General features: G+C 39.5%; 1 protein-coding gene and 1 long non-coding RNA gene across 3 annotated transcripts; one reads left to right on the top strand and one right to left on the bottom strand.

Moving 5' to 3' along the window:
• Positions 1–15233: 15233 nt before the first annotated feature.
• On the bottom strand, positions 15234–133215 carry ADCY8 (adenylate cyclase 8). 2 transcript variants are annotated; one of them, XM_059867164.1, is made up of 18 exons: positions 132248–133215; positions 102988–103137; positions 85064–85194; positions 82473–82584; positions 71642–71769; positions 62551–62709; positions 58316–58586; positions 52395–52592; positions 44783–44883; positions 40688–40889; positions 38200–38289; positions 36706–36878; positions 33787–33868; positions 29074–29232; positions 25177–25323; positions 19560–19652; positions 17289–17403; positions 15234–15807 (listed from the first exon to the last, which is right to left on the bottom strand). In XM_059867164.1, the coding sequence occupies exons 1-18, from the start codon at positions 133166–133168 to the stop codon at positions 15320–15322; spliced, it is 3720 nt and encodes a 1239-aa protein (XP_059723147.1). In that variant the 5' UTR covers positions 133169–133215; the 3' UTR covers positions 15234–15319. The 2 variants fall into 2 exon arrangements, with proteins under 2 accessions (XP_059723147.1, XP_059723156.1); XM_059867173.1 differs by lacking the exon at positions 52395–52592.
• On the top strand, positions 132200–173137 carry LOC132338047 (uncharacterized). Its single transcript, XR_009489345.1, has 3 exons — positions 132200–132338; positions 167524–167620; positions 168756–173137. It is a non-coding gene; the product is annotated as an uncharacterized LOC132338047 (long non-coding RNA).
• The last annotated feature ends 115221 nt before the right edge of the window (positions 173138–288358 follow it).

A 288358-nucleotide genomic window follows, 5' to 3' on the forward strand; every position in this document is an offset into this window, starting at 1 on the left:
CATTCAAGGACGTTTAAGCATTTAAGTTTCTCACTGTGTTTAACAAGATTCTGAAAATACCATTGTGTGGGAACTAGGAGAGCTTGTGGAAGCCACCTGGTGAGAGAAAGAGGTTTTTATTTTTTTCAAAAGCTCTCCAAGCTTCTCACTCTATTGATAGCTTAATGAAGCTATTTGTTATTACCTTCAAATATGCTCTCTGATCATGTGATAACAGCACAGCAGCTGAGCAAGGTCTCCTGGGCTTCAGCATCCTCATCTCTAGTGTTAATTGCTCTATTAACTCAGAATTTAAGTGCTTTATCTCAAATCCCTCCTTCCCTTTCTAAACACTCTTCACCTGCGGAAGCGCTGACACAAATGGAAAGAGCTACACTTGAAGGATGACCTGGTGGCAACAAAACTATCTCACTCTGGGATATTTTGTCCCAAAATCCAGCCTAAGTAACAAAGGAATTCTGATTTGGTATGTGGGGGTGGGTGGAGTGGAGGTTTGGGGGGTGATGTTTGGCAGCTTTACCCAGAGCTATTTAAGCAGGAGTCAGGGTGTTATAGCTGGTTTGAGCTGCTGGGGGAGTGTCTGTGAGCCACAGTGGCTGTGCTGAATGCAAATAGAGGTTTAATCAAAGTGGTTCTGTGCTGTAAGCTGCATTTTCATTCGCGTGTTCTGTAGTCCTTGCAGGCAACCAGGGCACCAGCATGTTAATTACCTCTAAAATATACAGGAGAATTTTGCCCATTTTAAATGTTTCAGCTTCTAAATAAATAACAAATAGAAAGTAGAGGGGAAAAAAGAAAAACAAAAATTAGCATAGGAAAGTGAAGGCATCTTTCCAAGGGGTGTATTAGAGCTTGGATTTGGACCCAAATCTCAGTTGTTTTGTAGCCTCAGGATAGTGGTGTTTTCTGCTACCACTGCTGCCATATTGTACCTAACAGAAAGTGTGCCCTGGGTGAAACTGGAGCACAAGGGAGAGGGACAGGGACAAGAAACAGGTTTGCTCATTCCAAGCAGGATCTCCTTCCCCTCCATGCTGGTGTCTTCCAGTGAACACAGTAGAATGAGAGGTGAATTGCAGCCAAAACCGTGGCAGTTTACCTGAGGCTGAGGATGTAGAGAAACTACACCTTTAAAAACAATGTCCCAGGGCTACTGGGGCTGGGTGCAAGACCTGGTCATCCCCCACCATGTGCCTGACTGCCTGAAAACAAACCCTGACCATCTGCCCCAAGGGAAGCACCAAGATGCTCCAACCTGCTGCTCAGATGAGGAAAGGGACTGTCCCCACTGCCATCTGAGGTGGATGTGGCCATAGAGCTGCTGAATCAACTGAGACAAACCTGGCTGCCTGGATCATTGTTACCTCTGTGGGCCTCTGCCCCTGCCTTTTATTTTTTACTGCAAACTGACCTATTCCTCTTCTCCTAGTGGAGATGTCATCTTCAGATTCAAACTAAAAGTGATAACTGAACGCTGTACCTTGTCCGCTGCTGCTCATGGAGACAGTTCAGCATCCACTGCAGTTCATCCACTTTGTGCAGTTCATCCCACTTTGTGCAGCTCTCTGGAGCAGCAGGCTGGGTCTTGTCTGGGACCTGCCTGCAGCTGTGCAACTTCCCCAGCACATCTGTCTGACACCAGGGCACCACGTGTCTCTGTGGTCTTTGGGTCATGCTTCTGTGTGGCTTTTCATGGTGAGGGGCATGGTCCATTCCTTCAGGGTTGGAAGATTCAACCCTAGAGCTGCTCCAGGGCAGGAAAGACTCTGGCCCAGCCCTGGTTAAGACCAAGGATGAAACCCACGTGGAATTCTACTATCAACACAGCAAAGGAAACTTTAAAGCACAGGAAAATGAAATTTTTTCTGCGTTAGACTGAGCATCTAAAATTGAAAGTACCATTCAGCTCTCCAGAGCTCTAGCAGATGGATGAACTGGGAGTGTTTTTTTAAGCCAATGCACATCTCTCCAAGTAAAATGCCACTCTCCATTATTGTGAGTTGGAAGAATAATGAAAGAATCAATCAAATCCTCTAACACTGACAGAAAACAGACAAAAATCCATGAGTCCCTTTGAGGCTCTAAGAGGATTAAACTCCTCAGGCAGGAACTCTTCTATAAGGGTTTGTTATGGTAAGAAAAAAGTTTGATAGATGTTTATGGTCAGTTCAAAACAGCAGCCTGAAAAACCTTGTATGTTATCTGAAGTGAAACAACCCCATTCTTTAGATCTGTGTTAGGCTCAACAACCTGAAATGCAATTTTGACTCTGATACGAACAAGTCAAGAAACATCAGACAAATCCCTTTGGTGCTTAGAGTTCTTTACTTCCTTCCGTATTCAGCCCATTTGTCTCTTTGGTAGCAAACTCCTCAAGGCTGGCATTATAGACACACTTACAGAAGCAGCTAATAAGTGATTAATGCAGCCTGAGATCACTCAGGAAGCCTTGTGTAGTCCCACCGTGCTGGATCTCTGTGCAGTGATGGAGTTGAGTAGAACCAGGGAGGATCCCCTTCCATCAGCAAAGCCTTCTGAGGTGTCAGCACCCCACATGAGTCTGTATCAGTGCAAAAGCACTGCTGAATTCTTCCCCTCATCCCCAGCATAATTGCACTGGACCAGCATCTGATAACATTTCCAGGAGCACTGAAGAGATAACTGACTCCTTTTGCACAGTGTGGAGTGGGGCTCCGAGCTTGGCTAGAGAGGATTACAAATTGAGGACCATCTGGTGTAATATAAAAGTTAGTGTAACATGAATGAGCCATTTTCTTGTATTTTGCTCAGGTGAGGAAATGTTTTGGAGAATATAAGGCACAGGCTAGAGTTTTCTGGATTTTCAGGGTTGGGTCTCAGGTTGTGTTCTCTTGATTAGAGACAACAAAAGTCACAGAACTTTGTGGGTTGCAATATATTGTTAAAGTCATTTTAAGCATTGTGGGGAGCAATGTCTGTGCAACTGGAAAATGGTGGTGTTAGCTACTGCAGCATGTGTGTGACATTGACAGGGATATACACACTGAATGCCTGCAATGCTATAAAGCCCAGGGCTTGTGGATATCCATCACGGAGATGTCCTGGGTGATATTCTCAGTTATTCCATTTAGGTGTTCCTAGCACATCTGGCTGCTGTACAGGACAAAGATACAAAAAAAAAAAAAAAATTGTCTGGTTTGGAGGAAAACACAGGAAATGCTGGGGACTGCCAGAAGAAATCAGGTTAGAAAAGTCCACCAGTTTTCTGCCATCCTGCTTGTCATTTCAATTGCTTTCCCACTCACAGCATTGAGTCACAGATTGATTTTGGTTGGGAGGGACCCTTAAAGATCATCTCATCCTCACTGCCAAACCTCAAGGTTAGTTTGGGTCTTACAGCTGGCTTGAATATCTCAGATGTTATGTGTCCTTCTGGGAAAGTGATGTGATCTTTGAGTAAGGTCAGATGATTTCCATGCACTTTAATTTGCATTCTAAATTTTTTGCTCTGCTATAAATACAATAGCATTATATTTTTGGATATATCTGCATTCCTTGTTCAAGGCAGAGGGTATGGAGCATGAGCAGAGCATCTGATAGCTGTTTATTAGAGGCCCACATGAGCTCCTTTTAAAAATGGTGCACTGTAGAGGAATGAAAACAGCAGATCTTTCTGCACATTAGCATTCTGTTCTGGTAAAAGACTGAGTACTATTTAAGGGTGTCACAGCAAAGCAAGAAAGAGAGAAAGTTGTTCATAGCTACCTAAACAATGATTACACAGTAAATGGATCCCTCAGAAAATACTGGAGTGATTTCTAATGCTTGTGGTTTTCCTCTGTGTGCAGCATGGCAGATTTGCAGATGAATTAGACTGCAACAGTCAGCAGATGTGATTGTTTTCCAGAGCCATTTTTTAAGACAACCCTACTGAATTCCTCTGGTTTTTTTTCAAGCACACTACCTCCAAAAGGAGTTTATTTTGTTTCAGATTTTTTCCTCCACCACCCACAGCATATTGCAGATATTGGTGTTTATTACCTTATAAATGAGATGAGATACAAGAGCACAGTTATTTCATGACAGCTTCTTTCAGATAAGCAGGACTGAGCCTGTGTTTGCCCATGGGTATGTTCTGCCTGCAGTTTTGCATCCTGTTTCTTTACTTGTGACTCTTTATAAATTCCATCATTTTCATCATAGAATTATAGAATATGCTGAGTTTGAAGGGACCCATCAGGAACATCAAGTCCTGGCCCTGCACAGGACACCCCAGGAGTCACCCCATGTGCCTGAAACTTTGTCCAAACCCTTTTTGAGCTCTGTTGGACTTGGTGCTGTGACCACTTTCCTGGGGAGCTTGTTCCAGTGCCCAAAACCCCTCTGGGTGAAGAACCTTTTCCTAACATCCAGCCTAAACCTCCTCTGGCACAGTTTAGGTCATTCCTTGTTCCTGTCACTGGTCACCAGAGGTAAGAGATCAGTGTCTGCTTCTCCTTTTCTCCTCTTAAGGAAGCTGTAACTGCATGAGGTCTCCCCTCAGTCTCCTCTCCTCCAGGCTGAACAATCCAAGTGACCTCAGCTGCTCCTCATGGTACCAGCTATTTTCCAAAAAAAAAACAGAAAAGAAGAATTTGCACCTAAGTGCAATTACCTAACAAGGGTTCAGGTAATGCCAAGTGTGGGAAGATTCATATGCTAAAATAATTTCATAGAAGTGTGCATATGAGTGTTTCAGCACCAAACTTGATATGACGCAGCCAAGTGCTATAGCATAACATAACATGTATATAAATATAGCATATCAGGAGAGTATCTGTCATGAGCTGCTCTGGAAATAGAGCTCACAGTCCATAATGTGCTTTGGCAACCTCAGCAATGAACATCATGCTCAGGGGCTACAGTCCAGCAGAGTACAAGATTCAACATGAAGAATGCCAAGATGAGTCCCTGGAGTGGCCTGTCAATACTGGCAGGATGATGATCATGAGGGAAAGTCAACAGCAAAAATCAGATTAGAAGGAGAATTCACAGGGATGTCTGAGACACCAGTAGCCACTTTATGCTGTTTGTCTTGGAAAGAAGAGTCTTAGATGAGCAGGCTGGTGCTCCGATAAAACTTTGGGCTCATTCATTCCCCCTCTTCACATGTCTGTGTCTGAGATTTGCATCAGGAGGGTGGAGACCTGAAGTGATTAAGGAGTCTTCAGACACAGCTGGAAGGCAATAAGTTTCCATGAATGCTTGAAGAAATGCAATATATGTACTCCTGAGGAAAGGATTAGCTGTCCCCAGGTTGGGAGAGAAATTTCAGGACTTGGTAGGCTGACAGGATCCAGATCATAGATTAAAATCAAGTGAGGTCCAACATTAATGCTAATTTTTGATTGAGTCATAAAACAAATTTGTTTAGATTGTCCAGTCCTAGATGTTTTCAGTGTAAGACAATAAAAACAGGGACATAACATGCAGAAGGACTGTGCCCACAGGCAATGCCCGCAGCTCTGAATACATGATCCCTGCCTTTCCTTGTGGTGGCATTGTGAAAAGGGTACCTTCAACAGCACCTTTTGTCTGGATTTATCCTGAGCCTGATTTCTTGCTGCTACGGGAATCAAAATTAGTAACTTGGTCAACTGTGTCTGCTTCATCTTTTCCGTCTCTCTGGCCAATAGTTTCATTCTGCCTGCAGGTGAAAAAAAGGAATTGCTGTGTCATTTATACTTCTTGCATGATTTAAGTGTTTCTGCAAAAGGAATAAAAAGCGAGCTTCTGCAGCAGAAATACAATCTTATGTTTTCTAGGTAAACTAATCTAAAAAAGAGGTTCATGGTTCCTCTGCGAGCCATCATGCCTTGATTTTTTACACTGATCCAAGACAGAGGAGGTAGGAAAAGTTGTAAATAAAGATGTTTCTGAAGAAAGAACTTTTTACATAGTTCAAAAGCAACCATAGAAGGGCGCAATGGACACAACTCACTCTAGCATGCTGCAGCTTAAACTTCAAGCTTTTTAGAAAGTAAGGTCATTATATTTCAGAACACTTATGTGGATGCAGCAAAACCACGACTGACAAACTCCTGAGCTCTGCTTGCTGCCATTTCCCATGAGTCATAATGATTTCAGGACACCTATGACAGGCATCCAGCAAATTGCTTTCCTGTTGTCTTGAAGAAACTGCTTCTCTGCCTCAAAGACACCATTTAAGATGGTGTAAGATATATTAGAAAAAGACTGAACATCAGAACCTATGGGGTAAACTGCATAAAGACAACCAGTAGAAAGGAATTATGGTGGGTGACATCTCAGATGCAGTTGTTTGCCTACATAATTTTAAAAATACTATTTTTTTTAACAACATATAAGGGATGTGATGGCACTAAACTGTTCTACCTCCCCTTAGACGCAATTGAAAATGTCTTCCCAAAATTAAACCTTGTGAAATTCTCATTTCATGCCCCTGAGCAGGATGTTAAGTCTTTAAGAAGTCTGCCCTGCCCTGACAGTACCCCTGGTGTGAAATAGCTGTGTAGGCTCAAAGCACTGTTCAAAGTCACTGGAACCCCCTGTGCCCCCTTCTCCTGAGGCCCCCACAAGAGAACAGTGTGACTGGGCTGTGCTCTGAGGTGAGGCACTACCAATAATTCAGAGCAGCAGAGACTTTTCTGCCTTGCCATTGTGGCTTTCCAGTACAAATCTCTCACCTCTGTCACTTGGTGGGAACTGCTAATCCAAGTGAAATATTAGGAGTTATTCTCATCTAAGTGTCAGAATTAGGTGACTGCATTTTGTGTAGTGAAAGTGAAAAATTCTTCTTGTCAGCCTTTGTGAAAAGTTTGAGAAATACATCATGCATTGCAGCTTGTAAGTAGGTAATTGGGTTATTTGTAAGGTATTTTATGAGCATTTAATGTGCCTCTTTTTCTTCCCTCCAGACAGGCTCAGAGGTAACTTTTCCTTCCATTCTTCTTTTACTGCATCCTGTGTTATCTGTTCCCAAGAGGCTTCTCTGGATGTAGAATAAAAATGTACAGAAGCCTCATCAGGCTGAGTATCTTACATATGTAATATCATGTGTTTATACAAAAATGACAGGGACACATCATTATGATAAACTACTCTTTTGGAAAACCCTTCATTTATTGAAGTCAAGGCCATGTTTCTCATTGTAAGGGAAAGTAGGAACACCCTCAGTTGGACAAGTTCACACAACACCATAAACACTTCCTGACATCCTACTGAACCCTGTGTGAAGAAACTCTTGTTAAGAAACAAATGCTCTTTCCCAGTGGGTCTTACAGCCTTGCTTAGAGCAGCTGCAATGGGGAGTGATTGCTCTGAGCACTGGGGTAAGGAAGGAAACATGGCAGAGGGAGCATTTAGGGGGTAGGAATGGTGGAATGCAATTGTGGGAGTAATTCAGTTTCTTTCTTGATGCTTGACTACAGAGTTTTTTGGTAAAATCAATGAAGCAGTTATATAAGTGATTGGGAAGCTAAATAGCTTGGTGGTGTGTCTGCCAGTGAGCAGAGCCACTGGTTTGCAACACCTCCAGTGCATTCACAAAGGGAGACATATAACAAATTATGGTTTTTCCAGCTTCTGAATCAATGCACGAAATTGAAAACGTTTCCTGTCCTCTGCTTCAGTCAGTTTTTTATCTTCAGTACCCGCAAGAGCTGTGATAGATTCTCAGGACTGAAGATTTTGCCTCTTTCTCTTTTGGTTGTTTATCTCAGTGGTGAAGAGATAATGCCAAATTCATAGATACAGAAAACAGAAAGCCTGAAATATACAGCCTGTCTGTTGGATTTTACAGATTGCAAAAAACACATTGTTTCCCGTCAGTGGACTCAGGCACCTGTATTTGAATAAAGCATAATTTCCACAAAAGTCTCCATAACCTCATTTTGAACTCTTCAGGAGGTAAGAGATCCATTGTTTTTCATTGTGTCCTGTTCCAGTGGTTAAGCATATTTGCTGTGAGATGTATGTGCTTTATTTCCAATTTGATCTTGTGTAACATCCCATCATAATTTTTGTTCTTCTTTTCTTCACTAGTTTAAAGAGGTCTCTAGAAACTACTATATTTGGCCCATGAATGCATTCATACACTGGAATTAAATCAATTAATTCCAGTGAAGCCTTCATTTACATACACAACTTGACTTAGTTTTGGCACTGACCTACAACAGAATTTTTAAGAACACATTTTTGACAGTCTTAGGCATCACAAGATCATAGAATTATAGGATCATTTAGGTTGGAAAAGACCTCTAAGATCAACAAGTCCAACCATTTACCCACCACTGCCAACTCTGCCATTAAATAATACCCTAAGTTCCATGCCTACACCTCTTTTAAATACCTCAAGGGAAGGTCATTCCACCACTTCCCTGGACAGCTTGTTCTAGTGCCTGACTATGATTTAGGGGAGCAATTTTTTTCCCCAATATCCAACTTTAACCTCTCCTGGAGTTGGGGCCATTTTCTCCTCTCCTGTCTCTTGTTACCTGGGAGAAGAGGCCAACCCCCACCTGGCTACAGGCTCCTGTCAGAGAGCTGTAGAGAGTGATAAAGTCTGAACCTCATTTTCTCCCAGCTGAACACCCCCAGCTCCTTCAGCTGCTCTTCATCAGACTCGTGCTCCAGACTTTTCACCAGCTCCACTGTCCTTCTCTGGACACTGTCCAAGACCTTAAAGTTTTTCTTTTTATGAGGGACCCAGGGTTGGACACAGGGTTTGAAGTGCAGGCTCACCCATGCTGAGGACAGGGGGAATGGTCACTACCCTGCTCCTGTTGCCCTGTTGGAATAGCAAGGACTGTTACAAAACTGTGAGCCAGGGCCAAAAGTGTCTGACATTATGCAGAAGACAGGTGCCCAAATTTGAAGCTATGGCCTTGAGCAGAGGTGATGATGGCTGTTGTTTAGCTGTAGTGGCTTCTGTCTTAAAAGAGAAACTCTGGCTGGATATCAGTCTCTGCTTCAAAGACAGATTAAGAAAGTTTTTTGCTATTTTTTTACTGGTAATTTCTTGACCTTGGGAACATGGAGCAAAACCAGCTTCCTAATGTATTGATGCTAAGATGCAATACTTGCTGACATCCACAAGATATACTCCAGCATGGGTTTAAAAAAAGAGATGCACAATTATTTGGAGCTATAAGGATGCTTTTTGGACTCAGTCAAAGAGTCCATAGTAGGGTATGGCAAAATGTCTGAAAGGGGAAGTCCCCATTGCAGCAGTTACTGACAAAGTTTTATTTTTTTGGGTGTTTGACAGGAGATGCTCCAAAGAGAGAATCCAAAGGCTTGGGTTGCTGTGCCTAGCTAGGACTGGTCAAAGTCAGTGTGCTCTGCATGGGAATACAGACTAGATGTGAAGGCAGCATCAAATGTGAAAATAAAACCTGTGAAACTGTGTTCTAGGGGCAATGGATGATACTGGTTCTCTGTGCTCACCATGACCGTAAAGCTGAAAATAAAATACTGAATTTTATTTAAAAAATAAATATAAAGATCAAAATAGCTTTGAACTTATTTAATGGAGTTTCTTTTTCTTTTTTTTTCTTTTTTTTTTAAATATAATTCTCAGTTTCATGGAGAATGCTCTAGTCCTCTGAAATTGATGTGACCAGAAAGATGGGGTGAATTGGTGCCTGAGATCACCTTGCAAACATGCTGTATAAGAAACTTTCAGTTCATAGAGGTGAGGACAGCATAATTCTGGGAGGGAAGTATGGTGGAGATCCACAAGCTGCAATGGGCACATGACCTACCTTGTCTGAGAGAGTAAGAGGAGGAAATGTTGTTGCTTAAATTAAGTTTTAAATATTGGTGAGTTTTTTTGTTTCTGAATAAATTTGGAATGGATAAATAAAATGGAAATTACGAGTACTTGGATTTCTCTTTGTTCTGCAGGAAGCAATAAAAAAACCCCAAACAAAACCAGCAAAAAAAAAAGGATGCTGCTGGAGATGGTTCCATGAAAACTTGCCTGCTAACATCCTTATGGTGGTTTCTGAGAGGTAATGGGTCCTGCCAAGTTAATTGCCAGGAAAAGGGGAGTCCCACAGGGCAGCAGGTGACTGCACACTGCAGTTTCAGCTGTGGCATATGGGATGTATTCCCTGTGTCCTCATTATCCTGAGAACAGGTCTGGGACTGCCAAGCAGCCAAGCATAACAATTTGCAGATTATTAGGCTGTTAATGAAGAATGAGCTGTAAAGGCAGAGTGTTGATTCGCACTGTGGTATCAGTCCTGCTAGGATCTTCTTCCCAGCATCATTCAGATGGGAAAAGTGCTAAAGAACAGCTCCCAGCTTGTTCAAGCTTCTGGTCTTGCCTTTCTTGGGAAGAGGGACACAGGGAATGAATTGCTGCCACTGCAAGACTTGCTCTTATCCATACAGAATAAGCTGACTCCGAGACAGGGCTGTAACTCCTGACTCCTGGATGGAGCTTTAGAGCATCGATCTGGGCACATCCAAAAGAGGCAATCACTCATCTGAAGCAAATTACTTGGTGATTTATAGAAACTGACAAAACTGAGAGCCTGTCAAAATAGTCTCCGTGTGGAATGATGAATAGGCGGGGGCTGGGTTTTTTTATTATTATTTTAATGATGAGTTAATTAAAAATATGCTTAATATTCTGGAGCTGTAATAATATCCCTTGGAGTACCCCATGTCACTACTGCTAGGAGTGGGTTTTGCAAGCAAAAGTCATTCCACACATATTTGTTTTAGAACCCTAGATTTTCAGCAAACCAGCTGAGATTGCCTCTTCTTTGTCTCCATGTGGCAACAGTGGTGCTTTTTTTGTTTTCAGTTAATACTGCAAAGCTGAAGGAGGCACTGATTTCAGGACCCTCAAAAGGTACATGGACTGTGAACATAATATTCTGTGATTCTGTGATCTGGAAATATTTCACAACCAGAAAAACAGAACACCTTGAGGTGAGGGAGATCTGGGTCAGAAGAAGTAGCATGAGATGGCATTTTACAGGAGATTAACCAGCCCTGCATATAGCTGTTGTTTTCACATGAAAGAGCTGAATGAATCAGTCTGGTTGGCTCAGTAACTCTGACAGCTATCACATATAGAACAGCTTAGGGGTAAATAGACAGAAAAGAAGAAAATTTTAGCAAAAAATTGGGTCTTGTCTACTGAAGTTATGTAAACAACGGAAATTTTTTGTTCTTCTGGAAGAGCTAATGAGAGCATTCCTTAAAAACTGCTGTAAGCCTCAAGTGCCTGGAGATATGCATATTGAGTTTTTACCCCTTCCCTCCCATCTGCCAGCTGCTCTGCTGTCATTTTTTTTCCCTCCTCCAGTAAAGCACAGAGCTGGGGAAACCACAAACCCTGAATTGTGTCACTGCACAGAAGAAGATTGATGGGGAGGTTAATAAGTTGACTGTGCAATTATAACACTCACCATGTACCACTAATAATGGTTAATGTGGTTATTTCCCACTCCTCTGATTACTTTTCTGCCTGTTTTTCAAGTCAGCTGGGGAGCCAGGCTCTGCTCCCTGCCTTGCTGCTCCACAGTGGGCAGCCCCAGGAAACTTGGCTATCAGGCACTTTGCTGTGCTGGGTGTTTGTATAAACTCCTTGACTCCCAGTGCACTCAGGAAAGGCAACTGAAGTTCTGCTAATGAGAAAAGGATTAGATGAGATCTTTTTTTTTTTATTGCTGTGCTTTTCCAAATGTGAAAACAACTGTGAAATAATCAGGAATAGATTAAAGCTGAGGACGGTGAGTGATTTTTTTCCCCCCTGTGTTTAAAAGCTATTTTTTGAATTGCTTTTTTTTTGTTAGCTGTTCTAAATGATACCACACTGTTCTAAATGATACCACACCTATCACATTGTTCTCAGTAGAGTTAAACTCAGTGGTTTGACTCCTAATGTGAGCCAAGAGTAGATACCTTGACTGGTATTGGTACATGACTGTGAATTTCTAAATATACATTATAAAAATTGGTCAATGGCATAAACTAATTAAACAAAAACTCCTTCACTGCCCTTCAAACAAACACTCTAGCTACAGGTATAACTTTTTTCTAGAATATAGGCCTGATGGTTACAAAAATACACTTGGAGCACTACAATGTAATGATTTGGGTACAGAACTGTTGTTCACATTGTCAATATTCCATCTACTTTAATGATTGAGTACTTCAAAGCATAAGCTGCCCTTGATGCAGTTGATTGTATGTTGCTTTTCAGAGAAGAAAGCTGTGGTTTTCAGCCTGTTTGTTTGGAAATCATTTAAGAGCTCCTGACATGGAACTTGTGAGAGGAGCTGAGGTACAATTTCTGAGGAAGCAGCCTGCTACCGTTTGTTTCTGTGTAGACCACATTTGTAGAAAGGAATAAGGTGACATCAAAGAGTATAGTCAAATTTTGCCAAGGCTTTCTTCTCCTAATAGGGAAAATCTATGAAAGTCCTCAATATTTGCTAGCCTCTTTGGCTGAAGTGTTATGATCTCAAGGCAATTTGCTTTTATTAACCCAGGCATCCCTGTTTCAAGGGATAATGACCAGGTGTTTGGTTTATAGGTCCTTGTATGAGCAATTCTGTCCTTTATGAACAAGAAACCCTGAAGATGCTTGTGAGGGAAAGCTGACTACACTAACAGTTCCATAAAGTCTTGGAGTACAACAAGCAGACTGAGACCATAAATAATAGCTGCACTCCACAGAAAACAGGTGCTACAATGAGAAATAACATTGCTGAACCTATAAGGTCACCACATTTGAAAAGGAACAAACAGTGCAATTGCTGGGTGACAAATAGCCAGCAAGTGTAGAAAAATAGTCTTATGCAGAGATCTACCTTCTACAGTAACAAGTGAAATTCCTCACTAAATAACTGCTCATGGCAATGAGCTGATTTGACAGCAATGAGCTGATTTAGCAAACTTTTTATCTGGTCAACATGGACTCAGGCTTCACTAGCCAGTGATTTTTCTTGGGAACACAGTTATGCTAATGGGGATTTTGAGAAGAATTACAGAGAAAGACATCTGTGTCTCTGATAAGAAGCAGGAAATTTGGGCCTGTGCTAAGGAGCAGTGAAGTTGCCCTCATAACTCCAGTCCCCAACCCTGTTATCCAGTTAGCACCTTCCACTCCCTGTGAATTGTCATTGCAGAGGTGGTGAGAATTGGAAATCAGTTCAGCTGAGCTATTAGCAAGAATTAAATATTTAGAGGACCGGTAGAAGTGAACCCATCCAGCACAGAAAATAAAAGCTGTTTAAGAGAGGACAGCTGTTAATAAACTGTTTAAAACAGGCAAAGCTTCCTTATTTAGTGCCTGAAATACCACTGTAAATATGAAATTATTTAAATGCTTCAGATGTCATCAACTCCATGGCTTCATGTCCTGCCGTATCAGCACTTGCCTAGGTGAGCTGAAGGGTTTGACATTCCATAAATGGCATAAAAGTGATATTTGTGGGGACTAAAAGGAATAATACATTTGGAATGAGAGCTCAGTTACTGGCAGAAACATCACTGGGTATAACATTTCAGAACACTCATTACTTTCTCTCCTCAGACCCACTATTCAGTGATACAACTTTCTGTGAAATTTACTTGCCTCTCTTTCTTATTTTCTATTTCAGTATATGGCACTTTACTGATAAAACATTGCCCTAAAACCCATTCATTGGGTCACTTTACAATGAAACTCATTGTTTTTTGTCTCATTACAATTAAACACTCATGTTTTGGTACTTTTTTGTTCTTTTTTGTTAGTAAAGAGTAGTGTCTTATAAAATGTATTAGTCAGGATGTTCTAGCCAAGTTGGCCATCTTCTAAAAATGAGGCTAATCCAGCAGCAGTGCTTGTAAGAATCCCCGGGTTTTATTAAGGGCCAGGTAACAGCAGCCTGCACAAAGCAAATCTGTATTTACAAGGAATCTGTATGTTACCCTGTACTGTTTGAGTGTGGTTCATCTGGGGATTGCTGTGTGATTACAGGTTCTGCTCTTCCATCTGAGATTTACTTTAAAGATAATATTTACTGAAACAAACCCAGCTCCTCTGAGAACAGACTTGATGAGAGGTTTCATGCACTTTACAGCCTGGTGTGAATCATGGCAAGCATGCATAAACCTGGGCTATATATTTACTCTTTCCAAGGTGAAGTTGATTAGCCAGCCCCCAAAAAGTTAACCTCCTTTTGATGCAAGGCTTGTAGCACTGAGGTGTGCACTTGTAGCATCTTGTAGGACTGTCTGTGTCCTGTGCTGGCACACAAATAATTTAGGGTATTCTCAGTCTTGGCTTCCCCTCATCTTGGGACAGCTGAGTGGGAGCTTAGCAGTGAGTTTTATCTCCTGCTGTACTTCAATATGCACTTGTTTTACAGCCTCAGAAAACCCTTGTTTTGGTGACAGCTCAGACTAGTGACAGGGTTAAGAGCTAAGCTCTGGAAAACTGCACCAGAGAATCTGATTTGTTTCTTGGCTGTACAATTGATTCAGCAGTACGACCAGACATGTCACTCAAGGTGTAACTCTGTTGTCTGTTTGTCTGTGTGCCAGTCAAGACACCAAGTGTGCTTGAGCCCTCCAAACAGGACTGATGGACATGACTGTGCCTACAAGAGAGCCTTGACCTGCTGCCTTGGGTGCAAAAGGTCAGGTGGACACTAACACGCAGTTTATCTACAGTGCAGTCACCCAATTTGAGGAGGACGCCTTCATCCATTTTAAGAGTGAAATCAACAAAATCACTGAGTTTAGGACAAGATTCATCCCTTCTGTCTTCCAGACCCTCATACCTGGGGGGATGACACACCTTGAAATCCTTTGGCTATATTGTCAATTTTTCCTGTAGTTATGGGGACAAGGCCTTAGATTGTATAAATATACCTTAGATTGTATAAATACTTTAGATTATATAAATCTACTTGAAGGCAAGTAAAGGTGAGAGGAACCTACTCACTTTTGTTTTGCTTTCATCTGAAAATGTGGACAGTATTTCCTCCTTTTGCTATCATTAACTCCCTGCACAATTCATTTTCTAAATCCCTCCAGTCAGGGGTTAATTTTTTGCCCCTTTCTGCAGGTAGGTGATACAGCTGAGTGGTGGCCTACACCTACTGTGTCTGGATGTTCAGAGGTTAACCACAGGTGGCTGAGGAGAGATGCTGGCATCATTTGTTAAAATATAGGAATTTGAATCTCATCAAAATATCACACCAGTAAAAAAAAAAAAGTCAAACTCCTTCTAAAAAAAATTAAACCCTTTTTATTTGTATATTTATTTTTATATATAAAAGAAATACAAAAACAACCCCACAAACAATGCTGATTATGGCAATTCAGTTTTGTCAGCCCCCTCTGCTTGGGCTGCTGCCTCAGACCCACCGGGAGTGAGCAAAGTCCTCCGGTTGTAATGTCCTTTTATGATTCCAGAGTTATTGTTCTCATTAAGAATTTGTTTCTGTTTTTGCCTGTTAAGAGACTGTACAAGTCCTAATACAACAGCTGCTAATGAATACTGTCCAGTCAGTTTTCTTGGTTGTAAGATTAGAGGATTTGGTTGAACTCTTCCTAGAAGAAAATATGTTTTGATTTTTCCTTCCTGTTCACTGATACCTTTGACATAAATTTCTCCACGGTAGTCGAAGGCAAAGCCCCGGTCCTTCAGGATCAGATATGTTTCTTCAGGCACTTGTATTCTGTCACTAACACCTGTGCTGTCCATTCGACTGGCCAAATTCACTGTTTTGCCCCAGATATCGTACTGGGGTTTCTTAGCACCGATAACTCCTGCTACGACAGAGCCGTGGCTAATCCCTAATTTAAAAAAAAAAAACAACAAACAAAAGAAAGAAAAAATAAATAGAAGATAAACTGTTTACAATAATGACTAAAACTCATATTTGCACTTGAGAAACAGGTAAAGCCTGGTTCAGATACACTTATCTCCAGGCTTAAGAAAGACATGCTTATTTAAAGAAATTAAACAAAAAAAATCTCAAAATGCTATAAAACTTGAAAAGGGATATCACAAGTTGATTTCATGAAACACCCTTGTCAGTGGAATTAAAATACTTTTGTGTCATCTGTATTCTGCACATTGTTGCCAAAGCTCCTGAAAACTTATTCTCAGACAATAGGAAAGATTTTTGGAATTACGCTTGTTGAGGGCAACCTTGTTAGTGCTATACAGTCAAGAAATTGCATTCTTGTGTTCTGTGAAATGAAAATATTAAAGCATTCTCTGAAGCTATTGAAAGACTGCATTTTTGCATAAAAATACAAGCAATATATGTTGTTCTCCTTTTTATTTTCCTAGAATAGTGATTTAAGAATAATTTTAGTAGAGTGCAAGATATCTTTTGGAAAAGGATTTTAGTTTATTAGTTGTTTTTTTTTTAAGATTTTTTTAAAATTGTGATAGAAATATTATCAAATATGTTTGCATTCAGGCTCTATGAAATCTTTACATGTGATCCACATTACTAAATGTGGATGCCTGTTCCTTGAGAAACTTGGGAACTGTGAGTTTTGCATTCAAAACTGCTAGGAAGTGCAGATCAGATAGTGATGCTCCCACCCTCTATGCCATGACTGACGAATATTCCTCTATTTTTCCATGGTAAGGTTATCTATAAAAGACATGTCCCTTCCAGGTGATTTTTTTTTGTTTTGTCCAGTGACCAGGTCAGAGTGAGAAGTCATCAAATTTACTCCTGCTTTATGCCCTATATTCAGGCTTCATTTTTATGTCCCATCCCACTAGTCATGTAGGATATTTCATCAAGAACAATTGCAAACTCATCCCAGCAATTCAGAGCTGCTGCCACTGCTCAGGTCAGAGATGGAATTAAATTTTTGTGCAAAACAGAAGTGCTACTCCCAGAGTTTAGGAGAAACTACTTTTTTTACTGAAGAAGAAAAATATGTAGGGAGATTAATTAAAGACTGTGTGAGTATCAGTCTTGGTGTTGGATCTAGGTTGTCCTGTTCACTTTCTGTGTTATATCTATGGGTTCTTAGTACCAGACTTACTAAAGACACTAAATTAATTATGTTCCCCATTCACAATTCACTGAAATGCTGAACTCCTGCAATCTCCAAACCTATATTCTGCAAATGGAGTATTTCATATTTCTGACTTTGCCTGGGATGAAATCAATTTGAAAACAGAGGATACAGTATTTGGACTCTTCTAAATTGTGCATGTCCTTGCAATGTCACTGGAGTGCACACAGTGGAGTCACAACCTTGCAGACAAAAGCTCATTTTAACTCTGGTGTTTGAACCATGCTTACCAATCCGGAGTTCAAAGTTGTTGAAGGAATGCTTGTTGATCTCCTGTATGCTTTCATTCAGGGCTATGGAGAAGTCAGCCAGAGCACACAAATGTCCCCATTTGTCTTCACATTGCTGAGGAAAAAGTTGTACACCAATATGTTAGTAAAGTTTTTCATTTGCCCAGCTGCTACCCATCCCTGCAAGTACCAAGGGTTTGCATTTGGAATCTAGCTTCAACATTGTAGATAAAAGAGAGGCACACTGGTGTTAATGGCAATGCTTCCCATTATGTTCTACTTGTATAACTGGATAGGGAACAGCTTTAAGGGCCAGAGAAACTTTCTGTCAACAATCAGGCAATGATGAGAATTAACAAAGCATGTGAAACATGTCTAAGGCTGAGAAAGAAAGTATAGAGAGGACTGAGATTGCTCAGTCTCAAGTGTCAAAATCTAGTGAGAACAAGGGATGACCCACATAAGCATGAAGTAGAGTGAAAGAAGTGAGGGATGTGTAATTCTCCTTTGCTGACACTGTCACCCAGGAAAAGCATAAACTCAAGTGCTCTCAGAGATGTAATGATGACAGGAACAACAGGGCAAGCCAGGCAATCTGGGATTGCTTAAGGGAGAGAAGGCTCTTCTGTAGCTCATTAATTGCCTTTGCTTAGGGCAGGCAAGTCACTCCCTGCTCCTTCCCTTACATTCCTACAGAGCAGTCAATATACAGATGGGGACCAGCAGTAGGTTTTAGTCTTCGCAGAACACCAACAGAACAGATGACTTTGGGTTTGGCCCAATGATTGTATGATGTCTTCTCATCTGTTCTGAAGCTAGGTAATTCTTTCTTCAAATTTCCAGTTCATAGTACAAAGGATTGTAAGTTTCTCCCTGGGTGATGCAGTCCAGCCCTTTGCAGCGTTCATCATCCTGTGTGTTTAATACTGAACATGAACCTCTCTTTGGCATCACCCTGCTCTGTTCACACTAAGCTTGGTCCTTATCCTTAACTGGCTCTGTTCTCAGCATGCCAACCTCCCTCAGCAGCCTGCACCTCTTAGGTGCTGACAAGGTGGCAGACATGTACATATGACAAGTATATTTAAAACATCCATTAAAATTCCATTAAGCTACTATAGTTCAAGAAAAGAGATGAGTTAATCAGTCTTGGAAAGGCAATAAAGCTTTTCCCTCTTTGAATTTTTATCCCCATCTAGAGTTAAAGGAAGTGATTAGTAGCTGTGTAGCTATAACCAACTATCTCCCTGGTGCTCTATCCTTCTTTGCTCATGTCTACACAGAAGCATTTTGACAATCAAAAATCCCATGCATATCTAGTTTTATGGATTTCTAGCTGTCAGCATCACTTGTTACTCTGTAGCTCAGCTAGTTGCACTCCACAGTTTTATAATGTGTTCTTGACAAACAGTGGAAATTTTCTGGTTTATAAAGCTCATGATAATCTGGCTTCTGCTTTTCAGAAGTTGTGATCAGTGCAGGCAAATCTGATTCCCAGCCTGTGACCAACTAGGGGCATTGCACCCCTTTTGTGCTGCTCTTCCTGGGGACTGGCACCAGTTGCCAAAAAAACAGATTTCAGCAACAGATGACTTCTCACTGGATGCATTTTAGAGCCTTATCTAATTTGTTTACAGGGAAATTCTTAAATGGAATTATGAATGGATTTCTCTCATCTGACTTATGTGAGGTTTATGGCTGTGACTCTGCCCGTGTCCTCTGTGACTGTTTATCCCCTCAGCTTGGTTTGCTTGTTCTTCAGTTGAACGAATGACCTGCTTTCTTTTTGATGTGTAGTTATCATGCTGTCTGTAGACATGCTGTATCAAAAAAAAAAAGGTATAAATGCTATAAATGCAGCATGAGTACACTTACACTTGCATAAGTATGCTGTCAGTTAATAGATCCTCTCTCTTCATCAATTATTAGTGGTTGTCAATCAGGTTCCTGTCTGACTTATTGAGGTGGCTTCAGAGTGTGTGTGAAGATATAGATAGACCTGATCTAGATTCACATTAGTGCAACTGAAAGAAATTTTTTTCTCCTATAAACCTAAATTTGAGGAAAGAATCCATATGGTTCTTGTTCCAAGCACAAGATGGCATTTCAATTCATCAAGAAGTGTAACTGCTCTCTGCCAGAAGCCCCAAATGTCTATTTTATTTTAGCAAAACAAGTTTTATGAACAACATAAAGATAACACTTGTATTTTTGAATATGATTGGTCAGAATAATCACAAGCTTTACTTCTTAAAAAAATTATCCTCTTACCTGTTTTTCAGGTGACAGTCCTGACACGGCCATGTACGTGCTGCCAATTGTTTTAATTTTTTCAATATCTTGAAATCTCTCTTCACCTAGTAACTGATACATATGTAAAAAGAAAAGAAATGTTACTTCTGTACTTCCTAGCATAAAATGCTTCTAAAGATGTGAGAATGTATCTTTACACTTTCCAGTCCGTCATGGCACACAATTTATTCTGGGTCCTGGGGAACACTGATCTGGAACTCTGGAACATCATCTACTCACTGAGGGCTCTTTGGTAAATTCCACAATGATAATATGAAACATACACTCTCCAGCCTAAGAGAAATGCATCCAAGTCCTGCATTTCCTGAGGTATGATCACTGAATATTAGTGAAGACAAACTCCCTGTGTATGTATACGTGAGTAGAAGACTTGATCACCTAAAAATGTTCCTAAAACTCTACTGGAGGAACTCAGTTTGCAACGTAAGTGCTGCTACAGCAACAATTATGGTGATGAGAGGAATATTCAAGACCAGGCTGGCTGGGACTCTGAGTAACCTGGCCCAGTGGAAGGCATCCCTGACCATGGCAGGGAGTTTGGAATGAGATGATCTTCCAACCCAAACCATTCTATACACAGTCAATGGATGGAGGTAGATGCCTCCAAGGAAATACTGTAAGACACCAAGTCCTCTTATATCCCCTGCTTCCCCTTACTTAGGGTCACACTGGACACCAGTGTGTCCATTGCATCACTCAATCTATACATTTATGTATTTTCCCCTTCTAACAAAAATTCCAAGAACCAGTGGGAAACAGTAAATCCCTGTATGTATTTGGGATTTGCTATAGCTATGGGTGTTAAAAAGGAACTTGTCAGATTGAGAATCTGGAAGAGAAAGAAAAAATTTAGCTGAGTGACTAAAGCACTGAATGAAGTGGGAGTGAAAGTTTGTTCCCTATTCCAAGTCCATATTTCTGGTTTAACTTAAGACTTTCCATGAAATAGAAGACAGAGCTTTATATTCCTTGAAAGACTTTAGCAGAGTTCAGGATGTGGATTCTATCAGTGACAAAAGAGTATGGGATATGGGCATTAATCACCTCATCACAGGAAAATGTTTGTTGCTGCTGTAATGCCAAATATCCTGTGACACTTTGTGATAATGTTATCTAACAAATTTAGGAATCAATATGGTTACAAAGTCATGGGAGGAAAAAAAACCACTTCACCAAGAAAAGGAACTTCAAACTTTCAATTCTGAAGGCTCAATTTTGTTCGGGTTTAAATGGAAAAAAGCTGTTTTGTGGTCAGGTAAAATAACAAAAATAACAAAATATTTTTCTCCTTTATTTTTCTATACTGTGCATTCTTTTTTCCCTCTTGTGGCTTGGAATTTCCTGTCCACTTCAGGGATTATTTCATTTAAAAGGAGAAACATACCAAAGGCAGAACATGAAATATCCCCTGCCACTGAAGTAACCCCAGCTGGAGCGCCGGGGCCTCGGGAGCTTTGCTGTTGGTGTGCAGATATGGCACCATCTGTCTCCAAAGGGAGGCTGCACAGCATTCCACGTAGGGAATACAAAGCCATATGGTTAATGGCTCCTGTCCAAGCCAGGAAAGTCCAAAGACTTGACCTGCTTCTCATTTTTCTTCAAGCTGCAGAACAGACCATTGTGTACCTTTCCCTCTTACAAGGGCAGCTCTTCCAACTGCTCTCTTAAAGAAAATATTGTTTCTTGTAGCTCTGCCTCTCTGAGCAGTCTGAGAGCACCATGTGTTAGAGCAAGGGGAGAAAATGATCTTGCTTCAAAACAGTCCATATTTTCATTTCCAGATGGTTGCTGGAAGCAAATAGCACACTAATTTAAAATATATAATAAATATCTAAAATTACCCTTTTTGGGGAAGAGAAAAGCATTGGCTGTGATGCAATTTAGAAAAAATTATCCCAAGTTACGGGTTTTTTCCTCATTCATTATTGTTTCCAAATCTCCTGTTTGCATCTTTTTTCCCCTGCTTTATATGGTCTGTTCAATAGATTCTTCCCTTCTTCTAATAATGGTCTATTTACTAATTACTTCATGGTATGACAGGATGATGGATTTTGATATTGGGGAAAGATATTCCAACTCAGTCGTAAATCAGCTGCCATTTGTAAAAACATTTTAGATAGGCTGCTAATTTAACATGATAGTCTGGGGACACATTTTCAAACACTAGGATGTGGTTTGTATTCAAAAAGAAACTAATGGCCTGATGCTGCAATTCATGTACAGCCAAGGTTGTGTGGAGGCCAGACCCTGGGATCACACGTACAAAATTGTACCAAAAAAGAATGTTGCAGGACACAGCACACAACTGCAAAGTAATCAAAGAATCTGAAAGCAGGATCCAGTGTTCTGTTGAAACCTCTGCTTGTGGCAGTATAATATATTATCTGTTGTGATATACACTGTGTAAATTACTGCAGGATAAATAAAATGCAAGGAAAGAAAAAATCTGTGAACAAGAAAATTTTTCTGAAAACACAAAGCCCAACTGTAACATAAGCATACATAAATGACAGATTAAATAGCCTAGAAAGAACATTATATTAAAAAAAAAAATTCCTTCAAGACTCATAATATCTGCAGAAATGTTATAATGTTAATTTTTTGGTTTAACATCTTTAAGAAAGCGAGTTTAGCCCTGTATGCATCTTTGAACTACAGTCACATAAAAAGTAAGTAACTACAAAAGGTGGGTTTTCAGTCTTCATATTTGTTTCTTTTTGCCAGTCCAGAAATTAGCACCTCCTGTTCTGCCTCTTCTGACAGGAAGACTGGATAATTTAGAAGTCAAAAAATTTGTGAACCATGAGGGAAAAAGAAAACTGAGTGAAGGCTGTATTTTTGACAATAGTCGACCACCTCTTCTGTAAAACTCACTTCTTGACCACATTCTCCCACTCCCCACAATCTGACTCCTCGGAGGGTATCTACCCCCTGCAGCTGTCAGTAACAGGTTCTGTTCCAATATTCATTATTTATTTACTATTTTTTTGTAAATGGCTTTGTCTCCCTAACATAGTTCTATTGCATGGAAAGCAAAGTAACAGATCCAGATTGTAACCTTGCTGTGTTGCATTAACAAGGAAAACCCCCTAAAAGAAGAAATATCCCAGATTTCTTTCTTGTGTACCTATCACATTTTCCAAAGCAGTTAAATTTGTGTTTTTATCATGGCTTCCATTCAGAAGTGTCATTTTGGCCCTGTAGACAGATCATCTCTAATATTATTATCTCTGTAAGGAAAAGTGGCAATTCACAGTGCAGAATGTGATCTGAGCTTAGGAACTCAATTCAGCTGTCTAAACACATATGTCCAGTGTAATCTAGTGTACTCTTGCCTTGAACCCCTCCAGTGGCTTGCTCCAGAGCAGGAGCTTTCTGGCAATGCAGAGTGGGAGCCTACAATCCCCTATGGGTGTCCCAAATCACCTGGGATGTATCAAATGGCATCAGGTGCCCATGTCTTACACTCCTTGCTAAGATTTCTGCATCAGGGTATCTCTCCAGGGATGTTCACTTGCAGAGTTTCCCCATGGATATCGGAGCTGTTCTGCTCTCATGCTGCACATCTGCATTTTCCTCCCAGGGCCCTATTGGAACAGCAGGCAGTCTTGGCAAGGAACACAGTGAAAAAAAGAAGGAATTGTGACATTGTATAGTGTCACTCAACGGTTACATGGAAACCTTGCTAGCCCTGTAACATTGCACCTGGAATGATTTGTGTTTCCTTTTCCATGGATAAGGTTACTCCCTTCGGTTGTTCTGTCTGGCATATCGCCTTTCAGATTGTTTAGACAGAGTAAACTAATGACACGACATGCTGCAAGTAGGTTAGCAGTCAGCAGGGGATCCCATAATTTCATTTACTACCTGTACCAAGAACATATCTATTCTTCAACTAAACATGTCTGGGACATAATATAGTCTCTAATTAGGTCCTTTATTAATTACAGAGCAGGTGTTAGGGGCTTGAAAGTAATATTGTGTTAGGGTTTTGATTAAAACCTTGTCTTCAGTAATTGCCACAGCAGCAAAGGAATTTTGTTGTGAAGATTACATGAATGTGCATGACAAAATATCTTAATGTGAAGACTATTGCTATGAATTAATTTGAGTGATAATGATTTTAATCAGATCTGGAAATAAAAACAAAACTATTAATCAAGAAGCATGCTGGCAGCTGTGCTAGATCCTGGAGGTAAGAAGCAGGCATTTATACCCACAGGGAATGCAGTGCAGAAGCTTAGCAGGTGACAGAGTTCTTCTTGTGAGGGAGACTTTGTTCTCAGTTAAAATGCACAGGGAAGTGTTCCTGGTAAATTCTTCTATTTCCCACTCATGGTTTTAGTAATCTCACCAATTATATGGATAAACTCTCAATCTCAGTTTCAATAATCTTAGCCTTGGTACAATCTTTATGAGCGACCACTCACTCCCCATGCAGGTGCCCAGGATGGAAATCACATGATACCATATTTTCTCCTTCCCTTTTCTCTCTGGACCATTGCAGTCTGGAGCACAGCTCCAATCTTGCTGCTAGGTAGAGGTGGTTCCAATTCCATTTTTACCACTCAGGGATCTCAGGGGGGCCACACATTCCTGAAAACTGCCTGCAGTATAGAGGTTAAAATTCTCTCTGCTGGGTAATTTTGGCAGTATTTTTTCATCCTTCCTGGTTTTGAAATTTTTTAAAGCTCCTCATTGGCCTATGCTTTTTCTACTTTCTTAATTCCTCTTGGGCTCATTTCAGGGCATGATACCACCTGTCTAAGCTTCCTTACAAACTACTTTGCAGAATATGCAAATTTATCCTGACCTCCTCTTCAGTTAGCAGGTTTTCTTTGCTTTTGCATAGCAATAGCTACATTGGGGATATGACTTCTTTCCTCCTTTTTATCTTGTCCCCTCCTCAGCTCTTTTTCTGAAATTAACTGAACAGAATACCTAAATACATTATTTTTCCTTTCTGTGTCCTTTCCATTAAAAAAAAAAAATTAATCCCTTCACCTTTGAATTCTTCAATGAAGCAAGCAGCTGAAGTTCATTTATTTCTCTATAAAAATCCTAACCAGACAAGTCTTCTCAGTTAATATGTCACCACCATCTTTCATTCTCTACCTAATATTTGCTTCTGAGCTATGTGCTTCACATTTAACTGGACACTGTTTTACCCTTTAAAATTCATTGAGTCCATTCAACCAACACCTTCAAAGCAACATCTTTACCTGTTTGTATTTAGACCATTATTTTTCGGAACAGTTGCAGATATGTTCATACTTCTTTCTTCTACAGAACTGAAGTATTTTCTACTTTTAGATACTCTGATGCAGATTTGTGCTTTTATGGATGTTTATACTAGAGTATTGCTTTCAGTCTCTATCTCATTAGATCATTCAGAACAAAGTTTGGCAGGATGAAGGGCAAAAAAGCAAATCAGACAATTGTAATCCGAACAAAAAAAAATCAGAGCTCTATTGGAAGCAAAATAATTACCAAATTTGATAATTTAGGATGACATATTTGCCATTTTAAACTCATAGTTTAAACACTATCGGGTTTCCTCTAGTAGCTGCATTACCTCATCAAAGTCTGCAATGATTTCATTCAGTAAGCGCAGACATTCTACTCCTTGGTTATTCATCTCAGTCTGGGAATAAAAGTCAGCAAATCCAGGAATAGAAGCAAACATCACACCAACAGCATCATAGGACTGAGAGTATAATTCCTGAAAAAACAATGAGGAAAAATGAAGTGTTAACATAATGGAGAAAATATAATTGGCAGCAATTAAAATAGGTTTCTTAATTTTTCCATGTATAATATCTTCACATCTGATGTTGACGTGAGTATTTTAAGGGTTAGCCAGGTTCAACAGGAGGAGGCTGTCAGCTCTTAATGTTTTTATTGCAGATTAGATGCAGGGTTTACCCTTTCTTTGAATGCCTGCTCTTTCTGCTTCTCAGGTCAAGGAGCTACACTAGCAAAAGTGAAATAGAAATTTTGCTTTTCATTTACATGAGGAATGACTTGAATGCATGAAGGATTCATTGTCAAGTACAAACACCAGTTATCACATTTTCTGGTGGATAATTTGTACTTCACACTACTGAAGGTCTTTACAAGTTTGATTATTCACAAGTTTTCAGAAAAACCTTACTCTCTGGTAAACTCTGGTTCTCTAAGGTGACTGTGGAGCTCTTTGGTTGCCTGGATCTGGGAGATGTTGCATGTCCTCCCCAGTAACTCTATCACTACTCCTACTTCTGTCTCTCCCTCCTTTTGAACCTTAGGAGGGAGAGACAGAAGTAGGAGTAGTAATAGAGTTACTGGGGAGGACAGAAAGCAGCTTATAAGGGATCAGTCACAGAAGGCTATCAGGATAAATTATGCCTTGGAATAAGCTTCCACTTACATTATTCATATAATTCACTCTGGTACTGAATGATGGATTTATTTATAAAGGGGCTTGTGTCATTACATATGTGAAAATGCAGACAGTTCTTGTCTGAACTAAAGCTAATTTTTAGAAAAAAACCCCAAATTTCAACTTTAGAGATTCCAGGGATTGCTACCACAACTCTTGGTATGCTTTTCTTGCAGCTAATATACCACCATCACATGTATTCTCCTTTGATTTTTTTTCCCTGGCTTCAACTTCTGTAGTTTTAGGTAATGGTGGACACTTCAATTTCTGTTTATGAACATTTCTTATGCTGTAATGACCTGAAGTACTTTTTTCTCAAAGTTCTTGTTAGTGGCTTTAAGAAATATTGATGCTTTGGTTTCATGATAAAAAAGATTTATTGCTGATTGCCATACCTGACATGACCAATTCAGGCCTTTCTTTCTTCATCCTGCTTCTCCCTAGAAAAGTATCCTGAACCTCTGCTCTGCTCTCTGATATGCAGCTAATGCTCCTGCTTATCCAGGCTCTTTCACAATGTGTCTTAGAGTAAACTCTAAGACACATTGTGAAAGAGAAATTCTCCTGGTTTCCAAATCCATGGCAAAGCTTTGATTGAGAAAACATGATTGATTCCCTTCCTGCCCTTACCCTTTCTTTCACTGAGCATCTTCAGGGTTGTGGAAGCCATACTCTAAAAACACTCTTATTCCCTTTTGTGGGTACAGAAAGAGGTAACACAGATTAATTTGCGGATGCTTATGGAAGATCTAACAATGTGTGCTAGGAGAAGCACGAATACACTCAGCCATACTCGTGCCTTGGATCATGAAGATAGAAAACAACTGCCTGAGCCTTCAGTTCCTCCATTTTTCTATTTTTGGTAAGAAGCATAAGGAGAGAAATAAAACATCCATAAGAAATCACTACAGTACATATTTGGGAATTCATTTTTTTGAGAGCAGAGAAATTAACTTAATGGCCAGACATGAACTGCAGGATTGATTGCACTGAAATCTGGTAGATTTTTCTGTCTGCCAGCTCATGCATAAATCATCCACAAGTATAGTTACTCTGGAAATTGCCTTACAAAAAACAAGGGTGGTGGAATTTAATTCAGTGGCAAATTATTGAAGCATCAGCAGTGATCCATGGGGCATCTGCTTGCTTCTGAAGATTATTATGCATGTGACTGTACGCAAATGAAAGTGTAAGATGGGAAATTTATTCCCTGAAAATCCATAATGCAGATATGCCAGAACGCATTGTTGGCTGGTACCAAGGTCTGCTCCATTTGCAGTGGAATATTTGAACCTGGTTGCTTTCACACTCACATTTTCTCATGTGCATAGCAGGGTTTCTATGGCATTTTCATACCCACAGAGTTTAAAATTTCTCAAGAGTGATTTCTAAAGTGCCTTTTCTTGTAGCTTCTCACTGTGTCATCCTTCCCCAGGTGATACTTGAAATCAGAACACAATGATTCCTCATTGTGCAGTCTAATTAGGCTGCCTACATCCGTTTTCAAAATGTACAACAGAAAATGGTAGTCTTAATTCCTTTTTGCTGCATGATCAGTAGATATGTCAGTGCTGGCAAGGTGAATCTTGCAACATTCTTTCCATTAAAAAAATAATTCCAACATTGCATGAAAAAATAGAACTTCATCATACAGTACCTTAATATATAAGTAATATTATAATATGAATTTACTTTGTTTCAGATGAGGAGTAAGTGACTTACTGCTGCTTTCAGAAACAAATTCCGGAATTTCCTTTATCCATCTTCAAACTTTATGTTAGGAATATTCAGAGACTACATTACCACGTTTTTCTCTGTGTACTGCAAACACTTTTTAGGAACATAGCCACAAACTGTTGCTGAAATGGGAGTTTTGTTATCTGCCACAAACAGGTAATTCAGTGGCAACACGAAATGGCAAAAATGTTCCCTTGTGTCTGCAGATATGAGAGCCTCAGGTCTCCTGAAGCTTGTTCCTTCCATAGTCACTGTCAGGGCTCTAATAATACTTCTGCAACAGGGGGCTATCATAAACTTGCACAGACATTCTGTTAAATTCACCTATCTGTTTTATGAATAGTAGATTTTCATAGACTCAAATACTAGACTTTTATAGACTCATATATTGGAACAGACTTTTGAATCTCATTCAGTACAATTTGCTTTCAAAGCAGGACCAGTGAGATCAAGTCTTTCACAGCCCTTTTGATTTGAGGGTTGAGCCCTGCTCAGCCTTCACAGACTCACAAAACCACAGTATCACAGAATTGCTGGGGCTGGAAGGGACCTCTGGAAGTCATCCAGGCCAACTCCTCTGCCCAGACAGGGTCACCTAGAGCAGGTTACACAGGAATGCATCCAGGTGGGTTTGGAATGTCTGTAGAGAGGGTGACTCTGTGACCTCTGTGAGCAGCCTTCTCCAGGGGCCTGCCACCCTCTATGTGAAGCAGTTCTTCCTCATGTTGTGGTGGAACATCTTGTGTTTTAATTTATTGCCATTGATCCTTGTCCTGTCCCTGGGTACCACTGAAAAGAGCCTGGCACCATCCTCTTGGTACCTGCCTTGTAGACATTTAAATGCATTAATGAGATCCCTTCTCAGTCTTCTCTCCCCAAGTCTCTCCTCTTAAGAGAGATGTTCCAGGCCTCTGATAATGTCTTCTTTATAAACACTCGTTAGGTACTTGAAGGCAACAATGAGATGCTCTTTCAGTCTTTTCTTCTTCAAGTTGTATGATCTCAGCTGTCTCAGCCTCTCCTCACGTGGTATGTCCCCCAATCCCATAACCATCTTGGTGAATTGTTGCTGGAATTTCTCTATGTGTGGCCCATATGTTTTCTACTGGTAGGTTCAAAACAGGGAAACATAACGCCAGGTGTGGTCCTAGAACCTTTACTTCAAAACATGATTATTTTTCAATGTTGATCAGATACCAAATATTGGAAGTGTTTGTGCAATGAATCCTATCAAGAAATAAGTTTCAGCAGTATCCTACCAGATCTACTTTTCTTTTACTAATAAGACAAAATTATCAGAAAATTGACCCATACTTCATTATCGCGATCCTTCTCCAGGAAGTGACGGGCGACGTGACTGGGTAAGATATTCCGTAGCATGTTCTCATTGTGCTCCCTCAACTCCTTCATTTCATTGATTTCTTCTTTTGCTTGAACACGCCACAGAAAATCCAGCCTTGCTGTGTATTCCAGCTGTAGTTTCAGAAAGAAAAAGAGGCAAAAATAAAACCTGACAAGATAAGAGTAGAGATTGTATTGCCATCCTGGCAGGCTGCTCCTGCCATGTAACCACCTTCAGTGCTGCTGAAGATCTCTGAAACAATTTGATTTTCTTGCCAGAAGAAGAGATTATTTCTTTGCCTTATGTACAGTGAGACTCTCAGAGTAATCTTGAGCAAAATAATATTTGTCATATTACTGCTATGGTCAGTGGATGTAAACTGTCACCAAATTATTTTCCCTTTAAGCATATCTTTATTATTTAGATAATGGAGTCTGACAGGAGATAAGATATTGGCAGGTATTGATATGAAATAAATATGTTCCCCTTTTCATAAGTGTTTTCAATTTAAATGAGAAAATTAGCACAAGGCTAACTCTAAACTCTTGGCAAGGATGTCCTTCTCAAGAATCAACATCTTTCAGCAAAACTCTGTATAACAGCCCAAAATGCTCCCAAGAGAATGTCCAAATCTGTGGCACAAAAATGATATAGCTCTACTGTTGGGACATGCAGTTATTTGCATCTTTAGTCTTATAAAAAATAACAGAAAATATGCTATTTGCCATCCCCTCCAATACTCTGTGCCTGTATCGTGGGATCAGAGTCTACGATCACAGTTTATCCAGGCAAAGTCTCACTGCCTGATACCCACAGCTAAAAACTGAAATGAAATTATTTCCAGTGTGGTGTGTGTGTAGAACAAAAGCTGTGCACAGCAGAGCTTATACATGCATGCATGTATATGCATTGTTGATATACATATATACATATATATATATATATATATATATATATATATATATATATTCTTATTCATTTAAGATTGAATGGCAGCTGCCTGCCAGCTGAAGCAGGGAACATGTTGAAGCCTTGTGTCACTTGCCTGAGAGGCACACATGTGTCTGCACATGGACAAGCCCAACACTGCCAGAGATTTTGTGTGCATCACACTGAAGAAGAGTTTTAAGCAGATTTCAAGGCAGCTGATACTGTAGCTTGCACAAGGGGTGACTTATTAAGCTACAGCATTACTGAAAATTATGGAAATAGAGAGATAGATAGATAGATAGATAGATAGATAGATAGATAGATAGATAGACAGATAGATAGAGAGATAGATAGATAGATAGATATAGTTAGTAAACTGAAAGAGAACATATATTTGTGAGGTCTGAGATGCTCCAACCAGAGATTATAACATCCAACAAAGAAGACCCATCTATGTGCTGGTATTGTGCCAGCAAATAGATGAATTTTACAACAATTTTGAAAGACATCAGAAGGTGCTGGGATAGAGGAATTTTTTGAAATATAATTCATATACCAAACTAAAATAAAGGAGCAGCCTGCAGTGGGTGGGAATGACTAAGAGGGGGTTCAGGCATTGTTTAGTGACTCATCTTGGTCACAGTTTTAGTCAGCAGCAGTCATGAATGGCAAACACTTCAGGAGAAAAAAGAAAAGCACTTTGCGAGGGACCTTAGATGTTGGCTGTACTCTAGGGAGCTTTCCTTCCTAAAAGCTAAAAGTGACTGTGGCTTGATATAAACTTCCAAAGCCTGTATACAACTTGGCAGATTTACTTGCCCTCTGGGTGCTGTAGCCAGCTTTATAAAAAAAACTTTTTTCTACTGCTATGTTGATCTTCTGTCTTGTGACCATTAATCCCATGAATTAATAGCAACAAAAAAAAGACTGTCAGGAAAGAGTATTTTAAACACATTTTTCAACCTTTTTCAGTTTCCTTTGCCTCTCTTTTATGCTAGAAGACAGAGCCCATACTAGATAACTGACTTTTATCTTTACCAACTAACTGAGAAGAAAAAATTATCTGTAAGTTTTCAAGGCGTTCTAAAGGTATTTCAAAAACTGACTTCAAATAGGAACTGCTGCTGGATTTTGGGTTCTTTGATGCTTCAAGATATTTAATGCTACTACAATAAGAGCTTGGCAAAAAACTGTGGTAGTTTTTCAGAGGTGATATTTTTTTATGCTGCTCTACAGGGAAATGTCACATCTCTAAGCCTAGCTCAGAGTAGCAGCAGCTAATCTTTACATTTTAGATAACATTATTCTGGTTATTTGTGATCACATTTAAACATGAAATATTTTTCTTTCATCATCAGTGGACTACCAAGATGACATTATCAGCTCAGAAAGAAAGGAGTGATATATATGAGATTTGAAAATAGAAAATATTAAGAAGATCTTTTGCTATGTTCTTATATTTGCTAAAACTAAAAGAATTGTAGTGTTGACTTTAAGGTTTGTGGCTTGATTTTCTGAAGAACTATTTCTGGATTTAAATCCCAAAGTGTCCATGTTTTCCTGCCCTGGTATGTACCTTTAAGAAACACCTCTAATTACAATAGCTAGTGAAGAAAAGAGAGATGTATTACACAGGAAGCCTAACATTATGTCCTCAGCATGCTGCACAACCCAGCCACTCTGCAGACAATTGCCACATGCAATTAAATTAAATCTAATAAGATGGTACCACACACCTCTTTCTCAAATTTCATTTTAAATTTTGGGTGCTAAATATGGCATTAACTTTAAATCACAATGGATAAAAAAATAGTTAATTATTCAAAAATTGATAATCCGTAAATATTATCTTACAATTTTTTTTTCAGTAAATCCACTAAGAATAAGAAGAGTTTTAAGCTGTTCTACTTCAGATAACTTTTACAGCTTGTGAGATGGGAAGATGTGCTGAAGGACAGCTTTATTGGCCTTAATGTGCTCCCAAATTCACATTTCAGAAGAGTTTTGGTTTTTGGGTTTTTTTTTGTTTGTTTGTTTTTTAATGTGGTTTGAATGGAACTTTTATATATTAGGTTGACAACTATACATAAATCTTTATGTTAACTCCATAATAAAAAATTTAAAAATTCAATGAAATGTTCCTGGACTCTGCCTTTGGATGCTGTTAAATTGATAGACTGGACTTATGAATCATTTGGGAGAAAATGCAGAACTTAGCACATCTCAGGGACCATTTCCAAGGGAAATTCTAGTGCAGCCATCCTGTTTTATGGAACCAGAAAGGTTAATAAAATGGAAAATAACTTGTGTTCTGCTTACAGGCCTCTGGGCTGAAAAACACTCTTAAATACCCCAGATCAGGCTTTTGTAGAAAACAGACATTTACACTCAGGATTGGGATCCTGAGGAGCATTGCCTGGCCTCAGCCTAATTCTTATTTCACCTAAACTTGTCTAGTGTTGTTTTTCTTACTACCTTGGCTGATTCTCAAGCCTGACATTTATATCTTGACATCTGTTAATAATCATTGGGAATACTGTAAGGCTTATCCCAAATTTGAGTTGTTCAGTTCTTATTTGTTCCATATTATTCCTAAGTGGACTTTATGTCATGATAAAGCCATGTCACAGTTCATTGATTTCCATCAAATTTAAATCGGCGCCTTGTGCAAAACACACTTCATGCCTTGCTTCCCCTACTCATTCATTCTTTGTTCCCCCCCAAAAAAGATAAACAGTAGGAAAATGAATAGAATAATTATATGTTGGCTTCTTTTTGCTCTCATGTAGAAGTAATGGAGGCTCTGACTTCTGGCACAGCTTTGAAAATTATTGTAATAAAGTGCCTAAAATTGTCTTATTCATCTCAGCATCATTAGTTTCATACTATCTCACTCCAGGAGGATTGAGAAATGCTGGAGTTTATCAGCCTAATGGTCTTGAGGGGAAAATCTTTAAGCAAGTCAACAATGTCTAAAGGCAACTGTGTTTGGTGTTTCCTTTAGAACAGTGTGCCCCTTGCTTTTTGTGATTACAACCAGCCTCAACTCAGCATGTTTGACATCCAGAGCTTGAGAGTCAGCAACGGTGTGGAGAAAACACCCTACTTATGCTGGTTTTTATTAAATGCATTTGCTATTTTAATCTCAATTTGCCACAGTTCTCCCTCCCTGTGTATTGTGTACGTATTCCTGAAATACCCAGTTTCTCAATTCCTCCTCAAGGATGTCAGTCCTAAAGCTCTGAGGCCCCTGAATCCTATTTACAATCCAGGACCATGTGAAAGGATTCTTGTAAGTGGTCCATGACACAGTACTGGTGTTTAACCCAAATTTTCCCCATTTCCTTGATTCTGTTGTTTTTTCTCTATAAACAGAATAAGCTATTTCACAGTTTCATTATTTATTGGTTTTTATTCCCTTTCTATATTTTGGGTCTATGCCTACTCAAGGGCACTGAGGCTGTGAGGTTCCTCCAGAACTGCACACATGTCTAAAATAATGGTGTCCTGTTTGTTCAAATAGAAAATGCTATATAATTTGAGTATTGCTGAATAGAATATTGTACATGTTCTTTAAGAATGCTAGACAGTGTCAGATGTGGGCTTTCTTTAATCAGATTCTGTATATGGTTTATTAAATTGCAAAAGGTCATATGCTCAAAAGGGTTAAAAGGTGGTATTTTAAAAGTAATTGTTGTCACATCTTGTAATTGCAAAGGGACAAAGGGAAAGGTTGAAGAAAATGTTTGCATTACCTGTTGACCATGATAAAATACAGCTAAAAGGAACATTGCCATCAGTAGTAAAGATGCCTCCTTTGTACCCAGGAAGTCTGTGCTGGAAAAAAACAAACAAACAAAGTAAAATACAGTCATTTATTTGTCAATGTTGTAATCATTCAGAAGTTTCATTTCATAAGTGGTAATCTTTGTTGTTCATTAAAAAGAAATCCACTGTATTTGAAAATTTAATTTAGCAGTAATTAGTTCAGGAGAAGAGGAGTGTAATTGGAGAGCTCCCTGTTTGGAGACACATCTTAAGTAACTAAATTGTAGCCTACAGGAGGTACACAGGAGGTGATGAGCTTTCACTTTCACATGTGATATGCAAGCTGTGTGTCAGTCAGTCTCTTCCTGGGAGCGTGGTGACAGCCCCTGTGGGGTGCAGGAGGTGACATTGGCGGGGGGGGGGGGGGGGGGGGGGAGGTTGAGGTGGAGCTGACAAAGGGAAACTTCCAGGCTGTGAAATTAAAATCCCAGGGAATAAAGCTAGAGGATGAACTCCAAGGCAGGAGCTGAAATGAAACATCCCCATATTGTGAGAAGGGTTTGGAGATGACAGGGATATAGCATGGATTAAAAGAGGACCAAAAAAAATGGCAAACAGTAGCTAGGACTGGTTTTACTGAGCTACAAAGAGGAGACCAGAGAAGCCTGTGGCAAGAGAGGTAAAGGGAACCCTTGCAGACCACAGGGAAGATGAGCCAGGCAGGTACTGGCTGTATGAAATCTGCTCCATGAAATCACATGTGCTGTGTATGGAGCACAAAGTTTAAAAAAAATTAAAAGGGTTAAAAGCAGTAACAGGGGGTTTCAAATATTGAGAGAAATTACAGTTATGTGGAAAGATGAATAAAAGCTGGAGAAAGTATCTCTGTATGCCAGGGTTTTTTTTTTTTTTAAAGCATGTTTCCCAGGGAACAGACAAAAAAGGTTTGGGAAATGGCAGAGCCAAACTTATCGTAAAGCAAATGGGAGAAAAAAAAAAATTTGGAGTTAAACTGAACGGGGATACTTTTCAATTATTTTGTTAAAGGGAGATGAGAAAAGGAAGTTGTTATGTGGTGACAAAACCTTGAAATTTTGAGAAAAAAATAATAAATGAGTAAATGAGGACCAGAAATTGAAAGAGATTTTGGGACAATCTATAGTCCGCCTTGAGATCTAAGAGCAAAGCAAAGTCCAGATACTGGATCTGTTTGCCATAGTAATTTTTAAAAAAGTATGGGATGCCATTTGTCAGAGGACTCCTATGACAGAGAAATTAGAGAAAGAAGGAGCAGAACTTGAGACTACACAAAAAGGAAACTTTCTAGTGAGAGAGATAACTGAGCTGCCCTTGTGGTCCTAATGAATTTACTGTGCTGGAAATGTGCTGCTGTGGGATGAGTCACCAATACAGAGCAAGAGCAGGCAGGAAGTAACCTTGTCACCTACAAATATGCTGGAATTCAAATGTTACCTATTTTGAAGTTGCCCAAAATACAACCTGCAAATGAACACCTTCCAAAAGGACCCCTTGTACACTGGCTAAAGGCAAGAGTCCTAAGGGTCTTAGTTATAAACCCACCTGTTATTGCATATTGTGGTGTTGTAGCTATGCCCACCATAGCTGGATGAGTTTTGTAAGGAGCTGCAAACCCTTTTATTCAAATGATTTATATAGCTAAAAAACCAAATCATTTTCAGAGCATACAGTCTTGAACTTCTTTCTCCCTAATATCAGAGCTTGAGTTCATATCCTTGTTGTGAAAGTGGAGCAGCTCAACTGATTTCCCTATGTTTTCCCTATGGCTGTTGGCTAATCCAGGGAATACTCCTGCTTCTTTCTCACTCTTCTGTGATAACAGTCTCTAGAGAGTTTTGTTGACAGGGTATAGAGGCTACTCTGAATTCTTCAAGATTTTCACACGAAAGATTCTTTGCCATGTCTGGTTAGTGACAATTATCCTGATTTCCTCTTCTAGTTACTTAGCCAAAGTCTTGCTTACTGCCATTTGTCACGTTTGCTGGGGTCTGTTCTGGCTATATGATATGTCTGTACAATGATAACTAGCATTAGAAAAAGGAATTTCAGCCCAAATGTCTGGTACCCTGTTACTGTAGGGAGCAAGTAAAGAAAGCTATGCATGCAGAGCTTTGCTATGTGTAAGGATGTGGCTGTTGGGAGAATTATTGTACTGCAAATCCCAGCTTTTTTCTGACTCTGAGCAACTTCATCTGCACTTACAACCACAACTGCAATACTACCCTGGTCAAGTATCAAGGACAGAAGAAGTGTTTTTTCTGAATGATTTAAATTACTGCTGCTCTAGATTCAGTTATTGAAACACTAATTGCATCTCTGACACTGCAAATCATTGTGGTTCTTCTGCTCTCTTAATTTCCTCTTCCTGGGAAAGAAACCTGGGAGGACGAGAAGGAGGAAGAGGAGCATGTCCTTCAAACACTCTCCTACAAAACAGGATCATGACAGTGTTCCTTATATCTTTCACAAGTGCATATTATTTGTTTGGATTTTATTCTTAAAAATCAATCATTCAGTCCTGTTTTCTTAAACTGGGGAATTTTTCAGTTGGTATCTCTGGGGCTTTCAAGAATAGAAATGACCAAGGTATGTGCATTGCAATACATATTTTTAGTTGGCATTGACAGACTATAGGAGACATAAAAGACAAGTCCTGATCAATATGTAAACGCCCTCATGAAATGAACATTTTGATAAAAAGGCTTGAGAAAAAAAACAGGTTATGAATCATTTTGAATTAGTCATTGCCTGTTGCAACCATCACTCCACATTTAACCATGGCACTGTCCAATACACTCATACTCTGGCAAGACTTGAACCATCACCTTAGGAAAAAGCAGTTCCTGAAGGGGGCTGTGAGCACTTACTCTCCATTGTGGTGAAAGTTGTCATATTGCAGAAAAAGGGAAGCATAAATGGTCTCAGTCAGCAGAGAGTAGATGGCAATCATGATGAGAAGTACTGCCAGCTTCAGGACAGAGTTGAGACGAAGAAAGACTGCACAAGTCACCATTGCCAGCACACCAGTGAAGACAAAATACTGGACAGAAAACAGCACTAGTTAATTCTGGTGACCAGAGATAAGCATCTATGTAAACAATCAAGTAACCAGAAGGATGGAAAGATTATTTTGGGTTTCAGTGCTCAGCTAAGTCCTTTTTAGGGCCCAGGGCACTTTGAAAATAAGTGTTTTGCTAAAATAAAAATGAAATTAGAAATTCTCTATTTTTCATGGTAGCTCCATGTCAGCAGAGATAATTTTCTATGCCTTTATAGCATTTTCATTGCATTATAAGTGAAGAATCATCCTCTATAATTAAAAGAGGAAAAGGAGAGATGCTGCATGCAGTAGTTTGCTACTGAAAAGTCTACTGGGAGAAAATTTATATTCCTTTGGAGTCTAAATTTCCACAAGACCCACAAATTACTCAGGATGGGAGAATCATATTTCCACTTTAATTCTTCCCATGCTGCTGGAGAGAGGATAAAGCCACAGATTTGGACTTTTTTTTTTTTTAATTTAAATTTTTAATATTGTAGGTCTAGCTTGGCTACATCACTATCTTAAAAAGTGATGCCTAGAAGTTTTATTCATATTTTATTTTCTAATCTTCTCATTGTCTCATTTTTCTCAATGATTAGTCATCTGCCAAATGCAATCCATGCAGCTGATACTGGATAGAGAGAGACAATCATGGTCATGAGCTGTTCAGACTTAAAATAGCAACATCAACACCCACAGTCCAAATGCAGTTTAAATTAACTCCAATCACACAGCTTTAGGAGCGATCGTATTCATTTCTCTGGGTACAGCTTTTCTTTAGCACAGTTTCTCTGTAGGAAAGTCTGCATCCCTGCTGTTTAGAGCTTACTGCTGGCAGTATCATGACACTGCCATATGACTTTCTAAGCAACATACTTCTCTTATCTACTCATGACCAACACATTGGTTTTGTTGCCTGCTTGCTCATCTCAGAGAGGGTTTCTTTTTTTTCCTCCAAAACCAATGTTAAAATAACCATAACAGTCTAACTAGTCTCTTTGTCATGTAAGAAGTTCTGCTGTCCATTCCATTCAGGTGAATTAGGTAATGTCTTTTATTGCACTAGGTTCATTAAACCATTGCTGGGTGTGTTCTCAGCATAAAGGTTCTGTATAATGTTCAAAGGTTAAATTTTATTTGTAATGCCCCATTAGATCTTCAGATTAATTCCTTCTGTAACCAGCTTCTGCTTATTTTATCAACATAGGGAAATGTTCCCTTCTTCACTGTGTTGAGCCCCTGACTCCACCACAAGGTAGTGGTGGCCTACAACCTTTGTGGATCCACACCTCAGATCCAAAAGTACCCTCAGAAATACCTCAGGACAGGAACAGATGTCTGTGAAAGAGGCAGAGGAGTTGAAGGTCTGGTTCTTCAGGGCTATTGGTTTGTCAAAATCACACCACAGCTGGAAGAAATAAAACAAACTCAGGGCTATATTGTGCACTGGTGACTAATTGCTTGTCTGGCTGTCTGGGTTCAGGGCTGGGACTGGCTGACCTGCTGCTCTCCATGCCAGCCCCCACCTGGTACCAAGGGCTGAATAAATGGGCAGTAAGAAGACATGCTGTGGAGATGAAGTGGAAAAGGGGGAGCTATTTGTGCTGCAGATATTCAGCATCTGATCAACCTCCCTAGGCTCTCTTTCCAGAGTGGAAAGATGAGCTCCTCTGAGATTTCCAGAGGACTCATGTTGGACTCTTCAGAATGACCTCTCAAAGTTCTTAGACTTTGCTATAAACTATAGAAAAAATTATTTAATTGGGAGCATAAAATCAGATTGAATGTGTGCTCTTTCTGCAAGCTGTTTTCATCTCTTATGGATAGTGTCATCCTTTAGGATACAGGACACCCAGCCTTCATTTTCATGGTATCACACAGACCTGGCTGTACCAAAACATGATGTGGTCCCAGAACAGCAACTGTGATGCTTAGAATGGAAGGGAATAAAAATTCACTCATGAAACTATGGGTATGATCATGTAATATTGCTTTTTGTTGTTATGACCTGCATTGATTTTAATAGAATTTCCAACCAAAAGCATTAGATACAAAGAAACCAGCACTGTAGAGTTGGGATACATTATGGTCTTAAATTAAAGGAAAAAAAATAATTAATTTCTTCATGTTTTGACACTTAAAGCAGATGGAGTCTCCTGTCATATATATTTGTTTACTCTGGATGATTATAGTAGGTCATGTCATCAACCTGGTTTGTACAAGCTAGTTAGAGGTCTTTTTACCCAATAGTTAAAGAATTCATTTAATGAGGACCAATTTCTTATCATTAAATTCTGATTAATTTTGAACTTGGCACTCTTTTGTTTGTTCTTTTAGCCACTCAGCCATCTCTGCAGTGTAGGAGTATTACCTGGCTGGCTGTGATAGCAGACAATAATGTACTTTCTGAAAATTTATGAGGTATAGAACACCTTTCTGCAGGGCAGAACGTCACAAGAACAAGTACAGGTGTTTTTTTAAGAGACTTTCAGGATCAGAAACTTGATTTTATAGCAATAAGAATGCACTTAAGACTCACAAGACTCATTTGACCCCCTTGTGAAACCAAAGCTTTATGGCTCAGAAAGCATCTGAGTCTTAGACCCCTCCAGTTGGCTGCATTTGAACTCAGTGAACACATAAAGCGGCAAGGCTGAGATGCATTACCTGTTCTTGAATGCAGGCAGGTCCCTCCTGAACAAGAACTTTGGAAGAACTTTGACATACGAAATAATGAGATTATACTAATATTGTCATTTCCTATAGAGATCAGGACTCAGTGACTCAAGTCATTGTTCAGCTAAATATATGACAATACATATGACTGTTTCCTGCTTTATAGAAAACCACTGGTGTGACAGTAAAATGTAATTTTCTTTTGATTGTCTTTGGATTAGCCAACCCAGAAAATTGCATAGGACAAATCTTAAAAAATAATGCACAAGAAATCAGGGGAAGTAACAAATTGGGCATAGATAGTGTGTTAGAGATCTTTTTTTAAAGATCAAGACTAATTGTACCAAAATCTTTCCTGAAAGGTGTTTGTTTTACATGATTTAAAAACTTCTAAATTCTAAAGCACTGCTTAGTGATTTGTATTGTAATGCACCACTGTCCTTTTCTTCAGGAAGTTTTAAGCCCAATTGAACCTCCTGACATTTACTGTATTTATATTTTTCAGTAACTATAGAAATGCATTTTTCTTTCTCTGACTTACTCTCCTATCAGTGATACTTTTAATCTGTCTGTGATGTATTTACCACATTCTTGGCTCAGACCTGTCTGGTGGTCTGACACTATAATCTGCCTAAATTATGCAAAGCTCTCTCTTGTTGCTGAATACATCAGGATAATCAAGGCTCCATTGGAATTTTTAAAATTATTATTCTAGAATTGTTTTATTGTTCTTAATAATCTAAATAATAGTAGAACTGTAAGATGACCTGAGAATCTAGGAGAGGAAGAATTTAATATCGATAAGCATTTTTTGGATTGACAGTCTCTAAGAAAGTATTTCAGCATGTCAGAAAATTTCAAATGGTCCTCAAAGAGTGGATATGTCAGACAGAAACTCGACAAAAGGTTTTAAAAATAGATGATACTCATGAGGGAGAAATAATTCTATATTTCAGAAATACATAGATCAAGCAATGGATTGAATTTCCTGAAGCTGTGATGCTTTGCCTTTTTCATGTTATCTAAATCACAGACAGCTTATAGATGTAGTTAGAAAGTCCTGTAGCAAGCTTAATAAGTCATAAATCATCTTTTACTGTATAATATTCCTTGGTTCCCTATGGGCTTACAATATTGATGATGGCTCCAAGAAAATTAATCAGAATGGATGCAAAGATAATGACATTTCTTGCCAAGTAGGTCTCATTAATCCAGCAGCAAGTTTTCCGGAGCATTAAGGGTAAACATTTGTAATCCTCTGCCGTCGTTATCAGCACGAGAGCGGAGTGCAGCATAATCAGGATAGAAAACTGAATGACCATTGGGATCACTCTGGGGAAAAAAAAAGAGAATCCAGCATTAAATCTCAGCACAATCAGTCAATAAATCAAGGGAAAAGCTGGACATGTCCATGTAGAACTAGGTAAGGGAGTCAGGAGGGCTCATCACCTGTGTGGTTTTGGATACAATTCATCACACTGCATAGTAGTCTCAGGTTATGCAGATAGAAGCCAACTGAGATTCACATTAACTCATTCTCCAGTGACTATACTTTGATCCTGGATTATAGACACTGACAGAGGGTCATGCAAGATTAATTCCTTCAGTTTCCCACAGTATAGCAGTATTCTGCAACAGCCCTCTAACTTTGCAAAGCCAAGTGGCTGTGATCTGATTTGGAACTGATAGTTTCTAACTATACCTCAGATATAGATAGAGAGTCTATATTTGCTGGTGTAGCTTACCAGTTCTGTTAACCTAGCCTGATCCAGCTCTGAACAAAACCAAATTCAGGCCTTCAGAAAGATTAGGGTCAAGCCTCAAGAGGTCCAGCCTGAGGACACTAAACATTAGCACTTATTTTGGACTGGCAAACTCTACATGTAAGACCCATGTTATTGAATTGAGATACTATAAAGGGAGCATCTAAACACCCAAGTACAGGATATAAACCCAAAATTGCAGAATAACCTGCTTATGTGCCTGAGAAACTGAGACCTTGTGTTTGTCCACAATAAATTTATAGGCAACAATTTTTTTTCCACTGTAGATGTTCAACTGAACACTAATGTGCTTGTCTCTAGCCTGAGCCTGTTTGATTTAAAAACAAAACTGAAGGTGGCATAGTATGACCTCTGAGGTGAACAATCTGTGCTGAGATTTTGATGGGAGCATGCTCATAAGATCAAGTACGATATAATGCATTGACAAGGTTAGAGGAATCTGAACAAAAAACAGTACTAATTTTCTGTCCATGAACTTCTCCCAGAACTAGGACACCAGGCTTGGATCACCCCTTCATTCCAGAAGATGTTCAAGCCAATAGATTTTCTTTTCAGGGATTCTCTTACTGCCAAGATCAAGTGAAGTTTAAAAACAGCTTTTGCTTTCCCACTTTCTGATTTACAAATCAACTGATTTGACCCAAAAGGAAAACTTATGTAAAACAGAAGATGCAAGTTTTTAAATTAATAGCAATTTGAAATATGATTTTTTTACTTCACGAGAATAACCCAGTCAAAAATGGGAAGAAATAGGAGTATTTTAGCAGTCTACTCTAGTAAGACCTATTGTCCATGTGAGCATATAAACAGTTCATTGCAGGAAATTGATGAAACTCCCAAGCCTCTCAGATGGACAAGATGAATCACTGCCAAGTTGGCACCATAATATAATAAAGGACAATTATGGTAAAAAAAAAATGGCATGAGTTTATCTCACTTAGAGTAATTTCTCTGACTCCATATTTCAAAGAATGAAAACTATTGCAAAGATTTTAAAATTCACATGCATCTGCCCTGTCAGGGAAAAATGCATGAATGGATCAAATATTTATCCTTACAGGAAACAGAAATAAACTGAGATAAAGTTCTGAAACTTCCATACCTATTAAATTTGAGATATGATTCCCTTCCTTAACACTAACAAAAACTCTCTGGGAAACTCCCCAAAGAACCATAGTAATATATGTTTGACAATTTAAATAGCATTTTCACCAAATTTTCAGAAACCAAAAACTCAGCTCAAAAATTACTCGCACATCTGCTTAAGCAAATATAAAATTTCATCCTTGTTCAACAGAAATCTGAAGCATTCACTGAAAAACTCTTATATGTGTTTTTAGGAAATGGCTAAGTTACCATGAAGACTGAATTATAGTTTGTTAGTGGTTTCATGGAAACTATTTCCATGGTTTTCCACCCTAGTGTTTTACTTCTCTGATATTTACCAGAGGTGTAACAAATGAATATGCAGTCATTTCAAGGATTCTCTGAATCCAAATCCTGTCTAATTTTGAGATAGTTTGTTCAATTGCTCATGCCTTGAACTGCTTTTAGAACTGGAACTTAGGAAATTTGAACTTCCAGATTATTTTCTCATCCAATATGTTTAAGCATATTGAAACCTTCTCACTCAAAACCCATATCCTGTTATTTTAGGATAGCTCATCTGTTGACAGGCATGCTTTTTAAAAAATTGAAACACACAGAGTAACGGAACATTAAAAAAACAAGACCAAAATTTGTCTCCATAAGCCTTGACAGTGATCTTCAGCTGACAGAACACAGGAGCTGCCAATGAACAGCCATGTGTCTCCAAAGCTTCTCTCACAAAAGGGGTAGTGGTAAATACCCTTTCCCTAAATATCTTCCAGGTTCTAGCAATCAATCTTTCAGGGCATTCTTGAAGATAAGGTCACATTTTTTTTAAAAAACCTCTGCTGTTCTTTTTTTGTAGGAATTTATTTAACCTTAATTTTGACCTATTTGTATTTGCAGCCTCTTTAACATTCAGTGACAAAAAGGTCCTCAGGGAAAAACCAAGACTACTGGCAAGATGAGAAACTAGGAGATGAGACAGCTGCAGGCAATGTGTTTGTGAGACTCCTTCCCCCTCACTCCAATGGCACTAGACATCCTCACAGGTTTAACAGAGATGAATCTGTGCAGGTAGAAAAAAATGTCTTTTTTTTTTTCTTTAATCTGGTATGGCAGTGATTGATATAGCAGCAGAAATCTTTTTGGAAAACAGGTTCTGTTAATAAGTTCCATAAATCTTCTTGTACATACTGAGGAAAAAAAACAACAAACAAACAAAAGCAGAAGCAAAGAACTTTAAATGTGTACTGGGAGAAGAGCTTTAAAAAAGCAAGCAAACTTACTAGGAGCAATATAGCACATAAGGAACAACAGAAGGTCACATGCTACTCCAGGTTCTTTGTCAGCTGAGAATTACAGAACATATGAGACAACACTGCTATGGAATGTATTTGCCTGCCTGCACCTAACCCCACTTTGGTGTTCTAGACATCAGCCTGGTAACTCACATCTTCCAGAAATGATCCAAGAAATCTTGCTGCACTACTGTAGCACAATAAATGTCTTATTTCTTGTACAAATAATGAATTTAAAAAGTTACTCTGCTGTCAGCCATAAGTTAAGATTCATCTGAGTGGTAGAAACTACCTAAGAAATATGTTATTCTGGGAATTCTCTTTTAACACTTGCTCTGTCAAAGACCAAAAGGGACCACAGGGTTGTTACAGGGGCAGTCCTGTTCTAGAAAACTGACTTCAGTCCTTGCACATACTCTTGTGATATCATTATTAAATTGTAGACAAAAATGCCAAATGATATGTTTGAGTCTGTGAACTGTGGACACCAAGGTCTCACCTATGTCAGACTTTCATCACCTTGATAGGAATGTATTGCTTGGTCAGCCCCAAAGGAGAGCAAAGTGAAAACAGACCTACCAGATCACCTCCATGCTTATTAATAGTCTGAGACTGCTTTTCCCAGCTGGGCAAATCACATTGTCAGCAGCAAAGCAAGCAGTACAATTCTCTTACAAAGCATTTATTAAACAAACCAAGAGAGTCACTGATACCCAAGGTGATTATCAATCACTTAGCAAAGAGGCACAGCTATTGTTCTAGATCATGTTTCACCAGGACACACCAGAGCAAATTTTTGTAAGTCAAAATTTCCACTTAACTTGGTGGTAGTTCTACTTGAAAACATAACAATATAACATCAGCACATGCTGCTGTCTCACTTGAAAACGTGTAGCTGTAGATATTGTGGTAAAAAAAGTAGTTAGTATTGCAAAAAAAGTGACCAAATAGTTCCAAACACTGTGCTCATTGCACATCAATCCTAAAAACGTTGTTCCAATGTGTCACTAAGAGTGCCTTCAGATATATAGAGATATATTTCTATATTTACCTGGAAGAAGGGAGCAAGCTTTGGATAGCGGTGATAAATACAAGAACAATAAATGCACACACCAAGTTTGATTTGAATACTTCATCCCGCATTTGAGAATACTAAAATAAAAAAAGAAAACACAGAGAAAAGTAAATTAGCTGTTAACACATGAAGTAGTTTCCTTATAGGAGGAAATGTATATAGGAGACATGGGGAAAATTAGCACAATGAACCAATAAATCAATAAACCTGAATTTTGTTTGAAAATAAAACCCATCAAATAAATTGTTAATAATCTGGTAAAATATTTTAACCAAGAGAGCAAAAAATCTGTAATTTGCAATACAAAATTGTTCTGCTTAGTTGAAAATTATTTGTTTTAAAAATCCTGAGGTAGATACCAGGAGGTTGTGCTGGTGTGTAAAATGCTAAACATTTAATTCCTTAATAAAAGCCTTAATAACCAGAGAAACCATGAATTTGCTCCCATGAAGACAAGCACTGGAGTAATTTGTGACTCTGCATGCATGATGGCATAGAGGTGGCTCCATGATGGCCAAATTGAGGCTGCTCTGCTATTTTTTTCTAATTTTAATTTTAAAAAAATTATGCAGTTGGAACATTCTGGGACTATTTGGGATGCTGGGATGCTGAAACTGTATCCTAACAAAGTCAGAGGCTCTGTGGAAACTTTGCAATATGGGGGTTCTCCAAATGTAAAAGACTATTTGAGGTGCATTATTATAAAGATTAATTGAAAAAATATTTTTCTCCAGCATATCAAACAACTGAAAATACTATTAGGTTCCTTTTTTAATGGAAATTACCAAGAAATGGAGTAATAGACACATCGATAGACCACAGTAGATCAGTTAAAGGGGAAATATTAACCAAGTCCTCAGCTGTTATTTATCACTGCTAATTCAATTAAACTGCAGCTGTTAACAGCAGATGAGGATTAGTCCATAGGAATATGTTTTGTAATTCTCTATATCCTTTATGGATGCCACCAAAGTTTCTTTCTGCTATAAGAAATCCTGCAAAGGCTTGCCCCAGTCATTTTTCTTCCTCTGAACAATAACTTAATTTTGTTTAAACCTCTGCTGTTTTAAAGGGGCTGAAAAAAGGTTATAAGAGTCAAAGCAATATCAGATACCAGAATCTCTCTCCAGAAATTTGGAAATAGAGAAAACTGTTCTTATAAATGCTTAGAAAGCATTAGAACACAAAAAACAAAAAAATTAAGAAAGGTATCAAGAACATGCACTGAGAGAGTCTAGCTTTGAACTGGATTTCATAGTTAATTGGCTCTTGAAGGGAGATCTTAGCTAGACTTAGAGTATTTTCCCTACATGGACCTTTGGTTGGGACATCATCTCAGCATAAACATCTGATCAAAACAGTCTCAAGCTCCCAGATGGAAAAAAGGTTTCACTTCCCTGCTCCCATTTGTCATGAGTGAGAGAGGGGGTTCGTGTGTGTGTGTGTGTGTCCCTCCTTTTGACTCCTCCTCTCCTGTCATTCCACCTTGTGTCTGCTGTTGGCAGTATCACTTTGGCATGATTTTTGGCCAGGTAATTCCACTTCATTTTGCTTCTGGAACCCCAGAGGCACTGACCCTGATTTCATGTGCAGGGAAACAGAATTGCATCAGTCTGCATAAATAATGGACCAGGGCTTCTTTCAAACAGGGAAAAAGAAAGGTACGTTCTTTAAAATATAACATGAAATCCCAACTGTTCCATAGGGAAATTAGGCAAACTAGATGAATGAAGCACAAACATAGAATGGCCTGCTGTGTTGAGCATTATGTCAAAAGGATGGATGCTGTGTTCTAATCAGTAACAACGCTGTGATGAGGAATTGTTGGCATCCCTAGGCAGCACTGACATAAATGATAAATGTATCAGCTCTGTAGCAGTCTACCCCTTAATGACTTGGAGAAGTAATTGAAGGATTCACTAAGCCTCAAGGCCCTTCAAAAATCATGGGGAGGCATGTAGCCAACCAGAGCTGTGTAGAGTGGTAGGAAGAATTGTGGTGTGACTTTGTCTGCAGTGAAAACCTTCCCTGCACACCCCACAGAGCCACCTGTGCTGGTGTGACTTGCTCATGGCCCAGGGAAGGCTCCCATTGGGCTTGGGCCATTTACCTGCACTGCTGGCAGCCAGCAACCTGCTGGCTGAATCTAAAAAAGGCCAGCACTCTCCTGTTGAGTAATGCTGCTGATTCCTCACCTCTCTCCTCCAAAGCCTCTTTGAAAGGAGAACACCAGTAATATGACAGGCTTCATGTGTTCCCCTAAAGAAAATGTTTGTGTATTGGGGAGAAAAGTGCTTGGTTTTATCCTCACTACTGCTCTTTGACTCAGAGAGGACCTTACAGATGAACAGGGAGACCAGGTTTATTCTTCACCAGAGTAATGTTGGAAAAGATTCTGAAATACAGGAGAGGAATGGAAGAATATGTTTCAAGAAGTCTAAGGCAGGAGAGGAAATGAACTTCTGGGAAGACCAAAGAGGAGACAGAGGTTCAGTTGCTGACCAACAATCGAGAAGTTGCTGAACAGGCACAGAGTTTGCCCAGTGTCTCTTGCAGACCTCATTGGAACTGGAAGTTTCTGAGTTGGAAGAAAGGAGATAGTGCCTGTGGTTGCTGAGGTATAGCAAGCAGGAGGAGCAAAATTGTTTTCCTACTCATGTAATTTCTGTTTATCTTACCAGTCAGAAATTGTGAAACAGAGAAACTCAGATATTTAGGTCTAATATTTGAACTAAGAAAATGTGTACTTTGAAATTCAAAGCTCTTTTGATATTTCCAGTGTGCTCACCTCACAGAAAATACGTAAATGTTTCATGTCTAAGACCAGCTTGATTTCTAATCCAAGTACAAATATGCAGGAAGACTGAATATCTTTATACAAACCTTTACATTGGAAAATTTCTTTAATAAATCCCTACCAGCATGTAAAATTCTCTGTCCTGTACCTCTGCTTTACCCTTTATGAAAGTACATAGTATGGATATTTTTAAATTGCTGATATTTAGGGATATCATCATGATGATATCTTTTAATTATTGGAATTATCTGAAGTAGGATCAGATTTTCCTATGAGCTATTATATAATTGGAAATTTTAGCATCTTTTCATGCTACCATCAAAAGTACCTTCCTGTGATGACCTGCCTACATGCTATTTGTGGAAAAAAAACCTCTAGCAAAATTGAGGGTACATAGTCTCTAAATGACATATCAAACATTAATGAGTGAAATACAGGTTAGTGATGACTAGTCAATTTCAGTAAAGAATCTATAAAATATACCAAGTGAGGTCCTGCACAAGCCCTACGAAAAATAAAAAAAAGTATTTCAGAATTCATATGGAAATACACATAATGCCTCAGAGAGATAACCCATTCTCTAATGTAACTGCAACTGCTTGCTGTGGAATACACACTTATCCAGTCACCACAGAAGGACAAAGAGAGGGGAGTGGCAAGATGTTCCAGTGGCTTCAACTGGAGTGACATGGCAGCTGTCCAAACCAGGGTAAACCAGGATCTGTGCTAGCTCCATGGTAGTTTTGTGCATGTTGATTCCAGAATTATTTTGGGTTTTTTTCTAACCTTTTGAAATCTTAAAGGAAGAAATCCAGAAATTTAACAGCTAGTGTAAACCTGATATCTGGAATTGCTTTATAGTGAAAAAAATGCAAACCAACCAGACTGTTTAAACAGAGGTCCTGTGTAACATTTCAGATGCATTCATGTCACCCCATGATCCTACATCGTGGTAGTCCTGTTACTAATGCAGGAGGAAGAAATATAGTTTATTTTTTGTGTGGTTACTCACTTTTCTGTCATTTGAGGTACAGAACATTAACACAATTCTCACCGAACAAGGTAAAGGCAACACTTCTTAGCCAGGATCTCAGCTATTTGAACCTGAATCTGTTGTGTTTCCTAAATGGACTGGAAGAAGGGAGAAAGTGGTAGTAACAAGATGGGATGGAGGAAATAGCTGCTTTCTGCAGGAAAATAGTTCCAATTTTACTTTTTCCATGACTTCCTGAAACGTATGGTTAAACACTAAGGTTATAAGGACAAACCTGTGATCACTGTACAGGCATGCAGGAGGGAAAGGACATTTCCCATGCTGTCCCATAAGAAAATTGCTCCTGTCCACAACAAAGAAGACACTATGATTCATCTTCCCTTAATCCACATCATTCCTTTATATCCTGGTACATTCCCTATCTTAACACCCTGAGCAGAAGCAAGGAAGAGCTGTCCAGAGGCTGTCCAGCTGTTGGTGGTGGATGTGCCAGAACAAATAAAGCAGTGGTGATATCTTTTAAAACTTTACTCCTTCCTAATACAAGAAACCAGATTAATTTTTGGAACAGAAAGTTGATTCAGTCAACTTTGCTGAATGGATTTTTTATTTCTATTGCCTGTGCTACTAGTTGGGACTAACACCTAAGGAAATATTGAATGAAAGCATAATTCTCCAAACACTGCAGCCCAATTTTCCATTGGAAATATATTACTGGGAAGAAAGTACCAAATCTGCTGAAAATTTTAACTTTTAAATAAACTTTTTTCATTCAGATGCAATTAAAAACTTTGTTAATATTTAAAATCTGACCTATGTAATGTGATGGATTAGGGCATGTGTCATGGTTTGACAGGAAATGAAGTTTTTTGGGATGGTGTGGTCACGCCAGTCGGTGTTCAGATTTTAATATTGGCACCTGGTTTGTCCTCTGAGGGCATGGATATGCTTCTGAGAACACAGGGGGTTAAAAGCTGTGAACTCCCAGGGGAAACTCTCTTTGGGTTCTGGTCTTGGAGGAGAGCAGACCTCTCCCCTGTCCGGCTCCAAGCTGGGTTGGGGGGAGAGGGGAGCCATGTGGCAGGAGGGAGGTAAGCCAGGCCTGGGCCGAAGAGTAGAGAAGCACTGCAAGACTTCAGGCAGCCATCCCCCATTCCTGCCCCGGGAGGGAGAGAGAGAGAGGGAGCAGCCTGTGCCTGTGCCTGTGATAGCGCGGCTGGCGTGAAGGAGAGGGGGGGGGGGGGGCTGCCCAGCAAGGCAGCCAGCCGTGGGAGTTCATGAATCAAACCGGCAGAGCCTGGGACTTTTAACCCTTCTTGGGATGATGGAAACCTTGCAAATGCTGATTCTTCCTGAAGTTGAGGAGATAGAGCGAGATAGCAAGAAAATGGGCAAGTGAAAGACATTGAGAGAAGTTGAGAAGAATCCTAGGTGGGAGGAGATGATGGAGTGGCCTTTGGCTGGACTTTTTTCTTGAATAGCCATGACAGAACCCTTGAGTTCCTGTGGCACAGAGACTGCATCTAGGGGGAGGCAATGGCTCAGAGCCAGGAGAGCACGGTGATGTGAAAGTGTGTGAACAAAGACGATGGGTGAGGAGGAGGGTGGTGGTGGTGCCCTCCATCTTCGAAGAAGAAGAAGAGGAAGATGATCTCTGTTCAAGAGACCCCTCAGCCCCAGGGGGTGAAATTTGGGGGGACAGGTGTCCCAAAAGGAGAGGGACTGTGCTCTTTTTTGGAACTGGACAAAGCATCCTTAAAGGGAAAAACCCTAGAAGCAGCTCTGGTCCATGTGCAGTGGTGAGAGCACTGGACATGGAAGGAAGATGTCACGATGGCAAAATGTTCTCCGGGCGGTGCCACACGTGACACGGAAACACGAGAGGTTTCTACTGTTTCCTGAGTGAAGTCTGTGGTGCAAGAGGGACTCCTCTCTTCTCGAGGAATTGAGAATTGATTATCTAAAGGGTGGTGATGGACTGAGAGTGAGTGATCTAAAGGGTGGTAATGGAATTAGGGAATTTGGTGGGGGGAGGAGGAGGAAATTTGGAAGGTTTTCATCCTGTGTTCTGTGTGTTTTTCCTTGTAGTTTTAGGTTAATAAAGTTTTTTTTTCTTTCAATCTTAAATTGGAGCCTGCTCTGCTCTGTCTCTGATCACATCTCACAGTAGATACCAGGAAAAGAGGTATTCTCTTGGAAGCACTGGCATTGTGCCAGGCTCAAACCATGACAGCATGGATCTTTTTTCGTTTCTTAAATTGAATTGAAGTTGAATTCTACACTACCTTTATAGTTTTTCTTTGTGGCTGACAATTGTGAAATTTAAAATAATAAGAGAGCTTATTTTCTGGTTATGGGATCTTATTCTGGGCAGTGCCCTTTTACACCAGCCCCTGCTCAGGCCTTTTGTGATTAAATAGCACAGTAAGCCGAGGTGAGCCACTGGCAAGTTTGCTCATTCATCAAGTTGTTTCTGATCAGGCTGTTTCCTCCTTTAACCAAAAAATTTCAGATTCTTTCACCATATTTTTTTATCTTGTGTCTTGAAAAGATTAAAGATCATTCATGATTTCTGGGACTTTTTGTAGTAATTCATTTGGTATCAGAGATCTTGAATTTCAGTGCTCTAAGTCCCTGTCAGCTTTGCATGATGACTGCACTGAAAGAAGTATCTTCATATCTTCCTTTTCAGCAGATAATTATTTGTGGAAAATTTGGTTTTGGGGGTTCTACCTTGTGTCTCAGTGTAAATATCCTCATGAGGAAATGCAATCTTGTATTTCTGTTTTAGCAAACACTAGTAATCTTCTTCCACAAGATTACTAGTGCAGTAAGGGCTTAGGTATACTTCAAGCAGAATTTTTCTTTTCCAGTTGTGATAAAGCTCTCACTAATCAGCCTTCCTGAGGACTAGTCTCTCATAAATCAAGTAAAAATGTCTATTTTCCAGTGGAAGTTAGAGTGTTGTTGGAGAAGTGAGCCTCCATGCTTTCATTTCCCTGCTATTTTTATTTCCTTTCAGTCAAGTGCACATAGTATTGCAGACCTGCTGTTGGTGCACTGTCAATGCAAGTGAGATTATCAAAGAAAGTCAGTGAAATTATTTGAGACCTGTGCAACTTCACCCTGTGCCATCAGCTTTCAAGGAGTGTTTTCCCATTACCTTATCTTTTAAAACTTATAACTTACATTTGGATGTAGACTGAAAGAGAAGTTAATGAGATCGTATTGCTGTTGAGAAGCAGCAAAGACATGAACCGTATTTAGCTCTTAGAAACAGGTTTTTTAAGAAGGATGTTTAAAACAGAGAGTTGAAAAATTACACTTGACTTGAAATAAATATTGTAGCTGCAGAGAGGACATCAGGGGGATTCTATGACTAAATGGAAGATATAAATATAGATAAAATATAGATATGTATTTTTAATAGAAATGTAAGTTTATTAATATGCTAAATCTTTGTTAGTGCCAAAGCAACTTGTCATCTGACAGAAAACTGCTTGTATTCGTTACCGAGTTCAACCCAGCCAGTGGCTGTCATTTTCAGAACTGAGTTTGTTCAGTGTATATATTTTCCAACAAGGAAATGCAATCATTTCAGCATTATAGCACCTGCATCATGTCACTGTGTATTATGAACTCTAGCTCAGCCCCGCCTTATGAAAATTGAAAGAAAATGAAAAAGAAAAAACAAAGCAAGAAAAAACAACACAGGCCAGAACCTACAACTTTTCTACTTCAGTGAACATTTATTACAATTTGAGTTGCGAATATTGTAGCTACCAAGCCCCAGCTACCTTATGCTCCAGGCTGGAGTCTTTAAACATCAGTGAAAAAGGCTTGATATGCTCTCTTCTCAATTTATCGCCACTCCGTAAGTCGATGGTGTGCTCTATTCGCTTGTTAATTTCCTCAGGCCCAGACTGGACATGCAAAGCTTGTGCAAGATGGTTTGGAAGCAGATTTATTGAATTTCTTGTTAGGGCAGCCAGAGTCTAGGGGAAAGCACATGCAAACAGAATAAACCTGCTGGTCCCCTTGGGTTAAAAATGCAATGTTTTAGTTCATGTTGCATTGCAAACCATTACAGCATTCCATGCAATTCATTCAATGAAATCTATAGAAGTGTAAAATAATAACTCTGTTCCACTAGACACATACAGTACATTAAGGGGAGCATTTTAATGCCTTCTTTTTTACAGGCTAGGAGGTTTGTTGCTGCACTGAGCATTAAGACTCTATTCCACTTTCCAAATCTGATATTTAATTATTAAAGCATGCATGAGGGGAGTACACACACCAAAATCACAGCAGGATCTCTGACCCAATGGTGTGTTTTAATAAGTAAGAATTGAAGCCATATAAAACAAAACCCACAACACAGGAGTAATGAAGTTTTTCTTATCTCAAAGTTACTGGATGTGTGTAGTTAAGGAACAGATCACTTAGGCAGGAGTGAAGAAGGTGACATTTCTGATTACTTCAGCATGGGTTTTCAGATAATATGTTCTTCTTCACTACTGGTATATTTGAGCCAATCTACATGACAGTTAGGCTATATGATTTAATTTAACTGTAGTTCATATTGATATTTTAAATATCATCTCAAATGCATTATTCCTTTGGTGTTTCAATGACTAATCAAAGGGAAAAATGAAAATACTTTTGCTTCACAAAGGAATTCTAGCATATATAATATGAAGAGTGTTTCAACTTTAGCAAAGAGTTAGAGTTTGCTTTCATAAAAAGAATAACTCATTTCCATTTCATGGTGCCATTTCCTGACACAAACCACAGTGAAGCAGCTCTTTCCCACTTGAATGGGAAAAGAAATTCTACTACTGTAATATTCCCAAGGGTTAAGAAATGTTAATGAATGGAAAGGATGTGAAACTTCATACATCATAGCATAAGACATTTCAGCATTATTATGGGTGGGAAATAAAATTCTACCTGAGAAAATTTATTCCATAGGTCCTTCCTGAAAAGACCTTCAGCTCTGTCTCCGATAGGGCATTGCTGAAACTGGAGCTTGGGGTGTTTTGTCACCAGATGCCCCTGAAAAGCCAATTCTTTTGTATCATAGGATTATACTGGGCAAATGCTATAGGCAGGTTTCCCTTGTTGATATTCAAGCTATAGTAAACAAACACATTCTAATGCATCTTGGGCAGCACATTAAAACACAGGAAGGGTCTCAGGTACCCACTGCCAAGCCCAGGTGACAGCTTTTCTTACAATCCTAAAATTGAGTCCATGGACTATGTAGTCACAGATAGTATTTAATATTCCTTCTTATTAACAGTAATTTATATCCCAAAATACAGGCATAAAATTTTCTCTCTGTTCAAAAGTGACAAGCAGTTTTTCAGTTTGTTTAGTGGAAAAAGGTCTTCAGTAGAGAAGGTTTGGGGTGACACTCAATTCAAATCCTCCCTTCTTCTGTCTAGCAAATCACTATTATCAACATTAGGAGAAAAAAACAGTATCAAAGAAACTTTTCTCATGCTTAGGGTTCAGATATGTCGGATTTAATATCTTGGCCTTGGAGGAAACAATCAAGGCAAGTGGATAAATGCTATATTATTACACACTGTGACGCTACTTTAGTTTAAATACTCCTATCTCTTTTAAACTGAGCTAGGAAGAAAAGCTTTTATCAATTTGTGGTGGCTGGAAGGGCATGAGTGTGTCTGAAGTCCCTGCTAAAGGATAAGATCACATCAGATGGTGGTGTGTAAATTGATTCCTCAGAATTAAATTGTATTTCTGCTTCTGCTCTGGAAACGAGGATGGAGAAGGTCCCTAATGTTTTTGATGACCTTTTTTTTTTATTTATTTATACAAGGAAGATAATCTCTGTTCATCCTGTTAAACAGCTATATTTTGGTTAAAATTCTATTTTAAGCTGTGATTGATATGAAGGCTTGTCTCCTTGCTGAATGTATGAAGTGTTTTACATCTTATTGTAGATGAACATGACATAAAATCACCACTATGGCCATGGTGCCTGTAGTATTTTGCAAAAATAGACTCTGAATTGGCATTTATATTCACACTATAACAAGGAAATTCATATTTTTGTTTCATCATTTTCTCTCCCTCATATACATGCACATACTTTAAAAAACTGCTTCCCTGTGTTTGATATAAAAGCAATGAAAAAACATCATGCAAGTTATTGTCTCAAGAATAAGTTCTAACCACATTTTGTCTCTTATCCCCCTCTTTGCTTTGCATCTTTTAAGGCTTCTTTATGCAAACACAAAGAAATATTGATTCTTCCTATTATCTCTCCTTCATCTTTGTGAGCAGCCCTGTGGAAGACACAGTTGTGGATTCTACAATGGGCTTTTGAAGTTTCCTGATGCTGACAATAACCATTGATCATACGGGAACAAAACCAAAATTTTGTTAAAAAAAAACCCAAAACCAATAAACCCCAGCCAAACTTGCATCTGAAACTGAAAGAAGATTAATTAAAACAAACAAATAATAAATCTCCAACTTTAGACAAATTTTATAGAGACTTTAAAAAGTAGCTTAGATTAGATTTTACTTCTTTTCTGGGAAGTCTTCCTGCAAAAAGTCCAAGCACCCAGCTCCCAACAAGAAGGGAAATTTTTAATCTGTGACACTTAGAAAACCTTACAAAGGTTCAAATTATTTTTTTTTTTTCATACTGCAAGCATCATGTTTTGGAAGGAAATAGGAAAATAAAAGGTCACATGCTTAAAAATACAAGTTGCAGATAGGATTTAGCTCAAGGGGAAGATGACTAAATGAGGGTGTGTAGAAGTTTGGTGTCTATATGCTCCGGGTCTAAACTTCTATTTCTTCCAATACACATTCCAGATACTTTCAGTTATCCAATCATATGAAGCTGTGGTCAGCAGAGATGCTTTGGGGACCGGACAATAGTCAGGAGCCAGGAGATGTGGCACAAGACACAGGGACATCATGGTACCATTGGTCAGTGGCATTGACAGCTGGGGAGTGCTGGGGCATCTCAGCACAGAAATAACAGCAATAATAACAATGGGGCAGCTGTAACACACAGGCACCTTGGCTTTGAACTGATTTCCACCCTTTTGTTTAGACCTGTCTGTCATCTTGGCAGTCTTTTAGTACAATTCCTGTGCTCACTGTTAAGCTTCATTGCAACCACTACTAAGGTGTACTAAGGTACACCTAAAGAAAACAGACCTTTTAATATGCTGTTTTTCCTAATTCACATCCTGACAGGCCCATCAGGTGCCTCCACCAGCACATCCAGTGACCATGTTATGCTTTCAGCTGCTCCTTTTCTAAGGTACATGGAAGAAATCCAGCTTAAACTGACATTAATTCATTCTAGAGGAGGAGGCCTTTACTCTCTTGAAATAAAATAACTTCTGTCCAATGTTCTTTGCTTTAAGAAAGAAGCCCAGACACTTGTCTCAATAACAGAAACCTCCATTTATATTTGGCATGTCTAAATTTCAGACAAGAACTTGCACCCTTGGCTTACCTCACAACCAGAGCAAGGGCACACAGTGATAACTGGGCTGTAGGTGTAGTTGTTGCTAATATCTGTGACTGCCTACATAAAAAGTGGTTATTTGTTTCTTACATAAACATATCTACAATTCACTGATCCAGGCTGTTCATAGAACATCAGTTCAAGGTAATGAATGTGGATTGGGATAAATTTGAGTTTGGCTTAAGAACACCCCAGAGATTTCTTTTCACATGCTTCCTAACATAACTGGAGTTAAAAGTAAGATACATGTGATCAATTGCTCAAATTTTGTTGTAATTTATATTGGGTAAAGAAATGATTTAAATTCAATTGGCAAATATTCAAACATACAGAGTGATTCACTGCTGGGTTGCTGCTTCTACAATTCTCAAAGCCTGCTGCTGACAGTGACCTTTAAGCAGCTTAATTAGTGTTATTAAATGCTTATTCTGTCCAAGACTGACACACCTCTGGAAATGCTACTACATCCTAGTATAATTTAAATCTATCATCTGAATTTTATAGATTAAATACAATATTTATGAGCAATACTGCCTATTGTCTCAACTGTAAATTAAAAATTACATAATAATTGAATCATACATAGAACAGCAGATTTTTAAAATCTTGTCTCCACCAAAAGGCTTATTGTTAAACTGTGTTATATAAAATTACAGCTTTTCCCAACACAACTTCAAATGCTTTAAAAAACCTGTGAGAAACTGTTCTAAAAGTGGATTGTTTATTGCCATAAGGAAAAAAAAAAGTTTTAAAGAAGCTGTTAAGCTATGCCTATTTCAATTACTTTCAAGGCTTTTTTATTAGTACTAGGAGATGATCAATAATTGGATAAACCTACTAATTTTTTTTTTTTTTTTTTGTCTTTTTTAGCATCAAGGTCAGGTTTAGCTGAGAATATGACAAAAAAAAAAAAAAAAAAAAAGAAAGCCTGCTCTGCACAGATTTTTTTGGACTACAGAAATACAGGAATATCTTAAAGGGAAAGAAATAGAGAGAGACCACAAGATATTCACAGAAGCATGCACCCATACCTCTATTCCTAATGAAATGACAATATAGACACAGGTCAACAAAATACAGAGAATACTGTAAGGCAGTGTACATGCAGATGCACAGATGTACAGAACATATATAAAACAGGTGGTTTATATGACAGCAAACTGTGCCATGCTCCAATTCAGGTTGAAGAGATGAAGACACTGCTGTGGGCTGACTGATAGTGAAATTTTATCACTTCTGAGCACATTTGTAAGAAGCAGAAGACACTTGACAAAAGCAAGACCTCCACACAACAATGTTTAAGGTTCAACAGACAGTTCAGACGAGTAGGAATACGGATGTGCAGCAGAAGAGAGGATCTATCATGTCATTACAGATCCCTCAAAGAAAATGAAAGAAAACTTCAGCTGACCTTGCGTCATAAAGACTCATCAGTCTTCCAAGTGCAGTGAGAAGAGTGGAGTCTGAGGGCATTTTAACCTTTCCATCTTTAATTCCTCTAAACAATAATGATTTTTTTACCATACAAGAATTGTTGGTTCTCAGGTTGCTGGCAATCAGCCATGCACTTCTTTTGGAAAGTATCTGATCAGGAGAAGTTGCTATTATCTCATATTTCTATTGAGCTACAGATGTCCTTAGAGTCTAACTCAACTGCTAGTGAATTTTAATTGTATCTTAAAGTATGAGTTTAAATTTTTTGCTAAAAGTGAGAAATTAAGAACCTGATTTCACAAGGTGCTTTTTTTTTTTCCTTCCCTCATATATCAATAAACAACTTTATGTGTTTTCCTCTGGGAAAATGCCCTTTCCCTCATCCCTTTAATTTATTGGCCCTGCACTGAAGCTATGCAATGAGATATACACTCTCACTAGAATGTTCCAACTAGTTTAGTAACATTAGATTTATTTTTAGTTACTTTGTGGAGTGGTTCAATCAAAATTAAACTGTGCAGCATTTATTTTCAGTTGGGTAAATGAAAAAAAACCAATGAACCCAAAATCTCTGCTTCACTGTCATTTTCCCAGTTTAGATACATGATTTTTCTACCTTGAAACAATTTGTTCAATCCCCTGCTGTTGCAGTACATATTAGAATAAAGGTTAAAGATGAAGTTGCCTCCTCTGAGGCCTCCATTGTTGAAGTGCACTCAGTCATGCGTTCATGTCAGTGACATTAAAGGAAGTTTGACTTACGTTTTGTTTTCCCACTATGTTATCAAATGGAAGCTCAGGGCTCCAGGATCCCTCGGTAAACGTAGCTCCACTGTTTCTCCTGTCAGAGGAGCTGACAGCCTCTTTCACAATATCTTCAGGTAAAGTCAACAGACTCTCCTCAGGTTGTTTAATTAAATAAGTCTCAATGTTATGTTTCCTCAGGAATTCATTGCGCTCTTTGCCATGCCCTTCTTCAACTTTATAATCCCCATTCAGGCAGTCCAGAGTGGCTTTGGAGATGTGAATCCTCCTGCATAATTGAAATAAGTAGCAGCAAGTACTGATTGTGCTCTACTATACATAGGTTAGAAGGATGTTTTGAACTCTATATTGTTTACATCATAGATAAATACATGGCTTTCTATTGCAAACAACGAAAATTAAGTAGTGCGTTTTAAAACATGAGCTTTATTTGTGGTCAAATAATCTCAAAATATGTTTACATAAATAAGATGTCATTAATGCACAAAGTCCTGTCACAGGAAAAACACTTTGGCATTCACACCTGACACCTTTGCTCATCGTTAATAGTTTAATGGGAGACCTTCTCGAGTAAAATGCTGTTCTGAGTGAAAGAAAATTGTACTTCAGGGAAGTATGTTGAGAGATAAATAAATGGTAGGCATTGGAGCAGTTTATGTGAAGGTCTTTAATTTCCTTCAGTTTCCTGAGGTAGCTTAAACATTTGAAATTAGTTGTCTGATTGCACCTGATGTAAATTAGGTAAATAGGAAAACTATGCAAAGGCTAGCAACATAATGATTTCTATTAAGACTAGGCAATAAATTCAATAAGCTTTGGCCAAAAGTGAAGTCAAATTTAAGAAATTGCATGCAAAAGAGCTTAAATTTTGCAATGGCATGATAAGAATTTGGATGTCTTCCAGCCAAACCATTTTTAAGGAACTTTCAAGTTCCTGCATGTAGGAAAATTGCAGACACCTCTAGAGCCCATCAGCATGATTGGCTATGCTATACTCTACAATGCAGCAAGAGTTGTTCATTAGGCATTTATCTAGCCCAAAGAAAATAGTTGTAGTGACTCTTTAAACCAGCTGATTTTTTAAACTTTGGGTGTATGTCACTTTCTGAAAGACAGACTTGCATACAGATCCCTAATATTCAGAGTGAGCTGAAATTCTTGATCCTTTCTTGGTGACACATCCTACGTTGCTTTTCTCAGGCACCACAATTTGTCTTTCTCCTGTGAAGGAAATGGTCCTAGCATGTCCCTTGGGAACTTCCTTCTGTAACTCAAAGGATACTAATACAGAATTGAATTGCATAATATTTGGATGGAATAAAAGACTATAAGAGCATATATGATGTGTATGCATTGCTAGAAAATAAAGTGCTGATTGTGTTTAAACACTGTGAAGTGCCCAGGAATATCACTACTTGGCACAAACTGTCCATGTGGAGCATTCAATATCAACATCTAATTAAAACATCAAAAATTTGTATCCCAGTCATTTTTAAGCTGTCTCAAATTCTTTGGTTCTTCCCAGATTTTGTACAGCTTTCTCTTTCTAAAATCATGCTGTTATAAAGATCACAGAGATTAGTAGTATTTTGTTGTTAAAAATCAGTAAAACTCATTATAAAACCAGTAAAAATGTTTCTCAAATATAAGCAACTTTTTGACTGAAGGAGCAAAGCATATGACCTCTCAGAAAAATGATGAATTTCCTAGTCCTAAGAAATCCAAAAAGGCTAAATTGGTTTAAGTAAAGTGCTAACCTAAAACTAAAGAAAAGAAGAAAAAAGAAAGAGAAAGTGATACACTAGTTGCCAAGGTGACTATCTCTCTCTTTAGATTCAACTAATATAATTTAGGAAATAAGGCCTTGAAATATGGATTTTATGATGGATATGATAGCAGCTTTACCAGAGTATGGAGATAGCTATTAATGGGATATCCTAAAATGGGCCAAATATTAATAAATGGTTGGCAGATTATAAGTATATTCTAGATTCACGTTTTGTACTGCCTGCTTAAAAAACTTAAAATGTGGAGAGATATCTTTTCATTTTCTACAAATACAGTACATTGGGAGCCTGAGTGTTGAAGTCAAAAAGTATTGCCTGACCTACTCTTGAAAGCATATCAGGCCTGCAGTGTTAGATGATACCTGTCATTGGGACACCATAGAAAATTATTATTACCTAGGATTTATGCAATTGAGTACTGGACAGTAATGACCACATACACTAAGTAAAAACTATTAGATAATGGAATCCTGGCTGAAGATGTCACTGACTACAAGATAGCAAGATTTCCTTCTCAGGTGCTGTGGACACATTTTTTACTCTCAGAAAACTGGAAATTACCATTTTTTTTCCTCAGTGCTCCTAAGTCCTTCCCCACTGGAGCTGGTCTGCTGGTTCATGCTCCTTCTGTCAGGTGCAATCTCTCCCTGCATCACCCGAGGTGGATGGGGGCTCAGGGGCACACACAGGCATTCAGGGGAAGTGCTGAGCCCCTTCTTTCCTGCTCTCAGGCTGGGTAAAAGGATGTTTCCTGTCCTCAGCTGCATCTCTCCATTATGCCCTCAGGAAAATACTGCAGTTCATCTTTGCTCTTGTTTTACACTGTGAGAGCAAGACTGCTCACAACCCCAGGGCAGCTTTCCTGATGAAGCTGCTCTAGGAAAGGGAATGACCTCACTATTACAACAAGTGGGGGGATTTGAATACTTGTGGCAGGGAGAAGTAAGGAGAGGCTGAAATGAATTTAACTGATCTATTAAGTCTCCTCTGCACACCAGGAAACTCTGATGTAAATCATTATTCCTAGGGACTTGGTTCATTGCTATCACACACAAGCTTTGTTCTGCTGGCACGCTGGTACCCAGGAAATCACTGTGCTCTGACAGGCTGAAAACCTGCCAGGCAGTTTATCTGCAGCATTTTATCTGTGCATTTTCTGGGTCATTCATTAACAGCCATACGACTTGCACACATTAGCAGCAATAGGCTCTGCTTTTTGCAGGTGTGAGTGGTGAAACGTAGATGATCAGTTTGCTCATGTGATCAAAACATCCTCTTAGTCATCTGGGCTATCATGTGGGATAAGCAGCAGACAATGAAATTTTTTCTGAAATTTTACAGGCGGGTGACATATGCAGGGTACAGAAGTTGTTCTCAAAGCATGCAGAATTTCATTTTCTGCTAATTCCAAGAATATATATTAGAATAAATGTTTACTATGTAGAATTGTGGAAGGGGCCTGCATTTGCAATATATGAAGCAAATTTCCTTCCAATTTCCTGGGAACATGACAGCTCTGACAGATCCTGATGTGTGTGTAGGGAGAACAGCACATGACTCAGTTTTGATGACTTAAAATCTCTGTCATTCAAGGTGACAGCACCATTTAGATTTTTTTGCACATCAAGATGTCTGCTGCTATTGCTTCCAAATTCCATGGCTAAAATTGGAATTGTCTAGGTGATCTTTTCTACATCTTTCATCAATGGCAGGTGGAACTGAAAATCGACAGAAGATTCCTGCAATCACTACTGCTCCAATCTAGGATTTGTAGCTTCCAAACAAGCAGGATATACAGGCCATATCAAGCAGAAATAACGTTCAACTTTCAGGTGAATCAGCCACATCAGACACTCAGACACAGAAAGAAACTAGGCTTTTTTTTAGTGGAAAACTATACATTTTCACATGTAGGCAGGTTAAGATAAATATCTCAAAACATCTACAAAAGCATCAAATCATTCTGACAAATTATATTAACAGAAATTCTGCTGCTCATAAGAACTTGTTATTAGACTATTGACCCATGAACATATAATTCTTCCCACAGTTTGTGCATTATAAAATTGAACAAATTATAGCTTTGTACCTCATATTATCATTTGAATGAAAAAGGTGGGAGAATGAAGCCTGGAAAATCTCATGAATGGTCAACATCTAACTGGGAAATTTGAGGTACCTCCAAGGACTATGAGGGCTGAAAACAAAAGATGGATCTTTCTGAGAAAATCAGAGGTAACAAAAAAAAAAATTGTCTTGTCTTTTCAAATGGCTTTACAAGCAGACCATTTCTACCTTTTTTGGCCATAGCCTCACTAATCCTTGCCAACTGCAAAATAGCAAAAAAAAAAGGTCATAGTTGATGAAACAATGTAAAACAGTTAATCTCTTGGCAAGGTTAACAGTGCAATGTTTTCTGACTGTGGGAAATTCAGTTTGCCTTACCCAGGAATTCCACCTGACTCGAGTTTGTTTGCAATATCCACGTCCCATGACCAGACATCAAACTGCCACTTTCTGAGGCCCAGCACTCCACACAGAACAGATCCAGAATGAATCCCTATTCTCATGTCAATGTCATGCTTTGTTCTTGATCTGACATATCTGTTAAACAGAACACACAGAGAAAGAAAAAAGACCAGACCTATGAGAATATATGCCACAATTTTCCATATCATTTTGAAAAGGGTATGATGTAAAATATGATGTCAATTAGCTGCAAAGTGCAGTCGAGCCTGTAAAATGAGAGAACTTTCTAAATAGCAAAGGTAGAAATAGTGATAAAATTATTCTAAAAGCCAGGTTATCATTAAGCACTTAATTGCATGCATGGCTCAGTGGCACTCTTCTTATTTCAATCAGACAGACAGGGAAAGATACAGAGAGAAAAAGATGCCTGAGTGAAAATATTTTGTTGCACTTATTGATTGCTTTAGCTTGGTACCTTATAAAAAGTTTAGGAACAGTACAGAACTGTTGGAACAGTATGGAACAGTCAGGAACAGTGTGGATAGTTAAGGAACAGGAACCTGTTCATCAAACCTGTCTACTCTTTTATATTCTTGTGTATTTTTTTACTTATTTTCAATTTTTAAAAAAATGTTATTGATTGGGATTTTCCAGAGTTACTTTTTGTCAAATTATTATTTTCATTAGATTTGGTCAGAATACCATTTGCTCTGTCATGACAACCATGTGAGTTTAAAATCTGTTTTGTCCATTCTGTGGGGTGGTGGTGACCATTCCACCTCTCAAAAATAAAAAAAAAAAGAATATATTTGTTAAGAGACTGCTTTTCTCGTTCTGTTTGTGTGACAATAACTGTTTGTGTTCTGTTTGTGTGACAATAACTGTTTGCACCAGAAATAGTGTGTTCATTAATCTTTAAATTGTGTGCTCAGGGTAGGAAAAGCACATTGCTACTGCTGGTCCATGAACCTGCTGTGTGTCTGTAAAGGGCCTCATCTCTACAGCCCCTGAAGTCAATAGAAGCACAGCAAGATCACACTACAGAGCAGGGAAAGAATAAACAGCTCTGTTTCACTGCTCTGAAGTTAACTGCCCTTGCCTCAGATGCATCAGTAATGACCTTGACAGATCCTCTGTAGAGGAGAAAAGGGTAAATTGCTTTCTGCATTCAATACTTGAGCTTTCATTGTTGCAATGGAGCAACAGCTCAGTTTGTAAAGGAAAAAAAAAAACCAAAACCAAGAGTTCTAAAATAGAAACTAGTTGCACAAAAATGTGAAAAATTGAAAATAAGGAATTAATCATTTCCCTTCCCTTCATATTAGGAAAAGTTGGAGAAAGGAAGGCATATGACAAGTCTCAGTGCGGTAGTTTGCCTACAAAACCTGTTAATCACATCAGGAAGCCAACATATTTCAGCTATCTAAGAGAAAAAGGTTTAAAATACTAAATCATAAAATAATAAACAAAGAAACTTTGTGAAGGAATTTATCTATGTTCTTATACTTAAGGCTTATTGTTTTCATTTACAAATTTCTTCATTGCATGCAAGCAAAAAAGCTTGAAATAGCATAATTATACAAAACATTACCTGTCCCTGGAAGATGGGATATGCTTCCTCCACATTGAAGCCCTTTATGTGTTGTGAGAGCTACTAATAGAAGTGAGACCACTGAGATTTTAATGTTTTGAATCATTTTTATATGCTACAGAAATATTTAAACTGATACTCGTAACTGTCAGAGGAATTATCACACAGCCCTTCTCATGACTGTTTCCCCTTTTCCTTTTGCTCAGACTAAGACATCTCTCATTTTACATTTGATTTCATTATCTTGAAATAAAAGATAATTGTATTTAGAGGAATAATTAAACAAAAAGCTTTTCATTGAAAAACACAATCAATAAGAAGGCCTTTAGTTTAATAAAATGTTTTAATAGCCTACATTTATGTAATCTTTCTCTATACATGTATAGACACACATGCTATTTTACCAATTTAATTTTTATTTTACCAACTGTCATGTCCTGTGATGAGCAGCTGAAGGCTCTAGGTTTGTCTACTTAGAGAAGAAGAGGCTGAGGTGTGACCTCATTTCTCTCCAACAGCTTCCTGTGGAGGGGAAGGGGAGAGGGAGATGCTGAGCTCTTCTCCCGGGGATCCAGTGACTGAAAGTATGGAAATAACTCAAAGCTCCATCAGTGAATGTTCAGCTTGGACATTAGGGAACATTTCTTCACCATGACTGTGGTCAAACAGTGAAACAGGCTCTCTGCTGAGGTGATTGATGCCCCAAGCCCATGATCAAGATGCTTTTGGACAATGCCCTTAACATGCTTTAACTTTGGTGACCTTTGAATTGGCAGGCAGCTGGACTAGAGGGTCACTGTAGTCTCCTTCCAATTAAAATAGCTTATTATTCTGTTCTATTCTATTCTATTCTATTCTATTCTATTCTATTCTATTCTATTCTATTCTAAATTGTGGTCTGGTATTTGTATCTTACATGAGAACTAATACATGCAGGTATCACTGGAGAGACCAGGTACAAAGGATGGTGCAACTGAGCAATGTGCCCCTCTACTTCCAGAGTGTTCACTAAGGATTCCTGGATTTAACTTGTCCTTTGTCATAAAAATGTGGGGATGGCCTGAGAAGGCTTTGGCATCCTCCATCAGCCACACAGGACTTCTGAATTTGTCCTAAACCTCACACAGCTGCACTGTCCACACCACCTCCTGCAGTGCACTGCAGACACCAATCAAGGTCTTCTCCCCCTTGCCTTATCTGTCTTTCACAGTCTCCCAGCAACTCTTTATGTGCTGCTCAGGTGATATTTGATCTCAGTTCTTCACCAGCAGTCAGAGTGCATTTGGCCTCCTGCCTGCACCCTTTGGCTGAGGACATCCTGTTTCTCTGTCTGCTGCAGTGCTGGTGCACATGCAGGGCTCTGTCTTTGCATCCTCTTCTTGTCATGCACAGCTCCTAGGTGGATAGATGGGAAAATTGCAGGAGGGGACCTGATAGCATGAAGTAACATGCATAGTCTGAAATATATTTAAACAGCCCTTGGACATGAATCAAAGCACAGAAGTGATCTAGTCTCACTCAAATTCCTTCATTATTTGCAACAGGAGACTGAAAGCAGAACTGCTGATAACCTGTTGTGAAAACAATAGTCTTCATAGAAATTTTTGTTGTAAGATATTAAGTTGAACAAAGAATAAATGGCTTACTTGATTTCAAAATTTTTCTGCAAAGACTAAAAAGTTTAAAAGTGAGGTGATTTGTTTGTAAGTAAGAAAGCATGGAGTTATACTTAGTCTTTTTATTTAAAATTGGGAGTGATGTGGGCTGAAAAAGATTTCTGAATTATGTAAAGAAGGGGACTTAATCATGGTCAAATCTAACTCTCCAGCAGCCAGGCTACCACATACTTTAGGAGGTCTTGTTTACATACAAGTATAGGAAAAACAAAGCCTAAAATAACAATGCCTGGATCACCTTCATCAATAGTGGAAGCTCTAACTTAGTCAGAAAAAAAAAAATTGTCAGAAATAATAGCATGTACTAGATAAAAAATGTAAAGAAAAAAAATTAAGAGAGTCCATTTTGCAAATTCTCAGGTATTCCACATCTATTTCTTCTCTCTCTTAAATTTATTCAACTGTCAAAGAAGCTTCTAATTTAAAAAATGTATTTTCTTCAACTACTTTACAGGCTTTCTGCAGATACATCAACAAAGTGCATGCATGAAGATGCATTATTGATGATCTATAAAGCAGCCCTCTTTGCCTCACAAGTGCTTTGATATCTTATCCAGGATGAGGTAACTGTGACTGGAATTATTTTTGCCATTCATCTCATTTCAGTCTAGCCACAGATAAAAAATTGCAACGATTTAAAGTGGATCCTGGCATTTCCTCCTGGTCAGCATTCTTTAATGGGTATTTGATTTTTATGGTCTTAATTGAAACCTTTCTTATTTGCATGAAGAAGGTGAGCCAAAAGTCAGAAATTTGCTCTTCAGCCTTTTCTGTAGCTGACAAAAATCTGAGTGCCCTGGAATTCAGGCCCCGAAGACTGAGAGTGACACACAGGCTGCTTCTGTGCTGGCCAGTTCAATTGTGCAAGGTTATGACTTTGCTTTGAGATACTTAAAACAACCCAGAATGCTTTTTCATTCTCAACAAGCCCTTTCACATTCTGTTCCAGACCATTTCTAGTAGGTAACTTGAATTCAACTGCCTGGTTCTGGAAGCAAAATGACTTCAGAGGAGTGGAGTTGGCCAGTTTGTTCTACTGTTTCTCAGTGATGGCTAAAATTCTCTGGGGTTGCTCAATTTAGCCATCAAGACATGGTCATTATCCTCCTCATGTGGTGAAATATGAAAGTCCATGTATTCTGGTTGAAGTCAATAGGGGTTTTAGCAGACTCTGCTGAGAGCAGAAGGATGGACAGGTGATCTCCTCCATCTCCTGCTAACCGAAATGTCCTTTGATCATAAGGTTCAGTTATGTAGGGAACATTTTGGTTGGACTCAACAGAATTATGGAATTTTCCTGAAGGAATTCAAATGCTTTTTTGGTGCTGACATGACAGCATAGTGAAGTGATGTAAGGGATCTTTTCATCGTGACTCTGGGAACGGTGTCATGCCCATGAAGGAGATATCCATTATTTCAGAAAAGCTTGGTAACAAGACACACTAAGCTACTGAACACTTTGAATGGTACAGTGCAGGCAATGTGACTTGTGGGATGTAGCATTTCATAGATGAACTTTACGCAAGTTGAATTTACAATTTAATGTAAATATTTTCCCAAGGAGCCAATTTAAAATAGCACCAGGATGAGTTTACCTTGGATTTAGAGCTGTAATCTAATGTAGGCAAAACTATTACCTGGAGAAGCTTCATATTGTCACTAATATAGCTGACTTGCACAGAGTGCAGAGAGAAACTGTAGCTACATGGGCAGAGTTAATACTGCTGTATTCCTCTTTCTTATGTCAATCTGCTCTGAGAAACAGGAAAATAATACAGGACAAGGGACCACAGACAATATTATTAGAAGTTTGTTTTTTGATTTGAAAAGTATATGATAGAAACCTATATAATCATATACATATATATGTATATGTATATATACACACTCCTATGCCATTTTTCCAATGTGGCCTTGACTGTGTTTCATGGTGCATTCAAAGGAAAAAGGTCACAGAAGTACATGAACTCATTCATCTCTACTTGATTTAGTTCACATCGTCATCCAACAGCAAAAACAAGGAAAGAAAATCTATTCTGATGTTCTCCCCATTCAGTCAGTGGCTGAAAGGACATGTGGAGGTGACAATATGATCAAGTCTCAGTGAGAAACCTATATTCAATCTTAGAACTGTCTAAAAAATGCTGGCTGAACTCGTGAATATGTCACAATATCCCTTTCCACCACCACACAGAAATTAAATTAAGCCTTAGTTTTTGGGTTTGAATCAGAGCTCATTGCATCATAGGAAGAACCTTGTAGAGAAATAATCTGTGGAAGAGAAATAATCTGTGGAAGGAATCCAGAACTGGATGAATGATACTAATATATAATTACTTAATTAAATAATTTATAAATAATGGATTATGAAAACAATTCCTGTCTATTTTACTGCCTGAGTTACTTCTTTAACGAGAATTGATAATTTTGTGATTTTTGTTAATAATCAACAGATGATGATAAAAGCAGTTCTTTTCATTCTATAAGCAGGAAACCTGCCAGGGCAGTCAGTTATCTGAAACAGTTGAGGTTTTTTTGGTTGCGGATTTGTTTGGGTTTTTTAGTTTTCCTTTTTTTTTTCTGCTCTCATGAATTTGCCTTAATATTAGTACTTAATTACAGACTTTTAATGAAGACAAGCTGTTATCTAATTTCTGGAGTTTAGCCTATATTGCATGCTGGGACCTTTTATTCTGTCATAATAGTTACTCTTTCAGATGGCTTTTAGTGGGAAATGATCCAACAAATGAAACGACTCAGGACTCCTTGATTCACCAAACAAATATACGAGTACAAGGGTTTGTTTGAATTTCCACTGTTATACATATTGTGCCATTTCCACCATTACAGTATGTAAGTGAGTCCTTGAGGAGCTGAGTCTCACACAATCTTCCTTCCCCTCTACTCCCAGTCACAGAGATTTTAGGAATAAGGACATTTGAGAAGGTGGTGTTATTCCTGACCGCCACTAAGCTTGGGTGATAATTGTTAAAATGAATTATCATGAAATGTTAATTGTTAAAACTAATTATCATCTCATGACTAAATATTCCACTGGAATCCCATTTCCATCGACAGTCAGTACAGACAGGAATTGATACAATAAAATTAAACCAAATGAGAGTTATTGCTGCACGTGAAAAGATGTGAAAACCAGCTGAACAAAAGAACTCCTTGTGAAGAATTTGTCCTTTTTACTTTAATTCACATTTCTAGGTGCAGATAAACAGAATTTACAGGTCTTTGGGTTTTGCAGCACAGACAGAGTATGGATTTTTTCATGTGCCTAAAAGTGGTGGAGCAAAACCACCTTACTTTGGAGTAAATATCAGATTCCATGGCGCCTTCCTCTGGTTAAAAGTCACCCATCAATTGATCTCAACAGTTAAGGGAGCAAAGAACAAGAAGACAGATTGGAATAACAAAAATAGTACTTCTTTTATGGGATTTTTAACAAAGCATGGTGATGCAAAAGAACCTTACAGAGAAAATATGGATTTTGAATTATTTTGTTGAGTTCTAACCAGTTCCTTTCATCTGCAAAAAGAGTAGTGGAGCTGCAAGACTCAAGCTTAAAATCAAATTGTAGACTCTCAATTAACAATATATTAACAATTCAGCTGTATGGATATGAGCTGTATGAAAACACTCAAAAGTCCCCAGTGAGATGGTCTGTCCATGTAGATTTATTTTACATGTGGTGTAGTGAATGGACCTGACATTCTTGTTCTGTTCCCTTTGAGCATGGAGACATCAAGGACAATAGAAGGAGTATTCAGCCATGGTATCCTGAGATCACAGGGGTTTTTTGGGTGCTGCCTCACCAGGAGGGTTGTACTGGTCCATACAACATTACCAATATCAATGGAGAGAAATGTTTGTCTGTATAACTTCAATGCAGCCCTCCAATCTGAATGATGGTTTTGCATATCTTGGGTCATCTCCCTATTATTTTAGACTTAAAAAAAAATTATTTTATGAAATATTCTGATGAAGATACAAATTTTATAATCATCAAAATGTCATTTCTGTAACATTTTAAATACGGTAAAATTCTGTGGGGACCAATGTGATAAAAAACTCGCTTTTATAAAAAGGGTATTTTTTTTTATCTTAACTGTGAGACATATACCTTCTTCTTTAATTCTAATTAATAGACTGTACGTAATTCCAAATTCTCTCAGAAATGTGGGCAGAAGTATTTCTAATATTCCATGGCAGGATTGGTCCTCCCTGTGAACTGTGTGAACGCACATTGAGATAAGAAACATAGGGCTCCTATACTCTGAACAGAAAAGCCTGGGGGAAGAACCATCCTCATTGCATAGACAGAAAATCAGATACTGGGGTTATCAAATAAATTGGGGGTACTCTGAACTGAAGTAGTCTGTGATGGATGACCCAAGTCCTGATGGACTTTGGTGTCACAGCTCTGACTGACTGTAGCTGCCATTTAGGATACTAAAAATAGAGCAATATTTCTACTGGATTGCTGCCTTCAAGACCCTGTTCATTGAAGGGCACAGGATGTTGCAGACTTCCACATGTGTAAGGAGATGGAGAGAAATTTACTGTCTGAAGAAAAAGGTTTGCAATGGGTGCTCTGCAGGTGGTGTTACCAAGGAAATGGAAAGATTTGATGTGTGCATCCAAAACATTTTAACAGTGCTGGTAGATTTTTTTTTCATCTCTGTGTTCTCTAATTCATGTTTCACTTTCACTGTGGGAATTCCAGAAGCAAAGTATTGATTACTTTATTCAGCATTTAGCCTGTGATAATTGAATCCAGCCTTCTTAGATATCACTGTTGCATAATCATTATTCAGTTACATTTTCCATTAATTAATTTTAGTAAAATTCTGTCTCTATTAAGAGCTCAGTAATGCAGCTGCAGTGTGCATTAAGTGTCTGATGTATGTCATGAGACAGACCCAGATAAAAGGGGCAAAGGGGTCTGGACAAGAAGAAGACAAAGAGATTGGACAGCAAAATATCCAGGCAAAGGGAGAATGCTCATGTTAGGCAACACTGTTTTAGGGAAGGCAACAACAGAAAAAGTATTTGAATATGATAAGCTCAGTAATATTTTTATTGATATGTTGTATCAGTAAAAACCCATACATTTCTAAAAGATGGACAAAACCTCTCTTGGAGTACTAGATGTCAACCAATGTCATGGTAACTCATTGGACAAGCCCTACCCACAGGCTGCTGAAATATGATTATTATTAATTGTAATTGCATCAAAATACAATAATCTAACAGCAACATAATTATATTTCCATGATGGGAACACATTCCTTCATAAAAATACTTCCAGTGCTTGTGAATTTAGGCAAGAACCTAATTTATCAGGTAAAATTTGTTCATCTGGAAAATCTCAGTACTTATGAGTTTGTCTGTGAGCTAGTTTCCAAGCTAAAGGATAGCCAAAGCTGTCTATTTTGTGTTTATATCGTGGTTTAATTTTATTAGAGGGACTATAGGAAGCAATTCAGACTCCTCCTCTTCAGTCTCCTTTGAAATTGACAACAGTACAAAGCGAGAACTGCCAAGAACTGTGAAGCCTCTCAGTTGCACACACAGCTATTGTGTTACATCTATGAAGTAGCACAGGTTAATAAAATCATTTTACCAACTGTTCCCACGTGTTACATGGATCAAAAAAGTCCTGTGCTTTTCACAGTGATAATGCTGAGATTTTTGAACCAACAGAATAATTACTTGTCTAGTGATAGTGTTCTCAGGTATGAAGTTGAGAACACTGCCAGAATGAATCAGGGTGAGAAAAAGGCATTACCTGATGGTTTTGATCATGCTGAGCCCCATTTCAACACAGCAGTGTGCATGGTCCTGGCGAGGTTCTGGGAGCCCCGACACGCAGTAGTAACAATCCCCCAGGATCTTTATTCTGAGACAATGGTGTTCCTACACACAAATGTAGCAAAGAGAAAGAAAATATTTGCAGATTTTTTAATAATTTTAAGGTGAAAGTAAAAGTGGTTGAAAAATTACTCTTAAAAAAACAACCAAACCCCCACCTTTTTTCTGGATGTTTCCTGCTTGACATTAGTATAATAGTGATTTATATCACTTTTGAAATCAAGTACCTTTACACTTGCAGAAGAAAAGGCTGTAGTGATTTTTATTTTATTCTAATCAGATGTTCTTGCTGATGGGGAGAAATGTTTTATCAGAGCTAGATGGAACATAGGCCAGGGATTCAGAAATGCCAGATGAGATAATGAATAACCCAATTTAGGCTATGTTCCTCCAGGGCATGTTTTCCTGCTCACTTTTTACACTGGAAATAAATGAAAAACCTCTTTCTTCCCACTGAATTCCCTTCCCACCTAAAGTTTCTGCAGTGACACTCAAGTATTCCCAACAGCTATAGGAGCTGATCAAGTATCTGCATGGCAAGGATCTCAAAGAAGCTGCCCTGCATCAAGCTCATGCTGAGGAGAAAGGATGTTTGGCATCCAGCTAGTGACATCCTTTACCCTAAGAGCAAATAGTGAATTTAGTTTTTAAAAACATACTAACAGTATCATTAGATACTGAAGCAGAATATTATTGTGTGATTTGATCAGTATTTTAGAAGATCCTTTTTTAGTGAGCAGAAATATCTGAGTTACTGCAATTTTCCAGTTCCCAGACCAGCATATGAGACCAAGATTACCTGTAAATGCCCAATGTTTTCTGCTGATTGGGCCCTAACAGGAGGCAATCAATGCACAGGAACAGAGAACATTACAAGTTGTGGCAAGGAAGTGTTTTTGTAATGGAAAGTCATTGAAATATTGAGTGTAGTACTAATAATCAATCAGTAAAGGCTTCAGTAACAGACCTTTTAAAAGAAAAATTTAAGATCTAGGAGCAAATATGAATGCTGGTTCTCCTAGGAATCAAGTATGGGTTGCCTTCAAAGTTTTGCTTAGGAAGAATGCAGGTTTGTAGTCAACCTCAGACAAGCCTTGCACAATCCTGGAGTGACACACAGAATTCGCACACTTTTACCCAAAGCTTTTTGAGAAGTCAGCTGAGGCCTTAAGCATGCCAGCAAGGGTAAAATCTGCTCTGGGCACGTGGCCAAAGTAAGCTGATTCACCCTGAAATCTCCTTAAACCATCAGTAGTACCTGACTGTGTTTGAAGCTTTGGTTAAGTCTCCAGCTAAAACCAGTGCTTGCCTTTGGAGTGCCATGCCTTGGTATCCAAGTTTCACACAAAATTCCAGACTGAACTCAGGCTTCTAAAATGTCAAAATTCATATGTAACTCTCCTCTTTCCTCAACCCCTTCTTTTCAGCCCCTCTGCAGACCCACACAAGAACACTGGGAAATTTTCATATTGCTTCAAATGATATTGTACATCCTAAACCCCTCCAAAACAACTTTTATTTTTTAAACTGTTCCCCCTCAATGAAGAGAAATAGAGATCTGATGCTAGCACATTTTCCACCTATTTTTTTAACTATAGAGTGAAACTATGAAACATAAAAGTTAATTGACAAGTAGGTAGGACTCAATGGCATAAATCAGTGCATGTCAAACAGTAAGTGGGCTTCCTTAAGCTTCTGTGTTCCTCATTTAGACAAAATGCAAAGAGATGAAGATATAAACCACAGATTCTAGAGTTCTTTGGCTTTTCTAAAAGTCCCATTCAATTGATTCTTACTATAAGTGATGTTTGCTTTCACATCTAGAAAGTAAAAGGATGGTGTATAATGTCATATTGGTTTGACTGAGGTGGAATAAATAAAAAGGCAGCACTTTATTCAGACCCACTACAAATACTTTACAGATAATAACCTTACAGTAGTATAGAGGGGGGGAAAAGGGAAAAACAGTCAATGTTTAGGAAAGAAAGAAAGACTGGAAGAAAAGAAAGAAGAAAGATATATCTCAAGAATTATGAAATTTTAATTTTTTTAATTACATTTTTAATTTCAACATTTACTATACCTATGTGGTAACACAGGTAACCCTTATTAAGTGAGAATTTCTTTCAGCACAGTTAAAGACTGCATTCTTCTATAGGTTAAGACTGTTTGATTCTTAAGACCTCACTTAAACTGGCTACAGTGCTGATTCCAGTAAATTCAGATGAGACTTATATTACCTTCCTGCATGTCTGAAATTCAGAATAAAGCAGACAACTTCAGAGGCATGTGCTTTTTGTAAGAATAAGAATCTTAATGCATATCAAGATCTGCAAATGAGGGTCTGATGTATGCAAATGTGAGTGTATGTTTGTGACAGAGAAAATCCATTCAACTCCTCATGAATGTTTTCTTTCCCTGGTCATGTGATGTCACCCGACTGACTTGCCAAAGCTCAGGAAGTTACTATGGAGTGCAATAGCCAAGCGGAGATGACTGTGTCAGGGGTCCCTGTGCCAGGGAGCAGTGGAGCCCAAGGAGAGCCAGGCAAGGCAGTCAGGGAAGCCTGGGGACAAATTCAGCTCACAGCTAAAGCTTCTGGCTGGGCTTCAGTTCATCTGTCTGTACCTAAACTCACCATGGATCTGCAAGACCCTGGGTATGTGAAACACCCACACGGGACTAACAAATATGACATAAGATTTATGTCCTGTGGAACATTGCAGGGGTCAGGCAAGGTGTCTCTACCGGCACAAGAAACCACAGGGAGCTTTTAAATGACTCCTTGTCTTCCTGTGTGTTTTTTTTTTTTTCCTGTTAATCATATTATTATGACTGCTAAATGTGATCTGTACTACAGCCTGACTACATTGCTTTTTCATTTTTTATTCTTCCTTAATTATTCCCACCATACTCATTTTGAAAGTAAACTATGGGCTTTTTATCACTGGAAATATTTCATCTAGAGGAAGATAATTCAACAACTCTCAAGTAGGACAGGAGGCTAATAGTATCTGCCTTTGGCAGAGGCAAACTGCCTGCTCTCCTGAGATTCACTCAAATGACTCGGTAGCTTAATCACATCTACAGTTTAGACTCAAAGCTTTGTCAGACTGGTTGTACGAGAGCATTAAGGTTAGACTCATGGATAATGTGGGCAGCCACACTCTAGTTTTATATCAGAGGCTGAGTTTTGTCAGGGCCTGCCCACTTTTCAGTGGTATAAAATGATATTAGTATAAATCAAGATTTTCCTCACACTGTAGAGCTCAAGCCCACTTCCTAAAATCATCTCACTGCAATGGTATCTAAGAGTGGCAAGTTGATATTAAATGAAAATGAATGAAAAGTCTAAATATGTATGAAGAAACTGCAAAATGAGTAAATTATTTAAATAAGAGAAAATTGTCATACAGGAACTTTGATACAGGAAATATTTTTCACAACAGTGTTAAATTCTTACACCATTCAGAGGCTATTATCATCTCCTCTTTAATTTATTTTATTCCTCTTCCTTTTTTCATATGCAATTCTAGAAGTTGTCTTTAGGCATGTAAATGACAGCTGGTATTATACAGACATTCATGTCAGTATCCATCAGCCTCACACCCCTTTCAATACTCATTCATTAATAGCATTTATTGAGGGGATCAATTAAAATCTCAGCATGTCACAAACAAGGGCTCTTTTCTCCCTTTCTCTTTTCTCTTATTTTCAGCTTTTCATTTGCTGCAAGTGGAAGATTAAGGGGCCTGATTCTGCCAAGATCAATTTATATCAGAATTTTTGCCTAGAGATATTGAACAGACTCAAACACCCAACTATTTTCAATAATAAATCTAGAGTAATTCTACGGCAATTGATAAGAAACATTTTTCCAATTCACCTAAATCCAGAGAAAAAGAAAATATGTGGATTTTTCATAAATAATTACCTTCTATGTGGTGAATGATTTATGTTTGAGCTTATTAAATATACCCCTAGTGACTGGAAAGGAAGCAAAGCAAATTGGCATAAGGTGGAGATACAGAAATGAGTTGCTCAAATATCAAGTTACTGAAAGACACAGTCAGAGACTTCATTAATATTTCTTGTTTCCTTGGGCTGAATTTCTGACGAGGGAAAAAAAGTGATTTTGTTTTATAAGCTATGCACCTTTTTCAGTTCTGCCAGTGCTGAATTAATAATTTCATCTAGTTTTGAAGGGAGCCCCATAGGATAGCGAACAGACCACAGAAAATTCAAAATTTATGCCATTTTCATAATTTCAAGCTGAAAGTTTAGAACATTGGGGATGAAAAATTTCTGCAACTGAACTAAGAACAAAGGGAAGTCATACACATAAGTCTTCTTCTAAAAGGCAGCCAGAGTGGGAGGAGGAAGGGACTTGGCCTTTGTGCACAATAGCTCAGTTCCTGAAACATGTGCCAAAGGCAGAGGAAACCTGGGCAAACCTCATTTCTCAGCATGAATGGGGCTAGGCCAAAGCTCTTAATCAGCATTCTGTTTTAGGGTGGGTTGGTGAGAGAGCTCCATCCAAATTCCTTCTACTGCAGCCCTGTCACTTTGGAAAACAGAACTGGGGCCTTGAGAGAGCCAGATGGAGGGGGGTTCTCAGACCTGGTCATGTAGGCAAAGGAGGACTAGATATGGTACACAGTAACAAAGATTGTTTCTAATTTTTATGCACATAAAGGGAAAAATATGGCAGTCTTTCATTTGCCTGAATACATAAGTATGGTGCTATATTAAGCAATTTCTACATATTTTAAGATACTGTATAAATAATGGTTTGGGTTTTTTTTCTTTAGAATAACCTATAATGGGGGGTTAGAGTTTCTCTGTGCTGCCAGAAAAAAAATAGGTTTGTGGTCTCTCATGCTGCTGAAGGAATTGAGGCACGATGGTGAATGAGTTTTGTAATTTATTATATCAACAGATTTGTTCCTTGACATGTTGTAGAAGAAAACTGTTGTGACTGTTGTGTCTGGTGAGCAGTTTGCCTTGGCAGCTTGTGTTAATTAGAAGACTATGCTTTAAGTGATTTCAGGGACAGAAATCCCCATGAGAAAGATTCAAGTTGTTTCTTTCTAGCTAAGGCAGGAACAATTCTGAATGGAAATTCTGCCCTTTAGGACTTTCTAGAACTGAATGGGTTCAGGTGCGTGGGACACTGGTCAAAAACATTAGAACCAGGTGTGAGCCAGGGTGTGCCCAGTGGGCCAAGAGAGAGGTTGTAGCCAGGGTGTGCCCAGTGGGCCAAGAGAGAGGTTGTAGCCAGGTGAGGGTCAGTCTCTTCTCCCAAGTAATAAGAGACAGGAAAAGAAGAAATGGCCTCCAGTTGCACCAGTGGAGATTTAGATTGGATTTTAGATAAATTTCTTCATCTAAAGGGTTGCCAAGCATTGGAACAGGCTGCTTGGGAAAGAGGTTGAGTTGTCAGCCCTGAAGATATTTAAAAGCCACATGGATGTGCTGCTTAGGGACATGCTTTAGTAGTGGCCCTCGAAGTGTTTGGTAAATGGCTAATCTTAGAGGTCTTTTCCAGCCTTAATTATTTTATGATTCTATTAAGGATGAGTTGGAGAATTCCCAAGAATATACTTGCTAAGCCTAATTTAATTCAAATCTCAAATTAGTCACAAAGTGGGGCTTCTTTTTGGGGGAGGTTGAATTTCAGTAATTCTTAGTTTATAAATCTCTGGAAAATTTTAAAAAAATTATTTAATCTGTCATTTTTATCTGAATTTTTTTCATAAAAAACCAACCTCTATACAATCACTTCTACAAGTGTTTTGTGGGCTGGGGTTTATAGGACTGTTTATGTCTTTTGATGGGCTCTTTACCATCTGAAAAACTGTAAATATAGGGAGAACATGGTAAACAAGGTTGTTCATTCATTAGTGGGAGCCATTTAATTATTGACCCTGGTTGGAAGGAAAAACACCTCAGAATTAAGCACTGCAAAAAGAGGATTCACTCCATGCCTTTACTACAAATTCATACAATGTCTTTATAATGAGCTAAATATTATATATTCATACTCGTAATCCAGAAACTCTGCTTCTTGCTACAGCACCTCAAACACATACACATGAAAAACTTCACACCTGGCATGTATGTTTATACAAGGTTTTTTAGGAATTCTCTGGAATCCTTTGAGTTATGTGCTTGAAGATAATTTCACCGTGGAACAAAACACTGCCAGCTCAGAGCTGAAATGTGACCTGGGACTGTAAAGCACTGCAGAGGAAGTGTCTTTATCAAGTAACAGAAAAGCCCCCAAATCCCTCCAGTCTTTCCTTCCTGATACCAACAGGTGCAGGTGTTTTACTGGGGCTGAGGAGGGATATGTTCTTGTGGAGCCTGGTAGTCAGGTCGATTTCCACCCCTGGAAGCAGCAGTCACAAGATTGGTAATACACTGTTGAAGGAGTTTTTGACAGCTTGTCTGCAGCACCATAGGAGACAATTTAACCCAGGTTACAGAAGAAGATTGCCTCCTTAGAAACAAAATAAACAAAACCCCCATCAGTCCTTTAATAGGCTCCTTTTCCTCTTTGTTGTATCTGAAACTGAATCTACAAAGAGTGGAGATGAATTTAGAAATATGATAATTTAAATCATGGTATTGGCTGACATCTAGCACTGCAGAGAAAGCAGAGGAAAAACAAACATCAAAAATAACCATTACTTCACCAAGGCAGGACTTTTTTTAGGTCTAAGTATCTTGCTGAATGTCATCTTGTTTCCCTCCTCAAAATTTCTGCCTAAGGACAATACTAATATTATTTGAGTTTCTGTTTAGGCCTTTCAGTAGATGAAGTATATATAAGGGAATGTTTTCTCCAGTTCCGTTTTATGGCAACATATTTTTCATCTTTTGTAAATGTTACTTTTCTCTTTAATAACTATAAATCTTTTACAAATATCACAGAGTGATTAGAAATGGGAAGTTGCTGTACATAACATATTATTACATTTTTTCCTTGGAAGAAATATTGAATAGTTTTAATTTTTGTTTGGAGTGTTCTATGGTAATGATACAGACACTATGGATTTTTTTTTTGTTATTAATTAGAGGCATCAATGTATGCCATAAAACTTGATGTAACTTAGGGAAGATTAAAAAAAAGTCAGAGACTTCTTATTAGTTCTGTTTTGCTTAATAAAGCTTAATAAGAGAAAAAAGAAGCTTAGCTAAATTACATTTTTCAGTATGCTGTGAAAATATCTTTAATATTACATGATTTATATAAGATGTTTGAGCAGATCCAACAATCCCTTATATGAGATTATAATTTAATACTTTTATTTAGAAGTAAATAAGGATTTATACATTTTTTCCTTAAAATCGAAAACACTGCCTCAAGCTTTCTGCAACTGATCTCTTTGTTTTGATGGTAATTCTTAGCAAACTCCAAGAGTCTGAGCAATAGTGACCATTTAAAAGGGTTATGATAACTCTAGTTAAGCTGATAGAGAGCCAGTTAACTGATAGATCTGAAATCTAGGTGTTGATTGCATAATCCTCCTTAGTGGAAGATCCTTCTAGGGAGGCCTTGAAAGGACCACTTCCCAAAAGCCCTGTCGAGGATTTACAGGCAAGTAGAAAACTATTGCTAATAACATTTACAAAAAGAATAAGACCACTAAAATAAACAATTACCATGCAGACGTGGTCACAACATGACAGTAAGACCAGAAAACCCCAAAATAATATTTTTTAGTACAATAGTTTTATCACTGTATGCTCAGAAAGATGGCATTTGGACAGTGATTGAGGAAAGAGAGATTAGGAGGAATTGTGGTGATCTGCCTTCACACTCGTGGAGGTTAGTCCAGGAACACTGTTTTCAGTGCTTTAAAAGGGATTCTCAAAAACAGGAGGTGTTCCAGAAAAGTAGTCCCCAAAACTATTTGAAGGAATAAATCTTACAGAGTAAAAGCCTTGCCATGAGTATGGTCTGTTTCTTTTATCAAAAGGAAACCCAAGAAGCCCCTTGATCAAAACATCCAGATGCATTCCCAGAGGAAGTCAGTGGCTACAAGGTGGTCCTTTTGTCAGGGAATGATTGGCCATAGCAAGAATTAATGGATGTAATTCAAAGTCAGAAAAAATCCAATGAGAAAAAACCCATACTGAATAAACAGTGAGAGTGTTAAGGCACTGGAATATACTACCAAGATGGACCAGTATTAAAACAAGATCATCTCGTGGTACATTCAGATGAAGACCAGGAATTTTTGCAAAAGCTACACCTTTACCAGGTGTGAAAGCTTTATACAGAATCAGATGGGTAGGTTGATAGATCCCTGTAATTCATAAGTCCTTAACATTTAGGGTCACTCAGTATCCATTTCCAAACCTTTCAAAGGTGAAGTTCAAAATAAGATTTAAACTCTTTTCTTTTATGCAGCTGGTCCCCTCCATAAGAGTCCAGTGTGGAGGCTTGGTTTCCTGTAAAGTGCAGAGGGAGAATTTGTCTCCCTGAATTGGACAGAAACACCAAACCCTTTTTAGGGAACTAAGGGATGTTCCTCTGTGCTAGGCATCTCTATTGTCAGGGCATCACACAGGTATCATGACATCCAGGTCACAGAACCCACAAATAAGGAACACAATCAAAATGTCTTCCTTTTTACTAAAGTTTAATTTTTCGTGATCATATAACTTTAATCTTTGCAGGCAAAATCTGTTCAATTTCTGCAGTTGTTCTTCCCTGTGCCTTCCACCTTTTAGAGGATTGTTCTAGACCAGTGGATTAGTCTAATGCATGATGTGTTAAAAAGAGAAGTAAATTCCCAGACTAGGAAAGGAAATGCATGAAGGAGCCTAGGGTCTTGAATTTAGTGACTGGAATGTTCACTTGAGAGGTGATCCTCCTGATAATGATTTTTTGCAGACACAGACTTTCCTTTGTCCCAAATCAGAGATTCCTGCATAAGAAATTCATGGCTATGTAAAACAGACATATATTTATTACTGTTATTATTGTGTGGCATATTCAATGTTTTCCATTAAGTTTTATGAATTTAGAACAGCAACAGAAAGATTTCTAGAAGGTTTAGGTGGAGATGTGTGACAAGCCACAGAGAAGGGGAAAACGTCTAGGAATTTAAAGAAGCAAAATTTTCAGTTCCTATAAAGTAAAAAAAAACCCAAAAAATGAAAATAAAACCCTGAAAAACCAAGCAGGAGGTTGACTTCAGGGTTAAGTGACAAGTGGAGGAGGATTCACTGGATTAGACATTTAAATGTAAATGCCTTCCTTGTTCCTAACTCCTTTACTGGATATAGTAATTTTATACAAAATCACTATTGGTTAAATATAGCTTATGGAATGGTTACAAAATATGGTTAATGATCATGAATGCTAGCCAAAATTGAAATGTGAAGCAAAGCAATAAAGAATTTTTTATACACAGTCTTCCTAAAATATTTCTGACATACATACATTTTATTTGGTGTAAAATATATTTCTTCAGTTAAAAAAGCTATTTTTGTCAAGCCATACAAAAGTAGACATTACTCCTCTAAGCTTTCTAAAAGACAGGACTGAGGATATTCTTTCACCTGGCTTGGTTTACAGAGTAGACCAGAGCTGGAAGGAGTTTTTGTTTGCAAAGCAGATATTGTAGGTTGCATTTATTATTTTGCCACTGCCCAGGCAATGGGTTATGGCATCACTCTGTACGAGAGAAAACACATTGCTATTTGAGATAAAAACAGCTGAATCAAAAGAAATTTCAATAATTGTGGAAGACTTGCTTTTCTTGACCCTAATGTGTAAGATGAGAGAAAACCACAAGGATCTTACTCTGATACCGTGCAATGTGTGTACAAATTCCCCATCACCCTAATCCAGAAATGCATAAAAGCTGGTGAGGGATGCAAATCTCTACATCAGGCCAAGCCACTTTCGGTTTCCTTTATAGTAAATAGATAGCATGGTCTACTATATTCAGGGCAATTAGCATTTTCCTATAGTGTGTACCTACATTTGGCTGGAAAAATGATAAAATCATCTCCATGAAATGTACTTCACTGCCTCCACTTAGAAGCCTTATTAGTCAGCTCAGATAATGACACCTAAAGATATCCATTTTAAATTACATTTTGACCAAAGAAACATGAAAAAAAATATACAAGCTAGCAAAACTGAGCATGTTCCCCTTGTATTTTTGGGCTTCATTTTTTTTTTTGATCAGTGCTAATTAAGGGGCAACTAATTTTCCTGATGTAAAAATTTCCTCTGCTGTGTTTAATTAATTTCATTGTTGAGTTAGATAGAATCCAGCCTAAAGACTGTAAACCCTGCTATTAACTAACCACTGCAATGACTGTGAGAACTGATTAGATGCCCTTAAATGAATACATCTTTTAACCTTCCTCACTTTGCAGAAGAAAAGACAAATAAAGCTGGGGTCTTAAAAAGAAAATTTCCAGCAAAAATCCAAAATGTGAAGCTTCCTTAGAAACTGTGGTAGGTGATCTGCTTTCATACAATTCTCTGTCCAGCACTACAGAAACCTAATGCTCTGATGACAACTTTTGCTTTCACTTGCTATCAGAACTCATAATTTTTCATATAACTTTGTCAGTGTCTTCCAATCTCAATTGCTATATAAAATCCCTGTGGGAAGAATCTGGATATGTATTGTTCAAATTGATCAGAGGATATTTTCCAGACCTCCCAAATATGGAATTGATTTTGTCTTTTTGGAAATAAATTGTGTTTAACTCACATGTGCTAGTCGATCAAATCTGGCAAAGAGTTCATTCAGCATTCGGACCAGCTCCTGGGCTGATAGAGTTGTGGACAGGTTGGTGAATCCTTTAACATCTGCAAAAAGAATGCTAAAAAAAGAGAAAACATATCAATATTTTGTTCTATTTCCTTTAATTACTGATGCTTTAAGTTACTTTCTAGCATTTTTTCTAGTGGAAGGATCATTTTATTACCCTTGAAGTAACATTACCTCTGTTCTATACTTTTGTACATACTAGAGTACTGAATACAAAATTGAAGGAACTAAAAAAAAAAATAAATATTACAAAGAGTGAGAAAATGTTTTGCCAAAAATAGGAGTAGTGAAATTCTAGATTTTCAAAGCATACAAGTCTCAAATCCTAAGAGTGCAGACAAATCTGTGATAGTCTTGATGTATACCAGGCTGAGGCCAGTTTTATTTAGCGTCATTTTAGGCATGTGATAGAAGTACCTGAGTTAGAACTGTAGTGCTCTCTTTATAAGGTATCAATCTTTAATTGGATAATTCTTTTTTCATTTTACTGACTTTACAGGGAGACCAGTGTGATCGTACTTTGAATTTAGGTGTATCAACTTGCGTGCCTGAAGTTGTGGTAGGATCTCCATTAAAAAACTGCTTGAAAACAGACTTCTAACCTGAGTTTGAACATCCAGTTTTTTTTCTTGCCTTTTGGCTGCTCACTGTGCCTAGAATGACCACATGTGAGCATAGAGAAACATAAACACACACAAAGTCTGTGGTGTGCAAGATACCACCCAGAACAAAGTATCTGATAGCTCAGTAATTAGACAAAGAAAGCATTGTCTACATTATAAAGTGGTGATGTTCAAAAAGACACACATCACTCTGGCACAAACCTGGTTAGCACTTGAAAGTCAACCAATAACTGGTGTTACCATCTGAGCACCAGAAGATCTTGTTTCACTTTAGCTGATGACTTGTGGTGAACAAGATCACAATTCGGCAGTGTCTGAGAATTACCAATGTAACCAGTAAGAAATACAGTAATAATCAGGTTGACTGATAGCACATCTTCAAATGGATGGACTGGTAAAGGTTTGGGTGAGGTTTAAACAAGATGCTTACAAACTAGGTAAGATTTTTACCAGTGAGAAGTAATAAAATTAAAAGGTGAAGTACCAAGCTACTCAAAGAGCAATGAAAAGTAATAATAGACTATATTTATAAAACTAAGATTTTCAAACTAGTAGTTTCTACACTTTTAATTTTCAAACCAACAAAAATTTCTAACTGGAAACTGCTTTTAAAGATTCATATAGCCTTGGTTTAAGTAGTATTCAGTACTGAACATTTAGGAAAAAAAATAAGGTGTTTGAAACCTTGTTTTGAAAAGATCTAGTTTCTGGCATTATGTAGAGAAGCCAACCAGTATCTATATTTTAAAGCATGCAGAATTTGAATTTCAAATCTCTTTCAGGCATAAAATGTGCTTTGACTTCTCATCCTGTCTACAACCCTTTTCCATTAAAGCAAAAGGGCCATCTTCTCCATATTTTGATTCTTCTACAGTAACACTTGCTCTGAGTATGAAAAAGGTTAATGGAAGACATTTTAATTTAGTGCAACTCAGACTTTTATGAGGGTCCTTGAAACTTTCAATCAGATTTAATAAAATAACATATCAGAGCTACTGCATGGGCACAGAAGCAGCAAATAATCAATTTATTCTTCTGCAGAAGTGCAAATTATTTTTATTGAACCTCTCCAGATGAAGTAATATTTTGGTTTCATTGAAAGGCAAAGTACTTCCTTCCCAAGCAAACTATCTGCCACCATATCCATGCTTATTTTGCACTTCCTTCAATGATGATTTCAAAGATGGTCCCTCAATAATTTACGCTTGTGTTTTGGGAAAGGTTTATGGAAAATGCTATTGGCTTAACAAAATATTCTGATTTTCAGGAAATACAATAAAAACTAAGGGTATGTAATGTCATGGAGTGGAAGTTGATCATTCTGGTGTAAATGTACAATTAGGACTGATTTCCTTGAGTAGCAGCTCATAGGATAATTATCACCCTTCTGAAAACTTACTTCAGGAAAGAAAAAAATTAGAGGGAGGGATAAGGATTAAGAAAATAATAATAAGATTGATTAAATGAAAATTACTATAAAGCAGAGGAACCATATAACAGTTCACCATCTTTGAGAACATCTTACAAGTCTCCATCTCATTTTTCAGTGTGTGGTGTGAACCTTCAGGTTGTGGCAGAATATGTGTCCACTTGTAGGCAGGGCTCCCCTTCCTGTGCAATCCTGACCACTTAAATGATCTGAGTGTGAAAAAGCGAAAAAAACCTGAAAAAAACCCCACAAATTGTCCAGACTCAGTGTTTAGTTCAAATGGGTCTTGCCATTGCCATGGCATCCAGCCATCCTGATGAGTAAAAGAAGGCATCAAAAGGCTCTGCTTAAATACTAAGCAAGGGTACACTAATTTTCTGATTAATGAATGACTAAAGCAATAGAAAGGAAACCCTCAGACAAGAGAAATTTACCAACATCTGAGACCTCAAGCATTACAGAAAAGCTCCTTCACCCACCTGACATTCTCATAACGATGAATGTAGATCTTATGGAACTGGTGCTGCAAATGTTCATCTTCTACATTGGTCATGTCATTGATCATTTCCAGGACTACAAACCGTGGTAACACAGAGAGCACCAGTCGTTCCTGAAACAAAGAGGAAACCAGTGTCACTCTGAACTGGTATTTCACAATGCCCAGTTTAGGGATCTGGATAAGTGGTTATTTAAGATCAGACCCTCCTCTCTAAAAATTCTAGCTCTGGCCATTGGTGATAATTCACTTTATCAACCTGAGTCCATAGTCCAGGACACCTCTGGTTTAGGTAAGGAAGAAAAATTGAGTTCACATGCAGCTATTCAAACTGGTCCTCTTGTCTAGGAAGACTGGAGAACATATTCAACATTTCTAATTAGTTTTGTCTGTGTTTCAAAAACACTCAGGAAGAGTAAACATTTGAGACATATGTTTATATGTATACACATGCTTATTTATAATGTATATTAGTTTAGTATTAGTGTGCAAACACAGTGTATCAGTGCATATTGGTGCACATATACTTCTAGCATTAATGAATAAGGAGATATATACATAAACATATAAGTGCTGTTTCCAGCCTTGTCATAATGTAATTAAGCCCAGAATTTTTACAGAATTTCACCAAATATCCTGAGTGGGAAGAGACCCACAAGGATCTTAAGTGACTGGCCTATATGGGGATCGAAGCTGCAATCATGTTTATTAGCACTGTGCTCTAACTAACCACATCTTAGTATAGCAAGGCAAGCCCTCAAAAAGTAATCAAGTTCTTTAATGAAAGCCCTAGATCATCCCCTGAGAGATTTTAGACTGGCTTCAGTGGCTCATCTGTTTAACAGCTTTGACAGATTTTTGCAAGTATCCAACCCAAATCTGTTTCTCTGCAAATTAAACGTTCTTTTTATCCTCTCAAATTGGGCATGGATAATTATTGATTGCTGCTTTCTCTGTAATAATCTTTCTGTACTAAAATACTGTTATTGTGTCTTTTTGCCCTCAGTCCCCCTTTTTTTTTTTCAGATTAGAGATCTTTGTCCAGTATTAGAATTTATCACTCCAAATCACTCTGAAGCAAAGCTACAATTTTTCACTTTTCTTTTGCTTTACAGGATTGCAAATACTGAAATCTTATTGAACTAAAGAAGAGAATGTTACTAGCATATATGTAAGCTATTTATAACCAAATTTCAAACAACATTTTGAGGAATAGGTTATATCTAGGGATAACCAGATAATAACTTCCAAATCAGGCACATATGTTGACTACAGAACACACAGATGAATAAAGTCTCCTCTCCTCTCCTCTCCTCTCCTCTCCTCTCCTCTCCTCTCCTCTCCTCTCCTCTCCTCTCCTCTCCTCTCCTCTCCTCTCCTCTCCTCTCCTCTCCTCTCCTCTCCTCTCCTCTCCTCTCCTCTCCTCTCCTCTCCTCTCCTCTCCTCTCCTCTCCTCTCCTCTCCTCTCCTCTCCTCTCCTCTCCTCTCCTCTCCTCTCCTCTCCTCTCCTCTCCTCTCCTCTCCTCTCCTCTCCTCCAGCCTTTTTTGTCGAAGAAACTGATGTTGAATTTGTTTTGAGGCAAGTTGATAACGGGAGGGTATAAAATAATCTCATAGTCATAATGAGATCCATAATGAAACACATACAGGCTGTGTTATGTCCCTTCTCAAGGGTGAAGATTTGTTCAGAGAGAACAAGAAAAACCAAAGAGAAGGATGGGTGGAGTGAGAAAGTCAAGCAAACCAATAATGAAAATAATGATTTTTATGCCAACAGGATTCAATGTCATGTGGATGAAACATTGCCATAGATGAAACGTGAATAAATGAAGGAATCCCTTCCTAGCTTTCACAGGAAGTGATATCACGACTAACTTAGAACTTTCACAGTGTAGATCATGAAGAATTCTCACTCTGAGCAGTCTTAGTCAGCAGTTAGTAAACAATCTTCAGCTCTGGCGGAAACACATTGTGGATAAACGCCTCCATTTGGCTCGATGGCAGCACCAGCTGAGGTGAACTGTGTGTTTGTTTAAGAGGGGAGAACCCAGGCTGCCAAAAGCTGCACTGGAGCACTAGAGTGTTTTACCACTGGAGCACTGGAGTGTCACACCCCCCTCCAGGAAGGCACTCCTTCCTGCATAAAATGCTGACAGAATATGAGAGAACTGAGAATCTCCTAATATTTAATTTATCCGCCTATTCTACAAACCTTTGCCAAATCAAGACCTGCCTTTCTGAGGAAGAGACAAAAAATTATGTGAGTGATGGCTTCTAAAGAGCAGGCTGTGAACTATAATGCAGCGAGATCATCCTTTATTTTGGGAAGTAGCCAAGCTCAGACTTTCTGTTTCCCCATACAAGGTGATTCTAATTTTAGCACATCTGCTTTGTCTTGGTTTTGTTGCACCCTTTCCATCTGGGAATTCTGCATCTTCATTCTTCAGCTGTCTAAACACTGGATGTGATGCTTGTGATAGCAAGAAGCAAACCAGTCCCTTAGGAGGTCTTGCACACTCCTGCAAACCCAGGTTTCACATGAACAACTACTCCTCAGGTAGCTTCACTCACAAGCAAATGCAAAGAGCTGCTGATTGATAGGCTAGAAGCCAGAAATATTTAAAAAATTTTGTGTCCTTAAGCTTCCTGTGATAGAAGGCACTTAGGTTTTCTTATTCCTTCACTATTAAGATACATAGCTTAATATGACCAAAAAATAAAACCACTTTCTGAATAAATCAGATCAGTATTTCAGGGAGTTGTATGAATAAAGTGTCCAATGACTTGTGAAGATACATTCAGAATAACACTAAATTTTTTCACTGTTAAAAGAAACGTGTTGTTTCCTAGCTTACCCATGAAGGATGGAAAATTGAAAGACAAGTAGTTTTTTTAAAAAGGGGATATTAAAAAAAAGAAAGCAAACAGAAATCCTGGTTCTTATTGAACTATTTATGAAATCTATGATAATTGAACATTAAAAAAATATCAGTTCCTTCATACCTATATGACTTAAATAGAGAATGTACTTTTTTTTCCCCAAAAGGAAAATCTTGCATTCCTATTTGTATTCAAGGGGGTATCAAGCCATGCCTCTAGAAAGTTTATTTAGAATAAAACATAGTTGGCTTGGCACATGTTCACTAAGCCAAGAAAAATGTGCCTAGGACATTTGATATCTTAACCTTCATGCTACTCATTAAGGTAAGTTAAATGTTCTTGTCTGCACATAAGATCTGGCAATGACCCATAAAACTGAGGTTAATTACTTTGCCTCTGTAGCAGCCCTCCTCCATTAATAGTGAAGTGTGTGATGAGCCTTTGTTGGAATCACAACTGAAGGTTCATGGACAGCTCGTGTCACTGCTCTGCATGATGTATGTTGTGCTAAGGAAGAGCACTGCAAGAAAAACAGCATTTAAGTGTGCCTGTGTGTATCTATGTATACTTTTTGAGGTACTTAGTTACCATCAGTTTTCTGGTACTGAAGCATTCAAATGACAGAAGATTTTTTGCTCTGTGGGTGTCAGCTGTCCCTTGCTATGCCCAGCTACTCTTACATCACACCACACTGACAAGATGGTGGGGATGCTGAACCAGGCTTCTTCTCCAAGGTAGGAACTGAGGTGGGCTCTAGTGTGGATCATTTCCATTCTTTCTTTTCCTACAGGTGATTCTAGTGTTCTCTGGACCACTATATGTCCTTTTCCAGAGGTCTTTCAGTTCACTTTTCTTCAATCCAACAGTTAAGAAAGATTTTCGGTTATTCAAGAATGAGTGTCAGGTCACTCTTCCCTTGATGTAAAGATCCTTGCCACATAACTCCCCTTCAAGCTACATAAATACTATTGCCCCTATTTCACAGGTTTAGATACTATGGCACAGAAGAACAGCAGTGTGTGGAGGTCATGTACAAAAAAAGCAGTAGCTAATCCCAGGGAAAAGAAAAATGTCATTTTTTTATTACCTTCTGTACCTTACTATTTACATGATCAAAGAGTCCTCACTTTTTTAGTCAGTCTCTCTTGGAAGGCATTTTCAGAGCCGGAGGGTAACACATTAGAAAAATTTCCTTTTCTTACAGAGAAAGCCCTAATAAAATGTTATCAATTCTAGGGTGAAGGAAACTCCATCACCCAGATCTTTTGAAAGCTTACTAGTTCAGCAGTGGCCTAAGTGGAGACAATTCAAAGCAGCAGTGATAAGTGGTTTGAAAAGGAGCAGAGATATATTTGTTCAAGAGAAAAGACAAAGAAGAAAGAAAATAGCAACAAAGGAATGCTAGAAAAGAGCTCGTGAACTATTATTCTAATAACAATTCATGACATGACTCAACCCCAGTGTTTAGGATGGAGCAAAGTTTACAGTAAACAAATTTTAAAAGTACCTTTAACCTGAAGAATATCTGTGGTAAAGAAAAAAAAAACAGCAGAAATCACTAAATGTAACAAATTGATGGTAAAATTGCGGTCTGCATTCGAACACCTGAGTTTTGTGACTCCAAGGTAGTTATGCCCAAACTGCCATATAATCCAATGAATCTGTAGAGATACTCAACTGAGTAAGTGACTCCTTCGGTGTTACTATGGGTCACTTTGGGTTCTGTTGACTGTTTTGACTAGATCTCAGTCCATGGTAGTAGGAGCTCATAGACGTAAAGAGTGTGTAGTCACTCAGTTTAGGAGGTGTCAAATATGGAGCTGACTCCTACCCAATCTACTCCTTCAGGAAAAGTTAGCAGCAGTGAAACAAATCCTGCAATGATAAGCAAATTGACTTCATGAGTCACCCACATCTACTTAAAGTCCCAAGACTGCAATTTAACATTTATACTGCCTCTAAGGCCCATTTATTGTTTTGTGCATCTGCAATCGTCATTCTTTGTTGCACAGCTTTGCTGTGGTCTGCATGCACTGATCCATCCCTTGGGTCACTTGCACAGAAATCAGGGGGCAGCAGTGCTTACAGCTGCACAAACACAGGTAAGCACATTCGTGGAGAAGTGGGACATGTCCCTGATGAATAAATAATGACCTTTGCTGCAGTTTTTGAGAAGAGTCAATTAACCAGTGCACAAGGCCTCAGTCTTGTGAATAAAAACCAGAGACCTTTTCACTTGGGCCAATCAAAGAGACCAAAACTTCAACAAGAACAAAACATTGACATGCAATTTGGGATCTGGAGGAGATTGCTAAGAGGAAGGTCAAACTGCCTGAGGTTTCTCTGCAGGTCAAGTGAGGGAATCACCCCTGCAGGGTCTGCTGTCTGCAAAGGCTCTGTGCACCAGCTCCATCTGGATGGTATAGACTTTTGTTTCTTCCTCATAATTCTTACTGGGGATGGTTTTGCCAAGGCACAAACCCCCCCTCTTGACTGACAGGTGAATTCAGGTTTTGCTCTTCTTCCTCTGCATATACCATCAAAAGGCGGAACTTACAGAGAAGTCGTGGGAGTAAGTCTGGATTTGGAATCATGCTGCTTATGGCTGTTCCCAAGACACTTGTGTAAAATTAGAGTGGGTGTACCCCAGAAGTGTTTAACCATAGATGCTCTAGAGAAACTGTGTCACATTTTTCATCTTGATTTTTAAGAATCATTTTTCCAGAACCATCAAGCTTATCTTTAACAGCATTTACAATTAATATCAGAGGTGTTTTATTGTCTTAAATACTGAACTTAATAGGATGTGAAAAGGGCCATTCAGAGCAGGAGTAGTTTTAGTCTTTCTGGAGCGCATGAGCTTTTATTACATTTAAGGGAAGTCAATAAAAATTGTATTGTTTCGTACTGAAAATCTGACTATGTTCAGAATAGATGTAATTATTGTAGATGTCACTCTAGAAAATGGAAATTAGCACCTCTCATTATGATGAACTGCTCTGAAGATAAATTCCTTTGTGCTTACTAAGTGTACCATGGACAGTCTATTTGCAGCTGTTTCTTGTGTCTCATCACGACAATGGGAGTTAATTAAAAAATACTGAAAGAACTGCAGTACCTAATTCATTCAGACTTGTGGGGTTATGAGGCTGCCTTTAGCTTTTACTACTTACTTCTGTGATGTTTGATATGGGCAATATCAACTTTGTTTTTATTTCAATTCCAGCAATTAATAACCCAAAATTTTCCCATCCTTGGCTGCATGTTGCATTTAGGCATCTGCTGTTTTCAAAGAGAAGCAAGGTCAGATCACACAGAAGGTCTTGGAGTCTCCTTTTGTTTAGCTTTTATCTATGAAACATATCTAGAATCTCAATCAAACTGATAACCCAGTATTTATGAGAGTGAATGAAAATGAACCCTTCATGAAAGCGTCTAATGAGACATGTTGCAAAGTTTGTGGCAATCAAAGTAGGAAAAAGCTTTTTCCACACAATTCTTGTAGGAAGATGTTGTCCAATTGTTTCCTCTATGCTGTTGTCCAAACCAGCATAAAACAATATAGATAGCACGTGCTGAAGGGGGGAACTGCAGGTCCTGCTGGTCCTTTGTTTTGGCTGGATAGGGAATGGTTTGATGATTCAATACCTGAAGCTACATTACAAACTCTTGGCAGGGTGTGATGACTAACAGTCTACTGCCATGTGTAAAAGGAGGTGTCTTTTGTATTACCCAGCTGGCTCTGTAAGGAGATCACAATCTTAGTTCCTGCTTTGCCAGCAGCTCCTGAGATGTAGAAGGATGATTCCAGGGCTGCCAGTTTGGGGTTTTATGCCTTTCCAGTATAATTTTGGCTTCATAAATATTTAGCTCATCCTGTAACATACTGGGAATTGGTAGAACACTTTTTTTTTTTTTTTTTCTTTTTTTTGCATGATACTTGTTATTGCTGGTGCAGGTATATTTAATAAAAAATAATTATTCCTCTTCAAAATATTTACAAAAATACTTCAAAAAAATTTTCAGAAGTAACATAGTTGATCATGAAGCTAACTGCTAACTGCAGGCAGTAATTACTCTATGGCACAGGTACAATGAACCAGATTGTCATAAGGCCACATGAGCACCACTATCTTGCGTGGGAGTGGGTGGGAGCATATCATGAAACAATCTCCTGATAGTGCTTTGTTTGTTTATCTTTTAGCTTTGGCAGTAGGATCCACAGGTCTCAGGTTAAGCGCTCTCAAATTAAGTGTCTGTGTTGAATACACACAATCATTAATAATTCCAGATCCTCTGAACCCTTACACATGATTTTTTCTCTCCTGAATGAAGAGCATGTTAGATTTACATTCCATTGTGAAACTCAGCCATGTTAGAAAGATGAGTGGTGAAAAGCCGGAGTTACAAAATAATTTGTATTACTGCCCTACCTTGTAGACATGAACATTTATCATAGAATCATGCAATGGGTTGGGTTGGAAGGGCTGTTCAAGATCAGTCAGTTACCTCCTGGCCATGGGCAGGAGAACCTCCCTCTAGACCAAGTTGCTCAAAGTTCCATCTAGCTTCCAGTCAAGGGGCAGACACAACTTCCCTGGGCAACCTGTTCCTGTGTCTCACCACCCTCACAGTCCAGAATTTCTTCCTAATAACAAACTCAACCTACCCTCAGTTTCCCCCTTGTCCTACCAGTATATGCCCTTGTCAACAGTCCTTCTCCATCTCTCTTGAAGCCCTTTTAAGCACTGGGAGGTTCTATAAGGTTTCCCTGTGGGCTTCTTTTCCCCAGACTGAACAATTTCAAATTTCTCCTCCTGTCTTAATAGGAGAAGTGCCCCAGCTCTCTGGTCATCTTAATGACTTTTCTCTAGATTTTCTCCAAGAGGTCAATGTCCTACTTATTGCTGGGGATCCCTGAGCTGAACAAGTGATACTCTCCAGCCCCACAGTAACCCATTAGACTCATCTAATAAAGGAAAGGCATATTTTATATTCTCAGTTTTATATCTTTCAAATATCATTATGATTTTTTAAAAAATTTATTCTTTATTAAACAATAGTGGAGAATATGGAAATATTCAGGAGAAAAATATTTATATGGAAATAAGACTCATATTATGACAAAAAGCTTTGTACTATCTTCTGGTGTATTGGCTTCCATAAATTTCAGCTAGTTTGCAAGGAAGGCTGGAGTCAGAGCTAAAGAACAGGAGAGAGATAGATACAACACTGATTTCATAATAGCATAATCTTAAGCTTTTCCTTGTTTTACTGGGATAGAAAATGATAACAAAACAGCTCCTACAATTCAAATTAGTTCTAAAATATCAGAATGGCACCATCTGACTTTAATGCTTATTGTGCTGTGCTTCTCTGGAACAGCTTTGACTTATCTGCTGTTAAGCCTTCATTTAATTCTTCTGTACTGGTTCTTTTTTCTATTGATTTAGATGTCTCTTTTTCCATTTTGTTCCTTTTTTTTTTTTTGAGCTGTTTTGAAAATTTCTAGACAACTTCAGTAAAATACACATCTGTCAGGAGTACTCATGGCAGCTAATGACATAGAAAATATCAGAAAGAAGGCTTTTGTGCCTTTTATTGTTCAGCTTTCTATGACTAAATCACTGCAGACACCAAGATGAATAAGAGCCACAAGGTCATATTTGCTGTTCAAAACAAGGGATGCACCTTGTCAGAGAATTACAAGACTCCAGTACTAAACAGGACAAGCAGGATAAAACTTCCTTTCAGTAGGTGGGAGAAATAGTCACCTCCTGAAAATCAAACCCCTTTGAATAGGCTTGTAGATGGACAGTTGAATACTGGTGATATTGTTGCCTTTTGCCCAACCTGGGAAGGAAACTCGAGATAATTTTAGTAAGGAGGTGATGTAAAAGGGGATCTTTATTGAAGGCCTTCACGGGCACTTATGGAAAGATGTCCATAAAAGCCCTCTCCTACAGGGATGAGTACACATTAATAGGTTTTAGGAAATTAACATAATTTATAAAAAGCACCAGTTAGGAGGACAAGGGGTAATGCCATTCCTCCCCAGGCCAAACCCCTTCTCTGCAGCCCCCCCTTCAGCACTAGTTGTACTTTTTCCATGAGAATGGACCTCGAGGAGTTGTTCTTGGTCTTGGTTCGCAGGAAGAACCAAGATAGCACAGAACCTTCTACCTCCTGGGGCTTAGAGCTCTGGAATTTGTTTTGTCTTTCTGCTCCCAGAAAGGCCATGGAAAAGTACTGGAAAAACTAGTTACTAATACAATAGGTGACAGAGTTACAAATATATGTGTGAAGAATACAGAGAACATATAAAAGAAGAAAAAGGAGAAACCCAAACAACATCAATTTGAAAGACCTCTAGCCTATTTATAAATGTTAATCCAAATATTCTATTTTACTATAAATTATCTCAGTAATGGCATCAATAACTTGACTCTGTTTATCTTGGAATTGGTACTGCTTATGGTTATATTATTTAAAAGCATTACCTGGACTACAGAGTCCCTCTATTAATTAAGAATTCTGTAAAGACATTAATTTTAGAGTCTTCCTACAGTCTTGTTAGGACATTAAGGGAAGTTTCTTAGTACACTAACAGTTCTAATCCTGAAAGAGAAATTCAGAGCAGAGGCACTAACTTGATGAATTTGGAGCTTGGAGTTCCTTATTAAGCCAAGAGGAATGTGTGACAGCCCAGCTGGTATAAGACAGCAAAGAGCTGAGAGCATAGGAGAAACAGGCCACCAAAATCCTGTCTGTTTCACTCACTATTGACCAGAATTTCAACAACCTGGTTTGGAGATCAAAGTACCTCACAGGAGTTTTATCCTCAGTGAATGCAAAATCCTTCTACTAGGAAGGAGGATTCCTTCTCACTAATTTCTTCCAAGGAAAACTCCCATGCCTGAAGATCTGACACTGGGATTTCTCTCCTATATGAATTGCACTTCTGTCTGTCATTGACTATAAATCTCATTATTCTGTTTGAGCCCATGTGACAATTCTGGATTTGCAAGGAATAGAAGAGAAGGAAGAAAATAATTTTTGTCTTGATTTTACCTTAGATTTCTACTCGACAGAAAAAGGTGGAATTTATGATTTGATGACAAGAAACAAGCACTAGCAGTGGATGTGAAGGCACTACATATAAGCCCTGACTTTACAGTCTTTGTATTTCTACTGCAAATGGGTTCAGTAATTAGGGGTTTTGAGAGAAGGTGTAGTAAATATACATCCTGGAATCTAAAGAATCATAAATGCATGTAAAGATTTCTTCCCCCCAACAATAAAGAAGAAAAGTCTTTTATTGGATTTAGGAAACAGGTCACCTACTAAATTAGAATATGGAAATGGATTGTGAAGAACAATATAAACATTTCACATTCCTTTATTTGTTGGATCAACCAGTATGTTATACTTAGGGTTTGATCATCCAAGTGCTGATGGAACAGCATGAAGAAAAACATTTCTGTGGCAACCATGGTTCTTTAGAGAAAAGTACTAAGATGGAAGAAAGTCTGGACAAATGTGAAGCCTTACTTAGAATCTCATGGTTAACAAATTGGTTTTTATCAAGAGGAAAAAAAAAAGCCTAAAATGTAATATTAAACCACAGGTTTACATAGTTTTGGGGTTTTTTTAAATTGTGAGTTTATAGTTTGCCCTTTAAAAATAAAGGCTCAGTTATTGTGATCATAATTTTAAAATATGAAGCACATTAAGCTATTTTTATAAAGACCATTTGCTCTCTAAAATTAAGATTATTCTTTTATTTTTTATACTAAATCTGAACTTTATCCTCATACCAATTCACAGAGATTTTAATATTCTCACCACCACCATATATACACAAATACACACAAACACACACACACACACACACACACACACACACACACACATATATATATATATACACACACACAAGACTTCATGGTGCTTAACCCTCTTAAAGTGTCCTTTCCAATCCCAATCCAATCTGCTTTTATTTTAGAGGTTGCAAAGTACTGACAGTTGATTAAATTCTAGCTTTGTGAGAGCTTGATAAAACCTACATAACATGTAAGCTGCTTTAAAAAATTAAAAAAATAAAAGCCAAAAAACAAACTAGAGTTCATCAATCTGCAGAGAGCTTCTTAAAGCCATGGGAAACAGAGATTGTTTCAGGGGAAAGTGTGAAAAAAAATCCTCTGGAAGTAGAGGTAGAAGGAAAAAATGGTCAAACAGGATTTTTAATGGAAAAAGAGATTAAGGCAGGATTACAGTTTTTCCAAAGATCTCAGGCAGAAGAGACTAAATATGCCAACAGCAGATTGTTCTGAAGACTAAGGGCTGTCTTCTCATTTTCTAGCCCTTATACCCATACTAGAAAGACAGAATGTATGATCATACCTAGAAAACAAAACTATCCTCTTCTCACCTGGACAAATGGTCCTTTCAAGTGGTGAGCTCTAATCCTTTATGCAAATCAAATGAAACATTATCCAAACTGTTTTGACTTTCAAAATGAGCTTTACTTGGGTTTGTGGAATCCCCTGTGAGAAAGAGATTACCTGGAATGTAGGTGCTCAGGAAGCCAGTGGCAGGGCTTGCAAGGAGGAATTGTCTGTAGGGTACTCTCTTAGGGGACTCTTCTCATTACACCATTTAATGTAGAAAAGTTTTTCTTCTTTCTCCCCTCTGATCTGACTCAATCCATAATTAAAACTTGCAGACACCCATCTTTGTCCCACCTTGATGGGAAGCCCAGTGGATCAGGTTTGATACCAGCCTGTACTTTCTGGCCTGAATACTCCTGGCCAGATTGGAAGGGCAGTGCTTGCTCCCCACCTCCCCTCCTGCCTCCTGCCTCCAGCTCCATTTCCTCTGCCAGTGTGTCAGATGCCCTAGGACATTTCCATATGAATTAAGGAAGATAATAAGAAGGGCCTTTGTTTCCACATAAAACGACCTTCTCTCTGTGGAATTTGAGATTATTTCTGCAGAGAAATGGGCCTGCTTGCTGAGGACTGTCTTGGAGAAGGATTTAAAGAATACAACTAAAAAGACTAGTGTGTTGTGGCTTTAGTAACTTCTAGAACTAGGTATCTGCACTGAAACTACACAAATGTAGTGCTAAAATTAGAATAATTTTCTCCATTTGGCTTGTCAAGACTTAGAACCTAGAGGATTTGTTTCTGATTTGAGTTCACTCCCTCCCAATAGTTTACCACAGCAAGAGCTGAGCAGCCCTGCTGGTGAGCTCTGTGCAAGAGGTAAGGAGTTTTCTCTTCATGAATGATGCATAACCTGCTACACTGAGAACACAAATGAGCACCTCTCCAGAGGATGAATGTAAAAGTCAAACAGATATTGACTGTTTTCCCCTCTGATCTCAAAGAACTTCTATATAAAATGATATTAGGTGCTCTAAATCTACTAGAGGTAATGCAAACAAAATGTTTCAGAGAGGATATATATTGGGTTTTCTGAACATTAATTCAGATCCCAGGTTGCTCAGGTTAGTAAGATACAGTTTAACAACTTTTCTTAGCTTGAAAGCAGCCTCCCATCCCTGTTCTCCTACTGCTTTGTCCAGGCTTCATTAGTGTCTTTGGTCTAGAGCAGTCTTGGATGGGGAGTCGATGTGTGGCCATGACACCAGAGAAGTTTCTAATCATAACTAAATGCCTTTTCTGTGAACTGCTGTCCTGCAGTGTTGTGATCTTATTACAAGAGAAGGGGTAAGGGCTGGACTGATTTTCATAGTCTTGTAGCTATAATAACTTTAGCTATTTAACTTTTGTGATTTTCCTTGTATAGTCCTTTTAAGCCTTCGTTTGCAGCTTCAGTTAGTCAAACATTCCTGCACAATTTTTATTGCACAACAATAATCCTGACTTCACTACACAATAATTGTTTTCAGATATGTATAACTTGACATATGTATGTGGGGTGCAGGAAAAGGCAGCATGACAAATTTATCTGAGAGACTCTATAATTAAATTGTAGTATTTCAAGGTTTAAAATGTTATGCAAATTTCAAGACTGAAAAAAGAGCAGGTCAGGACACCTGATATATATTGAAAGCAATTCTACATAAAGCCATCATTTCACTATGTGTCTGGATTTAATATGTCATTCATTTAAAACTTAGGGATTTTGTATCCTGAGGAATAGAAATGAAAAAGAAATTTAGTGCAGGTTTCTGCTCTTCATTAAGGAAATTTCACAGCATTTTCACAGTGAGGGAAATTACATACTCATTGGTTTTTAAGGGTTTTCAGTAGCTAATTAAGAAAGTGAGTTAGACTGTCTATTTTCATTGCCCAGATATGATGAAAGCAGAATTACCTGCTGTGTGCTTGCAACAAAATCAAGCTTAAAACAAAGACAGTGTCTTTGAAGTGTTCATTAACAAAGTATAGCACTGGTTGTCAACATTTTTAATATCACATGAAAATATTAAATCAAAATTTCAAACAGGTGGTAGCAAGTTATGATATTATTGGAATAAAATGGATTTGTGAAAACTAAGAGCATCATGTTTGTTTTTTTATTCATAATTGCAATGTTTTGAAAACAAAAGCAGAGGATGTTTTGATGGCCATATTTGGCTGCTTGATATAAATACATCTCTTAAGAACATGCCACTAGCCATAAATCATTAGAAAATATTTAAATTCATTATTTTATCAATAACTGCTAATAAGAGGCTGTTTTTACAACACATTTGTCTGAGCTGCCTCCTGCAGCTTGCTTCTCCGATACTTCCATCTTTTGATGATAGAGTGTTTCTGGTACTCATCAACTCCTTTAACTATGTCAAGCTCTGAAATGTTTTAGATTTTAACAAAAATTTTATTTTTTTAATGAAAATTAGGAAATAATTAGACACAGATGTTCCCTCAGTTTTACAAGGTGCTGGATTTCCAAATGGCATCACACAGACAGTACCAGACAGGTAAGTGCATAAACATCATTAGCAATGACTGCTGGAGCAATTCTCCTTTGTAGCCACACTGCTGTTCATTTTCATAACAGAGTAATTAGAGTTAGGAAATTCATTGCAATTGAAAATGCTAATATGTACTTCTAACTACCCCAGGTGTTTAAAAACAAAAGATAACAATAGCAAATCAGATCCTTGATGATCTGAAAATACAACTGAAAGTCCTGACTTTCTGAAACACTTCAGAAAATTTTGTCTACAAGTCTTGTTGAGAGTAATTGGGGATGGGGGAGGAAGAATGAAAAAAGATGTAGGAGCTTGATTGTATGTCAGCTTTTGGAAATAGACACTGGAAACTGAGTCACTTCAAAAGTGGAGTCAGGTTGTCCTGGATCAGCCAGGCTCCATAAAGTGTTTTGCATCATCCAGGTCTGCACTGCATTCTCCTCCTTCCTGTACAGTCACTGAATGAACTGCAATTGGTGCAAGAGCTGAACTTGCACCTGAAGATATTTTCAGTGGAAAATGAGCCTATGGAGCTAATTCAGATTTACAGAGACCATAGGCCCAGACATTGCTGAACTTTGACTGCCAGACTGGAAAACCTCACAGCAAAAACAAAATAGCTCAAGGAATTCTTGAACCCTGAAAACCCACAAAGGGAGACACTGCTGGAAGATAATGGCATCTGGAAAATACATGACATGCAAATTTCAGGTTAGAGTAACATGAAGAACAACAAAAATGTTTATTCATCCTTAGTGGGATTTTGGTGATTTCACCTCCTATTTTGATCACTCCTTATGCAATGGTTGCAAGTGAACAAATGAAGCTGCTTTCACTGAAGAAAAAATCAGCTCATATACATGAAATGTATCTGGAAATACAGAAAGATCTCTTGTTTTTCACCAGCAGCAGAAGCTGACACAGTAGAAAGTTTATATTTGTATTCCAGAAAATCTACATATACTCATTAGAGGATCCTTAAAAACCTCTGACAATGAGAGATCCCTCCTTGTCACTATTATTGTTTCCTTGTACCCCTCCACATTTCTAATGGCACCTCTTGCTTTTCTCTAAAACACAGATTATAAAATATTTGTTTCACAACTGGGTGACTTTCCATGACTGGCTCTTTTAGGCATTGCACAATACTGCATAATGGGAGCAGTAGCATTTATCATTATTAGAGTGACAGAAGATTAGAGATTATGAATCCAAGGGATATTGAAAAATTGGAAGGGTCATTTTGGGAGAGCAGAAACTTAATTTCTTGGTTTTAATAATACACAATAATGAATAGAAGCATATCTGAATCATTTATATAACTTCCATGAATACATATAATTGTTGTAGTTTAAAACTTATGTTGTTTTGTTCTTACTTTAATTTTACTGGTCTTCTGATTTAAAGTAAAGAAAAAAACAGACCTTACAGGATCTTTCTGGTGAGCTGTCACACTTCACATGACATGCCATACATATGACATGTCAATAAATTGTAATTTTCTATTACTTTTAGTTGAAGAAGCAGAAGATGTGTGAGGATGAAAGCCTCAAGAGATTTAAATTAAGTCATCCACTACTATAAAAAGTAGCAGTACCACCACTGAAAGCAACAAAAACCTTGCCCTTGCTGTAAGTACCCTTTAGTTTAAACAGTTTATGGCAAGTGAAGGGAAAATAGAATTAAGTGGAATAAATTTGGAATTCCTGGAATTATTGTCTGGAAGAATTACGCAAATAATTATTCCTCTATTTTCCCTGCAAATGTTTGATCATCAGCAATATTTCTAGAAATTTTAGAAGCCACATCACAACTATCATCCTGCACACTCTTTTTCCACCTTTTTTCCCCCCTTCAAAGGAAATTAAAGTAATAGAAACAATTTAGCAAAATTTAACCCTTACTTTTTAAAATTTGATGTGCATTAACAGGAAATATGTTTTTTTTACATTAATCTAAAGTGCAGATATAATTTATAATGCAATATTTTTCCTCAAGATAGAAAAATGCTAGCAGTCACTGAATTACTGCCTGAATACTTGTTAAGTGAGCATGAAAAAGCTGCTAAAAAAAGTGGTCACCTAAAATGTGACCTTGTCAGTCTTCTTAAAGCAGATAGGTTTAAAAATTGCTTAAATGAGATGCTACCCTAGAAACAAATGGAAAAAATAGAATGCTGAGGGAAACAGTCTCTCAATTCCTCAAGATGTTCCAGTATTGGAATATTTGTTTAATGTTGCTGTTCCAAATACAAATGAAAAGCTGAAATATTTAATAAATATTTTCATATATAGTGGTGTCCATAATAACAAAATTACAAAGTGCCAAGAAATTTAATCAGAAGTATTTCAATTTTTTATATAATAAAATAATATTTCAAAAATTTGAGCTAGTTTAAGTTAGGTTTCAGAGGAGATCTTTCATTTGGTGTCCTGTGGGCATTTTTCTTGGCCCAAGGACATTTCCCCTTATGCATTTTCAGTCACATGATGCCTGTGACACACTACTTTGTTTGGTTATAGGTGAATCTCAGCTGCAGTGAGCTAACATTCCAGGAAGTTCTGCCCTCAGGGAGCAGCACAGCCCTGAAACCTTGCAAAGCACAGGGCCAAGACAAAATTCACAGTTCAATCTGACTTAATAAAAACAAATATTTCTGATCAAAGCACTACTTCCCCCTAAAAATTCTGCCTACCCAAATGGAAATGATCTGTTTTCATTTTCCTAATAAATTTTACAAGTTCAGTAAAATTGTATTTCTCAAAATATTTTTCTTTGTACTACCTTCTTTTTACATGAGAGGATAAAATAATTCTAATGGGAAAGCCTCCAAATAGTATGGAACAAGGAAACATTTGTTAGTGATATAAAGTTTTTAAAACGAACTCTAGAAAACTATGGTCAAAGTAAAGCTTGCAAAATCATGGCTTATGAAAAATAAGGCAAGAAGGAAAAGGAAAAAACCACAAATACCCCTAAAATCCTCAAAAGGCATGAAAATATGATCCTGCAGTTAAAAAAAGAACAGAGCATTCTAGATAATATCCCTCAAAGTCTTTTCAGTCAGCAATGGCTGCAGAGATGTCCTGGCAGAGATATCTGGCATTACTCAACACAGTCATGTGTACTGAGTCATTAGTCAGTAAAGTCCAGAATAGGCCATCTTCCTAGAACTCTGTATGAGCATGACTTTCAAGGGGCAAATGAAATAAATTTGAGAAGCCATATACATATGTATACAGCAGGGCAAAATGAAAGGCTAAGTTCATCTTAGAGTGATACAGCAATGTAACATATGTGATACTGGTGCACAATAATAAGAAGCAAAATTCTTTTAATTCAATACTTATTTTGGATCACAAAAGATGATTACCTAAGATCAACCATATCTGTTCAGCTCAAAAGTGCACCTAACCAAGTATGCTATTGCACACAGTGGCCAAAGGTTGATTTTTCAAGAAGAGTTTAAGAACAGCGAAACAGAACTGCAATACTTTGCTGCAGCTGCAAAAATCCATCTTTGAGCCTGAAGGGGTGCTTTAGTATTTTCTCTACCAGATAGACTTCACTTCCATGAACTTGCTTAGTTTTGAAAGACTCACAGAAGCAGTCAGATTGAAAGGGACCACAGTGTGTCACCTGGTCCAGCCTCCCTGCTCAGGAAGAGCCATCCCAGAGCACATGGCACAGGATTGCAGCCAGATGGTTCTGGAGTATCTTTCACTTGAGTAATGCAATTTTTAATATCTGCAACACTCGGAAACGTGAAGTTCCCCAGCTTAACCCCTTTTGTGTAAAGAAGCATTTTTAAACTCCTGCCAGGTGCTGCTTCATTTGATGGCCTCTTCTGTGGGAAAGGATGATGAGCAGCCACTCTATTCATCCTGTTTCCTAGGGGAAATCTTTCAGATATCGCATCAACTCAATACACACCAGCACAGCAACAGCATAAAACTCATTTTACCTGCACAAATCAGGTGCTATCACACTGGAGCCAATAAGGCTACAAAAGCCTGGTCTTGCCCAACTATGAACACCAGTTAATAGAAAACCAGGAATGTTTTTCCTGGTGACCATACCTGTCGTTGGTTTTCTGTCTCTAGTCTCAGCCTGGCCTCCACACATCTCCGGGTCTCCAGGAAGGCTTGGCGCTGTGCTCTGTCTGATAGGTAGCTAATGAAGATTCCTGCAGTGTTCATACACATAAATAACACTGCCTGAGCTGCAATCTGCAATGAACAACAAACAGGATTTGGTTAGACAGGAGAAGCAAAAATATCTGTTCAAAGAAATGAAAGAGAGATGAAGAAAGCTTTGTAGGCTGCAAAAATATCAGTTAGAAAAGTTTGCATAAAAGAATGTCTTGGATCTTAAGTAGAGACATCAACTTTGTAAATTGTCTCTGCCTTGAGGATGAGATATGCAGTATTTGGGGGCATTAAACTCTGGTTGAACCACAAATTATGTTTCCAAAAATTGACTCACAGAGCTCTAGCCAGGAATGATTACAAATGTAATTAACAATTTGTTTTTCCACTGCCTCTTCTGCAAGAGAAACTTTGCGATTTGTTCCATGGCTTTAGTTTAGGAAACAAGGCATATTAAGGAAAACAAAGAATATCAGTTAGCTATGAATTAATATCAGTGATAATAGTTATCGTATTATTAATATCAGCGACAGTATTTATTGTATTATTATCAACCAAATCAAATACATTCATTTTCAGCTGATGCCAAAGCACAAATTTACACAATCTGAATTCTGAAGCATTCAACAGGGGAAGCTGAGAGCATAAGCAAATTCTTGCACAGCAAGTGCCTGTGTACACAGACTTTTTTCTTTGCTGAATTCTACGCAAGAGCTAAGCTGGTTTTTCTTGTAGAAGCTGCGTCACAGCTTCTTGTTTTCCATATGAACTCAAGAGAGCCACATGGGAGTGGATCCTTGGGCAGTGTAAATTTCAGTGGATTATTTATCTGTCATTGACCTCTCTTTGTGCTTTGCATGTTTGTAGGGCAGGGCACATCAACACCACTGAAGTGAGGATTGGTTGGGAAAGTGAGTAAGAAACATTTGACTGCACTAGAGACAGGAAAAATTTTTTCAGCCTCAGTACCTTCATCCAAAATCTTATCCTTGTTATTAGTTGAGATTTCAAAGGCTTTGATAGTTATGCGTGATACATACAAGATCATAACAACACCAGAACAACCACAGCAAGGCACATTAAGTGTTCATCATTCAGAATATTCTCTCTGGTGGTGGAAAACGTGATGTTTTGTCAAAACAGTCTTGAACGCTCCAGCAAGCTGTGATTGCAAAACATTTTGGGATAGATATTGTATTTTCTTACTATCCTCAAATAATCAATTTTCCTAAAATCCACGTGTTGCTTGTCCTATTAGAGGACTCTCTGATCTCATTGTGATGCTTTGACTCGGATCTGCAGGTCTCACTCCCCACAGTCATGTGGGTTTGAAAGTGAGATCTGATATCAGACCAAAAGCCTCTGGCAGAAACTTCGGCTTTATATATTCTCATATTTCTGAATCTCGAGTATTGTTCTACTATAGTACAGGGAATTAATTTGCAATTTATGTGCCACGATTAAATACTAATGCATATCCTGGCTCCAGATGAAGTTTTGTTTAACCTTTTCCAGAAGTAGATGTCTAGACAAGGCTTGTGAGAAGTAGGGCATGATTAGCATGATCCTTGCATCTCCCTGACTTCCCAAATCCTCTAAGCTGGAGGTGGTATACTCAGTGCACCTGCACAACTTTTCCTGATGCCTTTATCAAGCTAATAGCACATTTGGCTCCTATGTCACTCAATAATAAAGATTTTTTACAATTTAATTAGGTCATTTGTGATAAAAATGCTTCCTTTTGTTTCCTTTAGTTCACAGTTTTATGATTTCTTTTAGTGTTGCATCATGTTTATAAACAGTGAGTAACCAGTTCAAATTAATTAGCTCATCACCGTTCCTGATTTTACTGACTTAAAACATAACCCCTTACTTTTACTTTGTAAAAAGAAGGAATTTGAGGCTCTTTAGTCACTCTGCATTGATCACTATTCTCTCTTTGCACTTTCTGCCTTTTTACTGTTATCTACCATATCCTGTTTTACTGGAGACATGTTGCCCTGGACCAGCCAGCTTCTCCCAGACACTCTCTGCCTTTGCTCCAAGATAAATCAGAGATGGCAGTAATTTATCTATGAAATAACTCCTTCAGGTGCAAGCTACTAGGAGGTGTATGATGAGCTGATATGAGATTGAGACTCTCAATCAGAACTAGTTCAGAACTGAATTGTTCAGCAGGACAACTGAAATCAGCTGTGGGAGGTTGGAGGAGTCAACTTTTCAAACCTTTTTGACTGACTTTTAACTTTGACCTGAACTGCATTTTCATAAATACTAGGAAGGTTAGAGTAGAGGGTGAAAAAAAAATAAAATCCCTCCAGAACATTTGAAAAGTGCATTTCAACAGTGAAAGCAGTGACAAGGTGGCCTCATTTACTTGCAAATTCATTTGCAATTTCCTCATGAGCCCAGTTCAGTCACCCATCTCTGCTAATGTCCAGGACTTGTTCCACTCACTTCAGCAGATCTCCTTAGACCAAATGCACTAGAATTTGGCCTTCAATTAGATTTCATGGGTACATAATTTGATTTGGACAAAGGGAATAATGGAAAACATGTTACAGGTAAAACAACAGCTTATGCAGGGCAGAATCAGCTTTCCTGACACATGGTAGTCTGATTGAGATCACTCCAAGGAGTAAAGCACTATGATTTGCAAAGCATACTAATCTGGGGCTCTTGTTAATAAAAGAACAAAAAAGACATATAAGACTTGAGTCTTTCATTGCTGCTCCTTTTTTCTAGAGCTTCCTGGGGCCAATTTCAGATATCTTGGAGGATTTTCTACAACCTATCAAGGCTAAAAGCCAGGACAGACTCTGCTTTTGAAGATGTACAGAGTTTCTTTTTTGACTGACCAGAAAATAATCAATGCTCACACAGTAGGGAAGGTGAGGCATAATGTGAAAAAAGAAAATACTTTCACACCATTTATAAGTTTATTTGTACCTTGCACAATACTTAAATAATGAAGAGTAGCAGCACAGCAAGTGATCTTAAAAAGCCATGAGTGATGTATTTTGATTTTAAATAGGGCTCTGAGGAGGTCTGTTTCTTGAATATTTAAAAAATGCAAAGAAGGTACCCTTCACCACACTCCTTGGGAATATCTCTGTGACAGGATTGTCACTGTCCCTGCTGAACCTGCAGTTACACATAATCACATAATGGGATAAGCAGAGCTAAAGGAAGTTACTTGATCACTGAGGCAGTAGAATCACAGAATCACAGAGTCATCAAGGTTGAAAGAGATCTTCAAGGTAAGCCATTCCAAGCATCAACCCAGCAGCACCATAGTCACCCTTAAATAACATCCAAGGGTCCACATCCAGATTCCTCTTGACTCATTCCAGACTCCATTGCCTCCCTGGTCAACTTATTCCAATGCCTGACTACACTCTCAGAGAGAATTAATTTCTAATATCTAATCCTGACACAATTTAAGACCATTTCCTTTTGTCCTTTCACTTGAGACATGGCAGAAAAAACTGACGTCCACCTCACTAAAACCTCCTCTCATGTAGTTGTAGAGGACAGTGAGGTCCCCCTGAGTGTCCTCTTCTCCAGATGAAACAAGCCCTGTTCTTTCAGCCACAGAACACGTTTTCCAGACACTTCACCAGTTTCATTGCCCTCCTTTGGACATACTCCAACACATCAATGTCCCTTTGGAAGTGAGGTGCCCAAGAAGAAGCAGCCATTAAAATTCTTACTCCAAAACTCTGCTCTTCATTTCTCGTAGGAGGTGATTAAGAGCTTAGTTTGCATCGAAATCACTTGTCAAATAAATGGTCACTTATGAAGAGTCCTCCATACAGGCACTGCAAAACCCTTTGTAAAATCATTGTGAAAACTAGCAAAAACCAAAAGATATGAAAGGAGAGGATGCAAGTCTGACAAGTAAGCTTAGTTTAAATTTGACAGAACAGATTGATTGAAATAACATCATTTTTATCTGCCATTCATATAAAAAAGGCCTTGCCAAGACAGCTGAAACCAAGGAAACATTTTGAGTTGATTTGGGAAACACCAGGTTTCAAAGAAACAGCTAAAAGGCACCGGACATGGCCCATCAGGAGGAAGTGATAATAAAAGCAGGTAAAATATAGTAATGCAAGAGAACAGGAGAGGGAAAATTCATTGAAAAGATGGTAAAGTAACTCCTGTGTCTGTTGAGAAGTGGTAGGTAATCAGCTACAGGCAGTTTTCAAGGCAGAGTTGAATCTAGGTCAGGAAGCAGGAAGTTCAGAAGGGTACAGGTGAGATACTGGGATAAGCACAACAATTTTTAGGCATTTCTGCTATTAAGAGCCCTAATTGAGTTGGCCTTCCTAAGGAGTTTACACAGAATCCTGAGAGCTCATGAATAGCTGGAAGCAAGTTAAAGAAGGTTTGGAAAATGCCAGAAGTTTCAAGACTTCAAAAATCATGACTGAACTGTGTTTCAGGTTTACCATGATTTCCCTTTATGAAATATGCAGTTAATTTAGAGCCATAAGGCCAGCCATTAACAGATGCTTATGGACTGTATAGTGATTGACTGAGTTCAGCACTTCCAAAGAATACAAAACCTGAGGAAAAATTAATATTTATGAACATTCAACAAACCAAATGGATTGGAAATATGTTGATTGATAGATGGCCCTAAAAGATTGTAACTGATGTAACTTCATCGTGAAGTTGAGACAACAACAGCATATATCCACATGGAAAGCACAGTGGAGGCAGAGGAGAGAAAGCTGAAATTACTCTGATATCCAGAAGGACAGTGAGCTTGTGTGTTACTACCTCAAGTGCAGAAATGCACTCTAGAATGTTTAGCAGAAATAAACCCATTATTAACCTCTTCAGCAGACAATTCTTTTCTGCCACGTAGAAACAGAGCAGTGTCGGGGCTGATGTCATCCAAACACTTGAAAGAAGCAAAGGAGTGGTTTTCAATGTAATCTCCAGCTAGACATTCTCAGGGCTTTAGAAACAGATTATTTCTTGTCTGTTTTGGAAAACCAGGGAAAGTAAAGTTGTGCTTCTTAAAGAGTGTTTTCAGCATGTGCCACACAAAGAACTGGTTGCTATGGTAATTATTATTGGATAATTAAGTTTGGAGAAGCATTTTGATTCTTCATTAGTTTTTAACTAAAAATAGAAGTTCACCACAAGGTTGTTTTTTGTAATTAAAATGTCTCAGAAAATGCTCTCCCCCTTCTCGATCACTGTCTTTCTTGTGTTATTTGAGGGAAAATAAATGCTTTTATAAGAACTTATCACCAGAAATGGACTGAGAGTTGCACAAGAAGACCAAAATGCTCTTCTTTCTCTAAAATAGGAACATCTGGCATCACAGACTCTACAGCTCTCTCACTGCTGGGCTGCAGCAAGCCTCTCTCTCCCACTGAGAGTATGATTTTATGAATCAAAGCTCTTGGCAGAGAAACTAGTCAGTACCTGTTTCTCTGAACTGCCTTATGCCCACCTTGATCCCTCAGTACAGCTTCCCCTTTGCCGTGCCAGATCAATTATTTGTGGGACCATGCTGTGAACTATATCAGGGAACTTAGCCAACTTAAAAAACAAACATTTGGTGCTGGCCGTATCTAGAGCAATCGTCTGATTAAGTTCACAGCACAGCCTCCACAGGAAGAGGAAGCATGTGAACACTCATAGCTGGCACTGCTGCCAACTCATTAAATGGAAATCATTGCTGCCTTATTGTTAAATCACCTTGTAAAGAGTGTTTTTATTCCTAAGGTTCACTCATTCTGACTTCTCCTGGGTCTAACTGCAAAATTCCCCTGGCTGTGATAAGAGGCAGTTTTGTTTGCTTTAGTTTGTGGCTGCTTCTTCAGTAACTTTTATTGGAAACCAATCTGGCACACAAAGGTGCCCAAACTGCTGCCTCGACTGTCTGGAAAACTCAGCAGTCCCTGATCCTCTCTACTTTCCAATGCATAAGTACAACAGATGTGTAACTCCTACTCACAGCTGGAGTGAGTGCTACTCTTTAATCTGATCCACATACACATACTTTACTGAAAGACAGAAATATACCACACCCCTGGGAAGAGAGGGATGGAGAATAGCATTATGATTATTTATGGTGAAGTTAGACAAGCACAGACTATGATGGCTAAGAACAGCTTTACCCCACCCACCCTTGATTTGTTACATGTGAAAGAAGCCATTTGTACCAGTGTCACCATCTGATTTCAAGTTTAGCACTGAGTTTTGTGGTTCAGCTGTGCACAGCTCCCATGGGAACACTGGCTGATTCTTCAAAAACTCTGATCTTATTTATGCCTCTAGGAGAGCTGAGAGCTTTTAAGATGCCTGATCTTGCTACTACCACAGCTGTCATTATAGGACTCCACTGTGTGCTTAGGAAGAGTCTGGCCTTTAAGGTGCATAAAATGTGCAGCCTGCAAGCAGGTTGGCCCTATCAAATCATAGGGTGTACCACAAGAAATTGTTATATAACCTTCAATGAAAACAACTGGTTTCAGACAGTTTTCTCCACCCTGTTGCAGAATATTCTAACATGAATTTTTGTCCTGTTAGTGATTTAGAAAACAAAAACCATTTTCCCTCTGAACAATGACAAGTTTGCATGCAATCAATTGTTCCAGTTCAAGATAGTATTTGAAAATATGAATCTTTAATATTCAGGAATGTGATTTGTTATTAGAAAAAATACCTGTATCCTTTTTTGTTCTTCTTCCCATTGAATTCATTAGAAATGTAGCAAAATTGATTGTCTGATTAAGTTGCTTATAGATAGCTAAAGCCACACAAATTTGGTAAGTCAGCTACCAGCTATGGCAAAACTTTTGCAACATGGTGTGGTACAAGAGATCTTCCAAGAAAATAATATCAAACATAAAATATCATAATTATATCATGTATCATTTCAGACACATAAGGACTGACAACTGAGGGATGCAGAGGCAGTCAAGAAAATACATAACCCTGCTAGTGCCATTGAGCAGCCCCAAAGTTTCAACATATCTCCTCCCAGTCCCCTTGAGTTTGTCTAAAGTTTAGAGTTCAGGAATAATTTTAATAATAAAATAAATCTATTCTGGGACTTTGGATCTTTTTTTGGTACTTTTCTTTTTATAGATGTTAAAGTGACTAGACATGACTGGGACAATGTCAGTGGCAGGGTCATAGCCCATGCATACAGGGGAATGAACAAAGATGGGAAAATGACTTTCACTTTTTAGAAACTGTTCCATGGCTATAAGGTATTTATCTGAACTCTCTGACACTTACCTAGGAACTGATCCTGAACTATGCAATGAAATCTGGTGATCACATCTCCAGTTCACTGAGCAGCACAGTGCCCTTTTGTCATCATTGTGTATACAGAATGCTGTCACCTCCAGATATCTAAAATGTTCCCATTTAGAAAAAACAATCTTATCTTTTTGACATGAATAACCTTCTCCATTCTGTGTTTTCTCTGTGTTAGTTAGGTACCTTTTTTCTCTGCTTTGAGACAGCTGTATCGCAGGGCAATTACAAGGAGAAATCTAAAGACAATTATTCCAGACATAATTATTTCATTTCCAAAAAACATCATATTGTTTGGTTTATTTATAAGTTAGCACAAAAAACATTCCTCAGACAGGAATCTCTTCTCCAAATATACGTGACCTTGAAACCACAGCACATGTACTACAGAAATACTTTAAATTACCTGTGCTGTCTAGCCAGGAGTATATCCTGCAACAATACACAAAAAAAAAACAGCAAAAAAAACCAAGGCACAGCACAATATCCTGTGCAGTAGGGAACACTGGGAGCAGCCTGTGGCAATCAGGGAAAATTAGGAAATGAGGAGATAGTACTTCCCAGTTCATTGCTCAGAGGTGAGTGCAAAGCAGCTGTTTCTCTTCCTGCACTTCCATATTTCAGACACATGAAGCTCTGTCTGACTCTGAAATCTTCCCTATACTTTTCTATTGCCAGCAAAAATAAATTGGGGCGAGCTGTTGATCTCTCAAAGGCAGAGAGACCCTTCAGATCAACCTGGACATATTAAACATCTGGGCAATCATCAACTGTATGAAGTTTAACAAAAACAAGTATTGGATTCTGCGCTTGGGACAGGGCTGTGGAAAGGGACCTGGGGGTCCTGGTTGATGGCAAGCTGAACATGAGTCAGAGGTGCTCTGGCAGCCAAGAGTGTCCTGAGGGACATCAGGCACAGCATTGCCAGCTGGCAAGGGAAGATATTGTCCTGCTCTGGGCTGCACTGGGGCAGCCTCTCCTCAAGTCCTGTGTTTTGGGCACCAGAGATATTAGAAAGATATAAAGATATTAGAAAATGTTCAAAGGGAGGTTATGAAGATGGTGAAGGACCCAGAGAGGAAGACATATGAGAAGCAGCTGAAGTTACATGAGGAGACTGAGGGGAGATGTCATCACAGTCTGTAGGTTCCTCATGAGGGGAGGTGGGGTATCAGGCACTGATCTCATCGCTCTCCTGACCAATGACAACACTCAAGGGAATAGCTTGAAGTTGTGTCAGGGGACGTTCAGGTTGGATATTAGGAAAAGGTTCTTCACCCAGAGGATTTCTGGGGCTTGGGACACTTCAGAGAAGTGGTCACAGCCTCAAGCCTGACAGAGCTGAATGAGAATTTGGACAATGTTCTCAGGCACATGGTGATTGCTGGAGTTGTCCTGTGCAGGGCAAGGAGCTGAACTTCAATGGTCCTTGAGGATTCCTTCCAACTCAGGATATTCTATGATTCTGTGCAGAAGCTGTCCACCCTTACGAACTGCATATTTACTGTTCAAAACAAATATCAAAGTAACTATCTTCAAAAAGGAGCCACATTCCATTTAAAGCTGCTTGAGAAATAATTACTCCAACTGAAAGTTACAACACCTAAGCAAAGATTTACAAGAAATTAATCTGAAATGGGGAAGTATACCCATGACTTCCTGAATATTGAGAATTAAAAATAATGCCTCTGTGTTTTTTTGAAGCAGCCTTTACAAAATATTAAATTTTCCCCTTGCATTGCATGCAAGGATATCTGAGTTGTAAATAACTGTCTCCCAGTAGAATTGTGCCAGTATTTGAGGACCAAGCACTAAACATCATCTAACTGACAAAAAAATCCAGCTGACACTTGGTCTGGAAAAGTCTGAGAGCATCTCTGAGTTTAGGATGAGCCTGAACAACCTAAAAATAGGATGCCTAAAGTGAAAGTCACTTCTGGAAATTTTCTTCAAATTATTATAATAGTTTTACCTAAGTCAATCTCAGATGATAGCCAAAGCAGAAGAAATCCTAGTAGATCCCTTATTAGATGGTGCAACCAATTAGGAGTATTGGAGGAAAAAAAAAACAAAAAAACAACCACATCAAAGCTGTTTTAAGGCAGTGGAAAGAGTTTCACTACATTTTAAGGAGATGTGAATTACGTAGTGTGTGTTTATGCTAAGTATTTTTGAAGTGCTTTTCTGCACAGATGTTTTTATTGCTCTGGATAATGGCACTTATCCAAAGTAAGACGTTAAAACAGAGTGACCAATAATTATGTTTGTAGGGCTGACAGCTGTTCCTCTTTTCTGGCATACATCAATGCCCTTTCCATCTGATGAATTGTGTTCATGTCCCAGAAATTACCTGCAGGACATATTCCATGGCTTTTCACACTGGAACTGGCAATTGTCATAACTTGTGTGCAGGTGACCCTGCCTTGCTGCATTCCACAGAGCTCCAACAACAAGTGAAGCTTTTCATTATTGTTCCTAGTTATGTTAGGCCAGGTTGCATGTATTCTCCTCTGAATTACCAAGCTATGTCTATAGGACAAAGAAAGAAGCAAGATTCTGCAAACCATTTTTCCTTTTTGACAATGGAAAAAAATAAAGTAATAGCAAAATGTAATGATCTGAAATTACTCTTGAACTCTTTATCAAGAAATAGACAACCTTATGAAATCCACTCTAGTCTGTGTCAGAGTGAGACTAATACCTATTAAAAAGTGATTTAGTTTGACTGAAATAGTACTGAGAATACTGCTAATGAAAAATACATGAGGGGTATCACAGTGTCGAGTGTACTTTTCCAAAACCTGCTTATATTCTGATGGGAAGCTCTAGTAATTACTTGTGTGTGTTAATCAGTGATACCTGCTGGCAAACAAATTATCCCTTCCAGCTGTTCTTTTTTTAAACTATTCACCCAAAATAATAATATAAAAAAAGAGGCCAAAATAGTGATGGAAACAAATGTCTTTACACTTTATTATTAGCATTTTTTAGAGTAGGCCAATCTCAAGGCTATGTTTTCCCCAAAGTTTGACCTGTAAGTTGCTGCCATTTTGCATGGATGTCCCTGGTGATGGAGTTTGCTCATTGAATTTACAGCTGATTGATGTGTGAGACAGAGAGAATCAACTTAGACTCCCCAGATCAGGTTTTAGCTTTGCTAGACCAGAAATAATATGGAAAATATATTTTCCTTCCAAATTTCTCATCATGGCTGCTCTGCTTCTACTTAAAATTATTTTTTGAAAAGTGACCAGAAAGCTCCAATAAAAGAAATTTATATTCCTGTCTTTATTTTTTCCCTCAGTATCTCTTTTTGTTGCTGAATGGGATGATTTGAAAACCAGGAAAAGAGAGAACTCAAGAATTCAATTTTTAGAGTCCTTTCCTAGTAAAACCTTGAAGAACCCCAAAACAAAAAAAAACAAACACTTATTTTCTTAGCTGTCCCTGTTGAGCTGTAAACATGAGACTTACACTTACTTTAGAGAAATCTTGGGCATACTAAAAATAGCTGTTGTCTGACTTCAGTGTAAACAGAATTTCAGGCGTTCTTAACCAAACTGAGAACCAGTGCTAAGACTTTGGGAGACTTCAGGAAATGGAGAGCCCATGAAGATTTGGATGAACTTAAAAGAAAAATTTTAGGATGGCTGGGGATTTATAGAAGGGACCCAGGAGACTTTGTCCTCCAGGGCTGAACTGAACATGTCTTAGGCACAGCAGATGACATGAGTCCCTCAATGTTAAACAGGGATTTTATTGATATCTATTGTTTTTTGATATTTCTCTTAAAGTCTGCTTTATCTCAAGTTTTTTAAGCTATCATTTAGGGAAACCCTGGATAGAAAATAGGGAAAAGACATGGGAACAAATGGAAATGTACCAGACAAAAGCCATGAGAGGTTACAACATTCCAGACCTGCTGGATTAAAACTTTATCTCAGAGAGTTAGGCGAGGACAAACATTTTCCTTTGTGAAACCTGTGGGTGTTGTTCTGCTATTAGTCATGGTGAACGCTTCAGTGTGGTGAGCTACAAGAAGTCAAACTGACATCAAAAGTACAGAGAGTGCTGTGGGAAAGAGTTTATTCAGTCCTTGGCTGACAGAATATACCAGAGACAAATAATGAAGGATTAGGCTTCTCCTGACACTTTGCTAGCAGAGGAGACATATAGTGCAGGATTCATTTTGCACTGACAGTGGTGTGATTTAGGACTAATTCCTTTGAAGGCAGTGGCTTATTCTGGTTTAAAACAAGGATGGGATTAACTTCAAACCCTGATATTTACCGTGAGCCAAATTCTCCTTGCCTGACAATACAAACCATGCCTTTGTTCTCCCTGCTTGTATAAGCAGGAGAAACAGAAACTGGGCTGTTCATGGAATATTAAATAAATGGCACAAAGCAAAACAGCCTCTGTCACTGATGTTGAATAATGAGTCCTGCTGGTACAAGGAATGCTGCTGGAGACTGTTAAAACTTGGTGGACATAAACTAACAAGAGAAGCCCCTCAGATTATTTACATAAGGATATCTGGGTACAGGATTGGATACAACGCACAGCCACGAATGATGTGGACATTTTTGCAGTTTGGGTTGTGTAAAAGAACCCACTCAGGAGCACGGTCAGTCTTTACCTGCTCACACAGAAGCTGATTGTCTTCAAACGGAAATTTTCTTGAGCGAAACAGTGTTTGGTCTTAGTGAGTATTTAGCTCACAGATTTAATATGTAAGTCAATATCACTTTAGTCAGGATACATAAATATTGTGCTCCTAGGAGCACTCAAGCAGACCAGTGCTTGAAAAGAAATTGAGTGTGGTTTTGGAAATGCTGGCATATGAATACTAAGGCTGATAGCACTGTGTTTTGTGGCACAAAACCCATCCCATCATTTCAGCCAGGAATTAGCTGATAAAGTTGATTTCTTACTGGAATTTCAGGCAGGGGAGAGAACATTACTTCTGAGCTTTAAAAAAGAAAACCAAAGACAATCAGTTTTATAAACTGGTCTTCCACCTTGTTAATATTTTTTGAAAGCCAGACAGTTCTAGAAGTTAAACTATGAAAGGGTTGAAGGAGAAAGGTCACAGGTAATGACAGAGTGAGACACTGCATTGAGCTTAATGCTTGATCCAGATTCCATCTGTTTGATGGAGATATTCATCCTGGCCCTGATGGTTTTTTAAGCAGTGTCTTCCAACAATCTTGATCTGTTAGATATCAGAACATTGAAACAAAGCATTTCAGATATCCTAAAGAATCACTTATGGCTCTTCCCTGATAACAATTCGAATATTTTCATATTCCTCCAAGGATGAAATCCATTCTTACTGCACAAGTTCTGCCGCTCAGGCAGTTAGCATTGATCAGATGGTTTCAAACAGAAAAAAAAAAAAAAAAAAGAAAAATGTTCTGTTTTAAAGCAAAATAAGGCCCCAGCCAAGCTCTATTGTTCAAGTTATTTTCTTCTTGTTTAGATGGTATGGTGCTGAAAGGAATTAAAGCTACATCTGTAGACAGCACCATGAACTCACTAGCTGTTGATATAAAGCTGAAATCTCACTGCTGATACTGTACAGTAACTACGTGTGTAACCTATCTCAAACTCTAGGTAGAAACAGGAAAAAGTTCAAATGTCTTCTCAATGTTGTCATCCTCATGAATATTCACATCCATTTGTCAGCATGATTAATCATTATATGAGTACAAGCCTTACATATTTTTCCCATAAATGCACTGTGTAGTAGTATCATAAATTACTTTTTCCAGGCATTTTGGTCTTCTTTCTTACCTTCTGACATGTTCCTATGTAGTATTTTACACAGAGTTTACAAAAAAAGACAAGGACTCTAAATTGTGCCAGTTACTACTTTTAAGGAGAAAAATATTGATTATAAAAATAGAACTATGTGACTAAATACCTCACAAGATGATATTAAAAATACAAATATTGGGGAACAATAGCTGGAGACAAGCAAAATAAATATGGAGAATCAGAATAATTTTATGAAGTGCTATATTTTTTAAAAAGTGTGTGTGTTTCTATATTAAAATTTTCAGGTTTTGGAAGAATTTGGAAAAACCCTAAACTCCACCCTCACATCTTTGATATTTCCCTAGTAAGTAGTAAAGCAGTGCAATTGCTGCATTTCTGAAAACCTCAGACTTTTAGGTGTGGAAATGTCTTTCTTAGGCTAATACATGTCTGGTGGGCCCCAGAAGGAAAAATGTGGCAGCATAGAAATATTTAAGTTTCAGAACACACCTGCAGCATGTGGGAAGCATGTGGCACTCCTCAGCTCCCAGCTCAACTGGAAAACTGAAACTGAAGAGTCATTGCCACTCAGAGATGCAAAATCTCTTCTCTGGGAGGTGTCAGCTCCTGCTTACCTCAGTATTCAATAAAAACTCCTTGCTGGATGGCAAGACATCTGGAAAAATGCATGCTAAACCATACACTGTCAATGTGTGGATCATCTTTAAAATTATTATTATGATGAAAAACTCAGGATGTTCTACCTTTACCTACCACCTGACTTCCACTAAGAACAAGAGTAAGTGTATTTTGCCTGTGTGTTTAATACCATCCTCCCTCTTGAACAAAAAATCCAGCATAATTTGTAAAGTACTCATCTTTTAAAGAGAGTCCTGTGTCTAGCAGGAGTAGAAAAGGTTGTGTGAAAATCTTTCATTAAAGTTGTCTGTATAATTACCCTGAACAACTACTACTGATTTTGTAGTCTGTGAATGAAAGCATTTTGCTGAAAGACTGAATCGCCCTTCACGAGATGAAAAACAGGATTAAAATATCCTGCCAAGGTCAGAGTTTATTGCCCTGGAAGAGAACATTAACCAACAGGTTCCCTTAGTTAAAATTGCCTGCTGCTAAGGCCTTTTTTGTTATTGGAGAAGGAAGGAAATATTTTGTGTCTGTTCCACAGTAAAAGCCCAATTCCCTGTTGTTGTCAGAGCAGGATGCTCAGCCCTAAGGAAGGAGCTCAGTTACTGCAGTGACAGAAAGCATCCTCAGGTATAATGGACCTGTTGTGGCTGTCACACATGGAGAACCTTGGCAAGAGACAAGATGTTCCATGAGCATTCCCAGAGTTTAGGATGGATTTTTAGAGGTAAAGTTAGAGACAGGACTCTTCCACATCTTAATGATGCTCCAGGTACTCAGCAAGCATTAATTAATCTCTGTATTTACTTATTTATTCCTATATTATTTCCATTATTTTCATCTGCACCGCATATCTAGGAATAGTTCTAAAGTCAGCTGCAGTCCCAAAGATTTCTGGGACATATATTTTAATGTACACAATTACTGTAATATTTGCTCAGAGCCAGAAACATCCAGGATAATTCTTATTCTTTATAATTAAGTGGTATATGCATACTTATACAATAGAAAGAATCTAAAATAACACTGCTTCTCTGAATATATTTTTATAGATATATCTGCATAAAAATAAATAAATCAGACCAGAATAATGATATAAGATAAGGAAGATTAAAGGTGAATTAAAATGAGCTGATGATGACCTAAAAGTTCCAATGGACAGAAATAGCCCCTATTCAATCAACAAATTCACTCTTTGGTTTTTTGGCTTTGAAGCTTACATGACTTTATTAGCAACACAGTCCTTCCACCCGTTGTTACTCTCTTGGAAGAGACAATCAGATTCTGTCATTTTCTTGCACCGTCATCAATATTATTGGCTATTATTTGATCCAACATTTCTGTAGCAAACCACAAATATAAATATCTGAAGTTGTGGCATTTCAGGCTACATAAAGGGAAATAATTCAGACTAATGCATCAGCCTCAGGGCAGTAATCATTATATATATGAAATGGTTTACTTCTTTGGAAACTGGGGGTCAGAACACTTTGCATTGTAGTCAAAATTAGCAGCAAGTATCATTTAATTATAGAAAGTTCGGCATGAGAAGACCTTGATAAGTCACCTAACCCATGCTCTGGGGTCCTGGATATTACCTAAATCACTCCTAAAAACTGTCTCTCTAAACTGTTTAATTATACCTCAAGGTAAAACCTTCCAAGCAAAATGAGGTTATTGAAGATACTGTTATTAGGTTGTTTTTTCAAGATTTCTCCTACTATCTAATGTAACTATTCCAAAGAGTAACTTAACCCATCACCTATGAGCGTCATAATCTCTCATAGATGAAACAAAGAGCAATTGATTTCTTCCTCTCTGTAGCAACCCATTCTATATTTGAAAGTCGTCACAGCTACCTCTTCATTTTCCTTTAGAGTGATCCTCTATCCTGAGAAGTAGTGAAAATAAACAGGATCCACTGGAACTGAAAGCAGTATGTTTAAAGATCATCAGTGTTTTCTTAGCAGAAGGTTAGATTCTACTTTTATTTTTTTTAAAGGATAGTTGTTAGATAGATGGATCTGTTGCTCAAAACATTGTTCTAACTTCGGCAGACTCACTGCCTGAGGGTAAACTTGCCTCCAGCTTTCTTTGGCACTTAAGACTGCTGAGAAAGCCCCAGAGAGACCACAGTACACACACACACACACACACACACACACTCACACTTATATCACATCTCTGATCATAAACGTAGCAATCTCACCATGTGAAACTGAGTGGTTGGTACTGGTACAGGAATGTTTTTTTGCTGATAGAAAGAAAGACATGTATCTATTATATTGTTCAAACTCTTCCACTTGTAATATTGCACAGACTACAGAGATCTAGAAAGTGGAGACAGAATTGTTCCCCAAAAGAAGCATGGAGTGAGCATGTGCCTGATGTTTGCTGTAAGATTCTACTATGGCAATGCTTGATGTCATAGATGGGGATGGGGAAGACAAGGCTGCTGCTTTGAGCTTTGAACCATATGATGGGGATAAGCCCACAGAAAAACTCCCATGAAGAAATGAGAGCTGATGACATGTGGTAGACTCTGTAGTTTTAGGTGTATGGTTAGACTTGATGATCCAAAGTGTCTTTGTCAGGAGAAATGATTGCATGATTCTATGACACAGACCTGCAGGCAAGGCCCTCACATGGTCTGTGCAGAAAGCACAGCATGTAAACCAGGTCTCACCCTGTGATCACAGGAAACGTGCCTTGAACATGACCATGTAACCATGTTCAGTATGGATTCCCATGCTACTTCTGCCCTCCAGATCCTCAGTAGGTCTTTGTATCTGCATTCTTGAAACAATACCTGTTCTGCTATAACAGAATAGAAAGGACTTCTGGAGATCATATTGTCAGATCTTCCTCAAAGCAGGATTACCTGCAAGCTGCTTAGGATCTTGTCCTGTCAGATTTTGAATATTCCCAAGAATGAAGACTCCACAACATCTCTAGGCAATCTGTCATAGTGCTCATTCACATTTAGAGTAAAAAAAGTTCTTTTTACATGCATGAGTAAAATTTACTGCATTTCAGTTCATGTGCATTGATTATCATCCTGTCTCTGGGCCCTGCTGAGAAAAGTTTGTCTCCTTACTTTAGAGTAATCTATTAATACATAATTATCAGATTACCATCCCTCACATACCCCTATTCCTTCTCATTCCAGCCTGAACAGTCCCAGCTCTCTCAGCTTTTCCTCATTTGGCAGCTCCTCATAGCCCTTCTCTTGACTAACTCAGGATAGCTAACCATCCATCCTTCCATGTTTTGGAGACCACTAGTTTTGTACAAACTCTGCAAGAAAATCTGGGGGTTTTCGTGTATTTATGTGTTCATGATTTGGATATTTAATTATTTCCTTATTTGTAGGATACTCTAGCATACTCTTTTTTCCTTGTCTGAGATTCCTTGAATTGTCATTCTGTAGTAAAGGGCACTAAGCATTGACTAAACACCTTTCAAGCTCTCTTAAAATCTGCAGCTGCTGAATCCATATTGCTGTTAGCCAGAATATGACAGTTTAATTTCCAGATTATAGTTTAATGATAGTAATTAGAAAAAACGTCTCTTAATTAATGGTGTGCATATTTTCCATTTTTAAATTGCACCTATAAACCATCTTCAGATACACACAAACTTTAGGGACATAGTAAATATTATTTTGACTTGCAAATGTAATTACTGAGCCTGAAAGCAAGTTACAAAAAAAGGAATAAAGCATGAAATTTTACAGCATTACTTTTGCTGAGTATTTGCATCATATAATAAAATTTCAGACCAATTCATGTAAATCTATGAATTGGTCTGAATTTTTAGAAATTTAAATATGAAATCTTGCTAGATATATGCATTGCTTTTAGATTAAAGAAAATCAACTAGGGCAATCCAAATTATAGAAGCCTTGCATTGCAAAAGAAAAACAGAACTGATCTCAAATCCTCTTCCTTCTTGTACACCATCAGAAGTGTTCTTTAATAAATTCACTTGGAAAGACCATTTTTAAACTCAGTGTGGAAGTTCGCATGTTCTGGTGTCATGGAAAGCAATCTGGAAAGCAAAATTCTGTTAACTGCTTGAAGAGGAATGGAGCAACTACCTTAACAATCTTTGTACAAAATCTAGGGGATTTTGACCAACTTAAACTTAGAGCAATCTTTATGTATATGAGAGTTTTTCTTGAGTTTAAAATAATTGACATGTTAAGGTTGATTCTTTTACACTGGTTCTCTAAAGTCACATTGCCTCAGAGAGTTCTGTAGTTAAAATTTTAGATTTTGTTGCTCTGATTGTTGATGATATTTGAAGTAACTGAATGCTTGTGTTACATAATATACCACACAGTGTTATCAAAGAAAAGTGGTTGTCATCAGAAAATGTACCTTAAGAATAACCAGATACAAGTATTTTTACAGGGAAGAAAATAATAAGCCATTGAAGAAATAATTTCTAAGCAAGAAGAGCTATTGAGATTATAAGAAGATCAATATGGGCCTACCATCCTGTACCATCACACAGAAAATAGGAGCACTTCATGTGCACTTCTGGCATTTCTTACAGCCTCTCAGGTGGCTAATGGAACACAGCACACAAAAGCAATTCCATTAGCACAAATTAAATACATGTAATAAATTCTTCTCTTCCTATTGTTGTCAGCAAACTACTATTACTCTCAGGATTGCAAAGAACATGTAAATTGTCCTAGCATCAGTCAGAGTGGCATTTGCCTATATTTTGGAATGTAAAATGTCTTTACAGCAATTTGTTAAACTTGTACTGCCCTTCAGGAAAGTTTCATGTGACTTAAGTTCTTCTTAAGTCTCAAAAAAGAATTTTCACTGGCTCCTCTCAAGGACCTTCAGATCCTTGAGGAATCTCTGGTAAATCTCTCTGACCATTTTGAGATATACTACACCCTTAATGTTTCAAGAATAAGTTACTATAAAGAATCATAGGATTAGTTAGTCTGGAAAAGACCTCTAAGACCATCAAGTCCAACTGTTAACCCAGCTCTGCTAAGTCCATCACTAAACCATGTCCCAAAGTGTCACATCTACATGACTTTTAAATCCATCCAGGGATGGTGACACCACCACTCCCATGCACAGCCTGTTCCAGTGCTTGACAATTCTTTTGATGAAGAAATTTTTCCCATTTTGTAATCTAAACCTCTCCTGGGGAAATTTGAGGCCACATCCTCTCGTCCTGTCTCTTGTTACTTGGGAAAAGAGATCAACCCCCACCTGGCTACAGCCTCCTGTCAGGCAGTTGTAGAGAGTGATAAGGGCTCCCCTGATTCTTCTTTTCTCCAGGCTGAAAAGCCACAGCTCCCTCAGCTGCTCCTCAGACTTGTGCTCCAGCCCCTTCACCAGTTCTGTTGTTCTCTGAACACACTCCAGCCCCTCAATGTCTTTCTTGCAGTGAGGGGCCCAGAACTGGACACAGGATTTGAGGTGTGGCCTCACCAGTGCCCAGCACAAGGGGACAAATCCTGCTCTGGTCCTGCTGCCCATGCTATTGCTGATGCAGGCCAGCTGCCATTGGCCTTCTTGGTCACCTGGGCACACACTGGTTCATGTTCAGGCAGCTGTTGACCAGCACCCCCAGGTCCTTTTCCACTTATATGACACATACTTTTACATCTTCTCAGTACAGGTGGCTGTTAGAGTCACTGATGATCAGGCTAGAATAGAATAGAATAGAATAGAATAGAATAGAATAGAATAGAATAGAATAGAATAGAATAGAATGTTTCAGTTTCATGGGACTTATAACAGCCAGCTGCCTGACTACTTCAGGGGCCATCAAAAGTTATAGCACATTATTAAGGATATTGTCCAAATGCCTCTTAGATACTGACAAATTTGGGGCATTGATCACCTCTCTAGGAAGCCTGTTCCAATATTTTAACACCCTCTGGGTAGAGAAATGCATCCTAATGTCTATTCCCTGACTTCCCTGGTCCAGCTTTGGACCATTCCCACATGTCCTGTCAGTGGATCCCAGGAAGAGGAGCTCAGCAACCCTCTCTCCCCACCTCTTTTCCTCAAGAAGCTGTTAGAGAGCAACGGGGTCACACTTCAGCCTCCTCTTCTCCAAACTAGACAAAACCAGAGTTCTTAACTTCTCCTGATAAGACATACCTTCCAACTCTGAAGAGAATGATGTGGAACCAGGTCTTTAAAGAAAGAATAAAGTTAAATGCATGCATTCCCACTATATTAAATGGATTCATATTTCAACAAAAATGTGCATGGCTGAAAGAAGCCAATGCAGTATTCCTCTTTTGATGCATCATAGATGATGTTGGGATGTTTTACACAAAACTCTCAAAGAAATTGACTATTAGTCACTTATTACAGCAGCTGAGGAAAGCAAATTTTCAAATCAAACTAAGCTCTGAAATGCATAGATATGTGTGGGTCACCACAGACCAATGATTAATTTAGTGATGGAATGGGTATGATCCTCATTCTCAATCCCTAGCTGAAATCTGTGGTGAATATTACTCCTTCCTCAAAAAGAACAAGCATATCTGCATATTAAATTATACTGAGCACAGGTGGGATGATTTCTATGTCTATTATAAACCTGTCTAGTATGCTTATGAAACTTATTAATATTATTGAGCATCGGAGGTACTTTCCCATATGACAAGATGATCATAGGATAAAAGAATGTGTATATCTACATCTTATGCCATTATTTGAATAACTTCCTTGAGATCCAAGTTATTTATTTACCTTAAATCCTATCTCCAGAATTACATAACCTCTGCTACATGTATAGCATGTAATATGATGTAATAGCATGTAATATAATTCAGTTTTTCTGTGCTGATTAATTTTCCTGTTTTTTTACTATTTCTTGTTTGCACTGTGGTGATAGTTATGGATTTATGAATGAGCCTTACTGTGGCAGACCTAATGCAAGGAACACAGAATAGATAACTCTCACTTTGAGTAGTTCTCAGGTAAATGAAGCAGAAGAGTTTGAACAAAGGAGAAATAATATAGTGTCTAAAGATTGGATCAGCCCAAAGACATAAACAGATTTTCAAAATAAAGATTCTGACAATATTGAATGCTTCCATTAATTTAATTAAGAAGAATGTCTGCATTTTTTTAAGGGAAAGGAAAGCAAAGATAGAGGAAAATACAAAACTGTAAAATGATGATTAAATCAAAATTGAAAAATAAAATTGAAGTTAAAAAATATATTATTGAACTCAGATATTATTTCATTTACACTGGGGGCTACTGTTATCTAAATTTAAACTAATGCATCATATAAAATGATAACACCAACATCAGACTATTTGGAAGAAGTACAGTTATTTGTTGTGATTGTGGAAAATAAAATGGCTTGTGTTAGTTTTGATTTTTTTTTGCACTGATATACTTCAGCTGCTTCACAGACTGCAGCAATGGGTAATTAATGAACTTCACAGCCTTCCTCTCTCCTCTAGAGCTAACTGCATGAAACCCTGCAGCAGAAGAAGCTGACAAATGAAATAGCAGCATTTCTTTAAATAGTTGCTAATAAATGCAACTCGTATGACAAGACATTCCTCTGTCAGCCAATGGCTGCTTGCCTTGCACTTCATCCTGTGTACAGTTCCTGATATTTTTGCTCTAGGTTATGCAGCACCACACTGCTATCTCTGTCAGCAGACCTGGCTGTTTCTAGAGATAAGCATGACAGAGCTCATTCAGAGAGATTCCTGGAGGAGCTGGATGTCTACATTTGTGTTCTTTTTCAGAAGAACTGTGGATTCACAGCAAAACTTTCCCTAAAGAGAATCCTGACAAGTCATCTTCATGATTCACCTAAAAATCCTAATATCTATGGCATTCTTTATATTACATTATGTGGGCTTTAAATCAAGTATCTAAATGAAGCTGTTGGAAGCCTGTGAGTAAGTCAGGTCTCAATATCTTAATATCACTTAGAAAAATCTTTCATTTCAAGAAATGCCAGATCCTCAGGATTTTTTGTGCTTGATCACTTTTGATGGTCTCTTCCATCCCTGGTTTGAATGACTGAGACTGCTAACAAAATGCTCAAGATTCACTGCAGCACTAACCTAGTAATTTGCATTCATCTCCCTCCTTGGGTCAGACTGAAACTTTACAGTCCTTTCTGCACTCATGATAGGTACAAGCTGCACTGCACCAAGAACACAGCAAGTGACAGAACTTCTCTTTGTAAGAAAGGCAAGGTGAAGAAAAAATGGCTCATAAGCCACAAAGCAAGGTCCTTGAGCAACTCATTTGCAGACCCACAACTACTAGAGTTTAATTCAGAAGCCTATGATGAATGCCACCGTATTCTTACAGATCCTTGCACAGTATGCAAAAAAGACTCTGCAACTATGAAAGGCAGGGAATATGTCTAAAACCTCAATTTTCCCTAATTTCCATCGGTTTCCCTGATTTACAGAATCACTGTGATGTTTTCCCCTACATACTTGGGCTTTTCAGCACTATGAAAAAGAGGTTCAAAATTCATCATGTCGGAGTGGAGATCAAACTGTACAGTCTGCTCTATAGGAACTTGTGTTCAAGGGAATGATTCAACAACATTATATAAAACACTAAAATGTTGAGTAAGGACACCTCCAGTGATGAATTCCATAAACACTTGGTTACAGAGTAAGTATAATTGTTTTTTAAATTTTTCTTTTTTCACATTGAATCTTAAACTTTTATCTTCACAGAAGAACAGTTGTTTTAGGAATGGGTTTTCTTTGGAAACTCTCTGGTGAGGTAAGAGAGACAGACTTCAATCCCCTCTAGCGAAAAAGGGATTCAAACCTTGGTCTACCACATCCCAGGAATATTTTCATTACCACATTTGTTGCACAGAGGAAGAGCGCAATAACCTTCTCTACTGACTTTGACATTGGACAGGTGCTGTGTGTGTAGTACAACTGCAAAATGTGTTCCAAGGAGAACAGTGTTTGGATGCTGGGTAGGGTAGGCTGCCTGGTAGCTTAGAGTTATTGAGACACTTCATGGGATGCACAGAAACAGAAGCACAGTTAAGGGCAAGAAGGCTGTACTTAGAGAAATGTGATCACATAGTCACAGACACATTGAATGCAAGTTTGGAAGGGACCTCCAGGATCGTCTGGTCCAGCCTTTCTTTTCAAAAGCACAGTCTAGACAAGATGGCCGAGCATCCTGTCCAGATGAATCCTAAAAGTGTCCAATGTCAATCAATCAACCACTGCCCTGGAGAGATTATTCTGATTGCAAATATTTTTCATCTTGTGTACAATCATAATCTCCCCAATAGTTACTTTTACATATTACCCCTCACCTTTTCTATAAGACTCCTTGTAAGAAAGGTCTGATCTTTGTTGCCATCCTTTAAATAATAGAGGGCTAAAATGTCTCCCCTAAGCCTTCTTTTTTCAAGGCTGAACAAACCAAGTTCTCTCATCCTTTCCCCATACATCTGGCTTCTCCCTTCTTTGCTCATCTTTGTGGCCTCCTTTTGGAGTCTGCCCAGCCAGTCCACATTTTTTTTATAGCTGGGATCAAACCTGAACACAGTATTCCAGGCCAGGCAAATGCTGAATAAAGTGAGATAATGACTTCTTGATCTCTGCTGGGGATGTCAGCGGCCCAGCCTCCTGCTGGCCTCCTCTGCCCCAGCTGCACACTGGTTACTCATTCTGTATTTGTTGTCCACCAGGACCCCAAGATCCTTTTCTATAAAGCTGCTTCCCAGCCAGGCACATTCCCAGCATGTGCTACAATCCTGGGTTATGTTTTTTAGATGCAACATCTTACACTTGTCCTTGTTGAACTTCATAGGGTAATTGCTAGCTCACTCTTCCAGACGATCCAGATCTTCCTGCAGGGGGACTCCTCCTTTCCTTACTCAGTTTGGGACCATGGACAAACTTTATAAGGGTACTCTTGAGCCCATCTTCCAGATCACTTATAAAGACATTAAGCAGCATTGAGCGCAATATCGATCCCTTGGGGACCCCACTTGTGAGAGGTTGCCACTTTGAAAAGCAGCCACTTGCCACCACCCCCTGGGTGCTGCTTTTCAGCCCATTCCCCACCATGGCACTGACCACTTGCCCAGACCATTATACATTGTGTGCCTACAGAGATGGAGTGCCAAGAAGGAGCTGAGTAAGGATTTTCAGGTTTGACGTTTTCATCAACCCAAGCATTAATTTAAAAGCATAATTTCTTTTCTTTTTGCTAAATTTCACCTTTTATTTGAAACACTGTAGTTTATCTCATGCATAGCCAGATATTCTGGATATAATGAAAAGGTAAGGAGAAGTTGTTCTATCCTCAACCTTCCCTGCCTTCTGGAAAAAGACTAATCCCTTGAACAGCTCTAGTTTTGCCTTCTTCTCTTTCCTATTCCCATGACACCATTGAAGTGCTGAGAAGTGCAGTAAGAAGCTGAACTGGAGATGTTTATCCCCTTCAGACTTCTGTACAGGCTAATAAGGATCATTCAAACATGATCTGCTGTTAACTGTGAGCTCTAAGTGCAGCGCTCTGGTATGTGATTATTTTGCATTAGATGTTGCTGTTTTGGAGCACATGCCTCTTTCTAGGCCATGAAAAACAACAAGCAAGCAACAAACAAACCCTTGAAGGCAACCTAGAAGTGTCTTGACAGCAGAAAAAAAAATCATATCAAATCTAGCAAGGTAAGTTGTAGTGAGAGCAAGCACACTGACTGTTGTAAGCTGAAATTCACTGATGAAAGCAGGTTTCATTCATGGTTTTGCCTGAGTTCCTATATATTGGAGGCAATTAATCATCAAATTGTAAATATACTTAGTGCATTTGCCCTACTTAGCACAACAATGATGCAGCTACTCCAAAGAAAAGTGTATCCAATTCTAATCTAATTAAGCTGTGACCCACTGATACTGGTCAGGTGATATTACAGGATATAAAAGGAAAGCACTTCGTAATCCAGTCTAAAATCACACACTCAGTTTATAAGTAGCCCACAAAAGACTATGGCAGAAAAATGCATAGCAAATAATGCTACAAAAGCAAACATGAGGAGAAAGGTTGAGTGATTCGATACTGCTTCTCAAATGGTAGCTAACTTTGAAATGTCCTTATATTTTACAGATTGGATATATTTTCCACAAGCATTTAGCTTGTGGAAGAAAATTAGAAATTTTGAAGAGATGAGTCTGATTTTGCATATACTCATACTGATATCTATGATCAGATTTTGCAAAACATGCAACTGAAGCACGCATGCAAAAGCTGTCAGTTTCCATTGTACAATTACACAGATTTATCTCTGTAGGGCTCCTTGTGACTTCATAAATTCTGCCTTTCCCTCTATTAATAACACACAAGATCTGGGGAAAAAATAAGCAAGGAAAAAAATAATTCACAGCACTGCCTAGGCTTGGAAAGATAGAGGGAAAAGAATGAGTTTACCCAGTCCTATTATTATCCACTTTAAGGTTATTTCTAAATGTGTTTTTAAAGTTTTATTTAATATGCATAATTTAGGACTTGGTTCTGCAAGGTATCCCTTATATATGTGATTTAATAATGAGAGTAGTCTTACTGACTGGTGGAATTTGCTCATGTGAATGAAGAGTGCAAAGGCAGAGGATTAAAATCCAGAGGATGTGTGTAGCTTACATAATTTCAAGCCTGTCAAAACTCACATCTATATTATCATCTGTCTATGTTATATAACATGAAAGAGCTCTGAGTTGTTTGTTCTTCCCCATACGCCTGAAACACATGTGGTCTTTGAAATTTCTGATTGCATGCATTGTTACTCAGGAAAAAGTAAAAATAAACACAATGCAAAAAAAATTGTTCATTTTGGGGAAGGTCAGAGACAAACACTACCCCATCATGGTGTCTAGCCAGGAACACAAATTCATACACTGCACTTGTTTACCATTAAGGCCTTTTATTCTCATTTGCTTCCTGACCCAATCTTTAATCAGTATCAGTGCAGGCTTTATCTAAGTCATGGTGTCAGTCTCTTTTTCATGGTTCCCCTCAAGCTGAGCAGCAGCACGTTCCTCAGCATTTCAGGCTGGAGTCAGTTTGGCTTAAGAGTGATCATATCCCCCCAGAAATACCCAACACTTAGGATTGAAATTAGTGAGTTTGGGTTTTTGTTCTTGTTACTTTACAAAAAACTAATTTCAAGCCTTTCTCCTTCACCTTTTTCTAGGATGCTAGGGAAGAAAAATCAGGTGACATCTTAAGAGTTACTGCAAGAAAAAAAAAAAAAAAGGTAAACAGAATAAATTATTTGTATTCATGATAATCCATAAAAACTACAACAAATAGTGAACCAGGAAGCAGTACTGCATGCTTGTATGCAGCATTACTAATGGTTTGGCCTGCTTGTAAGCAAACTTGTCAGTGAAACCTAAACTTAACTAAGAGGTTGGGGGAAAACACATCAAAGCACTTGATTTTCCTTTTGTGTAAACTGTCACAGCACTATGAGTTTAGATAGATGTATGGCTGATGTGTGACTGAGAAGAGATCACAACCATTTTGCCCCTGGATGCTAGTAGGTACAGTACTAAATTGACCCAAGACTTTTTTTTTTTGGAATTGAATTCAGTATTTTCCCTGTATGAAATCTAGATTTAAAAAAATCAGTAGAAAACCCATTGTTTGTAGCATGATCAGAGTTTTACCATCAGCTTTTTCTTTCTGTGCATACTTTAATTCCTGTTATTTGTCCAGTGTAAGCGTCTGTCTGCATCCTGAGGCAGAGCAAGATGCTCGCAGATATTTCTACATAATCAAATAGTTCATTTAGTCTTGTAAAGCTTCTTTGAAGGGAAGATGCTGTCTTTTATCTGAGAAAGTAAGCCTTGTGATAAAAGAGAATGTTTTACCTGCAGGAGGAAGAAATCTTTGTTGGCCCGAAGGTTTCTACCTAACCTTGATGACACAGTCATTTAAATGATCTGTCTTCACCTGTGAAGCAACAGTTCTACATCCTTCATCAGCCTCAAAAGCCCTCATCCACTAACGCTCGAGAGGGCTCAGCAATCCTCTGCCAAAAGTAAAAAAATGGTGCAACGCTAGAAAGTGCCTCACCCGGGCACCAGGTCCGGGTCCCGGGGTCCCAGGGCCGAGCCCATGCCCGGCCTGCGAGGGGAGGCCCGGGCGGGTGAGGGCCGTGGGGCCACTGGAGGGAGGGAGCCCCGGTCCCCACGGGGCCGCTGGAGGGAGCTCCCGGTTCCTGAGGGGCCGGTTCCTGAGGGGCCGCTGGAGGGAGCCCCCGGTCCCCAAGGGGCCGCTGGAGGGAGCCCCCGGTGCCCACGGGTCGCTGGAAGGAGCCCCCGGTCCCTGCAGGGCCGCTGGAGGGAGCCCCGGTCCCCACGGGGCCGCTGGAGGGAGCCCCCGGTCCCCAAGGGGCCGCTGGAGGGAGCCCCCGGTCCCCAAGGGGCCGCTGGAGGGAGCCCCCGGTGCCCGCGGGTCGCTGGAAGGAGCCCCCAGTCCCTGCGGGGCCGCTGGAGGGAGCCCCCGGGCCGTGCCGCGCCGCCTTCAGCACCGCGCGGGCGGACAGCACTCAGGGCCGCGCTCCGCTCATCCCCCGCGCTGCCCTCCGCGCCCGAACCAGCGCCTCCCCGATCCCTCCGAGCTCCTCCGGCATCGGGTGGGAGCCAGCCCCGGGGCGGGGAAGGGTCCGGCCTCTCCCGCAGGGGCCGGAGGCAAAGGCCGAAGCGACGGGCTGTGTTAAGTGGTCCCTGGGCAGCCGGTGTAAATCAGAACCGACGTGTGAGAAGCTGCATGCATCCTGTTAAGGAGATTTATATATGTAGTTCATGAAGGCAATCATCTGGCTGGTAATCTCTCATTGTGCATTGCTCCAAGGCAGTTTATTCACACAACTGCCTGCAAAACACAGATACTAGTATCTCTCCTGGGAAATGTGTGTTGTGTGTGTGTGTAGCGGCTAAACAGCTGTGATACTGGTGCGTAATGAGATAGCAGCACATTACTCACAGCTCCAGGAGAGGACATGGAAGTAAATTAAGAAATCAGCATAACTCACACAGCTTTTGACCTGTCACTAACAACACCAGCAGTGCATGGGAGTAGGACACTGCGTGTGGCTGCAGTTCATTCATTGGCACATCACCAAGGGCTGGGCAACAACTCCGCTGCAGCCTAATTGTCTCACAGGGCTCAGCCAGGCACAACACACCGGGGCAGCTTTTCCCAAAACAGGATGAGCCAAATCCCTGGGACATGAGGTGAGGCAACCCACAGCTAACAAGTGCATGTAGTAAGGGCATGGGCAGGAGTGGGCAGGGGTTTCAGGAGAACCAGTGTCTAAGGAAGGAAGATGTGTCCCAAGAATCATGGACATCAAACTTCCAGGTGCAGGATCAGTCATTTCCCAGGTGCACATCCCAACACTCATATAAATAACATGCCACTAGCAACAAATTCCTCTGTACTCTCCCTCATTTTTGGATTATCTGACAGTATCTCCACCCTTTTCTCCCTGATTGCGTTGAGCAAGCCAAATGGAGATGATAATCTGCTATGAAATATTGATAGCACTGAGATGTGACAGTCAGGAAAGGGAGGGAAAAGGGAGCAGCAAGAATCTCCAGGATTAAGTTGTCCTAGTTCCCACTATTTCTTGCCTTGCAGGGATATGGGGAGTTGATGCATTCTTGCTTTGCTGTGGAAGAAGTCATCTGTGTGTGAAGTCAGGAGAGACCTGGTTTTAACCCCTCAGACCTGTCCTGACCAGTGCTTCTCAGCAGTCTGCACCACACGACACCATGTAACCAGCACTCTGTCCTAGACATCACTTGTAAGGATTTAGCATGACATTGTTTGCCCTTTGACCACCGGCAGAAAAGGCTTCTTAGTGTCCTCTAACACGGTCTAGGATCTCACACCAAATCTCCCAGGGAAGCTTTGCTCTGGCTTCACTGAGTTTTTACTGGTTTCTCCTTGCAGAAGAGCAGCATGCTTCGCTCCTCTTCCCATAGCTCAGATCAAGCTACTCTTCACATATAAAAATACCAGTTGCCCCAGCAGATTCAGAGTTAAAAGGCATGAGCAGTAAAATGGGGGCACTGGGAGAGCTTGGCCAAGACAGAGTCATCTCAAACCCCAAACCACTGCTGGTAGTCATGGAGGGGAATAATAAATGACCCATCCTCCCCCCTTGCCCCAGGAGCTTCTCTTCCCACTGCTACTTCAAGAGACAGCAGTGTAGTGAATACAAGCGGAGGGGACAGGGTGCTTAGAAAGTCCCAACTCCCAGCTTGAGGTGAGACACTGGGATGGGCAACGGGAGACTGCAGAATAGGAGATAAGAAGGTTGATTTTGGCCTATGCTCTCCCCTCCAGGTAATGAACTTCCCAGCGCCTGATTAAAAGGGAAGGGATCTTTTGGGACATCCCCCCACAACTCCTCTCACTCAGGGTGATGGAGAAAGAGGACTGTTCCCACCCTCTCCTCACCACAGTACCTGGTTAAGAGAAGTCACGGCAAACCTGGGGATAACCAGTTGCATGATGAGCTGCAGGACAGAGGTGACCAGTCCAGCCAGGATGGCCCAGGTGAGTGGCAGTGGGAGCATGCTGTAGGTAGCAAAAAGCGTGAAAAGCACATAGCCAATGCCGTCCCCAAGGAGGCCACAGCCCAGTCCGGCCGCCAGGATTTGCGTGGCCATGGCCACCCAAGTGACAACACCACTGTACTGCAGGTAGGTGTATGAGGTCGTGTCCTTCCTGACCACCACTAAGGCACAGATCACCACCTCAATGCCAGTGAAGAAGCCCAAGAGGATGCCCTTAATGGGGTCCATGGGAGCAGAGGCCAGGGTCAAGTGGAGGAACAGCAGAGTCAGCTTGGTCAGCACGTCCAGGATGTTCATGACCACCTCAGATTTGCGCCGTTGACCCAAGAAGTAGCGCTGGTAAAGGCGCTCTAAGTCCCGAGACTTAAAGGAGTTGCGGAGAGTGGGGAAGATCACCCCGCGATATGTATAGCCCCAGTTGAGGAAGAAGTCGGAGTTGCTGGGGGCACAGTCCAGGGGCAAAAAGCCCAAGTCTCCACTACTGCTTGTGCCCTCCGGGAAGACTTTTGTGCCTCCGTTGTTGTGGCGCTCGCTGCCCAGACTCCGTCCGGCCGACTGCCGCCGGAGGTGGTGCGGCGGGTGCGGGTGGTGGTTGGGGCAGCAGGTCTCGTCGGAGCTGAAGCCTTTGCCCCCGCCGCTGCTGCTGCCGCCGCTGCTGCTGCTGTGCTCCTGGATGAAGCGCTGCTCGGTGATGTGGCGCACGGCCGTCTGCCACAGCAGGCGCTGGGGTCTGCCGCTGCCGGGGGGAGTCCTGTTGATGGTGTAAAGTTCATCGCTGTCGCTCAAGCACCGCACCTCCGAGAGCTCCATGGCGGTGACTGGCGGGGGGCAGAGCACCGGCTGGCGGGGGGAGGGGGGCAGGGGCGGGGGGGCACCTACCGTCTTTGGGGAGGGGAGCAGGGGGAGGGATGGAACCGCCGGAGAGGAGGGAGGGGATGTCGAAGGGAGGGGATGTCGAAGGACGGGTGGCGGCGGTGGGGTGGCGGTGCTGGGATCACATTTATAGGCAGGTCCCTGGGTCTGGCGGTGCTGCTGGCGGCGGGGCTGGTTGGCCGCCGGGGTCCGGGGGGCGGCTGCGCCGGCTTAGCGCAGGCGGCCGGAGCCCCGTGCCCGCTCCCGCGGCGCCCCGCGGAGCCGCATCCCGCTGAGCCCGGCTGCGGCGCAGCCCCGGCGCCCCGGCGGGCTCGGTGCGCGCCCTCCTTGGAGCGGAGCGCAGAGGAGAAACCGAGCCGCGGGTTCCGAGAGGAGGTGGAGCAGGGAGGAGCGGAGCATCTACGGGCGCAGACCCGCTGCCCGGTGGGCGATCCTCGGCCCCAACCGGAGGCCGGAGGCACGGAGGGGTGGGGGCAGCCGCCTTGCAGAGCCGGTCACAGCGGGCAGCTCCTCTCTCCGGGCATGCCGGGGCTCCGCTCCCAGGTCTGCTGCCCAGGAGTTGCTGTAATTTTCGCGGCTGCGGTCAGCGGCAGCGCTGCGAGCTCGGGCAGGAGGGGAGAGGCGGCCAGGTCTCGGGCATCCTCGGTCACGGCGCCAGAGCCGCCGGCCGGGGGCTGCCCGCCCGCTTTCCCCCGGCGGGGGGGCATACCCGTGGCTCACGGGGCGCCTCTGTCCGGGGGGGAATCGGGGCTCCCATCCATCGCAGACACTCGGCTTGCTTGGCAACGGGGAAAAAAAGGAGGGAAAAAAAAAAAGAAAGAAAGGAGGAGGAAAAAAAGAATCACATCAAACGCCAAATCTAAAAAAATCGAAAGAGCGAGGAATGAAAATCCCGCCCTAAACTCAGAGCTCTGGGCCTCCAGATGGGAGTATCCCAACTTCTCCGCGGGCCGGGGCAGGGAGTGCTCCCGATGAGGGGCTTCCCCGGCGGCAGGGAGGAGGAGGAGGAGCAGCAGCAGCGGGAAGGGATGAGGGCAAAGCGCAGGGAGCGCGGTGCCTTCGGGGCTGCTGGGAGCTGACGGCGGATGCTGTCCCGGGAGCCGCGGGACGAGCACGGCGGAGCCGCCGCCGCCGCCGACGCCGCCGCCGGAGTGGAGCTGCGGGCGGGCGGCCGGGAGGAGGCAGAGCCCCGAGCGGTCAGCTGATGCCCGCCACGTCGGCGGGGCTGCCAGCACCCCCCCGGCCCGGTTAAAGCAGCCGCAGCCGCGGCTCTAGGAGGCGGAGAGCGGGAGGGGGCTGCAGCAGAGCAGGTCCCCTGGCCCCAGGAGGCTCCTTCAAGAGTCACTTGGGTTTCTCTGAGCTGCCCTTCTGTAGGTGCCCCAGACTGTCCCGCCTTGCCTGACAGGTGCATCCCTCCACAGCGCTCAGTGAGAGCTGATGCTGCAGCCTGGCATCCCTCTGCCCTGCCACAAGGAAGATGCTCAGGCCTTGCTTGGAGACACCACACTTGCCCAGGGTGAGGGCAAGTGAACCCCTCCACCTCTGCCTGAGCAAGTTCAAACCTTCTCAGAAAGGTGATGTCACTTCCAGGACTGTGGATCTGACCACCCTGTGTTAAGTGAACGTTTGATGAAGCTATCCTGACAGCTTTTACGTTAAAGATGCTGGAGAAATAACAGAATCTGTCCCATGCACAGAGCCTGAATATAAAGCCACTCCTCACTCCCCATGCTGGCAGATGAAATTGTTCCTGCTCCTCTTCTTGTGAAGTCACTCTGTGCCAGCAAACCTGGATGCATTGTGCATGGTGGCACAGCCTGGAGAGGAAGAGGTATCTATCTTTATCTCTTCCATTCCTCCCCTGCCCAAAGTAAACCTCGTTAAAGTGTCTGAGGAGGTGTTCCTGTCCTGGAGGAAGGGCTGAAACCTCCAGTTTTTCAGCTGAAGCTATGCTGCTGGAAGCAGCTGAAACAGATATAGTCTATGCATTAGACTATGGCAAATTAAGGCAGTGGAGTTTTCTTTGTATTTCAAAAGACAAGAGTGATGCCTGCTGAACTCCTTGAGATAAATATTCAGCGGCCTTCTAACAGCTGCAGTGTGGACAAAGGCCCTGCCTGGAAAGGACCTGTGCTACCCCACTAGGAGCTCTGGCTTTTTGGGAGTTGGGGTGCTTAAAAATGGCATGTGATGCTTGACTTCCAGTGGGTCTAAGCCTCCATGAACACCCTTCCAGCTGTCATGGCTTAATTCACCTACTATTATTATTATTATTATTATTATTATTATTATTATTATTATTATCAGGACAACATGGAGATTTTGGAAGGATTTCACTGATTGTTCCTGTATTTACACTACAACAAATTCAGGAACTCCAGCCAAATCTGTGTCCCGTGTGTGAGGCAGGTTTTGTACAGATATAAGCACAGGAAATTCTTGTTCTCCCGAGCCCAGATAAGGAGAGAGTGGCATTTTTGTGAACAGAGATGGGTCTTTCCTGTGGTTCAGCATGACCCTGCTAACCTGCAAAGGGTTAATCCTGGTTTCACAGTAGTAATAAAGACACGTATCCTTGCTCCTAGATAAAGCCCATGGAAATTGTTACATTACTTCAAGATGAAAATGATACTATAGGAGGAGAAATCTTATGCAAAAAATTGCACTTCTTTAATGAAAGGAATCGTAATTATTAATGCTATATACCCCAGAGCACAGAAAGAAAGCATTTTTCTCATTCAGATTGCTCAACACAAATCATGATAAATAAAAGGAAAAGGAAACAAATACATAATGCTGTTTCAGGAGACACCCATTCAAAAAAGATTAGATGAAACCAAGATAGGGACATCCCAGTTCTCCAATGTTACTGTATGCACTGAATCACAGTGCTGGCAGTTTCCTTTGCCTCATGGCAGAGTGAACTGTACTCTCATCATTTTCCCTGTGATAAAGGCTCTATACCTCCCCAGGCAGTCTATTTTTATGCTTCTCCATCCTTATCATTTTCATATCTAACCTGAACATTCCTTGCAGCATTCACTAAGCACATCACTTCTTGTCCTGTCCACCATGAACAGGGAGAACAGATTATCCTGGCAGTTATCTATACATATTTAATAAATGTCTCTTCTATCCACTCCCTCTTCCCCTTTTCATTGCTTAGGCAAAATAACATAATTTCTGTCATTTCCCCCCTCCCCCCACTATGGGTCACATTTTATAGATCTCTGATGTTTTTTGTTTGGTTTTGATTACATTCTCTTGTTTCATGATTTTATTATCTTTCTTTCTTCCCTCTGTGAGATTCATACAGCTCAACTTGGTTCTACATTGGAAAGTTGTCTTATATCTAGGACTATGTTTTATGGTCTGCCCTCCTATTTATACATCCTGGGACATTCACAGGCTTATCCAGAACTGATGACCTACTGAAACTTTGCTGTCCTCAAGGCTTGGGCAGGTGTCACTTGCTCCATATGTGCATAACAGCCTAGATGAAGTATCTTGCCTGTGCCCTCACTGGAATGCATTGTTTTTTCCACCCTGCATGCCAAATTTGAAATAGAACATGTTGAAAACTAAACCTGTCCTCCTCCATGCCAGCAGCCCTCTCCAGCTCTGTGCCATCTGTGTGTTTGGTGAGCCTACTCTCTGCTCAGTTGTGATGGCAAAGCAGTGCAGAGCCTTTAGGTAACAGTCGGTGTGCTCATTTCTGGCATGTATTTCTGAGTCAGCCACAGAAGTACTGGACACCTTTGGGGAGGGTCACCAAGAAGGGGACAAGATCTTAGCATTGGCACCCACTACAGCAATGCTCTTGGCTCTGCAGAGCAAGGAAGAAGTCTGACCATCCTGGGGAGCAGGAGAAGGGTGATCCTGCCAAAGCCCTGTTTGCCAATGAAGGCTGGATGGGCTGGGGGTCCAACAGAGTAATTTCATACACAGGCAGGAAGCCCTGTGTAAGTCCCAAACTCAGTTGGCACTACATTTCTATTGTGCACTGTTCTGTTTTTGCTGCTGTTGGATTTCTTGTGCCTTTTTTTATTTTAATAGAGCTAAATGACTTGGCAGTGTCACAAAATCACTAAAAGCCATTTAAAAATAATACTGTCACTAGAAGGTTTTTGAAGGATGAAAAATCAGGCAGAATTCATTCCTCTTCTGTCACCTGAAAGTTTATGTCACACTCCTCTCCTCCTTCCCCCTCTCTACCCACAGCAGTAGCATTTATGTACAGTTTAATGTTATGATATTTAATCATGCAAATAATGATCTCATTCATTTTAGTGGGACTATTTATGTCCTCAGGATTGCAAACCTGGCACAATGCTCTGCAAAGCTCTCTAGGGTTCTCCAATAAAGATGGCTTTGTATCAAATACATTTTGAAAAAAACACTCGTGTTATTATACATCTTTTTTACTTAAATTAATTTTTGACAAAGCAATTTAAGAAAGGAAAAAACAAACAATTGACAGAAAGCCATTGTATCTGAAAAGTGAATCTTGAGTAAAGATAGAAATGACAGAATATGAGCAAATGAGCTTGGAATTGTCTCCATATCTGTTTGGTGGTTTGTGGTTTTGTTCCTATAACTCCCTCTTTCTTTTTTTACTCCTTTCCTTGGCAACAATTCAACAATTTAGATGTTCTAATACTACCAAAAAAAACCAAACCAAACCAAACCAAAACAAAAACCAAAAAACCCAAAACAATAACAACAAAAAAAAACCCCCACAAAAACTTCTGGCACTGATTGAGTCTTCTTTTAAAAACCCTGTCTATCACTTTCCTCAGATGAATGCATATCTCAATAAGATGTCTATACAAAAGCAAGCACAGGGCATAAGAGAACGGATTGCAAATTGTAACATTGTTTAATAAAAGCATTCAGACTAATTAATAAAAGCCATGGTAAAAGAACTGCAAGGCTTCATGGACTGAAACATCAGAGAGAAAGAGGATGAGGACACACAGCTTAGCAGATGATGGAAACAATCAACATTTGCTGTGCTTTGCAGATAATTTTTTTCAGTATGGTAAAAATATCAATGAAAAATTTTAAAGATTTTTAGCAATGAAGCTAAATTATTGCATATCCCAGTGATGCCAAAAGCAGGGGGAAATAAAAGGACCAAAAAATAAAAGAAAAAAAATTATGTCAGAGTATAAAGAGGAAGCAAGATATGTCAAAGTTTGCTTTTCTGTGTTGTGAAGCAGCAGTTCCCTCACATGCAAATAAATTTCTTATCTCTCCCTCCATTCACAGATACACATTTCCACATAAAAAAGTCAGAAGATGGTCTAAGCATGAGGATTTTATGAAGAGAAATAAGGGATTTGAGATAAATAATGCACCTGTTAAGCAATGGTTGGAGCTGTGTTTTCCTCCTCTCCTTTCCAGGTCCACTCCTTCCTCACCCATACAGCTATTGCTCTGGTTTTGAAAATGGATTAGCAGCTGTGACCACTGCAAATCTTTTACTCAAGACTTTTTGGGAACTGCTGCTGACCAGGAATAGCTGTTTTGTAAAAAAAAAAAAAAAAGAGGTCTCTATATACAGCCAATTGTAAAAGCAATGGAAATTTTTAGGTCTTTGAAGAAATCCACATTTTTAAGACAGTGAATTTAAGTTTTTCATTTTCAAATGATTCTTTCAATTTTTTTTGCTGTGGATGACAGTATGGCTGGCTGTTTCTGTTTTTATGGTTGGTTCGGTTTGGGTTTGGTTTTCTTTCAGAGCCAGAAAAGAAACATGACGGAGCAAAGGAAAAAAATAAAGACTAGAAAATACTGTTCTTCCATGTAAGGAAATGAGGGGCTATATCCTAAGTCAGAATCAAGGGCAGATTCTAGAAGTTGAAAAAAAAAACCCTTCCCAAAACAAAACTGCTGTCCTTCCCATTCCTCCTGGACTGTCCAGAAGTTTCCCTCAGTTCTGTCACCCTTTCCCAACCAGGTTTTATAAAACAGCTGTTTCTTGGCTCATGTCTCTCTCCTGTGCACGCCATCACTCTCCTGTAATGCTGTAAATCCCTGAAGCCCCTGCATTGCTGAATGAATCATACTTATTACTGAGCACTAGATGGTTCTTGATACTTCATGGTCTTCCTTTGAAGGAGGGATTATTTTTTTCATTTTAATACAAAAGATCTTTGACTTAGATGTTAAGTGCAACAGAAGTTAAAAGGAAATTAATATCAAATACACCTCTAAAATGAAATCTTTATAATTCACAGAAAAAAATCCATTTACAAACATTTTATTCTTTATTTTCTTGAAGCAGCAAGTGCTAGGATTGATAGCCTGATTAGTGAAACTACCACTGAAATTAATACTAGAAAGGAGACTTGAATTTGAGACATTCGAAAGAAATGAAAACCATAAAAAAGCACACATAAGGCTATTCTGTATAACTTTTCAATTGAAAAAAAAACTTAGCTTGTTTTAGAGGGTTTAACATTTAGATCTTGAAGTGTTTTTCTTGTTACAGGATGGAGATGTTTCCTGTGGATGTATACAATAAATCTAATTAGGCTTCAAATAGGGAAATGTTATATTGTATGAGATTTTGAATCCATCCAGATCAGTATCCTGCAGTTACTGCAGTATAAAACATATCCTAAGAGGAAATCCCCCTGTCAGCCACTTCAAAGAGGGGAAAGTCTGTTAGGGTTGTATATGCATGTGCTAACGTGCATGTATTAAATCTTAGAACAGGAACAAAACCTAGAAACCTTCATATTTCCAAGGGAAAGGAAATTCCTTTTGTTTCTTCTCCTTCTTCTGTCTAGGGCAAAAGAATTCTGTTCAGTTTTTAAATAAAATATGAATACAATTATTAGGCTCTTGAGAACTTCTTTCTTTGCATCCCTGTTTCACAAACTAGGGAAACTGGAAGCCCCGGGACTGTCACTTGGATTTCCAGGTGTATTGGAGTTCAAGGATGGAAAAACTACAAAAATACTGGGAGTCTGGGCAAATAAAGACTTTCACTGTGTCATCTTAGAATCAGACTCCTGAGCTGAGTGCTCAAGCAGCTCTTTGATGAGTTGACAGGGCGCCAGGCAGGTTTTTAAAAGACAATGTTTTTGAAGCATTGCTTCATCAGATACTTTGCATATGTGAATGTGTAGGACTCTAGTTTGCTGGCCTGTAGATAAACACAGCTTTTAATTCAGCTGGGTTTCTAGGCAGTTCTGTTCCCTACACAACTCTTGCCTCTCACTCTCTTATCTTCTTTTTGAAGGTTTCTTGCATTAGGAAATGGAGAGTATGCAAAATAACGCTTTAAGTGACTGGTTGTATGGCAGAGAGCACTGATGCCTGGTGGGCTGCTGTTAATAGTGATTTATTTCAAACTGAGCTGCCATCATAACTGAAACATGGTAATCTGCTCGTTGCCAGTCAAGCTGGGATGGTAGGTGTGCTTAGACAAAATGTTTAGGAGGAATCGTTGACTCATGGCAATCTTTAGTCATTCTCTGAAATGATACAATTAATGTGTATGGGCTCAGCAGAGTACTTGTTTCTCCATTCCATTATCTTGTTTTTACATTCACTAACATCTTCCTGGCATAGGGGGAGGATAATAGATTCATGATTGAGCTATCTATTTGATATTGAATTTCTCTAAATCACCAAAACCTGTCATTTTCTAGTGTTGCAGGATTTGTTGTAGAAGATTAAATCTGATTTCCTTTTGATAGCAATGGCAGGTTTTTGGTGAAGATGAAGATTTAGGAATGGTCTGTAGGTGGTCTACCCTCCACGTGAGATTAATTTCATCTTCTCTTACATGAGAAGAAAAGGCAATAGCAATCTTAAAGCCTGCATCTACTCTGCATTCAACATTGTGAGGCTACTTAGAGCCAAGGAGAACATAACCTCATTGCCAGGTAATACAGGGACCTACAAAAAATCCAAATATTTTTTCAACAAAACAAGCACAGAGAATGCCTATAAAACCTACAGGGCTTTAAATCCAAGTTAAACAGTTCTATATGAGAATCAAGTTATAGGTAATGTTATTATGATTAATATTATTTACAATGGCACCAACAATAACTTACACAGGGGATGGTTGTGGCTGCTCTCTGTTATATGAGGAAGTACACAAAATAATTTCTTCTGTAATTATAATGGGAGACAAAATATCTTAAATTCCAGTGCTTCGTAAGAAGGAAATTCCCCATTGAACTACATTCTGCTCTGTTTTTTTGGTATCTCTTTAACCAAGACATTTCCAGTGGGTGTTTCCAGCATACAGCAGCTCAGACATTTCATTTTAGCAGTAAAGGAACACCAGGGTACTGCTGCCTGTTGAACCCAAGTGTTACTCTAGTACAGTTCACATCATAAAGTGAGAGATGCCTGTGAAATGAAAGCCCAGTGTGCTTGATTTCTCTAAGCTTTTGCATATGATTTTTTCTTTGAATTCAGCTTGTGAATACAACCTTATTGCATAACTCTCCTGATAAACGTGTATTAACAAAAAGTTTTCATTTCCAATGGTTTTGCAGCCCAGGATGGGATGCACCACTTAGACATAGTAAAGAACCAGTGACCACTGTGTTAAGCCATGGCCTTTATATAGCACCTGACCTCTTGTGAGATCTCTTCAGGACTTATGGTGAGGAAATATATAACTATTAAGGAGGAAAGACAGTGTCTTTCATCATTTTTACCAAAGCAGGAGGCTGTCAAAGTAGTGAAGCTTTAGTGCCTCAAATTCAAGACAGAAAATAGTGTCCTTTTTCCAGATTTGAACTGAGAGTTATCCAATACCACTCCAACAGCAAATGTACTCCTGGTCATTCAGCTTCCATGTTTTAGACAGCTATATTCAGAAACTCTTAACAAACATCCTGGTGGACCATTTTGTCTGTGTTCATAGATCGTTGACTCTTTTTAACTTCAGTGGCACTGCATTATTTATGCTTTAAAATGTCTACCAGAGTTAAAAGCCTTGTGATGGAATACATGCTGTACTTACCAAGAACCAGGACAAACAGCAGCACCTGTAGTTGAAGGGCATAACCAGATTTAAAAATAATACTGGCTAATTCAAGATATAGGCAAGAAAAAAAAGGAAAAAATAAGAAGATGCAAGTCACTAGGGGCAAGTGGAAGGGACTGCATATAAGCAGAAATAATCTGTTACACTGGCACATGATGGGGAACAGCTGCTTAAATAGCAGTTCTGCAAGAAATGATCTGGGGGTTACTGAAACTGAGCCAACAATGTCGTGTCGTTGCAGGGAAAACAAACATTATGGTGCATAAGCAGAAAGGTATTCTTGCAGAATAATCTTTTCCACTCTGTTCAATACCAGTAAGGTCGTAGCTGAATACTGTGAGGGAGAGAGACTCTTTGGGGGATGGGTACAGGGGACATTCCCCTGGTGAGTCTGTGCAGCCCCATCCCAGGTCACCAGGCACTTCTGTAGGGACAGAGATGTGCTGAGGCTGGGGCATCAGCCTGTGGACCTGAGAACTGGCATCTTATGACCTTGTTGGGGAAGGGACTGATGTCCCTGAGAGGGGCTGGGATAGGATCCTGATCATGGACAGAGGTTAGAGAGGCCCTGGGAGAAGTGCACCAGAGCCAATAAAGAGCTGATGACCTTTGGTGGATGAGCACCAGTTTTGGGACATGCATCTTCCAGAAGCAGTTATGAGAGATGTTGATGTGAGATGCAGGAAAAGCAAGCAGAAGGGAAGTTCGAAAGAAACACTTGTTTGGCTGTTTTAAGGTGCTACCTTCAAATGTCATCTCCTAAAAAAGTACTTAAGGACGCTATTATAAGAGCAGTAAAGAAGCAAAGCAACACAAAGCAAGTATCAATGCTTTATAACTGTAGAGGATATTGCTATTTAGGTATTTCTAGCTGACTGATGCACAGAAAGAAGGCATTCAAACTGCATTAGTGATTTTCTGAAGAGTGTGGTGGTTGTTACTTAGATGTGATGACACTTGTCATCACCATATGTAAACTTTATTTATAATGTATTCCTGACTCATTTTCACATTTGCATTTCAAAACTTCATTTATTCTGTGTAATTTAGATTGTACATATAGTGCGTGGGGAGGACAAGTTAATTTCCTTTTAAAGAAACATCAGCTTCTAGAAGCTCAATTTCAACTATTTCCGCAGAACAGGGAGGAATTATTTTTTATCCTTGATGGGCTCTCCACAGCTGAAATGTAGCTATTCACCTTTTTTTTTTCAATAGCTCAGAGTCATAGGTGGTGTACATTTGTTCTCATAATGCTTTGTATTTTTGCAAACCTCAGTATTATGTATGAAGTGAACATACAAGGCCATGTTCTCATCTCGTTGAGACTCTCTTGACTCAGCAAAGAGAGAAGCTGGCAGAAGTTCAACCACTTCTCTCCAGTTCTGCTTGGCATAAGGCCAGACCCAACATAGTCACCCATCCTTGCCTAGAAAGAATTTAATACCCAGCAAGCAGAACTCAGCCTTCAGGGTGCAGTGTGAGTCTCAATGTATTTTCTTGTTGCATCTTCGAGCAGAAAAAATGAGCTGGACCTCTTTTCATTGCCTTTCATTTGCTGCTGTGGCTTCTTGAGAATGGCAGAACAAAGGCTGCTGAATGGCACTATTGAATCCTTTTGCTCTTTGAACTCACTTGTTCTCAGGTGAGCTCCACTGATACCTGTTCTGGTTTTCTCAGTAAAGAAAAGCTTGCAAGCATCTTACTTTGCTGTACTCCCTTGGGAAGCACTATTTTCACCCAATGAGTTAATATATTCTACCTTATCACCCTGCCTCCGAATTTAATTTTATATAGCCATGGGGTATCATTGATATCCTGAACTCCAGGTGCCTGAAACTATAAAGTCCTGACATTGATATCCTTGAATGATTAACACCATTACTGTCACTCTGAAACTTTTGCTTGGACACTGTGAATAAGTTTCCCATGCAGGCAGTGCCCATAACAAATGAAAAGGGCAATTTAAAGATAGAAGAGTTTTACTACCTCTTTGCAAAGTAAGAAGCAAAGTCAATTTTCCCTTATATTTCAAAGTCTGACATCAGAGAATGCCTGTGGCTTTTGGCCTGGCTCCTCATTGCACGCTGGCTGAGAACACTCAGGGAATGACCCACTGGGGTAAATCTTAATCTAGGAGAGAACTTCTATTTCGTCTTCTGTTTTAATTTGGAATGGCATTGCCCACAGAAGTGTATTAAGGAGGTGCATTCAATGTTAACTTCTAATTCACCCCAGGATCCTGTGCTAGGTGTTATCTTCTTTTCTTGTCTTTTTCAGTAGCTGATGATGTGGTGGGACCAAGCACACAGGGAAATTCTCATTCTAAGGGGATCCTGAGTCATACATTGATCCTTGTTTGAGTCCAGAGAAGGAGAGAAAGAGAATAGCAGTGATCGCACCTAGGAAGATGGAGGCACTGTCAGATTGTGAACATCTCTGTCCCTTGGGAAGAGCCAGTGTTAAGAGCTTCCCAAGAGAAGGATATCAGCAATGGAGAGACAGGGATGACTGAGCTGGAGCAGAAGCCAATTTTGTTGAGAATACAAAGGGTTTATATAGGGTATACTTGTATGACACATATAGGATTCTATTTCTGGTAACAATTTCCCATTGGTAACACATTCTACATGACATCAGTTACTTTCTAATCATTACAAAGTTTCACAACATGTTTCTTGGTCACTTCTACCCCAAAGATCATTTATCTGTGTCTGTCTCTCCCATGGTTTCTGCTGGATCGGGCCTAAGATATCAGGCTGATTTATCAGTTCCATTGTACTCCCTGTCTTATTTCCCATAGAAGGATGACAGCCATGTGTTCTTGTAGTGTACTTCACACTACAAGGAGTGAAGAAAAAATCGCAAAGGAAAAACTCCAGACTCAACTGTCCTTTTTCTAGGAGATGAATTTGAGGAAGGTATGGTTCAAACCCCTGAAAGAGGTAGATCATAAGTGAGGAAGTATCAGAAAAGTATGACAAGTGTTGTCCAAGACAGGAACTGGAGATAACACAAACAGTGGCAGTCACATTCGACGAATGATTATTTTTCCCATAAAACTCTACCAAGAAAAGGTTTATTGACATTTCTTGTCAAAATGAGAAATTTTTTCGAAGATATTCCTAACAGGGATTTGTGGTTCAGTTACTCCTCTGAAATAAGGGAAATAAGCGAAATTCATCTCCTACTCTGTATTCTGTGTGATTGAGTGGGATTTGAAGCAATGTATTCAGAAGTGTTGTGGGCCCCTCATTACACAGGTGCTGGAAAAATCTTTGTCTGACCCAATAAGCATGGAACCATTTACACAAACCATTTATACAAATATCTGCTGTAACAAGAGTGTGAAACAGTCCCAGACAGAGCAATTCACTCTTTCCCAGCTACTGGTGACTGTGTCACACTGAAGTAGTGAGTACCAGGAGCTGCAGGGGAATACCTCAGTGTCGTTTACTCCAGCCCTTAGAATGTAGGCTTCATTCACCTACACTCTTGATTCACATCATACAGATATTAAGGACTACCAAGGTGATTTTGATAATGTCTTATTGGAAACCACTTCTCTCTCTGAGCCCTTTAGATGTAGGAAAACCTGCTGTGCACCCTCACAAATTTTCCATTTATATTAGAGAAGCTGCCTAGAAAAACAGAATGACCTTTATGGTTTCTTTCCCCTAAAAGTATAGTGCAGCCAGAGTAATACTGGATGGACTGGAGATAGAAGAATTTATATGCTTCATGCCATTAAGCTTGGTAAAAACAACAGGGATTATATATATTATATGCCTGCAGTATCTTTCCTAAAATATAGCTTTGACATCAGAGGTGTTTGCTGTCCCCACAACAATTGGAAAGGCTGGAGTTGTATTGTATTAGGCCCTTGATTTGACTGCAGTGACAAGGGCAAAATGTAAATGCATTATTCTAATGCAGAGTAATAATAACTTGTGTTGGATGACCAGTAAATATGTAGAATGATCTAGTAGGTGGATTCATCAGAGCTATGGAATCCTAAAAACACCAGGGGCAGATTTTTAAGACAGCAGATTAGAAAAGAGAAAATATCATTACCTATGCCACAGTTATAGTCTCCCTTTTTTTTGAGGAGAGCTGTTTCTTAGAATCTGAACTGCCAAGGCAGAGGAAACACTCAAGAGAACCTTTGGCTAAATGAGAACATAGTTCCTCCCTAGCTTGATGGATTGCAGGTAAAAACTACACTTAAGTATTGGGAAGTGGGCTGTGAGGATTAATTAAGTGTCCAGGGCGAAAGAAGTAAATTTCTTGCATTTCTGCCTCATACTTTAAAGGAAGAAAATGGTGATTCAGAGAAATGAGACTGCCAACAGGGAAAGAGACCCCTTTGCCTTAAGAGGAGTGATTGTAGAAGGAAGGTTGTTGGATGTCATAAAGGCCTGGGAGCACAGAAGAAGGGAGGAAGGTTTTGGGTGAAGTGCTGCACAAAGAAGGCAGGAGAAAGAAGATATTCTTGTTTGAATGTTTCATGACATATAGTTAGGGTAAATTTTTTCTCAGGAATGATTTCTTGCTTTTCTCCCTCCTGGGTTCTGTCAGAGCTAGTTGCAGCTGTGCTGGGGAATGGGCTGCTTGGTCAGAAACATCCTTTACTTGACTCTCTCTCTTTCCAGGTGTCTTGCTGATGGCAGCTTATGTGTGGTGGCATGCTGGCATGTCACCCACCATGGTGGAGACATCATAGGAACTCCCTATGCAAAGCTTCCCGCTCACTTTGCAGGGCTGGAGCTAACGAAGGAATTAGACTCTATGATGCTTGTAGGTTCCTTCCAAATCAGGATATTCTATGATTCTCTGATCTCTGCCATCTACCCCAATCAGGCCATCCAGTGGGTGAGAAGCCCAGACAAAACAAGGATCAGTTTAGCTACCAAAAAGTTCACTACTGCATAGGATTAAGGATACCATGATTAAGCACAGCATGAATTTTAAATGACATAAATACTAGCTCAGCCCAAACTATTCAAATATTTCTCAGCAGACGCTTATTGAAAGGTTTTTTTCTTTATTCCATAATGATATGCAGCCTGAGCTCACAGGGATGAGCCCTGCTATCAGTCTCCTTGCCTAAACTGGGAAACACTGTCCTACAAGAACATCTGAGGCTGAACCTTAGACTGGCAGAGACATGGATGAATATGTCTCCAAGCTTATGGCACTCCACTTTGGCATCAGTTCTTGCAGTGCCTTTAAGAGGCCTGTTTTGACTGAAATCTAGAAACTTTTCTGATTCAGATGCAACCAAAAAATCATTCATGATGTTTATTTCCCCTATGAATGAGTTTCTGTTTCCAGTTGTGAAATACAAATACAATCCCACATGGACCTTCCTGAAGACAACTAAACATAGCAGATATTGTTCTATATGTCAGATTTTCAAGTCAGAAGCAAGACTGAAGTTTTGTTATTGAGTAACCTCCTCTTCTCTCTGCCTATACATAATTGACTTGTTCCATTCTGCCCAGTTTTAAATGACTAAAATGAAGCACTGCCTACATGGGCATGTTTCTATCCAGATGACAGACATTATCATGAGTCTATTTCTCAAAAGCCAATCCACAGGTATTTTTTGCTCTATGTCAGTTTATATCTTCTGTTTCTCTTCTCCCATATAAAATACCTCTTATTCTACCTCCAGAACAAAATAACACATATTCCTATACGTGTGTGTCAATAACTGCTTAACTTTCTGTTTGGCTCCTTTCAGGTAGTCTAAAGCCTTTCCTTTTTTTCCAGACTGGAATATTTATTGACATGCTGTTGTGTTATGGAAAAATTTTTTCTTCTCTGATGTCATGTGAACAGCAGAACATGATGTCAGCACTGAGTAGTTGTAAAGATATGCCGGCTCACAGGTGCTAAATCAATTTTTTCCTTCAGTTATGCTGTTCCTGGGTTTCTGTGGTCTCAGATAGATTGAGTAGTTTCTTTTGAAGGACTTAAGGACTTGGGTGTCATCCTTATGCAGACAGGGCCACCTCTAACAGGGCAAAACCCCACAGGATCTTGACATGATAGACAGATTTGGGCACTGCTAACAGGATCTGCTTGCAATACAAGACATGGCAAATGATGAACCATGCCCCAGGTCCTGGAGGGGTTTTAGTTGTGGGCAGAAGATGATGGAGCAAGGAATGGGACTGGAGATTGGGCTACAAAAAGATTGGGTGACAAAAGGATTGGGCCCCTAAATGAAACCCCTAAATTCATCCAATAGAGAGCCCTAAAGCCAGGGCTAGAGACAAGTTCAGAATACATCTGAGGAATTGGATCCATCCAGGATAGAAGTCACCTACAGTGTAGGTTAAAGGTCCGTCCAGGAGTCAGACTCAGAGACTGGTGCTCCTATGACAGAGCACAAGCAGGGGCTGAAGCTCCAGGACTGAGCTGAAAACCTGGGCCCAGGGGCAGAGGACATAGGTGGAGTCCCCAGTGGATTCTGATCAGTAACATTTATACCTAACAGTGCTCCCAGGGCTCTGACCCTCAGGCACTCAGGGTGAAAACTGATTGAAGGTTACAGCATCTGAACCTTCTTATTCATGGTCACATGTGATAGTTGATTAAAGTTTTTGTAGACCATGACTAGTTTTGGGTTCTCTTTGTCAGAGCTCGTTTGAGACAGAGAAAGAACAAAGTCTTGTTAAGAAATAGAAAGATTGCCATAAGATGCTTTGTTGATGAGACAACTGTATTAATGTAGCCTGTAATTTTAAAATCTCTTCATGATAAATCTTGAAAGGTGACCATTGTGGGACCTACTTTTGATAAAGTTCTTCCCCCGGCTCGTCATGTCTGATGCCACATGCTCAACACACATAGGTGCATACAAGAGACTGCATTTGCACTGGACAATTGTAGTGGGATGCCAGGCACCCACCAAAGCCTCTCTCTCACTCCCCTCTGCAGGTGGGCAGGGGAGAAAAATATAACAAAAAGTTCATGAGTTCAGATGAGGACCGGGAGGGATCACCCACCAAATACTGTCATTGGCAAAACAGGCTCGAAATTAGAAATATTAATTGAACTTATTGCTAAGAAAATCAGAGCAGGATAAAGAGAAGTAAAATAAAATCTTCAAAACACCTTTCCCTCCTTCCCAGCTCTACCTCCTTCCCCAACAGTGCAAAGAGACAGGGAATGGGCGTTATGGGCAGTTCACAACAAGTTGTTTCTCCCACTGCTCAGGGAGAGGAGTCGTTCCCCTGCTGCCCTGTGGGGTCCCTCTCCCGGGAGACAGTTCTCCATGAACTTCTCCAACATGGCTCCATCTCACAAGCAACATTTCCCTGCAACCTGCAGCAACATGAGTACATCCCACAGGCAAGAGTTCCTCTCAAACTCCTCATCACTCACTCTTGCATGGGGTGCAGTCCTTCAAGGACAGGCTGCTCCAGCCTGGGCTCCTCTCTCCACGAGCCTCCCACAGGGTTACAGCCTCCTCTCAGACACCCACCTGCTTCCGTGGGTCTCCTCCTTGGGCAGTAGGTGGATCTCTGCATCCCTGTGGATCTCTGCATCCCCGTGGATCTCCATGGGCTGCCCACAGGGCTACAGAGGAATCCCAGCTCCGGCACGTGGAGCTCCTCCACTCCCTCCTTCCTCACTGACCTTGGTGTCTGCAGAGTTGCTCCTCTCACTTGTTCTCATTCCAATCTTTTTTAGCCACAATCACAACTGTGCAATGACTTTTTGTTTCTCTTTCTGGCTTATTATGTTGTCACAAAGGCGTTACCACCTTTTGTAATTGTCCCAGCCTTGACCAACAGCACATCCATGTTTGGAGCCACCAGAGATTGGCTCTGCCAGACATAAAGGAAACTTCTGGCAGCTTCTCACAGAAGCCACCCCAGTGACCCCTCATTACCAAAGCTTGGCCATGGAGGCACATACATGTGTAAGCTGTACACTGTCATAGTTGACAAGGTTTCACCCAAAAGGGCAGGGAAAACCCTTTGTAACTTCTGCATTGAACACCTAATAAGATATAGAAGCAGCTGTAGCCCATATTTTAGATCATTAGTTTTAATGGTCTGTTCAGTTCAGATCCTAAAAGATAAAAATAAGTCTAGAAGAACCTCAAGGTTCCTCTAGAACCTAGTAAATGCAAGGCACAGCAGTCTAATTGGACTGAAACAGGTGCATGTCAGGAGAGAGCTGCTTTGACGTGAGATAACCCCTTCCCATTATGGACCATCTCCTGACATTCACAGTTGCCCCTCAAAACTCCTTGCACTTGACCTGGCTGCTTGGATCCTCCTGCACAGCCAATACCTGCAGCAAAGCATGAAACCTGGGAGCTATTAGCATGGAAATGAGCTAATTTGGGTCTGGGAAGTTAGTGCTTTTCATTATTTCTTCTTCCTTCACTCTTACCTATTTGTGCCAGAATTGGGGGATTTTTCCTTTCATTCTTCTTAGGAAAAGACAGTAAAACTTATTAGGTTGGTACATGTCAGTTTATTTTTTTTCAGGATTTCTATTCTTAACCTCTTCAATTGTAGAATGACAAAATTGTCAGGCTCCTACTCACCTTTTACCAGTCTGAAGCATATGTCAGGTTGTTTTGTATCATTAGTGTCTTAAAGCAGTCTGGAAGTTGGGAACACTGAAATAGAAGTTGTGACTTTTCTCTCAGAGGAGCTTAAAGGAAGTGCTAATGTGTTTGAATCAGATTTAATTCCTCCCAGTTGTACTGCTACCTGAGGCTGTAAAAGCCAGTGAACAGATGAATCACAGAATCCTACACTATCCTGAGCTGGAAGGACCCACAAAGATCATTGAGCCCAGCTCCTGACTCTGCATAGAATCATGCCAAGTATCACACCATGTATGTTCCTGAGAACATTGTCCAAATTCTTGAACTCTGCCAGGCTTGGTGCTGTGACCACTTCCTTGGAGCCTGTTGCAGTCCCCAAACACTCCCTGGCTGAAAACCCTTTTTCTAGTATCCAACCTAAACCTCCTCTGACACAGCTTCAGGCCATTTCCTTGGGTGCTGTCACTGGTCACCACAGAGAAGAGATCAGTGTCTGCCCATCCTCTTCCCCTCATGAGGAAGTTGTGTATGTAATGAGGTCACTCATCAGTCTCTTCTCCAGGCTAAACAATCTAAGTGACCTCAGCTGCAACTCCTATGGCTTCCCTTCCAGACCCTTCACCATCTTTGCAGCCCTTCTTTGAGTGATCTCTAATAGTTTTATATCTTTCTTATGTTGTGAGTTAGGCTTGTCCCTGAGAAAATTTCCTCCTGCCTCCAAACAGGGAAAGAACCTGTCTCTTTGCAATCCTTCAGATGTCTTCTAGCTGTTTTGAAGACAAAAACTCTCCCATATGACACTCTAATAGTAAAATAAAAGTGATTTAATTGGAAATAATTACTTTGTTTTCAAAGTATCATAATTATTTTAGCCCAGAGCCAGTTTTTGGAAGAGTGTTTTGTAAAAGAGTTCACAGATGATGGAGCTGTCTGGTTAATTTTTAACTATTGTCTATATCCTTCAATTTACCTACGTGGTATTGTTTATATAGCTACAAAGACAAAGGGCTGTTGGTAAAAGCAGTCAGAAATGAAACAAGGGCAGATAAAAAATATCTTCAAAGAAAATATCAGAAGGCCTTGAAAGAACAAAGGCTTAGGGGAAGTGCCTATTTGTCTGTCTGCAGCCAAGTACACAGACATGTTGGGTTTTTGTGCAGTTCGCGGGTCTAAGATCAAAAACTAAAAGAACATTTTACAAACCATTTCTATGGACAGTTTTAGGGAAAAACAGAACTGGCATAGGGGGAGTAAGTGAGGCAGGAAAAGAGCTGTTTAAGGGAGATATTTCAGGAGTGAACCCAAGAGAAGCTGAGGAGGATGAGGAAGCTTCAGGCAATGAACCTGGCTCTGAGTCAACAAGGAGCATTTAAAACTTGGGAGGAGACTGTGAACTTTAGTTAGACTTGATGATGCTTCAGTCTTGGGCTAAATCTCTTTTCTGGCAGCTATTTGAGTAAATAAGCAATCCTTCATTTTGACAAAGCTACTTTTTCCTCAGCAGCTGGTCAAAAGCTTCCCAGAGGAATTTTTTGGAGGTGGAAATGTGGCTGAGAGAGTGAGACCAAGCTACAAAGCAGCTGGACCTTGACAGAAATAAGAAAAAGAGTGCTGATTGCCTGACAGAGGTGTTTAAAAGGGACTTAAAGGGTGTCATACAGAGTATGGTTTACTTCATGATGGGGATTTTTATTTTGGGATAGCTTTGGCGTAAGAGCTATTCCAAAAATACTCCTTTTAGAGCCAGTCATAAGACAGTCTAAAAGTAAGCAATTCTGCTGCTGAAATGCATACACACGCAGTCTTTGGGTTTACCTTAATGATCCAGGTGTGACTTTACACTAGCAGCTGTACTGATGCAACTGTATATCAATTTGTGGTGATGTCTCTACATTTTTGCTGTCACTCAGTACATCCAAGCTATGCTTTAATACCCCTTCAGAGGCATGATCTCATGGAATCAATTATCCTGCTGTGATATGAATTGCTAAGGTCATTCTGTTGTTAATTAATTGGTCATGCCACATTAAAGTAATCTCCCTAAAGTTCTCTGCTTTACAGATTAAGGTGAGCTTCTCCACAGACCTAGCAGTTTCAAGTGTCTCACCAGTAATCTAAATGACACTGATGAGCTGGGTTGGTAGTTATTCTCTGTATTGCAGGAGGGAAAGATTTCAATAACATTTCAGCTGTGTTTGGATGTCTGATGGAAATGCTCTCCCTGAAATACCAAATGAAATCCACGTGCCATAAAGAGACAAAGCAGAAAAGTGAAGATCATTTGACTATGTTTGAAGCTCATGTGAGCCCACAGTGTTAGAGAGATGATGAGAAGCAGTGAAATGATTCCTTTTTAAAAACTTAGATGATGAGATTCAGGGAAGACACCTGTAGGGAACCTCTAACTGCTTGACCCCACCAAGTAACTGACCATATTGTTTTTAATAATTTTCAAATGTAAACTTGGGGAAGTTTATTCACAAACATCATTGCAATTTCCATGGGCAACTAATCATTGCTATTATAATCATGCCCAGCTGCAGCTGCCTGCAGCTAAAAATGGAATGCTGAATATTTTTTTTCCCTGTAGTTTGTTTTGGTAATTAAGATTCTGATAATTAGAGCATTATTGTGAGAATGAGAAGTATGAAACCTTTGCAAAGCTCACCTTTTGATCAAGCTTTTCATCTGAAGAAATTGGCTCAGTAGCTACTGAGAGGCAGGATTATTCCCTGAATCCTCCACTGCTCTCATTCTTGTTTTGATGTTTCTCTTAGGATCCCTGAGTGCTGATACAAATGGCTGTCTCCATTATCAAGCACTGCTTCAAGCCTTTTCTCTGCACTTAATTTATCTAATTTCTCTAATCAGCCCCCTCTCATGAACACCACTTGTCCTCCTGATCTTTGGAAACTCCTTGTTCTTCATTTAGGATATAAGGAACATAGAACATAAAAAAAACCAAAAATCCCCATGAGTGTAGTTAAACACTAGAAGAAAGGTTCACAGAGATGGTGGAAGCTCCAGCCTTGGGGATGTTCAGACCTTGACTGAACCCTGAATCGGGGTCTGACCTGCCTCACCCAAACTGGAAGTTAGGTTTGACTTAACAGAGGAGTAGCACCAGATATTTCCAGGAGTCCTTTCTGACCTAAGGTTTTCTATGATTGTGTTCTTATCCCAGAGTAAAGAGTCATTCAATCATTTAATCTGAACCCTTGTAGAGTTTTGGCTATAGAAGATAGGAAGCCCTGAACTGACTCCAAGCAGAAATTCAGGCCTCAAACAGCTCTTTGTACATTTAGATGTTATCTTTTGAAATCTACATCCCTGTACATATATGCAAAATTTTTCTAAAGCAAGTAAAAAATATTCCCAAATCAGATGGGGATGTGTCTTAAATCCATATTGCCAAGAAGAGTAGGCAGCTCCTGAGCATGGACTGAGCTGGTGCTGCCTCAGTACAGCAGAACTTCGACTGAATGTCTCTGGAAGAGGGAAAGAATTTTCCTTTCCTCAGGAGAAACCAAAGGCCAGTGCTGTGTTAGGTTTTGCACACGTGCCCTTGCAGCAACAGTGAGGAACTTAGTTGAACCAGACAAAACTGACAGATAAATAAAAGGATGTTTCTTCTTAAAGTGCATGGTCCCAGGCACAAAAGCTGTTATATTCCCAGCATCTTTGGGAATACCTAAGGGTGTTTCAAAATACAGTAAAATAGTGAAGGAATTTAAGGTTATGAAGTCCCTAAGCCCATAGAACAAAGCCTGAAGGTTCCTGAACTTTACAGACACCTTTCCAAGCAGCAAAACCTCAACCCAACTGGGACTCTCAGAAGAGGTTTCTTCAGTTTTGTTTCCTAGTGAACTGACTGTGGTGCCCATCATAGTCCTCTTTGTCTCCCTTTATGTATCAGCTAAATGATCAGAGAGTTTGTCACAGAGCCAGGGAGGTTCAGATTGCATTTTCTCCTCCCCCCTAAATGTTTTGAAGTTATTTCCAGTCAGCCTTGCATTCTGTCCATCCTTCCAAAGAGGGACCTCTGGTCCTAGAAAAAACATAAATGAGAGGACATAATTGTGTGTTGCAGATTCAGCACAGAACTGGGGTGGAGAAAAAAATGTGGTTCTGCTCTTTGTTCTCAAAAACAACTTCTATGTTATATAACTTTTCTGTTGTAACAGTTGTTAGGAAAAATACAGGAAAATCTTACTACAGTAGTAAGAATACTATGTAATTCAGGATGCAAATCAAACGCGTGATTGTATTTTGCCTGGTTCGTAGGCTGCTTGAAAGACATAAATTAAAAACTATGTGAAGCCTAGAGATGAGACATTAAGATTCAGTTTCAGTTCTTCACAAGATTTTTATTAAAAAATTACTTGGAATAAATGAAGATCAGACAAATTAATTTACATATGAAATGATGTCTGCTTGGAATGCTCTGATATTTGAGCTGCTGCTGAGATAGTTCTTTACAAAACCAACAAAAAAGAAAGATTTACAGAAAAAAAAATAGTATATTTTTATTATTTCAACCGATACTCTTGAAAAAAAAATAAACTAGTTCTAAAGAAAACAAAGCCTTCTGCAGAACTGTAGCCAGTTATGGCTACAAGAACATTATTCAAAATAAAACAATAATATTTAAGTTTTAATTGTAATTGCCTGGAAAGGTCAACTGATAATTTTGGGGAAAATTAACTGAAAGAACTACAAAACTGGCTGCATTTGTCAATATCAAAAAAGGAATTTCAATTATATTTTTCTTTTAAATGTCAGAGAAACTTGTGTTGTTCCAGAAATCAGAGGAGACTGCCTATGCTTGTGTTTAAGTGATGATGCCACTGAATAAGTGAATGTTACTGAATAATTTGAGAGAGAGAACAAAAAAACCCAACAATCTGAGTATGAGATAGAATTACTGAAGGCAATGCGAGCAAAGAGATAGGATGTATATATCTGAGTAACAGAGCAGGAAGCTGTTAACTTGCATCCTTATTTTACATGGGATAATTGAGCAAGGTAAAGCCATTATTTTCCAAAATAATCTGTAATTTTGGATGCACATGTTTCAAGTTATTCTTAATTAATATAAAATTTTCAGAGGTAAAGATCTACCTGATAGGAAGGTTTGAGTGGTCTTGGAATTTGATCTTCCATTTCTAAACTAGACCATCCACATGGTAGTATCAGATATAATTTTAAAAAAACAAAGTTTTTAATGCTTGACCCATGATCTTTTATTGAGATTTTAAACATTCCAAACATTCATAGCTATATTTCCACTGAGCTCATTGGTAGTAATTTTGACTTACATTCATTGATTGACTTTCATATGGCTTGGAGGTGTGGTAGAAATTCATTGGTATTTTTACAGTAACTTAGCAAAAAAAGACTTCTTTCTCTAAATATATTCAGTGGTGATGGATTGGTAATCCTTTTCCTTGAAGAATAGTCCATGGCATTCTTTTTTATTTTCTTTTTTATTTTCTTTTTAAATTTAGACATTATATTAAGCATCAAGTTCTGTTTTCTAGTGCAGACTTCAAAACAATCAAACAATTCTCTAAGTCAGGTTTGTCTGTTTGAGAGCAATTTCCTATGGCCATGCAGGCTGATCTGTCAAACTGTGACCCTTCCTCTTCCCTGGCATGTTTACTTTGGCAAGGTCACAAAGAGAGATGAAAATTGTTTGGTTTAAACAAAAACAATCAGAACACTGAAATCACAAGCAGATCATAACCCGGTGACATGGCAATGGAAATCTCTCAAAGTGCTGCCCACATTTTTTAAATGAGATGCTGTTACTGCATTGATTTATCCACAGTTAGATTTCAACAAAAGAGAAGCTTGAAAATATCTGCATCTGGCATTGGTTAGGGGATCTCTGGAGGCAGCTGGGGCTTCTCCAAGCCCCAGCTACATCAGTTCTAGTAAAACACCTTTGTCTAAAATTGTCCTTTAGTACTCTGGCTGACTGGCACAGAACAACCCATGTCCATACTGTTAACTTTGCTTGCTCTCTACAGGATGACTGTACACAGGTTACTTACTGAGAGTTTCTGCCCTCTGCTAAGTTCTAGGGGAAGTTCTAGGGAAGATCTAGATGTTCCAGACCAAAATGTGCTGGTCTGAAGAATACAGCAGTACATACAGTCAGGGTCTGGTGGCCATTGATGTTCCCTCATCTTTATTAGGAAAGTAACTATAGCCTATGGATGTTTCTTGTTGCGTCCAACAAACTCCACTTTTCTTGGAGTTCCTCCAGATTCATTACATCCAGTAGGAACTTAGCTGAATGATTTAATGTAAGGCAGGAGCTGAGAGGACTCAATTTTCCCTCAAGAACTCAGGTGGAATCCATTGTGTGTAAGGTGGATAGACAACACTGCTTTCATGGAGATAGCTGTCTGTTTCCAGAATACATGGGAGATTTGGGCTGACAGCTCCCTGAAGTGGGCACCTCTTGTTCATGCCTGACGGAAGCCAGGATGAATCTGGGGCTTTTTCTTTTCATTCTTTCTCAAGGGAGTTGGGAAATGTATAAACTTAGTGAAGTTTGAAGCTCAGGAAATTGTGGTCCAGTATATTTTAAGTGTTCAAAAATAGTTCTATCAGACTCAATTTTAAGCTATACATTTTTAGTCTAAGACACAAACCCTGACACCATCCAGGTTCTGGGAGGAAGATCTACATCTCATACAGACTAATAAAATTGAGAGTTCATAAAAATTTATTATTAATATCTGACATTTACCATCAACATTGCATGAAATACATAAAAAGAAAGACAAGATTACATTTACATGACTGTGTATGACACAGACTTTTCAGCAAGCCTCCAGATTTGTATTATTATCTCCCACTTTAAGGTGGATAATGTGGTGGTTTACTGCAATCAGAAATGCTTAGCTGTTTCTCTGTGTGTCATCAGCAACAGACAAGGGTTGAATACACTCACTGACCCACAAAGTTCAGGAATATCTTAATGCCACAGGACATGTCTGGGCAATTAAATTTTCTCCTGTATATCTAATGAACAAAAAGGAGCAGGAGTGTAATATCACAAAGCTGAGTCAAGGCCAGCAAGAACCCCTTGATTTTTTTATTTACTTTCCCTTGTTTTAGCAATCATTTTGGTTCTTCTAATTTAAGTGGCCTATATGTTTCAGGACCAAAAATAATGGGAGAAGAGACATCTGCCTGATAGTCTGACAGTAAAATACTATTAATAGCAATACCAATACAATCACTGCTCACACTGGAATCCACTGATTTATCTGCTAGATGGGTAAAGAGTCACAGTGCAAGGCTAAGTGCCTTTGCCAATGAGGAAACTGTCTGGACTGTCAGAGCTCACAGTTAGCTGCAGGGAGGGAAGAAGATTAAATCTCTTCAACCCTCTACAGTGAGAGTGCCTTTGGTTTAGAGAAGAAGGTTTGTGGAAGCAGAAATAAGTGATTCCTGACATTTTGCCCAGGAGGAAAGAAATGAAGAGTAGGAGTGGGGCAAGCACTGGACTAACCTACTCCTGTTTTAGTGCTCTGTAGCTTCCCTGTATGATGGAACCTACTTTTCCCATTCTTCTATCTACAGGAGTCAGGAGACTGAGAGTGGGAAAATAAAGGACTAATTTAAGCAGCTAGGTATTTTAAAACTGAAGGGAAAAAAAATGGCATTGAAATTTTAATTCTTCTGATCTTGGCAATATACAGTTCTCTTCTATGTTCAGAAGGTCCCATTTACTACAAAAAGAAAAGAAAAAAACAATCCTGAGTATTAGGGCTTCAGGAAATACAAGATACTTTGAGATTTGGAGTCAAAGACTGCAGTTGCTAATCTTGCACCCACATTTCAGACGTGTTACCTGCCCTGTATGAGGAGAAAGGCAAAGCCTGTGCACTTGTATCTGTCTCTGATTTGTGGAGGTTAAGACCCTGATGCTTTTGCAGTGAAATGTGGGGATGGAGCCTCTGTACCCATTAATCTTACCATTAAATTTAAAGTCCTCCTGGATTTCAGGCCTCAGATTTCTGCAGTGAGCAATCAAACAGAATATCCCTCTGCAAAGCCCTGATGACATGGCTCTGGATCTTTTGAACCCTCCCAACTGAGATTCACCCTTTACAGTATCCTTTTGCAATTTTCTGTGAGGCTTTTGGCAAATCTCAACCTCTAATAATAAGACAAGATGAAAACTCCAAGCAGCAAGTCTGGTTATTGTGAAATTATTGGTACAAAATTTTTATTCTTATACCACTGGCTACAACAGAAATTGCTGCTAGAGGGAATCCAGCACTGCCTGTACTTTCCAAACACATTGTGAGTAGAGATAATTTCCATGTCATATCAATAACACATCCAAAATTGTCCTTGCTTTATCTCTTTAGAGGGTTCAGAAAAAAACCCCAATTTCTTAGTCTCAAAACCTTCCTTTCTCTCTCTCTTCCACTTGGGATCTTCTTTGTGCAAGAACTTTTCTCATGCTTGAAAAAATTCTTCATTTCTCTGGCTGACACATTGCCTAAACCTCCCTGACAGTTGCTTTGCATCTTGGTTTTTTATGCTATTTGCTTTCAGTACATGATTTGCAGCCAGAAGGACCAGGGTTCTCAGCCATCCATTACAATAACAAAACAATGCAGAAGAAAACAAAGTGAAAACAAACTCACAATTTACAAATAGCTGAACTTTCTTTCCGCTTTCATTCTGTGTCCCCATCTGTTAATTTAAGAGGAGAGACCTCTGAGACATCAAAGAACCCTGCAGGGACAGCTGCTTCCACAGCCCTGACAACCTCAGGAGGTCACTAAAGGACACAGCCCAATATATGAAGTGTCTATTGCAAAGAACTGATGAAGCATCTCATTTCTAGGCTCTTCACTCCTCCTGGGCTTGATCCTTTACTGCTGACTGCAGTGAAATAAGAGTCAGATTGGGTGGCATTTACCCAGATGACAATTTGCCTCACTCAAAGCACACAAAGCACTGAGGCAGCTGGGAGCTTTAGACCAAGTGTGTTTCATTCCCTGGAGTTGCATGTTATGATAAAAAACTGACCAACCAACCAACCAACCAACTAACCAACCAACCAAAAATACTAGAGAGGGAAAGAATGAAAACTATAATAACATGCAAAAGATTCTATCCTTGATTCTCTCATCAAGTCAATATAATAATAATCATCATCATTTTAAAACTTGCCTGGATGGGTTTTATCATTTTACCCAGATAAAGGCAGGTCTGTTGTGTGTTGAAATGCCATTCTCAACTGCAAAATATCAAACGCTATGAAAAATACCCAGACCCAGAAAGAACAAGATTTAAAATTTTTTTTTATTGAATTTCCCAGTTAATGTTGGTTGGCAGAATTTAGGTTAAAATTTTTAAAAAATTAAATAATTTACACTCAGGCCTGCTGGTTTGTTTGTTTTTGGTTTGGTTTGTTTTTTGGGTGTTTTTTTTTTTTTTTGAGGGTTTTTTTTTTCAAATAAGATACCAATCTAAGCCCTTTTGCCTGTCTCTGAGAAGTAGAAATATGATTTTCACTTCCATCACACAACCAAGCTGTTGATAGATGGGTTGATCTGACACAGCCAAGGAAAACTGAAAAGTTGGACCTCCTATCTTCCCAAATGTGCCAAATGAAGCTTATTTAGATAGAGGCACCAGATCCCTTTTCAAGCAGAAGTGGGAGCTGCACAGCCACCACAGTTTTAACTCAGCTTTTCAGCTGTGCTGGACCCATGTTGAGCTGGCTCCCCTCTTGCTGTTCCTAGGGGACTGAGAATTTTCTGTGTTTTAAAACCTTGCCTGCTCCACGAGCAACTTCACTCTTTCAGTAAATTACTGACACTTGTGGAAAGAGCCTCTGAGCAGAGATGACACCTTTCTATGTGCCAGCAAGGGCCACCTTCATCTGCCTTGAACTGTTCTACTCGAGGACAAATTCTGGTTTCAGAGCATTTCATTGTTCAATTTCATTCTTGATTGCAAAACATACTCACACAAGGACAGATCTTAGTGTTTGGAGTGTTTTTCCACTCTCCTGAAGGCTTAATTGCTCGTTAGTCACCTCCTAATTGATTGCTGTGGAATAGTGATTAGGAAGGCTCAGACAGAGGACAACGACTTCATGTGGGATGTACCCTGGGAAGCCTGGGTACCATCAGGCATTCATGTAAATCACTCCCTTGATAAACAGGAGTGAGGTCAGGGCCAGCCTGGGGAAGGTGTGGTGTGCTGAGGAACCTTTCACTCATCATTTGGCCATGTCAGCTGAGCGACAGCTCAAGGAGCTATTGGACCCTCAGTGACATCTGTCTTTGTGGATAACTGCTTCCAACCTCTCTTTTTAACTGTTTTGGGGGTTTTTTTAAACACTGTCTGTACCACTGGCTCCATTTGGCTATGAGCCTTCTCCAAGGCACTAAACCAAAGGAATATATCTTGCTCCCATGGAATTCTGTGTTGAGTTACCGAGCCAAGAGGGGCAGAAAACTGCTTCTGGCACCAGGTCAGGCAGAGGTGTCATTTCAGGCACTGAGAAAGCTCAAACTCTGTGTTCTCTGCAAACAGAGGAGCTCCAGGCAGGAGTGAAGGACCACGTGGATATGGCAGGCATTGATGCTCAAAGGGAGCTCTGCCCTGGTGAGCTGTTCACCTTTCCTGCTGAATCTCCATGGATGGGCTGAGGGCAGCAGGCAAGTGTCCTGAGGAGCAGAAGTTGGGCCCTGTCTCTACACAAGTGTCAACATCCCCAGCCCCTGTACCCTTTGGGGTAGAAAAACCAGGGGTGGAAGGAGGAAGGTAGGCCTGGGAACAAGGACTGGGGGACAGTGTTTTAGTTTTGCTTTTTTTCTCACTAGTTGAATCTATTGAAAGTGACAATAAATTAAATTACTTTTCTCCAAGTCAAGTCTGTTCTGCCCATGATGGTAATCAGCAAAGGAATCTCCCTCAATATATCTCAAACCATGAGCCTTTCCAGTTTATTTTGTCACTTGTCCTGCTGAGGAAAGATGATGGAGCAGCTGGGTGGGTATCCAAGATCAACCCACCACAGCCACAGCCCCTGTCTTGCAAGCTGAAGCTCACTTGACACAAAAGACCTTGTTTACCTCTTAGCCAGCTATTATAAGTGCATAGTCCATATGGTGTATAAACATAACCATGAGATAAATAACATTTTATTAAAATAACTGCTAAAACAGGAGAAACAAACCAAAAAATAACCTTGACAAGTGTGTGGCCTTTCTTCAGCTAGAGTGTCTCTGTGTCGATAAGAATGGTCTCTTTTTGTAAAAGAATCTAATGCCTGAATAAAAGACAATCAAGACCTAAAAAGCCTGACTCACTGTCTGAGATCATTATCTTGTGTCCCCTCACTTGTTGGAGACAAGTAACTATCTCTGGTGGGTGACCCAAGCCACCTAAAGAGTGAAGCATTATAGCAGGGATAAATTGCTTTTCTGAATTATATTTTTTTTCTATTACTTCAGAGGAGAGTTAGACAAATTTTAAAAGCTATTTAGCTTTAAATGGGCTGAAGTTAGGTGTGATGTATCCTACCCTTAGCTCCTGCCCTAACCAAGAAAGATAACAGGGTAGGTATTTTGGCTGGGATAGAGGGCAGTACTCACCATCTGGCTACTTTACACACAACGCAGTATGAGGTGCTGCATGTACCACTGGTACCTACCAGGAGCACTTTGAAAGCCCCAGGTTACCTGCCAGCTACATACATCCACAGAAATATGCCCATGGGTGCCACCACTCCTGAAAGAAGTGACTGCTGCAGTGCATAGGCCTGGACACTGCAGGATCTGGAGTCTTAAAGATATCTGGAAGATTTGCAAAAATTATTCATTCAGGTAAAACACTAAATCTTACAGAAGGTAAAGGGGAAAGTCATTTGGATGCTTTAATAGCTCCCCCTTGACACCTCTTATCCTTAGAGGTCTAGATACCACTGCAAATCTTGTCTGATAGACTTACAGCCACACAGGGAGTTAGGTGTGAAAGTGCTTCATCAGCAGCTAAAATTAGAATGCATCTTTGTTCCTTCAGCTATCTCTGAATTGCTGTTTGTCTATCCATTTAAATTTGAAGAGAAAACTGCCATTTGCCTTGTCCTTGGACTGGTTTAGCAGTGCTAAAGGTTGGTACCTACATAGCAAATGGCAGCCTGAGCCTTGGTGGCCAGGCAGTCCAAGCAGAATGAAAGTGTGTCCCTTTCCTGCACGGAGGAGGGAACAGTCATAGCAGTCTCCCAGGCTGAATGAGCAGATGCCCATTTACAGATGAGAAAATTCAGGATAAATGAGCACATATGCTGTGGCCAATAGCCATTGCTTTGTTCTCAGCCTGTGAATGTGCCAAGCCTATCAACAACACCATCGAGAAGTTAATTCACAGCTACAGACAGCAGATGCTGAGGCATCCTCCACCCCCTGAAGCCTGTTTATTTCTCACCAAAGGTAAGCCTGTACTGTGCAAAACCCAAGATTCTGAGACAGAAGGGCTCAGCAGGTATGGCTTAAGCAAAAGCTCCTGGCTCAGAGAGCACTTGGCTCCTGAAAATGCACCATAGCTTCTTCTAAACTTTTTTTTCTAACACCTGCCTGCTCAGAATCAGGAGGTATTTTGGTAGAATAATGATTATAGCTTTATGATGATCCATCAAGATAAGCAGCAGTTCCTTTTTCAGAGGCAGAAGTAGAGACTGGGAGTGAGAGCACCAGGAAAGACACAGTCACCTCCAGGATGAGCACATGCAGTCCATACAGCAGCCATGGAGGCACAGGAGGAAGGCACACATCCTAGCAGTGACCAGTTTAACTTGGTGTCTGTTTTGAATCTCAGGGGTGGTGAGGGCGACCTTTTCATCTGGGCAAGACTGCTCTAGGTCATTTGTGGCAGAGCAAAACTGAAACCTCCACTTCTTCCCTTACCCACAGAGATTTGTACTTTGCTGCCAGTTCCTGCCTCCAGGTTCCTCCTCCATGACAATAGTGCTGTGCTGTGGGAGGCAGGTCAGTGCAGCACAAAGGAGGATCCCTGAGAGGAGCCTGTCCTCTGCCCACGCTGCCAAAAGCACATCCTGGCTGAAGGCGTGGGGCTGTGTGTGCTGCCACCTCGCCCTTGACAGCTTGTAGACACTTTCTATTTCTGGCCATGTGTTCCAGCTGTTCCCCTTCCAGCTCCATTGCACCTTTTACCCAGCACTGAGATAAAGGATGGTAAAGGATTATCAAGATCTGCCTGTCATAAAAGCTGCACTCTGATACCTGCAGCTGCTTTTAAAAAGGAATATGTAAGTACTCAGTGACACTGCCTGGGCATCCTTTTTAACAGCAATTTTTTTAGTCCTTGTTTCTCCTCAGTTTAGATAGCTTGGATTTGATATTTTTCCCTTTGGTATTTCCATTCTCTGCGCCAGCACTGAGTTTACAGCTTCTGTTGGTGTCACCATGGTCTTCTGCAGGAGGAAAGGGGGATCTGAATGTTGGCCTTTGCTCACATATAAATGTATCTGACCATTGTTTAATGCAACTCACCCACATTTGTTCTTTAAAAAATGTCAATCAATACCAATACTAACTAATTTTTAAGTCATAGAATGGTTTGGGTTGGAAAGGACCTTGAAGATCATCTAGTTCCAGCCACCTCTGCTGTGGGCAGGGACACCTTTCACCAGACCTGGCTGCTCAGAGCTCCTTCCAACCTGACCTTGGACACTGACAGGGATGGGGCATCCACAGCTTCTCTGGGCATCCCAATCCAGTGCCTCGCCACCCTCACAGGGAAGAATTTGTTCCCAATGTCTCATTAAAATTTACTTTCTTTCAATTTAAGCCCATCCCCCCTCATCCTGTCACCACACCCTCTTGTAAATAGTCTCCGTCTATCTTTCTTGTAGGATCCCTCCAGGTGCTGAAAGGCTTCAATTAGGTCACCCTGAAGCCTTCTCTTCCCCAGCTTGAACAACCCCAATTCTCTCAGCCTGGCCTCACAGTAGGGGTGTTCCCTCTCTAATTATCTGGGCACCTTCTCTGAATTCACTCTTCATCCTCAGGTGGCATCTTCCTAGTGTCTGGTTTCTGGTCCTGTGTGATTTTTCTCAGATCTGGAGGCATGGGTTTAATTTGTTGTAGAGTTATTAATTTATTTATGAATCAAAGAAGAGCAGATGAGGACCATGTCCTACCCTCAGCTGGCAGAAGGCAGCTGAGTGCAGCTGAAATCAGTTCAGTTAATTGATAAAATAACAGCTGAGGATCAAACTGGATAAACCTCTGTGAGTTCTCCCACATTTCAGCTTTGGTTTTATATTAAAGCAGCCAAACTTTTCTGAAGCAGTGGAGATGAAGTGAGAGGTTAAGATATTAACCATTACAGTGTTTTTCAGAACCACTGTGCTTCTGCACTTCATCTGGACTTCTTCGTGACCTGAATTTGGAACTAATTGAGAACTAGTCAGGAACAGATATTGTGGCTGGCTTTACTTTGAGTACTTGTATCCTCAGGGCTAGAGAGCTCTGCTACAGTCTGGGAGCCAGATAAGGGGAGAACTATCATCTGAAAATCAGGTAAAGCTGTAGTCTCTGATGTTTGGCCTATGATGCAAGGAAAGGCTGGTCGTTCATTTTCCTTTGGTAGAAAAGGAAAGTAGGACTTGTAATGTCAAGGCTGATTAGGCAGCTGTGAGTAATCAAAGGAAATACTATTGTGTTTAAGATCCTGGGAATGTAAATATGAAAAAAGGGTGGACAAAATCATCCTCAGCTGTAAGGAAGACAGGTTATTCATGCTGGAGCTTAGCAATGTGCTAAGATAAGTGCCAGGGAGGGTTTTGCTCCCCTCACTACATCCTGGCAGGAAGGCTGGGAAGGGGTGTGGTGGTTGGGGGGGCTGTGTGCAAGAGAGGGTCTCTCCTCTCCTCCATGAAACAGGAGGAGCCTGCACAGATGGATTCACACAAACACTCTCAGATATAGACACCTACACTCTTAAACCATGTCTGCCATCAGATCCTGATCTCCCCTCAAAGGTACACTAAGGTTCTTTGCCTGCTCTTTATTAACCCTTGGCTTTGGAGGACCAGCTTCATTTCCCTCTTACAAAAGCTGTTTTGTCCTTCAAGGATTCTTTCTATTCACAAATTCAGGAGTCTCTTTCATTTGTAGCTCATAGCCCAGCAAATCTGTTAATTGCATGAACCTCAACATTTGAAGGCTTTTTGGGGAGTCGTGGTGAACTGAATCTTCTGTCAAACTTTTTTGCAAGAAACAAAACCCTTGAACTCTGGTCTATGGGGAGAAAAAAAAGATAGTGAAATGAAATCGTATGTCCCATGTGAGCAACAACTTTTTGGTACATTAGCAGTTCTGGGATATGCAGCAAGGGATTTTAGAAAGTGCAAAACTTTCTCAGGAGACTTCTTTCACAGTAGCTGTTGGAGTGAAATCATAGAATTCTTAGGAGAGGGCATACCTATTATTATTAGCAAAGTAAAAGCAGTATGGCCTCACTCATTTCTGGAGATCAACTTGATTTTTTACATTTGAAGGAGAAAGGTGAATAAAACCCAGGAAGAACCAAATATAAAACAGCAAAGATAAAGCTAAATATCAAAATTTTGTAAGTTTATTGTCTGACAACTCCCATAGAGTCAGAGAGGACAAAAATGCATAAATGCTTGCTGGGCTTTTAATGGTTATTTTATAATTACCCAGTCAGATGAGACAGTTAAATTCCAAACTGAACATGCATTATTATGAAATCAGAAAGTGGGTTAAAAAGAGAGATAAAATATAGCAATTACCCTTTATTTTTATGCCAATGAGGCTTTGAAGAGAATCCTACCAGAGAGATAATTTTTCAGCAGAAAGATAAGATTTTATTGCTTCCAGGCATTTATTCTAACCCTGAGTACTCTTGCTCACACTGTTTTAAATGTACCCCCACAGAGACCAGTGCAGTAGAGTGGTTCTCAGCTCTGGAGTTCAACTACCTTTCTGCAGCCTTAAACCCCTTTCTGGAGGCTACACCACAGCAGGAGCTCAGATGATCTCAGGGCAATGTGGAAACCCTCATGAAGATTTATTTCCTAGTCCTGATGCAAGAGTACCAGTCTGCACATCTGAAGACCAGCTTGGCCTTGGTCTGCTGTCAAGTGGTCAGTCATTTGGGCAAAGGGTAGAAGTCAACTGTTACAGTACAGAAGAAAAATGTTGTGGAAGGAGGAGGGACCCACACAAGAATTCTTACTGCTCTGTTGAGGCTCTTCTGCAGATCAGAGGTTATCTCAGATTCCAGACTCTTCTGCTGTGCTCTGGTCAGGGGTTTGTAGTTCAGTGTTGGTGTTGGAAATACTCTTGACTCATCTGTCTTCTGACTATCTACAGGGGAAACGTTTAATGCCTTCCTCATCTGAGATTTTTAGATTCTTTTATTCATTTTTCTGTTAAATTGATTTTACTAGCAGCTGTGAGCACTCAGCATTTGAGTAAATTAGACCCTGGGGTCTGCTGTTTGGTTCCTTCCCAGTACAAAGAGGAGCTCAGAGAACAATGCCTTCTGAAGTGATTTTGTCCAGGATTACATGAAATCTATAGCACAGGGAAGTGGAAAATCCAGTTCTTTAGTTCTGTGTGTCATCCTACTGAAACTGCCTTTCTGTTGCAGGAAGCAAAGGAAGTTCTCGCAAAAAGCCCAACAAATTATTCTCCTGTATGATCTTGGCTCAATTCAAGGACACAGAAGCGAAATAATTCATGACCAGGTATTTAAATATGGTGTTGTAATGCTTATTCACAAATCATCATTCCCAGGGCCATATTGACTGTGATGTTTCCTTATTTCTAAGTGCTTTACTTTGTACCCTCAAGCATTCATCACTCTGCATTAAAGTTATTTCTGTGCAGACCAGGAAGGGAGAAAGTTATTCTGGTTTAATTGCTTCTACCATAAGGACTGATAGGTATAAACCATATCAAAGGAAAATTTGTGTCCACCAGAAGTCTGTAGGTGGTTCAGGTCATAGACTTTTTGGGCTTAGGACTCTGATGGTCCACATCATGTATAGACATTAATGCTCAAGCAAAATAAACTTCAGCTGTGCAGAAGATTATATTGATATATAAGAAAATACAATGATTTTATTCTTATTTAGAAACATAAATTGCTAAGGGTCTTTGGGCCTGGTTTCCAGTTTTTCTTTTTCTGTCTGCTTGCCCTAATATGAGTTTCTGTTAATACACATTATGTACTTTTGAGAGGATTCTAATTTATAAAAATAGATCTATAAAAATGTTCAGAGGGATGCAATTCAATATAGAAAAGATAAAAAAAAACATTGTTTCACCCTTCTGTGAGGCTAAATTTCAGGATGTGTAAGAGAGATGATTTAGCTGCACTGCTTTCTATAGAAAATGCCAACAAATACTGCAACAGTTCTGTGAAAGCAACCCTTCATCCTGGCTTGAAGATAGACCCAGTTAGTGATGCCTTCTTGTGTCCATGTGTGTGATGCCAAAGAAGACACTGAACAGCTTTTAGAGCCAGCCATGTCTTATGTCTGTACTTTTGGTTAGGCTGTCTCAGGTGTGACCTCTCAGCGCTAGAGCACATTGCAGACTCTTGGGTCATCATAAGCTGAATGCCCCTGCCCAAGTTCCTGAATATCCTGAAAGAAGGAGAGGTGGAACACTCCCAGCCCTGCTGTATTCATGGCCAGTGATAGGACTAAGAAATTAACAGGCCATGGCAGGTATACTTACCATGCTGAAGTATGTACCTCCTTTGTGAGAACAACCTCCTTACAGGGCATTAGGTTTCTTCTTCTCACATGCTCTTTGTTCTTTCCCACTTGCTTCTTTCTTTTTTCTTTTTCTTTTTCTTTTTTTTTTTTTTTTTAGGAAGAGAAATGATGAAAGTAAAGCTTTCTCAGGCAACCATTGACAACAACAGAAAAGAGAAAAGAGAAATGCCATTTGCAGGTTACATCCCATCCCCATGTCTCCAACCTCCTGATGGCCTACTGCTCAACTTGCTGCTCTGTCAGTGTCTGGGGAGCCCAAATGGGGTTTCTTCCATTTGGTGTCATCTACAGCTTGCAATGAGTACAATCCCTCTCCCCAGATGGGCTCTTTTAGATGAGGCAAAACTACATCAGCCTCAACATCAGACTCTGGAACCACTGCTTGTGACCAGAGGTTTGCACAAACCTCACCCTTTTTACTGGGCTGATGCTCCCCCAGTTGAGTTTGCAGTGTTGATGCCCTATCTGGCATCTGATCATCCAAGTTCCCTTTTCAGGGAAAAAAATGACACTTTGTGTGAATTGAAATTTCCAAAGTCACAATCACCCCTTGGAGTGAGTCACAGCTCACTCCAGTGAGCTGATCATCTGAATCCTCCACATTTTCATTACTGCATATTCCTTAATGAAAACTTTAATAAAATCTCTGAAATCTAAAAGCAGTGTACAAAAAGGATGAAATTTCCATTCTGGGAGAAAGCGGCCTTATTTTAATCCTGGCAGCAAATATTAAAAATGGAATTAAATGCAAAAGAAAGAAAAACTAAGAAAATGTGATTATAAGTACCCAACAGACCTAGAATCCATATAGTATTTCCAACTACTTTTTTTATACCTCTCTGGTGAAGGGCATACTAGATTGTCAGTGTACTTTGTAAACAGTTTGGCCAAAGGGCATCTGGTATTTATTTCTACTAAAATTCAACTTGCAGGGTAAGAATTTAAGTAATGACAAACACAGCAATAAAAAAAGTGTAAATCAATGTATATTGTGACTTATTGCAGACATAAACTCTCTCTTTGGAGAGAAAAAATATTTTCATATACCATTGACCTATGTCAGAACCTTTAGAAAATAAAACTGTCCAGAGATGATTTATTTTGTTTTATTCAAAACTTATTTGATATCAAATGACATCTCAGACTTAAACCATACTCATTCATTCCCTAAACCTTCTCACATATATACCTGCTGCTTACACCTTTACTGCAGAGAAGAACTCTCCACTTCAATGTTCTAAATGAATTTTTCCAGCACAGACAATACCACACAACATTCAAATTTGTGTTCCAATGATTTAACAAGGACGTGAGCAATGGCCAGTGGCAGTGTGTGACCTAAGCAGATGAGATTGTCAGAACGAAATAAATTAGATTTGTGGGGTTTGTTTGTTTTTTTATTTTTTTTTAAATGACTATTTTGCTACTGCAAGTAAGAAAGCTGTAAGACAGGAGATGTACTTTGGAAAACAATTTCAGCTGCAGGCAAGAAACTTTAAGTGCAACAAGCATGTACTGCAGACTTCTTTCCCAAAGTCCTGTTCTGTTTCCAGTGCTAGTTTCATGAATCCCCAAATTACACAGTAGAAAAGAGAGGGAAAATGTTTTAAAAATGGTACAACCACAGAAATAACACTACTTAAATAAAACTCCATATATTATTGCAAATTTTACTTTACTATTTCATAATACCCAAACCCAAATAGGTTGAAATACTTATGAAATATTTGGATCAAGCATCCCTGAAAAACTTCAGCTAGTAATTGAATAAAAAAGAAGAGGGGACACCTATGGGGGTAAAAATAAGGAAGAAATGATCCTTGTTTTCAAATTTCCACCTCTGGAAGGAGTCCCATCATCTGACTGTAGGCACCTGTTCCTGGGTGCCTGAGGTAGAACATCTTTCCCTGGAGGTGAAAAGGTCTCTAAGATGATTGGACTCTTGGTAGGGGACAATACAGACATTTTGGGCTATTACCTGTGGGGATAGATGACTCCTCTCTCTTTGTGTATAGAGCTTGAAGGCAGGAGGATTTCCTAGAGTGAACAACTGAGTTTGATGCCCAGTGTGAGGAGGTTTGAATACATTTATTTGTATGGATGAGGCTCAGCTGACCTACTGTAAACTTCTACACATGACCTGGTTATCTCTAGTGTTTGCACAGGCAGTGAGAAGAACACAGTACCACACTCCTCACACAAAAAGGAGGAGTCTGAAAATGAAAACAGAAATTTTGCTTAAAAAATACTGTGTCTCTCCACTGACTGAATCAGGAATTTTAGTTACTCTTAAATCTGATTCTCATATATGGTCTGCATAAGTTCAGCATAAGCTAAAGTTAAGTGGTGTACACAGCTGAAGTCCATCCTACATATCCAGAATTAAACTACCCACCTAATTTTATCAAAATTTTATTAGCTGGTTTTCAGACAGGTTCCAATGTTATCAGAAACATATTTTACAAAGTGTTATTTATTAACTGTGATCTTTTCACTGTTGGCAAAAAATATTTATAAACAATATGAGTTAACATTTTCTACTTCCATTGTGGGAAAAACATTTGGGAACTGCAAGTCTGTTAGTCTGAACAATAAATATTAGCCTTGTCCTAAATAATTATATATAAGATCCAAAAATATTCCAGGCTAATTTTGAAAATAACTCTGTGAGAACTCTCTTGATCTGCCCCAACAGAAACTGAATAATGACTGATATAATCCATGGATTCTGTTAAAGTAAAATTTTCAAATTTGGATACCTAAAGGGAGGTCTAACATCCACTTTCTGATAACTAAATGATTTATTGATGTACTTAACAAAAAATTCAGTTTATTAAACATGATCCACCTGCCTAGACATAGGAATACTGCCATTTGAAACATGCTCTCAAGGTCTCAGAGTGACCCTAACTACTATGCCACAAGGTTTGTGAGGAACTCTGCTCTTCCAGCTGCACACTGGAAATCAAACACCTCTGTCCCAGGTTGGGGAAGTGACCCTGGTCTACAGAGGCAACACATAGCAGAGGAGGGTTTTCTCCTAGGACCTGGAAATCATGTCCCTCTCTGTTGATGCCATTCTGTAAGCAAACAAACCAGAGAAGTTTAACCTCAGCTATTGGAGTAGTGCCCTTAATGGAGTAATGGCTTAATGTAAGGCACTTTGGAACTCTGTGTGGTCTCTTATACTAATGGAGATTGCTGGTCACATTTAATGTCTTTAGTAAAACATCCAGTCTCTGTGGGATTGCAATTATGCATAAAGAGGCCAGAGAATGAACAAACAGATCTCACTGCAGGCAAGTGAGATTAACTGAGTTTGTTAGAGGTAATGGTAAAGGGGCTGCAGGTACAGCAATGTGCTGTGCTTTGCTACCAGGAATATCTCATTCAGCTGTGTTATCTCCCACCACACAGGGTGCCCAGACCCCACAGTCCCAATATCTGTCAGTCAGAACTGACAGGTATTATCTTTGCTGGTCTCTGCAGGGCTCTTTGGATTCTTGAAGGAAAACGCTGACTAAGCCCAGAGAGTGCAATGTGTCCTGGACAGAGGTGGCAATGTCCCTGCAGCAGTCCTGGTGCAGATGTGACATTCATGTGTAGAAAGCATGTGCAGTCCCACCTGCCCTCAGTGTGTCAGGCCCAGTGGTCACAAACTGCAGCAGATTTCACCAACAGAAAGGAGGGAACCCCAAGGCTCACCCAGACCTTAGTAGTCAAGGCCATGGCACTGAGTAGCACTCAGCCCTGCTCTTCCCCTGTAGGCTTTGCTTGCTCCTGCTCTCAAACTATTTATCAAAGACCTTTCAAAATGCTAAGTGATGTGTCTTAATACATATGTGTTTATTGGTATTTCCTTTATCCACTACAGTAATGACATACAAAAAAACTCCAAAGGAGTAGGGTGATGTAACTTTCTTCTGCAAGTGTCAGGCTGGATGTCCCTCTCTTGAGATACCCTCCACACATTTTTTATTTTAGATGCAGTTGTTTACATCTGACATTTCCTACCTTCTGTTTTGGAAGAGTGGGCATTTTGAAGACAAAATGCGTATTTTTGTAGATTATTTTTCCCCTCCTTTACTCTCAGGTGTATCTCATTTGGGTCTGATGAAATTTATCAATCAATAAGTTAATATTTATTTTCCTGACATTTCCCTCTCTATGCCAGGAAATAAGTTCAAGGCAAATATTCACCCAGAAGTCTCTGTCATGAAACTTCTACAAAAAAACTGCTAAGCCTCTCATTCAAATGCTTATATTCCTTCATAGAAACCTTCAGCCCTTGACGATTCAGTGCAATTATTGATCTCTTTCAGACACCCTGATTTTCCTTTGTTTTCACACAATTAGCTATTTATTGTTTGAAATCCATCTTGGCCTTCCTAATTTTCTCGTTATTTAACAGTTGTTTACTTATCTTTCTGTTTATTGGCTTCATTAGGGTCATATAATAAAGGATTTTTGTTTGACTCATTTTGCTATTTGGAAGTTATCATTTAATCATGTCAAATAACTTCTGGTCTCCCTTCTGTTCCTCCTTTCCCCTTTTGTTTGTGTCTCCTAATTCCCCTCCAAACTTGATTTGTAGAATGTTTTGTTTTTTTTCATAATTGACTTTGTCAGCTGCTTTATTTTTAACTGTGGAATATTTTGACTCATTTAACAGGTTTTTTGTAATCTTCCTTATAAAGTTTTGGGTCCATGTTGCTCCTTTTGTGAGTCCTGCTGTGTCCTTGAGTGGAAAGGAGCTAAGATGTGTTAGCAGTTATTTTAGAGCCTCAGGACTGTGACTTGTGCTGTCTAAGAAGGGGGTCTTTATAAGAAACTCCCCTCAGCCCCAGAGCCTGCCCTTCTGAGGAAGGAAACCATCCAATTCCAAAATCAGAGCAGTTGAGGGAATGCCTAAGTTCCAGCCACTGCAGTTCACTCTCTGAGGCCTCAGTGAAAATTTACCTTCTTTGCTGTTTTAAGCTGCATCTTTTGACTACTGGACTAAGAACTGAAATGATTTACTAAATATTATCCTTCTATAAATATGAGAAAGGAAGGTAAGAGGTAACAAATAAATTACTGGAGGTCACTTCTCAAAGTCTTTTCATACTGGCACTTCTTGAATTATTTTCAATATGCTGCCTCAGAGGAAGACAAAAACGTTGGAAGAATGAGGATGCAACTAGCAAGTCTGCACATTCCACGTCCCCTTCTGTGACCCACATTTTAAGAGACTATCTACCAGCTGCCTCAACAGTTTGTGATGTGGACATGATACACACCAAGAGCACTTGGATGCAGTCTGTGCATTTCACTGACCAAGTCTGTCTGTCCATTTCTGGCCACAGACAAGTTTGGTGGAAACTGGAAGTTGTTATTTCCAGTGACAAATTAAAAAAATAAGCTCTGACCTCACGGGTCACTAAGGCAATACACAACTGTATCTCACATAGTATAAATATGACAATTTTGCTGTTTCAATCCAGTGAATTCTTAAGACTGCATTTCTCCTTTCTTGTACTTGAAAATGGTCTTTTCCCCTTCTTTTTTTTAAATGGGAAAATATGTGGTGACAGAGTCTCCTAATGGTCATTCAGAATGACATGTTTGCTTACAGTAATTTTTGCAAATTGAAAATCCACTTTTCTCCTCAGGAAATGAAATCATCCCCAGTGTTGACACATGTTCCCGGACAGCTGAAACAAATGGACAGTTCACGTTTCTTGGAACCATGCTGCAGGCTGCCTGCAAACTTCCCTGTTATTACTTACAGGCAGTCAATCAGTTGGGAACCAGTGCCACACAAGGCGAATGAAGGCTTTGGAGTGGCTGTGTACCTGCTGGTGCCCTCAGAAAGCTGGCATGAACCACTGCAGAGGAGGCTGAGTGTGAGGTAGTGGAGCAATCCTCTTCCACTCAGACAGAGAGGGAGCACTTGTCTAGGCTCACCTCCACCACTGTGTATTTGCCTTATGTAGTAATTTTGCCTGGTTTGTGCAGAAGGTTGGTTCATATCACCATTACAAATTTCCTGACTCATCTGCTCCTCCCTTTCAGTTTAATTTTATTTTTCAGTCTCATATAATTTATCTCCAAAGGTGTGCTTCATTATCATAACTGGAAAATATTGGTTGATTATGTCATATATAAAACAGAAGACAAAAGCTAGTCATGCGTGGACTCTTATTATTACAAACCCACCATGTGTCTGGAAAGCTGCTCATTTTCAGTCCTAGATTTCTTATTATTTTTGCAGAGACTATGTAGAGAATTTCCAAATGCAATTGGTTAATGTAATTTTCCAGGTAATGCAAAAAGTGAAGTATTTTTATTTTAGAAAAACATTAGTTCTATTTCATACAGTTTTATCTACATGTAGCCAATACATCATGAATTTACTTATTTCTTAATATACTTTAAAATCACTTTTTTTCTAAACAGGAATAATGAAATGGAGAAGCTGTGGAATCTGTAAATTTTACATATTTTCAGTGACACATACATCATAATTTTATGTTGTATATTATTAGCTTTTTAGTCTTGAATGACAATCTCCCTGAATGTCCAAAAAAACTCCAACCCAGGAGGAATTTTGTTGCAAGCTATTTCTATTAATGAAATATGAGTATGATTACAATTTTATGCTTTCCATGAGGGAGTAACAATAGTTCTGACTGAATATCTTCAGTATGTTAGAAAAGGCATTATAAATTATGCATAGTATAAATATAATTAAACATTACCCAAAGGCTTGTTATTACTTTTAGACTCATCTCTCTCCTCACATTCTCTTCCCTTCCCATATGATTTCATATCTCCACACACAACAGGTTATTGCTATATTTGGACTTTCCTTGGACCACAGCAGCCATTGAGCACTGCCTCCATCCTCAAGGCTCTAACCAAACACCACGGGTGATTTGGCCTTGATGTGTAGGTAACTAAAACACGAATATCTCGTTTTGCTTTGTGTTTTTAAGTAAGGTAGCAAAGATAGCATGTTTTAAAAGGTAAGTGATAGCTCAGCCATTCTGAACAGGTTCCCAAGGGCATGGAATTTCCATCCATGGAGGTGTGAGCACAGCACAGTGGGCTCCTTTGTGGCCCACAAAAGCCAGTGAGTATTCTGGAAGCAGTGGGGAAATGTGGATTTGTTTGATTTCCCCTGCTTTGCTCATACAGAAGCACAAGGCTCAATGCAGGAGCCTCTGGGTGAAACTCCATGGCCTGTCCTATGGAGATGTTTAGTGTAGCTCACTGAATGGTCTTTTAAATGAGCAGAGAGACCAGCAATATTTCTATTCCTCAATACACAGAATGATAAAATGCATTTCACAGAATCACAGAATCACTAGGTTGAAAGAGATCTTCAAGATCATCGAGTCCAACCCGTGTCCCAACGCCTCAACTAAACCATGGCACCAAGTGCCACATCCAGGCTTTTATTAAACACATCCCAGGATGGTGACTCCACCACCTCCCTGGGCAGAAAATTCCAGTACTTTATCACTCTTTCCATAAAAAACCTTTTCCTAATATCCAGCCTAAACTTCCCTTGGCACAACTTGCAGCTGTATCATCTGGTTCTGTCAGTTGCAGCCTGTTGAAAGGGACCAACCCCCACCTGACCACAACCACCTTTCAGGGAGTTGTAGAGAGTGATAAGATCACCCCTGAATCTCCTTCTCTCCAGGCTAAAGCCCCCAGCTCCCTCAGTTGTTCCTCACAGGGTTTGTGTTCCAAGCCCCTCACCGGCCTTGTTGCCTCCTCTGGATTGGCTCAGGCATCTCAACATCCTTCCCAAACTGAGGGGCCAGAACTGGACACAGCACTCAAGGTGTGGCCTCACCAGTGACCAGTACAGGAGGAGAATGACCTCCCTGCTCCTGCTGGCCACACTGTTCCTGATACAGGTCAGGATGCCCTTGGCCTTCTTGGCCACCAGGGCACTCTGCTGGCTCATGTTCAGCCAGCTGTAGACCAGCACCCCCGGGTCCCTTTCTGCCTGGGCACTGTCCAGCCACACCCTCCCCAGCCCATAACATTGCAGGGGTTATTGGGGCCAAAAATGCAGGACTCAGCACCTGGACTTATTAAACTTCATCTTATTGGACTCTGCTCATCCATTCAACCATTCCAGGTCTCTCTGCAGAACCCTCCTACCTTCCAACAGATCAACACACACTCCCAGCTTAGTGTTGTCTGCAAATTTACAAATGAAAGACTCAATCCCCTCATCCATGTCATCAATAAAGATATTAAGCAGAGCTGGCCCCAGCACAGACCCCTGAGGGACACCCTGGTGACTGGCCCCAGCTGGATGCAGCACTGGTCACCTCCACTCTCTGGGTCCGGCCATCCAGCCAGTTCTGAACCCAGCAAGGAGTGCTCCTGTCCAAGCCAGGGGCTGCCAGCTTTCCCAGGAGTGTGCTGTGGGAGAAGGTGTCAAAGGCCTTGCTGGAGTCCAGGTACACAACATCCACAGCCTTTCCTGCATCTTCCAGGCAGGTCACTTGGTCATAAAAGGAGATCAGGTTGGTCAAACATGACCTACCCCTTCCAAACCCCTGCTGGATGGGTCTGATACCCTGGCCATCCTGTAGATGCTGCATGATGACACTCAATATAAACTGTTCCATTACCTTAGCAGGTACTGAGGTCAGACTGACTGGCCTATAATTATCAGGATCCTCCTTCCCACCTTTTTTGTGAATGGGCATCACATTGGCCAGCTTCCAGTCATCTGGAACCTCACCTGTGAGCCAGGGCTGTTGGTAAATGATGGAGAGCAGCTTTGCAAGCTCATCTGCCAGCTCCCTCATCACTCTGGGATGGATCCCATCTGGGCCCATAGATTTATGAATATCCAAGCAGCTCAGCAGTTTTTGGACTGCCTCCTCCTGGATAACAGGGGGACCATTCTGCTCCCTGGCACCATCTTCTAACCCAGGAGAACAAGCCATCTTCCCACTAGAGAGTGAGGCAAAGAAGGCATTAAGCATGTCCACCTTCTCCTCATCTGCAGTCATTAAGTTTCCTCCTGCATCCAGTAGAGAACAAAGGTTGGTCTCACCCTTCCTTCTACTATTAATATATTTGTGAAAACGTTTTTTGTTATACTTTACAAAAGTTGCCAAATTAGATTCAAACTGAGTTTTGCCTCTCTAAATTTTTTCCTACATGCCCTAACAACCCCCCTAAATACTTCCTGAGAGTCCTGACCCTCCTTCCAAAGATGTTACATCCTCCTTCTATCTCTAAGTTCCTTCAGAACCTCATTGCCCATCCAGGCTGGAATTTACCTCGTCGCCTCATCTTTGAGCACACAGGGACAGTCTGTTCCTGTGTCCTCAAGATCTCTGTTTTGAAACACACTCACCTTTCCTGGACTCCTTCATTTTTAAGGGCTGCTTCCCAAGGAACTCTCTGAATAAGTCTCCTAAATAGACTAAAGTCTGCCCTCTGGAAGTCTAATGTAAACATCTTAAAGTCAAGAGGGAGCTCCCTATGTGTCTGACCCAATAAGAATTACCCTTTTCACCTGCTGCAGTGCAAGGTGCACTGTGGTGTGGTGAGTAGGATCACAGAAAGGACAGGTAATGTCAGGAAGGTGTGCCTCTGCACACAACTCTGGCCACAGCCAACAGACTCAAAAGGGAAATCTGCTGCGTCTCTAAAAGAGAGTTGCAGTACCCTTTTATGCCCATAAAGCAACCCAAATCAGGATCTGTCACAAAGAGACCAATGTCTCTCTGAGGGCTGCTTTTAGGGGGGGTGAAGAACTTCCATTTTTTGCCTGGAGACTTGGATTAGTGCTAAGAAGATAATAATGATACCAGTGGAAAAAACCTAAAAATATTTTTAAAGTGTGTTGTCTTTTCCCACATTTTATTTTGAACAATTTTAATTTTCATGGAATTTCAAAAAAGTACAGAAGGAAAATCTTTATATTCCAGATTGAATTGAAAAAAATTAAATTGTTATGCAGGGAAAGATATTCTAATTTTACTGCTAGTTTTGCCAGAATTTTTGATAAATTATGGAATCAGTGTCATGGATAGATTGGGAGAATCTTTATTTCAAAATGAAAAAAATGCAAACCAAAAAATAAAAAAAAGCCTCACAAAGAAATAACAAAAAAATAAACATTGTCATCATAAATAGATTGGAATTTTTTTCCTTGTCTATTTATTTAACTTTTGAGAAATTCTCTTTCTTGTTTTCAAATTTATTTTCAAAGAGAAATATTGCTGATATTATTCCAATATAAATAAAAAAAAATAACAGAATATTAAACCCCTATAAATCTAAGAAATACAAGATAATTCAAGATAAATCTAAGAAATACAAAATGATTCAGTTTTTCTTTCCAACCCTTCAATAACAAGCTCAATAACAATGTCTTATTTCCATAAAGATAATATTTCACTTAATATTTGACATGACTGTTTTAATACAATCAACAAAATAGCAAATTTGCCCTTCACCAAGGGCAAATCATGTCTGACAGACTTGGTGGCCTTCCACAATGAGGTTCCAGCATCGGTGGATGAGTGGAGAACAAGTGATACCATTTACCTTGATGACGTCTCTTGCTCTTCCCTCACCACATTTAACACTGTTCCACACACCATTGTCCAGAAATCTGGAGAGGGATTTTTTCAAGGACATATAATGAGTGCTCACTACATGCTCACCCCAAGGTACTTTACCTCAAGTCCTATGTGCAATTTTGGAAGCCACAATACAAGACAGAAATAAAACGAATAGAGTGTCCAAAGGGGGGCTAGGAAAGTGGTGAAGGGTCTAGAGGAGAAGCCCCATAAGGAGAAGCTGACACCACTTGGTCTGTTCAGCCTGGATAAGAGGAGACTGAGGGGAGACCTCAGTGAAGTTACAGCTTCCTCAAGAGGAGCAGACACTGATCTCTTCTCCGTGGTGACCAGTGACAAAAGCAAAGGGAATGGCCTGAAGTTGTAACAGAGGAAGTCTGGGGTGGATATTAGGAAAATGTTCTTGACCCAGAAGGTTGTTGGGCCCTGGAACAGGCTCCCCAGGGAAATGGGCACAGCACCAATCCTGAGGGAGTTCAAGAAGCATTTGAATGATGCTTTCAGGCACATGGTGTTACTGTTGGGGTGTCCTATGCAGGACCCAGAGTTGGACTCGATGATCCTTGTGGATCTCTTCCAACTTAGAATAGTGTATGACTCCATGATTCTATCATCCTGTGATAGGACAAGGGGAAATGGCTTTGAACTGAAGCAGAACAGTTTTAGGTTAAATGTGAGGAAGAAATTCTTTGCTGCTAAAGTGGTTAGGCACAGGCACACTTGCCTGTGTTGTGGATGAAGTTGTGGATGATCCATCCCTGGATGTGTTCAAAGCCAGGTTGGATGGGACTTTGAGTGAACTGGTGTAGTGGAAGGTGTCCCATCCCATGTTAGGTGGGGTGGTATTTATTAGATGGTATTTAAAGTCCCTTCAAACTGGATCAATTCTATGACTATGGAAGATATTTACTTTTCCCAGTGTTTTCCTATAACTGCAAATGCCTCCACAGAATGCTTCTTCCATGGAAGATTTCCAACATGTAAACAAAGAAATGGAGGAGAGACATCTAAAGGCAAATATAGCAAACATGAACCAGCCAACTGTTCACACAGCCAAAGCAGAACATTCTCCCCATGTGCCCCACACATGAGCAGTCATCCCTGCCCTCAGCTCTCACTGGTGCTCTCTTGTAAACATCAGATCTAGTCAGTGCGTGCACAAATTTAGGTGCAAGCACCTGTGGAACTCTGGAAATGCTCCAGCTGTGGAAGTGATCACTACTGTCATGTGATTTCAGACTGGAATTCACAGCCTTGCTTTGATATAATGTGTTGGAAGGACTGTAAAACAGAGAAAATAACTCCTGGATAATACAGCAGTTATCCCCTTACTCTGCCATCCTAAAACGAGCCACACACATAAGGTACCTGAGCCTGTACTTAGTGCTGCTGGAATGAAAGCAAATTTACATAAAAACTTCAGGTGTTTTGCAGAACTAAGCATGAGAAGCTGTTTCTTACTGCTGGTACTTTTTAGTTAAATAGCTTCCCACCTGCATACTTGCTTCCTTCTTTCTTTCTTTCCTCCCTTCCCTGTTTCCCTCCCTTCCTCCCTGTCTTCCTTCTTTTCATCCAGAACTAATCCATCACTGTTTATTCTTAAAGAACACTCAGTACTACAAAATTTATGTGGAGGATGCTGGTATGTCAATAGTGAGAAGATCTTGTAGTCAAAGAATAAAAGAGATAACTTTGAAGAAGAAACTGTAACAGGCCTGCAGAGAAACTCAGCTGCTTGTAGACCAAATCTCCAAGAACATTAGGCCTTAGGAATGGAAGATGAATTGGGACTACAACCACCCTAACTCACCTCTTCTCATTCCCACTCCTAGGAATATTGTAAACACTAAAACTTTCTGTGTTGAATTCAGAGATTTCCTTTCCAGCTTGTGATGTGATGAAAATTCAGCTGACCTGAACTTGGATTAAAGAGGCATGCAGTTTTGATTGGAAGTCTGGAGAATAATATTTAAATTCAACTGAGTTTGGTTTTAATTGCTCTAAAGCCCTTCCAACCCTGAACTGGAAGTGAGTGCTAGGAGTAACTAATAGAGCTTTAAGAATACATACTGAATTTTAAGTGCACTTTCCTGTCCTTTCATGTTGCTTTGGAAACGTCACAGGTCTATGCAATTTATTGAAAAACAGCAGTTAGGGAGGGGAATCCAAACCACAGCAAGTAATCCGACTAGCCCAAGACCACATGAGACTTGGTGAAGAAAAAAAAAACAATCAAATAAAAAAGTCCAGATTTTATCTCCCCATCTTTTGCTGTAGCCACCAGAAATTATACCAGACCTTAAATGTTCTCTTGAGTGTCTGCACTCTGCAGCAAAGCACATCTAAACTTTAATTCTGGTAGAATCATAAGATAGTTTGGGTTTGAAGGAAACTTTAAAGGTTATGAACTCCAACCCTCCTGTAATGAACAGGGACATCTTCAACTTAATCTAGTTGCTCAAAGCTCTATCCAACCTGACCTTGAATATTTCCAGGGATGGAGTATCTACCACCTCTCTGGGCAACCTGTACCTGGGATTTTTTTTGTAAAATGTTTCTTTCTAATAACTAATCCAAATTGACCCTCCTTCTCTTTAAAATCTTTATCCTTTGCCATATTGCAACAGTCCCTGCAGAAAAGCTTGTCCCCATCTTTCTCATATGCCCTGTTCAAGAGCTGGAAAGCTGCTGTAAGTGCTCCTGCCTCTGAGCCTTCTCTTCTTCAGGCTGAACAACCCCAACTCCCTCAGCCTGCCTTCACAGGAGCGGTGCTGCAGCCCTCTGATCATCTTCATGGGCTTCCTCTGGACTCACTCTGGCAGGTCCATGTCCTTTTTCTGCTGAGGACACCAGAGCTGGATCAATGTTCCAGGTGGAATCTCCTCCAGCTATTTTCCCGACACTTTTTTTATCATGTCTTTTAAAAATGTTTATTATCCTCTGTGTCTATTTGAAGTTATTTTGTACCATCCAAAAAGTCTTATTTGCATAGGGAGATGTGATATCAGGAGGAACATTCTTCAGAGGAGAAGCAGGGCTGACACGCTGGCGTGTCCTTTGCAGCGATTGGCGCGGCGCCGCCGAGTAGAAGAGGATTTGTGATGCAACCTTTCCTATTAGCAACTGACCTTTCTTCCTCATCAGTCCCCGTGCTTTTTGGCTTTTCTACCAAGTGTTGAAAAGAAAAGAAGAATTCTCAAATGTCTTTTCTAGCAGAGATTCAGCAACTAGCAAAGGACTCTGAAACAATGAGAAAAATCTAAAAATATTTAACAGCAAAGAAAACTGGCATAATAGAAAGTAGATTTCAGGAGAAAATACAGTGTGGGAAGAATAGAAAAATGATGAAGAAACACGCAGGCACACACACACACACACACAGAAGTTTTAAGCAGAAAAATTAAAAGTCTGGGGAACAAAATAAAGAGGAGGGAAAATGCCTGCTGTGAAAAAATGGCACATAAAATGGCACATGGCTGATAAAGTATGTAAGTGAATTAAATTAAGATCTACAAGAAAAGAAATTTTTTCCTGTCCAGAAAACTGCTCACAGTTTATTGCAAAGGTACTCAGTGCAGGTGCTATTCTTTTCCATGCATCTCACGTGTCTTTGAAAGTCTGCTCCAGCCATCAAAAGGATGCTGAGATTAAAGACTTGAGTGAAATATTCCACATTGTTTTCAGTGAAGAAATCTGCCTTATAAACCAGAACATGCCCACACTCAGCTTAATCAAGATTCATTGGAATTCAGGATTCTGTCCTTTGAGGAAAAAAAAAGAATACAAGAAGCTTGGCATAACATTAGAGGTGTGATATAGCAATATTTTATAGCACAAGCTCTTAGCAGTGATTTGTGTGTATAAAGTCTAATCCAGCAGACTGTCTCAAAACTTGCCAGCTGCCCTGGTTATGGAACATAAGATTTACCTCAATGTCAGAAATAACATTTGTCAACTCATTTATCCACCTACGGACTAGGGCCAGAGTCAAATACTTCAGAATAAGATGAAATAGCTCTCACAGGAGACAGCTATATGATAATCTGCCTGAGTAATGCTCTTATCCTAGATCTTAACAGTTACTGTTTGTCTTGAGCTTTGTATCATGAGGATTCATCTGTCTTTCCTCATCTGTTTTCTTTACTGTAGTGATTGTGTGTTATATTATTTATAGGTACATACACTTCCTCCTTTCCTCTCTCTAGCTTCTCACACACTTGCAGTGGAAATGTGTTGCATGTTGTAATGGTGTTCTGTGGGGGGGAAAAGTAAACCATTGTGTTGGCTTCTGTCCTTTCAAAATGAGACATTTGAGAATCTTCTGTTGATGTCAGGAATGTCACCTTTTCTCACAGTCTGAAAGATGCTGCTGTGGTTTGCTGTCTTGTGGGGTGTCCTGTGCCCATGGCTGGCCCCTGTAAAGGTGAGTGGGAGCATGACTCCATGTGAAAGTTACCTTAAGCAGCTATTTTTCATAAAGACTACTGAAATTTAATGCACCAGCTAAACTTTGTAGCTTAGCAACTCCACTCATGTGAAGACCTGTATCTGTGGCTCCAAGCCAAATCTAGGTTTCTCTGCAAACATAGAAGAGACCTTGTTTTAGAGGGGGTACATTACTTGACTGGTCAAGATAGAAGCAGAAATGATAATGCAACAGGTAAGCATTATTATCTGAGGCAAGTTTGGCAAAACACCTTGTTTGCATCACAGATGACCTTTCATTTCATCATTTGACTGTCATTTTGTAACATTTTATGGCAGAGTTCTGCTGGAGCAGCAGCAAGCAGACAAAAACATAAAAATGTGGAAGTGGATAAAGGCTGAGTGAAGGGAGAAGGTGTGAGGTAAACATCTGACCATTACTGTCAGCTGTGATGGAAGTCAGGTGACAGACAAAAAGTGGTGTCCTCAGCTGAGGTGAGGGTGACACTGCTGAGACCCTGAGTCCTTCACTCTTGTGTTGCCCCTGCTTTATCCCATTGATCTCTTCATCCCCCAGCTTACCCAGCTGGAGCAATAAGAGATCAATCACTTCCTTGAAAATTCTTGTGGTTGTCATCCTGGAAACAGGTGAGGGTACACACAAGGAGAAAAAGGAAGATATAACAGGGCCGGATCAGGATTCCTCTTTATCTTCTATAGGCTGATATTTTTTTCTTAGCTAGCTCTGCTGTGTATGTGATGCTACAAGAGCTACTTTTATCAATATAAACTTTACACCTATTCCCCAAGGAGCATAATGACCTGCTAATTTTAATATTAATCTCTCTCTGGTGGTGTGAACAAAACATGTCATGATGGAGGTTTTATTTAACCTCCTCACTATGGCTTGCTGCCACAAACTCCTCTGACATTCTCTGCAACAACAGCTGATCTCTGCTCCTCTCTTCCAAATAACTGCAGGCTTATAGAAGAAATCACAGTTTATTATTCTTCCCAAGCAAAATGCAAAGGTTGATCCATGTGTTTAAAGGTACAGACTTGCCAATTAAAGCTGGGGTTTTTTTTTTTAATGATAAAATTTGGTTTCATTTTTTTTTATAATACATTTCCAAAGTTCCTTAATTTCAAAGGTTTCATGAAATTATTATGCAGAGCTGAAAATAAGACCCAGCATCTAGCTCGGTGTAACTGCACACATGGGAATTATTTAAGCATGGACTGATGGTGTGACTAATGTTCCATCCTGACAGCCTGCTCTGGTGCCTCTGTCTACTTTGTTCCTTGTCTTAGAGCTTGTGATGTGCAGCAGTATTCTAAGAAATGAAGAGCTCTTGAAAACAAACTCAGTCTATGGGCCACATCCCTCCATCTTTTTGTATCTCTGTTTGCTTTCTCTCCCTTTGCCTGTTACAACATCAGCAGTTAATTTTGCAGTTTTTTTCAGTTCTTTGGTTATTTGGTTATTTGGTTGTTTGGTTATATTTTTGTTTTGTTTGATCTAGTTTGCTTTTTTAACTATAAGAACTAATATAATTGTAGAGAACAGAAATATTTCAGTTTGGAAATATTTCCAGGGTAGTTAACTGTTAGAAATTTCACAGCACTGACACATGCATATCTCCTTGCTGTACATTGGCAGGCTGTTTTATGTCTTGACTGACTGATCATATGGATTTTATCAGTGGATTCTGGACCTTCCCAGCTTCACTGAATCCCAGGAGATGCAGTTTTTCAGAGAAAAGTGGAACAATGTTGGTGCATCACAGTTACTGTAAGGTACTCTCACAAAAATCTGAAATGCACAATAACTTTCAGTTATTACATTTTTGGGAAAATTTGTGCTCCAATGTTAAAGTGGCATTGAAAAATAAATGTGATTTCTCCCCTGTCAAAAACCTTTTGAAAATCCAATTTCTCATCAGCCTTTACAACCAAAAAAAACCCCTTAAATACAACATTTTCAGCTTCCACTGCTTGCTATGGCTTTTCACAGTGAGTGGATCACCAGTCTCAGCCACTGCTCTATAAATAACCAGACAGCCCTAAGAAGAAAGACAGGCCCACAGAATTGCACAGCAAAGTCTGGAGGCAGCCAGGCTTACCAGAGATTCTCTGTGGATACAGGGATCCAGCTGCCCACTCTGCACACAAGCCCCAGCCAGGAGTCAGTGAAGTCACAAATTCAGTTGTGCTCAACTCTAGATGTGCATGTTTTACAGACAACACTGGAACTTTAAAGCACATTTCCACATAGTCAGGTTGCTGGATTACTTTTTCAGAAATTGGCAGGAGTCAGGAATTTATGTAAAACCTTTGGAATACTTGTTTTTCACATTGAAGCATTCTAGATACCAAAAGAGCCTGTCCACCTTGTGAACCATATTCTCTAAAGCAACCAATTACATACACAGGTCTGTCCAGGACCTCTCTGATCACATCTGCTTCTCAGAGCTTCTCAGGTGAAGGCACAAATCACATGCCCATTAAATCTCCACCACATTTTCCTCCCACCTCCCTTTTCTGTTTGTGTTCCCTCACCATTTCTCAGCACATTTAGCCCTTTCTACAAATCATGCTAATATACCAAAATAATAAAATGAAACCTTCAGACAACATGCAGGAATCCTTCCCTGCTCACACAGAGACTGCCACTGCTATTCACAGGAATAGGAGACTTTAATAAGTGTATCTCTAAGATTGTTACTCATATTAATCCTCAATAATAGAAAAATAAAAGTAAAATATATTCTTTCATCAGTCATCTAAATGTCATGATCTAGTGCTTTAATAAAGAAAAGAAGAACTGAAAAAGCTTTATATTTAGAACAGTGTCAAAACAAGAACTTTCTTCTTCTCATTGAAATTGTGGTTTTTTACTCTTTGAATGAACAGCCACTGCGTTTCTGTGTCATGCTGTCATTTGCATGAATGACTCTGAACCTAGGAAACTGAAATGCCTGTAAGTTAAGGATCAGCTGCTATGACAAGACTAATGATTTCATTAATAGTACAAGTTCTGCAAGGTCATGCCTGTGGCTCTGAAACCATGGAAAGATTTCAAAGAAAGATGGACATTACTGGCTGAAACCACAGGCAGTCAGTGCACATATTGAAGCAAGTGGATAATCTGCTTGGATGAGTCCTATAGACAATTCCAGAGCTCATTATCTGCCCTGAGATGAGGTTTATTGTGTAGATGAGGGGACAGACACCTCCTCCAGAAAAGTGTCTGCTTGGTGGTCTTGGTCAAAAGGTGAGGTGCCAGTGGGAGGAATTTAAGTATATGTAAAGCTGCACCATTTATTTTGTATTTCCAGTAAAACTTCTTATTACTGGTTGCTTGGCTTCCTTTGTTCAGCTTTCTAGTTGACAAATGTAATAATGTAGATTGTTAAAAAAATCTCGCTGGGGTTTCTTTCATCAAACAGAAATTCTGTTTTCTCTGCACTATTATTTTCTCACTTTTCAGATCAGTCAGAGTGTGCTCCTGGACAGAGCTGCTTTGCCAGACCATTCATTTAAAAAACCCACAACAAACAATCCAAACTATAAACTGAATATGAATTTCTCTTAAAAATCCTCATATTTGGGATTCATAAGAATACTGAGGTGTCTGTGTTATTGCCAAACATGGTATTGCCAAACGTGTAGCCAAACCATGGTTCTATTTCTTTTTCTTTGCAATTTTAGAGGCACACATCAAATATATAATATAGTTTACAATGAAAACCAAAGGTGCCCTTAGTATTAGGTTAAAAGGCATGAGGAGGGTAATCAGTTTTTCTTCAGTCATAATGTTTCATTTAGTTATCTCTGCACTGAACCTGATGCATCTGGCAAAAAAATGCTTCTTTCAAAAAGTCACCCAAACTTGATGTGAAGACACCAAACCATGATATCATTGCTGGATCTGTACTACAAATGAAGAAGGTCTGATGGTGAAGAATGATAAAAGTAACATTCATGGACATCTGCTCTGCTTCCCTGTTATGCAATACATTTTTATGACCAACATAAAAGTACAGCTGAGAACAGAAAGAAGATTGCTTTTATTAGGTGGTATCTGGTAATCTTTGACTCTCTCTGCTGGGCCAGTTAGGGGCTCTGTGAGGATAATTCTGCAGAATTTCACAGATATTAGTCTTAGCCTAGACTTCCTCTCGGTGGCAAACACACAAAAGGTCAAAATAGGCTTTGCTGCTTGTGGCTCCCCACCATGCAGCTGGCAGGATTCTCTGCCCATCCTTCCAAGCCGAGCTCCTTCTCTGAAGGCTAGAAGGCTTCAGCCCATTGCACTGCAAGGATCACAGACTGGAGAGTGGCCTGCCCAGCTGACACCAGCTGGGCTGGCTGAGTTCATGGAGCAAGGCCTTCTGCAGCTGCTTCTCAGCCCACGCCGTGCCAAGGTGCCTGGACGCGCCTGACGCTTGGTGACCAGTGGAGCTGCAGTGCCACCCCCAAATCTTGGCACTTCCTCCTGCCACAGCCTGCTGTCTTGGCTCATGCTGCTGTGCCTTGCTCAGAGGCCACCTCATGCCTCATTAGGCCCTCTTAAGATCTTGACTCAGCAGGTGTGGCTTGAAGGTAGGGATAGAGTCATTCCTGCCAGAGTCCAATCCAGCCCCAGTTTTACTGCACTCCCATTTGTATGCTGCTGTTTGCACAATAATTGCTAAATGAAGGGAGCAGATGACAACAGGATGGCACCAGGAAAACTCCCTGAAAATGCCTGCACCTTCTCACCAGCTGCAGTTCATTAACTTACCCACAGGAACTGTGTGAATACTAGTGAAGTAATCCCTAGATATAATTTTCTTCCTGGGAAATCTTCAGAGCACTTGTCTCTAACTTGAAATGCTACATGTGCAGGATTCAAGAAATAAAGCTTATTTTTTTATTTTACGTAATTCACTGCTTTCTTCTGGCCTGGACCTGCAGGTCCTGACATCTCAGCTCTTTGAAATTTCATCTGAAGAAATCATGACACTTCTGGTGACACCTTTATCATTTCATAGGTGAGTCTACTTGTTGCTGACTTCACAACACTGTCAACCATTTTCTGTCCTGGATTTTGTTTCCTCAAGAGGATATATAGTAAATATGCACATTCACAGTTACAGGAAATCCATGCATTTATAAGAAATGCTGAATTCTTGGAAATAAAAACATTTGAAGGATATACAACATAAAATCTTAGCATTTTCACAGAATTACAGGATAATTCAGGTTGGAAGGGACCACAGTGGGTCATCCGGTCCAACTACCATGCTCAGGCAGGATCATCCTAGAGCACATGGCACAGAATTGTATCCAGATGGTTCTTGAATTCCAGAAAGGAACACCTCACAGCCTTTCTGAGCAATCTGTTTTGGAACCTGACTGGCAATGAAGCATCGCTATCTGTTACCTTATTCAATTTTATTACCCCTGCCATACCAGTCAAGGATGACAAAGCACATAGGATGTGTCTGAAATACTAGAAATGTGTAAGAGATCAAAAAGAGTTGAAGAAAAACCCACCAAAAGTGAAAAAAGCTCAGGTATCATCCGTCCTAATCATACCAATCTGGTCCTCACTGCTGATAAATCACGTAATTTTTTGGCAGCCATTTTTTCCATGAAGATCTAGGTGATATTAATTTCTTGTAAAAAATAAGTGGCCTCAGAAAAAGTATGGGAGGTTCAGCTTCAATATCCTTTTTTTCCATGTGGGATGTAGTAACAATCTGCCATGGTTTAATACCAGACAGAAATCAAGTGCTGCAAGCTGCTTGACATTCCTCACCCATGCTGCTGGGATGGTAGGATGGGGACAAGATTCAGAAAATTGTAAAAAGCCCAGAATTAAGATAAGTTTAATTTAAATAAGGTCATAAAAAGAGAATAATAATAATTATTATAGTTGGTTTTGTTGATATGGTAACTGATACTGTTATTGTTATTATTATTATTATAAACAAGAAAATGACAGAGAGGAATTAAACCCAAGAGAATCAAGAGATGCACAGTAAAACTGCTGACCACCCACTGACCAACACCCAGCTCACCCCTGAGCAGTGATCAGCAGCTCCTGGCCAACTTCCCCCGGTGCCACTGACCATGACATTCTGTGGTGTGGAGTATCCCTCTGGCCAGCTTGGGTCTCCTGTCCTGGCCATCCTCCTTCTGGTGTTGGAACCCTGGATGCTGAGAATTTTAGACTTTCTGTGCTGACAGGCTCTGACTCACAAGAGAATACTGCATTTGTCCTGAGGCTGTGGAGAAGGCTTCCAAAATTAATTGATAACACTGGGATATGGGTGTGTAGTTGGTTAGAAGTGTATGATATCACAAGGTGGAAAACTTGGAGTTTGGGGTTTTAGAATATACAAATAAATATGAAGCAAGATGGAGGTTTTGGGGCAGAGGCTGGTTGCTCTTCTTTACCTTCTTCTTCACAGGTCTGGGTGGTGTTTTGTAATTGGACAGAAAAGTCCACACTGCAGGCTTTGAGGGATCAGTTATTGGGTTAAAAGTGAAAATAATCTAGATATAATTTCTTAATTGGATAGTTTAGCCTTAAAAGACCTTGTAACAAGAGATAGTTAGCCATTTTATGCCTTGTAATGAAAGGCTGCAGAACTGATAAGAATCAATAAATACCTGAGTCTGAACATGAGCTATCATCTCAAGTGCCTTCAATCCTGACCCCTACAGAGGCAGGAAAAGCAATAAGAGAACCCACATTCTGTCCTCCTGTGCACCTGCTCACTGGTAGAACATGAGACTGAAAGTCCTTGATTCATGGTAGGAACTGCTCAGCACCAACCAAGACATCATGATTTTGTCAACATTATTCTCTTACTCAATCTGAAATACAGCACTGCACCAGCTGTTAGGAAGAAGATGAACTCTATCCCAACTGATGGCAGAACATGTACTCTGTCATTAATAAACTTGCCTTTCTTGCAGACTCTTTTCAGCATCAGTTGTAGATATGATCTCTTTCTTGTCCTTTTGGTGTTCACAACATCACAGATGGTTTTGCATATGCTCTTTAAATGTGTCCACTCTGTGGAATAAAATCTGACCACCAGATCAAATACTGCAGAGCAGTCACAATTCAGAGCTGGGGGCTGCATCTCTACAGTGAAATTGCTCCATCTTCGTCCCATAATTCTTGGAACAATCCCATAGGCCCCCATGGTTCTAAAACATTGTTTTCAGCTTTCTGTCCTTGAGAAAAGAACATATTATGAGAACATAATATAATGATATGTAATGATGCCAGAGGACAGAAAATCTTCAGGGATAGTGTTAGAGGGCCACAGGTTCAGTATTGCAAGTCCCAGTCTCATCCTTAGGAGTGGTTTCTTTGGAACAATCTGGACCACCCAAATGTGGTTTTGTTCAGAGTGATTTTGTTGGTTCACTCAAAAGGCAAACCTAACTGCAGTTGATGCCCAAGAAAACAGGACTTGAAATTGAAACTGGTTATGAAACAGAGAAATCCAAAATCCCTGGCACAGCAGAACCCATCACTGATCACTTCACCAGTGGAGAGCTTGCATAGCAACTTCCCTCTGTTGCCTGGGGCTAACAATTTCATTCCTTGTCTGGATTGGATGTCAGTGGGTATAAAAAGAATTGGGGTAACAAAGGAAGTGTGCAAGGCACTGGCCTGCAGGTTGACAGAGGTGATTATCCCAAGCCATGGCCTGGCTGTCACATCAAGCCCAAAGTTTGAAATAAAGGTTTAATGCAAATGGAAAATCCCATAAAACATGGCCTTATGCCACATAAACTGCAAGATGAAGAAGGACAAAAGTTCAAAAAATCTTGACTAAAGTCCTTTCTTTTCAAAGAGAAATCTCAAATGTGGTCTTCCAGATCTGTATTTTAAACAGTCTTAATGACATCCAAGTACAAGAACTCTTGGGGGAAATTAGAAGATTGAGAAAGCAGTGGTGTAATGGACAAAGGAGTGGTGTAATGGACAAAGGAGTGGTGTAATGGACAAAAGAGTGGTGCAATGGACAAAGCAGTGGTGTAATGGACAATGCAGTGGTGTACATGGGCACTACCACAGACACAAAAAAAGCAGAATTGTGTCCTGGCTCAGACAGTGCACATTGTTTGACAGGGGTGTTGATTCTGTGATTTAATGACCTGCAACTTGTAGCCTTACAGACAGTTTTAACTTATCATCCAACAGTAACCAAAGTGTGCAGCTTCTCCTTTAGGAGTTTTGAACTACTGGCTAATCAACTTCATTTTTCAAAATATGTGCCAAATTTCCTATTTCCATTTGTGTGGCTGATGCTTGTAGTCATTAATTCTTGTTAGACTGTTCTCCACTAGATAAAAGAGTTTTATTTTCTCCTCACTAATGCAAACGTTTTGTAATCAATTAATCTCTCAGTCATCTTTTGAAAAGCAGAGCAGGTTCAGTTCTTCAGGTCTTTTGCAGGAAAGCATGTACTTCAGTGCTCTAATTATTCTTGTAACAACTTTTTGTATCTGTTCCAGCTTTCCCCAGTCTAACAACCACATTGGGATGCAGTGCTCCTCTCCTGCAGTACGAAAGTAAAAAATAAATTAAGTTAGTAAATAAATTTTGAAAGGGTGTTTCTGCTCCTCTTCCATCACTACCCAGTACCAAACCCTGCCAACGTATATTACCTATGGCATCCAATTTGAAGTCTCCACTGGCTGACTTCTGCATGAAAATGTCAGAATCAGTGACTTTTCAGGACATTATTCTACCTCCCTGTGCTCTGCCTTTCATTCCTCTTCCTAGATTGGCATTTGGATGTAGTGAGATTTCTTTTTGTCTGTTTGGATGGGTGTAGGTAAGCCAGAGATATAAATTGTTCCATGTGACAGCTTCAGCCTCACAGTTCTGCATCATTCAGGCAAGCTTTAGGGCACCTGGAAACTATACTGTCATTTTAAAGAAACACTTAACTGCAAGTGGAATTATGCTGGAGTGAGTGGGAAGGGCAAGGAAGCATCTTTCCCCCTTTCTGCTTCATTAGAGTGTGAATATCTATGCATGACTGAGAGCTAGGAAGGACTGAAACATGGTCAATTTCAGGAAATCTCATAGTTGTCCTCATTTAATACAGATCTTCCTCCAGGAGCATTCTGCTTCTCTCCCCCTCTCCAAAATTTCACCATGTCTTGCAAATATCCAATTATTAGCAAGGAAATAAGGAACTGTGTAGGTCAATGACAATAAACCACTACATTTCACAGGAAAAGGAAAAAAAAAATCTGTGCATGAAACCAGGATTTTTTTAATAAAGAATAAGAATAAAAAATACTTGACAGATTCAGGTCTTGTAGTGACAGAAGTGGTTTATTAGAAAGGTTATAAGGCACCACTGGGATACATCTATATAAGTGAATTAAAACAATGGTTTTCTTTGATTTCATGCAAAATCTATAATGAAATAAATAAGTAAAATGCAAAGGTTATTTATTTAATTTTCATGTCTCTATTTTTTCATGGAAAAAACCTGAAGTATGGTGCTTTCTTCTGCTGTCACACATATACTCTAATGGCATTTTAGTTTTACTGCAGTGCAGCATGAATTCTTCTGCCTACATGTGTTCAGCACAAATACAAAACAGGCCAGATCCGCAATAAAACCACTCTCCCAACCACATCTGACTCTTGTATTTACAGCAGAATTTCATTCAAAGCAAGCAGGCTCCGAAGACTGAATCTAATTTTCTCATTTCAGTTGGAGAGTATAATGCTCCAGTGCCCACATTTTGAGGAAAACGAATTTCAAAGATTTTCTTGCACAGATCAGCCCACATATTTAAATGGTACAATTGAATAATGGAATAGTTAACAATTCAGATGTAAACGAGTTTGCAATAAGCTTTGCAGAGGGTAGGCTCACACAAGTACATTCACAAATACAAATTACTTTCTGTGTTGACCAAACTTTGCTTCCATAGAATTATGGTAAATCTTGAATGTTTCTCTAGGGCTCTTTGATTTCAAGAGAGAGAAAATAAATAGAGAAATAAAACAGGAGAGCAGTCCTGTTTCCTCTCAGCATGCAGCTTCAAATCTTTTGTTTGTTTACTTTATGACAGAAGTTACTTGTCACTGACATAAACTGGACATAGAGCACCAAGAGCTGAAAAATTCTGCCTGTAAGACTTCCTAGCCTCACCAGTTTGAAGTTGGCAGTATGGTGCCAATAATTAACCTTGGTTATGTAATGTCCTTAGGAAGTTGGGTTATAATGACATGGCCATGATGATGTGGAAGTTAACAACATAACATGAAGAGCTGACATGAAAAAGAGCTGACAAATTAATAATTTAGCCTATTTTCCACCTGTAGTGCCTGGCATAATGTAAGACATAACATCTTTCTGCCAGCCTTGTCTAACTTTTATGCACTCCAGATGAACAAACAGCAAAATCAATACTTTCCAGTGCATTTGCTCCATTATTTGAAAATCTCTTATTATTGCCAGGTTTCTATCCTTGTTTCATATTGGAGAACTGGTCTTTCTTACACTCATTCCACAAAAGCTATTGGATGCTTTCATGGGGTTTAACTGACTGAAGGTAAGAGCATTAATGATTCAAATGTTGCTTACAATTGTGGATGGGGCAGCTTTTCCAGAATCCCACAATCTGGCTAAAAATCTTCTTGGAAGCACATCTGGTAATGTGTAATGGGTTTAGGATAGTCTTTCATTTCCTCCAAAGTTTTCAACTCACAGCAAATGCTTAGTTGTTATTTTAAGGCAGTAGTTGGATTTTTTTTCATCTAGAAGACAAAGAAAGGGGAAAAATGGAAGCAGTAGGAATGCTAATCTTCATTTCCAATTCCCATTTCCTATTGCATTTGTTGTATATGTAAAGGAACTCAAGCTGTTGACTTGTACTTTTAAAACAGGTCAAAAAGAGAAATGTTTGTTTTATGGTTTGGAGCTTGAAACAGAGCTAAAAAACAGCTTTTCATTAAATCCTTGGTTTTACTCCACACTTCCTGGGTGACCTGGAAAGCTGCTGTAGGGTGCAGGAGATGAATGAGTAATGACAGACTTGACCTGTGTCCATGTCAGAGAGGCTGACCTCCATCCTCATGGAGAGCGTGCCACCAGTCCTTGACCTTTGCAGAGCTTAGTGGGTGAATGGTCATGATCTTGCAAAGGAGTTGTAATGAAAAATAATCTGTACCTAAATAAAAGTGTTCATTTCCCAGATCAGGACAACTAAATTAGGAATATCTGTTTAGCTTTGAGAGGAAATATTGCCCACTTTCTCTGTGACTGAAACACAGGATGCTTTTTGGTGCTAAATCAATCAGACCATGGTCAAGGCACAAGTTTTCCAGAAATAATATCACCATCCAGCAGGGAACAACCAGCACTTCAGAATAAATATCACAGGTAAATTTGTGTTACAGCTTTCAGGTGTTGCAGGGTGCTTGATAGACTCAGAAGTGGCTAATTACTGATGGTAATACCAATAGTCCCACATCTAGACTGAGTTCTTGTCATGGTGGACACTGCTCTTTTCATCAGTGGTACCAAAGAAATCTCTACCTCATTCCAGCTTGCTCATCTCTCTAATTCTTTTCTAAGCTCTGTATCATAATATTTGATGTCAGCAGAAGATTGGAGGGCTGATTCAAATAATTCATATTTTACTTGAGCACAATGATCACTCTATTAGTATCCTTCAAATTCAAGATGGATTGATTTTGGACAGCATCAAAAATGCAAGAAAAATAATCACATCTTTTAGAGAGAGGTGTTTGTGTCTAAAAGAATGTAAGGGCTTGTGGACAGACTGACATTTCAAATAGAAATTGTTTTCTGTTTTTGAGAGAACACATTCTGCTGCAGAGAAGATATCATGCTCTTTCTTTTCATCATACAGAAAGTCTATTTAAGTATAATTAACCCATTCAAATATTTAAGTGAGGTTTGAAAGCAATTATTTTGGGGCATTTATTCACATTCTATTTTTCCTTATAAACTTTGTGGAATTGTTCTGAATAAAAGAATGCCTGCAGTAAGCACTTATTCACAGGGAGTCTGAAAGAAAGAATAAGAGGTGAGAAAAATTTCAGTGGAAATCATCCAACATTCTCATCTGAAATACTTGTGTGCATGATTATTTCTTGCTTAGCACCTACCTTCATGGTTAGTCTTCTCTTTTTAGAAAAGAATGGAGAATAATTTCCTAGAAAGGAAAAAGCACAGAAGATAATTCCCTCAAGAATAGGAACATGTGTTGCCTTCTCTAATTTTTGACTGTCACAGTGAGAGATTTGTTATAAAACAGCAATAGCTTTTCTAAAAAGTTTGAAAGGGAAAAAAAAAGGCAGTAAAAAGCACAGGTAGAGTCTTAATATTTTGATTAGATTAGATACTTTTCTCTATGCATGAATAATGAATCAAAAAGGAAAGCAAGAAGTAGGAAAGCTGATAACAGCAACAGCTGGCTCACAACAGTGTATCCAAGTCATGGAGCACAACTTTCTCTGACGGACTCTGTGAAAGGAAAGTTCCTTCTGAGCTGAGCAGAAGAGGAAGAAATTTTTGAAATTAACTGGATCAAGCTTTAAAAGGGTGATAATCAAGCTTTAAAAGACACAGGCATCAAGAGAAAAACGTAATCTGGGCAATCATTTATCTGTAGTGAAATCGTCCTCCTACCCTCCCCCAGACCATTGGTGCTGGACTGATGGGATCCCCCACTGCTGGTTCCAGCCTGGGCTGGGGCAGCAGCCTGGACACCCCCAGCAGTGAGGATCACCCACAGCAATCACAGGCAAAGAGGAAACAGATGCTTTGCATAGAACAGCCTGAGTGATTTAATGTGTTCACTCATGCAGCCGACAAGCCACACCACACTACTCATCCCTTTAAAGCAAATATAAGACTGAAAAGAAAAAAAATCCTAGAACTTTCAAAATGTACCAGGGTGAAGAAGAGAGCTGTCAGAAGCCATGACTGCACATTCATAGGTGTGATTTTGCTAAAAGAATCTTCTTCATTTTCTGTATCACTACTTAATTGCTTTTACCTCCTACAGTTATCTCCCTCTTTCAGACCACCAAAGCATAACATCAGAACTATTAGTTAAGAATCTTGCAGCCTGAAACTATTTTCATCTGAGGGTATCTCCTGAGACTGACATGGTTTTCCATTTAGGAATACCTTAGATACATCTCTAACAGCATTTGGAAAATTCTCTTTGTTTGTTTTCTACCTGAACCCTTTAAATTTAGATTGAAATTAAATTAGAGAAGATTTAAAGATTTTATTTTTCTCTTGGTTGAGCCATTCAGAAGATACTCTCCATTCTGCTACACTGATTTTCTAATGCAAACTTCACAGTTCAACTTTCAGAAGTTCTTGGTTGACTTCAGAACCTGAAACAACTTGTTTTGCTTGAATAACACAGCTCCTTACATGTGCACTGGAAGTGGGACTGCAAACAGTCTTTCCCAAGGCTACTTTTCTCTCTGAATATGCTGCTCTTGTCATCTGTCTGCTTCGTCTAAAACCAGACTCTGCATATATTTTGTTCTGGAGGAGAGTCATATTTAGAAAGGTTGTTCTTTTTGCCACTGAAAACAAGCAAAAATTTTAGTTAATAAATTGAACTGTCGTGGGGTTACATGATGGAAAATGCTTATGGAAATCCAGAATGAAAAGCTTCTTTCTGTCACAGCCAGTGAGAAAACCAACAGTACAGAGGGACAGCCATTTCTCACAACTTCAAAGTTATTTCTTCTGATACAGAGCAGCTTGAAGAAAGATGACTTTATCTGATACAGAGCTGTTTGAAGATTGCTTTGTCTAAATTTTATTTAAATTGCTTGTTTCTCAAACTCAAGACAACAGACCTGTCCAGGTTGGAAAGGAGGGTGAAATTTTTGCCTATCATATCCAGATTACTTAAAGTCATCAAAGAATTGCTTAATTTAGCCTGTTGCTAAATCAGTGTTAAACCCTTAAAGGATGGTTACAGAACTTTAAAAATTAAAAAAAATGCTAAGAAGAAAGTCAGCAGAACACAACTCCTGCAAGAACTCCTGTTCCTGCATCCCTGGGACTTCATAGCAAAAGCTGTCTTCTCCCATGATGAAAGCTGACCAGGTTTTCTAGCAGCATCACTATTTTCTCATTAAATTTACAGGGAAAGGTTGAGTTTTGGGAATCTTCTAAAAAGTCCTCTAACATTTCAAGGCTAGAAGTGAATGAAAACTGACAAAAATTGATCATTAATACAAATCAAAGTCAATGAAGAATCAAAAGTGGAAATAAAGAAATCCCATAGTGACAGGGCTTCCTCAAAGACATTGAAACCACTACTGGCAGCACTGGTCTCCTAATCTTTCTTAATACTTTCTCCTCTTTGAATGAATCAACTTTGTATTTGCTTTCAATTCTTGCCTACTGGCTGTATTATTAATTTATTAACATTTATTTATTATTTATATATATTAATTATTGATAATAACTAATTTATTAATAGTGTTTTCTTTGTGAGAAATTGCAGTAGATCAACATTCAACTTAAACACATGACAAAAAACGTTTGTGAATGGAAGAGTAAGTGCAAAGAAATTAACATTAGGAAGCCACTATTAAAAGGTATTTAGTTTTTAATAATTAAGTGCATAAATTGTTTATTTGCAACAAAATTCACTCACAAAGTAATTCCTTTGATTAAATTTTTACTTTGGTTGGGTTCACATAGCAGTCCCAATGCTTTTCATGTAGTAATCTAACACAGCTTAAAGGTCCAATACTGCAGTGAACTGCTCATTAACAATTTATTAATCACTTACTTTGCAAGAACATACAGACTCTATTGAGAAAAATACATATATGTTTCTTAGTTTATTGGTTATAAATTATTCTCACACTTGTATTTCAGATGCTTTGCATCACCAGGCATACTGATAATTACATTTTTTGTCAGAATTTATTTTTTGCTTCAGTTATATACAACCTTCAGATTCATTCCTTAAATTTTTGAGTCCTGCCACTATTACCCCTGTACCAGCCCCAGGCACCTACAGAGTGGTTTAATAGTAATTTAGAGCTCCCTGAGAGGTTTCTCCCTGACATCCTGAAAAAACAAAATCCTCTTTTATTTATATGGCTTGGTGCAGCATGGAAGGAATGCTACAATCTTCCTGAACAGTCCAGCAAGAGATGAAGGGATAATTCCTTCATTTTAAGTGTCTTTTCCTATATATTCTTGGTGACACTTCCAGAGTCCAGTATCTGATGTGAAAATGGTTTGTGTTGTGGTCACTGAGAGGAGAGTCAACTTTAGCAGTTTTTTCAGTCCTCAATGGTTTTCATTCTCCCCCAGTATGGACTGAATTGGATCAATGAACCTCATTTTGGCTCTTGCACTAAGGGTAAATGTTGTAGATAAAGTAGATAAGGTGGGATACTCTCAGGATTAACCTTCTGCAAGAGGTGAATCAAATCAGCCCATTCTGACTATTTAAGCACCAGAATATTTTGTATGCCTGTGTATTTGGGAGCTGGCAGAACTGAAGTCCATATACCAATAATATTCTCATTTATTCCCTTCTGTAGGCAACCCTTTAAACAAGATAAAAAGTTCAGTTCCATCTCAGGGCATGTGCACAGGTATCCTCTCCCCCTTCCCTCTTCTTCCCCAGTGACTTAATTTACTTTTTAAACCAGAACAAACTGCAAACCAGAAAGGGCTGTTGATACTTTGAAAAGGAGGTGAACAAAGCAAGGAGACTCCTCGAGGCAGCCTCAAGCAACCTGTGATGGGAGATCTGAACAACAGAAAGGACGTGGCTCGATGGAACTTCAGTCTTTGAAGCTGTGACCCCATGACATTCCTGTGCCTCTCAACCATGTGTATTTCCTCTTAAATCCTGGCATGTATTCCTTTTACATCTCTTGCACTTTTCCCTAAAACAAAACCCTACAACTAATTTTTTTATTACCACCCCAAGAGCAACCAAATGCACCTGAAATTTAATGCAGCATTTTGTTAAGCTTGCAAATGGAATAGTGATTATGTGGAGCCAAATGCTGCAGCCAGGTCTGGTTTGCCCCTTTCAGATATGAGTAGAGAATGTTTTCCTTGCATGCTAATGTGTTGTGTTGCAACTTCAGGCTTAATCTTGATTGGTACTTAAAGGCATATTACTGGAAATATTAGCAGCAGCATAAACAACTTCTGGATTCTGTGTGGAATGAGATGCTGGAGGGGGAATGAGATGCTGGAGGGCAATGTCACAGAAAGGGTCCTGGTTGAGGGCAAGTTAAACCTGAGCCAGCAGTGCCCTGGCAGCTAGGAGGGACATCCCTGTCCTGGGGGGCATCAGGCACAACATGGCCAGCCAGGCAAGGGAGGAGATTGTCCTTCCTGCTCTGCTGCAATGAGGTGGCTTCACCTTGAGTCCTGTGGGCAGTTTTGGGCACCACAATATAAAAAAGATATAAAGCTATTATAGAACACCCAAAGGAGGGCAACAAAGTGCCATGAGAAGCCATATGAAGAATGGCTGAGGTCACTTGGTCTGTTCAGCCTGGAGAAGAGGAGACTGAGGGGAGACCTCAATGCAGTTAGAGCTTCCTTGTGGGGGAAGAGGAGGGGCAGGCACTCATCTCTTCTCTCTGATGACAACTGACAGGACCCTAGGGAGTGGCCTGAAGTTGAGTCAGGAATGCACCTTTTTTACCCAGAGGGTGTTTGGGCATTGGAACAGGCTCCCCAGGGAAGTGGTCACAGTACCAAGCCTGAGAGAGTTCAAGAAGCACTTGGACAGTGCTCTCAGGTGCATGGTGGGACTGTTGGGGTGTCTTGTGCAGGGCCAGGAGTATTCTGTTTTCTATATTCCATGATTCTGTAATTCTTGCTCTTGAGAGGCCCTGCTCAAAAGGCAGCACACAGCAAAGCACAGTCTCCACCCACAAGGGCTGCAGGGCTGGCCACAGTTCTGTGAGTCCTGACACTGGGAAGAGGTGAGCTGACAGGTAGCTGGAGGAGAGAGGTGCTGGCAAGCCTGAAGATGGTGCAGAGGCTGAAGCAGAGACTGAATCAGAAAAGTCAAAGTGGCAGATCTTAATTGAACTTGCCCATGATTTGTACTGAAGTTTTCCCATGGTGAAACATCCAGCCCCTCTGCACTCACATGCTGCGCTCCTTCCCTGCATGCTCTGTTTAGCAATGAAGTCACTGACCTTTTCATTGTCCTCATGATGCTTCCAAGTATTGAATGTAGGCTGTTTCATCTCCAAAATGCTGGCAGTCCTCTTCTTGGTATTAACTGTTTTGGGGTCATGGAAATGTTATAAGTCTGCTTCTGGAGGCAAGGAATCAGTGAAAGAGGATAAAAAAATAAACAATTAGGAGATTACTGTGAAAAAATGTTAAGTGGGAACCTAGATTTTGGCACAGGAAAGAATCACACGGGAAGAATCCATCCTCAGGGCAGGTGCAGGCTCATCCATGCTACTGGGTAATGGCTTCCTGACATAAAATGATTTATTCTCCAAGATTTACACCATCTTGGGATTCCTTGTGGTCTCATGCTTTATCTCCTGAAGACATTGCAATCAAGAACAGTTTCAGAAGTTCCCAGATCCTATTGGGCTTTTCCTGATTTCTAGCTTTGGATTTGTCTATGGAGAGACATAAAAGTCAGAGTGTATTTTTCATCTATTTTAAAGGAGACATTAAGGAGAAAAGCAGTAATTAGAGTATAATATCCCTGTGATGTGAGAGAAAAAAAGATGGAATACATATAAAAAAAGAAAAAAAGCTCTGAACATGCTCTAGAGCTGTCATGCAAAATAAAAACAAAAGCATATCCATTATGTAAGCTACATCAGAAAACATTGCCAGTAAAATGTTTTTCTCGTTGCTTTTTCACCAGGAGGTGGGGCTGTTAAGCACTGGATTTAGTCAGTGATGCACTGAAAAACCATGGATAGAATGAAAACCATCTTTCTCTTCCTTTTCCCTCTGAAACTCATTGTGTAAATGTGAATGAAAAGCATGAACTTTCTAGATATTTTAAGCATTGATTTCATATTCTGATTCAAAAACTGAAATAACTTATAAATGATTTTGCAATGGTTTAAATGAACTGCCTCTGGGAGTGAATTAAGTACCAATAGCTAATTAAAATATTAACTTGGGAGACTGGAAAACTCAGGAGGTTTGTAATTATTACCATTCTCAAGTCCCTATTGTGTCTATTTCTAGGATAGCTCTGCAATTCAGTTATGAGGCTTAAGTCAAAAAAAGAAATCACAGGACATTGCAATGCTGCTAATTGCATAATAAAAAGATAAACACATCTAAGGTCACTTGATTCTAATTCTGACAAACTGCCACAAGGGATGAAAGCAGCTTTTCTAAAGTAAAGTGCCAGAGCTGAGGGAATTGCTTATTTTTGGTGCTTCTGTGGCTCCTGCTTCTTCATGTCTGAGGAAGAAGCTGCAGACACGACCGGGATGGGAAGATGCAGACAAAGGAAGAAAACATGTGACACAGCAGGGGATCAGGTGCAGGCCTGAGCCCTCACCTTGTGCCCCAGCCACTGAGCCAAGATGCTTTAATGACAGTTCCAGTTGCCCTTCTTCATTATCAGAAGGCACATGTGACTGTTGAAGAGGCACTTCCTCATAAAAGATGTGTGAAGGGCATGTTGTCACTGGACAGATTTGCAGCTAGGAAAATTTTTGCAGCAATCATAATTTAAATCTTTCCCCATCATGCTGTGTTGCAATCTCTCACCTAATATATCAGGAAATTTTGTTATCACACCGTGCAGTCTGCTTCTGCACCTGCAAAGAAAACACTTTTGGTAGACATCTCCAGAGATTGTCTGTCCTTTCCCTGTCCTCCACCTTCCAGTGGAAGGCATCCCTGCACATGGAGCTGAGGCTGGATTAGATGATCTTTGAACTCCCATCCAACATAAACCATCATATGATTCCAGCATTCAAAAAATGCCCTGGGTACAGCCCACCCTGTAACAGAGCTGAAGACCTGAAGTCCACGCAGTGAATCTTAATAGACATCCACCTCAGGCATTCCAAGTGTCCTGACCTGGCCAAAAGGCTTTAGCTGCATCCCCAAACACTTGCCATATCAGAGATGGCCCTGACCTGCTCACAAGCCAAAGTCACAGTCAGGAGCTGACTGGCTCAGAGAAAACCATCAGGACACATTTACCAGGGAGATGGGACACAGTCACCAGGTGAGTGAAGGCAGAATTGTATCCAGCCACTGGAGCAATGGAACTCAGGGGTAGTGACAGATCTTTGTGTCCTGTGGCAGGCACAGCTGCCAGCTCATCCAAATGCTTCCTCCCACTCACAGCACAGTTCTTCCCTCTCCTCCAAGATGACTCATGCCGTGTTCACTTCCATCCATAGCCCAGTGCCTGCCAGGCACTAGGAATAAAGCACAGGAATGTGGCCTGGGGTGTCCTGGTGAGATCTATCTGCAGAACATGGAGGGCAGTGAAATCCCAGGAATTTGCTCTACTCCATGACTTCATCTAGGCACCAAGCAAGATGGAAACTCATGAACAAGAGGGCTTTTGTTATAGTCAGCTTTCTTGTGTGGTGCCCTACCTGAAAACTTCAAAGTTTTCAACCCCAATATATTTTGAAACCTTTCACCACATATTTGTGACCAATAGTTTCAAAGGTTAATAATAATGAAGTCAAGTAAGGGTGGATACCTTATTCCCATCCATAAGTAGAGAGCATGAAGTGGGCTGTAGTTAATGTCTCTCAGTATTAGGAAGGGACTGTGCAGCATATAAATTTCAATTCCTGGACTCAAATCACAAATTTCATACTTTAGTGGGGAAATATTTCCTTTTTTATCTCAGGTTAGTCACTCCACACTATTTCTAAATGCCCTATTGACATACAGATGCTGTAAATACCCACTGCCATCATGTGCTGCTGGTGTAGAGTCACAGACACCGAATCACAGAATGATTAGGGTTGCAGGGGACCTCTAGAGATCACCTGGTGGAGCACACCTGCCAAGGCAGGGTCACCTAGAGCAGGGTATTCCCACAGGAATGCATCCAGGTGGCTTTTGAATGTCCCAGAGAGGGAGTCTCCATGACCTCTGTGAGTGACCTGTCCCAGTGCTCTGCCGTCTTCGATCGATGTAAGGAATTTTTTCTTCATGTTGAAGTGAAATTTCTGTTTTAGTTTATGACCATTGATCCTTGTCCTGTTCCTGGGCACCACTGAAAAGAGTCAGGCACCATCCTCTTGTCACCGGCCTTGGAGACATTCATATGCATTGATGAGATCTCCTCTCAGTCTTCTCCAGACTAAAAGCCCAGATCCTGCAGTCTCTCTCCATAAGAGAGATGCTCCAATCCCTTAATCACCTTTTCAGACCCTCTCCAGTGGCTCCTCGTCTCTCTTGTACTGAGGATCCCAGTCTCACCAGGGCTGAGTAGAGGGGCAGGATCACCTCTGTTGGCCTGCTGGCATTGCTCTCCTGATGCAGACACCTGAAAATATTTAATGCTAATATTCAGGCAGCACAAGCACTATAAAATCCTGGTAGACCTCTGTGAGTGTCCACTCCTTGATGTCAAGGCACAGACCACAGTCTGTACAGTCAACAACAGAACAAGGTCAGGACATACTGACATACCAGAATATCTTGAAGACTTTGACCAGACAAAATGTAGAGTAATCTGTCCAGCTAAAAAATTCCTATCATAAAACACACTGGACTGGTGGGAGGGCAAAGTGAAAAGCTATTCTGGAGAGGAGAGATATTATTTCAGTGTGATATAAAAGCTGCAGATGGGAGTTTTACTGTGACTTCAATGAGGCCAAAATATCATCCTACAGAACTGAACACTTCAGTTAGAAGTTTTGAGTATAGCACATACTCAATTGACATTTGTTCACTTCTCCTTACCCGAAACAGGGCAAAATAACTGACTTGTCATTTTATGACTTGACTATTTTGAGTTATTAATTCCTTGGTTATCATTAGTCTTTTTTTTTTTTTTTTGGTTTCTTCTTATGTTTAAAATACAGTAAACCCAGTAAAATCAGAACTTATTTTAGTTTCCATGAACTTTCTTTTTTCCCCTCAGCCAGCAGCAGCTTTCTAGACCTGAAACTTTGCTTTACCTCTGGCTAAAATTTCACACTCATTTAGTATTAAAATTTGACAAACTGGAACATTAAAGTGGAATTATCAAGTAGTTTGAGGCTACAGTTTAATCTACTATAAAGCTGACTCACTCTGGTAGGGAAAGTCTTGTGGTAGATTTACTCTCTGTGCTTAAAATACTTCTTCGTTACTTACAGCTTAAAAAATTAACCACAGTTTACGCTTGACATTGCAATATTCTTCTTTGCATACAGACATGGCTGAACTGATTTGATTGTGGCATCTTATGGGCAAAACTGCTGTTTTTCTGCCTTACACAGGACTGAGAAAATTAACAGGCAAAAGCAATAATATAATGAATCTCAATCAGGCAAGAGAAGGGGTGTGAGGTATAAGCAAATATTTGCATCCTGATTTCGACTTGAATATTTTATTTTTTGTGGTGAAAATAAGAGAAGAAAACTCATGAGCTGTCACATCTGAAACCTTCATATGCAAATGTTCACAACCTTTGCTCAACACAGACTTTGGTCCCACCAATGAGCTATTGGAATTTCTAGCATCTTTGTCTCACTAATGAAATAGGGCAGTAGATGTCCATAAATTCCCAATGGTCATGTTGTATTTACTTCAAGGATCTTTTTGCAACATTTACAAATATAGATTGGAATTAAACTATGAATTGGGGCGGGGTGGTGAGGTTCAAGGTTTGGTCAGGTTGCTTTTGTCTTTCTTGTGCCAAAAAGCACAAATCTGTTTCAAGCAAATTCTCTCCCCAGCTTGAGGTTGAGTGTAATGTCAGTGACCATGAAAGAACCCAAAGCCCACCTATGATGAGTTTTGCTGTATGCAGAACATTTATTTATTGATTGAAAGGTGGTATCCTCAGCCAAAAGAAAATTAAAAGTACAAAAAGTGTAGCAGAGTTATTTTAAACATTTTTTACAGGGTATCAGTAATGAAGAAAAAATTATGGACACTATAAAGGTCGTAGAAAATGTGCATGTGAGCAGGAGTCAAAGTTCAGTTTGATTTCCCTGTGTCAGACTGCTCTTGCTTTACTGTATACTTCTATGATGATCATTTCTATTTCAAAAGTTTTCTAAGTGCTGCCAGTGTGGGAAACTGCAGAGTGTGATAAAAATTGGTGCAAGGGCACACCCAGATCCTTATCCCAGTTTCTCAAATTTGAAATGGACTCAGAGGAGATCTCATTTGGAGCTGCTCTCTGAAGACAGCACATTTCTGCTCACACCATTGTTTAGTTCTCCCTATGGCATGGGATCTTTGCAGTGATGGCTTGCTTTAACACCTTGATTTATGCTGCAGCACAGTCCAGTGATGCTTCTGTTCTGTTGGGATACATAACAATTGCTGAACTCATAATGGTGAAATAAATCCCAATACACTGACTAGAAACACTCCCTTTGGCTTAAAGGATTTCATCAATTATTTTGAGAATCAGCTAAACTTGGATAGCACCCTCTTAATTGTTAACTTTCCCATATTTTGATCTAACTGAACTTTATTTTCTTTTGTTTCTTGTGAAACATAGTTGAGAATATCTTATAGAGAGAGGAAAATATTTTGACTTGTGTGACCATGAAAAGCCCATCTCACAATCTGAGCTGAAACATTCATTGAAACAGGGCTTGCTTTTAATGTGAAGACATGGAAAACCGCTTTTATTTTTACTGCTTTTGAATGGCTGGTACCTATTTCTGTATTGATATCAGCAGATGTTGCTGTGTGGGTCTGTCTGGCAGGGCTCAAAAAATGTTCAGCGGATGATGGGCAGGAAGTCCTTGTGTTGTAAATGTTGCAGGAACATGACCCAAAAAGAGCATTATAGATGGTAGTACATGACTGGCTGAATGCATATGTCTACCCTTTGCTTCCCCAGGGCATAATTTGGCCAGATATCCCTTCACTATTCACCCCTTCCAAATGGACTTCAAGCTGTAAAAATAAACCCATCTTTGTTCACCTTTATACCTATTTCACTTACTCAATTTCATTGATGCTGATGTAACCCGGGAGAACATGCCATTCACTTCTGCAGAGTTTATTAGATTTACAGGGATAAACCCAAGAACGTGGCCTGAGAAAGGATTAGATTCAGAGCAGTCTTGTTACCCAATAAATAAATCTGCCTTCAGTTTAGTTTTTTCTCAGTTAGGTAGATACAAAGAAATCTTGCAGTCCATCATGTACAAGGTTTGGTTTATTTTTTCTATTACCATAAGAAACTCTTTTCTTCTTTACTGTTTCTACTGTTTCACAATGACAGAAGCCTTCAAGGTTTGTTTTATTTTTTTTTTTTGAAAGAGCTAAATATCATTAAACACCACTGAAATTAAAAACAAATTTCAACAGAAAAACTCAAAACCTGGGGAGGTGAAGTCCTTTTCTCACCCTAAGCAATATGGACTTGGTGTCTTAGACATAAAAGAGAAAAAATAGCCTTTGAAAAAGGCAAACATGAGTGGGAGGAAGCCATAGAAATCAGACTTGGCCAGCCTGTACAGCAGAACAGAACTTTGTGGGTGTTCATACTTTCCTGCACCAAAAATGTAATCCACAAAATATACACCAGTCCCTGCTCTCACTCCAACCCTCACTCCTGTTTCATCCACCCCTGCTCAAGAAGAGCAAACAGAAACACCAACTGTTCAGAATAGTAGCACATTTCAGCGTGAGAGAAGACAGCAGATATAATGTAGAGGGGGAGGTTGGACTTTGTAAAAAAAAAAAAAAAAAAAAAAAACAACTGAAGGGACCAGCAAAGCTGCTTTTCTGGCATGACTTTCAGTTGTTCAAATTTCTAGCAGGAACAACAAAGACATCTGGAGATGTTTGGCTGGTCCCTTTCTGCTGGCAAGGAACCTCATCTGCTGAAATTCCTCTCCCCCCAGCTTCTTATGTAATTTGGTTTTAAGCAATTTAATTTGCCTGCCTTCATGTAGTCCTCAAACCTGATTCTTTTTACAGTAGAGCCCCTCTGCATTTCCTTGGCTTCATAAAGGGGATTTGTGTTTTATATTTGCATTGATCTGAAGGAATTCTGTCCCATCAGAGTGCTGAGAAAAATAGTTTAATGACTCTGAAAATCTGCCTTTATCCACTGTGTCTGGTTTACCTTATCTCAACATCTCTGGCACAGGTGCATTCCTGTTCTCCAAAGCATTGACAGCTGTAGTGTCCTCAGTGAAAGAGTTCTCAATTCCTAGGACAGCCTGAAGTGACCTGTCAGTCCAGAAGGTTGCTGAGGCACTTTCACACCGACTTAATTGTAGTGTGGTTGGGTTGGGATCTCATTCCTGCATCACAAGAGTCCACATGTGAGCACGTGAGGCTGCATGGCTTGGCTGTCAGTGATTTAGAAACGGATAATGTGGGGTCAACATTCTGTAATTTTGGAGCATATCAAGTCTTTAACTCACTTGACAGGCCAGAGAAGAGCTTGAGAAGCAGAACTTGTGAACTTTGTCTTAAGCACTGTCTGGATAAAGAGCTTCTCTATTTCTACAAAGCCATTGCAGGTGCCTTCCCATCACTTGGAATGACCAGCTCCTTGCTGAGTTCATCATCTGGATACCTGGTTATCATCTCCAGCTGGGGACCAGAGGAGTGAAGGCTGCTGCACTTAGAGACAGCATGAGATCATAGGAGTCCCCTGCTCATTACTGCTTCTCAGGCCACAAAACTATGCTATTCCTGGGCTGCACTTTAATAAACCAGGCTTTTTCTTTCAGATTTCGTTTGTTTCTGGTTTCCTTTTACTTTTTTTTTTCCTCCACATTTTTATGCTGAATTTTGGTAGCCTCTGAAACAGTGCAAGGTGTGCTTTATACCTTCTCAGCAATGTTCCCTTGCTTGTTCTGCCCTCAATATGGATTTTTCGGTTATTTGGTTTTTTCTCAGGGGGATATGCTGAGTTGTATTTTGCTCAACAAAAAGCAAAGAATGATTTTTCTATTTTTCTATGTTTGTTTGTTTTTTCCTTAAATAAATTCAGGGTATATAAGGAATTAAAACAGGTCTGTAAAGTGTATGCTTTCCACTAGGGAGATACAGAAAGTAGAAGCACATTAGCTGGTAAAAAAATGGCAAAAAATCCATGGTATGGATGCAACTGTACTGTAAATGTACTCTTTGTTGCCAGTACAAAAAAAGTAATCCACAAGACCCACAAGGAAGGCTCAAATCTGTTGGGTGGTTGGGGGTTTTTTTGTTTGTTTTGTTTTTGGGGTTTTTTTTAATGTATTATTCTATTCCCATTAGTTGACCTCCTGATATTACTTGGGAAAACACACAGGTTGAAAAAAAACACACATGGAAATTGGATTTCTGTGAAAGCAAGATGAGAATAGTTTTGCTTAGCAAAATCATGAAATTTCAGTAAATATAAATCATGCCAGGCAGATATGGCATAGTAAATGCATGTGGCTGCTATTACTTGTAAGAATTGTGTGTAAAGGAATCTGAATACAGAATTAAAAGAATAATTCCTAAGAAAGAAAGGAATAATTTTAGTGCAGAAATCTTACCTAATTTATCTAAGTTCAAGAAACTGAATTTCAAGAATATTTTAATATCTCAGACAGGAAGTTTAAGAGTCCAATTCTTCAAGGACAAAAGAAAGTATTCAGAGTGCCAGAACCACCTTATTTTTTATTTTTTTTTACTTCAATCAATATTCTGAAACATTTTAATCTATAAAAGTGTAATAAGACATGATTACACTGTTTCCTTGCAATCTAAATAAGGCAAAGATTATGTTTATGTCTGCTTGGCAATTAGGTGATTTCTTCTAAATTTCTGCCCATCTAAAGACTTGACTCAGTTGTTTCTCATGCTTCTGATATTGTCTAGTCCTAGAAACTTCTTAGTCTAGCTAAATTACCTGTATTGCTTTAAGTAACACTCCATGCATGCTAATCTACTCTTTCCCATTCTGTCTGCAATGGTTGTGATATACAGTTTACTACACTATTATTTAAGATGAAGAATTAGGATTAAATTCTGGATACACATAGGACCTTCCATTGCACAGCTGTTCAGTGAGGAATCACATGCTCAGACCCAGACCAGAGCGTCTATGTCAGCCAAAACTTTTCAGATGAGTCTGAAAATCTTCTGACTTGCCCTATTTAGGGCTAATTTAGGCCACTTAGCCTAACAAGGATTTCGCAAAAATCATGAATTCACTAAATTTAACACATCACCTGTTCCCAGTTTCAGAAATGAAGTGAAAAATTACTGTGACAAAGTGCCAAAGATTCCACTAAGACAGCAGGTGTTGTGGGATCATGACCAGCCAACCTTGCCTGTGTGGCTGATCAGAGGGTAGTTTGCTTGAACTGATTGAATTGAGGAGAGTTGATAGAGACAGGCTGAGAAAAAGGCAAGAAATAAAGAGCTCTAATTCATACAGCTAAATTAGGTAAATACTGGAGCACGTTATGGTGTTGGTATTACATTTCTTCCACCTAAGTCCACATCAGCCTTAGGAATGTCCATCACCTGAGGTCTGTGGAAGTCAGGGCTAGGAATGTGTGTCATCCCTGCAGCAGGAAGGGCAGATACTGGCATCCCTTGCTTTGCTGAGGGAGGTGTTTGCTCTCTTGGGCCAAAGCACAGCACTGCTATTAGGGCTGTGTACAAACCAGGAGAGCTTTGCTGCTCTAATATACAGTTCTGCTGGGGCCACCAAAGCACTTGGAAGTTTGATAAATGCATAGGTTCTTTCTGCTGTTTATAGATGTCTTTTTGTCTTTATTGCACTTCAAAAAACCAAAATACTTCATTTGTTTTAATTTATAACAAAGCAGTGTGGTCAAAACTCGTCATTATTCTAACAATTTATATTGTGGGAAGAAATGGGATTTTTTTTTCCTCGTTGCATCATTTCAAAGCCTTTCCATTTTTAAAGGGGCAGGTTATACAGGAGATAAAATCTTTGATACTGCAAAGTTGGGTTTTAGTGGGCCTCAGAAGATGTTGCATAAGCTGCAGTGAAAGGATTTGATAATTTCCAGCAACTTCATTGTTCTCCACCAATTGTTAATAGTCTTTTTGCCAATCATGAAGGAGATCTACAATTAGAATTGAACAAACTAATACTTTTACTGAAAAATTCTTTTACAAGAACTGAGTCTGAGTGGAGATACCACTTACAAGTCAGAGAGCTCTAGCTGTTATTAATTTACAATGCATTAATGATGAAGACTCATTGATTTCAAATTTGCTTTAGTGGGGAGAATAGGAACCTGCCTTTTCAACAAAGCTCAGAGGAAATGCAAAAATAAAGAATTCTATTTCCTCACTAAAGCTTAGGAAAGAGCTCTGGTTTCCAGGATAACTACCACTGTCCCTTGGCAAATGTTGGTGCTGCTCTAACAGATGCAGTTAAGAGTATTGGAATAAAAAAGGCCATTGAGTAAACACTCACCAGAGATGTCTGTCCCTACTAATTCCTCTTTCCTTTGGAGAGAGTTGGTCTTCCTAGAGAGCAGGGAATCTCCATGGTCCCTGAGTTGAGGAACAGGATTTTTTTCTGGCCAGCAATTGAACTGTAGCTCATGTACAAGACTCCTCTGAGCCACATATATGCACTGAGAATCCCAAAGCAGATCAACAAGACCACAGATCTCACCCAGAACATTTGGCATATTCAGAGAAAGTGCTTGAAAGAGAATGGAATACAACTTTTTTGCTGACACGTTGAGATATTTATTTGCACAAAAATAACTTTCAAGCTGATAAGATAAAGAGCAAAATAATTATTGAACACTTTGCGTGTGTAACATAGAGCGACAGACAGATAGATAGATAGACAGATAGATAGACAGATAGATAGATAGATAGATAGATAGATAGATAGCAATAATGATAGAAGCTAAAAGGAATAAAATCTGTTTTCCATGGGATCCATAAAAACCAGGGAAATCTGTGAACCAATCACATGAAAAGAGTTCTTTGGTATAAAGGTGAATGGAAGCAAGGAAGGTTTCATGCCTGTGGATTAACAGATTTTTAAAAACAAAACCCATTTGTCATTATCATAATACAATAGGAAGGATATAAATGATGGTGGTGATATTTGGTATATATATTTGATATATTTGGTTTAAATATTTGGTAAAACCAAATATTTTCCTGATGGCATTCAATGAACTAAAATATTCTCAAGAATGATAGAAAGGAATTCCAAGAGAGGCAGACTTAGTCAAAGACCATGGTTATGTAGTATATGATATTTACAACAGTTACATTTGTAGTTTGGTTATTATTGGTTATTCCTCATATTAGAATTCTAGTATTTCTGCTTAGTTTTAGGAATGCAGTTGTGTCCCTGGGTAGTGCAACCTATTTTCCAAGTAATAATGTAAATTAACTGCCTCAGCCATAAGAGATTCCAGATTTGCTGTCATGGACTCCTTTGGACAAGACATCCTTGAGAGTTCCAATATTGGTATTTAACAGAAGGGCTGTCAGCCTGGTGAAAATATCCACTCTGCATATTTTAGATGCAGTTATGTGTGTTATTTTTTGTGTGAGCTATTTTTTTGTGTGAGTTATGTGTGTTATTTTTTGTGTGAGGTAGAAGTACATTTTGCCTGTTAATTAAATTACCACCCTGTAATGGTTCTATGTAACTTACAGGTAAAGTAAGAGAGGCATCTCTGTGCAACAGAGCAAGAAAGGGGTCTCACTCTTTGTTTTTCCTTCTAACCACTACACCATGAGGCTGCCTATTAGGAGGGAATGTTCAGGTGGAAAAGTGGTAGGGACTGATATTGCAGCTTCATTTCCTCTTCTGCACCCTGTTTAGATTCCAGGTATGCCCAGTTCCGGCAACAATTTTGTCTTTCTAGAATATTTACTCCTCCCATGTAGTGAAACCAGGACTTGAGCTCTCTAGAAGACAACTTGTTGAACCATACCCATATTTGACTAACTCTGGTGTCTTGTGAATTGTTTAAGTGAAAATTGCCTGTCAAAAATGATCATCCAGTCCTTTTCATTCCCCATGACTGGAACTGTTACCTGAGAGACAGATTTTGGATACAGTGTTCAGCAGTAAACCCCAGCCTGCAGTAAAAATTATGCTAGATTGGAAAATTCATAAAAAGGCTTGTGAGGATGATTAGAGATCTGAGGATTCTTCTTTTTTCTTTTAGTGAAATATTTAGAAAGCTGAATGTATTCTGTTTAAAGGAAAGAAGTAAGTAGGAGATTTAATCAAAGCCCAGAACTACCAATAGGGGTGGATATTTCTGATGCCACCATCCTCCTTAATCTAGGAGAGAGAAGTTAATAGGAATCAGTGCTTAGGAGATAATACCAGACAATACCATTTTAGACACAGGCCTTAACTGCCAGCACAGAGCAGGAAATGATGAAAAAAAACCTCTTTTTTTTGTTGAGTCTCTAGACTCATTCTTCGTTTGAAAAATAATGGTCCAGATACAGAAATTCCACAGTGAAAAGCTATTGCTTGTGTTGGCCAGGAGCTCAGTTCAGACCAGTCCTTAAATTCACAGCTCTCTGAAGTGAATCATGGGTCCTTTGAACAGAGCCCAAGGAAAAGAGCACAGAGACACAGGACAAATGTGGAGCTGGGAATGGAGAGCAGAGCAAGGTGATGCACCCTATATCATATGCGGGTGGGAAAAACCAAAAATAAAGGACAGTCTTCCTCTATGTCAGTGTATTTCTATATTTATTTGGCCATAGAAACTATTATAGTAACTAGGACTTATCAGTAAAGTAGTTTTCCTTTTTTTAAAACTATTGATTTTTTTTAGAAATAGCAAGCAAACAACTGAAGACTATTTCAAAAGCTTTGGCTAAAACTCAGAACTTCTGATATCACAGGATTTGCAGTTTGCAGTCACTGTGACCTCAGCAGTTTTTTAATTCCTTTTTTTTCCTGATCAAGGTTCCCACTTCCCATACTGTGCTTTTCTTCTGTTCTTGTTGAGCTACTTCTGTATGTCAGGAGAGTCCCACAGTCAGAGGAACCATATGAAAGATGGGTACAGGTCAGTGAGCCTGAAAATAGAAGGAGAATAAAGGAAGGGAAGTAAATAAACTGTGACACCAGGGAGCAGATTGGCAAGGTTTCAATCAAAATTGTGTATTCCACTCACCAACATTCAGATTTCTTCTGAACAAGTTCATTTTTAAATTAAAAAACCTTATCCAAAGCAAAACACAAAATTTTCTTTTCCACACAGAGAACATACTTTAAAAAAATGTATGAATGTAACAAAAAAATTCCTTTCTTCAGTTTCAACAGAAAAAGTCACCTAGCTATTCTAATGACTGCCACTGGTAAAACAAAAATCATAATTTCAGTGTTTTATCATCCAGAAACCCAGATGGTTATCTGGCACGTCTCTGAGTTTTTGATGGGCGCATTTTAAATACACAGGGTCTCATAAAAATCATATTTTCATCTCTGAACGTTATTAGCAATCTTCTTGCTTACTTTTACTCATCACTATATAGCCAAGATCAAGATGAAGAAAAACAAGTAAGTAAAAGAAACTTTTGTTAAAATTATAACTACAATTTAAAGAATTGAGGTTACTTCTTGTTCTATGAAAATTGATTGACATACTCCAAATAAAGGTATCACTGGGAGAAAACTTTTAAAGTTTTCAAGTCATTATATTATTATATAAAATTATAGTGTTATAAAATACAAAAAAATATATATATTATAACAAATATATAGATATATCTCATGATATATTTCTAGATGTTATTAAAGATCTAAAAAGTTTAATTCTTATGACATTTAATTGTTTAGATATTAATTTTATAGTCATTTCAAATGTTACTTTTATTAAATAGTACTCAGATTAAACATTGGCATTCCATTAATGAAACAGTTCTTCATAAATTTTGTTGATATTACTGTCAGCTGGGAATCTTGTAGCTTGATTTAATCTAAAAAATATGGCCCTTAAGTTCCTGTGTGAAGAAAGTTATTAATGACTGGATAGATTCAAGTTTCCATGACAACATATTGCTGTGCTGGATCAAGTGGGATTTTACAATCGTAAATTGTTTTAACAATTGAGTTCAGCTTGAAATAGGACCAATGTACCATCAGGAACTGCCTTGAATCTGCCTTGGAATTAATAGAATCATAGGATCTTTAAGACTGGAAAAGACCTCTAAGGTCATTGAGTCCAAATTTTGACCAAACACCAACACCCCAACTAGCAGCACAGCACTGATTGCCACAGCCAGTCAGTTGTTAAACACTCCCAGGGATGGTGACTCTACACTTACCTGGGCAGCACATTCCAAGGTTTGACAGCCCTTTCAGTGAAGAAATTCCTCCTGATGCTCAACCTGAACCTCGCCCAGTGCACCTTCAAGTCCATTTCCTCTTGTTCTGTCTTAGTTGCCAGGAAGAAGAAACCAACCCTCACCTGGTGCAACTCCTAGCAGGTGCTTGTAGAGAGCAATAATTCCCCTGAAAATCCTTTTCTGAATGTCACTGAATGTCACCGTCATATTTTCTGAAAAATCCCTTTGCCAGGATTTCTTCTCCTGGGAAGCTGAGAAGCCTTGGGGGAAAAGAAAAAGAATATTATCTCATTTGTTCTCCCTGTTTTGCTGCTTTAGAATGTGGTTAGGAGATTGTTTATCCAACATGTGAATTGTTTTTACTTATTGACCAATCTCCGTCCAGCTGTGGAAGCAGTCACGAGTTTTTCATTTGTATCTTGTTAAGCCTTCTGTAAGTATCCTTTCTCTATTCTTTAGTATAGTTTTAGTATAGCATCATATCATCATATCATATCATATCATATCATATCATATCATATCATATCATATCATATCATATCATATATCATATCATATCAATTATAATATAATATAAATTATAATAATAAATTAGCCTTCTAAGAATATGGAGTCAAATTCTCAATTCCTCCTTCGTACTGGGGACCCCAAAAATACCACAGCTGAACATCTCCAGCTCCCTCAGGCACTTCTCAGGTGATTTACTCTCCAGATCCCCCACCAGCTCTGCTGCCCATATCTGGACATGTTCCAACAAGAAAGGTGCAACCCTTGTGCTCCCTGAGGCTCTGCAACAGCAGCTTCACTTACAGGGCACAGACACTGGGAATCCATTTGCTTTTCCACCTGGGACAACTCTGAGACTGGGACCCAGCATCACCTTGCTTTGGGACATTCTGTAGCAAAAAACATTTGAGTATGGGGGTTGCTCCAGTATGAAATTCTGGCACCATTTCACACGAAGTCCTTTTCACCTCTCACTCTAATGCTATATCTCTTTGGCATTTCAATTCTGGATGCTAAACTGGAGAAAAAATGTAATCATGTTTGCAAGTGGTGACATTCTTTTTAGATCCTTACATCTCTTTTGCTATCTGGATAGTTTATTAGCTTAGTTCCATGTGTTCAGTCTTGGTTTTCCCTCTTAAGCACCTTGTCTCCTCCACACCTTTCTCCCATAATATATTGTCTCAGTTTGAGACAGATTAGAAGGAAACATCCTGAAAGGGGCATCTCCTCTGGGCATGAAGCAGATGATAGAGGATACAGTACCATAAAGGCACCCCAAGACATATTTATTAGCAGCTTCCTGTGATGGATGCAGCTATTGAGGGAATTAATGGAGGCAGGACTAATGAGGATGGAAGCAGTAATTGTGGTGAGACTTTTTGTGACAGCAAATTTGATAGTCCAGATTTCATGGTCCAAATTTACAATTAGCAATTGACTTTATGTGAAATTTACTTAGGGCACCTTGTTATTTCTATGATGCTTCCCCTCTGTCATGTTTTCTGTCTCTTGTCTACTTCCATGTGTCTATTCTGGGGGCAAGTCTGTCAAGGGCTGGCACAGAGACAGCCACATTTAAAATGGGAAATGAGAAATCACCACAGCATGGAGACTGAGCTCAGCTGATGTGACTCAGGAACATGAACATCCTCACACAGTGTTAGAAAAAGGAACAGAGACCACAGCGCAGGTAATCTTACTTCAGTGTGTCTCCATCTGACATAGATCATGTTTCTGAATTACATCCATCACAAGGAGTCTCCTGTCTCAACTAAAGACTGGAAAAAGCTATCTTTGTAGTATGGAAATGCAATAACTGTGTTCTTCTGAATTAATTAATGGTTTTATTACATTCAGAAAGTAACGTCTGAAAGCTTATTTAAACTATTATCCACAGATTTAAGATTTCTGCAGTGTTAAAATTAAACCAGTTGCCTTTAAAAAAAAAAAAAAACCTTTTAGAAAACCAAACCAAACCAAAACCCTGAAAATTTAGTTTCTTAGCCGAGAATAAGGCAAAATAATTGGTATTATTTTCCAAATGACCATTTATGTAAGGAAGATGGTTTTATCAAAACACTCTTCTTGTGAGTATTATACACCTTTTTACATATTATTCACTCTGACAGCTCAGGCCCGTGGGATTCCTGCTCCCCTGATGTGGACCTTGAGCAGACATGAGGCCATTGTGTCACTTCACTGCTCTGGAGGAGAGCACAGGGTAGGGTGTCCTGCAGCACATCCAGGAACAGCTTTTGGTACCAGTCTGATGCTACATATTATTAAACCAAGTGGTTTGGGAAATTGGAGGGTTAAGGAAAGTTTTTACAGACTGTGAATCCTTTCTGCTTCTCTGGGTAGTACTCCTTGTACCTATGTTTTATTATCAAACAGTTAGAATCTGTGAAGAAGAGGAACAGGAGATAACAATTCAGGAGAAATAATTCAGGGATTAGTAATTTTTTACAATGTGCCTGTTGATCTCCATGTATTAGGAGAAACAAAAGCAATAGTTTAGACTAAATGTTGGGGTTTTTTCCAGCTACAAAAAATAACTGAAAAAATGACAATTACATACCATGCTTTTCACATATCTTTTGGACATTCCTTCATTTTTTTGACTTTTCTGATGAGAGAGGCAGTGTGATACAAAAAACAGCCTCCTCAGCAAGTGTTGCCAAAGACAGAAGCTGATTTGATTTCTAAAATAATATTTAGTGTATTTGAGGCAAGAGCTTTCTCACATTTCCCTAGTGGCCAAAGGCCATTCTTTTCATATTAACTCTGTATTTGAAAGAGCACCAAACTGAATTAAAACTCAGTATCAGGTTATTGAGCAAAAAAAACTATTATGTTGGAGAAGTACCATTCTTCAAAAGAAAAATGTACTTGACTTGTGAAAAAAATAGGTTATTTATATTCATTTGAAAAATGTTGTTTTCACATTTTTTGGGTGCTGTTTTCTAATGCAAGTAAAATGGTAGGTGAGATTCAATTAAGGCCTTATTTCATAGCTATAAATAGAACAGGTCTTGTCTAGCTGTGAAATTATCATTTATTTGCTAAGTGGGCTATGTGCTGGTGCACTGGGTGAAATTAAAACATATTTGAATGTCTTTTTTGTATCAGGTTTTTATGCCTATGTAGTAAATCCTATTCAGAGAATTATTTTTCATTTTTTTCTCTCTGATTAAAAGAAAATGCTGAACACTGAGCAGTGGATGACAAAAGGAAGTACTGTTTTATGCTAATGGATATCTAAAGCAGCCCATGAGATAGAAACAATTGAGAACTACTGAAAATGAAGTCTTACAGAGATTATGCTAATGGAGAATTCCTTTTCAAAAAGATGAATTTTGATTTTTTCCTACTGAAGTATTGTAATTACTGTAAAAGTGAAGCAATAAACAGAATGTAATGACTGATCCTGTACTGTATAACTCAATAGTCTTTATATTACATGAATTTTCATCTATGAGAAGACTGATGTGATCATTATAAATTAAATTAAATAGGATAAATATGATCAATATACTTGTGCAAAAGCTCCAGAGAACTGGAAGTTGCTTAATGTGAAGCCAACCAGACCTTTGAAAGGAGATTTCAGGAACTGCAGAGTAATGGTGTGAGACTCAGTAGTACCTTTAATGAAGAGCAGAATTGATGGACACGTGGATAAATAGTGGGTGTGTGCCAAGGTATCCTTTGGAAAAGAAGTCAGCCCTTAACTGCCTACAGGGACACTTTGAAGAACCAAAAAATGTGTGCTCTTAATAATAATATATTCATTTGGACTTCTTAATATATTTATCTCACCTTCCAAAAGATATTCAATAAAAAGCCAGGAAAGGCATAAAGCAATCTTTCCAAAACAAAGCTGCTGTAGTATAAAATGGGAGCTCCTTTTCTGCTTGAGTTATTTGTTAATTGTTAGGAAAATGGGGATAGCAAGGAGGAATTAGATTTCCAGCATAGGTAGGTCAGTGGCAGAGTTCCCTAGTGTCTATCCTGAGAAAAGGATGTGAATAATGAGGCAAAAATTTGCTAATGACACTAAGTAATTTATGGTAAGGAAGACAGGGAAGATGATGGCTTCTGGAAGTTATTACAACACTGAATAATGAAGCAATAAAAAGACAGATGACATTAAATGCAGGTAAATTTTGAGTGAGGCTTAAGCAGTAACAGTCCAAAATTTCCACAGAAAATTATTGGTTTTAATTGGACTGTTATTACTCTGGAACAACACCTGGGGTTACAGTACATAATTCTGTCAAATTATTAACTTATTGATAAGCAATGTCAATAAAGCAGGTGGAATATTCAGGATTATAGGGAAAAAATAAGTTAAAAAAAATAACTATACCACTGCACAGGTCCACAGTATGTCCACATCTTCTGTAGGCTATGATAGTCTCATTCCCCCAACTTTTTAACAAAAAAAAAAAAAAAAAATTAAAAAAAAAAAAAGAAGAAAAGGAGCAAGAAACATTTTTAGAACAAAACAAAGGGTGATGAAAGGTCTGGGAAAGGTTCTGCATCTTATGTAAGGGAGGCCTTTTCAACCTACAAAGAGACAGTTCAGGAGGGTATTACTGATATTACTGAGACCTATAACTAATAGGTGTCCTAAAGAAGATGGATGTGGATCAGATTTTGTTGTCTTTTGAGGTATGAAACCCAAACTCCCTATTGTAAATGAACTTAAAGGAAACTAGCAAGTGGCAAATTGAAAAAAACTGAAGAGAGCAGCTTTCATACAGGATGGAGAAACTTCCCAGGCTGCTATTTACAAGGACAGCCGTCTGTTTCTGGAAGTCACTGAGTCATCTAAATGGATCTATGATTCTATAAACTGCTGGAAGCAAGGAGAGCATTTTTGGGAAGTATTAGTATTTGCTGCATAATGCCACCTCCCAGATAGTCACTGCTGGCCACTGTCAGAGATAAAATAGTGGAATAACTGTATCACAGTTCTGACACAATAAGCCTATTTTTATAGGTTATTATCAGGCCCGACCTCCTGCATGCTGTGGTTAAGTGTAGATCACAAAAAGGTCATTTTTTTCCTTTGGAGACAATGCATTAGAGTGATTTAAAAATAGATGAAGCATCCAAGGAGCATACTTGAAAAGACCAAAGTCTTTTGTAAAAGCTTCAGGAATTATCAACCTGTATGTTCTTTTGAGGGTGCTAAATCATTACACTTTTTTTGCAGTATTTTCTTTCAATTCAGAAAAAAAAAAAATCTGTTACTTAACAACTCAAAAGTACTGAAAACAATTGGATTTTCATATAAATTAAAGGAGTTTCTCTAATTTTCTCCAAATTTTGTAGGGTTTGGTGTATTAAATTACTATGTGCCACTTATGTTTTTGCAGCTGTTGGTAAGGGTCAATTCAGTCAACTGCATTTAAGTACTTAGCACTACTTGAAAGTGGCTCGTGGTATCTGAGACATCCTCGATGGTCTGGCAGATACAACACAAAGGTTAAGCCAGGCTTTTCTGTATTAGGAACTTGAAATCAGACAAGACAATGACTGTGGCACAGCAAATGGTGCCAGTGATTAACTGCAACAAAACTGTCTCTTTTGCACCTATCATGCCTTGTGATTTGACTTAGCCCAAAATATCAGCGGAAAAAAAACATCATCTCCCTTTTAATTTGAATTAAGAATGTGTAAATGGATAATCACTTGCATTCTCTATTTCTGTTGCCAAATTGGTCATATGTCCAAATACAAAAACAAAAACGTTCAGGCTTAATGTCCCTTGCTAACCAACTGTTTCCATCCTTTCTTGTTCTTTCCCTAAATAACATTTTTTCTCTTTCTGTAATGTGAAAGAATGTTCAGGATCCATTTGTTGGGCAATGTGGTTACAGTTCTGTATAAGTTTTTTAATGGAGCATACTGGCATAAAAGGTAATTTTGTATTTATTGACAGAGACATATTCCAGTAGAACAACAACTTCAAAGAATCAAACAACAATGAGAACTTGTCTTTAATTAAGCATTTCACTGAGTGGAATTCTAGGAAGGAGAATTTTAGGGAGCCGTAGTTAAATTTAATGAGATGGAGCATCTGAACTCTGCTCCACACAGGTGGCAGCAGCAAGATGGGCCACTGACAACAGTGAAAGTGTAAACCAAAAACACAGTCATTTTTCTGAAGTGAACCAAATTTTATTGTGTTCCCCCCTCCCCTTTCCTCCATCTTTTTTGCCTACTTCCACCAACAAGGCATCTGTTGAGTTGCATGTTAACATGATAACAATACAAAAATACAAAACTATTATAGGCCCAGTCATGGAGTTTACTCATTTTCCCTGACAGGGATGAACTTTGTGAAAATGGGTTTCAGAGAGAAAATCTGGAGAGGAACCAGTTTCTGGGTGTCTTACCCCACTGCCTCCCACACGCCGCATGCTTTAATGGAGCCAGTGGTGATAGGATGGCAACCTGTCATCACTGCATTGCCAATCCAAGGGAAATTCACTCCTGTTTTCCAAAAATTGGAACTGGTCATGGAATAGGAGTGCTAGCCACTCCAATAGGCACCCCAGTTTTGCAGCCAACACAGCATCTGCAGATGCAGGGCATCAGAATCTTACCAGTGAGAAATAACATGAACATAGCACCAGTCTTTACACTGTTATCTGCAGAAGTGACATTTTCTAACCCTGTTCTCACATCAACCCCACTGAGATGAGTCACTTAAGGACTGGTCTGGAGGAGCTGTGTGGGTAGGAATGGGAAAAATCCTAAAATCCTTCTTATGTCTGAGCTCGCTTCTCTCTGTAACAGTTGGATGTCAAAATTCACAGACCATTTCCCTTTGCTGTCAAGGACTGTGCAAGGACAAAATAATAGCATACATAGTGGGCCATTTAAATGTGACTTGGTGAGTGTACTTTGGAGCAGGCTGAGGTTAGATAAAGTGCTGTATTATCCTCCAATAACTTCCATATGCATTAGAGTACAATGAGAGTAATGCATTCCCTGTCCTATTTTCTTAATCCTCTTGCTTGGGGAGCTGTGGCGTGGGTGGAAATCAAGATTAAAAGATAGGAGCCTAGATAACTGTGCATAGCTAAGCCCTGAAAATATTAATTTTTGTCTTTGAACTGTGCTAGTCATGGTGGGGAGTAAATTAATGCAGGATTAGAAACACTATTTTATACAAGATGTGATACAGGACCAAACTCAAGAGTCTTATTCCCTGTTAATTAAACCAGACAGTTCATATTGTTAAAAAATACTGATTTAAGGAGGAGAGCTGCAAATTAGAAAATGTTTTGGTCTGGTTATGTTTCATTTTAATTAACTGGAAACAAACTAATTTGACAAGTGTTTCACAACATAGAACTTTTAAAAGGACAGTTGAAGGTTGTGCTTGATCTGTGGGTTATTATATTTTAAATACAACTGCATTTAAAAAACCCTAAATAAATACTCTAGCCTTTAAAAAAGAGCATTTAAAATGTTCTACTGTAAGCTTTTTTATAAAAAATGTTTTTACTTAGAATAAATTCAAAGTTAAATATTTCTTAACTCCCCACTATATATTTCAACAAACAAAATTGACCATTTCCTTTCATTTTAGTTTGAATTCTACAAAAAATCATGTGCATCCCACCTTTTAGATTATTGATATCAGCTTTGTTCAGGTAGATAACTTTGTACATTATATTTGCTTGCTGAAGAACCAGAGTAGGAGTGATTCATGTCATGTAAGATTATCTGCAGAATTCAGTGGGTTTGGGTCTCCTTGGGATTAACAATGTAGATGTTTTTGTTGGGAAAATCTAAGCTCCTCCTTCTACATCATACTGGAATATCAGCAACTCCCAAGTGTGAAATACATACTAGAAAAAAAAAAATTAGTAATAGAAAAATTAGAATAGAAAATGAATAATAGAAAACATAAAATTGGAGCTAAGGCATTCACCAAGTAGTTGAGAATAATACCTTAGTATATTCAATATCTAGGCGAGAAAAGAGGAAGACAAACATTTTACTCTAATTTGTATCTTACATTTATTTACAGCCAATTTCCCTCTAATTTGATTTGTTTCTACTAAGTGTATCTGTTACTCTCCTTTCCTTAAACAATGGTACTTAAAGTCATTAATTATTCCCTATTACTTGTGCTTCTCAAGTTGACTTTTCTGCTGTGGAGAAAAGGAATTTTCCTGTACTAAGATCTTGTTTACTTAAGATTTTAAAGAGGTAACAGACTGTTATACTTAAGATTTTAAAAAGAAATAGACTGGCCCACTTGGCTCTGGAAGGATCAATCTCTGTGGATTGCAAACCCACGATTAAGAACTAACTCTAGGAACAGAAAGGTGTTTAAGATCTGTCTGAGAGACAGAGATAGCAGAGAAAGGCACTGTGTTAGTCTGCTCAGTCTCCCAGGGAGCTGACAGGAAAGGCTGTGGATCTCATGAGGTGTCCAGCTGGTAGTTCAGTGGGATGAAGGGAAGAAGGGGAATATGAAGTGCTGAGTTACCTGAGAGGGCTTACAGAGAAGCTGCTCATGAATTTTGGAAATTTTTCTAGACTGCCATTTCTGTTTGTAAATTAAACATTTTCAGGTTCGAGTAGTGGGAAGCAAAGATATTTCTGACTGTTGGAAGTCACCACACTATGATCACTTCATGGAGTGCTTGCCTTTTGTAATGCCATAAACTATGCTTAATATGACAGTTTTCAGATACTCAGAACTGTTCCCTGAGCACAGAGACCCTGAAATATTCTGTAGGGAATTTAAAGTTTTCATTACAATCCTTAGAGCAGCCATGTGATGGAGATCTGTTAGGAAACAGATCCTGTAAAAATATAGCAAAGTCTTCACCTGAAGACAAAGCTGGCTTACCACAGAACTTTCCAGATAATTTTTTTTTTTAATGAATCACTTTTAGTAAAACACAACACAACATACAGTTCTTTTCGAAATGAGTACTAAATTAATTTTTTTTTCTTTTACTACACAAGGTCAGTTACAGAGACAATTATTAACTTTCACTAAGTCATATCAAGGTTTTTTTAAAAAATAACAAACCCTTAGCTTAGACAGAAAGTTTGAGGTATGACTAAAGATTTGGTCCAGCCCTGACAGTTACCTAAGGAGGTGAAATCTTCAAACCTTTCTCACAGTCTTTTGAAGCAGAATCTCTTTATCAAGTCAGTGAATGCAGCCTGGGAGCTGGAAAAGCTGTGTCTCTTGACTATAGACCAGAAGTGAGAAGGTGAAAATCAGGTAGGAGGTTTGGAAGATGAGAAGACCTTCAGGGATACTGCAATAGAAAAAGGAGAAGGTTTAGCCTCATCTCCGTTCAAGCTGTAATTATTTCTCTGTTAATAGGAACAACAGAGTTGTGTTGAGGAACATCAGGAATTTATGAGGACCTAGCATTTCTTTCTGCTTCTGAATTTCTATTTCCAAGAGGTTTTAAGATGATCTTCTAAAGCTTCCATGATGTCCCCCAGAAAATATTCCTATCTTTATTTCGTATCTTGAATCAGTGGAAAGTGTCATAGTGAGAGCCTTTAAATTGGTGACAGATGGGGAGTGCAGGGTTTGTCTATATTTGTGTTTATTAGGGAAGGTGAAGAGCCCATTATTTACTAAAATATTGTAGATCAGATTTACAAATTCATGCACATCTGTATGCTCTGATTTCAATACTATGATTTTTTTTATTTAAATTTGACCATGGCGATAAGTAAATTTTGGAAATGGTCTATAGTCAGTCAAAATAAGAACAGATTAGCAAAAAGTAGGATGAATTTGTCATAATGTGTGAATGTTTGTCTTGTAAAATTTGAATTTTCCTTGTAAACTGTGAATTTCTCATGGGGTTTCTGTTTGGATACTCCGGCACCAGCCCTAGGAGTATTAGGATTACCTGTAGAGTGGCAAAATATTTCTGTGGTCAGGCCTTGTCTGTGATTCCAGAATAGTTTACTTTCAAGATGAGTGGTTCCATGCAATCTGGCTGAAGACTGTGACAACTCCTTCATGCATAGGAATTGTCAAAAGGGAACTGTTTGGTGATGATGAAAATGGCACCAGGGACCCCCCCAGGGACTTGTCAGTGTAGATGGCTGCCTGACACTGCCCTGGCACTCCTGAATTCACTGGAATAGGCACTGCTTGAGAGAACTGGGGTCTTAATACCATGAACTCAGTGGTTGCTCAGGTGTCCTGTTCTTCTCAGAGCTCTGAACTGGGCAGTGACCACGGGTAGTTCCTTAGAGTTACCTGAGGAGAGCACGCACCTGTGTGAAATTTTCACAGAGTATGTTTTAATGTACATGTTTAACAGGCTGCCCAAGTTAGGACTGAGCTCACAAGACTCCCTATATCATCCACACAGAAGAAAGCACCTCATCAGGTGGATCTGGGGCATGCAAATAAAGGCATATTCTGTATTGCCATCTAGAGGAGCCATTTTTTTAAAGGGAAAAAAATGTCTCCTGACCAGGGATTCTTCTTTCTCACCAAACTGCATGAAAGTGATGGGCTTCTACTGGCAATCTGCAATCATGACACCATGATTGAGTCTGTCACCCTCATTCAAAGTAAAAAGGAAGACATTTTGGTGCTTGAATGGGTCTCTGAGTCACTCAGGATGAGATTCATATCTTCCCTTAAAGAACTTTTTTCTAAGAGAATCTGTTTTACCACGATGGTGACAGCTACTCTGGAGTTTCTGAAGTGCACAGACACCAAGGTCTCCATCGTGGCATTGCTATGACTGGGGGCATCTGCCTGCAGACAGCTTATGAACTGCAATTCCTGTCAATGAACCATCTGTACTCCTGTTCTTCCTATGCCTTGTACTCTTTCTGTGGAAAAGCAGAAGGAAAGTCCTTCCAGTACTGTCTTAAAACTGTCTTTTTTAAAAGGCTGTTATTTAATGAAGGTGGGGTCTAGTCTAGGAAAAGTCACAATTCTTATAAACTTATAGTATTTCCATAGCTAATAAATAAAAGAAAAAAAAAATAAAGAAAATAAATATTAAAAGTGAAACTCATACTTGGATTCTCCATTGCTCAATGCAGTTTGCTCTTACCTGCTGTAGGCAAAAATGTTTTCACAAAAAGTGTCAGACAACATATGGGATCTAAAGTTAGGTGTCAAATCAAACTTTGGCATATACTGTGATTGTCCATATAGCAGGGAAGTATATATGAATGATGCAGGTGCATGCCACTGTTGGGTAGGAGCCATGGCTGTGAATAGTGGCTGTTAAAGAGCAGTATTATGTTTGTCTTAGAGACCCATGGCCATGGATATGCAACCCAGACTGATAAAATAATTCAATTCTACTAGCAATTCCCTCAGCCTCAACTTCCTCATATTTTCCAGCAACATTTGACAATGTAAAAGAGATTATAATTCCATTGGTCAGCCCCCCTTTCAAACTGTCAAACCTATTTGAGACACTTATTCACCTGCCTTTCAGAGAGTTGCTGGCTAATTAAGTGGTCTTTCTTTCTCCAAATCTTCAGAGAATTTCCTGAAGAAATGCAGGTGGGAGGCTGTCTGTGACCTGGAGCCTTTGGAAAACCACCACAAAGCACTGACTCTAAAATGCTGCTTCCATTGACTTCCACGGGAGCAGGGGGAATCCCAGGGAAAGAGGTGACAACAGACAGTCACTACAAGAAAAGGTGATAGTGTCCAAGTGCCAGTAACACTGGAAGAGGACACAGGACATGGATTCAGAGAAGACCTCTGTGAGACCTGGAGAAGCTGAGCAGCATCAGAAGCAGGAGCACAAAGCCAGAAACAAGAAAAGGCAAATTTTAAAAAAGGTTGTGAAGAAGGAGCTTGGGGAGGTGTTTCTTCATTGTGAATTGCCCTCATCACATCTGGCAGGCAAAGGTATGTCAATGATAGCAGCTTTGACTGCAAAATCCAAATTAGGTTGACAGTGACATCAGAATTATACCAAATGCAACAAGCAAACTGCTCATTCAGTTTAGCTACCCAAGTCGACAGAAGATTCCATCAAATAACTAATACCTCATGGCAACAGTCATAAACACAGTAACTTTGAAATGACAAATGGATAATGCAAGGGACCAGGCCAAAGCAGAGAGGGATTTGCCAATAACAAAGTTTTCAGTCATTGATTATATGAATGTTTGGAATAAGGAGCAAAGAAGACAAAAGAAAACAAGTAAATAACATGCAGAGTGAGAGCTGTTTTCTTGACCTGTTAGTGTAGTTCTGTACTACTATTTCAAATAAAATATGTGCTGAAAGCAATCTAAATTACAGAATAGTTTAAAAGAAAAAAGGTATCAGAAGCAAAGAATTCTTGTATTGTTCAAAGAACAAAACCAGCTTCAAAAGGAAGGCAGTAAGCCTTTAAAAAGATGAAAAAGACAGACAGTGATATAAAAAATGCGCAAGAATGAGAAGGAAGGAAAGAGTGATCTTTATGACTGAAGTTTCTTCCAGATCCAGGCATAACTCTTGAAAAAAGGAAAGAAGTTCCTGAGAGAAATGTACGTCCATATATATGAGATATAAGTTGAAGTTGAAAAGAAATTCAATGCCAAATTTAAATCCCTTGGGGAAAAAATATGAGAAAAAAGGAGAGAAAGGGATTCTATTCATTACAATGGATAGGATTACACACATAGAATCTTTCAAAAGTGTTCAAATATTTAAACAGCTGCAATGAAAAACTTTTATATTATCTGAGAATGAAAGCACATTTCTGGAATCACATACCTTTGAGTCTCTGATGTGCTGCTTTTGGCTGGGGTAGAATTTATCTTCCTCATAGTAGTCAGAGTAGGGCTGTGCTGGAACGAGTATTGATAAAACACAGATATTTCAGTTCTTGCTCAGCAGGGCTTACACCCCTTTCTGCTCCTCACCCCACCCCACCAGCGAGGAGGCTGGAGGGGTGCAAGGAGTTGGGAGGGGACACAGCAGGGACAGCTGACCCCAAGTGACCCAAGGGATATTCCTTACTGGCATCATGCTCAGCAGAAATAGGTGGGGAATTTGGTACCAGGGGCCACTGCTAAGGGACTGGCTGGGCTTTGGCTGGTCAGTCGTGGCCAACTGGTTTTATTTGCATCACTTGTCTGCCGCATGATTTATGTCTTTGTCACCTTCCTTTCCATTACAATTTATAATTTAAAATATTGTATTAATAGAAAGAAAAAATATTTCAATTCTTAAACTGCTCTTCTCTCAACCCTTCAAGTTTTCTCACTTTTAGACTTCCATTTCTCTTCCCCTCATCTTGCTGCAGGAGAGGAGTGAGTGAGAGACTGTGTGTGCTTAGTTGCCAGCTGGGGTTAAACCATGATATCTGATCAGAATAAAATTTGAGATTTTCCATACTAACCCTATGCATAACAGCCTTTCAAACCTTTCCCATTATACAATCCATCTCCTTCACCATCTTTGTTCTCCCTTCACTGAGAAGGGAAATAGTTGAGTGTTTGAGCAGTTTAAGTTCTCCATCCCCACAGAAGTCACGTCAGTTAGAACAAGGATTTTAGGAAAACAGGGCAACATTTGCAAAGGGTTTTTTAAATATTAATCTCTTGTTGCAGCTAAATTTTTATCCAGGAGTCTCTATTGTTCTGTCATTAAACTCAGACCAAATTGCTTCCTGCTTCTAGGTCTTGGGCTTCAATTTTAAGCTTCTGAAAATAGCCTAACTACTGCGTGTATTTTCCCAGCTTTATTAATATTTAAAACCACCCTGAGAGGATACTGAGTAGGACACTACATTATCCAACAGCTCTCTGAAAGGCAGGTGGATATGAAAAAGTCTCTCAAGGGTGTTTATGTAGGTAAAAAAACCCAGCATTACTAATTCCCTGACCAGAAAGAATTGTGATGTCATTATAGTCCTGTTTCATCATCTTTCATTGAAAAGAATTAGGAAATAAATAAAAATTGAGGCAGTAGGCAGAAAAGGAATTTTAATTCTCACTGAAACATTTCCATAAGCCAGAGCTGGATTTAAGCAGAGATTTTGGCCCAGAACTATAAACTTAAGGCATAAATACCTTAGACTTGTGACAATATAATATTTACAGCTCCCATTAAAGGAAAAGGAAAGTTCTCATCCTCTGTTTTAGAGGAAAGCTTGAGAACAGAGACTGGTTGTAAACCAATCCGTGATATCTGCTCAATTTTACAGAATCCATTCTCCAGGATAGGACAAAAAGCTGCAAAGTGAAACTGACCATGGAAATGCCTGACCATGACAATGCACCGTTGCCTAGGAGGCATTTCCATGGTCAGCTGGACAACTACCATTCAGAGAACAGTGCTTTGGGATGGGACAAGCACTACTCCACCGGAATGGGAGCCTTGGGGAAGCCAAGGAGCAGTGAGATTTCCAGCAATCAGCCCTGTTGTGAGCAGCCATACCTGCTTTAGTGTCCCTTCCCTTACCTTTTCCAGAAGGAAAAAAACAAACACCTCATCTGTGGGCACAGGCACCCTTGTTTCAGCAGAATCCTGATGCTGAAACTGCTCAAATCAAGGGCTGCATGTGAGACAGCTTCTCCTTCCTCTGAGCAGGGCATGTGCTGAGAGCATGTCCCAGGAGTGGAAGAGTTGTCTCTGGGGTGTTGGAGCTCTGGGTGCTGAGAATTTTAGACTTTCTGTGCTGACAGGCTCTGACTTCTAGAAGAGCACTGCATTTGACCTGAGACCAAGGAGCAGGTTTCCAAAATTGATTGATAGCACTGGGATTATGGGTGAGTAGTTGGTTAGAAGTGTGCAATATCACAGGGTAGAAAACTTGGAGTTTAGTGGTTTAGAATACAGAAATATATATGAAGCAAGATGGAGGTTTTAGGGTGGAGACAGGTCGTTCTTCTTTACCTTCTTCTTCCTCCTTCTTCACTTTCTTCTTCCTGGGTCTGAGTCATATTTTGTAATTGGACAGAAAAGTCTGTACCGCAGGCTTTGAGGGATCAGTTATTGGGTTAAAAGTGAAAAAAAATCTAGGTGTAATTTCTTAATTGGATAGTTTAGTCTTAAAAGACCTTGTCACAGGAGATAGTCATTTTGTGCCTTGCTAATGAAAGGCTGCAGAACTCACTGCTTGAGACTGTAACATTGATAAGAAATAGTAAACACCTGAGTCTGATTGCCAGCTATCATCTCAAGTGCCTTCAATCCTGACCTGAGAGAGGTAGAAAAAGGAAGCCAAAATCCAGCACTGGGGTAAAATCAGGAGGTAAGGAGGCAGCTGGGGTATGCAGTGCAGGCTTACACAACACATGTGAGAAGCGATGCCAAATCAAATTCCAAAGATTAATGCACTTGGACCACAGTGTTTGTGGACAGTCATTGCAACTACACCCTTAGGGAACAGTTCTCTAAAAAGTGCCATGTAAGAGACACAGAACCATGTAAAGAAGAGGAATGGAAAGACTATCAGGTCTGGTTTCTTTTCACCTTTGTTAAATCCTAAATAAATGATGGAAAATCAGAATCCAGGAGTTAAAAATGATAAAGTTCTCTTTAAAAAGAACAAATAAGAAGATAAATTCCTCCAACACAATGAAAATATTAATGATGGCAGCCTATAAAATTTTATCTTTAACCACACTGAAATCAATCCTTTAGAAGTCAAATCTTCTTTTGATTGTAGAATGATAAAATTAAAAGAATGTTACCAGGCTACAGAGAGGTATAATAAGGACCAGAAATAGTGTAATAGAATAAGTCTGTGGTATGCTTAAATTTAGGTCACCAGGAAATTTCCAAAAGCATTTGCCAATCCACAAGGCATCATATCAAATTAAAATATTGAATCTATGAGAATGGAATAAGATATAAATATACCAACAGACTTCAAAGTATTTAATAGAACAAATAAAATGTTTTAGTACAAATGTTTAGGGAGACAAAAACATCTTTTCTAAGCCCCTATACAGGGGTGTATAAGAGTAGGAACAGAGCTCACATTTCAAATGACTAGTGAAAATGGGCAGGCATTTACCTGGCCTCAGAGCAGAAATCTGAAATGAGGCTAATACATAATAGCAGCAGAAACCCATAGGAGCATCAGAATGAAAAAAAATTAAATATTTAGGAAATAGTGCAGGAAATACTCTCCATATTTCACTTGGAAATATTTTTCTATTTTTTTAATATTAAATCCTAACTAAAAGCTATGTTACAAGAAGAAATAAACAGTACTTTTAAGGAAATATTTTTACCCTAATATTAATTACATTTATACAAATAAAAATAGCAAAACCAGCTGTCCTTTGTGCAGCTGACACCAGGAGGAGAGGCAAAGCCAGGCACCAGAAAAAGCTCAGTGTTAGAGACATCAGTTACAAATCCAGTACAAAGAATACCTCAAGCTCTGATCAGATAAAAGAGCCATATGGCAATCATGGAAAGTTGCATTAATATATACTGTGAAATATTATAAAATTGCTTTGGTAATGCAAAATCAGAGCAGAACACCAAAGAAAAGATGAAGACTACAATTTCTGCTGATTCTGTTAACTAAAACTCATGGATGCCTCATCTTATCAGCACTAAATCTGAGACAGGCTATTCAGGAAGAAATAGAAAATGACAGAAAATGGAAAAATGCTGAGCTGAAACAGCGCATTGTGAAACTTTTCAACAGACTTGTTAGCTGGTTACCAGAAAATCTTTACCTTCCTTACAGGGCTCCTGTATGATGCTCTTCACTTAATGCAATATCGGTTTGCAATTATGGTCCAATGTAAAATAATGGAAGAAAAAATCCCTTTTAACACTATTAATGATTTCACAATCTGGATAAATAGAAGTTTATCTACTGCAGGGTACAGAAGCTGTATATTTGTCTAGACAGAATTAAATGAGATCGGTGCCAAAGACTCAGACTGAACAAGGGTCATCAAGGCAAAACTGGGATGTTTGGAACCAGAGACAGACACTGGCAAGAACTGGTCATTGGAAGCTGTTTCATAAGTAGAGCAATTGCCCCACCATATCTTGGATAGCACTGGTGAACATATATATATACACATATATGAGCAGATCATATGGAATTAGATTTTGGTAGAGAGCATTTGTGTTTCAGAGTTGAAGATGACAACACTGGTGCCTGGAATTGGAAACAGTAGAGGCAGCATGTGGCACATGACCTGCACACTCTTGTCCACTCTCCTAGAACTAGCAGGGTAGAAAAGCTAAAATTCCATCAGACCAGATTGTTTTGTCAGCTACTGTAGAATGATATTTGGGGATGTCACTGCCATCCAAGAGCTGAATCCTTGCTCTGGACAAGGGCTAGGCAGTGAAGCAGGTAAAACAAAGGATAAAAAATGTTCACACTTTTCCTATCCTTTTCTGTTCAGGCAGCAAACACTGGGTGTTATAAATGATCAAATCAGCAGCCTAATTTACAATAAAATTTAACAAAGATTTATTGGATCATTAACAAAAATAGAATTTCAAAAACCACCACAGCCAAGGCAGCATCAACCCCAGGTGTCAGCGCTGGGTGAACTGAGATCTGACCAACAAAGTGCCAGCGTCTCCCCAGTGGTTCACCCTGACTGTTTCATGCAGCTAGCTTATATACAGTTTATTCTGCCTGAGGCAGAAATGACTGAATGTTCCTTTGTGTCCCTTCACATGTAGAACTGGGGCCATACATGTGCAGAAATATACAAAAGTCAGTCCAGGTGTCTGGATGGTTGTCTGGACTCTTCGGAAGAGCCTGCATTCACATGTAGCAGCGTGGCGCCAGGTGCTTGAGTGTGGTAGATGCAATCTTCCCAGGTGCAGGACCTCGTGAGTGGCTTAGACATTCCAGGGAAGTCAGCAGTCATGGCCTGGGAAGGTTTCATTCATACATTAACAGACTTGATATTATCTTAATGTTGTCAGGGAACCAATTGAATAGAAATGAGACTCTGCTCCCAGCCAGGGTGATCAAAGACATAACTTGGATTTTACAATATTTTATACACATATATAGTATGAATTATCTCTACCATATACTACACTGGGTGAGTGGCTCAGGTGCTGCCTGAGCAAGGAGGAAATGTGGACATTGTTACTTTCACACAATCTAATGTACAGCACAGACCTGGAAAGCAGAAATGCCAACTGTAATCACTTCTGTGTACTAGGGCAAGTAACCCTGCAAGGTGATTGAGTGGGGCTTGGAGATATGCAAAGCTTGTCTTCAGAGCCATGAGGAGGACAAAAACAGATTTTACTTCCATGCAAACTCTAGCTCCTCCAGTAGCTCTCATGATTTTCTCCAGGTTTCGTAAAAGCTGTAATAAGCAGGAAATCAGAAGGAAGATGTAATATCCAGGCAGATCACAGAACAATGCAGAAGCAAATATTGTGCCTAATTATGTCTTTCACTGTTTCAGTGTTACAAACTCTTACTGTGGTTTCTGCAAGGTAAGGAATTTGTCTGACAGTATCAGAACAGCCATCACAGGCAGAGCAGCGGGGATTTCCCACAAGGCCTGCTATCCCAGGCCTTCTTTTGATGAGAGTAAACAGCAGTTCACTGGCAGTCAGACTGCACAATTTACTCAGCTATGAGAATTCACTCACAGCACATCACACCTCCCCGCAGCCAGACAAATATCAACATTGAATTAGCAGTTGAAATAAATAAGACTCTGTGGAAGAAAACTGTAAGCATCAGAGAAAATCCATGGCAGGATACACTTGTCTGTAGAAAGACTACCACAAAAGATATTATTGAACAGCTTTGTGTAATTTCTGATGTCAAGATGCTGTCATATCTTGCTGCACATAATTCCATCAGCAGCAGACATGACAATGGAAGAAGTGCAGGACTAAAAAATGCTACACAGAAAAAAGCTGAAGAACTTTCAGATGTACGCTGTGGAGGATCTCAAGAACTATTATCTCAGGAGAAATTGCAGCTCTCTAGAGAATTTTGCAACAAGGCCATGAATGGGCATTTAATTCACTCAAGTACTCTCTATTGTAACCACCACTAAAAGACAGATGTGGAATTGGTCAAACACACATCTCAACAAAACTCAGTTACAAGACATGCAAGCTGATGAGCAGCTGATGATAGATACGAGAAGGCACTTCAAATGTTAAATTTGCAAGAGGACCAAAGCAAATTTCCTCAGAATCAGAAAGGCTCTCCTTGACACCCACATCAAACTGCCCCCACTATAAAGGAAAGATTTTGGGCAGTGCTCAGATGTGAAAAGACAGCCTTTGCAGGAACATCATTGGTTATCTAGAAAGTTAAAAATAAGATAGTAAAAATAAGAGGTCCACTAATAGTTGGTAAAGTACACAAACCCCACAAACTTTATTATCTGAAGTGCACATGAGGAGCAGTGCAATGGGATACAAGGTTTCTGCAACTGGAAGACAAATCGTGCTTGTAGAGAAGGATGTAGAGAAGTATCCAGTGTTTTACAACCATTTTGAGAGCAAAGGTTGACTGCTGTGCTCTCTTGACAGTGGTTTCCACTCTCTCTCAGGCTGAATACCAAGCAGGTGGAATATAAAATATTTCAACTAGTGGGAGTCACCAGCAAAATTGCTAAATGTTTGGGAAAATAATCACCAGTGTTTTCACAATGATTGTGCTCTAAAATCTGATGGATTCTTGGATTATTTGAGGTACATAGGCTCTTTTTACATTTGTGTCTTTTAATCTGAGATTATGAAGAATATGTACCACAAAGTAATTGGCATTGCTAGTGAAGACATTGATATTTTTGTCACCAGGCTTCCTTGGCTGGGGCCATATCAAACAACTCTGGGACTAATAGAGAGGCAATCTGAAGTGACAGGGCAAGTGACAGCTCTGACAAGTGATTCTGGAATAACAAGTAACCTTGTACTTGCCTGTGGGAAAATGACCTAAACCTTACTGTTAATTCTGAATACCCCTTAGCAGCACGAGCTTCTCCACAGTATATTGTTATGTTGTCTAAATGGTTAGCAGAAAGTGGAGTTTTTTTCAATGCATTACTGAATTGCCCCATGTTTCTACCGTGCTCAAGGAATAGAATTGAGAGACAATAGTCACTGTGCAGAGCACAAACATCAGCCCTCTCTCCCTTCTGTTCATGTAATGCTTAATTCTCTTTCTCAATACATTACTGACTTTTCCTCTGAAGTCAGGATCAAAAAAGTCCTTCTCTTATGTTCTCTGTGAATGATCTCAGGCAGAAAAATTGCACATCAACAAACAATAAAAAGAAAAACTTCTCTTACCAGGAAGAACCACAGATGTAAAGAAAGATAAGTAAAAATTCTAACAAAAGCCAAAAGGAACATTCTAAGATTCTTCTCTTTTTCCCTGTTTTTAGACCAAACCCAAGCTTATGTAAGACTGTGGGTATGTTTGTTTATATGTGGAGGTATATTTAACTTCATGCTAAGCTGTTTTCAAAGAAATCACCCAGAGTTGATATCTGGTACCTTTGATTTGATGGCCTTCATATCTACTTGCTTTTTCTCCTGCAGTCCTTCCACAGGGATGTTTTCACTGGCATCACTGAACTTCGATTTAGGCTATTAAATCATATTTTGCCCTCCAATGTATCTACTGACATTTCATTCTTTCTAATGAGATAAAGGCTCTATTATTGTCAAGTGCTTCTGAAAGCTTTTTCTGCCTGAAGGTGTTTGACTATAACACAAGAGAAGGAAGGGGAAGAAATGAAGATGCTCTTATGGACATAAGCACTTGATCTGTAACAAAAATGTAACTAGAAGCAAGTGCCAAGAACTTTCTTTAGCATATTATCCAGAGAGCTAGTTAAACTTCGAGCCAACATAGGGCTTCACTGTTTTATACCCAAGGGCAATAGAGGCCAGGCTTGAGGTCTACTTTAAGTATGAGGCTGAAAATCTGAGAAAATGTTGTTGAAACAGAGTTCAAAAGGAAATACTGTGATGGGAGCTAGCTGGACAGGAAAGGAGTGGCAGGAAAATGGGATAGATCTGAGGTGGGGAGTATCAGCAGTGAAGTGATTCAAATATTTCCCTCTTAACACCAGCAAGAAGGTCTGCATCAGTATGTTCTGGTCAGGAGCTGTCACAAACCACTAAACCATATGTAACAGTGACAAAAAATACTAAACCACTAGTTCTTTAAGTTCTATAATAGGGCTTTTACTAATATGCTGATGTTGACAACAAATTCCCATTTTTTTGCCTACATAGGTACTGTTATAAATGATCAGCCAGAAATCCAAATTAATAAATGCGGAAGATTTTATTTTCCTGATCAAAATACAGTCCTCAAAAACCCACAGCCAAAGAGACAGCGTGGAGCCCGGGATCGGCGCTGGGTGAACCTAGATCCGACCTCTATCACATCAGACCTCCCTCTGTTCATGAATTATGTTTCCAGCGACGCTGTTGTATACAGGTTTTTATGCGTGAAGCAGAGATTCCCCTATTTCTTTTGTAACCATACGCATGAAGGTTTCTTTCTCTGTGCAGGACTGGACCATCACTGTTTCCTGAGTAGTGGCATATGGTCCTTCCCTGCGGCCACGGGAGCAAGTCAGTCCCGGCTAGCTGCTCCCCAACCTTGGCCGGAGGCAGCCACAAGATTTGCCACCCCCAGGATCTCTTAGAGGACCCCAGGTGGTGGTGTCGTCTGTGGCGTGGGTGGCACAGGCGAGGATGAGACCAGGAGGAGTCCAAGGTAAAGGAAGAAAAGAGAGGACACTTGCGTGGCTGTCAATGAGGCTTTACTGCTCAATGGGTCCAGTGGCAAGCGACAAGGGAGAGCAGCTTGGGGAGGAACTGATAAAGGGAGTGGGCGTGGAAGGAGGAGACTCAGGGTAGCCAATAAGGAAAGGGCAGGGGAGGCGTGAACAACACATTTGGACCAATGGGAATTATACATAGGAGGGGAAAAGCCCTGAAGGCAAATCATACAGCACAGTAAGGATGACTGACATCGAAAAATCTCGAACAAAAGGGGGGTGGTTACAGTAAATGACAAGGGCAGTAGGTGGCACCACTGGGAGGGGAGAGGACTTATAAGGGCAGGGAGGGAGGAGGGAAGGATCACTGGATTTGATGGGCAGGCAAGTGGCGGGAAAGGAAAGTAACAAACAACCTGGGACAAACCATCGTGAGGGGAGAGCATGGGGGGAACCAAGGACCAAACCATTTTCTTAACACAAAACAACTAACACAACCAATAGCAACAAATCTTTAAAAACACAATGCCACAGTGGCAGACGCTGATCATGTCAGGGGAAGTCGAGTATTCAGATGTATCTTTCTTGGCATCTTCAGTTATCTTGATAGATGGTATCTATCAAGGGATGATCACCCTTGGGTGTTTCCTGATGGCCCGGAGGAAGCTCATCCTCGGATCTTTCATTGGCAAACAAAGCATTGTTCTCCTGTTGCCTTCAGGAGTTTCTAAATTCCAGAGTAGTTATCTGTCTCAGAGACTCGTTGGATTTTACAATTTTTATAGTATACATTCTCCTCTTAAGCATGAATTATTTTATAGCATGTGTTACAGTACTGTGGGCTGACCCATTGCAGTCAGACTAGAAAGTTCTAATGAAGATTTTCTGAAGCGATCTATGAGATCTTACATTTAAATCCATGCAGAAAGCATTCTGTTTAGATAAGCCACATCATTTTAAAAAACAGGTCCCTAATTTGCTGCCTAGGCTTTCCTGGCCTCTTTTTACCACAGAAATCTAAACTTTGAAACCACTAGTTTAGATGTTCTTCTCACTGTCTTGCTAACATCAGACTACTTTTCTGGTTGTCAATACTCACTGGAAGAAACTCTCCAAGGACACCAAATTTCCATTTCCCAAAATACCTTGTGCAGTTTCCATGGGTACTCTTTGGATGGACACAGGAGCTGGAAACCTCCCAGACCCTAAAGCACCACAGCTGCAGGTATCAAGTACCATCCTGTAGCCAATTACAGTCACCCCAAAATCATACTTCATTCAAACCAGAGGAAAAGGAAATAGGACATATTTACTAAACCAAACCAGGTGCATCTGCAAAACTGTAGAAAAATTAAAAGAAAAAATACATCCACCTCTAAAGACAGCCTCTAACCCTTTCTCTCACCCTGCATATACCACAGCTGATACACTGAGAGACTCTCTTCCTCTTTGCTGCTGAAAATTTCAGCTCTCATCAACAACTGAACTCTAAGTTCACCTGCAGCAAAGTCCAAATGTTTAGGGCACACCTGTTTTATAGCTGGGATCCATCTGCTGGGATCACATGTGCTCCCTATGTCCATTGATCCATTGCCCCATTGTCCTCTGATCCAAACAGAAAGAGGACTTCTCATTGTTCTTACAGACCTGCTTGAAGGTGCTGATATCTCTGTGTCTGGCACAGTTTTACCAGTGTTGTTAGAGGGTTAAAACCCTCGTTCTTGTCTAAACTTCTAAAAAGCCTGTAATATGCAGTAAAGCATGGTGCTCTTTTGTGAGTGGGAAAATTTCACACCTCAGACTGATGTCTTTTCAGAGTCAGATTTAGTATTTCACATACAGCATCCAGACCGATGGATCTCATGGAGACAGACACATGAGCTAGATGCAGATCATTACTGGTATTTGCCTCAAACCAGATGTTAAGGTCATCAAGGACTTTGGGTGTCTAAGGTTTTGGCCATCTTGAAATATAACATGACAGCCTGCCAGAGTAAATGAAAGATGGCAAGAGAGTGCACTGCTGCAGAGGGCATCAGAAGTCTTTGCTGAACTGGTGCTCCTCCTCAAGCTGCACTTGGAACTGTAATACACTGAGGCTGTAGATGGAAAGTACTAAATTATTTCTAAGAGCAGCTGGGGCTGAACAGGTTTTGCTGCAGGACAGTGATTAGAGCCCAGCCTGTTGTCTTATCACCCTAGTCACATTTGCCTTCTCTGCAGCACCTGTTCAGAATGACATTTTCCCAGGCTGTATGTACTAATAATATATTATTTAACAAACACTTGAAGGGGTGTGATGGTGTCAGGAACATTTTGGATAACAACTCTTATCCTCCCACTCTTCTGTCACTTAATTTGTTTCCTGCAAGGGTATTTCTCAGCTCTAAATTTGATCCCTGATATCTATGAAATGAAATAAAAAGTATGAAAACAGGATATACTTTTTTTTTCCCATTTCTTTTAATTTAAGGTTAACAAAATGGTTCCAATTAGAAAAATAAATCTTTTCCAAACCAAAACAGCTTGGTTTTCCCTTTGAAGTTACACTAATTTTAGTGAAATCTCAAACTAATTATGTTAATTTCTTTTTAATAGCTTCATAGGAAATCAGCACAAAGAACTATTGGGTTTAGTCCTGTGAGCCTCTGCACTATGCTCTGTCACCACAACACCAGCAGAATCAATCTTGGTTAATAAAACACCTTTAGAAGCCTCCTCTTTTGGTATGTGGTCAACTGCCCTCAGAAATAACCTATCTCTCATACTTGACTAGTGAAGAAGGTGAAGTTTGATTCTTAGCACATATATGACTAAAGCTGGAAAATCATTCTCTAAAATGAGGAACTGTATTTTGAAAGCAACTACATCCTCAGCACCTGTAAATATTTTTAATATTCATATTGTTTTTTATCCACCTATAGTATCACCCTCCATCCTTCCTTTTGCCAGGCAGCATTCCTGAAAGGGGACATCACCATCACTGAAAGTTTAAACACCTAATGCAGATTTCTAGTGAAGAACAAGTGAAAAAACACAAGTCTCTTGTTGGGAAGTTGCAAATGAGGCTTTTTAAAAAAAGGAATGACTTGAAACCTCCTGAAAACACTGGATGGACAAGATGGAAAAGGCAGATAAGAATAAGAAAGGTGGGAAATTTGAATGAATGATGACTACACTATAGGTTTTTAGAAGCAGAGAGGATTGCTTTAAGCCCATGAAAGATGTGGTAAAAAGCCCATGAAAGATGTGGTAAAAAGCCATCAGGATAAAAGAAGGAACTCCAGGGAAAGGTGGGGATCAAGAGTCATAAAATCCTGCTGCTTCTGCATTGGAAAGGAAAAAAGGGAGAGGATCCCTTTTTTTTTATCTGATCCTGGAAAAAATGCAGCTATGATAGTTTATTTACTGCTGCACTTGGGACCTTGAAGTTCTTTTAAGACTTCAGAGATCTTAAAGTAGTAGAAGAGTGATACAAACAGCAAAACAGCACACAGGTCTAAAAATTTCCTGCTCTTTTATCTGATGTAAAGACTGGTTGAAAAGAACATTAAATTCCTTTACTTTTGCATTAAACTCAGTTGTGGCCCACCCCTTTTCATTAGGATCCTGTGTTCCTCTATGTGCTTTCTCTTCCTTTTTTTTTTTTTTCCCCCCCTTTTGTGGATAACATCTGAGTGCTATTATTGTCATTTACTTTGCCACTTTTCTGAGCTTCCCTTGGCTTTCCACATTTCGAAATTACACCAGACCTGGCATCTGTCTTATTTGGACAAGATCTGTCTTATACTGTGTTATTTACACATGATTCCCATAGGTTTTTTTTAAGAAGGCTTCTTTAGCCTTAGAAAAGATGCTCATTTTTCTGCCTAACGATGTGGTCTTGTATCCTGGATTCATCTGGGACTGACTTTATTCTCTTCCAGATGGCTGGTGCAGTGCTGTTTCAGATTCAGTATGAGAATAACTTTGATAACACGCTGATGTTTTGGTTGGTCCTGAGCAGTGCTTTCCCTGAGTCAAGGGCTTCTCAGTGTCCTGGGCTCTGCCAGTGAGCAGGTGCATAGGAAACCAGGAGGGAACGTGGCCAGCAGAGGTGACCTGGACTGGCCAAAGGGATATTCCACACCCTGGAATGTCAGGCTCAGAGCATGAACTGGAGGGATGTGGCTGAAAGAGGGCTGATCACTGCTCAGGGATGGGCTGGGCATTGGTCAGTGGGTGGTGAGCAACTGTACCGTGCATCACTTGTCTTTCTTGGGTTTTATTCCTCTTATTCCCCATTACATTCTTAGTCTTAGTCTTAGTTCTGTTTTATTTTATTTCAGCTGGTAAACTGTTCTTGTCTTTTATCTTTTTTTCTGATCCTCCTCCCCACCCCACAAGTGGTGGAAGGTGGTGGAGAAATGAGAGAGCACCTGTGTTGCACTTAGTTGCTGCCTGGGGTTAAACCCCAACAGCTGCCTTTTTTCTCTTGGCGTTCATTGTCTCTGGAATTGCTCCTGACATACTTTCTACAACAAATTTGTGGAGTGTAGGGTTCCTTTTGTATTACATTCTCCAGCATACCGTTAACCTTTTCTGTCAGCATTTACAGTTTGCCCTTTCACAATTCATTGTCACAATATTTTCCTTCTGGGAGTTACTGTTAGCCATAAAATCAAATCTAATTTTGTCCCGATGCCCAGTGGAATGTGTGTAACCTTTGTAGATCAGTATAATAAATATGATTCTACCAGGACTCAGACCAGGAGATTAAACTCTATTTTACAGCCATTACTAACAAATGCTCCTTCCAGTCTGACTCCTTCTTGATTGAGGTGATGACTTTGAAGGCTTTGGTTCTACCTAGGAGATGATTTCTAAATTCATGCAATACCATGGCTTGATTATATTATATTATTATATTATTATGTTATTATGCTATATAGAATACTTTTCAATTTTGCTGTTTGGAACAAAGCAGCTCAAATCAAGTAAGTATAAGAACATTATTGAATGCACATCCCTTGTCGACAGAAATGCAGAGACCAAGAGGATTATTTAATACCATGCACTAATACAGATGGACATAAACAGACACAGAGATTTATTTATAAAATAAATCATGTAAAAGTAGGAATTAGACACAACTTCTCTGCATGCCTCCATTTACACCTGAAAGAAGGTAGAGAGGTAAGAGATACTAGTATGCAGATGGAGTGACGTGGATGAATAACTAACAAATCTATTTTAGCCCGACATACAGGCTATGGAATAAGGAATAAACAGAGGTTTTAGGGTGTATTGTTTCTTTTCCTGAGGCACACAGAAGCATGAAACAGCCCCATAGTCTTTTGTAAATTTTGTTGGTTTATTTTTGCCTATAAAGCCTTGATGTCAAAAATGCTGGGAAATTAAGTCGTTAAATCCAGCTTGGTCTCTAGTGGTAGGGGCAGGGAGAGTTGACAGGAAAATATGAACACTGAGCTATTTACAGGAATTGAAACTTGAAGCTCATATGAGAAATATGTACAGGAGTGGCAAAGAGGAGGGATTTTTAACTGTTACCATTACTCTGAATGGGTGAAGTTGAAAAATAAAAAACAAACCAGGAGAAATTACACGAATATTCATCACCTGCTACTGCTTTGTCCTTTTAAATTATAAAGCTTTTGAGAAGAGGAAAGGTTTCATGTATAAACTGACAGTGGTGTCATGGAAAGAAAAATATGCTGTGATTTTTTCAGGGGGCTTAATGTTCAAATAAAATAAGAGATGACAGTAGATAAACCATGATGCAGGAAAGGAATTAAGGACAATAATTATAGGAGCTTAGCACAGGTGCTGTATTAAGAACTGGCAACTGCCTTCACTTTTCCTTCCTCTTCACTTCTTAAATTTTGTGTGAAACTTTTAAGACTGGAATTTTTATTTAATTGACCATGCAACTTATATTGAAACAGCAAAAACTGAGCTTGTAGTTGCTATTTCCTATGTTTCAGCCCATGAATCCTATCTAGTTACTAGCAGAATTCCTCCCAGTTACTTTTTTATTATTCTGAAAAGAACTGTGATACTTGAGTTTGTACAATGATGTAGATACCCTTGCCGGGGAAATGTAAATTCAGACACACCAGTTTTTGTCCTGTACATGAAAGTGGTGGTATAAAAGCTGTGACAATTACCTGCCTTTTGCCTTGTCTCTGATTACCTTTGGTCACTTGAATGGACATTTGTACTAGGTTGACAGTCCCCAGTGCCTCCTAGGCAAGGCTGACCTTGGGAGCCCTTGTCAATCAACCTATCACTGAACCTTTCTTAGCTTCTATATTAAATTTGTTCCCTCTGGAAACCCTAAAGTCCATCAACCAGGTGCATTCTCTCACAGAAACTCAGTGACCTCCTGGAGAGTCAAACTCAGCAGAAGTCTTGGAAAAACTGGATATGCTTGGATTGTGTTACAGCAGCCACAGCTACTGAGCTCTGAATGTCTGCTGAATTAAGAAGACTGCCTGAAAAATCTGTGTCACAGGAGGCACCTGTCACTTTGCTGCATTCTGCATGCCCTTACCAGCATTTTACTTCATTGTAATACTAAGAACAGCAAAGGTTATTAAGAGATGCCAGGAGATGTGAATTCAATTAAAGTTTATTGCAAAATCCTCAGATATAAAGTAGATTTACAAGGTACAGGTACATATTTTGTCCAAGTAGTAATGACAAATATAATTGCCCTTTTACAATATGAATGATGTAAGGAAGAAAGGGATAAATTGTTTTCTGTGGCTTTTATGTTCAGAATCAGAAACTTAGGAGCATGAGCAATAAACAAAGCACAGTGGAGCTCATACAGAAAAAATTTTTAATGAGAAAATAGACTTCAACTCCTACACATTTTTAGCAAATTTTTGAACAGTTTAAAAAGTCAGTGAATAAAAGAGTAGTCATTTAAGAAAAAAAAGTTATATTCAAAAATATATTTTAACTTGCAACAGCAACCACCTGGAACTGCAGGCAAAAGAGACCATGAAGCTTCTCTTTTCTTCCTCTTATACAGAGTGGCTTTACTTTTTTTTAATAACAACAAAGAAATTTCTCTCCTGGACCCAAATTAAAGACTGATTTTTAGCCAGATATATCATTGGTCAGCATGATAAGAATTTAGTCAACATCAAAGTTTTCTGTAACCTTTCCAGGGCTATGTTTTAATGCAATGAACCATCCAGGACATGCAGCAGTACTGGCTGCAGAAAGAACATTTTGTTACCTGCTTATTTGGTTTGTGTTGCTGTCACAGCATCACAGTGCCACTAAATATTGTGCTCCTGTTTCATTGCAGAACTTCACAGCCCAGAAACTGTCTTCATTACCTTGAGGTCATGCTCATCACAGCTTTTACACTGTTGTCTTTGTTCATCCAATGAGTACACCCAGGAGTGTGTAAGCACATGCAGGAAGAGAATATTTCTTCAAATGCCACCCCTCTGAGGATGCCCTGGACCCATGCCCAAGAGAACTACCTGGGAGATGCCTGCAGACTCACCTTCTAGGTATAGACAGCATGCAGGTGAAGAATGCCAACCCAGCTAGAGACACTAACAGATTTAGGGACCTAGAGCCCAGTGAAGTTCAGCCTTTACATACTCTGGACACAGAGATCAGCCTTTGTTGGATACAAGCTGTGTGAAGACGTAGATCTCTCCCTTCTCTTCCCAATACATTATATTTTTCACAGACTCATTAAATCAGAGAATCATTAAGGTTGGAAAGGATGTCCCAGATCACTGAGCCCAACCATTAACCCAACACTTTCAGGCCCACCACTGCTGCTGTTTTGTGCCTGGCAGTGAACAGAAAAATGCAACAGGTTCTTGTCTAAAAGGGTAAAAGGAGTGATAGAGCTTATATAGTGCAGACAGGGATGGCTGGAGCCATTGCTTTCCTGCACATGGAAATTCATGCTCAGAGAGGCGTACCAGGTATCAGGCATGGTTTTGGTAAGCTGGAGCTGCAGCACTGTAGGCTTCCTCTCCTCCACACTAAAACAGCTCTTAGAGCTCTTACCTCTATCCCCAGTAATTTATGGGAAAACTTCACAATAGTGTGTGACCCAGCACCTCTAGAGCTGTCACTGCTAATAAAAAGATGACAGGCTTCAAACTAATGCTGCAAGGCCTCTGTACTGGGGCTTGTCAGGCTTGCTGTGTCTGGTTGTGTCTAAACTGCGCCTTGAGCTTTGGTTTAGCTTACAGCAGTTGCCTGGGGAGCACTCCACCTAACTAGTCTTTTTTCTTTGCTTTGTACAAGTGTGTGGTGTAAAGCTTATTGCTAAAATAATTTGGATATATTCTCTTTAAGTGACAGCCTGCGTTAACAAATACTTAATCTCTTTAGAATGAACAATCTATGACTCAAGAATAATGATGTGGTGCAGAGTGCCAGTGTGAAGAGATATCACAGGCTTTGAAAGTATAAGGAATGGATTATACCAGAGGCTCTACAGTTATAAAAAGCTCAGCAATGTTCTGTTCCAGACTGTTAAAGGAATGCGACTTCAAGAGCTGGGTAAGAAAAGCTTTAAGCATAATAAAATTAAAAAGGATCAAATATCCAATAAAATTTAAATATTCAGTATAAAGTCAGGTGAAGTAGAACTGTAGACCAATAAAGAAAGATAGGGTGCAGAGTGTATTCAAAGTATAAAAATTACCTGAATTGAACCCAAGGAAGAGAATAAAGAAGCTCTCAGCATCTGCATTGCAGTCCTCTGAATTTTGGGTGCTGAGGATTTGAAGCTACCTACCCTGCTTCCCTTTTTCCCAAGAAAATCTGCTGCCATTTACTTTAAGACCCAGGAGTACAATAAAAAAGTTGAGTGAAACTTCACAGGACAGAAGTATTAGAAAGACGTATATAATAATCTTAATGTTAATTTATTATTATTTTCCTGTATTAAATATGTAATTTAGTCTATGACTTTTGACATTACAAAAATAGCAAGTGTTTACTTTTATTAGATTTTCAGACTTTAATTAAACCAACAATGAATCTTTGCATATAAGATGTGGTTTTTTCCTTAAAACAAAGTTTCTGGTACAATAGCTAAAGTTTACACAGTGAAAACTTCAGTAGATCATTGTTCTGGTTTTGGCTGGCTTATATTTAATTTTCTCCATAGTAACTGATGTGAAGCTCTTCCTTGGATTTGTGCAGGAAAGTGTTGATAACACAGGGATGTTTTTGTTACTGCTGAGCAGAACTTGCACAGATCCAAGGCCTTTTCTGCTCCTCACCCCACCAGTGAGGAGGCTGGGGAGAAAAAGTTGGGAGGGGACACAGCAGGGACAGCTGACCCCAGATGACCCAAGGGACATCCCACACCATGTGGTGTCATGGTCAGCATATAAAGCTGGGGAAGAAGGAAGACAGGGACATTCAGGGTGATGGCACTTGTCTTCCCAAGTCACAGTTACACATGATGGGGCCCTGCTGTCCTGGAGATGGCTGAACAACTGCCCGCCCATGGGAATTGATGCATTAATTCCTTGGTTTGCTTTGCTTGTGTGCTCAGTTTTTGCTTTCCTAATAAACTGCCTTTATATCATGAGTTTCCTCACTTTTACTCTTCCCATTCTCCTTGCCATTCCACAGGGGTGGCTGAATGAGCAGCTGCCTGGGGCTTAGCTGTCAGCTGGGGTTAAACCATGACAACCACCACGTGAACATGTAACCTCAGTGAAGATCCCAACTCCCTTGTCTTTTGCTCTCCAACAGCCATTCAAATGTCAACCTCCTCAAAATCATACACTACAAGGACTAGGATGGTGCCACAAATCTCTGCCATCCTTCACATGAGTCCACAGATGACTATTAATGAATTCACTCAGTGTACATGAAGTAAAAGTTAACGGTGTTGATCACCAAAGGCATTGGCCATATCTTTGTTCCCCACCTTGTTTAGAAATGTTCCTACTTTATAATACACCATTAGTTCAGACAGCACTGGAGGTGAGATAGGAATTTGGGTGTGCAGACAACATCAGTCTTCCAAGTAAATCAATGAAAATATATCCAATAAAGCACCCATAGTCTGAGAAATACTGCCGAGTAAATAGATCTTCATAGTAATTAATCAAAACAGAAGTTGTGAAAATGAACCTAATCACCAATAACTGCATCTGCCTGGCAAATTAAACCTTGAAAATGGTTAATAATACTGGAGCTGTGCCACTGCAACACAGGTGACTGCAGCCTGTGGGGCCTCGAATAAGCAGACTTTATGTTTAGCAAACCAGAAACAGTGGGGTTGCTGTAATTCTTTTGCTCCTCGCAGGCAGCTCGTACACAGCCAGGACCCGTGGGTTTTGCAGCTAACCTGACACATGTCTATAAGTTCAGGGGGATTGTCTATCAAGAGTTAGGTAAATGTAGTTCCAATCTATTTAATTTTACTTTGGTTTTCCACCTCACTGGGGAAGGTGGTTGATAACAAAGCTGCTGAGAGATAGACAGGTGGGGTTTTTTAAAGGAAATGGTTGAGTCATCCACAGCATTGCAGGAGAAAGTGGGAACCCCTGTCTGTAACCTCATCCCTCCAGCCTCCTTACATTTACAAATACTCATCATGATTTCAGCTGATTCCTCCTCTTGCTGCCAGTCTAGTTATCATTGGGCTGGAAGAAGCAGGAAGTGCTGAGTACTCCCTTTGCCAGCTTCTCTCAGGCCATGCAGTTCCTGGAAAGCAGGGAAGAAGACTGAGTGTTCCTGAATGTAGGCTAGCTCCTCGTACATGAGGGTTGCTTTCTGAAATGGTACTGTTCAGGTGAGGGGAAAAGGAGGTGGAGCTGACAGCCAAATGTGGCAGCATCCTTAAGTAGTGTCAGATATGTAATCATACACCCTCTGCAGACTTTTCTGCACCAGGGCAATTCTCAATATAACACCTGTGACTGGGTTCTATTTTTGTGAAGCTTCAGTGCCTTAGTGGAGTAAAATGCTCCAAGGAACCTGCTATAACCATGGATAACATTGATGTTAAAGTTAGGCTCAATTGCTTTATATAGCTTTCAAAATAGGCTTCCCCAGAAAATCTTTTCAGTTTGTTTCTGAATGTGGCTGCCCTTTTATGCTCAATGAAAAATATAGAAATCACCAAGTAGACTGATTTCAGAATGAGGCAGTGATTTTAGAATGCTCATTGGCAAAAGTGATGCAGAAAGCTCTTCCAGTAACACCACAGGATAAACACGTGAAGGACATGCTTCAGTTTGTCATGTGTTTATTTTTTAAAATGACCATGATGTCAGCTTAGCAGTTGGTTTGCCACAGTTAGTGGTTACATGCTTTACTTTGCAATAGAAAAGTCAGTTTATTTCCACTGTAGATTAACAGGGAAGGACAGGGGATTGATTCTGCTAGAGTCTTAGGAAAAGCACAGATATGCCAAATTTCCTTTTTTCTATTTATGCTTTGTAGGAAAGCTTTTAAGCTTGATTTCTTCAGCAGTTTCTGACTTGTAGCTGAGGAATCCCATTGATACCTCCATTGCCAGTCCAACCGTTTCTCAACCCTGAATGAGACTCTTATAATCAAAAGAACTTTTAAAGGTACCAGAAATTTTCCTTTTTTACATTTTTTCAAGATATTGACTCTTGAGATAATTATTTTCATCATATTTTCAAGATCTTCCCATAATCAGGAAGGCAAGAGTTCATTTTTTTAATGACTGTTAATAATTCTATTAAAGTACCAAAAAATAACACACCACATGTTGTAACTATAGCAATAAAATATCAAGAGTTGGCATAACCATTCTCTTTTCCTTTTCTTCCTTCTCTTCTTCTGCAGAGAATCTATAATAGATAGAGCTGTGTCAAAACCTGCAGTCTTAAGTCCTTATTTGTTTCCAGTCTGATATTGCATTTCCCAGGGCAAGATATAGGAATAGACTTCAGAATTCAGCCCTTCATTTCTTCCACAAAAAAACCCAAATACGTGATTTAAGATATTTGGGGAGACAGCACACCAATCTTTCACTTCACATCTCCTAAAAAAGACTCCCTGGTGGAAGAGAGGGGCAGGGCTGTGTTGTGTTTTCAACACCAAAACCCAGACCTGTCAGGGGAATTCATTATTGAGTTTTGGTGTAATTAATTAGGACGTGCTGGGTGGAGGACAAAAGAAGCCTAGCAATGGACAGACTCTCAGACACTTAAATGGCCATTCACATATGCTTTTTCTTCATTTTATAGCTGTTATCTCATGCTGCTTTTTACCACTTTGAACTACCGAGACATATTCTGCATTTGTTTTTACCTGTAAAATATTTTTGAAGGTGAAGTGACTGAATGGACTTGAACAGACCAAAGAGAACATTTTCACTGAAATATAGAACAATTTCAGTTAAGCACAACTTTTATTGTTTGGATGTTGTTTTAAAATAATGGGTGTAATTACCAGGAAGAATCTTGTACACATAAGTTATGAATAAATAAGTTACTTGAAAAGCACAAGGAATCCTCAAAATACCCTAAATTTCGGAATGTGCAAGTCTGAAGTCTTTGGATTATTCTTGTCATATATAAATAGTACAGGTAATATCTATCAGATAATCTAATGATAAATAAAACATAAAGTAAACCCAGGTGTTAGATGTTACAGGCAAGGCAGTAAGAAATTATTGAAATCCTCAAGGCTCCAAACAGATGTTGAAAAATGCAAATGGGCTTGCTTTTGGGTACATAAAAATAAACTATGTGCTAAAAATATTTGAATAATTTAAGTGTTTACTTAGTATTAAGAAGCAACAAATTGATTAACAAGAGCACAGGATGCAATAAGTATATGCAACAGGTTTAATGAGACTGGATTCTTCTTGGCAGCTCTGGTGAGTGATGCTTGACACTGAAGACAATATTTAACTTTGAAATCTATGTTGCTTGCACTTATTTATACAGAAATTTTGTCCATAGCAGGTAGGTTGGAGCAGATTAAAGATCCCTTCCAACCCAAAGCTTTCTGTGACTCTAAATAAAGCAGAGATACATAGCAGAATTCATATCTAAAGGAGAGTAAGACTTTTAATTAGCATATGATTGTTTCTTGAAGCATTAACATTTCTTATGCATTTGTCAGTACAGGGTCCTCACTGACCATGCAGATAATATTCATTATTTCCTGATGTTTCTCTTCTCACAACTGTATTTCTATGTTCTTAAAAAACTTAAATGGGTAGCTGGAATGTGTTCAAATAATCATGTTTTAATCTTGGTTTTTATTGAGTAAGAACCTTAAATTTCACTGCAAAAGACATAATCTTGAAAATAATTTTAAGTGAAAAAAATGGAGTTTTGGCAATAAGATAGCTTTAAAGGTATGTTCAAGTGCTCCAGTGGGTTTAACATTGTTTGAGGAGATGAAGGCTCAGACCCTGAGAGGTTTGCTGTTCCCAGGAAGGGTAGGAATGCACAGCTGCCCCAGAAGAGCTTGGCCTGGCAAGACAGAAACTTCCAGAAGGAACCATCCTGGTGCCCAGACCCTGTGCAGGAGAGGAGGCCCAGGGCTGCCACAAGGTCTCCCTTGCTGCCCACCCTGGGGAGCAGCCTGGGACACGATGCCCTTGAGAACCCTGACTCCACAAGTGCTGTGGATGGAAGCAAGCTGGAGGGCACAGGGTGCCGTCCTGGGTTTCTTCATCATGCTTCTTCTTCCTTCTTCATGGGTTTGGGTGGCATTTTGTAGTTGGGCAGAAAAGTCCACATTGCTCTTTGGGATCACTTACTGGGTTAAAAGGGAAAATAATCTAGGTGTCAGTTCCTAATTGGATAGTTTAGTCTTAAAAGACCTTGTAACAAAAGATAACAATCCATTTTGTGCCTTCTACTGAAAAGCTGCTGAACTCACAGTAGTGAGGCTGTTTTACTAATAAGAAATAATAAACACCTGAGTCCAGACACAAATTACTATCTCAAGTACCTTCAATCCAGACACAGAGAAACCAACGACTGGCACCTCCACTGACAAGGAGCCCACAGCATGGCCAGTTGAGCAACCAGCACAACTGTGTGTCTCTGAGGGAGCCTTTGCCCCTAAACAATCAACATTTCACTCCCTCCTTTGATCAACTGCTCTCAATATGCCCAAATTGCTTCTTGTGTACAAATATTTGGCACATTGGGTGACAGCTCAACAGGAAGCAAGTTTATGATTTCCAGAGTGGCTTTCAAATCTAAGCAATTAACAACTTAAAATTCTGGTTTGAGTTAATGAAGATGCAGTTAAGAAAGTCAGTGGGGATTAGGGGTGGATTCATTTAATCATTAAACATCTGTGCTGAACAGATAAACCACTTTGTCAGCTTCATTGACTATCCTAAGTGTCAGTAACCACTAAGTGAGCCCAGGAAATTTGCTGCTGTTGGTACCTACATGGCTGGGTTTGATAAAAGGTCAGTGTGGAGGCAGAGCTACATTTAATCTCTGACCCGCCCTTCAGCTATGGGTGGAAACTCAGGTCAAAGAGGTCCTTCCTGATTTTACAGCTACAAGTGAAAAAGGCTAGATGATATTTATTTCTTTCAAAGCCTGTGATTAGAAATTCATCTTTAGAAAAGATTTAAAAGGTCTCACTGGGCCTCCATTTTATGAAACGAGACTTTTCAGACATACTCATTCAGTCCAAGTTTAAAGTAAACTCTTGGCTCATTCTGCCTGGGACAGACACCTCATATTCCTTCCATGGAATTAGTGTCCATTATAAAAATGGAACAAAGAAACATATGTTTTAGTCCAATCACCAAATTATCATCACATTTAATCTGTCTCAAGAACTGGAATACCAAGGACTGCCAAGTGGGCAGATCAGGAAGTGTTTGATGGAGGAGAACCAGGTAGAGCCAGCTTTTATCAATAGTTCCTGAGGTAATGTTGGTCTTGCTGATAAAGGAAAAAAATTAAGGTCCTCATAACAAGTTCTCTTAATCATAAAGTGTGGTGTAGAGACCTTAGTAGCAACAAATAGAAGAACTATTATATCAATAAAGACTTATATGCAAACCTTAGTGGGACAAGTAAAAGCCAAAGATTACTCCTACCAGTCTGGCTCTTTCCTTCTTCCTTCATAGGTGCTCTGTGGTCAATGTACTCATGTGACTTTACTGTCTTGCATCTTAAAAATGAGTCTGTGAAAATTAAGATATAGGTTGAATTCTATAATTTGGCTTGATGTGACATGGTAGATGGATCATCACACACCTTTCTTTGACAGGGAAACCTGCTCTGCAGCTTGGAAAGTGGTGTACAGCCAAATGCCAACTCTGCTTTAAAGGCTTGAGTGAAGACTGGGGAGGTCAGTGGGAATACTACAGGCTGCATGGTCAGCAAAATGGAAAACCTGACAAACCCACAGATCTGTGTGAGAATGAGCTGAGTCCTTAGAGAGGAAGAACTTAAAATGTCCTTTTTTGGATTACTAGATTTTTAGTTTAACAAAAGCTTATTGAGATTTTTAAGCAGGTATTAAATCAAGTTTTGGACAAAATTCTTTGAATTAGGAAGTGATATTTATTTGATAGGAAGTGAATAGGAGTGGTGTTTTTTTTCTATTCCTGGTGCTTTCTATCTACCGGAAAAAGAAAAGTTGGAGTAAATATTGATAAATCCCCTTTTCTGACTTACACTTGTCTGGGCAGAAACACACACATTTGCTTGAAAAACACAATTATATTTTGAAAAAAAAAAAAGAAAAAATGTTATAGAGTTTCATGCCCTTCAACAATTTCATAATGGAATTCTCTGACTTGTAAATTCAGTTGTCATTATCATTATTATTTTTCCTGAAGTCAGACAGAAATATTGATTCTGGTGTTTCACAGCTTTGTAAGATGTTCCCTCTTTTTCTTCATCATCAACACCAAAGGTTCATAAAGACATGAGCAACTCATTTATGCCCTCAGGGTTTTTTTTTTCTTAATAAGCTTCTCCAGTAACTAATTGGAAAAAAAGCAGACACATGTTCTTCTGTTGTTCTTTTCAATACATTGATCATTTCTACGCTGAAAAACTTGCAAGCAGAATACTGAGATAATACCATAATTCCTTTGAGGTCCTGCAAAACATAATCTGCTGTGTAGAAAAGACTGTTCTGAAATAGTTATTTTCTAAATTAAGCTGCTTCTGGATGTAGCAACAATAATGAAGAGTTTTTCATCAATTAAAGAGTTGTTATTCTGATTTTCTTTTGTCTTTGCATCATTTACTGTTTCCTTCTATCCTTTCTATTAATCTACAATTATAATTAAAGTTGGGAAATCTGTATACAAAGTAATCTAAGTTTCCATCCCATATGAGATTTACATGTTGAAATAATAATTTGATCAGACATATATTTAGCTGGCATTTTAAAATTCACACTCATTCACCTCAGAGTTAGTGGAAGAACTTTTTATCAGCTGAAACCTGATTTTAAGGTTTTTAAGTATTAGTGGAAAATGTAAAATCTGTATTAGTTGTTTTAGAACAGTCATAGTGAAACCAGCCTAACACAAGCTCCCAGAACTAAAACAACAATGACAAAAAAGAAATTCCACACTCCCAAGTATCTGAAACTACTCTGCCAGTTTGATCAGATGGTACAAGATGGTCAGATGGATGATTATCTTGAATGCCTTTATTTTAATTGTACAGAACTAAATGAATCAGGCTGCCATATGTTCTGCCTTTATTTTGTGAATGGAGAGCAGGACACTCAATTTGGAACCCGTATTGTGTGATTGCTCTACTCTGTAAAGAGCAGAATTAGGATGTAATACTTAATTTTTACTCCTAGACTTATGAAATAGCTATTTAATGAGGAATAGAATATTATTTCTAACTTGCATCTTCCTTATTTTAATTCTTTTTACTCAAATTATTGCTGTGTCTCCTCCATCCTAAACCACATCTTGAGACAATCATAACTTTTGTTCTCAGCCTCTTTTTTCTCCAGTACTTGTTCCGTTGAATTTTTTCCATGCAGAGATGGACTCTCAGTCACTCAGGCGGCATTTCCAGGATATTAGTGGAGATTAAAAGAGGAGAAATAGTTGTTCCATCCTTCCAAAACTCATATTATTGGGTACTCTGATATAAACCAACTTTAGTCTGTTGGTTGAATTTTTTGAACAATCTGTACACCTTTGTCAATCATCTCTCACCCATGTTCTCATGCCTATCCCTTTCCTGACTCTCGTCTTTGCACAACTCTTAGATGTTGAATAAAAAACAAATCAGTATGCATGTATTAATTTTCCTCCTTTTATAATTTCTCTGAAATTCTCCACCATCATTTAGTTGCCATATTTGAAAGCAGCAACAACTCCAACATTTCTTTCTTTCAGCTTGTCACCAGATATTAGTGCTCATTTCTCCCCTCTCCCATTTTCCCCTTTGTCTCTGTTTCTTGGAGAAATCTTTATATTTTCTTTTTTTGGGCAGCCTAGCATACATTTAGCAGATTTCCTAAGCAATTGAGTCTCTATGGCTGTGCAGCATGCCTGCTGCTCTATCAGCCTTTTCTCTTCATGTAACAGTCTGCTGGTTTTCTCTCTTCAAAGTCCTCCTTTGAACTCTCTTCTATCATTAGACTGATGTGTTTTACCTGGACACAGAAGAAAGTGCATAGAAAAGCTCATTAATAACTACTCAAACACCTTCTGGGAATAAGACATACAAAGTGTTGGGTATGGATTATATTTCCAGTTTATGTGAACTATAGTGTAATCAATCCATCATGTTCTTGAGGAAAGAAGGCAAAGTTACTGGTCTGAAGAAATGGCTATAATGGAATAGAGAGTTCATAGCAATGACACAAGGTTTAGGAGGCACCTTGAACATGTCTGTTGTGTCTGTCTGATCTCCCTTTCAGAGCAGAAAAAAAATTCTAAAGAAATTAAGGGCCTGCTTGGTAATAGCTATGTACATATATACTGTTTGCAATATAGGCTTGCTTGAATTGGCATGCAGCATTTTGAGTCATGTAGCTTCAGGCAACAATTTTTAGAGGCAAGGACATTTATATTAAAAATAAGATAGTGTCAGAGCAAGGTTATCAGGAATCTCAAAATATTTATAAATGTTTTACATTTATATACATGTACATCCCTGCAAAGGCAAGCTGAAAAAGGGGAAAGAGATAAACAGCCAGGTGATAAACTACACCATCATCTGCCTTCTTGATTTCTGAACTGAGAGTTATAATTCACTACCCTCTTTAGAATTGCAATCCTCAAGGTTGGATGAGCTTTTCTTCCACAGCTGATCTTCACAATCAATTCAGAATATGACTTTCACGGCTGACAACCCAAAACATTGCATGCTACAGGTTTCACACAGATGTTGCCTGAACCATGCTCACATGAGATCTGCAGGAACGTCTTTCTGGCACAGATAATAAGTGGGTTTTTTGTTCTTACTGCACCTGCTCATTACAGAGAATAGAGCCAGGTACTCTTTAAATAGGCAGATGGGTTACTACAGCTCAGAAAAGAGTCAGCTACTCCTGAAATAGACTGGCGTGTTCCTACAGCTGTCTGATGTGAAAGCATTAACCTTGTTCTGCTACAGTTTTATCTTCCTTGACATGCAGGCAGGGTTTACTGCACACAAGCACTGAGGGCAGAGCTGTTTCCTTGGTTTTAATGTCATTACAAAATTAATAAAATGGGCTGCAGTGCCCAGCCTGCTGTGTATATTTATCACGAGGACTAGGCCTTCAGGTTCACTAAAACAGTTTAGATTATGTGTTTCCACTTCTACTGGAACAGAAAGACTTCTATTAGACTGTCAAAATATTATTTTTACAAACCTTCTTGTTTATTGCTCTTCTTCACCATGCACATAATGTCAGTTCAGCCTGTTTGTATTCCACCTACTGTTATGTGAAATTATTTCACGGATGGAGTGAATTTCAAATAAAATATGCATGAAATTAACTGTCTTCTTTCTCTCATTAACAGTAATAGCACTTACAGCAAATGATTTCCCATCCAGTGGGATTTTTTTTAATACTATTAAATACTCAGCCCAATTTTATGAGGAAGCTCCATTTCCTCTACAATTCTTGTAAAACTGACATATGAGTACATGACTAAATGTCTTGCTGTCTCTGTGTCCGTTTGTGTGACTACTCACTTTGGCATGCTGATCTGAAATACTAATTGCAATAATTTCACGTTTCTTTTCCTCAATAAAGTCCCCTGCAGAAAATGACTGTCAATTGCATCTTTTGTGGTTCTTTCAACACAGAGTAAGAGCAGGGAAGCCAAACCTTGGCAAACTCCATGGAAGGCGTTTCTTACTTTGTTTTTGCCTCAAATTTTTGTTAACTTATTAGAAACAGTTCAAAAGCTGAAAATATTGTGTCAAACTTCTACTTTTTGTGACAGGTTAAGCTTTACATTCAGATTACAAGGTGGATGGATATTTTGGGAAATCAAGTCATTCAGATGGTAAGAAGTAGCTGTGGTGATAGCATGCGGTGCTGGTTTTGGCTGGTGTAGACAATTTTCTGCACAGTGGCTGGTGTGGGACTATGTTTTAGATTTGTGCTGTACACAGTGATGATAATAGAACAGGGTTTACACAGAGCCAAGGCCTTTTCTGCTGTTCATGCTGCCATGCTGGCGTGGAGACTGGAAGTGCTTGGGTTTTTGGGAGGAGACACAGCCAGGAGAGCTGACCCAAACTGACCAAAGGGATGTTCAGTGCTATAGCACATTGTGCTCAGGATATAAAGTGAGGGGAAGAAAGAAGAAGTGGGGGGTACATTTGGAGTCCATGATGTTTGTCTTCCTGAGTCATACGTGATGGACATCTGCTGTCCTGGAGATGGCAACACCTGCCTGCCCATGGAAAGCAGGGAATTCATTCCTTGTTTTGATTAGCTTCTGTGAACAGCTTTTTCTTTCCCTATTAAACATTTTTTTATCTCAATTCATAGGTTTTCTGTCTTTTTCCTTTCTGATTTTCTCCCAGATCTGACTGGTGGTGGAGTAAACTGTGGCTGCCTGGGGCATGGCTGCTGGTTGGGGTTAAACCATGGCACATGCAAAGGGGCTCGCAGCGATTTCAGAAAGGGAGTAAATTGTAAAAGCCCTGCTCCTTTGGTAATTTTCTTAGTCCACACAAAGAAAGGGAAAAAAATTTTCAATGTCCTGTGCCAGTCATGATTTGTAAAGTGGCTATTCTCTTACTGTGTCTGAGCATCAAATGGGCCCCATGGCAGGCAAACCAAGTGCAAGAGGCGATGTTCACCTGAGAGGGCTCGGAAGGAGCGGAAACATACTTTTCTTCTTGGCTCTAATAATGATAATTGTACTATCAAAAAGCCTAGGAGATGGTGTTTGGCTCTGGAGTCCCTTAAGCAACACATTTCTCAGGCACAAATCACAAATATGTCACTCTTAAGGAACCCATAATGTAAGTAGAAGTGTGGATGAGCAGACTTAGACCAATGGGGAGAAGAAGTGAGGAAATTCTGGTTGGCATATTTTACCATTTGTAAGTGTCTTGAAAGAGAAATTTTTAATAGCTTTTGGTTCTGTGGAGCAGCAGCTTGGTCCTGCACTTGAGAATATGGGACTTTGTAGGCACTGCAGTCACATGACAATCCCTTCAGAATTCAAATACATGGCACTAGAAAGGTAGTGAGCAGCAAAGTGTTTACCAGTTGAACCAGCCAAGTGAAGTTACTTGTTTTATGAGGGTTTTACTACGTCCAAGCTTTAAAATATGAGTTTCAACAGTGTTATTATGGTTCTAAGTGTGCCTACACATGTAACAATAATATGGTGTAGAAACAAAACTTTAACATCTCACAGAAGTTCATTGCCACAGATGTTTCTTGGAAGATGACACTAAGCTCTAGCAAAAAACTCAGGTTAGTAGGATACATGTTAGCAGGGGTTTTTTTGTGAGAAACAACACTTACTTTCAAATATTTCAAAGGTTTATTAAACCTTAAAAAAAATACAACAAAAGACTGAACAAGGAAAAATTACAGTGCTGGGAGCATGGAACTAAACCACCATGTGCTCAACCACAGAATGGCTGCTCCACCTTTTATATCTTTGGTATAACCATCTCCCCCAAAGTCTGCCAGTCAAATCTCTCTTAACATACACATAATATTTATCCCTTAATTGTGAGAGCCAGCCATTGCATTACCCATCTAGAACATTTTTTATTTAACAGGAAGAAGACAGGAGAAAGTTTCATTCATGAGAGTTTGCTCTTCCAGAACAGAAAGTCCCATTGCACAGTGGCCAACTGCAGATCACACATTCATGTTAGGGTTTTCATGCACTGTTTGTGGAAGGAGAGACTAGACTGGAAAGAGTCATGTCCTGTATGGTGCTGAGTGCTATTTTACAAAAGCTTACCACTGTCCTATTAGGTTAAAACCCACAGGAGGCAAATACCATGAAGTGGATGTGGTTTGAGGCCTAATCAGGAAATCTTGAACCCAAAAGAGTAAAGACAAATTTCTAGTTTTGAGACTGATTCAGCCCCTGCACTCTGGTGAGCAAATTTCACTTGTGTCTTGCATCCTACCCACAAGGCACAAGCCTGGCTGAGTCAGGTGGTTAAATCAAATGGAGTCCCATTGTGTTGCCAGAGCAACACAAAATTCAGGATGAAAACCATGACACATTTTGGTTCCCGTCTATAAAATGTACAAAATAACACCTACTGCAGCAGATGCTGCTGAGTTCATTAACTAGTGTATGCATTCAAAGTGCTGAAGAAAAGCAGAGATTTTATGCTTGTTATATTACAGATAAATATTTGAATAATAATCTTGTATATTAAATGGGAATTGAACACAGTGTTACAGCAAGAAGTTTCCAAATTGTGTAGCCTGTGGACCCAAACCATCTCACTGGATTTTTCATAGTTGAATAATTGTGGCTCTTCCAGTCTCAGTTCAATCTCCTTTGTGTAGAAGTTGTAGGAGGTGGATCAGAGATTTCCTTCTCTTTTGGACTCAGGTTAAAGTCCTGAAAGATAAATTTCCATTGGTGGCAAAAAAATGTCTGCATCATACTGAGGTTTGTGGAAAGGGGAGCTGGCCTGCATTTATACATTTATATAAATATATAAAACAAGAGTCCCTTAGAATATCCTGTGACACTGCTATACCACCCTGGCTTTACTGCCCTGCCAAATGGTGATCATAGCACTCCAGTCTAAGTGAGGAAGACTTTTAATGTAAGAAGAGACACTTAATCTGAAAAACCGGGCAACAATAGTGAATTATTAGTTTTCTGTAAACAATGGTGAAAATAAAATATCTGGTAAAGGCTTGAACCAGCCATAGCTAATGTGATCCTGTGTATATGCTAAGTGATGTCAGTACTCCAAGTTATTTTGAGTAATTACTAAGTGTTGCATTTCAATTACCTTTTCTCAGCTATATAGTGTGTAGTCTTATTATGGTTTTGTGCATTGTGGCATTATTTACTTTTTGTCATCTTTATTTTATGGCATGATATCTATTTCTGTGATGTAACAATCCAGTGTAAAATTTCTTACTCAAATGGTCTTGTTAAAGAAGAGATTGTTTAAGAAATGAGTAATTATTATTATGGGCAGCAAAATAAAATAAATTGGCTGCAGGAAGTGCTCTCTGTGAAAGAAAATTAGTTTGGTATCTTTCCGTTAAGTGTTTTTCACAGCCAGTGGATGGCTAAGTGCCCATTTGTCCTTGGAAATAAGTGTGACAAAAGAGGTTAGAACACAGCAGTTCTCCTTTTCAGAAGTATTTGCCTAATGAGAAAAATCAGGAATTAATCTGAGATGGTAATGGCACCCTATAAAAATGTGTCACTTAAATATCTCAAGTTCATGAAAATAGTTACCCATGACTTTTCTAGATCAACGAAAATCCTGTTTTCAGAGACCTACATCTACCAGGCTCAAGTTCTCCTTTTTCTTTTGAAGTAAGTCTGCTTAAAGTAAGAGATCTAAAATAGGACCTTTTATAAAGTTTACAGACAGATGAATTATGGAACTATGAGACTTGCTTTACACGTGAAAGTTTACAGCTTTTAAAAATGAAAGTAAGGCTGTAAATGACAAAAAATATATATGGCATTGGTGATCTGTCTTTTCCTCTCATTGTATAAATATGGCCAGGATCTGCAGGATAATGATGTCGGTATCCACCAACACATAGAAAATGCATGCATCAGAAAAACGCATCAAATATCTTGTGTGGCACAGAAATGCTGGTGGGGGAATTTATTTTCTTGGTCAGCCACTTGAGTGTTTCCTGGTTCACGGACATGAGCATTCCTGTCACAGACCTTCAGTCCACATCTCCTGATGAATCCATTGTTGCATCTTCAAATGAACAAAGGAGGAAAGATAAACAAATCAGCTGAAGGTACAAAAGTACATGACCAGTTTATGGAAAATGCAAGATGAAAACATGATGGAAAACAATTTACAGAGAGGTTGCATAATTTTCCAAATTGCTTCCAGCTACCAGCAGCTATGTAGGGACCACTGGGCTGTGTTGCTCCACAGCAGATCTCTTCTACTTTTCATTTTCAGAAACTGTATCTAATTTTCTTGTCTCATTGTTTATTTTCTGTTACATCATGTTTTTAAGCCTATAGCTTCTAATATTTCTTTCACTCCTTTCATGAGATCTGCAATACAGTTGAGATTTATTCTTTAATGTTAAATATGTTTCAGGGAGGAAAATTATTTATATAAGCCATTACATATTTTTTAAAATGAAGTTTTTCAAAATGCTTCTTAAATGGCCATCTGTCTAACACAGTTGGTCCTACTTCATTTAAACCCCTTGTCTGTAACTGAACAAGTAGAGATTTGAATACAAAACATCACCAGAAGAGAAGAAAAAGTGCATCAAATTTGGTAAACAAAGTATAAAAACTTCAAGATCAAGTGAGTTTTTAAAGTGTTGGAGCAGATTTATATTTTTATGATCCAAAAAATATGTCTACAAAATTGAGATACCTAAATAAATAACAGAGCAATAAATCATCTGCCATTCTGCCTTAATTCATTTCAGTGAAATTGCTGTGCAGAGTCATTGGATTGGTCAGGCCCATGAAGAAATTCAGTAAGTTACTATTTTTTGGACATGCTGGATACATTCATTAAGACTGACAATTGCTTTTAATTATAGAAGTTGAATTCTTCAAGACAAGTCATTGATATTTACTGTAGAAATTGCTTTAACTTCTTAGAAGTGGCTATATAGGATATATATAGAAAAGAAAAATGCAAAACATCTGAATATACAATTATATCCCACTTTTATGCAAGATTAATATTTGAGTCGTGAAAAAGTGGGGTTTTTTGCCCAGATTTCTTCAGATAGGTAATAGCCAAGATAGCTGGCTGATGCTTACTTTATGTAACCATCATAACATAGCTAACATAGCTTAAATTTTTGTAAATGTGGGGGGAAAAGGGAAGTAATGGGCATGAGGTATAATATGGGAAAATTGGCTTTCATAAGAAAAAAGTCCCCCAATGATGATGTTCAACACTGGGACAGCAACCCAGAGAAGCTGTGAAACTCCATCCTTGGAGATATTTAAACCTCAGCTGGACAAGAATGTGAGCCTTGCTCTTTGAGGGTCTGAGGTTTAATGACACCACAGCCCAAACTAACTTAGGTTCAACCTCCTACTGAAAGCTTGGATGAGAACTCAGTGTCAGGGTCTCTAGCTGGTCAGAGAGACCCCGAGAAAAGTTCGAAAGTCTCTTTTCCCAGCCCAGCACTTGAAGAAAGAGTCAGGGCTCTTCATTTCTCGGTCTCAAGGTTGTCTCCTGTATCTTATCTATAAAATTCTTTCTCCTGTCCAGCCGAGGTCTATTCAGCAGGACAGCCAGAGGCACTCCCCCTGCCCCCAGGGCGGTGTTATCTTTATACACTAAAAACTATGTGTACAACATTTACAATTACTTTCCAATACCTATCATCTATGTTAGACAGTGAGCGTCTACTCTAAACCAATCCAAAAGTGCCAACATCACTAGTGAAGATGGAGGTAGAGAAGAAGAAAGGCTAGACACGCCCAAATCCCTCCATCTTTTCCCCAAAAAAACCCCTATACAAAAAATCCCAAAACCTACATTTACACCCTGTGACAAATTCATTATTACACTGTTTGAACTGCTGTGGCTTTTAGGTCTTCATGTAAAGCTGGCAATTTGCTCCACGGTTCATAATTGAACCCATTGGTGTTCTGGGCTGTGTGCCAGAGTCTCTGAGCCCCCTGGCAGGGGTCCCGGTAACTCCAGACTCCCAAAGGGATGTCCTGAGTTCCGACACTCAGGAGGTCATAGAGGCTGTCCCTGCCTCAATGACCTCCTGAGTTCTCATCCAAACTAAATAATTTTGTGATTTGTGGTCTTAGTCAAATCAACAAAAGTTTTTTCTTGAAAACAGTGCTATCCTTGTAGGTGTTAACCATTTTCAGTATGGGTCTTCATTACTAGCATCCATTGTATTTACAGAAAAGTGGCATAACAGAAATACAGTTCTTTTTCTACTCCCTATACACTTAGAAAGCAAGCTTTGAGTCAACAACCAATTGCCAGAAAACTTAGTTGTGGTGGTGTTTCCAGGGGTCCCAGGACAAGAGAAGACATGAGAATCTTGACTCTATGTTTCAGAAGGCTGATTTATTATTTTATGATATATATTATATTAAAAGAAAATGATATATTAAAACCATACTAAAAGAATAAAAGAAAGGATTTCATCAGAAGGCTAGAAAGGAAAGGAATGGAACGATAATAAAATCTTGTGACTGACCAGAGAGTCTGAGACAGCTGGACTGTGATTGGCCATTAATTAAAAACAACCACGAGACCAATCAAAGGTGCACCTGTTGCATTCCACAGCAGCAGATAATTATTGGTTTTTGTTTCCTCTGAGGCTTCTCAGCTTCTCAGGGCAAAAATCCTGGCAAAGGGATTTTTCAGACAATATCATGGCAGCAGTTAGTGGGTTTACAAAGCCCTTAACTTTTCAGGCTTTGATTTTCACACTAAATATTTGTGGTTTTCCATGACATTGAATAGGAGAACCAAAACCACCATAATAAAAAGTAGGTCAATGGCCATGCTGTCTGAGCATTTGCCCATTCATAATTTGCCTACTGTCATTCAGAGTTCATCTATAAATATGACCAGACATTGCTGTGTTATGGAATAAATGAGTGTCTGAAATATGAGTGAAAGAGAGATGCTCTGATTAAAATTTTCAGCTTGCAACATACTCATAAGGATGTTGTCTGGAAAAGATAAGGATTCATATATATATATATATATATATATATATATATATATATATATATGGATTTACACATATATAAGCTGGAGAAATGGGCAGACAGGAACCTCACGAAGTTTAACAAAGGGAAAAGAAATAAATCCTGCATCTGGGGAGGAGCCTCATGCACCAATGTATGCTGGGGATTGCCCAGCTATAAGGCAGCTGTGCAGAAAAATACCTGGGGTTCCTGGTGGACACCAAGGTGAACATGAGCCAGCAGCCTGTCCTTGAAGCACTAAAGGACTCAGATTGCTTAGGCAGCTCCAGGGAGATGATCCTTCCTCTCTCCTCAGCACTGTTGAGAGGACAGCTGGAGGACTGTGCATGTCTCAGGATGGACAGGAGCATAATGAAGGGTATCCAGTCTCCAAAGAGACTGATGGAGGGACTGGAGCATCTGTCTTATGAGGAAAACCTGGAGGAGTTGGGATGGTTCAGCCCAGAGAAGAAAAGGCTCAAGGGAACATAAATGCACAATAAATTTATATAATGAATTTAATACAATGAAAATAATATAATTATAAATACAGGTAATATATAACAAATTTATATAAAAATCTGAAGGGAGGATGTAAAGAAGACAGAGGCAGGCTCTTTTTAGTGATGCCCATTGGCAGAACCAGAGGCATAAAACAGGCACAAAATGAAATACAAGAGGTTCCATCTGACCAAATCTTTTTATTTTGAGGCTGACTGGGCACTGGTACAGGCTGTCCAGAGGTATTGTGGACTGTCAATCTTTGGAGATATTCCAAAGCCATCTAGATATGATCTTGGACAATCAGCCTTAGAAGGCCATGCTTGAGCAGGGCTATTGGACCAGATGACCTCAGGAGGTCTCTTTGAACTCCAACTATCCTGTAATTCTGTAGTTCTGTGAAAAGAGTGGGGTGGCACAGTACATTGCAGAAACTTGTTTCTGGGCTAGAGGTCAGGAAACCACTCTTTTCACAGGAGTCAGTAATATGCATTACTGGGGATGAGAACAAGGAATTCAGGTTAAATTGGAATAATTTTTTTCCAGATGTTATCCTCCATTTGCACATCCTCTAAGTCTTTTTTAAAGGGATGGTATTATCTATCATCTTTCTAGTAGGTTCTGAGATATGTTGACATTGCTACTTTTTCCTTTCTGATTTTCTTTCCTTTAGAACTGGTGATGCAACAGCTGTGGGCAAATGTTTAGGAAATAAACTCATATACTTTTTTTTTCTGGAGGTGGATCCACACTTCTGGGAGAGAACTATAAGAAGTCAATGTGTTGCAATCTTTGTTAGCTTGTGGGTTTTTTTCATTCTGTTTAAAATCTTAGAATTTTTTTTCATTGGAAAACACTGGAAAACATCCAAAATCACTGAGATCAACCATTAACCCACCACTGCCAATCCACCACTAAATCATTTCCCCAGCTGTCACAACTACACGTCTTTTAAACACAACTCCTGGAGTTGTGACCCAACCACTTCCTTGGCTAACTTGTTCCAATGCTTGACAACCTTTCTGTGAAGGAGTTGTTCCTAAAATCCAATCTAAACCTCCCCTAGCATAAGCTGAGGATATCTCTTCTTGTTCTGTCACTTGTTGAGGTTCCCTTCCAACCTGATATTCCATGAGTTCATGATTATTCTATCATAATAGAACTGAAATAATATAACTGTTGTGGCTGACAACAGTGAGAGAAAATCATGATAGATCAGTACTGCTTCCCCATTTTTTCTCTCCCTGGCCAAATCGGCCATCAGCCATAGACAATCTGATCACTTAAGACTGTCTAGCAGGTATCTGTGTATTTCAACAAACAAGGACCAACTCTTTTTGCCCTGTGCCAGCACGGGCAACATGTTTACTGACGAGGCACTCAGGGAATTCCAGACAGCGGCTTGATCAAAACACTACAAGGATGTAGCAACTCTTAGGAAGACTCACAAATCTTGGTCTCCATCAGTGCATAACTGTGATGTCTGTGTGCATCTATCAGGTGTTACTGCATTTTGTTATCATCATAAATTGACCTAATATGGTCAAATAAAAAGTGGTTGTTTACCACTTTTTTACTAAAGTCAAAAGTTTGCTATTCTACGTTTGGAAACAAATGTGTGTATTGCACCAAGCCCTTTAGCTTGACATTTCACTTCTGGTCATATTTTAAATAAACAATAATGCAAAGTAGTACATAATAGGATGTAGTTAGCAATATTTTGGAACAGGAAGTCCAAAATTAATTTCCTAATAATTACAATATATTTTAGAGTATCTGTTATTTACTTTAGTGTCAACAGTAAGAGGCTTCTTTGTCACACTGACAATAATAAATGCATCTGGCTTTCTTAATACATTCACAGTGTGTGCTGTATTGACTGTGATGAGAGAAGGTGTGTGGATTAGAGTACCATAATTCCGTTTGATGTGCTCTTCGATTTTCTTGTTATCAAACAAACATTTCACTTTGTCTTGACATCACTGAAATATCAGTAAAACTGGATGATTTGATGTGTTATTGAAAAAGGCAGGAGGTATACTTTGTGTTAGATTTGTTGTTGTTGTTGTCATTACAAAGAGAATTACTGAGGAAATATTTATTTGTGAATGTCTGTGTGTATTGCTGAGAGAGGAGGTTGCATGCAACCATGCTGTTTGATATTGACTCCTGTTCCATCTTTGATAGCTCATTTTTGTTCCCAGAAAGCAATCCTGGAGTGGAGAGTTAAACTGGCCAATCGTGGACTGTGCCAACAGATTCTTGAAGTCGGAGTAATTGGCCATTTAGGAAATATTGTGTTTTGGGGGCTGGTTAGTAAAAGTGCACATGTGAAGAAGAGTGAGGGCACCTTTATTACTCCCTCAATGGCTTCCATTGCTAGCTAAGTCACACACTTTGAAGGATCCTGTATTTGGGGTGGGATTTTTCTTATAAAATCTGTCAGAAAACACCAACATGAATCTCTGAGTAGGTCCTCACTATAAAGCAAAGTCCAAACAAGATGGTCCAGACGAATTCTAGAAGTGTCCAGTGTCAGGGAACCCACCACTGCCTTGGGGAGATTACTCTCATAAACTTTCCATCTTAATTGGAATCTCCTCAGGAGTTACTTGTACCCATCACCCCTCATCTTTTCCATATGATTCCTGTAAAAAAGGAATCTGATCTTTGTTGCCATCCTTTAAATATTGGAACATAGTGAAGCTATCTCCCCCAGGCCCTCTTTTCTGGAGGCTGAACATGCCCAGTTCTCTCAGCCTTTTCTCACATGTCAGGCTCTCCCCTCCTTTGCTCATCTTTGTGGCTGCTCTTTGCGCTCTGTCCAGCCAGTCCACATCTTTTGTATAGCCAGGCCTGGCATTCATAGTATTGCACACTAGGGTCATTCCTGGCCCTAGAATTCCATTCTGCTGGCGCAGTAGAGTGGTATGATGAGTTCCCAGTCTCTGCTGAGGATGCTCTGGTGGATGCAGCCCAGCCTCCTGCTGCACACTGATCACTCATTCTGAACTTGTTGTCCACTGGGACATCCAGGGCCTTTTCCACAAAGCTGCTCCCCATCCAAGCAGATTCCAGCCTGTGCTGCAATCCTGGATTTTGCTTTCCCAGGTGCAAGACCTTGCATTCGTCTTTGCTGAATTTCATATATTCCTGTTAACCTCCTCTTTCAGCTAATCCAGGTCTGTCTGGAAATTTTCAGAACATACACAAGCAGTGTAAATGATACAATTACAGCATATTTAATGTCATCCAGCACAACTAGAACTGGATAAAATATATATTTAATTTATTACACATTTGTTTTCAGCCTAATTGAGCCAGCAGTAATTAATAGATTCATGTGTGTGTGCGTATTACAGAATATGCCATTAAAATATGCTTTAGAAATGTCAAAACATGTTGTTCCAGCATGGTCCAACATTGATCAGCTTCCTTGACAGCTGGAGAGCCTCACAGGAGTTTTAGTTTGAATGCTTCAGGCCCCTAATCTCTCCTGTGTATTTGATTTTCCAGATGGACAACTGTTCCAGGATATGCCATAATCTTACTGCCCCGGGGTTCAAACAAAACAGGTCAGTGTACTTTAGTGTATTCTGAATTTCATTCAGGCCAAGACTCTGACCTACAGTACAAATCCAGGATGAGAGGCAGTGACCTTCAAATCACATGAAGGTGGATGTCCAGAGGGCTGCAGGTTAATACTGAGTTGACACAGAGTATTTCTGCTCAGTGTGATGAGCCAAATGTGTCAATTCAGGTTAACACAACCCAAAATGAAGACAGCACAAACATACCAAAATTCACATTGTTAGTGAGTAGGCAACATTTTCTATCAAAAACCAGGCAAACGAACTCCACAAAATTCCCCATCATCACTTTTTACAAATCCACTTTCTCAAATGTTGCTTTTTTTAGATTTTCAGTTCCATGGTATCTGGACAGCTGGCAGAAAAAAGCAGCAATCAGTTGGACTCGGTAAGTCGTTCAAACCTTCAATCAATCTTGCAAGGGTAGCAGCTTTAAAATTTGTAACTGGGAATGTTTATATATTTTCCTGATCTTTTCTAGCTTCCTCACTCTCTCAATGACATTCACATACACTTATACTCCCACCTTTGAATGTTGGAGAACCTCTTGCGCACTCTCTCGTCTCACCCTCTCTCTCAAGCACAGGTTCACTCACACAACCCTCTACAGAGTAAAGCTTCTTTACTTTCTTTACTTTTCTTTAATCTTTCTTCTAATGACAGCTAAATCCTGTAAGGTAAAAGATGATCTCTCTGGGAACAACTGAAGTGGGGAACAACATGCAATTCACATCTCTCCTTCATTCTTTACTGGAGAAGATTAGTGTTGTGGTAATTGTGGTGTTCCCATTGGAAGCATAAAGGAATTATGAAGTTACATATTGCTTGCTCATTTCCTTCAACCTTGGTTTCACGAGGTTGAATACTATCCAAAAGGTATGCCTTATAAAGTATTCTTGTGCTTTTTTTTTTCATGCCTCCAATGCAAACTTCTTGAAATATCAGGATTTCTTTTTCTTTTTTTCTTTCTTTTTGAGGTCTCTTCCTCTTTTTTGGTTGTGTTTGCCAACATCAAGTGAACATGAAGTGCAACAATTAATTCAAAATGAAACTCTGTTATACCTATAATTCCAGTAGAGCAAACAGGGTCAATATCCTCCCTTCTGGTCCCTGGGATGCTCCTGCAAACATACTGGTTGGTAACTTAGCAATATCTGGCTCCCAGTGTGCCCACCAAGGCTCTCACTGATGGGGTGGCAGGAAATTACACACCCCTCCTGGTCTTGCAAATCTTACTTCCACAAGCAAAGCTCAAATTGCTGGTTTCCCATGACACATTGGGCTCTCCTAAATGTTCATGACAGCGAGGTTCTGATCCACTGTCTCCTTGTGTGGCTGCTCAGGACGGCTGTCATCTCCACCATGCCAAGCACCACACTGCACTCTCACTATGGCAACGCTGCTCATGGCATTTACAGCAGATGCTGACTGATGTAATGAGAAAGCCCACGACCCCTACAGCCTGTGCCATCCCCATCTAGTGACACTGCTGCAGCACCCAGCTTTGCAGGACAGTGCCATCTCTCTCTGTGGGCTCCAATCCCAGTGGGATGAACCTGCAGTTTGGTTAGAAAAGTGCATGTTGGTTAAACTGAAGGGCAAGAAGGAAATGCACAGGCAGTGGAAGAAGGGACAGGTATCCTGGGAAGAGTATGGGGATATGGCCTGCTGGTGTAGGGCTGGGGTCAGGAAGGCCAAGGTGCAGCTGGAGCTGAACTTGGCAGGGGATACAAAGAAAAATTTTCTTTGTAAACATTTATAGCCAAAGAAGGAAGAGGATGCAGGGGTTGAGAGGAGCCCTGAAGAGAAGAACTTTGGGGTCCTGGTGGATGAGAAGCTGGAGATGACCCAGAAATGTGCACTTGCATCCCAGAAAGCCAAACATGTCCTGGACTGCAACCAAAGCACCATGGGCAGCAGAGGAGGGAGGGGATTCTGCCTCTCTGCTGTGATCTGATGAGACCCCATCTGCCATGCTGCCAAAAGCTCTGGAGCCTCAGCACAAGAAAGACCTGGACCATGCTCAGAGGAAGGCCCCAAAGATGGTCAGAGGGCTGGATCAGCTCTCCTATGAGGAGAGGCTGAGAGGGCTGGGTTTGTTCAGCCTGGAGAAGAGAAGGGAGACCTTGTAACATCCTTTCAGCACATGAAGAAAGATTTAGCAGGGCTGTAGTGACAGGACATGGGGTAATGGTTTCAAATTAAAAGAGGGTATATGTAGACTAGGTATAAGGAAGAAATTTTGTTATGAAAAGGCTGAAGAAACTCCGGCACAGATTGCTCAGAGAGGCGATAAATGCTTGATCCCTGGAAGTGTTCAGGGTCAGGTTGGATAGGTCTCTGAGCAACCTGATTTAGTTGAAGTTTCCCTGCCCATGTCAGGGGAGTTGGAACTAGATGATCTTCAAAGCTTCTCACAACCCAAGGCATTTTATTATTCTGTGTGCAAGTGGGATGGCACCAACAATTCAGTACACTTTTTCTTCCAGAGATGCACATTTACTTCTGATAGCCACAGGTCTGTCCTTCCTTTGTTCCAGAGAGTGTTCTCTCCCATCTTCTTCCAGGCAGCCAATATTTGCCCATCTCAGCAGATAACACACAATATTTTAAAAAAAAAAAAAAAATCAATTTATAAATTCAATCCCTTGTGAAATTTTTGGAACTGATTTCTAGAGCATCATGCAGCATGAGGCCATGGGAGTACTTAAGTTTTATCTTTTGTTTAATTGCCTGTGAAGGTCCTGCCCTTGGCACTGTGGTTAATGGTTAAAACTGTTTTGTACTGGACTACAATTTATTGTAGTCAACAAAAATAAAGTTCATTGTACCTGTCAATAAGAATCTTGTCTCCTGTCTCAATATTCTTTATGTAGATCAAATTCCAACCTTTTTCATTCAATACAAATACACACAAACCAGTTGATTTCTCTTTCTTTAGACTGCATGCTGGAGACCCTTGGTGATTTAGGGAATAACCTAAAAGCTCCTACAGTGGAGAAGCTGAGCCATGTCAAGGAAATAAAGAGGTTTACAAAGCATATCCCCATGCCCTGTTCCCCAGCTGGCGGAATGAAGAAGGAGGCTCTATAAAAAAGAGCAAACAGGTTTTAAAACTGGTAACTTACAGAAAGAGTACATGGGTATTTGAAATAAAGGAGACTTCAGAGGGAAAATTAATTGCTAGGCAAGATTATTGAAATATTCTCCATGGTTTCTTATTAGAGGGCAAAAGATTTCTTATTAGAAATCAACAAACCAGTTGATTTCTCTTTCTTTAGACTGCATGCTGGAGACCCTTGGTGATTTAGGGAATAACCTAAAAGCTCCTACAGTGGAGAAGCTGAGCCATGTCAAGGAAATAAAGAGGTTTACAAAGCATATCCCCATGCCCTGTTCCCCAGCTGGCGGAATGAAGAAGGAGGCTCTATAAAAAAGAGCAAACAGGTTTTAAAACTGGTAACTTACAGAAAGAGTACATGGGTATTTGAAATAAAGGAGACTTCAGAGGGAAAATTAATTGCTAGGCAAGATTATTGAAATATTCTCCATGGTTTCTTATTAGAGGGCAAAAGATGTCTACTAGCCAGACCAACAGTTTGCTCTCCTTTAAATATCCACTCTCTTCTCTACCATGAACTATGGATTTTAACATGGGTTCAATTTTGCCCATTTCTAGTGGGGCAGTGCGGGGAAGTCAGGGGTTGGGGTTTTGGGTCAAGTTTTTTTGTTTATTTCTGCTTTTTGCATACTTCATTTTCTGCCTGAGGCTGTTGGAACAGTGCCATGAAACACTGACATGCTGTGGAGGCACCAGCTCTGGTGAGACACAGACTTGGGGCCATTCTGTTGCCCACTGGTGGGTGTTTCCTGGGGCCAAGCTCAGAACAGAGCCATCCTTGAAGCTGTTTTTTCCCCTGAATAAAAGCTGCCAAGTTTCTAGCCCGTGGAAAATCTCGGCATATCAGCATCACACAGTCTGTGTCCTCACTGCTGGAAAAGACAGCTCTTCTCACAGTGTGAAGGAAATTTCTTTCTCTTCTTCCTACTCTGTTCCATCCTTGAATAATGTGCCAAATGTACAATTTATCCTGTTTCATAGTACGAGTCACTGCCCCAACAGGAAGTCAATTGCAAACTCCAACTCACTTAAGATGGTTTCCCAGTATTGATTAAGAGATGATCACAGAGCTAAAGATAAAAAGCTGAGAGCCCTATATGCCATTCCAAAGACCTCCCCTTTCTCCTTTTACTGTTGTAAACATGTGTAGAATGATTGAAATATTTCTTTTATAACTTATTCATTATTTAGCTTTGCTTTTGTTCTCCAAATATACTAAACTTGTCTTACTTCTTCCATTTAGATCTCTTTTTTTGTAGCCTTGAAGGCTGCTTTATGCAGAAGAAATAACCATAAAGCAATGACATTCAGAGGTTTACCAGGAACACATAAATATTTATATGTACTCCATTCTGAAGACTTTCCATTGAGACAAAATACATGTATAATGGAGACATATTATGTATAATTTTCATATGAGAGGCACAAAACAGATGACACAGTTTCATGCTTGCTTTCATTTAATACACTGAGGTTGAGGTCAATGCTCTTTTATTTTTCCTCTGAAGATTTGCAGTTGTGTTGGCTTTTTGTCTTTGCTTAGAGTGCTCAGTCACGAGGATGCTTCAGAGCTTTCTACCTCGGGAGACCTTGTTCCAGCCCTGATCTAGATCACACCCAGGGAGGTTAGTTGGTCTTGTCATGCTCTCTAGTGGCTGCTTCTCTGCTGAGCAGCTGCCGTGCTCCAGGGAGGACCAACTCTGGAGCAGCAGTGATGCTGCAAGACTTGGTAGCCTGAGCACAAAAGGAAAAACTGGAGGGTCATTTTGGCTTCATTCTAGTCAGCCCTAAACCATGTCTTAATCTCTCAATCAAAGAGACAGATAATAAATGTCTTGATGATAGTCATACAAATTCTTAAAATAATTTCAGCTCTCCTCTCCCTGACTATAATCCCTCCATTTGAAATCTGGAGTCAATAATGATGAAACTGACAAAAGCATGGCTAAAAATTCAATTTTTTATTTGCCTCAACCTTATATAAAAATTGCAATGAGAAGAGCTATTGAGATTAGTAAGAAAGGTCTCACTGACTTCAGCAGGCTTTTAACCATGGGACCAAATATACCTCTAGTTCTCTCTGACACAAAATTTCAGGAGATTGCAAATTTTTTATGGGGTCTTCCCAGGAACAGAGCTTTTCAAGCATTTTAGAATTGTAAATTTGCTGGTGAGTGTGTCCTTGAAATACAGAAATAATCCACAGAAGTTTATAATGAAATCGGATTTTCAACCTTTAAAAATCCCAGATTTGGCTTAAATTCTGAGGAACAGTGCAGATCAGAATTATTCTCTGAATAAAAAATAAAATTGCAGTAGAATAAAACTGAGATTCAGCAAAAACAAATGAATCACTCTTGATCATACCTCAAGCAGAGAGGGAGTAAACTACCATACAAAGGAGATGATAGGTTTACTTACTTTTTGACAATAGCTTTTATTTTTTGAAGGGTTACATCAGTTATTTTAGTTACTGCTAAAATACCATAAGAGCAACATGGAATAGCATTGTGAGGGATTTGTTCATGGCTCTGGTCCTGGACAGTGGCATGAGCCCCCTTCTCCTGCTCACACACTTCCTTTAATGCAGTCCATGGATGCCCTAGAGCTGCACACCCTGCCCCACTCCCATGCATAGGGGCTCTGGGGGGGCACCCCTGCTCTGCAGGCTGAGACCAAATTGGCTTGTTGATTTTCTTCCCACACAGTGGGGGTGATAACTGTGGGGATTTAAGAGAGAAAAATAAAACTGATGTTTTCCATTTGTGGGATGTAGGTGATCAAGAGAAACAAAAGACCTTGCAGAAGTTCTACATGAGATACACAGATGGCTTTGGGGGTGTGGCAGACTCTGTTGATGCTAAAAAGACGAAGGAAGCCAAAAAAGACTTGTGACAGATGCTTTCAAGCTATGGAGTATTTAAAGAAGATTGCATTAACTTTATAAATGTTAGAAATGTTTCCTAATGAAACTCAAGTTTTCGTCAGTAGCTGTGTTCCCAGATAAATATGACATGAGATGTTTCCTTCAAGATGAAAAGGATGTAGGGAGGTAATTAATACTGTTTCAGCTTTGCAACAGCTTCAAGTGGAAAATATATGAAGCTCATTCTCCAAGGGGGCAACCACACAAATTGCTAAGGCCCAAAGGCAAACCAAAAGGAGCTTCAACCATTTATTAAAAAAACAATACTGACTGGGAACAGAGATGTCTCATAATAACTCACTGTGACTAACAAGAACAAATGCTTCAGAGCCCTAAAAGTGTTGGAAGATAGGTGCACATCAAGTAAGTGCATTGGGTGACTGTTGTTTTGAGGCACATTTCCTAATCAATTATTTTGCCCTTGGTAAATAGTTCATAACCTTGGGAGAGCTGAAGAGGCTGGAGAAAAGTGTCAGAGCAGCTACTCAGAGAGAGGCTTCCACAGGGTTGGAAGGGGTTTAGTTAAGGGCCAATTAAGAGAGGCAGCACTGTGGGGTCCTGCCTCAAGAAAGCTGACAAGCTGGGGCATCATAAGGGAAATGGAGGTGCAGTTACCTTAAAAACTGAATTGAGAACTTACTAAACTATTAACATATCTGAAAATTAAGAAAAAATAGTACTTCCAGTTATTAGAAAACTCGGTTCAAAGATCTCCTTTTGGAAACAAAGACAGTTTTAGTAATTAGTGAGCTGAGATTTTTTTCTTCTTTTTTTTTTTTTTTGCCACAAAAAGGGAAGGTCTCCAAGAAAGACCCAAACAGCAGTTAATTTTTTTTTCCCTTTAAACCCATACAAAATTAATGTGGTTTCCCTCCTACACATATCTACTCTTCTACTGACCTCCTGAATTTTGTCTCCTCTATTCTTCTTCCCTCAGTTCAGTTTATTTGGGATAGGCTTTAACAATCTTGGCTATATGGAGAATTTCTAGTTTGACCAAACCAGGGACAAATGGCAAGTCCTTTTTGGCCTTTGGCCAGGATGGCTGTCCTCCAACAAGATGCTCTGGGCAGCAGTCCAGAGAATGCTAAATGCTGTGAAATCAGGAGACCATTAGAACCTTTGAAGTTATAAAAGAGCTATGTTAAATTTGTTCATAAAAATGGAGCTAACTTCAGAAGGGGAGAAATGTTACATCAGATGTTTCAGGTATCTCCCCAAACAGGAGAGTATTCTTCTTAGAGGTAATTGATTTGTTGGTTGGAAGAAAAGCTGATTTCTCATTGCTTATCATGTTTAAATTATTTCTAGAAATTTTGCATTGAGGAAATGAGTATATGAGCTAATAAATGAGGATGTACCTGCAGTTTTTCCACTCAAGGCCAAATACCCAAAAACTTGGGAAAGAGAATTGCCCCTGCTCAAACTCACAGTTTGATGCCCAGCTACCTCACTGGGCAACCTAAAACCAAGAGGATTAATATAAAAGCAGTTTTGGGCCAGTCATGTAGGACTGAAATTCCTAAGGGGAAAAATGGACAGAGGAAGCATGTTTCTGTCTGAGAAACACTGGGCTGATCATCAACCAAGAAATCCAAATATTTGCTTGGAAATATTTTCACAGCTTGATATGTCATGCTGGAAAGTCCACACTCTGCGTGTCTCTATCCAAAAGCAGACTTGGTGCATGAGTGTGCATCCTGCTGCCAGTGAGTCACCTGCAGGATTTGTCATTCAGTTACAGTATTGGGGAAAGGGGCAAATGCAGTTTATCCTCTGCAGGATTATTGTAATGACATCACTCAGGCAAATAATTCCAAATGTTGTGCCTGAAGCAGTGGATAGCTACATTGCTCACTGGTTCTTTGCCTGCTGGATGCATGTTTACAAAAGCTAATTAGAGTGGACTGTGTTATTTACAGAGTTAGACCTTAGAAGGAAAAAGCTTACTGTATAATCTCTGCCTCAAGTGTGTTTGAGCAGAGATTACTGTAGGGGAACTGAATGGAGCCAGCAGGAGCAAACTCAGCAATTATTTTAAAACAGTCAAGAATTTCTATTCCCTAAGTGGCAGTGTGAAATTTTCCCATACTGATTACCTGATACTGGTTCATACAGGGTAGATATTTCTTTCTGTATGAACTGCATCACTTTGGGCCACAGTTTGTTTCAGACCCCTCAGCTTCACATTAAATTTTCAATACACTTAACAGATGTAACAGAAATCAGAACTAGAAAAGGTCATAGTTTTTTTCCTTCTGGTCCTTCCTATCCCCTTCTTTTTAAAGTTTAGGAACCAATTCCTCTCTCATAGCAACTTATCAATTTGTTTGGGGGTTTTTTGTAGTTTCATATATTATCTACTAAGGTTAGGAGAAGGTGGATGAAACCTGGGAAAGCTGAAACCTTTACCTTTTATTAAACGACAAAGGCATAAACATCAAATCCTAATATTTTCTTTGATGGAAAAGAATCCCTGGATAACATAATGATTTCTATCATCTTCACCAGGAGAAGGTTATAGCAAACCTAGGGTTTCCCTCAAGGAATACTTGGCAAAGAAGAAGGTCAAAAAAGGATTAGAAGCCTATTTGGTCCTACTTTGCAGGCAAATCAATCAGTGCTTCGTATTATCATGAAATACTTCAGCTGAGTCTCTTCAATACATGCCAGCTATGGCAATCCCATTCATACCCAAACCCTAGCAAACGTGCTGGAGAGCACTGTGTTTTCCAGAAAGTTGCTTTAGCAAATGATAGCACACTTTTGTCAACAGAGCTTCACAGGAAGGTGCAGAAACAGGAAAAAGAGATTGAGAGTATTAGAAACTCTGCTGGCACTACTGCTTCTGCATCAGTGGAAAACCAGTTGGATCTAAGCAATAATAAAGAACTGGAAACACATAAAACAATTCAGGATATTCCCATTCCCAGCCCACATGTTCAGCCCCAGTTTCAAGTACCACAGACTCTAGTCAGCACAGGGAGGAAAGTCTGAGGAGGGAGGCAAGGATAAAATAGCTTCCCTTCTTCATCTTCATTTAGACAATCCAGGTTTGTGTTCCAAATGTACTCTTTGCTGTTGTAGCACAAAATGACATGCCTAAGAGAGGGGAAAAAAATCTGCCACCAGGACCATGCAAGAGAGGAAATATTGACTTTGATAAATGGGAATTTTCTCTTGTTTTTGCTTTCAGCACTTCACTAAGGTGAGTTCAGCATCACGGGAACCTGTTTCAGCAAGTTCTCACATTCTGCTTGGTGATAATATGTGTGTAGAGGTGAAAGATAAGAAAACTTTGGAAGATTTTAATTTTGCCCTGTTGTGGAAGTCAATTAAGCTACTTCTGTACATTAAGATTCAGATTCTTTTATTTTTTATAAGGATTTGCTTTGTTTTACTTGGACTACTTACATATTAACATATTTGTTAAACTATGCAACTGTTTCTGGAGCAGCTTTTAATGTATGTGAACTGATTTGTAAAGAGCAATGTTAATAATTTATTTAGTTGTCCCAGAACATTCTGTGAGTTTGATTAAGGTAATATTCTTCCTCAGTCCTGGAGAGCTTCCTTTTGAAAATGAAATGTGTCAGCTGAGTGTGCAGAAAAAGAGAGGATAAAGCAAGAATCCCATACCAGGCCATAGAAAAACATTCCTTAACAAGTATATTATACATAAATAAATAAATAAATAAATAAATAAATAAATAAATAAATAAATAAGTGTGTGTGTGTGTGTGTGTGTGTGTGTGTGTGTGTGTGTGTGTGTGTATGTGGGAAAACATCTTACATATACTTTATGTAACACTCTAGTCAGCAGCTGTGAATAAGAGGGAGAGTATCAGAGCCCCTTGCCTGATGTCTTACAAACAGGTTGAAGAACCATCCATTTTCTTCTTGAACTGATGACCTACAAACATTGCAGTCATGATTTCCTTCAAGTGTCTGTGTAGAATCCTCTGAGTGTGAATCCAATTAATTAAAGAAATGGCAAAAAGAGCTGCTCCTTTGAGGACCATTCCTGTAACCAGTGCATTTCAGAGACAGCGATGAAGCAAAGAGCCTAAACCACGATCTGCTGTCAAATGTAGCCACACCTGGAGGCCAAATGAGACTTTCAAATCTACCTGAACATTGCAGGAGGTCTGCAAATCTAAAGTGAAAGTTGTCTCAGCTCTTTCTCTGTGGACATGGTTCATCATAAATTCCTCAGCCTTGCATGAGTATTGAAGCAACTGTAACTTCCTACAGCTTCTGAAGTTTCTTTGTCAGAACATTTCTGTGTTTTTTTCCCCGTGGTTGTCCAACTCTGACACAGCCACTGAGGATGACACACACTGGTGTTGGCAGCAGAGTGGATTAGGGCTCCAGCAACAGCCACCCTGTGACTGAAATGACTTTGCAAGTTAGAGTGCTCAGGGAGTCACAAGCCTGGGGAAAGCACAGCCTGGAGAGAGGAAGCTGTGGTGAGGTGAGAGAGGCAAGGATGACTTCAAAACTTGACAAGAAACATCAAAGGAGAAATACAAAGCTGAGATTTGAAACTGATTGCACTTAAGAAGAACAAATTGAGAGCAAGCTCTCTTCAAAGGATAATGAGACCTGCAAAGGCACAAGGCAGACCAGGGACAAGCTGCCAATTTGTTGGGAATGCAGAAATCTTCCCAAAGTCCCTGTCCAAGAGGAGAGGGATAAGGAGACTGGGGTTATAAGAGAGTTAAACACACAGATGCATAAATCCACTGTCATAATTGTCATGCTGCAACCAGAATTTCATTGCTAGAGAAACACAAATGTAGAGCTCCTGTACACCAGGAGCAAAGGTAAATGTGAGTGTGGGCTGTGCCTTGGTGCTGGAGAGGTTTAGATCCTCTCCTTCTCTGTATGTCAGCTCTGAACCTAACTTTTCCTAAGGTGTGAGCTTAAAGCTTATTATCCTGACTCAGAATCACCTTGGAAAGTCCAGTCTGTGTCTAAACTCTTACTGAGCTTGGCATTTAAACACAGGGTTTTCCTTCCTATACCTACGTATGGCTGCTGATTTGACTTCAAAGGTGGCAGTGCTGCAGCATTAGCAAAACCCTGCCTTTGGCATTGTTCTGGAATTTTGGGGTCCTTCAAGAAAGAAATCTCCATAAAGAAGAAATTTCCACACAAAGGAGTATGTTTGTCAGGCTATTCATCTCTGCCCACTGCTGAAATGCTCTGTATCAAACCTTTAAGTGTGGGAGGCAATGACTTTAAAATGGGTGAAAAGACTGCTTATCCTCCGAAATCTGACTGTATTGCTGTTTGGCATTTTGTTTGATGAAGCTCTAAAGGACAAAATTGAGGTATTCATACATGTTTGGAAAATGTCTATCATACTAAGCATGCTGTGAAGGAGGGGAGGTAGGTAACAGATGGGGATAAGTGATGCTTGCACAAAAAAGAAATTGAGTGCAGCAGTATTGAAAGCTGAGAGCTAACAATGAAAAGACATCTTCAGGAGCTGCAGTGAAAGCTGAGCTGTCAGAGATTTAGCATCTGAGTAGCTGACTTGGATAGCATGGGCACATGTCCCATGGAAAAAACTGTGGAAGTTCCATCAGGAAAGCTCCAATTTAAGTTCAGTTTCTAGGCTCAGGACTACATCTTAGAATTTTTCTCGAGTATACAGAGAAATACAAAGGGGAGTAATGCAAAGGGATTATAATATTTTTATCTTTTTTTTTTTTTTCATGGAGGGCAATTTTAACTGAATATCAGGAACTCCATGGTAGCTGACCAGGGTAATCAGCAGGCTGAGACCAGCCCACTTCACCACCATCTGCTGTTGAGCTGCACACCTGGACCAGCCTGGTAATTTTTCAGTAGAATTAGAATCTCCTATTTTTCATCCTGGACTAAAAAGACTCCTCCATCTTCTTAGGATTGCAACAAAACCAGTCTCTGCTGGCCCTATAGTATAAGCTCCTTAATGAAGGAATTTGTCTTCTATATGCCAAATCATCCCAAGTCAGCTTTTTAATAGCCAAACCCCAAACTCACAGCAAAGTCTAGTATTCATTTCTTTCTTCACAGACTACATGAAAAACTTGTATGCAATGGGATAGGGATACTTTTAAGTGCCTCTAAAAGCACAGATGATAAATAAAACCTGAAATATTAAAGAAGCAGAAACAGTCAATGGTCCTTACAGTATAGCACAGGCTGTTTTTTATTCACCCCGGCTTAGCATAATCATCTCTAAATGTAAATTTTCTCCATGCTTTAATCAGGGACTTTTTCTACTCCTTTAAAGCACTAAAGCTGCAGTCCCCATACAAGTGCTTCCCTTTTCAGTAACACCACTTTTGTGATGCTTGTCAAATTTTGCTGAGCACCAAGAGAAATGACCACTCTGTGTTCAGCTATTTTCTCATGTAGTGCTCTCCATGCAATTTGGATTCCCTCCACTTGGCCCTCATCTCAGCTGAAATGAAGGCAGTGATTCAGTCACAACTTCCCAAAAAAGCATCTGTTCACTGAACCTCAAAAGGAGCTGCAAGCCCATTGAGCTTTAGCAGCTAAAAGGCAGAGTGACAGCACCTCCCCTCCCCAGTAATACGAGCTGGGGACAGGTCTGATGGAAAAGGGATTTTCTGTGTGGAAAAGTTCAGAAATATGAGGATGCATGTTTGCTAACTGGTGACAATGCAGAGTGCCAACACAGCAGATAACTGAATTGCCAAGGATAAACCACCTATTTTTAAAGGTTGCTCCTCCTACTGAGGTTTGATGGTCTTTCACTGTGTCAGCAGTGGGAAGACCCCTATCCCCCTCAAGGATTTCTGCTGTCTCACTGGGACAGGGAAGGAGGATGGTGCAAGTCCAGGAGGAAGCCATGGAGGCAGCCAACCTCAGGGCAGAGGTTAATTGCCTGTTTTTATTTTGCTGTCATTTTTTTGCCCAGTGTACACAATGCCATCAGGGGAAATGGATGTTTTGAAGCCAATATGGATATGTTGCCATAAATATTTAGCATTTTTGCAAAGACAGCTTTGATTATACATCCGTGATATCTTGTTAACTGAGCTTCTGCCTTGATATCTGAATCCTAATCTAAAATTAAATTCTCTGGTTTTGTAATTTTGGACTCTGAGACTTGGCCAGGCTACCCAGAAGGAGACACAGCATTTAGGTAGGGGCTGGAGCTCTATAATTTACTACCTTTTGTTGTCTACAGGCTCCTTAGTTGGCTTTTCCTTTTTAGGACACAATTTCCTTAGCAGAAATGACCTTCTCAGAAATTACAGTGCATTGTTCAATGGATTTTCTGACCTCATACAAAAATGCTCCTGGTTTGTTTTGTTGGCTGCTCCTCCTCTCAGAGGGACAAGTTCTGCCTTTGTGAATTAAGCACTGTTAAAACAAAAGGGAAACCTACCCAGACCATGAGAAGCGAATGCTCCATATATAAGTATACAGACAGATTTGTGTGTATAACTATAAATGTATACCCACATATACTTGTTATACAGTTGTATAAAATTTATATTTTATCTTTATTCTTATTTCTATATTGATATTTACTTGTATTTTACTTAAATAAGGCTAAGATTACATATGACAGTTCTGACAGATGCTAAAGTACCTTTATATGCTTAGAACAAAAATAAGTTTTTATTTGGCAGATAGGTGTTTGTCTGATCCCTTTACCAGCATAGCTTGAAATGAACATAACAAGCAGCACACATTAAAAATGTACAAATGCAGCATTTCTAGAAAGAAAACAGGCTGGACCACTGTGTCAGCAACATGCACAAGGGAGCAAATCAGCAGCAAGGAGGTGGATATTTTGTGGTGACTAAGAGGTTTAGCTCTTGCAGAGTTAGAAATAGAAAAAATCCAACAGATATTAAAAAAAATATATGTTTATGCATGCAATTTTTCTGGTTGCAATTTTCAGAGATGAAGGCACTCAGCCATGGCTGCTCTCACAACCATTTCACAACTAGCCACGGGAAAGGGAGCAGAGCAGTTACAAATGAATCCCAGGAAAATACAGGTGACTGGTGGGCAAGCCAAGGTGAAAGTAATAGATAGTGACAGGGATGCCAACGGCTGCCTTTCCAGCTACCAGAAAGTGATGTGACTTCCCTGAAACTTGCACCATGCCTTTTCTACTGGTAATAGCTTTGTCCAATGTCAGACAGCAGGAAATGGCCTCTGGACCACTGTTCTTGGGTTATAGTGATGAAGTAGATGTGGGAAGTTGAGTTGTTACTCCCAGGCTGCAGGTGAGGAAGAAGAGATGCTTTCCCTGCTTTTTCACAGCTTGGCAACAAAGTGCAGTGTATATTCCTGTGCTTGCTAACAGTAATTCCTCTGCCTCTGAGGCATGGACTGAGCTGAGAGAGGTTGGGTGCAGTGGTTTTGGGTAGCATTTTCTTTGTGAAGAGAGGGGTTTCTGAGTTATAACCTTTCACAACATAGGCTGATCCCCTAACCTTGCTGTACTTCTTTCCATCCTTTCCTTTCACAGTTGAGGTTCACAAATATTAAGGACATTATGTAATTAGCAACTCTAGACAGTCTTCCTCAAGTGCTCCTTTCATCAAAGTACACATTTTGCTTAGACATCAGTCTTTGGTCTCTTGATTCATTTCACATTATGCAAAATATCTTTTGAAGGAAGAGAGCACATGCAGTGCTAATATCTGGGGTCTGCCTGGCTACAGTGATTTCAAAGGGCTCTTGGAGCATCCATCTGAGGACAGAAATGAACTTCCACTCCTAAAACTTATTTCCACCAAGTCAACCAGAGTTCAGAGCTCTCAGCTTCCTGCAGACTGTGCTTAGCAGTTTGGTATTGGCTCCCAGTTCCACAGTTTATCTGGGAACAGGATAACAGGGTTAAATGAGGAGTTCTCAAAAATTCCATTTATGAATAAAACATAAGAATTCATTCTTCTGCATTCAGAATAAAAGAGCAAATTTTTCTGTCATCTGTGTAAAATTTTTCTATTAACATCTGGCTTTGTATTTTCAGAAGACTATTTCACTTCACCTATTATAAATATTTATGTCATAAGAAGAAATGTTGGGACTCTTTCAAGGAAAATAGTTGAGAATGGATCTGCATATTTCAAAAATAAATGCAGAAAGTATGTCTTCAAACTATGCTATTACTAAATCACTCCCAGTGAGCTTAGTGGGACACTGTTGCAGTGAGAATTAATATATATTTTTACCTGAATGTGAGTCCAAAAATTAGATTACTACAACAAAACAGGATTTTTAAGTGAAAAAGCAATACAAAGCCTTGCATTTGTGAATCTATCAGTTAGGCATCTCATAAATAACCTTGTTGACTTAAAAGACTAGTTTTAAACTTGATAAAATATAATTTTCCTAAAACCCATTATAATCTCTTAATTTAAGCTAATATTTTAAAAGAAATTTAGTATAATACACTGAACACAAAACATAATGGAAATGTTAACTGTTTAAAAGAACAAAATTAAGATTGTTTCCAAAACAAACAAAAAAATCATCCTCATTAAAGCAGGAATGTGTGCACTATTTTATGTAAGTAAACTTCATTTTAAGTGTGTTTTACCTGTGTCAACCAAAAACTTGCTTGTTTTGTTAGCAGAAAATAGATCAGAGCAGTCCATAAACCATCCCTATGAATTATTTTATCATCCTTGCCTTCCATTCTCTGTAAATAAAACAAAGACAAATCCGGATTCAATGAGCCAAGCTTGCCTTCAGATGTGGGTGTGCATCTCACTTAAATGTCAGGTACAGGCAGGTGCTCAGATCAGAGGAAAGAATTTAACACCATGATGAAACACTGGGGAGAGGAGCCTTGTGGGAGAAAAGGTCTAAGGGTATTTTTAGGGCATTAATTTTTAATTCAGATTTGAAAATGGAAAACACTGGAAAAATCCTTCCATTTCAAAGAAGAATTTTCCAGTGCTTTACATTTTTTCTGCTTTTTTTTTTTTAATTTTTAATGATATCCTGGTCAAGACCAAGCAAACTGTCCAGAAAGAGTTCAAGAAACCCAAATCAGTATGAATGAGGTTAATGCCAATTCTACTTCAGCAAGTGGATGAAGCTCTGCCCTCTCAGTTCCTTATTTTCCTACTTTTCTTTGAGGTTCTTTTTCCTGCTGTCTGCCTCAAATCACATGGACACGTCAATGTAAAATTTGCATTTGGCTCAGCCTGGTCTGTGTTGCAATGATATCCATCCTGTTCAATTTAACCTTCAGTATTCAAATAAAAAAAGCTTAACAGGTTAATACTGGGTGATGGTAACTGTCAGAGTCACCTGAATAAAAATGAGTGTCAGAACAAATCAGATTTTGGAACTGAATGTTCTTCAATGTTCAGTTTGTCTCAGGAAGCAATTTCTTGGGACTGGTGTAGTCTGTTTCCCTGGATACCTTTGGCTAATACTGGTCCAGCTGGATGGAATCCATCTGAGCTACCAAAAAAACCTTTTCAGTGTTTATTTAGTTTATATATAACTGTGATCTTAATCTTGATAGTCAAAAAGCAGAAGGTACTGTAGTGGTATACACAGCAGTGAGCAAGAAGATTGACTTTTTATTTTAAGGAATTTAAAGAGCTCACTCAGAGCTGTTGCATTAAGCATTTCTACACGATACCTATTCATATTGGCAAGTACTCCACACACCTCATATAATTTGATTTAATAATGCTTCTTAAGGAGAAATATTCTTCCTATTAACAAAGAGGGAGACCTGGATAATGAGATGTTTCAGTTCCTCCAAAGATCACAGCAAAAGCAGGAATTCCAGAGTGGGTCCAGAGTACTCCAATGCTGCACCACAGCTCTGCTCAAGGACTCTGTGGTCAGACCCATATGAAAAAACATCTTAAGTGTGAGCACTGTTCAAAGTCTGGCCAATTTACCTGCAATGAGTAAAAAACTTAACAAGGAGTCTTGCTCTTTTTTTTTTTGTCTTTTAGCAAGTTTATTTTATAGCCATGTTAACAGTTATGACAAGAGGCTTCAAATGGACTCTCTGAATCCATAAGCATATTTTCTATACTGCAAAAATAGTAGGAAATGTCCTTAAAACCGCTGTTAGAGGATGAGCACATTGAAGTGATAATTCTGGAGGTGCCTATCTTGCACCTTTACTGTGTACTGCTTCCTTGCAAAATATCTGTGGGAGAATGAATGGGGAAGTGGATTTACAAGAGTCATTCACAGAGCAATCGTAACCCTTCACCAAAATCACAGGCAAGGTAGAGTCCTCCAGCATTGTAAAATACTTGCAGGAAGCTTGAAAAGGGTTTGGGTTTCCCAGCTTCAAAAAACAGGAGAGAGAGCAAAATCAGCTCTTTTGAAATATTTAGCTAGACCTTGGGAACCAGGGTATGATCAAGGATAAGAATGGATGGAAAATACCATTTGCTTTTCAACATCTGCTTAACTTGTTCATGGGCGTTTGCTATCAAGTCTTTGAATGACCCAAAAGAAAACAATGTTCCCAGTTTTGTGGATATTTTACTTCAGAAACCAGAAAAGATTATATATTCATAAGAACACAGCCCTGGAAATAACATCATCAAACACCAGTACCCATCCCCCCCAGACCCATCCAGAGTGGGATCCCACATTGCAGTTAATTGAGTTGTATATTATCACTCACAAGCAAGTTAAATTCTATGAGTTTTTCAGTGTTGCAGGGCACTTTTTGCACCTATTCTTATGAATATATTTTAGTCCAACTTTCTGTATAATACAGACACAAGAAGTTCTTTAAATAACACGTCTGTCAAGTTGTGTTATAATTTGGACTTTCTTGTAGGCAGATTTCCAATCCTGATTTAAAGAAATGCAGAATGACAGAGAGGTCACCCCTTTCCTGAACAAACATTTCCAAAGCTTAATTACAAAACCCAATCAACTAAACACACACACACACACACACACAAAATGCCCATGTATGCCTGATTTCTTGCCTCATTTTGTCTTTGTCTCTCAGCTTTGTGTTTCCTCTTGCCATTTTTGAATGCCAGAGTTTTGCAGAACCAGAAGTCTCTTCACTCTGAAATACTTAGGCACAGTGATCAGGTCACATCTTAGTCATCACTTAGATGTACACCATGGACTAAATTGCTTGAATTACTGCAAAAGGCATTACTTCCATATCTCAGGTAATAACTTTGTCTTTAGGAAGAACCTATAGAAGAGACAAGCATGCAAATATTTTTGAAAGCACTAAAAAAGGTAAACTCTAGATCTATCTTATTTAACATCACTATTTATAGTTGAAATAATTCTTTTTTAATTTCTCATAAATCAGTAAACTTACAAAAGATCACAAATTCCACAGTTGCCTGCATTTCCAGTGCCTCAGGTAGCCAGCACATGTGAAGAGAGCCCCTTATGTAAGTTGACAGCCAAGCAACCACATGAGGTTGATTTGTTGCAAATATAAAGTGCCAGAGACCTCCTCCATGTCAGAAAATATTTTATGTAGAACAAAGCATAGAAGAATGAAAGAAAACCAAATCATAGCATTACATAAAGCAGAGGTAATGTTTGACCTTCAGACCCTTCAGAAAGGAGTCATGTATTGATACAAAAAAAAAAAAAACCAAAACAAAACAAAAAAAAAAAAAACTGCTGTACAGAGTCTACCTCTATTTATCATAAACTTGTCCAGAAGGAAGGAAGGAAGATTCTTTGGAAAATAAATCATAAATACCCTGGATATTTTTTTTTGTTTCCAGACATGAAAATAATCTTTCTCTAATTTGCCTATTGTGATCAATGCTTGCTTTACTTTATGTCCTAAGGTCTACATGACAGTGTGGCAGTTCAGCTAGATAGGTTGCCACAGCAAATACTTGATTGTCTTGACAAATGACAATTACAGGGCATTAATGTGGGCTATTAGTACAAGACCTCTCTCCACTTGCAACTTTGTTCCTCCTTTTTATGTGCACCTAGGATACTACCCAAAAAAGCTCCAGGGTTTTTTGTAATTACAGAAAGTATCATCTCTGATTATTACAGCTTCTTGTAGTGAGAAGTTTGATGTCAGATTCATATTACCTGATTGCAAGTATTTGTAATGCAGGTCCACCTGAGCTTGTCACACAGGGACCATTTTAGAATCAATAGAAGAAATTAGCATCTTTAGGGCACATAGAGCCCATTTTGGCTGTTGGCTGCAGGATAAGTGTTGATACCTTTTCACTGACTTTAGGTTTCTGACAGTGGTCAGATGCTATGACTGATTCTTGGAAGCTGCCAAGTATGTGGGTGTGATATGTTCCTCACATCACCATTTAGCTTTTTATTAACTTCGAAACAGTTTTGTTAACTAGAAACAGTTCAAGAGAACTGTTACCTCATTCTGGAGTGCCCTGTCACTGCAGACATTATACTTGGTATTTGCTGGCTACCTGGACGTGGGCTCCAGGTCAGTGTCACACTGGTACAGCTATTTCTGGTACTTCTTTAGGAACATGAGCACAGCCCTGCGTGAGCATTTGCTGTTGTCACAGCAGCTGCTGCCTTCCTTGGCATCCATGTCTAGGTGTGGTGATGGACTCATCAAGACCAATTTTGGCCTGACTCTGGAGCCAAAGTCACTTCCCAAGATAGAGATGTAGAAGACAAAATGGCACTCTTCACAAACACTGGAAGTAAGCAGTTTGGCCAAAATTATGTGAACACAATAATGTTCCTATTTTCTCCTGAAATAGTTTTAGGGTCTATACCTGTTTTATATCATGCCAAATCTTGCTGTAGAGTTGAGTTTTGCGGCTGTCCTGTAGGACTTAGAAGTCTTTGTTAGGAACACAACATGGCTTTAAATGTAGTTTATTTGCAATAGCAGAAGTTGGTTCTTTTTTTTTCTGTGGGAGCATTTTTCTTACTCCTTACCACCTAAATAATACAGAAAATATATGCAGCTGAACAAGGCATTTTACTAAGTGCCTTTGCTCTGGCCAGTTGTAATTGCTACACACTAACAAATCCTATAATTAAAACTGGGTTTTGTCCAGGAATGAAAGATACTAAATGCTTTCTTGCTGGAGTGTGAAATCAGGGAAGACTTTAATCTGATATGATCTGGCAATTTGTCAGGTTTAGAAGACCCCAAGTGAGCCAAGGATGTAGGACAGAGCAACAAGATGAGAACAGAAGAAATAAACCATGGACTCAGACATCAGAAGGCCCCACTCAATGGTAGGAAACAAAGAAGGGACAGACTGACCTACATGTTCTATTTCAGTTGTTCCTCCAGTATTGCCCTCCTTTATGTCTTCTGCTAAATCATGTCTTCAGAGTAGATAAATCTAATAGAGTAAAATCACTGAGATGGATATATTGCTGCCTGCCTGGTTTCCTCTGGAGGGTGGGTAGGCTGGGATTTATAATCTCAGGGGGTTATCAGGAAGTACCAGGTTACTGCGAGAAGTTCTGAAAAGTTCTAAAAATAGGGGAAATTGTCCTCCAGTGGGATCTATTTCAGCTCACTTATGACAAGCACAAATTTCTGATGAAGCTAAAATAAAAATTACTCTTCCAATGCTGATGCCACACTTTGGAATGGAGATGTCAAGACTGTAGCTGGGTTATGTGAGCCACAATTGGGTATTGCCCTTGAGATACCTGTCACCTATTGAAATTTGGTAGAAACAGTGAAATCAGTGAGTTGATAAGTTATTGGAGAGTCAGACTGACCCACAAAAGTGTGTACCAAGAGCAGAACTGCAAAAGCTTTGCTTACAGTTCCGTAATGTTAAAGCTAAGCCAAGCAGCAAGGAATGATGTTACACACTGCAAGCCATTAGTGTGTGGAAGCTGAAGACATCTGATGTAAAAATACTCCACAGAAAACCCCAACCTCATAACTTCAGCACTAAGAACGATTTTATTAATCATAAAATTTACCTTCTTAATTAAATTTTATGTGCTTGGAGATCACTTCCATTCTGTTTTGCTGGGTTTTTTTCCTATAAA

This window comes from Haemorhous mexicanus, chromosome 1 (assembly GCF_027477595.1).
Source record: "Haemorhous mexicanus isolate bHaeMex1 chromosome 1, bHaeMex1.pri, whole genome shotgun sequence".
NCBI classification, from domain to species: Eukaryota; Metazoa; Chordata; class Aves; order Passeriformes; family Fringillidae; genus Haemorhous; species Haemorhous mexicanus.

Coding starts and splice junctions, on each gene's coding strand:
- ADCY8 (XM_059867164.1), bottom strand. CDS start 133,168: ATGGAGCTCTCGGAGGTGCGGTGCTTGAGCGACAGCGATGAACTTTAC. Junction 40,890..44,782: donor AGCTTGCTCCCTTCTTCCAG/GTAAATATAGAA, acceptor TTTTTTCCCCAG/AGTGATCCCAATGGTCATTC. Junction 38,290..40,687: donor TTGGAGCCATCATCAATATT/GTAAGCCCATAG, acceptor TATTTCTTCCAG/CTGTGGTGTGATTTTGACAA.